Source organism: Nelusetta ayraudi, unplaced genomic scaffold (genome assembly GCF_046127955.1).
Source record: "Nelusetta ayraudi isolate G7.1 ecotype Tasmania unplaced genomic scaffold, CSIRO-AGI_Nayr_v1 ptg000070l, whole genome shotgun sequence".
Taxonomy (NCBI): domain Eukaryota; kingdom Metazoa; phylum Chordata; class Actinopteri; order Tetraodontiformes; family Monacanthidae; genus Nelusetta; species Nelusetta ayraudi.
This window is the reverse complement of record NW_027466120.1, coordinates 5,281,095-5,557,607: the sequence shown is the minus strand read 5'-3', so window position 1 is coordinate 5,557,607 and position 276,513 is coordinate 5,281,095. Positions and strand designations below refer to the sequence as shown.

Genomic DNA, 276,513 nt, shown 5'->3' with positions numbered 1-276,513 from the left:
TTGATGGTCTTTACCTGTATTTTTTTTTTTTTTTTTTTTACAGTGTTCTTTCAAAACAAACTTCTGGTGTTCTTATGAGAATTGCTTACGATGTGTACTGCACCACACACGTCTTAATAGCCCTAAACGTGACGCGTCATGTTCAATTATCGTGACAATCTGGTTGTGTTGCTACATACACACATTGGTTGCAGTGCGAGTATCTCCAAAATGGCGAGTTCCTGTTTTGATGACGCAACGTGAAAACACTTCATATATAATAGAGGAAAATAAAGTTTCAGCAAGCACGTGTTGCGTTACAACTTCAGACTGCCTTGGTGTTTGTGTGTGGTGTTGCGAGAGAGAGAGAGAGAGAGAGAGAGAGAGAGAGAGAGAGAGAGAGAGAGAGAGAGAGAGAGAGAGAGGGAGAAACGTATTAAAAAAAATAACAATAATGAAGATGAAGTGCACACTCTATTGAACTCACCAGAATGGAAGTGCAGGGAGCACACTCTGAAAGACGTCGGGATGCTGTTGAAGGAGATATCTTTTCGTCTTACAGCCGCTATCCAAGCGATCCGACGAGCCTTGGTGATCTCGGATATTTGGCTTCCGTGACTCTGCCGCCAGGCAGGAAAGCGGTGAAAAGTTAATCCATTGGCGACCTTTTCCCCTTTGCGATCATGTGTGGAGCTGTGGCACCCCAAAACACAGCAACGATTGACCATAGTTGCAAATTATCGATAACATGAAAGTATGAGCCGCAGCCAACGACTAAAAGGGGGCGGGTCCGAACAGCGGCGGAGCCGTCAACATGGTGGAAAGCCCCCATAATGCACTTGGTGTGGCGTCACGGCTCCAAGTAGCTTGGGAGCGACGTTTTTCTTGTATCTACATTTCTGTAAACTTTGCAAATGATAAATAAAGTTGATTTAAAAAAAAAAAAATACCGGACGTGTCTTTTCTTGTCTGCATTCCCTCATCTAAATTAACCAAAACTTCACCAAACTGTTTCCCCTTCCTGTGAAAGCAAGAAATTTAATTCTTACCTAATCTCGTTTTCTTCAAACTCTTGCTAACTAAACATCACAATAATAACAATAGAGATTTCAGAGTCTCGTAAAAAAAAAAAAGACACGACCGTCGTGTTTGACGTTGTCAAACGTTACAGTTACTCAAATCAAAGACTAGAGCACCACCTGCTGTTCGACCAGTGGAATGACTGAAAACAGACGCTTCACAAGTCCGGGTGGGGTCGCGAAATGCAGTCTTCTCCTCTTATCTCCTATTGGCCACTCGTTCAACCATGGACCGCATTCCTTGTCTATGATTGGCTCTTGGGCTCAACAGCTTTTTCGTGATTGGCTCTGAGACGCTACGCTGCCTATCGGCTGAGAAGTCGATGACTCCGTTGGTTCCTGACTCGGAGAGTAAAGAGATTGAAGGGGCCGGGCCCACACAGTGGAGAAATGGCGAGAATGGGCGAGGAGAACATATGTGGAGCGGAAATGCAGAGCCCAGAACCGCAGGGACCCGGTCGGGGTTCACTCAGATGGGGTCCACAGCACGCCGGTGCCAAGGAACTGGCCAGTTTATACTCACCAGGTGAGTCGATCTTCTTAGCGGCTCCGTCGCCCGGGCTCGTTCCCTCCGGTTCAAGTGACCATGAGTGGCGTGACATAACGTCAGGCTCGACATAGCACAGTTGCCAAGTGACTAAACTGTAAATAATCAGGAAAAACCCTACACATTTATCGAAGGAGACCCCCCCCCCCCTCACCCCTCACCCCCCATTTTATTCGAACAGCTATAAACGAATGACACGGACGAGGCAGCGACAGCCAGGCTCGTCAGTGACACTTTTGTTGTTGCACAATGGAATCATGTGAGAGTGTTTTTGACTCGCCGTGTACCCTCTGACGTTGCGAGCACCAGACACAGATTTTGAAGGATCCATTGCTCCCGCTTTTAAGCTCAAGTGCCTCGTTCGGCCACGAAGCTGTTGTGACCTTTCATGACCAGCGTTGCTGCTATAAGTCAGGCTCGCAGATTGGAGCTGCCTGGCAGAGTGAGCGGGGCATTAGCCCAAATGAATGTTCCAGATAGTTTACGGAGCCTGTGCCAGTTTCTCACACTACCGTGCGTGCGTTTTGAGCCTGAACGTACCAAAGACGAGTGTAAGACACTTGCTCCTCACACCAGCTCAACCTGACGGCTTGTGACAGTTTTTCTTGGTGCGACTCTTGCTGCCAGAGGGGGGTCTCTCTCTCTCTCTCTCTCTCTCTCTCTCTCTCTCTCTCTCTCTCTCTCCCTCTCTCTCTCTCACACATTGGTTGAGATTGTAGTCTTCTTTGCTTCATATTATGTGGACAGGTATTTCAGGCCCCGCTGCTTTACATTCATGTAACATGCAAAGTGCAGAGGACTGCCCTCCCAACTCCTATATCACAGTTGCAGGAATCTGGTTGGAGAATTGTGCTGACAAGTTCACTAACCTTAGGCCAATAGACATCATAGTTATAGATAATTGTATACCATGTGATGATGATGTGAGGGACATTGGAAGCACCCGTGCTGTACTGAATATCAAACCAAGGAACACATTCATGTGCTGCTTGTGGCTGTGCTAACGCAAGCTGTCTCTTTTAGGCAAAAGATGTCAAGAATGGATAAGTGTCGTCCTCTGCTTTTCTCTCATGGCCTTCAACTTCATTCACCTACTTGCCAATTTCCATTTGGGACATTTGTGGTACATCGTGCTGAGTATCTGTAAGTAGAACCTTAAAAAACTGGAAGAAAACCCTCCTCTGTCTTCTCCTCAACCTTTATACTTCTCAGTTGCAGGAATACTCACTGCAGACTTTGCGTCGGGACTTGTTCACTGGGGGGCTGACACGTGGGGTTCAGTCGATCTTCCTATTTTTGGAAAGGTACTGTTTGAGTGTAAACTCTTTCCATCTTCAGATTTGTAACTTTGTTGTTGTATTCCGAATAAAGTATTTCATGGTGTCTGGTGTGTCTTGCAGGCCTTTATACGACCATTTCGAGAGCACCACATCGACCCCACAGCCATCACCCGTCATGATTTTATTGAGACCAATGGTGACAACTGCATGCTGACCATAGTCCCGCTAGCAAACATGGCCTTCAACTTCCTCACACTCTCCCCTGGTGAGTTTTCCTTGTACAAACAGAGTCTTGACATTTTCTGCAACATAAAAACCTCATCTAAGTTGTGTACCTGTACTTCTGAGTATCTGTGAGGTCTCACCTCGTCTGCCTCTCTTTTTTCACAGCGGAGATTTACCATATCTACCCCTTGTACTGCTACTTGTTTGCACTGGCCATCTTTGTGACCCTCACCAACCAGATTCACAAATGGTCGCACACATACTTTGGCCTGCCTCGCTGGGTGGTGCTCCTACAGGACTGGCACATCATCCTTCCCCGCAAGCACCACCGCATCCACCACGTCTCCCCTCACGAGACTTACTTCTGCATCACTACAGGTAGTTTTATTGTTCCAATTAGAGAAAGTTTAGCCTGTATGCAAGATTCCAAAAGAGGCAAACAACTTAGCGCTGATGTTTGATTTTGTCCAGGTTGGCTTAACTACCCCTTGGAGAAGCTGGGTTTCTGGAGGAACCTGGAGGATCTTATCCAAGGTGTGACTGGGGAGAAACCCAGGGCAGACGACCTGAAGTGGGCTCACAAAGTCAAGTAAAGCCGCAGGCTAACTGCACCCTACCTCAGAAGACGCTGGTTCCGTCCAGCTCATCCCTTTTTTTTGCCTCACTTAAACTGTAATCCATTGGAAGAGAAATCTAACTATTTCAGAGGCCATAGCTTTAAGTCTTGCACATTTTGTCTGTTTGTCAAAAAGAGGGCTCTGCTGTCGGTATTTTTTCTTACTCATATATGAAACTCAACATTTCAGAATTACAATATATCCTTAACTCTTTGTAAGTCAGCTAATCGCTCACTCTTAACGCATGCAGACACACCTGCATTTTGGTTTAGAAGGTATGGTCAGACACAGATTTTACTGCCCCACATTCTGAAAAAGTTTCCATTTTGACCCAAAAATCAAACGGTTCCCCCCCAAAAAAGAATACTTGAAAGAGTGAATGCTTTTTTTCCCTGTTCATTTGAAGAGGCGATAAATTAGATCTTGTGTAGCGCTGCTTTTTGGCATCTCTTCCCAGATGTCTTGCTTGATGTGCTAGTAATTAAACAAAATTTAGGCTAAATGTTGGGCACATTACCAATGTTTATAGCTAAAGAACAAATTATTTGTTAACTGTTACATTTAATTGCTTTTTGCACATTTGATTTCAGCTACACAGTGTGAATGGGGAGGTTGTGACTAACCAATCAGATTTATTAAGCACGCCATTCCAAGTACCCTTCAACAAGTCAAGACACAGCCATATTTTCAAATTTAGTCTTGGATTTGTGACGACAATTTAGGAGTCAGAGCCAGCTGTGTACTTTCCAGCATGAGGAAAAAAATAATGGCTTATTGTCATTTAGACGTACCTTGTCACAATCAAAGATCCGGTAGTTGTTTTTTGTTTATTTGTTTTTTTTGTTGATGAATTTGTGTCTTGGATATTTACAAGAAAAATTTAGATAATGAGAACTTGCTTTGAAACTTTCAAGAGTGGATGGGGAACTTCACAATTGTCATGCTTTTTTTTCCTCTTTGCTGAGTCAGTCTGCCACTTCTTCATAATACTTGCAGATAATCACGTCTGTCTTCTGTGAACAGCACTTATCGTTTTTTACAATAAAGGTAAACAGGACGGTTGACAAAAAACAAAAAACAAACAGGCACATGCAGTTTTGTTCGAGCTGCCTTTCACGCTGAAGATGCAGTACTTGTGTCTTTCTCTCCTGTAGTTGTCGTTTCATGTGCAGCACGTCTTGTGTTGTTGCAATGGGAACTGTCTGTCTGGGATTCGTGTCTCAGCTAAACAAACACCCTCATAATGTGCCAACTGTGTGTGGAGCCGTCTTCACTCACTACACTTTAGCTCGTCGGCTTTTAGAACGTAACATTTTCCTGTCAGTCATGCAGTCATTGTGTGCCACCTTGACAAGCATGACAGAGTTGGTGATGTTGCAAGGGCTTGGGTGAAGGCTGACCAAGCAGGAATTCCTCCACTCCTTAAAATGAGATTATGTCGTAGGTTATTTGATCGAAGGTTTGTTTTTTGTATCGCTTTTGTCAGCCAGTTGTAAATGTGTTGTACAGCTAATAACTATGCAGTTTAATACAAGGCCCTTAACTATACGTCTTAACTCGTCTGATTAGGTTAAAATGCCTTTTTTTTTTTAAACAAAAGAAAAATAAATTGTTTACACCTATTTGATAAGATGGAAGAAACTGGAGGTCAAAATTTCAGCTACTTCATTAAACTGCATGACAAAATTATTTTTACTAATCAAGATGTCACTTACAAAGACGTAAGAATGCGTGCATGCATACAGCATGTCGGCTAGTGCAAGCAATATACCGGGTCACCAGCTTCCCCCCCGACTGTGTGCATAGACAGACATGGACTATAGAAGGGTTGTGCCTACTCCACAAGAAGTGAGGCGACCAAGGTCTGGAGTACCAAAATGTTTTCTTAATTCCGAGGAAACCTGACAAATATTTTCCAGTACGACTGTAAGGACTGGCTTTGTAATGCCTGAGTTAATGCGCTTCTGGTGGTTAATGGTAGTACAATTCAAGTGATAGAAATAGTATTTTTTAAACCAAAATTCTGTTAATAGATTTTCTCTTTTTGAATCCTTTATACTTGATCATATAAAACGATTCACCATAGGTCAGCATAAGAAGTACACTGCAGATTGCATAGTGCTTGCACAGTATTGTGGGAAACAGTTTTGTGTGCGCTAGCTCGTGTAATATACGCTGATTAAATGGATACAGTTAGTGGCACCATGTTAGAGTTAAAGGCCTTTGATAGAAGTTGTTCTCTTGTTCTCTTTGGCAAAAATATTGTTTGGATACTGGTTTGAAAGAGACCTTGTTTTGTTTGAGGATTTGGATGGACTGGGTGTTTTAATGCTTCTGTAAATTTGTTAAGATACAATAGTGATTGCACTCTTAAAGAAAGCTTATGTTTTTGTAATCCTGCATTTTGAACAATAGCAGAGACAGTCGGAAGTACTAAACGGGACATGCATAAAGTAAATGACTTGCCATTATTGCTATTTTTGGATGACATGGTGAAAGCCTGGCAATGGAAATGGACTTATTTGTAATTTGTACACTCCAGGTGAACTCAGCATTGTATAAGAAGTTCTCTAATTGAAGTTTAAGATTTTTTTCAATTAGATAACATAATAGCAGTTCTCTGGATTAGGCATTTCCATAACTATGTTGGCCAAAGACGCCAGATTGATACAATGCATTATAGTTTCTATTGTAGCCATATACTGTAAATCAATTAACCTGGCCTCTTGTTCTTGAGGTGGAACCGTGATAAACTGTATTTATTTTTTTCTGCTTTCAGACAATGAGCTACCATTTGATGACGTGTCGTAAACTTAATATTTTCCCTCTAGAAATAACATTTTGTAAAATGCAAACAACTCGTTGGTAAGTGGTGTGGCCAGTGGTCGTTGGTATATTGGACTTGCTACGTTAAAGTCACATTTGTATTCATCTTTAGACTTTTTATTGACTTGCCTTATTGATTTACTGTAAATCTTTCCAGCGATAAGGGGAAACATTGTATTTTCTGACTTTAAATTGCCCTTCAGTAGCCTCTCCTGAGGCTACGCCCATGTGGATGTTGTAGTAGGGTGTGTATGCCAATGGTGATGGGGTTCTAGATATCAGAATAATGCCTCGATGCCTTTTTGTTGTCTTCAAATTGGAAGACTAACAATGTATATATTAAAGTGTATTTATAAATTAACAAAATAAAAAGTTGATAATTACCATATCTGTTTTGTGTGATCAATGTCGCTATCTTTTTCCCACAGGCTTTTTAAACATTTTTTTTTTAAAGGAACAATCCTACATCGCTGTCCACGTATGAACAGACATCCATGCATTTTTATTTTTACTTTGAGTGGATTTAGGGCACAAAACTTCAGCGTCAGCCGTTGCCACCAACACCGAAAGTATCACCTACTTATACTGCATGTACTTGTGTGGTAAAACCTTTGTTGTTGCACTCAGTCATTATTCTAAAGTTAGCACAGACGGCTTGCCAGAGGATCAGAGAGGAGCTGAAAATATCGGTAGGCCTATTTTTAAACCTTATGCCTTCGGTCAAGCTTTTGTGTATAGCCTATAATTTCATGGTTATTGGTGTTCATTCGCAAGTTGACTAAAATATAAAAGTACTAGTCTTTACATATAACATATATATTAATACACGTACATACATACATCTAGGACACACATATTTATGTATGTGTATATATATTAATAGTTATTTTACACTTTGGTTTCTTACATAATTCCATGTGGGTTCATACGTAGTTATGATGCCTTCAGTGAGAAACAGCAATGTCAGTAGTCGTGAGAATGAAAGAAAATACATGACATTCATAGGGTGTGACTGGTAGTGTACACACAATTTACAGTAGTAGGTAAACATGGGGTTGAATTTGACTTTTTGAGAGGCACCATAAAAGTGACTCGTTAGTGTGTTGGCCTCGCGTCGTACTTCTCTTCCTGTATACCTGAGTCGGCGGTACCCGGCTGCTGGGATGATGTGCTGTCTGTCCGTCAGGCTTCATAAACACAATGCTGCCTGAAACCTGCCCGAAACGCAAACACGGACCTGCGCCTGTAACGCGCACGCACGCACAGTGAACCGGCGCAAATCTACGTGCGTGCGCGTGCCCGCTGAGCAGCGACAAGATGGCGGTCGCCGCCCCTTCAGGTAATTTATTGAAGAGAAATAACAATGGAAATGTGGCGTAAACTAACTGCCACCGTTTGATTTTCAAGTAGAACTGTTGTGCGACATAACAAGGGCCTCTTATGTTCTCATTCTAAGCGTGTGCGTAAAATTGGACTTGCATCAGAGCCGATGCTTTTTTTTTTTTTTTTTTTTTCTTTATTGCGAATGAATAGGAAACAATGCTTGTCACCCAACGGGGAAGCTAACGCAAGTAAAGTTAATGCTGGGTAACGGGGTGCACAGTGACTCGGTCCGGTAAATGATGTGATGGTGGAACAGGAACGTGAAACGTCTATTACATGTCCCCGGCAGCCGGGTAATATCTTAGTAGCGTTTAAATGAAAGCGACGAACCGTTAACCGAGTGTTTTGGCTTGTTTGCGACACTGGGCTGCTTTATGACATAAATAAAGTGACGCGTCACCAAGCTGATTTGCAGTAACTAATAACCAGGTGTTTATGCTCCACATTAAAGTCTCGTTCATGGTTTAGTAGAGTCTGTGAAAATAATGTACTGCGTAGAATTGTACTCCAACAGCACTGCCGCGATTATATATATGCCGTTATGAAGAGAGTGGATGTGCGGATGAATTGCCGCATCCAGCTGGAACAGTTAACAGTGCAGCAGCACCATAATGTCTGACTGCAGAGGCCAGACGACGAAGCGCTGTCGCAGCACGGCGTCCAAAGCGTGAATAAACATCATGTCGGAACACACAGATGGGTGGGTGTCCACCGGGTGTTCCTTCCTCAGAGCCGTGCCACCAGCTCGCAGTTGAACATGAAACAGCTCTTTCTCCGTCTCTCTGACTGTGAACTTGGGAGAGTAATTATTCTACATTGCTATGTTCTTTTCACAAACAGGTGTTAAGGTTCCACGTAATTTCCGGCTCCTGGAAGAGCTGGAGGAGGGCCAGAAAGGTGTCGGGGACGGAACAGTGAGCTGGGGTTTGGAGGACGATGAGGACATGACCCTGACTCGGTGGAGGGGGGTGATCCTGGGACCCCCAAGGGTGAGTGCGGCCTTTTTCCAATCATGATGTGACGTGGGTAAGACGTCAAAGAGAGAAAATAGAATATGACAGTGAAAGTCGGCAAGTATAATTTAGTTTAAACGCAACACTGACGGTACATCATGGGCTGTTCACTCACTTAAAATGACCTGTTTTCTGCCCACAGACAAGCTATGAGAACAGGATGTACAATCTAAAGGTTGAATGTGGACCAGAATACCCGGAGCTACCCCCATATGTTAGATTTGTGACAAAGATAAATCTGAATGGTGTGCACAACTCCAGCGGTGTGGTATGTAGCTTCTTTTCTTGGTATTATAACTTGTGCATGTCTCTGAATGGCTTGTGTTGTGGTTTTAATTTAAAGGTCAATACTCTTAACATTCAAGTGTCAATCACTTTTACAATTCATTGAGTTGAAACGAGGATAGTGGATATTGCCATTGCTGCTGGTGCTGGTCTGGCGAGGTATATTACATTTAGCCAGGTGAAGAAAGAGGAAATATGAAGAAACGTTCTGAAAATCATTCTAAAATGATTCCAATGATCTATGTACAAAATAAAACTAGTTTTGAAAATACATGTGGTGTGTTAAAACCTTTGAGCACTTGTTACTGGCAAGAAACTGCAACAAAAACAGCCAAAAGAACTTCTTTTAGGTTTTCAATCTTCAGCTGTACTACGCATGTTACTTTCAATGAAGAAGCTCAGAAATATAACAGGTTAAAATATGTATTTATTGATGATGTCAATCATTTCCACCCCTGTCTCTCCAGGTTGACATACATGCTATAACTGCACTCTCCAAGTGGCAAAACTCCTACAGCATCCAGATGGTGCTCCTGGAGCTGCGACGACTCATGACTTGCAAGGAGAACATGAAGCTTCCGCAGCCGCCTGAAGGCCAGATCTACACCAACTGAAAACTCCCCTCCACTCCTCTGCTTTTGTCACTTTACTCCTTTTCTGCACCATGAAACATTCCTTGGCTAACAATACACAACGAACACACATTTACACACACAGCAACTGACCAAGAAGAGACATGCAAAGGTACCTACACATTCAAAGTTTTAAGCAATCATGAATGTTTCTCCAGACACTGGCCCCTCCCCTTCCTATCATCTTGAGTTCTTTGTGGACTGGACATATTGAGGCACGTTATGTCCTCTGTTCATTCAAATACTGTACATGTTGCTAATTGTTTTTCTTTTATTATTTGTTTAATATTATGGATTGTACAATAACATAAATATTCGTTTTGAGTGTTCCTCTTTTTGCATTTCCTTTTTATGACACTTAACACAACATCTTAACAGCATAAGTGTTCATAACTGACTGAATGTGTGGCTGCTGGCAATTCCAACATGAGGTGTACATATGAATCCACATGCCTAAAGAGCTTCTACGTAAGAGTTACCAAAAGTAAACATTGTGCACTGTGTTTTGCCACTATATCTGATCTGAATGCATTGCATCACGTTCTGCAGGTCTGTTGTTGGTCTACAGAAGTCAAACCAGTTTGTCCATGCTATAATAATGTATGTAAGTGAAATCAGCTACCTCTTCTGGTCCTGTGTAATGTCAGGGGAGTATCTGACTTGTGAAACTGTTTGCTTCTTCATATGACAGTTCCACACCCCCCACAACCCTTTTTTAATTGTTGTAAATCACAATATGTTAGTGTTTATGTGTTGCAGGTCATTAAAATGTAGGTTCAGCAACTGTACAAAATTGTCTTGTTTGGAATTTATTTGCGCAATTTGTCTTTCCCAATGTCGCAAGGGACGCACAATAGAAGTTTAAAGCAGGCACTCAAGATTAAACATAACATTTACTTCTAAACGTGATATCTGAACAGTATGAGAACAGGCAACGTGAGCTCTACTCAATTTGATGTTGACCCTGAAAATTAACCTGTAGATCGAGATTTATCTAGTCAGTAAATCATATTCCTGAGGTTTTTTTTTTTTTTTAGTTATGCGCCATACCAAACTTGTAGGTCCTAGCATGACATAGCTTTCAAAAAGCTAGTGTAGAAGGCCGGCTCTAAACTATATTCAAACGAAGGCCAAAAAAAGTACATAAACTGAGCAGTATTATGTCATAGATATCATGCAACCTAAGAATTCTAATGCAGGGTTTCTGGCACTCCAGCTTTTCAGTTAGATCATTTTGTATAGCTGTGCAACTTTGATAGCAGCACATTAACACTTCTTATCAAGCAGTATCTCAATAAAAATGCTGGCAGCGTTGCATTGACGATTGGGACAAACATTTTAAATGAGTTTTTATCATAAACTGTGCTGAAGTTCACAGAAAAGAACAAGTACTTCAAGCACACTTGTGGTTGAAGTACTTGTTCTAGCACACTTCAAGAACATCGTAGAAGAACGACAAGGCTCCAGAGCCTCGAGCATGGCTAGAAACTAAAGGTTTATCTGAGTTTATCATCTTCCTCTCAAAGAGTGTGGAAACACCATAAGATGGTGAACAGTAGATGGTTCATGGTCTGTCTTTATGACATTTACGTCATAACTAGGGCAGCTTTATTGGGATATAGGAAAAAGAGTAACAGATGCGACTGTCAATGAGCAACCACGCAAGTTCTGCAATGATATTGCAAAGTGATTGTGAATATTAGCTCATGTACGCCCCCTCCCCCCCCCTCCCGCCTGAATACTAATTATAAAGCTTAATTTAATATAATATAATAAAAACAATTGGCAGGAGCCTCTTGGCTCTTTGTGACGTGACCGCCCTCTGTAATTTTCACCAACCACCAGCAGAGGGAGCAGCTATCCCCGCTTTACCCCAAGATACACATTAACAATTCCGGCTGAAACCTGAAGATAAGGGTGGGCGAAAAATGTCAAGCGCAGGCTGAACTCCATTATAATTGACCTGACATCTGAAGGCGGGTGCAGCCGAGATAGCTGAGTAGATACAGACACCGCCGTGTTATTCATAGTGGAGGCCGATCAGCAGCGACCGAGGTGGACTCTGACCTACCCAGCAGCCATGTGACTCCCATCAGCGCGACTATGCAACAATAATCAGAAGGCCTGTCACCAACCTCTGTATAAAATAAAATGACAGGGAGTTGCGATCAACGCCTGCAGGGATCGAGGAAACTCGTGAGTACATTTGCATGTGGGTAGTAAAAGGGGACAGCACGTTTGCAGCTATGCGTCTGAGAAACGCTACTTTTCTCTTCCTCTAAAGGCACGAGACTCTGACCACTCTTTCCTCTTTTGACTTAAAAATCAATTTTTTCCCCAAGTCGGGTTTAAAAAAAATAAAATAATATCAATCCGATTTTTGTGTGTGTGTGTGTACATTTATTAAATCAGACAGTCTCTGTTTGTTGATTAAAACCTGTGATTGTGCCAAAAGAAAGAACACATAGACTCTCATGGTTTGATCATTTCCTCCACATCATGCTAAAGGGATTTGAAAGCGGCATCTCAAGTTGAAGGCCGAGTAGCATTCTGCATTGTATGTGCTAAATGTTGTATTTATAGAGAAAATACTCGTCGCTGAGTTTTAATTTGCTTTCTGAGTTGTAAAAATTGGCTTTTACAAACTTTAGATTACATGAAAGGTTTATTACCTTGGCGTACTTTGTCTTTATCAGCACTGGATGTCGTTTAAAAAGAATCAGTTATTATCAGCCTTTGGACAGGATCAATAAGGTCAACGTCAATGATGCTGTAACAATTTTGTACATTTTACTTTTAAGACATGTACGTTTTTCTGAGTTTTATCAAATATTTTAAAAGATGATGCCTTTTATACGATCCAGCCACTCCTGCACCTCTCACAGTTATTTTTTTAAGTACTTCTTAACTTAAAAAAAAATCTCAATGCCCCCTGATGTGTTTTTTTTTTTTTTTCAAGATCTGAAAAAAAAGAGACGCTGAGCTTCTTCCTCATTAGAGCGATTCATCTGCAGCATGGCTTTGCTGCTGCACGTTCTGACCTGTGCCTTTGGCCTGGGTTCCTGGGTGGCGGTGAATGGTCTATGGGTGGAACTCCCGCTCATCGTCAACACCCTCCCCGAGGCCTGGACTCTCCCCTCCTACCTGACGGTCATCATCCAGATGGCCAACGTCGGCCCGCTGCTGGTCGCCATCGCCCACAAACTCTTGCCGGGGCGCCTGAAAGAGAGCGTCGTCAATTACATCATCCTCTGCATCGGGGTGGTCGCCTGTGTCCTGCTGGCCTTCTTCTGGGACAAGACCACCATAGTGGCCGGGGAGCTGCACAGCACCGCCTTCTTCATCATCACCTTCTTCCTGGCTTTGGTGGACTGTACCTCGTCCGTCACCTTCTTGCCTTTCATGATGCGCTTCCCTGCCAAATACGTGACCACGTACTACATCGGTGAAGGCCTGAGCGGATTCGTACCAGGTATCATCGGTCTGGCGCAGGGCGTGGGCATCTCCACATGCTTAAACTCCTCTGAGACTGTAGGGAACCAAACAGAGGGGTCGACGCTATACACCCAGTATCTCCCTCCCAACTTTTCCACGCAGGCCTTTTTCTTCTTCTTAGCGGCCATGATGTGTGTAAGCCTGGTGGCTTTTATTGCACTGAACAGACTTCCTCGGACATACTCGCTGTCGGCTGAAAACCTGGTGCCAAATGCCGCTGCATCGGTCATTTCCGGCCTGGACAACCCTGGGACGGACACTAAGGAGGATTCTGAGAAATGCAACACTGAGGTGGCAGCGGAAAGCAAGGGTTTCGTGGCTGGTCCTGAACACACAATGTACCAGCTGGCTTTCATCTACGTCATGGAGGTGTGGACTAATGCTGCAACCAACGGCCTGCTGTCCTCAGTGCAGACCTACTCATGCATGCCCTATGGAAATGTGGCCTATCACCTCTCCGCCACTCTGTCCCTGGTGGCCAACCCAGTGGCCTGCACCGTTGCAATGTTCTTCCAAAACAGGTAGATTTATCTTTCCATTTCATCGCATACGGCAGTGTTGCAGCCTCGCATAGTGAGCAAAACAAAGACATACTTTGTTTGGCTATAAAGGCAGAACGCTTCTTTCCCAAATTGATTGTTTTTTTTTGTCACTTGCACGAGTTTGGAAAAGGGTAAGAGTCAGCATGACTGTTTGGTGGTATCAGAAAGTATTACAGCAAACACCTCGCCGGGGTTGTTGCCACTGACCTTGAGATGTGTCAGAACCCTTTGTGACATCATGAACAGTTGGTTTCCAGACCGGTGTGTTTTTGCACACACTCTTACGAATAGAAAAAGTTGGACTTTTTTTTTTATTTGGAGAGAATTTTTTTTTTACAAGATGGAGACATATTACTGTTTGTACAGTACACATTATTAAAAAAAGGTGAAGTGGAAGGTGCAAATGATATGATATGACATAATTATGTGTTTTTATTATGATGAGGACATGTAATATAAATCTGATTATTTTTTGACACGTTACATAAACATAATGTGACATAAATACAAAGGCTTAAAATAGTCAACGTTCACTTTCTAGAATCAAAAATTGTTAATAATTAATGCTTATTTCAGTGTTGATCTTGGAAAACCAGTCACTGTTTTGTTCATTACCTTCTCATTTATTGTGCTGAAGTGTAGAAGTTTACTTGGAAAATTGACTGCAACACAAAAAGGAATTGTTTTTGCATACCGAAGAAATTACAAAATGTAACAAACTTACTTTCAGGTCACTGGTCTTTCTCGGGTTGCTGACGCTGGTGGGCTCAGGGCTTGGCAGCTACAACATGGCAATGGCAGCAATGAGTCCGTGTCCTCTGCTCCAGGGGTCTGTGGGAGGTGAAATTCTCATTGTAAGTGGAACACAATCATGCTGATAAAATATTAATATTAGATCTAACTGTTGCAGAATCTTAATTTATTGCTCTTCTTCCTCTGACCAGGTGCTCTCATGGCTCTTTTTCACTGGAACACTAACTTATGTGAAGGTGATGGTGGGTTTAATCCTGAGAGACCGGAGTCACAACGCCCTGGTCCTGTGTGGAGCTGCGGGACAGCTGGGCTCAATGATTGGATCACTCACCATGTTTCCGCTTGTCAATGTCTACGGACTGTTCAAGTCAGGAGACATATGCAACACTGTTTGTCCTCAGTGACAACTGAGGTCAGAGCTACTTTAGGGAGGCTAAAGTAAAATCAAAATGATTTATTCATTTATTCTTTTCTAATGTGAAGAAAATCAATGTTTTTCCATCAGAATGATTTTACTTGTTGTAGTCATTTTATAACTCAAAGCTTAAGACTAAAAATATTCGACCTAATAACCACAACAGGGAGCTCTCAGCTTGTACTTACTGTTTTTGTCGAGTGGAGCGCTGTAACCTGTAAACCTGTCAGATTGTTTTTAACCACTAGATGGCAGAAGCGTTCTACTTAATGCTCAAACTTCGGCACCGTAGTCTCTTTGTCCAAAACATATTGCTTTGCATAAAAAAATGAAAAATTAAAGAGTGAAATAGAAAAAAGTGTAAATCACTTTGATTTGATGTTTTATGCTCTTTAAAACTTGATACACGATGATGATAAAACTCATTCCAATTACGCGATAGTGTTCCATCTATTCATCATATGTTTTGAGATGTTACATTGCTAAATGTTTTCTATGTCACATTGTACATTGGACTAAAATAAAGGATCACAGTGTTTTTTTTTGTTCAAAATGCATATATATTTTTTTATCACTACCCAAGTAATAATTATTTCATCCTGCAGATGGTTTAATTTATGCTCAGTGGCTGTTATAAGCCTCTCAGATATAACTGCCTTTATGGCAGTAGTTAATGTTATTGTCCGTGCATGAAATTTATGATGGAGATTGCAGACTGAGCTCCTCGTGGAAACGATGATCACCAAAAAAAAGAGAGAATAGCCGAGATTAAAAAGCCAGGAGAAACCAGACAGGCTGATCTCTAATATGTCTGCTCCAAACCCCCCATCATCCCTAACAAATATGCTTCTGCACATCCTCACAGGAGGACAGAGGGATGCTGGTCATCCATGGGAACCGCAGAGTGCTTTCCCATCAGCAGCTGTTCCTCCTCTCTGCCCCCTTGCCCTTCAGAAGGAGAGCGAGAGGTTCCCTGCCCTGGAGGAGGTGTAGGAGGGGGAGGAGGAGGGCTCTAATTACTGATGCTCAGCGGGGGCCGATGGCTGTTGCTCCTGCCGCTGGCCACTTGGGAGCTTCCCTGACCCCGACACTAAGTAAAAACAAAAAGATAAGGAAAGGAAAATGGGGCCACAATTAGCCCTGTGTAGCCTCCAGGGCCCAGGAGCAGTGGAGGAGAAGCACAGATGGGACTTTCTCACTTGGATTTGTTGAATCTACATTTGCGTAAGCTCGTATGCGAAATCACTTGCAGTTGGTTGTTGATTCAGGATGGCTTTGAATGAGATCATAATCACCTCAAACAATTCTTCACCGTTGCTGCCATGGGGGGCGGCAAAGCAAAACAAACCAAAAAAAACTGCTCATGGTCAGGAACTGCGAGGCATCGCGTGAAGGTTGAGTATGAACGCCGCCCTGATGGGGTCTCAGCGTGACCCCGGGTGTTTAAAATAAACAGGATTTTTCTCTGAGCTTCATTAGCTGTCCTCCTTGATTGGGTCGGTCGGGGCTTTTGTTTGGAACATGAAAGAAAACTAAAAAAGAAATGTGTATCCTTTTTTTTTCTCTTTACCCTGGGAGTGTCAGATGGTCCCATCGCTCCTCCAGCTGGTCAGGAGGGGCTGCGGCCACCTGGATGTTGTGTCCCACTCCTGTGAGATCCTGCAGTCTCCTCTGCCATGCGAAAGACTTACTACGCCACAGAGAGGTCCATCTGCTCAGGACGACACCTCCCAGAGAGCTTTGCCCCCCCCCCCCTCCCTACAACCCCCTCACCCGCCCCATGCATACGCCCCCACCAGGCCACAACCACCCCCCGCACTCACCCCCTTTCCCCCCTCCTCCCTCTGCCTCTCCTCAAGAAGGACCACTGTGCCTCCCAGCTAAATGAGCAGCGTGTCACAAGGAAGCAGGATTTAGCCCCTTCCTTTAACTGGATGAGAGCACCAATTCCCGGCGCTGAATCCACAGATGCAATCACCGGCGTCTGATTAGTTTTTTTCTTCCCGGAGAAACAGGCGAACCGTTTTTTATTCTTTCTTATTCTACCTTCCAGTTCCCTGTTGATAGAAATGACGAGGCGTTTGCTCGCTCGAGGGGCGGGGGAGGTGTGTTGAAATGTGTTTGGGTGAACTCGGCAGAATTTTGGCAGCCGTGTTCAGGTGAACAGCTTGTGGGCAGAGCCGGCGCTGGTGCCTGCAGACAAATAAGAGACAGACAGACAGACAGACAGACAGACAGACAGCACACACTGCATCACTCCCTTCAATTTCCATGCGGCCGACACATAATGAACGCTGACCGTTTATTTGGAATTGGATGTGACAGGCCCGTGTCATTTCGTGGCGGTGTCACGGAGCAGACAGCGATGCACACACAGGCCCCGCTGCTCGTTTCCTATCAGCAGGTATTGATGTTGCTTTAATGAAGTGCCTGGCACTCCACCCTAGGAAGAGACAAGTCTGTCAGCATATGTAAATGCTTCCTGCCTGTCATTGTTGCAGCGGGTTCAGCATGGGTCAGCTTAGATTCCCCCTCTGGGAACCCTTTGTTCTGGAGCCCACTGGGCCACATGAGGGGACCAATTACAGAGACGCACAGCGGGACGGGGGTGCTAACTTGTTACCCCGCTGTAGTGGAGCTAATTATTACCTCCACTCTGCGAGCGACGGAGCCACAGCACCGCGGACGACAACAAAAGACTGTACGCATGTATTTTCTGTAAAAAAAAACAACAAAAATCAAAAATGAAATAAATCTTTACATTCCCACTATCTGATGAGACGTTTTCTGTTCCCCACAGAGGATTGGTTTGTAATAAAAAAAAAAAAAAGCGGTGTCGTCACAATTTGAGAAAAGGTCACTGCGAGTCATTCCAATCATAGATACCTACGGAAGAGCTAAATCTCAGCGGAGCTCCTTTGCATTGTTGATGCAGAAGGCAATTTGCGGGCTACAACACTGCCAGCTGCATAACCTTGATGTGATGTCAGGAAATGATTTATGAAAATGGATCTGTGCACCCCTTGTCCCGAGTGAGACCTGGCTGGACCCGCCGTGTTGACACAAAGCCCACGCGGCCGAGGGGGAAAAAAAAAAAAACATGCAGAAAAAAAAAAAGAAAAAAAGAAATATCATTCATAACATCTCAGCGCGCTTCCCTTCCCAGCATCCCGTGGAATACTGGCAGCTTGTTTTCATATCAAGGAGTGCAGGAAATTTGAACGGGTTTGTTTTTGTTTTTTTTCCCCACACACATAAATATGAAGATGACGCTCCAAAGTGGAGATGCAAGTCAGGTTTTGGATGAGAACAGTGAGCGGAACGCTGCAAATGTGTGAGCGCACCTGAGCGGCGGAAGCGCTGTGAGGTTTGTTGTGGGCTGAAGAATCGAAAGGATTTTCCCTTTTTTTTTTTTGTCGGACAAAATGCACCTTTTGATGCATATAGATCCCCTTCCCTTATTGCTATTAGCCCCCCCCCTTACATCCAGCCCATTCATCTCCTTCTCCCCACCCCCAGTGACCAGTCTCGCCCAGCTGCTAGGGGCTACCAGTCCCCCTTGTGTGTGTGTGTGTGTGTGTGTGGGGCCAGTCAAGTGGAAAATGGCTGCTACCGAGAGAGCCCAGTTTAGAGAGCCATCATCCTTTGAAGGGGCATGATGGCCTTTGACAGGCACAGTGTTAACACAGGGCCCACACCAACACGGCACTGCTATTATCGTGTTTACTAAAGCAAGAGGAGCAAAGAGGGGATCAAGGGGAGACCCTGTCGGTCTGTGTTTGAATCCAGGGGTGGCGGGTTGCTCATCTGAGCCGCAACACGGTGGCATTGTGGGGAAACATGACACGGGATCACTCTCAGCCAGGTGGAGATTGTGTTTGGACGTGTCAGCGCCGCTACCGGCGGGGAAAATGTCACCGTGGGCGCTTGCGGGTGCGCGGACGTGCGCGGACGTGCGCGTGCACGCGTTTTCGTACTGTTGGTCTGTCGTGGCCAACATTCGCCCGTTTTGCTGCAAATATCTCGAACATCTTTGGCCGAATCGCTCGCTTGCCATCCGTTTCTCGGGCGGCGCAGAGATGCTTCGACAGCCGTAACTCAAGTAAGAGTGAAATTGTTGTTGTGGAAATGCATTCAAATGTCTAATCAGCAGTGCCGGACTGGTGAGTTCTGTCGGACATGCAGTTCATGAGTGAAATTGCAATGTTTGAAAATAAGTCTGTTCCTTGAATCTTTGACTGTCTTGACTTAAATCCTTCAAAAGTCACTTCACACAGAACTCATGAATTCAATATGGCACCTGCTCATTTACACAATCAACAAAATACACATAAGTTCCCTTGCTTCCTCTCTCTAGCTCTTTCCAATGCGATAAAGCTTCTATTTTCTCTTCCTCTATTTCCTTTTTTTATGTGCACTGATGTGCAAAACCTGCATTTTTTTTGTAACCGCTAACGGCTCCTCTCTGTGTTTCGCTGTGCACATTGTGTACGGCGTTTTTCTTTTTAATGACACACTCACTTTGGATGGCTGTCTGCAGGACAAATCAAGAATAATATAAAATGATGCAGTGCTTTTGGTATTAATGTATTAAGTTGTGGGGGTGTAGGGGGGAAACGGCGTCCAACAACTCACCCGCTGGTGCAGTGCGCTCTAATTCACCTTTGACCAGCGTGTTGCAAGCCAATTTATGGATGCGGTTTGGAATCGGCGGCAGATAAAAGCTGACGCCCTTTCATCGGGGCTCTGTTGGGGCTGGCTGGGCTCCAGCAGCACGCCGACCGCTGATCTATGGCTGCGTGGCCCTCCTCGCAGCTCCGGCACATGTTGCTGGAGGACACACGTGGCTCTCCGGAAGAAAGAAGAAAGAAAAAAAGAGCAACAGTGATTTTAACCGCAACAAATGGTGGGGTTTTTCTTTTTTCTTTTTTTTTGCCTTTTTTGCCATTACCCAGATTTTCGGTGAAGGGATCATTACCTGCCACAGATGCCGCTGTTGTTTTTGTCCCCAGGGCACGTGCAGCCGGGCCCAAAGAGCAGGAGGCGCCTTTGTGGAAGACGCACACCTGATCTCCGCAATCAATTGGCAGCTCTGCCGCTCGCAGGAGACTCTCGGGCTCCGCCTCAAGGCCGTCCATCTGTTGCTGCGAGGACGAAGCGTGGCCGCCGGCCGCGGGGGTGAGCGCTGCGCTCCAGCACAGGTCGGAACCTATCTGGGTGGGGGGGTGCTCGAGCGTGTCGGGGAGTGGGAGGTCGCAGGAAATATGTGATTTGTGGCGTTACCGCAAACTGACACCCGCCCTCCCCACCCAAACCTCCCACTCCCCCCCACCCCCCTCCTCCCCCAGGTGCAGCGCTCTCCCATCTCTGCGAGCCAAGGAAGCGATGTCTGGAAGTGGAGAAAAGGTTACAAACAAAGTGCGCTGTGCAATTAGCGCCGACAGATGCAGCAAACTGAGCCTGGGGGGGCGAAACGTTGAGACCTATAGATTGGGATGAAACGTGCGCTACACGCTCCTTTATCGCCCGTAAAAAGCCGGATGTGCGGCGAGGTGAGGAGGACGGAGAGATACGGTGCAGTCTGCACGCGGTGCAGCCGCAACAACAGGTTTTTTATTTCCCGCTGACTTGGCTTTTCGCCGCCGTTAATTTTATCTTCTCCGAGGAGGAAGTGAGATGGAGACGGATAGTTGAACGGCCTTCAGCGTTAAACACTGTGCGAGCGGGAGAGCCGGGGATGTTTCAGCCCGAAAGCGTCTTATTTCAGAGAAATTCAATGAGGGGCTGCGTCGCGGGAGAGCAGCATCGATGTTCGTGGCAGAAATATCCTTGTCGACGGAACACTTTTTCTTTTTTTCTTTTTTTTTTTTTTATAGGAGGAGCAATGCGCCCAGTCTTGTTCACAGAGCGCCGTGCCTGTTCATCACTCAGCATGAAAGATGATCGTCACCAGAGGACGGGAAGGTGAAAAAGTGCTGCTAGCTTGTAATTTAAGGACATCTGCACCTGAGAGAACATTTACTCTGGTCCCATGTTGCTGAAATATATCTGTTTGCAGCAAGTGCAGCATTTTAGGGCCCTCAGCATGTGAAGAAAGGGATTGGTAAAGGAGTATTAGAAGGATTCTTCACGTTCCAAAATCGACCTTGAATACGCCGCAAACGCACATAGTTATGGTTTCTCTTGATAAGATGAAATTGAAATTTGAAATCAAACGCAGGACATCCTCACGAAAGTCTTGCTGACAATATTTTACGGATACTTGCTAAAAGTATGCAGCTACATCATTTTCCACATCGCCTTGCACTATGTTGGCAACCAGTGGCATGTCATATGACACGGCTATCCATAAACTGAACCATTAGGGGTAAAAAAAAAAAAAAAAGAGGCGCAGCGAGGATGCGCTGCTGTGGACGAATGGACTTGTGCACAGAATCGCTGGTGGAAAGATGTAATTTGTAGTTTTGCCACACTGACACCCCTGCGCACGGAGAGGTGGCCGTCTCTGGGGCCATGAAACCTGTGGTTACCAACAAAGGTGTGTAATTAGTACTTACAGATTTAGCGATAGAGAGCTGGGGGAGGAAACAGGCCTCAGACCCATAGCTTCAACGGACACAAACACGGTACTGTTTAAAGCAGCACTTTGCTGTATTTCTTGACATATGACTCTGTCAGACGTAGGGGGCTGCACGACAGCCAGTGTCTTTGCTGGCAATACGGGTGACGCCAGTGTTGAAATATGCAACAACTAACGTGTGTGTAAGGTAAATAATGAGTTATAGGCCCTGCAATCATGGTGGCTGTTATAACCGTTATACAGTATAAATAAGAGGGGGACCCAAAGTGATTTTCAGTCGTAGGTTGAACCCCTGACTGTGATGATCAGATGTTGAAACCTGTTGCTTGTAACACTACGAAGCAACAAGCAAATTAAGCTAATGGTTTCAGCTGATGAGCTGAGGGAGATGTCAAAATCAACATCATTTCACTTCAGCTTTTTTATTTTATTTTTTTTATTTTTTAATAACAATCAGGCTGCGCTCAAACTGAATTTATGAACACGTGTAATTTACTGTAATGATGGAGTAGAGGAGGGATTAAAAGAACAAAGACATTTTTTTTTGCCACTTTTCTCAAATGAAGACAACACCACCAACAGATATCGACTTGTTACTCATGGACGAATACAAATACATGACATACAATAGAAATCAACTGTTCTTAAGTTGGTTAGACTGTGTGTAGGATAAAAAAAAAACACACGTTTATATGAGATAATAATTATTAACAGAGTCAACAAGTGACGCCCTAATCCTCATTTACCGGCCCCTCTTTATTAGTTACGCCTGTAAACACAAATAGCTAATCAGCCAAACGCATGGCAGCAGCACTACGATCTCTAGGGTTTCCAGAGAAGAAAAGAGCAAATGTCCAGTGAGCAGCAGTTGTGTGGATGGAAATGCCTTGTTGATGTGAGAGGTCAGAGGAGAATGGGCAGACCGGTTCGAGATGATAGAAAGGCAACTGAAACTCAAATAACCGCTCGTTACAACGAAGGAGTGCAGAACGTCATCTCTGAGTGCACAACACAGTGAACCTTGAAGAATGTGGTCTTACAGGCTCACCAAAATTGGACAATAGAAGATTGGAAAAATGTTGCCTGGTCTGAGACTCGATTACAGCTGTGACTTTGGGATGGCAGGGTCAGAATTTGATGTAAACAACATGAAAGCATGGCTCCATTCTGCCTTGTATCAGTGGTTCAGGCCACATATTCTGATGCTTTTAAAACGTTTACTTTGAGTTAGAACTGTTACACTAAGTTTAAACACAGGATCCTCTAACACAAGAAAACTTTCCCTCAAAACAAGTGCACGGGCTGATTGTTGCAGTACGCACTGTCCATCTTCACATAGTTCCCCGAGTTTGATTTTTGATTCCACTGACGTGGTAAATATCGAACCTTTCTGATGGATGTGCTGTACGGAACTCAATTGTTCTGTTCTGGGCGCACCCCAACACCAAGGACAGAAGAAGCTGATAAATAATTTATCGATAAGGGAGCAGAAGCAGGAGTCCCACTGTTGCTTTGCTCCTCCACTACGTTATCTTCACCTCCTTTTTGTTTGCTGTTATAAAACATTGGATTTGCAGCCTTCGTGTATTGCATTGAGATCGTACTTTCATCATTAATTGCCGTCGAAGGTTCTTCTGCGGAACCCAGCTGGGATTCCGTGGCTGTAATGGTTCAGGTTACCGTCTCATACCGATTATTGATCTCACTAATTCCTGCCCCGTCGCTCCGTAAGCAGAAAGGCTGCGGATGAGAAACAGCATGTTACTATATTCATACCGGTGGCCTCCCTGCCCGTGTGCTCCCGCTTGACCATCATATGGTTTATTGTGGGGATTCGGAGCTGGCGAGAATGTCATATGCAAAGTTAACCTCTGCATGCCTCACTGGCTCGGTGCCACTTACCAAAGGACACGACACGGAGACACTCTCTCTGATGACGACAACTGGCAAAGTCCCCAACCTTTAAAACGGCTCGAGCCGCTGACTGGATGCGTCCAATGGTGTGAGTGCACTCAATAAATCTGCAAGGGTCTGATTCAGACTCCCACACATGGCTGCTCAGTGTCCTTGAGAGCGGCTAATACCGCATCAGCTCTGGAGACACAAGATCTGTCCACTCTGGCACAAGTCAATGAGCCACTCAGAGCCTTTTTAATTGTGTGGATGGAGGTCGCCGCCCGTTTTAACAAGAATATATTGAGCACAACACTCCGCAGATCATTTTCAAACCGATCCTCGGAGCTTGTCTCTTCATTGGACAGCTGAATGTGAGGACGGCCAACAATCCCATTGAGAAATTAGCAAGGTCCCCTGTGCGTTTTTCCCCTTTAATGAATAATTCAGCCGTCAGGGTGAAAGCAGGGCGAGGAGACCTTGTCGGTTGTCCCTGACTCAGCACTCTGTGGCATAAGAGTGACACTATAAACCTGACCAATGCATCTTGTTTCCTCCATAACAGGTAGCAGAGTGACAGCGTGTTTCCTGTGCCGGTGGCTTACACATGACTGTCGGAGCAGTCAGGAAATAGGAAAAAGGAAAAGGGAAGAGACGATATACATATACAAATCATATGCATAGATTCAGAGGATTACCGTGCATTACTAACATTCGAAAAAAAATGCCAATGGATTGCACAAACAATGTCTCTTGTGGGGCATTTTATTTAATAATAACAGGTGTGATCGCCAGGGACGATGTTGATAAAACTTTCACAATAATTTGTCTAAACGTTGGGCCAATTGAGGAAATTGATTGCCAATTTTTTGGCACTGGCTGCACCAAGTCCTCCATCTGAGGGAGAGGTAGTGGTGTGAAAGTACGAAGTGAAAAGGAGGCCGATTTGATGATGGATGATAACCCTGCACAGTAGAGGCGTCGCTCAGACTTCATGCCTATAATCTCACTCATCCATCTTGCCAAGCTCCAATAGAGAACGTATTTAAGCAGTCTTGAAATTTCATGGATTCTAAAAAACCAATCAGTGTCCTTTCAGTGGTGAGGAAACGCCAGAGCGATTGCTGAAAAACCACAGAAAAGACGAAGAAGAAGTCGTGGAAGCAAGAGAAAACCCAGCTAATGCTTTTGGCTAAAGCTTTGTTGAAAAAGGCAGCGGAAGATTTTGCAACCTGCTGACAGCTGTGTTGTACCAATGGTGAATCGCCTACTTAAATGTCATAGATAGGCGTCCAGTCAGTTTTACCTCATCTTATCAAAAGCTTTCCATGTACAAATTTTCTCTTTTTACCTGATGGATAGATGAGGTAAAAGGGTGCCAGGTCAGGAATAATTTGTACTAAATTCAGTTTGCATTTACATTTGCACAGAGCTCAAAACTATGGAAATACACTAATTAATAAACTAATATCACACACATTTGCTCAACATCAATTGATCCACATTTTGACTGTTGCCATGCTGTTGCCACCAGTCGAAAAGTAGACAAAAAAGCAGGACAATAGAAAATAGTAACAATTCAAAATCTAATCAGATTAGATGATACCTCACACACACACACACACACACACACACACACACACACACACACACACACACACACACACACACACACACACACACACACACACACACACACACACACACACACACACACACACACACTTAAAGCAAAATTGATGTTTTCTGAAGATGCTTGTGTGCCCATGCTCACCTATTTTTGGTTACATATTTACCATCAGACTCTTTAAAGCTGCAATTTTTTTTGGTCTTTGATTCTATTGGACACATGGAGCCCGTGGCTGTTTCCTGCATTCATAGCCAGTGGAGGAGGAATGGCATTTCAGCACATTTACAAAAGATGATTCCACATCCAGGGCACACAAGCCTCCTGGGCCCGGTGTGTTGGCCTCCTGTGGTACACTGAGCTCCGAACAGACATCTGTTTTGCCCCAGAAAAACCTTTGATCTCCGAGCAAAGACTCTGACTGTCAAATTAATGGAGAAAAGGGGGATAATTACACACTCATTCAACAAAACTGCGTGTGAATAGTGTAATTTCTTTCCTCTCGCACTTGATCAGGTAGGAGAGAGCGAGGCGAAGCGCGATTTACTCCCGAGCTTATCACTTTGGAGCGATGCATTTCAGGTTAGTAACAACTCAAACTGAGTGTCACAGTAAATATGATACTTGCTACGACCCACTGTGAGATCATTACGCCAGTGAATGCTCCTGCAGTGCAGAAACGTTGCTCACAGACAGCATGCAGCTCTGCGTGGAGCGTTTCATGAATGCTAAAACCGCAGCCAAAAAAAGTATCACAAGTGTTGTTTTTTTTATTATACATTAAATGCCACCATTGAGTTGTTGTTTATAAAATAACTTCTTGAAATAAATAAAAATTATATTTAAATGGGATAATTCAGTGCTTGAATTAGGAAAATTAGGAAACATTTTAAATAAGGACATTTCTGCAGTTACAATTGTGCATATTCTTGTTTTGATGACAGTTATGCTATGTTTTTCTGTAACATCAGTCGCCTTTAGGGAGGCTAGAGGACATTCATTGTGTTTGGAGAAAATAATGTGATCACAGCACAGGGGGGCTGAGAATTCTGTCAAATAGTCCCCTGTTTGCTCAATATTTTACAAATAAATTACTTTTTTTTTTTTTTTAGAGAGAGAGAGAGAGAGAGAGAGTGCTGGTTTCTGCCTACCTCAGCTATATTGAAACAATGGTCTAATGAACATTTCTGGCTCTGTACAGTGTGTGGATATGCAACCTGCTGCTTGCTGGCCACTCTTCAGTGCTCCCGTGGTCATGACAAGGGGAATAAATTGTTTTCCCATTTTAATTTTCAGATGTCCTTTGTGTGTGCATTAGTTTTTCTTAGTGTGAACTGTGAGGTTCAAAGTGAGCATCATAATGAGGACAAAGGGGATTGGAGCAACTTTGTGTGCACGTGGCGAACGCGGTCGTTGGTGTCAGACGGGCTGATGTGAGTATTTCACAAACTGCTGATCTACTGGGATTTTCACACTGGCACAACCTGAGGGGTTTTTAGAGAGGATGGTTGCAAAAAAAGAGAAAACATATAAAATCTGCTGAAAGTACACACAACACGTCCAACCACAAAGCAGTGTGCATGCACACACACACACACACACCACACTTCAGTGGCTACCCTGAACTAGCAAGGTGTACCTAATACAGTTTTAACTAAAAACTGTATTTTCTGTGAGCATATTAGATTTATAGTTATTTTTCACATATTGCGATAGCCTTGTAAATGAAACCGTATTGCATGAGGAAGCATCACTGTCACTCTACAATTGTTTCATTTTCCACCCGTCCAAACATCCAACCATCCATCCATCCATCCATCCATCCTGGATCTGGGCCGTTTCCCAGCCTGCAGTGAGAGGGAGGCGGGGCAAACACCTTCAACAACAACCCTCCCAAGAATAGCCAGGGCAAAAATATGCATTGGACAAAATATCCCTCAAATGTAACCAGGTGTAATAGTAGGCGAATATTTTCCAGAGTTTTTGACAACACTATTCATGTGCAACATGTTAGTGTGCAACACTGATTTATGTTTTTACTGAACAGGTTTAAAAATGCTACGATACAGTCACACAGCTCAACAGCTGACTAATCCCTGAACTGTGTTGCCAACCAGATCTCTGGCAGCAGTCCCACTCATTCTAGTTCATTTCTATATTTAGGAAGCTTTCTTACCTTCAATCTATTGTGTGCTGGATGGGTGTCATACGTGTTGTGGGCAGCGTAGCCGAGTAGAAAGACGATACTGACATCTTGCTCTGCCGGCAGCCTTGAACAATTAGATTTTAGCGTCGGTGCACTGTCGAAATCCAGTCATGTGCAGATGCACATGGACGCCTCGACGACTCTTTGATTCTGTGGCTTTTGATCGGTGACTTGACAGTCATCGAGAGAACATATTTTCATCACCAGAAACAGACGCATCTGCCAATCACGAGAGAAAAGCAGCCTAACCGTCGACGGTGGAGGAGTTGGAAGGATTAAATGACAACAGCTTTCTCACAGACACAGAGGAAAAAAAAGCCTTTTTTATTAAGAATTCAAACAGGTGTCATACTGGTTTCTGAGAGGCAAAACAAATGACAGGCTACTCAGCCGTAAATAGAACAGCAGACGATGGGAGATTGGCCATATGTCCACAGTGTGTGCGAGCGCCAGTTGCACTGGCTTGCTTTTGAGATTGGATTCTTCTGGGAACGTCCCATTAAAAGCTCCTCTGGGAAGGAGAGCGATTCGTCTGCAACACCCCTTCACTCAATTTTGGTCAGCTCAAATGCTGAAACAGTGCAACTCGCCTCCTCTGAGGTTTGGCTGTGGCTATTAAAATGACAATTTCTGCTTGTCATCTGTCACCATGCGGCAATTAGGCGGCAAACGGGCAAACAAAACGCCTCTGGAACGGGGAAATGTCTAACGCAGTGAAAACACAGACGCCGTTCATACGAAATGTGATTCCCAACGTGTGATTCCAGTTTGGAATGAATGTTTGTGTACCTCATTAGCCTCCCCCTTGTTCTTTTTACACTCACTACTAGACCGCATGGCCCCGAGACTCCTGTGTGCTTCTCTGTGTGTGTGTGTGTGTGTGTGTGTACGCGTGCGTGCACAGTGAGGAAAGGGCATTCTCTGAGGAGCACGCACCTCCATCTGGGCCAAAGTAATTGGTCTTCCTTTCATATTCAGCAGTGTATTAGCCTCTAGCTGTTCATACATCCACACGTGAACTAGTTACAGGCTGAACAATCAAAGGACGGCTTGGCTCGAGAGCCAGTTCATCACGAGGGGGTTACAGAGGTGACTGGAGAGAAAATCTAACCTGCTTTGATGGGATGCAGAAGAAGATGAATCAGTGTCTGATTGAATCTGTTTAGCTCTCCCCACAGGTCTGCAGTCTGTGAGATCTGAACGCTTATTTTCAAGTGACGGGGTGGGGGGTTGGGGTGGGGGAAGACGGAAGCCGCCCGATGAATCAGAAGTTTATCTCAGTAAATTTGACGGCGATGCCGCACATTGCCTTTATTTCACAACGTTTTGCAGTGCAAAATCGCTTTCATGTCAAATCAGGTAAGTGATTATGTAATAACCATGATAATAACATGTGCAGTGACATGTTTGCATGTAAACATTGCCAACACTGGCAGCCAAGGAGGCATGATCTTTCTTTTCTTTTCTTTTCTTTTTAAACTATTAGCACATCCCCAACCACTACCAGTGCAGTGGGACCCAGGTTCCCCCACCCGCTGCCTCAGAGGTGAGCTGCCACTGTTGTCAGCCGTGTGCGTAACAAAAAAAAAAAAAAACCCAAAAAGCCACCTGCAATTACCTGTATAAAAGGAAGGGAGCGCCCACCATCATCATCTGATCATTCCTCAACAAGATAAATACGGCGGTCGAGGCGTTTAGGAACAAATGCTCTCCTCTGGGCGGAGAAGGGGGGCCGTGGAGTGGCGTATTTATCATGGTTTGAAGTGGTGTCTGAGACTAACCAAAGTACTGATTATTCAGAGTGAAGAGGAGCTGCCAGGCCATTACCTCCCAGAAAATAACAATGTGAACACCCGCCTCCTTGGCCTCTCCCGATGTATTCTGTCAGAGCTTGTCAGCTGCAGCACCATTCATTCAATCTCAAACAGGCCGGCGTGCCCTCGGATTCATTCCGCCGGCCGCTGCCGCCGCCATCGCCATCGCCGCCGCCGCCCCCTCCCCCCCACTTCAACTTCGCCTTGCGTTACCTCCCCGTGTCGCGCAGGTTGCACCCCCCCCACCCCTCCGCGGATCTGCAAACCCCCTTCTTCTCCCCGCTCACTTCCTCCTGTTCTTGCGAGGAGGCTGCGGGGGCTGCTCCACCCCTCCACCCCTACTTGGTCTTGATGAGCCATTGTGAGATTCAAGCAGATGGATGGGGAACAAAGGGGTGAGAGGAGGGGGCCCCCGCTGCCTGTCCCCCCTTGTATCACTGCCAACCAGGCTGTGGGTAATCTTCTCAAGCTTTCACGGCAGAGCAATGAATAACCTCAGCCTCCTCTCTGAGACCCCCGTTCCGCCACAGTCACAGCCGCCGCCGCCGCCACCCCCACCACCACCCCTCCACACCCCGCTCCGTTCTTATCATACCCTCTGCAGACTCGCCAGGGCCGGCTGCTCCCCGGATAGCATCTCTCAAACCCTCGCTTTCTACTCACTGTCTCCGTCCTCCACACCCAATCTTTTTTTTTTTTTTGTTTCTAAGGGGGCGTGTTACAAGGCCCGGAGATTAATTGGGGCTGTGGCTGCGTGACATCTGGTCCCGGCTTCATGAAAGCCCGGGTGCTTGAGGTCCGCCGGGTTTATAATGAAGTGTATATAAGTTAATTTTCTCATCAACAGAGCGTTAATCAGAGCTTCTTCAATGGCCGTTTCAACGCTTATCCCCGGTTTAGTCCAGAGAGCAATGTGGCAATTTTTTTTTTTATTACCAGAGAACACGAATGCAACAAGACAATACAGGTTATTAATTAAAAAATATGTCTTTGATCACTTGTACTTTTTATTTTCAAATCTAAACCTAAATCTATTCTGAGTTTTACATGGGAGTCCGTTACATTTCTGGTTGCACTTAGAGTGCCAGAATACATCTCTGAGCTGCACTGTTGCACTGACACACACTCTAGCTTATTTAGTCTCCATCACACTAATACCGTCCTGCCTCTGAGACAAACTATTTAATCCTGATTGGAGAACATTTGGTGAAAAAGGGAGAGTGCTGTGCTCGCCTGGGCAACGATGCTACATGTTGTCTGTGTTGCAATAACAAAAAGAATACTAGGTAATTATGATAATATAAATAAATGAAAACACATTTGAACTTATCAATGCTATAAATAAATGAAGGAACTTAAAGATAATAGTTAGAATGTAATGGTTATTTAAATATTAATTTTGACATATCATATTGTGTTAACACATGTCTTAATATTGAAAGCTAAACCTCAAAGATAACTGGCTAAGTATTTAATTGGAAGAGAAGATGGAAGACAATCTCAACTTCAACTATCAATGCTGTTGAAAAAGATAACATTTTGGTAACACATAAAAAACTGAACAAAAACCTGACCTGCTCCCTTCACAAAAAACACAACCTGCCGGTTCTGCTTTAAAGAACAGCTCAAGCACTCCACAGCTTCCTTGCGTGGCCCTGTTAAAATATTGAGCATGTACTTAAGTGCTATTTGGCCAAGTGTCATTTAGGCTGAAGGACTCTCCATCCACAAAAGATGTCTTGAAGTGACTGGATCAGAGCTGCTGGGGAACCTCAGAGGAATACACAGGTGTTGAATTATTTACTCTCCATAAAATATTTATACTTTTGTCCCACAAACTACTAACTACAACTATGAGGTAGGGCTGCAGTTAGACTAAGAGGAGAGCAGGAGTCTTGTTGGTGAATCATGCTAACTTTACGTTAACTGTTTATTTTGAGGAGAAGAAGAAAAGAAATATGACATCAGGTACCAGGATTGAGGGCAGTAAATATTCATTTGCAAAAATCTTTAACAGCAAATCATTTGTGTCAGTTGGGTGAGGATTTACACCAAGTGTAACATACAGTACCGGTATTTTACAATTACCTTTCACACCAAAGGATTTAATTTGAACATGCACTTAATAAAACATTTTAGGTCAGTGTTTTGTTTTTGTTTTGCTTTTCGCTTGACACTTAATCAAGCAATGGAAGCAAAAGGATTTTGATGTTTTACGACAGTAAATGTTTGGTTTCAGAAAGATTCCATTCATAATTTACCCCAGCTACACACACACACACACACACACTACTTTTCCTGGAAACAAATGTTGCATAAGTTCTCCCTGCAGCTCTGCGTTCTGCTCAGTGAAACCAGTTAGCGACCCTCTGTGGGGCTAATTTTCAAACTGGTTAAATACCTAAAGACAGCAGTGATCTCAATAGACACACCAAACAACAGCTACACACACAGAGAAGACCAGGCCATTTGGCATGGTCTGTTCTTTTGGAATGGAACACATTTCCCAGTTAAATGAACAAATGCATAAATAGTTGGCACAGTGAGCAGTGAGGGATTGTTGGGTCTGGCGCCGCCTCCCGATGGCCAGCAGATTATCTTTAAAGTCGCTCTGTTTGGCGAAGAGATGATCAGCAGAAAGCAAATTGCCCAGGACCTCATCTGTAATCTCCCCATTTTGCTCCATATACTGTGATAACATTCTCTGATTAAATTATGGCCGTATTGACTTTTGAGAAGCGCTTGCCTATATCTACAAGATTAGCCTGTGATTAATGATGACACTTAATCCTTTGTTCAAACTGGACAGTTGAAAAATAATTTTTGCGGGGATACCAGACATTAATCTTCGCTCTTTCGTCAGACGCTGAAAAATAGCCTGTAGAGCTCTGGCCGCAGCGCACATGTTGTCCCCATGTCCTCTGTCCTTGTAAAGGTGCGACATGGCGCTGGTGTATCTTCCAGATAAAATTGTTTTTCTTGGGACATATTGTAAGTGTTATAAAGCCAAAGTGGACTCAGCGATAAGCTTTAAGTATCAGAGCTCCAGTGCAGTAAAACACGTCTTTTAATTAGGCTGGCTGTAAATGAAACAGTAAATGGATTGGACGCTCTGACTGCAGTTCTAGTGTGTGCAACATTTCTGAAATCATCCATCCATCCATCCATCCATCCATCCATCCATCCAACGCTTGGTTGCCTGGGGCTGAAGCCTTAAGGCCTCAGGAAGACATGACCAAAACACTCCAAATGTAGCCAGTCCATTATAAGTCTGACATACAGACAAACAACAACAACAACAACAACAACAGCAGCAGCACTTTCGCACTTTACCTGCAGGGAGTTTAGACTCCAATTAATCTCCAACTTACAGCTCTTTGGAAAGCAACTGAGAGCCCGAGAACCTTGAGGGAACCAACAGTGACACAAAAAACCCCACATGATAACATTGAGGACCTGTCCACAGACATTTCAGTAGTGAGGAGACAGTGCTAAAAATAATGTTTTTGGTTTAGTTTTTTTTTTTGTTTTTTTTAATAGTTGTGAATGTGAATTTATGGAAGGGCATTGCTGACACCCTTAGTAAAAAAAAATAACAAAAAAAAAAAAAACAGGGTTCAGTATGACGTTATAACGTGAAACTATCACATTTTTGCTTGATAATTTTCACGTTATAATGTGAAACTATCACGTAAAAATGCGAAACTATTAAGTTTTCTCATGATAATGTCACATTACAACGTCATACTGAGCCCTGTTTTTTCTAGTGTGGCAGCAATGCACTTCCGTTAGAACAGATCCCGGGGTAAGTGCTTTATTGTACTTGTACACAGATTATAGAGCTGGATTCAATTAGATTTCTAGAACCTCAAAAGTCCTTTGAATCGCTGCCCTATTGTGCGTTCCATTTTTTAATCAAATCGAGTTGATGCAAGCACATTTACATGAAAGTTATCACGAAATAGCATGATAGTTTCATGTTATCACGTGATACTGGGCCCTGTATTTTTTTTTCTAGGGTGGCAGCAATGAATTAAATACAAAATCCCATGTTTTAACTACAATTTGCTTCTCTTCCAAATTCCTGGTTTGCCACTAAAAGCTGCACTGACGTAAAGCCGCGTGCTATAAGCTGACACAACAGTCCATGCCATTGCGAACAAATCTGTTAAAAAAAATAATAAAAAATTCTTCACTTTTATAAAAGTGTCATGAAACAGTCTGAAACACAGGTCTTTCTGTTTGTCTGCCCCCCCCCCCCCCCCACCCCTCCTCCCCACATCCCCCCCAACAAATGTGCTATTTCGGGTTTCCGTCTGTATTAGCTGTCAGGGAAGCGTTGCATTCATGTGTCACATAAAGAGAGCTACCACCAGAGGTTTACGGACCGCCATGAAAGACGACGAAGAACACAGCAGCGTAGCCTTATTTAGCCAGAAAGGATTGCTGGGATATCAGACATCATCGCGTGACACTTTAGTCACAGACGGGGAGGCTGTTTATACATAATTCCTTTGTAGTTTCGGAGGGCTCATTCTGCAGTTGATCATATTCTCTTCTGTGGTGCTCAGTGGCTGACCTGTTGTGCAGAGATGCGCATATTTACTCTATTCATAGGCTCTGCACTGCGCACATGCTACAGGCACATATTCATTACTAAGTAGCCTGTGGCGACTGTCATGTGCAGACAATGGTGGAAGACAAAAAAAAAAGCGGCGTACCCACCGCTTCCACAGGGACGCTTCCACACTTGTAGTCACACGACGTAGCCAATGCGCCCCAAACAGCGCCTTTTTAATCATATTCACATAATCTTGTGCGAGTTGTACGCGGAATCGGAGATAAGCCTCCTTATGTTGCTCAGATATCACCGCAAATGAGCATGTCTGAGAAATGTAACACCTTGCACAGACTCTTGCATTTTAATTTCTATGGCATCTGTGACCAGTCCGTCATGTCTCTAACCCCCTCAGGGGACCCCCGGCCCTATCTGCTGCAGACCCCCAAAAACCCATGAGGATGGGAAGGGAGGGGTGCAAGGTGGTGCTGTAGGGGATGGGGGGAGGGACGGCGTGGTTGGGGCCGGGAGGGGGGCACGTTTGATTGATGATGGTGTGAATTAAACAGAAAGAGATTGAGAGAATCCTTTTATCAGGCCAGAAACACGAGTGGATTAAAATGTAGTTGTACAACCCCTCTGTATAATGCAGCAGCCTGGCCGCATATCACCAGGCGCCAGAAGCCAAGATGGGAGCTGCTTGTTATTATTGCCCCCTCCTCAGCACGCCATGTGAAACTTTGCTGGAGCAGGAAAGCGGAGCGCAAATGCATGACACAACTGAAAATAGACCTGGAAGAAATGGTGGATTGACAGAAATGCAAGCTTTTGGTTATTTTCACACTATAGATTTGCTGCATTACTGCCTTTCTATTTGCATTTCCATTTTCTTAATTCAAGTTCTTCCCTAAAAAAAAACCCTTTATTTAACGTTTAACAAAAAAATTAGTAACCACAGTAAATAATTAATCAAATAATGAATTATTGGTTATTATGTACACTTCCTTAACTTCAATAGGAAATACATAAACGTGAGAGGCAAGACCTTAACTTATTGACATCTTCCCCAGAAATCTTTTAAATTTGTTAACATTGAATACTTATTATTATTCTCCAGGCACTTATGGTACCTATAATACATGGTGACGTGTATTTTAAATTAGATGCATTATATACATACTTTACGCTTTTGTGAAAAAGCTCTGACCTGTGAGTAATGTTGTTTGCAACAGTATGATAGCGAAGAAGAAGAAGACGAAGAAGAAGAAGAAGATCCAACATAATAAGTGTACAGCATTGTGGTGGACTGGACTTCAGTAAACTAATAGAGGTTTATGTCTGATGCCATATAAAGCTTAAAATAGTAGTAACAATGAACATTGACTTGGGCTTGTTTTAGCTTTAAACTGCTACGTTATAAGCCTCTCAGCGCACTAGCCAGCGGGTGAAAGCTCTAGGTTGCCCTCAGCAACAGTGAGTCAACTCCACCATGACCACGTCTGAGCCTTTAATGGACATGCAGCATGGTTCAGTTGGTGCCGTGGCCTCAGCGGCCGACTCCACCGCGGCTCCGCTGATGTTTTGCGCCACTGCATAATTTATTGTGGGCCTCTTTGTGCACATCCTGTTCTTGCGGTGCAGGTGAGAGTTCAGCTGTTTGGTTTAACACATCACTGAGAAGGGCCTCAGACCTGGCTCAGCAGCAGAAGGCCACACATGTGACAAATGCAATTAGAGGGAAATATGCAATTACCGCAATCCCCACTCTCTCATGTGGCCAGACAAGGACAATTTGTCAATGAGGCCCCAGCGGTATCTCCTCAGCCCGGATAGGGACCTGCAGGTACCATTGTCCCTGCCTCCCACTGCAGAGCGGCTGGCCTGCGGTGTTGGATGTCCTGATGCCCCTGGGAGGCCTGGCAGAGGAAGATGTATGGCCAGAGTGAAGAAGCAGGGTTCAATAATCAAAAGCAAAGCCTTGTCTTTGACCGTTTGTGTTACATGCCCTCTATTGCTTCTGAAACACAGAGAGGCCATGTTCAACTGCTGCTGGCAGGAAATTGGGACACTGAGGAACGGAGGACGTGTACAAGAGCATTTCTTTTTCATTTTAGTGTCATTAAGAGGCAATTAAAGTACCAACAGGAAAAATATGATTTGAAGATTTAGGTAATTTCTTCAAATAAAGTCAACAAATGACTACAAATATATATATAAGAATTATGAATATTTTTATGTGTGAAGCTCTCTTTAAGCTTTTTAGCAGGCTTTACTCAGGATCTTGAAGAAAGATGGTTTGATGAACACATGTCGCACACAGATATTTAATCACTTTCGTTATTTGTTCACGGGATTTTATAGAATTTACGTTGGCGATTGACTGGCTAATCATCTCTGGGGGAGTTCTTGATTTAGCGCGATAGCTTGATTTATACTCTTGATTTATCACTATGCACATGATCATATAGTGTTTGTGAATGTTGCGCTCACACTTAGAGATGCTGCCAAGCTTTTTATGTGCCGCAGCATTTTAATATGTTGCCACAAATGGGCAAAGCTGGACATTAAATCTACAAGTTAAACGCTGGTATTTCTTTTATATTTAAATTTGATTTATTTATTTATTTTTCACCCTGATAGTTATTCAATACTGGGTGAATGCTGTTTTTTTTTTTTTCCTAACCCAGACACAAACACGTGTCTCTGCCAAAGTAACTGCTTTTACATATTACATAAAGAAAGTGTTTTTAATGCGGGTGCAACCTTCTTCAGTTATGGTCAATACTGGCCGATGCGTCCTACGCGACCTGCTACGAGCCTTTGTTCCCCCTCTGAATGGATATGATAGATAGAACTGGAGCAGTGGAAGCCAAGACCATGACCGTTTGAGCGCTGACCTGGTTTTCACTGTAGCCGTCGTAAAACACAGAGTCAGAGTCCTGGGGACATGCAATAACATCGGGCCCTGGGTGTAATTCACTATCTTAGCGTGGGGCAATTTTTACAAAAGCCATTACATTTGCCTCGTGATTTGCTGTCGCCCCGGCGAGGGATTCAGGTGACTGCGAACCCCTCCCCCGTTAATGGAGTTCCAGCGATAAGGACAGGTCTGTTTATTAGCTACGTGCGGTCAAGCGTGGCAGGAACAGCTGAGCGCGGGCAGGTGTCGGGGCCCCTGCGAGGGCTCGGGCACCGCTGGCAGGCCCCGGCGCTCATTTCACGCACGTTACCGTCACACTGGCTACGCCGAAAATAAAATGAGGTTGTTCATGCACAACAATATAAGTGCTGAGTGATGAGTTTTCCTCAGAGCCACACCGCAGCGCGCCCCTCCTGGCAATTTGTTTTGTTTGCAGAAATCAATGAGTCATTTGTAGATTTGTTAATAGAAGAGCCAGAGGAGGAGCTCTATGAATGAAACATCAGCGCACATTATTGGGAAGGCCGCCGCGTTTCAAAAAGTAGGCCCGGCGACAGGCAGGAGCGAACACCGACGACGCACAATGCACAAAGTGTGGTAAACGATGAGCCGATATTGTATGAGGACACACCCACACCCACACACGCACACAAACTCACATGCGGAAAAGAAAGGTTATCACTTCCGGCGTGCACGTTTGCAGACATTTACAGAGCCTTGAGGAGAAAATGAACTTCAAATTAAAATGTCCATTTGATGCATTATCCTAATCGGGACGGATGGGGAAAGAGAAGTCTACGGTGCGCTCATCCTTCAGCCTAAGGGGACAGACTTGAAGAGTTGTCATTACCAACTTAGCCCACCACGATGAGCCTGTTGGGAGGTGAATTCACGGAGATTGTCTGCTGTTTTGACAGGTGTCTTTGCGGGTTAATTTATCAGGCAATTACAGAATAAAATGGATTCAGTTTTTACAGGGGAACGTGATTGATGTCGCTACAGTACGATACTGCTTAATTGATTGGTCTGAGTATTGAAAAGAAGCTCAAAATCCCAAATTACAGGCCATATTAAAGAACACTACTAAGTATTAAAATGTTTAGTGCCTGGTGTGTCTCATTGTTGGATTTGCAATGTCCTAAGCTTTTCAACACAAGAATGTGATTCACCTTACTTTCAGGCTCAGGGCAAATCTTGTCATTATTACAAATCTAAAAATATTTTTTTTTGACATTTTGTGCCAAAAAAATAAATAAGATTGACTTATCAACAAGGAATTGTTTATTTTTTTCAATTGAAAAATTTAAATCCTCCCTGTTACTTAACATCTTTGCAGTGCAGCTATCGACGGGCCAGACAGCAGACGGACCGGCAGCCTTTATGCAGCCTATATAAAGTGTGACCCGGGAGCCAGGGCTTTCTGTAAGTGTGCCAACGTGGACGCGCTTCCAGCAATAGTCATGCTTCTGCCAGCTGCATCATCTGTGCTTGCACAAAAGCATGCCCTTTGAAAAGCGCTCAGCACACACAAAAAGCAGTGATGCGTGCAGCACACGCATCAGTGTGCAAAATTGCATGCTCACATTACTCTTTATTCAACTTTGGATGCCCAATAGAAATGATAAGGGATGCATTTTTCAACTGCTAGATTTTATTTGGTCTATTTGGAGAGGGATTCACCAATTTTGCGTTGAAAAAAAATGTTTTTTTATGTTTTTTTTATTTAGAGGTAAATCTTGCATGAATATTAATGAATAACACAAAAAAATACTGAGTCTGGTTTGAAAAGATTTGGGGTAAAATCTAAATAGACGTCGACAGGCTGAAGTGGAAGCAACAGAGCTCATCCGTCCTCTGGCAAAAGACTCACTGTGACTTATACCAAGTGCACACATCGCTGTAGAGACACTCAATTATGATTCAAATCTCCATAACGGGGCAAAAAAGCCATTTGCCATGTGACCATCTGCAGTGCATCTCCTCTGATTCTGCCTGAATGTAGTTAGCCCAGCCCGCTGCACACTGTGAGAGTGCAAAGACTGGAACGTGCGGATTTATTAGTGTCAGGCTCAGACTGTAATCACCACAGGATCAGCGCTGTGCTGATAGATTAATTTCATTTTCTGTGATTTTTCTTTTTCGTTCTTTTTTTTTTTCTGCCCTCCTGAAAATCTCCGGGTGCTCCGGAACAAAGACGTGCCCCGTGGCCGCCACTGTTTCACTTTTTTCTCTCCTGATTTAAAACATTGTGTGAAGGCAGCGAGCGGTGCCGCTTTAGTCCCGGCGCCGTAATTATCGCCTGCTTTTCCTCTCCCAGGGATGTTCATGGACAAGGGCCTCATAACAGGTGACAGAATGCCTGCCAGCCGCCCCTAGTTCCCCGCCCCCACCCCAGAATGGCGACTATTATAAACCAAAAACGTATGCTCTCAATATATATGCAAATGACGCCTGGTCCCAAGGTGAAGTTCGTGGAGCAGCGGCGGCGCTTGCCTCTGTTTTGCTCATTTGCAAAAATGTTGGGAGCAACAAAGACCACAGGAAATTGAAAAATTGTTACTAAGTATTAGAAAAAGCAATCATTTTCCCCAGGCAGCCTAATCCTGTGGAAATTGATCACACCTATCGCTCTGACATGCACTGGTAGTGAAACACACAAAGGAGGAGAACGCTTGTTTCCTGGTGGAAAATTTGTTTAGTTGCACATTTCTTTCTATGTCTCTCTCTCTCTTTTTTTAAATAAAATTACTGGTCCGTGTGCAGTCAGGAACTGTTCTCTTTGTTTGTCCCCTTGGCTGCAAACAGTGAGTCCTCAAAAATGAAATTAGTATCAGGTGTGTAATTGTTTCCCCCCCCCGACTTTGCCGCCACCGCCGCGGCACACAACAGTGAGTAATCTCTCTGCCGGGCTGCGTTATGCATGCAAATCTGTCCATTTGTTGTCTAATTTTAAACACACTGATAGCATCTCACTAATGCATTGGCTCTTCCTTTGCGTGGAAGTACAAATTGGAAACGACAGTCTATTACCCACTGCTCTGACCTTCATGATGGAACATAATGTGAAAGGACCTACGATGCCTTTTCGTTGGTCGGGGGAGGGGAGGGTGGGGTAGGTGCGGGATTCTTGCGGAGGACACATTGGTGATTAATTAACCCAATTAATTTGGACTAAGATTATCTGAACAATTATTTCTCGATAAATCAGAGCAAGGTGTGATGATGACTACTGCAGCCGAGGTTTAATTACTGCATTAGAAAATGAAAGCGCATTATTAGGAACACACACACAAGAATTGCCTTTGGCCGAGATGAAAGATAGAACTTTTTGAAGAAGAACGTGTCGTCAGTGGCCTTGTAGACCACTGAGGATGAGTTGCCTTGACACAGAAAAGTTAGTATCTTGACACGGGCCCAAACACAAGAATATATCAGCAGCCACATGAAGCGTCAGTGTTTAGTCGCCAGCCACATCAGGCAATCAATATCTGGGTTGGAGCCACTTGAAGCAAAATTCAATCATAGAGAAACGTCTAATCAGAAAAGTCATTAGCGTGTGTGTAGCATTACGAAAATCTGAACTGCTACATGTTGTCCTTTATGATTGAGAGGTCCCATATTATCACCATTATTATTATCATTATTTTTAATTCTAGACTCCAGTGGAGCAGTCCTCGTGAAGGGTTGGTATTAATGAACTTTTTAGAATGCACTGTCTGAAAAAAATCTTCTCTATCTTTGCAGGGTTTCGGGTGGAGACACATATTGCTAGAAAACATTGGCAAAATGAATGATGCATAATGACGGACCTATTTAAAAAAAAACAAAAAAGTAAAAAGTGTTTTTGTTTTTTTTTAGATTTGCATTCTTGGTTGTAAACAGCCAAACCGGCCAAGCTGAGAAACTATGACACTGAGAGACTCTTAGCACCAAAGTGGTTAACCAGCTGAAACTTTTTTTTTTTTTTTTTAAATGGCTGAAAATATTGACTAAAAGAAAAAAACACGTGCTGCTCCCAAAATACTAAACTAGCTAGAACGAGTGCTTGAAACAGTAACCTGCGTTTTTGTACTTGTTTCTGCTTGAGGACAAAAGAAATTATGTGAGCCTTGGAAGCTGACACATTTGTTCTCAGTGGCTGACACCAGAGCTCCTTGCTGAGCATGATAGAAAGTAGCTGGTAGAGAGATTTCATATGGTTTATTGCTCCCACTTTCGCCGGGGTTATTTATTGAACCACCATTATGGCCCCTGCTCTCCTCAGCCACCCAAAGCCTCGGTGCCCCTCGATATGATGGAGGAATTTATGCCACATGAACGGCATACTGAGCCTGAGTTTAAGTGTTATTAAGAAGCATCACTCATGCATAGGATACTATTTACAGTAATGCATTCACGAGGGCGGCTCCTTCCTACGACGCCTCTTGAAGAAAAAAAATGATGATAGATTGTGTGCGCGAGGCTGTGGTGTGAGGCTGCGAGTGCGAGCAGGATGGGGGGACGGAGAGGGACCGGGTTTCAAGTGTTCCACGGGCTAAATGAAGAACAAACATGCACCATGCAAGACAGAGATGGAGAAAAGATTATCATCTGGAGATGAAAGGCAGAGGGAGAGAGTGGAGCAGGGGAGGGGGATTCATTCACTGCCACACAGCTGTCTTATTTGCAAGGTGTTGAGAAACCATTTTTTTTTCTCCTCCAAGAGGATGAAAAGATTCTTCTGAAGCCAACAGGGTCTGCTATCATTTTTGGGCAGCTTGAGCGCTGGAGATGTTATTAGCATAAATTATCTCCCCCACCAAAGAGATAGGAACATGCTCGCTCCTTTCTGCTTTTCACACTTAATTGCCCTATTTACTGAACACTTGCCCATGGACAACAAATGCACACATGCTCCAAGACGCATACAGGACAACAGGCAGACACAAGCCAAATAGGGCATGAGTGATACACTGAACTATCTGCCAAACAGCATTAGACACTGTGCGGCTGCCGAGCCCGTTAAGGTCCATTCACATTTCATGTCAGCTGGAGGACCCAAATACAAATATTAAATATGGGTTTCATGACAATCATTATGGTCTTGTGTTGTGATTAAATACATAAATAAATACACACACACATACATATATATACACATATGTAAATATAGACATATACGTACATACATTATATACATATATGTGTGTGCGTGTGTGCGTGTGTGGGTATATATATATATATTGTATATATGTATATAACTGGCAACTTATCCAGGGTGTGCCCTGCCACCCTGCCTTTGCAGTAAGACAGTTGGGTTACACCCCAAAAGACCCCTACAACCCAGAGTGCAGGAGGAAGCAGGTATAGAAGATGGATGGGTGGATCGATGGATGGATGTATACATCTTAAAAGAGGTTCAAGAATGTTGGTGCCAAATGTAGGAGAAGCTAACAAAAAAAGGCAGCCACAGTAAACAATTGCAGAAAGTAGATACTTGTTGCATGAGGTGCATTTACATTCTGTTTTAAACTCAGTATTTACCTGCAGTCTGCCTAAAGAGCACAACAGTCTCCTGCAGTAGCTCTGCAAAAAAAAAAAGGAGCCTCATTGAAGTGACCCAGTAAGCAAGAGTGAGGTGAATTATAGATGGCTACGCTTAATGGACTCTTAGCTTCTCTTCACCTAGCCCAACAAGCTCAGAGTGACGTTATATAAGCAGTGCCAGGCATGAGGTGCTTAAGTTTCAGGTTTAATGCATCAGAGTCGGAACTCGCAGTGTGAGTAATTCTCCACCGCTGCCCTGCGCGAATTAGCCGGAAGTCGAGTGCTTAAACAGGCATCCCGTGCCCATAAGTAGAAATAATAAATGTTCCTAATAGTTAATAGCTGCGGCGTCTCTTGAGAAAGAGTGTAAAGGAACACATCATCAAGGCTGACTTCATTCGTTCTGCCTTCCAGGTCATCTCCATAACCCTGGAGGGCCATACAGGATGTTAATGAGGTTGATGGTATCACAGCCTCCATCCACCAGAGCCGGGCCCGCCCACTCCCCTCCCTCCCAGCACCACGCAGTAAAAACCCTTCCTCCAGCCCGAGGGGGTCTGTCACTATGGTAACGTCCTGAGGCAGTGACCACATGTTAGAGGGAGACTGGGGGCCATAAGTGGACCGGAGCTCAGGCATGGAGAGGAGGAGCAGGACCAGGAGGAGGAGGAGGAGGAGGAGGAGGAGGAGGAGGAGTTTACAATACAAGTTACCTAAATAAAGCTTTCAGTGACACTGTTTCCTTCTGTTTGCCTCCATTCTAACCCCGAGGCCAACTTTTGGCTGAGTCTCCTATTTCCAACAGGTAAATAACTGGATTTCTTTCGTATTCAAACTAAAACTGAACATAAAAGCGGGAAGCTTAAGCACAGAGGTTAACTTTGGAGGAAAACATGTTAGGCGCAGAGGTCAGGCGACGCGTTCACCAATATCAATTCCAGCAGCGGACAAATTAACATAAAATCATTAACCCAGTGTTCAACAGAATGATCCGGCCTCCACTATTACAACACATCTTAATGACTTTGGAAAACATAATGTGACCCTTCACATTAAAAGCTGAAATAATTAGTCAGTAACCATGTTGAGATATAAAATACTCTAGTCTCTATGAAAGGGTCAGTTAACCCCTCAATAGAGAGAAAATGGTTTCAATAACCACTACAGGGGTGTCATTTTCAATAAATCCCCCAATACTGTAGATATATTTCCCCAAAACTACAACTCATTTTTGTTGTTGCAATGAACACTCTGTGACCAACACCTAATGAAAAAAAAATACTTATTTAGCCTTCCTGCACATAAAAATAAAGACTATATTACTGAGATAAACAAACACTTGTACGGTGTAAGCACGCTGATTCTAATGCCATGGCGTTTATAAAAGAAAATGTTTTTTGAAATTTTGGAAAATATCTCACAGAAAAGTGCTGCAATTTGTAAATTCCTTAAATATAAAATTATATTATGATTATTGTGCTTAAGTTACGTGTGAGTGCTTATTATTGGTGTGACACTGGGCCAAACAGTCTATTCTGTGTGACGATGAAGGTTCCTCTGACCTTTCGTGTCCTTGCCTCTGCACTATAAGCTTGCCCTGGTGACAGTGGAGTGAACTTATGCTGTAATGTACAATCGCATGTGCGTGATAAATCCCACCCATGGTGATTTAACGCCGCCCCCTCTTGAATCTGCCCGTCCAAGCTGCAGGGTCACTCTTTTGGAAAGGGTGGGGGGATTTAAAGCCATCAGGTGGAGGGGGCACCTCCATCTGACTCTATAAATTTAAAGAAACATGGACCGCACAAATCCAGGAGAAACATATAAATTATAAATATATTTTAATGTACATATGTACATACATACTGTATATATCATATTGTTGTTTTTTTTAATAAAATAAATACGCTTTTTTTTTTTAGGCTGAATATGTGTGGAATTCTTCAAAAACAGGATTTATCATTTCAACATTTCAAATTATTTACTACAACAATTTGTTATATGATGATCCAACAGATTCCAGATTGTTAAAATTATTTGGCTTATTTTGGTAATAAAGCAATGAATTGAGAGAAAAAAAAAATCTATATACATTTTTGTTGGGCAAATTCTCAACAATTTATTTTGATGTCTGTAGTCTAGACTTTTAGGACATTTAAAACCAGTTGAATATGGAACACGGACAGCCTTGCTTGGCTTTGTCCTTAACTGGATGCCGTATTTTAAGAAGGCGGTGATGCATAAAATATAATAAGTGAAAAGTAATTAACCTTAATTAACCTTGCTGGACAAAAAGATCCTAATGACTTTTTGGGTCCATATTCAGTCTCCATTCCCTCCCAGACATTAGCCACAGTAACACTCAAACATCACCGTTTCAAACAAACATTTGCATTTCTTTCTAAATCGCAAACTACCTCCCCAGTCTTTCTGTGGGCTGTGACAGAGATGAAAAAAAAAACCCAGCACTTTAGCCTAATCAGCATTTCATTATTGATCCAATGACATAAGACAATACATAATCAAACAAGTGACGTGACACAAGTGTTTCCTGTTGACTGAATCTAACAGGTGCGGCATTTCATGCACAAAGTGCTCCGCTGTATTTTCCAAACAAACACCCACGTTCATTCATCCGGGCATTCAAAATGAGACACGTTTTAAGCAGTTATGAACAAAACTATTCATGATGTAGCGTGAAAAAAATGAATACATTTAAAGGGTGCAGCTACAAGCCGAGTCCACACGGAGCAGCGAGGGAGAAAAATCTGGCCAATTTCACCGAGCGACGGCTCTAATCCTAGATTTCACCCTAATAAAGAAAAAAAATGTAATTAATTAATCAGGTAATTCACTGCCATGCATGACAGGACGCACATCTGTGCAGCGGGGGCGGGGGAGGTGGAGCGGCGTGGTGAGCCGTGCAGCTCTGGCCTGATCTTCAGCAGCAGCAGCAGCACAGGAATCCAGCCAGTTAGATTTAGAAACAACAACAACAACAAACAAAAGCAAACAAAAAATGGAAAAAAACGAAAACAAAAAAACAGGCTGCCCAGCAAGTGGCTGAAGGTCTCAGAAAAGCTCTGCTGTCGCTGCACGTGTGCTTTGTAGACGCAGCAGCAGCAGCAGCAGCAGCAGCGTGGTGGACGATGGGATGTCTGAGGCTGTCTGAGGTGACGCGGCGGTGACACGGTGGGTGGTGGGGGGAGGGGGCGAGGGTGGGTGAAGCCCTCCTTTACGCGATGCAAACATAAACTGTGCCACTTCATCTGAAAACAATGTGTGTGTGTGTGTGTGTGTGTGTGTGTGGGGGGGGGGGCCGCACAGGACAGCAGCGAGTGAGTGTGCTCTCAGCCACGTCTCCATTGTCTGCCCGCCTCTTTCACTCCTCCTCCGAGCATGGAGCATAAGCGGGGTGAAAGAGGGAGGGGTGGGGTGGGGAGAGAGAGAGAGAGAAAGAGAGAGAGAGAGAGAGAGAGAGAGACTGGGGGGTTTGGAAAGAGGAGGGGGCAGTTGGGGGGTGGGGGGGGTTAGTGGGGGTCTGGCTGTGTTCTTTCTCCTCTGTCTGTGTGTGCGAATGCACAGACGGTTCAGTAGTAATTTGATGTGTGTCCCCGGGGACATTTGATGGATTAAAGCTAAGCAGCTCCATTTCGCAGCACCACCTGATCTTCCACTGCCTGTGCCCCATATAAAGGCTGGCGTGATTGCTGATCTCAGCTAGTCTGACAGTCTCTCTCTCCCTCTCTCTCTCGCACGCTCTCTCTCTCTCCCTCCTCTCTCTGTCTGTCTGTCTCCATCTCTTCTCTTCCTCACTGGTCTCCCCCCCCCAAGCCTGCTGCATCACAGGAGCTATCCAGTGCTGAACGGGAACACGCTTTCATTTTTTTTTTTTTTTTATTTTCCTGGGGAAAGCTGGGGGAGCCAGAGAGTCTCGCAGCACAGCGTCGCCGTCAGCCTCGTTCTCCGCCGGTTTCCATCTTCTTCCTCATCCTATGTTTTTTTTTTTTTGCCTTTTTCTTCTTTTTTTGGAGGGGGCCGCCAACGCTTCTTCTTCTTCTTCACGTCCGCCGCCAGTGGGGAAAAAAAGGGATTTACCGTCAAAGCCAGCTCCGCCGTCCGCGTGCTTCCTCAGAGGGGTCTCTCCTCTCATGTGTTTTTCTCGGCGCCGTGTTTTCACCCACTGAAACATGCCCCGCTCATTTCTCGTCAAGAAGATCAAGCTCGATGATTTCTCCTCATCCAACGTGGCCACATCCAATCACCATCACCACCTGGACGACTCCTTCACTTTTGCACGCTCCATCACAGACTCGGCGGTGACCAGCCTCGGCGTTCGTCTCAGCGAGAATGGTGAGTTGAAAACGTGCCTCCCGCTCTCAACCCCTCGCTACACTTTGGAAAGACGTGCTGCCGGTGCTCTGGAACGGCGGATGGCTCCGCTGGTTTCCAGCGGCAGCCTGGTGTTTGGCCGCTGACAAACATCCTCTTTTGTTTCCTGTCGGCGGGCATTATAGCCTCTGCCTCGGCCAATAATAAAACACCGGCGCTGGTGCGATGGATGATTAGCGAGAGATGTTAAGAAAAAAAAAAAAAAAAAACGCAGCCGGCTGATGTTTTGCATCAACATCCCAAATAATCCCCTCTGCAGTCACCCCACCCCTCAGTCGCCCTGACTTTTTCTGTTTTTTGACTCCGGTGAAGGGCAGACACAATTCAGGTCACAGCCGGGGATTAGCTTATGTAAATAGGGGGGTGGAGGTGGTGGGGGCGAAATATGTGTAGAACCAAAAAGCGGCTCCAGTTGCGTATTTTTGCGACTGTAGCAACTCCGTGTCGGCGTGCGGGGCTGCCTGCAGCCGCCGCGCGTCATCCGGGACTGAAAAATTCATGAATATGAAAGATGAGTATCGGATGATACATTTGTCCTTAGCTGTTATTGTCCTTGAGTTCCAATCACGGTCCGATCCTCCGTCGGCCCCCCCACCCCCACCTCCACCTCCCCCTCTCCCTCTCTCTCCCTTCCCATCCAAATGGAGCACGCACAGTCTCCCCACCCCCATCCATCCATCGCCGCTCCACTACATTTTTTTTCCCCCCTCCTTCCGGGCATTTGAAAACTAGCAGGGGTTAGAGTTTCAGCCGTTTGCAGGCCCCATCGTCGCCACAAGAGACGTCGACGCGCAGCACTGTACAGCCGGCGGGGAGGCGGGGAGCCGGGGCGCTGAAGGCGTAGCGAGGGAGAGGAGGAAAAAGGAGACAAAAAAAAAATGCCGGGGGTGGGGGGGGCGAGAGGGAGGGGGAGAGGGGGAGAGGGGTAGAGGGAAGGAGGGGGGGGGGGAGCAACGAGGCTCCATCACGTGACGCGAGGTTGTACAGTAAACACGAAAGAGAAGAAGAGGCTGCGCGGTGGTTAACGGCACGCTGAGCCGAGAGGCGACCTTCGCTCTCACCGTCCGCTTCAACGAGAGCGCCGCTTCCATTTTGTGGACGCGTTTGGGACAGCCGGGTGCATCTTTGTTGCCATTTCTGTGATTTTAGAGATGATCTTTTTTGGGAAAATATATTTTTTCTACAGTACAAACAGCCAAATAGTGTGTCGCCTCATGTTGTGAGCGTGCCCACCTGTTCTACAGTGAAAACCACAGCTCAGTAAATCAGGCTCAGGATGATTAAGGATGACAAATCACAGGGCTGTAAATTAATATTGTGGCTTCACTTACAGCAGCTGGTTGAGATGTATGTCAGGTCAGCGTGCTTGAATCAAATTGCACAGATTTCCTCCAGCAAGAAAGTCCTTTTGCATGATTTAATTGGTATTTAGCCAGTTCTTCAACAGCGACACTAAAATAGAGCAAATACAAAATAAAGGAGCTGACAGGTGTTGGGAAAAAAAGGGGGCTATTTAATGAAAATGCACGAGCTGCTGGTTGAAAAGAGAGGGGGAGCAAAGTGAAAGAAATCACAGCGTGGCTGAAAACACCTCTCATCAGCACTTTTTGCCGCACCAGCACATTTTCTCTTCCTCCCATTGTGGAGACATTTGACTTGAGTGTCTGTCGAACAACAAAGAGGGTGGCTGAGAGGGTCCATTAATTACATGCTTACTTTGCATTAGAGGAATGAGTCTATGGGCTGTAAAGGCTGAGACAGCACGAACCCTAAACGATGAGCTCTGTGTCTGACCTTGGGTAATTGAAACGTGGTAAACAGCTGCGGTTGCATTTGTGCCGTTTCTTTTTTCTGTTTTTTGTGTGTGTGTGTGTGTGTGTGTGTGTGTGTGTGTGTGTGTGTGTGTGTGTGGGGGGGGGGTGTTTGGTGAAAAATAAAAAAAACATATTTTCAAGGAAGGAAGTGATGAAGGCTGTTTGCTGGTGGCACAAGATGCTGTGACGTGCTGAGAGCTGTTTCGTCTCTTCCTAAACGTATTTAATCGTATTTCCTGCTTTTGTTATTATTATTACTTTTATTTTTCAAATAAACTTTTGTGGTCTCCTGCTGAAACGGTGCAGCGCAGCACAATAGCGTGTGTGCGCCGACCTGTTGTCTCCCTGTCGCTGCTGCGTTACGAAAAGGGGTGTGGGAACGGAGACCCTCCCAGCGAGGAGAGGCTGGAGTAGGAAGGAAGCACTTAAGCTGATTCCATAATGGTTTCTTGAAGGCACTTGAGCGCACTCGGCTGCCGCAGACAGGTGACCCCTCTTCACGTCCAAACATTATCCAGAGGACGGCGGCGCAACGTGCTCGATAAAGCGCGACTGTGTGTCACGGATACTTTATCTGCTCCTCGCAGCGTCCCCGCGTCTTCCCCGCTTTGCCCTCGCAGCTGCACTGTTTTACATACGACGGCCTATTGATCAATTCCAAACTTTGAATTCCATTATAAAGCAGTCAATAACTAATTTCCACCGCTTGCTGCACACAGTGTTCAGGAATGCCTCTCTCCCTGGCCTGACGTTACGCACTATTTGCCTCCGAAAGGAATATTTAAGGCCACGTTTTGTTGGTGCAGTCACACACTCCACCTGTGGAGGATCAACCGCCTGAGGTTAAACGCATTTAACATTTCTTTAACTCGCGAGATTCGGGGCAGAGGATAATACTTATTTCCGTTTGACTGAATTTAGCTGCAGCAAGCCTTTTAGCTCCTCTGGCACTGGCGTGCTTCAGAGGGAGAAGAAAAGACATGAATGATGCCAACAAAGATTTATCTCTCAAATCAGGCTGTGCGCAGTTGGAGATATTTAAATCACCCAGGGTGCTTTGTGTTTGCCTCACTTTTTTTTTTTTTTACCTGCTTCCAGACTAAAAAAGAAACAAGAACAAAAACAAAACAAAAAAAAAATCAAATCCATCAGGGTGTCAGGAGCCGTGCAACATTTATCAAATCCAAAACACAACAAAAAAAACCCACTTACAATAAAAGATTTACCAGAATAATTGATATGCATGCAACCTTGTGTTTTTTTCAACCTTTAAAGATAAACTAAAGAAAAACGGTGACTCTTTCCAAAAAAATAAAATAAAAAATAACCCACAGTTTCAGAAATGTACTAGTACATTTTTTAGATTTGTAAGCAGAAATGGGATGCCGCCCCCCATCCCCCACCCCGACCCCACTGGGGCACAGAGTGCTGACCTATCTTTAAGAAAAAGAGTTCTAATCAATACTTTATATAAGAGCGGCTTAATATGCATCCTCTCGCGCAGGAGACGTCTTTGATGAGACGTCGTCCGCTGCTGATCCTCGCAGCCAAATTGCATTCGGAGCACATCATGTTCCTCCGCATCACTGCACTACCCCAACCTGTGGGCTTGAGGAGAGGAGGGAGTGGGGGGGAGAAAAGCAATTAGGCCCATGCTGCCACTAACCCTCTCGCCGTTTTTTTTCCTTTTCTTTTTACAAACGGCAACCGTCCAACATGATAATCACGTAATCAGCAACATGTCACTGTGTCCTCCTCCTCCTCCGTCAACAACCCCTGGCCAACTGTGTCTGCGTGTGTGTCTCCTTCACCCAGGCTACATCCAGGATTACATCACGCCATCTGCATACCAAGAGGAGAAGAAGATGGAGCACAAGCTGGCGTCGCCGGTGTCGGATCCCCTCTACGCCCAGGTGAGCGGCGGCGAGGAGTACTGCGACCCCGACCTCAAGCACCCCGACAGCCCCCAGTCCGGCATGACCGCCAGCGGCTTTTACAGCGGTGAATCGGAGGCCCTGGCCGAGGGTTACACCATGGATGCCTTCTTCATCACCGACGGGCGCTCCAGGCGGAAGGGCGACGGCGGCGAGAGTCAGGGCGCGGCGTCCAGGAGCAGCAGCGCCAGCGGCCAGGAGAGGGCGGCGGCGGCCGGCGGCGGCGGCGGCCGGCACTCGTGCAACGAGTGCGGCAAGACGTACGCCACCTCGTCCAACCTCAGCAGACACAAGCAGACGCACCGCAGCTTGGACAGCAAGATGGCCCGCAAGTGTCCCACCTGCAACAAGGTGTACGTGTCCATGCCGGCGCTGGCCATGCACATCCTCACCCACGACCTCAAGCACAAGTGCGATGTGTGCAGCAAGGCCTTCAGCCGCCCGTGGCTCCTGCAGGGCCACATGCGCTCGCACACGGGCGAGAAGCCCTTTGCGTGCGCGCACTGTGGCAAAGCCTTCGCCGACCGCTCCAACCTCCGCGCCCACATGCAAACACACTCTGCCTTCAAGCACTACCGGTGCAAGCGTTGCAATAAGACCTTCGCCCTCAAGTCCTACCTGAACAAGCACTACGAGTCGGCTTGCTTCAAGGGCTCGGCGGACGAGGACGACTCCGGATCGGAAAAATAACGGCGAGGAGCGAGAGTTGGAAAAAAAACATTGTTTTTTTTTCCCCCTCAAGTCCCCCCAGCTGTCGGTTCACTACCAATAACCCTGTTCACTCGGCCCTCCATTGCCTTTTTTTTCTTCCCTTTTTTTAGAAAGCAATATTTTCACTGAGATTACGTGAAGAGACTCCAACGATCCATGGCAAAGACAATTTCAAAAAAAAACAAAAGATGCTGGATTATTTCCCTGCACAGTAGCCAATCGTCCACAGAAACATACAATCAAACAACCTTGCCACTCCCACCCCGACCTCCAACCCCCCCCCCCCGACCTCCACCCACCTACCCACCTGATAGAGACTGTAGATGATAGATGTACACAGTTAAGCAACACGTGCTCGCACGGATGCAGGAACATGTAAACACGCTCACTCAGACAAACACACAAACACACACACACACGCATACACATATGCACACAGACACACATTAATGTACGCACGTGTGTACACACACTTACACAAACAACTATATATGAGGCCTGGCATGTGAATTTTTATCAATGACTATAATGATATTGATATCAATAGTAATAATATTTAGATTCCTGATATTTTATAGCAAATAGTGATGAAAAAAATGCTAAAAAAAAAATCATAAAAAGGACTAACAGTGTTCTTTTGTTTTTTAGAGACAAAATGACCTCTTGTATTTTTATGCTGCTTTTTATTTGCTAAGAATTGAATTCTTTTGCAACTGCCAACATGAACTTTTTATGAAAATGTGAACTATGACAGTATTTGCAAAAAAAGGAGATCATTTTAAAAGGTTAAAAAAAAAAGAAGACAAAACCCCACTTTTTTCCGCACCAATGTTCCAATTCAACGGATGTTATTTTTCTATTTGATTTTTCTAAATTTATTTTTGTTGTGCTTATTATTATCTTTTGTCGACGAAAGCATCTTTGTAACTGTGGGTATTCAAAAAAAAAGAAAGAAAGAAATTACAGGCCATAGGTCTTTCACTTCTGCCAGAGCTGTAATTTTAAAAAGTTGAAATGGCCTGTTGAACAGGTTTTTACGCTCAGTCTGATCAAAAATATGGTCTCACACTGATTTACAGACTCGGACATAAAACACTGGGAGCCAGACCAAATGATCCATTGTAATAAGTGCCATGTGCAGGTGACTCGTCTATAGCAATGAAACTCTCACTGTTCTTCCTCTAACTTGGTGGCTTTATGGTGCATCGCCCCATTTTAAAGAGCAATCTCCATCCAGTATTTGAGGTGCTCCACCTCTACCAGTGTTACCTCAGATAGAAGGGATGGACTCATACACCCCCAGTTACAAAGTGACGGTCAAATTAATGTTTGTCTGTTTTATATGTCGCTCAAAGCTCTGCCCACATTTTTAGATGCATACCATCTATTTATCATGTAAATACTTTATTTATTTACCTATTTATCTATTTATTTATTTACCCTTATTTTCTGCGTATTTATTGACGACCTGATTATTTGTTAATGGTCATGTATTTATTTATTATTTAAAAAAATGAACATCCATTGACCTTGTAAGATGCTGCTGATCTTCAAAGAAAATGTTTATATGCATGAAAACTGTAGAGAGTCCGTGGGACTTAGTTTTTTTTATTTTTTTATTTTCTATTTATTTTTTAAAGAGGAACAATGTGCAGTGCTAGTGCTGGGACACTTCTAAATGAATGAACACTGAGTTACTTTGGTTTCCGTGGCAATAACTTCACACCGACACAGTAACTAACACGTGGAACAATCACAGTCGTCCTTTTTTCAGTCGATTGAGGGCAATAAAACAAACAAAAAATAGCAAATCCTGCTCCAACTCACTGTTACTCTCAAAAATTGTGGCTTCCAGTAGACGGGGAAATCTTTTGGCCCGTTGTCCTCTTTCAATCTCAGGCAATAAATAATTGTGGGGTGTGCACTCAATCGCCATCCGCGTGTGAAACTATCGGATTGTTCAAATTAGAGAGCCAAACAATGTTGGGTATCAGAGGTGCACAAGCAATAAAAAAAGAAAAGAAAAGAGTGGAGCAGTGACTATGAGCAACACGCAATCGTTACACAGCAAGAAAAACGATAATTTGACTGAAAAAGGCTGCTGGTCTTCAATTCACTTCTTGTTATTGTAAATTTCTCATTAGTTTTTAAAAGCAACCAGGTACAACAACTCTCTTCTGGCAGCTGTAGGAACGATTCACCTGAACTGCAGAGTTCACTGTTAGACAGCAGGATTACAATAATTCCCTTTTAGGTCACAGGCATTGCCGAGCGCTTCGCATCGCACGGCTAAATTAAAAAAAAAAAAAAAAAAAAAAAAAAATCACAGTTGCTTCCTACTAATTTCCGAGTCGATGAGAAGAGCACAGCAGAGGTCCCCCAGAGGAGCGAGAGGAAGGTTCCTTCCCCGTTACGACAGACAGAGCAGGGAGGGAGGTCACCGACACACCGCAGCCTTCACTTATAGAAAATGATATTGACACAGACAGTTTTCCGAGACGGGCCGCAATAAAAACGAGGCGCCGCAACGCATGTCAAACTTCGCCATCACTCGTTCCTCCACTACCCCCCCTCCACTCCCCCTCCCCCATCCGCCCCCCCACCGCAGCCGTCCCCATCTCGTCCAAACTGCCTCTAAACAGACGCGCGGCGGACGAGATGCGCTGAAGTGGGATTGGCGGAGGGTGGCGGACTGTGGGAGGATAACAGGTGTTTTCAGACAGACTGCAGATAGGGGAGCGTAATTGAGTCGGTGAGCGACCTCCAAGGGGAAGGTCAAGCACCAGCAGGCAAACGCACTGTCAGCTATTTGCATATTCCAAAATGGATGACACGCTCGCAGCCGTGCTGAGCTCGGCCCTTCCGGAAAATAAGGGGGCGGGGGACATACTGTGGCGATAAAAAGAAAGAAGAGGAGTCTCTGCTCCGTTTGAACATCCTCTTCTTCCTCCTTTTCTTTTTCTCTCGCTTGTTTTTTTTTTTTTTTAAACCATCATCTCGTCAATGGTCGTCAGTGTCAAGTGTCACAGCTGAATCCCTGCATGAGAGCATCCAAACCACCTGTCTCTTGATTAACTTGCTGAACACACAATTTGGCACACTGCTTGTTACCGAACAGACGCAGCAATCACAACTTCCGGGAGATTCTTCCTCTTTTTTAAAAAAATAAAAATAAAAATTATATATTTAGTCTGTTTTGTGTTACAGAAAATTTGTGTTTTTTTTTAAATGACACATAAAAGCAAAGAGAACTTTGAGAGCATATATCAGAAATGCACTTGAGACAGTTACGACGCTAAATTGTCCACAGAAATTGGGTCACAATTTGAGTCTTAACTTCTGAATTTAGATGTAGGGAAACATTGTTCCTCTTTGACGATTTTGTAAATATATTTGTAAATATATCACAGCAATAATATGACAATGCATGTAGACATTTAATTGCTCTTTTTTCTATTCATGCTGTCTTTTTATTAAAAAAAAAAAAAGACATATACAGGTACCAATTGCAGTCTGGGTGGCCACGTCAATCAGGGAGTGTCTTGACTAAAAAGCTATCTGTTGTAAGTTACAGACAAAAAATTCCAACTCTGTGTATTCTCTGAGGTTTGATCATATTTTGTATTATTTTCTCTCTTTTTTTTTCATGTTCTTTTATTTATGTGCCCGGCTTGGCTGCGCAATGAAGAAGTGCCAAAAAGTATGATTTCCATGACAAAAGCCTTCAACATATGGTTGGCTGCTTGAAACCTTCCATATGGTCCTCAAAGAAAAAAAAAGTGATTAAGATTTTCCATTTTCCTTGCAATCTCTCTCTCTTTCTCTCTCTCTCTCTCTCTCTCTCACTCTCTCGCTTTCTCTTTATCGCATTCTCTCTTTATCTCTCTGTTCCAGCTGAGTACGAAGAAACATAAGCCATGATTGCTGAGGGGTGTTTTTGATTTATCTTGTTCTGCTACAATTAATACTAATGACAACAATAGCAATGATAACGTTAATAAAAACAATAGCACAAGGAACCTACAAGTGTACTCATATTTCTTTTTGAAATTTTCATTTTTGTCTTTGATCACGTAAAAAAAATGTTTATTCTTTTTAAAATTGTTACAATGCACATGCACGAATACAAATGTTCCCATGGCGTAAATGCAATTGTCTGTGCACAAATTTGCACAGCTTTTCTCATAATTAGTTAAAATGAAACCTTCAGAAACCCTGACAGGAACTTGTTCAGGAGAGCCCTTTATCACCATTAACACAGCAAGTAATTAGAGTCGTGGCTGTAATGTGCCTTCAGCTGTAGACTCCCGTCAATGTTTGATCAACCTCACGAGCGTCACTGTCAATTTGCAAACTTTTAACTTCACTGCTACAAGGCAAACAGATGCCTACTGCCTTTGTTTTCCGACAGAGGCTGAAAAGCAGGAGTGGTCAGACGACGTGACAACACCAATAATGCTCTGAATGAGAGTTCCTGCCATTGCGCCGTTGCCAAACGCACAGGCATCTGTTCCACCACTATTAAGACCCTTCCTGGCCATTAAATTTTAATGGGACATTGATTTTATGCTGGAACTACTCTTTCAGACTGACTCAAAAAGCCAGTCAAAAATATGGCGCAAAATAAAAATGAATCACAGCAGACAGACAGAGATTATAATTCCGGGTCTTTTCTTGATTGGCTTCCAGGGAATATTCAACGCTTGAATTCAATCGCTTCTTGCCCTTCAACGTCCTCCAGCAGCACGGCGGCAGTATAATGAGACAGGAGGCAGTGCAGCGAGTCAAAATGATAAAGAATAAAAACAAGACACTTTGTTGCCATCTTGTCTTTCTTTGTGGGCAGAGCAGAGACAGATACATGCCGCGGTGCTGGATGTGCACTGTAAAGCCAAAGTGTCTAACAAGTCTGCAGCCAAGTGTTGATTCCCAGCAGCTCCCTGTGCTGCAAATCAACATTCATGAAAGTTTAACCGTGCAGATGTTGCTCCTTATCAGATTTTATGATGAAAGTAAATAACTGATTTCATTACGAGGCAATGGACTATAAAATGGGGGGGGGGGGGATGGGGCAGCGAGGTGGGGGAGGGGTGCATGCAATCCAATTACATCGCCTGTGCTTGTGCTGTGAGTGTAACAACGGCAGCAGTGAGTGATCAGCACCGAGGCAGGCATGGAGACCGTGACCCCCTCAATCGTATTCCCGCAAAGCTCCAAAGACAGCCAGCCGCTCGCACTCTGAGCGCGCCAGCTAAATTATTGAAAACAACTTGCAAAATTGAGCACACTACACCTACACTTCAAAGACTCTGACCTGAGAGTGGTATCATCTTCTGAACAGCTCCAGGAGAAAATATGGCTGCCTTCTGACGGTGCGCGGGGTGAACAGGTTACTGCATATATTTACCTAGAGACGAAATGGAATATACTACATTTCAAATAAAGTCAGGCTGTATTTATAAAAGCCCCAAAACCACAGATCATAATGAGCCTCGGTGGGGTGGCGAGTATAAAATCTGCACAGACCATTAGCTTAAATGGCTTCGCTGCCAAATTATCTCAAAACGTATAATTTGGTAAAGGATTTTGTTGGCAAATTCATAAGCAGTGACGTATTTTAGTGGCAACAGGTGCATTTGAGTTCTTGTAAAGTGAAAAGCAGCGTTCCGAAAATGATCTATAAATATAAAAGGGATAATTCCTGGTTGTATAAATGCACTCTTTTTGTACATATTACATCCTTTCAAATTCATATTTCAAGAAAATGATCCTTGTTCCATCTTCTAGGTTCCATCTTAGGACTGTTTTATATATTTGGACATTTTCATTGAAGCACTGAAACATCCTATGACATGAAACAATAATCATACTTTTGCTTAATGTGATTTAATGATTAATTGTGATTTAATGGTCCACTTAGAAGGAAAAACCCCTTCATACAATGAATAATCCTAGATATTACATATCAAATGGTATTTGGTGTAAAAAAAAAAAAAAAAAAATTATAAACTGGACTGATTGAAAGACAGCGTCATTTCACAAAGAAATGACAACGATGAAAACGTTACATTTGTCACAGTTGGGCTGAAAAAGATTTTTCAGCTCGAACTATCATTGAATGTTATAAAACAACAGCTCGAGTCTTTAATAATAAACGAGTTTTTAGATCCAGACACTAGATTCCACATTTTTGCAACCGGTGCTGGCCTTTGCTTTGACCCGTCGTGGGCATCTGGCGCCATCTGTTGGCTGATCCCCAAACGACGACCGATTGTAAAGGAAACAACTACGAACTGCTACTGATTTCGCCATCAGTTCAGTTCAAGTGGATTACCCACATAAAATGTATTTTACGGTTCAAATGACAACAAGGATCTAGTGTGTCTGAGACAGGAGGTCTCCTTTGCGCACTGACCAAAGTCACAACATGTTTACTGCAGCCGCTCGCACAATCAGGGCGTACCAACTGTTACTGCCTCTTTAAGAGCTAACAGTTTGTCTTTTCACATTCTTCATCACAGGAGAGATGCTCATTAAAAGCTCCTCCATTCCTCACTGTTTCATCAAGTGAGACTGCCAAGCTCTTTAACTCAGTGTTCTTGATGTTTGCGCTGTTTGTGTAAAACCCATCTGTTTCCTCGTCTCTCTGTTGGCAGAGGGTCCACCTCATCCGTATGCTTCCCTTTTTGAAGTCATGTCAAAATCACATTTTTATGCATCTAAGATATCCAACTTGTCATCAGCACTCAAGCAAAGGTGAACGAGGGCATTCTTTAAATAGATCCCCCTCCTCTCCCTCCAGTGCCTCACAATATACATGTAGAAACAAGGACTGAAAATGAGGAAGCAGATGTCGAGCTTTTCTTAATTCTGCTTTAGAAATAATTAAGATAATTTTTTAAAATTTAGCTTATTATGAGAATGTTTAGGTATACTAAATAGGAAAATTATTATCTTATTTTAGTGGGTGCTTCAGGAGTATTTGCAATTGAACTTGAACTTGTGCTGTAAATGGAAAGTGTACAACATTTAAATAATTTCCAAAGCCTTCGTTCACAGGGTGGATTCTAAAGAGCAAATTTGTTTCGAGGAAAAGAAAATAATTAAACAGAATTTGTATTCTGGGGAGCAGTAGTCAAAGGAGATAGTAGGGGGGGGGGGATCATTTTTATAGGTTGAAACAGTGACAGCCACCAGTGAATAATCAACATCACTGAACAAATCAGTCACACATTCAGTCACAATCGACGGCAACGCCCACTGTTGCTAAACCATGTCAGGATTTCAGACACATTCATCTATCACAAAGACGCAGTTTTGAAGAATGAAAATCACCATCAGAATAATTATCACTTTAAAAGCATGTCAATGTGTAAAAGAGAGGGGGGGAAGAGAAAGCTATAAATATAGCTCGCTTCTATGTTGAAAAGCTGGCAGGTAATTTTCTCCAGCTGCTCTAAGTGTGACAATCCCACTGGGAATGAAATCTAATATTAACAGCAAATCATTATGTGGGAACTGTTCTTCCGTGACCTGCTGTTGTACCTGTGTGACTAACTCAATCTAAGTAATTGAGATATGTAAGCGATGAGAACACAGTCCTGCTGTGACAGCAGAGGGTCGCGCAGAGTGTAGTGGGTCTCCAAACACACCCGGGCACCTGAGATAATTTACATGTCTATACGGTTTGATTGACAGGGTCCCATCTAATCATGAGAGGCCGCCTTCCAGCATGTTGATGAAGTCGTTCATGATTGACAACACAAAAAAGCAGTGTGTGTGAATCTGACATTGTATAAAGTGGCGACGGCACCAGGAAGAATGTGTCACTGTACACATTTACTAAGGCGTGTTTATTTATAGTGAAAGACTTAGTTATGCAGCCAGCTTCATGCTGCATGTCTGTATCTTTAGTTGGATTTATTCTGTTGCTGTCTTTTTGGTCTATAGCAGTGTCAACTCAGTTGAAATGTAAAGCAAATATGAAGTATGTCAAACCTGTTCTAGCTCATTTGTGTGAAAAGACACATGAAATGCAGCTGACTACAAATCTATTGACAGACGACGAGGAAATAAACTGTGCATTCAGTGCAGGTGCTAAATGACACGATTTACTCATTCAGTTTTAACATGCAAGGAGATATAATATCCAATAGGGCTGCTAATAATTACATTCTATACAATAGGCTATGTATAGACTTCTTCATGTTGCAAAAGATCCCACTGTGGGCAATTAATCAACATGAGAGGCGCTGCCATTGGAGTTCAAAGTATTTGTAATGATTCAGTATAATGGCCTGCCACTCCTGTCCAAGAAATCATTTTTAATTGTCTCATTAGAAGATGCTGTGGCTGTGCGGGTTGGAAAAAACAACAATTGTTCTGTTTTCCCGCGCCACTGCCATAGATCTTTGAAGCTCGCCGCTTACCTGTGCAAAGCTACAGGGCCCAGACGTCCTTTTGTAACCACAGCAACCTGGCTGGCTCCTTGAAATTCCTGCATAAATAGAAATATCACCAAGTAGCTCACTTTGAAGGAGGTAGCCTATATCACGCTACAGCCGACAATACAAAACACTGACCTCATTAAAAACTACTGTCACCAAAGGATTCTGGGCTTGTTGCAGCTCTTTTCAACTGCGCGACTAATTGCTGTGGTGAATATTAATGAGAAATGGTTTGGCCACAAAATGAATGATTTAGCTGACTAGAAAGGGAAAAGTTTGGATTTTGTCACTGGATACACAATCAAAAAAAACTAAAGAGCAATGATCTGCACAAGTCTGCATATATGAAGTCATGTAAAGCAGTTTTGTACACTTGGATACGTATTTGGCAATTTTAATAGCAATATAGGATAGGTTGATTTCTACTTTTTGTTCTAACACAGACCAAAAATATACACATTATGAGTGATCAGCTGTGAAAAACCTTTCCATTGAATTTATATGAGTGAAATTGTTCCCCCGCATCACATTTTAAGTGCCGTAAGAGGTACAACTCCACATTGCTTGGTTAATAGCAGTGCACCACATATTTACAGGACAATCCAACATTTTAGCTGCACGTATAGAGTAATAAATACTGGACTTACATTTGTGGGACAGTAATGGCAATGTTGTTGATATGTAAATTAGCAACCTTGTGCTACATCAGGATTACGTCGGATACTGTATTAATTATTTGCTTTCCCCGAGGACTCATTTTTTGAGTGCAAGAAAGTGAAAAAATAGCAAGTCGACAAAGAAAATCTCAGGGGCGTGAATTGACGGCGCGTACAGCCAATGAAAACCTTCTTATAAATGACGCACTGTGTAAACAGACCAAGCAACCCGGAAGTAAAGAGACGCTCTCGTCATCGCCGCTTCTTTCGGGTTATGTTTCGTTTGTTGAATTCAACTAAATGCCTGCAGAAGTCGCTCGTTGTATCCCACAGAAACAAGTGGAGAATGTCCACCGGGGCCAACAAGGACTTGAATAATAGTGAGAACAGGTCGATTCATTCGGACAATATCGAGGAGGTTCATAACGTCCCAATGGACGTCATCACCAGGCCCATCCCCTCTGTCCTGGATGAGCTGAAAGTTCAGAGCCTTATGAAAACAATTAAGGTAATATGTGTTTTATATATCCATGTGAGTTGAGAGACCAACAACCCTGCGTAATTTGGCTTTTTACTACTTTACTTAATTTCAATATCCCCCTGCAGTCCCTCCAGGTCTGCCTGAAGGAGAACCGCAGCACCGGCGTCTCCAACTATCGCACATTTGTTGCGTCTATTCTATCGATATCCAGTTAACGGTGCTTCGAAAAAGTGACTTTCTGTGTACCTTCAGGAGGCGGAATACCCCAGAGTCGTCCCTCCCATTGATGTGTTGTGGATCACAGGCAGAGAGGGCGGAAACTACTACTACTCCTTTGGTGGCTGCCACAGGTTTGCGGCCTATCAGAGACTGAACATGCCATCCATCCCGGCGAAGCTCATCAAGTCAGATGTGTCGCACCTGAGCACCTATCTGGGGGGATCGACGCCTGATCTGCGATGATTAAGGTGAAAGTTCCCGAGTGACTTTTGACTTCTGTGCCACAAGTGGTGGCTGCAGAGAGACTCTTTCACCAGTAGGGGGAAATCTGCCTCCTTGGTTTCGACTGAGAATTGTATGACTTTATTGTCAGCAATCCCTTTTGTTTTTTTTTTTCTTTTTTCTTTTTTGTAAAGTTACACATCATGGTAATTGACCTTCATTTTCCTGCTGCTATTTCGATGGATCTCACAAGCGCTATTTCGACAATTACTATGAACAGCAACAATATTTTACAACCTATTTTGCAACCACTTAGCATACAGTCAGCCTCGACTGGCTCGTTGCCGGCTTCCCAACTCACACCTTTTGCACTCACACCCCTTCCAACCTACAAAGTTCAGTAATGATTTCATTCAAATTTTATTAGCATATCCAACCAATCACTTGATACTGAGTAGTTCACATTGTGAGCAAAGTTTGTTGTTCTTTGCACATTATTCTGTCCTGCCAACTCTGCCCTAGAGTGCATCAGGGTCAGTGCTTGCGTGAACAAGAGGGTGACTTTAAATACAGGTTGTTAACCCTCCCAAATGCAACAGTTTCTGCCAAATCTAAACATTATTTATGAGTAATTAGACATTTTCTTTAATTAATACATTAGTTGCTTAGTTAGTTACATTAGTTAATGACACTGCCAATAATTATGAATTAATTTTATTAATTAATAGTTTTTTCTTTGGTGATGAAAAAAAAATATTTTAAAAGTGCATCACACGTTAGATCATACATTGATTGGACATAAGTGGCTCCAATCCCACCCACCCGCCCTCCCACCACAGTCTGTGAGTATGGAACTGTGGGCTTCTATGCACCTAATATAACAGCACAGAGACCAAGTCTTTCCGACGCAGGCATCTCCACAATACAGGTTCAGAGGTGCTTGATGGCATCCCTTTGCGACCGTGGAGGAAATGAAGGGAGACCCGGGGCAGCTTTGCACCGAGAAGCCCTAAAGGACTCTAAATTTCCCCCTGAATCGTCGCGTGTGAGAAGACTTCCTGTGGCTCGCTTACTGTCTGGGAGTAACCATATCCTCAAAGGCTTTTTGACACGCAACACCCATAAGAAAAAAAATATTGCACCTGTTCCTTTGGGGGTGGGGGGGGGTTTCAGGGGTGGTTCTGGAAGCTTTATGTTTGTGGATTAAAACAGGTCAAGAGAGTCAAGGGAACTTACAAAAGGATTTTTTTTGTTTGTTTTTTTGCAGTTTCAAGGGTAGTATTTTACTACAATAAGGTTTGCAAAACTAAAATGTTTAAAACCCTCCTACCCCCATTTGTCATTTCTTCTCTTTAACCCTCAACAATGAGATTGAAAATAAAGGAATAAAACTAAGCTGTCTGAATGTAAGGTATATGTTCTCATTTTTGTGAAAAAAAAAAAAACGTTGGCGGATTTGGGTCGTTCTCGCTACAAACAACTATGCAGATTGTTTCAGTAGTTACAAACAAAGGCTCATTGTTAATCTTTCATCGAGCACTGATTTACGAAGAAAGTTCTGTTGCTGTTTGTAGTCTAGCCATCATAGCAGTCATCATAGGTTACTGCAATTATTTGATTTTCCAAACTTGTTTTTCGCAGTCACGTCTGCCACCAAACATTGAAAAAAAATCTAAATGAAACAAATCATCAGTCATGTTATTTCAGGAAATCAAATGGAAAAAAAAAATCACAACTTTCTTTTGAAAATAAGGGAGACAGCAGCTCGAGTATACCGTGTATACCACCCTATTGTTTTTATAATTTGTGCCCTCAAAACAATGTGCACACAATAAAAAAATGGATATCAACCATAAAAGCAAGAACAGTGTCTACAGACATGAGCATAAAAAGAAGAACCCTGTTTGAGATAAGCTTTGACCTCCCCTTTCTTCTTCACAGTGATCCAGTGATCAGATATCTAACTTACAAGTGTTACCCGTACTCTCCTGTGAAGTCTGCCTACTTTTAAAATACAGCTCATCCATTTGTTCCACTTGGAGAGGCCCTACAACCTAATCCTCTTGAAAGAGTTAAGGTTGAGCCGCGTGAGTCGTTGATGGCTTCTCACAGCTTCCTATCCGGAATTCCCTCAGACTGCTGCTGGCTGCAGGCGTGTAATTTGTGCCAGATTTGCAAGGCTGTATCCACCCTCTGACCTCACCGCTGTGTTCTCTGTGACACACTGCGCAGGAGCCTTCCTTCCCTTCCATTTCAGCTCTGTAAAAGTGTACATCTTTATGGTGTGATTGCATCAGGTTGACAACACTTGTCATGACTCTTTCTGGTCACGTCAGTGAACTAGCTGGACACTCATTAACAATTCAAAATGAATTAAAAAAAGATTTTTTTTTTTTTTTTAAATTCTGTTTTATCTGACCCTGTGTAAGTCAAATGTATAACTAAGAGTAAAAAGAAGTAGACGTCTGCAAGTGAGTGTGGGATATATCGCACCATTCCGCTCCAAAAGTTAAACCACTGACAGATTGATTGAATGTCTTCTGGTTACAGCACAAACACCCAAACTTTATTTTTGATCAAGGAAGCTTAAACAGGGCTCAGCTCAGGCAGCTATTTCAGCTATTTCACGTCCTATCAGCAAAATTGGGGTGAGCAAGGATAAGAATTTGTCATCAACTTTACCTCGAAAGGCCCAGAGTTTTATCTGGACTATCCTCGTTTGTCAATTATACTCAAAGAAAACAAATATCTGGAATGTTGCCTGAATTTGAGGGATTGCAGAACTGATGTCTTAGTGTTTCCAGCTACCTTGCAAAGTCAGCGACATTGTAATAATAAAATGCAATCTTATTTTAGCAGGATGTTGCTCAAGTGATGTTGGCAGACACACCGCAAAGCTTCACTCTAAATTAATGTGAGCATTTCCTCGGGTATTATGACTCTTTCATCTTATCCAAAATAATGACAGGTGTTAAATTCTATTTTTGGATGTTCGACCTTATTCCTGTGCTGTGCAGAAGAAATACGGGATCATCCTGGTGGGTTTTAAGTATTTGCTCAGAATATCATGGCAATTCTTTTTGGGAAGTGATAGCACAGCATGGCAAAACATAGAGAAGTTTCCTTCCTGTCTAATTCAGACAGAGCTGCTGCTCTCACAGATTGTGAAAACACAACAAGAGTGGACTTGGTGGGCGGCAAACCTCACCCGCTGCCACTTCATCACAGGAGATAAATGGATCTACTTCTTCTGGGTGAGCAACAGAGAGCTTCGCGCTTCCGTGAAATTATTCAGAGAACACTGCACCATCTGTCTTTGGCCTAACTTGCAGGTTTGTTGATTTCGTAATGTGTTTACACTGCGTCTCCCGACATGCCTTTGATTATCGTTGGTCTTAGAATTTGTTAAGATTAGTTAAATACTGGTATAAAATGTTGTGTCTAGTTTGTGGCTTGCAATATTAACACTTTAACACTTTGCCGTTGCGACCCCTTTTTTTCTGCTTGGGTCCCCTGAGAGACCTCTGTGCTCCTCCAGCAGAAAGTTTCGGTGTCTGATGTCTGATGTCTGTTGCAGCTGAGGCACAATGAAGTGGATGACCATTCTGTTTGCGTCTGCTGATGTCTCCGAGGGTATCAATCAGCCGTTTGCCCCCATTGTAACTCCGGCACTCAGGAGAACAGAGGAATTCTTGCTGTGCCAGGATCCCTGCTTGGTGTTTATTTACTTACACCGAATCAACTTGATCTAAATGATTTTCTTCTTGAAAAAAAAAAAAAAATTCACTGGCTATTATGGCGCTGAAATTAAGGGGATTTAAGTGATTTAAATAAACAAACTGCAATTTTTTTTAAACACCAGCAATGTTGCTTTGCAGCACTATTGCTGAGGTCTTGGCCATATTGCTGTGATTAACCAGCCAAAAAAACAAACCTCAGTGGGTGGCTTTGCCATAAACGTGTCAGGCAAACGCAGTAAGCTGTAAAATAACCTAAAGCAAACTTCACTCTCAAAATATTGTTAAAGCCTCTGTGGCCTTCACCTTCAAACGTGACAAGTTAGCAAGCAGGATAATGGCCATGGAGGAAACGCTGACACACATACAGATATGTACGCAGAATGAAATCCCAGCATACTATTAATTGATAACGCCAACAAGTGTAACTTCCAGTGTGAAGTTGTAATGTAGGAAGTTGATTTTTACCAAATTCATTGTAATTTTTTTTTATAGTCCCGTTTTAGATTTTACTTCACTGCTTCAGTTAAATATTTAAACATAAACATCATATTCTGTTTAAGATTTACGGTTCAATAAAACTATGCCTGATGATGCCACACAGCAGTCACCTTTAATTGATACTTTAATTAAATATTACAGAATACTTTTAAAGCAAAAAAAGGATTGAGGTACTAGACGAAGTCTAAAATTCCCTCCTAATAGATTTTATTCTTAATCTCTGCTCTGCAGTGCTGTTAATGTTGAATGAAGTGTAAGATATTTTGGATGACTGAAGAAGTGTGTTCAAAACCTCTCTGTGTGTTCGCTGTCTGCTGCTGGCAGCTCCTCCCATTACTATAAGAGTGCAGATGACCAGGTAGTGTGGGTCCATCCCCTCAACTGAACGTGGCCTGCAAACCATCCTGAAGTCGGTCGCAGAAGTTCTTGACTTATTGAAATGTAGCGTCAGCTTTGACTTCTTCTCCTTTTTAAATGTGTCTGATCAGACGGATGTTTTGGAGCTGGGATTAGTCCTTTTTTTCTAATTGATTTGTTAAGATGACCTTCGCCATGCTCCGGCCTGTGGCGACTCACTTGATCTTTTCGGACGTAACCATCACTTCCGAGGACGATGAAAACCGCAGCGAGAGCGACGGCAGCTCGGAGCGAAGCTTCTGTGGCTCGGGCGAAAAGCGGAGGAGGACCCCGCACGAACTGGACGGAGACTCGGCGGTGGTCATGAAGCAGCGCTGCGCGGCCAACGCCAGGGAGCGCGGCAGGACGCAGAGCGTCAACACCGCCTTCACGGCTCTCCGGACTCTCATTCCCACCGAGCCCGTGGACAGGAAGCTCTCCAAAATCGAGACCCTTCGACTGGCGTCCAGCTACATCTCGCATCTGGCCAACGTGCTGCTGCTGGGGGACGGCGGCGGCGCGGACGAGCAGCCCTGCCTCGGCGCGCACCGTGCGTCAGGAGCGAGCGGGGCGCAGCAGCAGCAGCCGCGGACCATCTGCACCTTCTGCCTGAGCAGCCAGAGGAAAGGGGTGAGAGCTGTGCACCGTTCAGCTTCACAAAAAAAAAAAAACTATAACTAAAACTTAAAACGACGACGATGACAACAACAACAACAACAACAACACACACGTAGACAACACAGCAAACTTGCTCAGTGGACACGTGGAGCTGGTTTGGCAGCTCAGGGCCTGAGCACGTCTGTGTCTCGCGTTTACCCCAAAAAAAAAAAAAAAAAATCACTGAGCTGCATATTGTGGAAGTGAATTGCAAACATTACATATATATATATATACATACATACATACATACATACATACATACATACATACATACATACATGTGTGTATGTATACATATATATATATGTATATATATACATATATATGTATATACATACATACATACATACATACATATGTGTGTATATATATATGTATACACATAAATGTATATATATATATATATATATATATATATATATATATATATATATATATATATATATACACATATATATATATATATATATATATATATATATATATATATATATATATATATATATATACACATATATATATATATGTATACACATAAATATATATTTTAAAAAAGAATATTGAAATTAATTAAGAAATTAAATAGTATTATGATTAATTTAGCAGAGAAAATCTTGAAAGAACCCACTGATAAATGCGTTTTGTTGCAGTTGAACTTGTCCCATCTCTCCATAACCAGCACATTGTCCGCTTTATTTGCAGGTAAAGGATGGCAAAGACTGTTTAAAGATGCGTGGACTGCGAATGAGCCGCTGATAGAAGACCAGAGTATCAACCTGAAATTCCTCAAAGACTTTCTCAGGGAGTCAACGCTGGTGTCACACAGCACACACACGCACACACACACACGATCACATGCTGGATCAAATGATGGAACCAGAGAAGAGACTATTTATACTTGACGGAGAAATATAAGCATAAGCCTTTCAGGGATGCAGTGCATTTGCTTTGAAACTTATGGAGCCCCCCCGCCCCCCTCTTTATTTCTCAAAAAACATTTAAATAAAGTATATTTTATAAAATTGCTATATTTGAGATTTGTTCAAACGTAGTTGGCGCAATGAAAAAAAAATAATGTCTGTGACATAAAACGAAGCAGCGACTTGAAGGAGTGACACAGTCGTTTCCCAGCAACACAAGCAAGAGTTTGTTTGGTTCGGGGTTTCTGGTGTCAGTTAGCGGTGTTTTTTGAAGTCTGTTATCGATTAGTCACGGCAAATAGTAGTCCACACATTACCCAGAACCCCCGACACAGCTGTTGGTATGTCAGAGGGATAAATCACTGTTGCAGGCCCGATGGACAAGGAGAGATGGGGTGAAAGGTCAGAGGTGGCGCAGGAGCTCAGACGTAAAACCCTGCTGACATGTTGCGGCGGCAAAAAATGATGCACGCAGAATGCACGTGAGTTATGTCTTTTTTTTTACGTTAAAGAGGAACCGACTGATAGAAAAGATCACAGTCCCGCTGTGCCGTCATCCTCTTGAAATCTATGGGACAAATGTGCTCATTTCCTGTTTTCAAATTCCCTCCTTCTGCGGTCGGTGGGGCACAGGGGTGACTCTTAGGACTTCCACTTGGATCTGTTTAGCAACACAGAAGCAAGGCCAAGCAAAGCTCTGCTCTGGTTGCACACTGTCCAGGGTTAGGCTCGGCGCCGTCGTCCAAGTGGCAGATTGTGGCTCAGACAGAGGCGGGCGAGCCAAAACACTGTGTCTGGCATCGGCCCCCCCAGTCTGACTGTGAACTGAGTCCTCAACGTGACAGAGGGGAGGCTCCCCAGCGGCTCTGGAGGATGTATGGGAAGTAAATCGGAAGGCAGTTAAAGATGCTTGCTGGGGGTCTCAGCTTCATCCCCCACCTGCCCCGGTTTGGATGACTGGAAACTTCTGCGCCGCGTCCGGCGTGTGCTGGAACCCCGGTCCTGTCAAACGGCTCCCCGAGGTTCCCCATGGCAGGAAGATGTCACGGAGGCACAGGAAGGGAAAACAAGCTCTCTGAGGAACTCTCTGTGCGGCAGGCTTTGGGTCAGCGCCCGTCTTGACATCATCTGGCACTAGGAGCCAGATGTACAGCTCTCCTGTGGTGTTTTTTTTTTTTTTTTTCTAAAAGACGAGCAAACCAAGCAATGAGTTTGCAGCGAAGTAAAAGGAAGTTTTGGCCTCTTTTTTTCTCAACATGTCAGGGAACAAATAAATGGCAGCCGCGATCAGAGGAAGGGAGGAGTAGCGCAGTCTGGCTCCGTTTAACATGTCGGACAGGCAAAAATACACTCAGGGAACACTCTGAAGATTTAGTGCTACTTGACTGGGAGGCACTTTTTTTTTCATCTTCGTTTTCCTTGGAATCTGCATCTCTTATTTCCTGTACAGGTTTAGTGTGGAAAATAGTGTGGATGCTTTTCCGCTTCCAGGCAGTTTGGTGAGCTGAGAGGAGGAGTGACCGCTCACCTTTTTGTAAATTAACAATCAAACAAAGCTCAATCACTTCCCAGATACTTCTCCTTCAAGGTTTTTTAAAACCCCAGAACAAAAAGACAACAACAAAAAAAACTACACAGGGTTAATTTAGCTGTATCATTCAATCCAAATTACTTTGTATTAACTTTTACTAAATGTTACTATTTTTTGTTACTAAACTACACTGTATAATATATATATATATACACATATATACATAAATGTATATATACATCTATTCATAGATGTATATATATGTGAACACATATAAACAAGCGTCACAAAGATACGGAGCTCTCAAACCATGGAATTTACATTTGCGATAACTTGATGATTTCTGAAGCTTTTGTTTGGATCATTTCGGCACAAATCTGTCTCTTTGCATTTTGCTGCATTTGACGCCTGCAATAAATCAGTGCACCCTCGTTGCATGCCAGATGGCCGTGATGCAGCAATGACCTTCAGTTTGCTGCAAATCTAAAACAATACTCGGAGGTAAAACGTCTCCCTTTATGCTCCACGCTGAGAAGCTCTGTGTTTTGTTGCACATTACTGGTTGCAGTTTGTCGTTTCCTGCTCTCGGAATGACATGTACGTGCGCAAGACGCTGACATGATGCAACATGACGTCGATGGATTTGAACAGATGACAGAGGGAGAGCGTGACGGAAAGCTGCTCTTGAGTGAGGCCTGGCGGAAAACGTCGCAACAGAATCAACACAAATCACCGCTCTGACAGCTCAAACGTTCGTGCCGCACCAAAAGAAAAGCTAAAGTAGGTGATCCAGAAACAGGAAGGATGGAAGGCGTTTTTTTCCGGCTTCATCTGGGATCGCAGCCCTGATTCCCAAATGGGTGCTTATACCTGCAGTGTTCTGTTGGTTTGCCAGAGAGCTTGTGTTAGAAATAAAGACGCACATGGTAATGTTTTTTTTACGACTTTTGCTCTCTCAGTGTGTTTCACACACTCATTGGCTGGGGACACGGCCCCTCTTGCCCCACCTGTATGTCAAAAAGATATTAATGGATCTGAGTCACTTTGAGGCCTGGGACTCAGATGCCTCCTTCCGTTTTTTTAATGAACACGACCACTTCCTCCAAGACAAGGCGAAGGAGGCAGGGGAGGGGGAGGAGGAGGAAGTCTGTCTGCCTGACCGCTAACTGAGCTTCTGTCGGGAGGGGAAGAGAAAGCCTGTCTGAGGAGCAGGTTGTGTCTCCCCAAACGTAGAAGAACAATTGTTTTCATGTGCCAGAGAGTTTGGCAGCGCCTTCAGACAGAGGGAGGATTACGGAGGGCTGCACAGTAAAGAGGATGGGTGGGTGAGGGGAGCTGGCAAGAGGAAATCCCAGAGAAGAAATTAGGGAACAATACAAATCATCGTAACATAGCCCTGTTCCGCTGCTGCAGACTCGGACAATCAAGCAGCAACACTCAACAGCAGCACGCTGCCAAAGCCCAGAGGCAGAGGTGAGAATCCAGCAATACGAACAGAGAGCTTTTTCTTTTCCCCCCCTCTTCCCTCAAACAAACAATTGAACTGGCAGCAGGATTCGGCTCTGAAGCCTCAGTTCCCTCGGGAAGTCAAGAATAAATTTAGCCTGTTTGAATCATGTTGAATGCCGCAGAACAAAGCTGATGGTAAATAAAAATATCCCCCTTTTAAAGAAGAATAAGTTTCTACTTTTGGCTCAAGTGTAGATTGAAGTGTGCGTGTGTGTATTTTATTGGAAGGTTTGCACGCAAGATCTGAAAATTATAAGCGAAGAGAATCAATTTCCGGGGTGTTGTTAGGTTATGACAATTTTTCTATCAAAAAAAGGTGTGTGTGGGGGGGAGGGGGGTGGGGGAGGGTGGCCCTTATCATATTACTAAATTTCTTTTTCTTGTATTGACAAATACAGGTGTGTTTATTGTTTTATTGGTAATAGTACTAATATACTGAACATGCTATTTGTACCACTCGCTTAAGGGGAGTTCACCTAACGTTCCTTTTTTTTACATCCCCATTCTTCTCATGTGATTTGAGTTTGCTGGTTTTGTTTATTTTTTATTTAGTGGTGATGAATAGTGAAGTGTGAGAAATCTTCCGAGGGCACAAATGTTACTGATCCACTGTTGCTAATGCCAACGCCTTAGAATTTACTTAATCACATCCCTGCATTGTGCAGTGCATGGCAGGCCTTTTTGCACCGTTTGGCACTTAAAGCCGCTGAAAATAAGCATAACAGTTTTATAGGGGACAAGAGGGATGACATTTTTTTTTAGTTTTTTAGTTTTTTTACATAATCACCTATAAGGGCTGTAAAAGACTGTACTCTTATTATGCAAGTGCCTAACACTGTTCTCTGCATCTCCCACACTGCCTCAAAATTGTACAACTTACAACAAACTTTACATTTCTTTGGATTCTCTATGTTGACTCAATTCCCCTCTTCTCTTATGTGCACCACCAGTTTTTTTTAAAGTTTTTTTTGTCTGACCTACCTTGTTTTTGTGAGTATGGCTAACTTTATTTTTCTTCCTTAATGTTTTATCTGTACCGTCACATTGTAATAATTTAGTTTTTTTTTTTTTTTGGTTGCCTTTTTGGTGATAACGTTCAAAGTTCCTGCACAAGATCCGAAGCCGGCTCACATTAGTTGACTTAACGGTCCCTGACAGGGCTATATATCTGTCCAACTGCAGTAAACACGCACATGGGAAAGTCTCCCTGCACAGGGCCTGAGGGAGAGACGGCGGAACCATTGGGAAGTTTTAATTCCAGCGCGCGGAGCAAACAGTCAGAGGATTTCCTCAATCAGAGGCAAAAGAGTGTGCAGTGAACAACCTCGCTGACAGAAACATGGAGACCTCAAAAAGCAGCTGGCCGCACTAACAACCTCTGGGATTTACTGTGGTGTGCAACGCCCACTTACCCCAGTACATAAAGCCAAAATCAATCGTACACTTGCACACATCATGCATACACTCGTTTTTGTTTACGCACACACATATTAAACCTTTAGGGGATGACAATTTCAATGAATTTCATGTGCTTCTGCAGCGTTTTGCCCCTGAAGTTTATATCCGCTGATAACAAGTTTGTTGCTTGACTGTAACCCCCCCCCCTCCAAACTCATGCCTTCTCAAGAAAAGCATTCAAAACATCTGTGATGACGAAAATATGACAAATATTTTTAAAATGTAGAGCGTCACACTTCACTTTGCAACTCATGCAGAGATTACCCCTGTCACAAATCTCACACAGCCCACAGCTGCAGTTGCTGCCGTCCGATGGGAAGTAAGGAGAAGGAGAAAAAAAAACAAAAAAAACACAGATGATCTGTGGTAAAATCAGTACATTTCTACATCCCTGCACCCGCTCCGGTGCCAGCTGCCGCTGAATGAGGCATTGTTTAATGCAGATGGTGGAATCCAAAGACCTCACTCTTCCCTTTTCCATAAAGCCAGTCTGCTATTAATAACCATATATCGACCTCCTTTGTCAACAGGAGCAACACATACAAGTGATAAGCTTCAAGGGAGACAATGGGGAGTTCCCTGCCATGAAAACAACAGGATGAGCCAGCCATCATAAGTGTGTGTGTGTGTATGTGCGTGCATGAGTGCGTGCGTGCGTGTGTGCGTGTGTGTGTGTGTGTGTGTGTGTGTGTGTGTAAATTTTCAAATAATAAATCTAGATTAATGTCCTCATATTGAGTTTCAACCACAAATTCATGAAATGATATATAAAAGAAAGCTTAAATACAATTGATATCTGCATAACATTTCTTCCATTTACTTTTTTCTTTATTTTGGCCTACTGTGCATTTGAGCAGTGTGTGTCACAGTTGCACCTGTAAATACCCATTAGTGAGGTCGCACAGTGCTGTAATAGGTGTAATAACTATATACTACAACCTCTAAAGCAGCCATACTGCTGCCCTCCTGGTTCTTTTGCTGCTTTTAGTCAACTTCCATTTTGATGTTAATTGAATTGAGAAAATATATATGATAAAAAAATAATGATTAAAAAGAAAATCAAACGAGATGTTTTAGCAGACACGTCATCAGTGGCCAGAGGTGCGAGAGGATATTCCCATGCAATGACGTGGCTGATAAACAGGTGGCAGGAGAACAAAACAGAGTGAATGATATTGTTGCTGACTCTAGATGCCAGTGCACTGTTCATTTGTTGCATAGTGAAATTCCTGAATTTTCTATATAAGGTTACACCACCGGTTCATTTGTTGAGCTAAAGTGCTTTTGCTAAAGGCAGAGAGGGGTTTTAGGTGTTTACCGCATCCTGTTGCACCTTGCGTTGACCTGGAAAATGTAGCACAGCTGGTCCATGCTTCTCAGTTGCAGATGTATCATTTAATGTCACGGATGAAATCTGCATGTGCAAAAAACCAGAAGAGGGCAGCAAAGTCCAGGTTTTAAGAGAGTGTCAGCCAAGCATCAACTCAGGTTGAACAAGAATTCTTACACTTAACTGTAAATCATCTTCAATTAGTCCAAACTCATCCTGTATCCTACTTTCCTGGGTTTAAGAATGACTCTAGTTATCAATATATATACACACACACACATATATATATATATATATATATATATATATATATATATATATATATATATATATATATATATATATATATACATATATATATATATATATACATACATATATATATATATATATATATATATACATATATATATATATATATATATATAACAGCCAATATTCAATTGGTTTTTAATTTTTGTGGCAGTATTTTGTTTTTATCTTTTAATGTCACTTAGGGTGTTCTGACAAAGACACAATACTACTACTACTACTACTACTACTACTACCAATAATAATAATAATAATAATAATAATAATAATAATAATAATAATAACAATAATAATAATAATAATAATTATCATCATCATCATCATCATCAAAACCAACATGATCACAGTCACAGATTACAAAGCTGGTGTCTAATTGGAGCAGCTTCGCAGTGATGATGCACTTCCTCTTTACACCTCCAGCTTCAGACAGAACACCTTTTCAACTTTCATTTCAAATGAAATGAGTCGCCACAGTGGAAAAGATGTCTCAGAAGGAACTCTTTGTCACGGTGAGTCTGACCTTTCCCATTTTTAAAGCACATTTCTGTGTAGTGATCCCAAGTAAAAATAACAATAGAAAAAAAAAAGGCTTACGTATATTCTGTTGCGTTACCTCAGCTGCTGTTGTTGCATTACACCACAACAACAAGCGTTCAAGAAATTCACGCAAACTGCCCTGAACAAGCTGTCTTGGAGTGTGCGAGTGACGACCTGGACACATGGAGTTTTCTCTCCGTGTCATGGTATAAGGTCAGAGAACAGAAGAAAATACACAGACACGTAGGATGTGTTTTTGTGTCTAATACATGTGTTTTTGAACAGCTTCACAGTGGGACAAACCAGGGCATTGTAAGGAAAGGCAAGGGGGAGAGCGAGACGACGTTCCTCAGCCCTGATCATAAGGCCAGATTCGGAGAGAAATACAGTCTGTTGCTGCCCTCGGTGACACCCGATGACTCGGGCACCTATGAGTGCGCCATCAGTGCAAAACTAGGGGGCAGAAACCAGCATTTCAAAGTCAACTTGATTGTCAACGGTATGATTTTTTCCATTGCAAAACAACAAACTGATGTTATTTAACATATCAACAACATATTTTCAATGCTTTTGTCTGATGATAAATTTCCCATGTGTTGAAATGATATTTCACACATAGTTTAGCCGTATACATATTATTATGCACATTCGAGAGTATAATATGGGAGAGGAGGCGTGAAAAGTTAATCTAATCTGCAAAAACATGAAATGATTTTGGTTCATGAGATAGAGAACAAATGCAAAAATCTACACATTTTGTTTCCTGCTTCATTTGACTTCTTTGTCACCTCTGCTTCTACATTATATAACGGCCTCATTATCGTAACAATACGGTGAAAAAGAAGCATGACATCACTTATCCCTTACACTTGGTTGTTTCTTCATGAAGGTGCAATCCATTAAGACACCACAGGAAACACACCACCAACCTCAGCTGGTATTGTACGATGGAGTAATGACCAGAATTTGTTTCTAGATTTAGGAGCAACTGAGGCTGTTTTTGTCTTGCATGAAAAAAGGTGTTGCACTGAATATTCACCCTGAGCCACATAACAACATCCTGTGTGGGGCAACTCAATATAGCACACCTTTATATACTGTTTATTAGATAAAGACACCTGACAAGACCTGTTATAAATAGAGCAGATTACGATTTAATTGTTAATTTTAACTTTCAATTATTTTCATCTTACAAGCGCATCACTTGAACTACTTGAATCTACCTCCTCCTTTGTGTTTTTCTTTTCCCAAACCCAGCATGTGCAACACAGGCTGACCTGACAACACTGCTGACAACAGCAAACCTGACAAACACAACTAACTGGGATCAGCTCCACAACACGTCTGCCGAGGAACTGCCAGTCATGTGGACTGCTATTATTTACCTGGCAGTGGGCCTCACTAAAGTCATTTTATCTCTGATTGCGATCAGACTGCTGTGTACATGAGTTAAGCTTAAAAAGAAGAAGAAGAAGAATTAACAAAAAACAAAAGGTGGGTATCTGCACTTGGTTATATGGATCTGTAAATAGTAGTGCATCGTGGTCAACACAGGTTCTTCCAAAAAGTGCGGGTGTTGAGGGTAAAGGATTGAAGGCTGCAGTAACTTGTTGACCAGTATATTTCAGTTCACAATAACTCAGTCCAAGCAGAAGTAGGAGTTAAAATGTCGTAGTATATATATAGCACTACATATGGAGGATGAATGTGTGTGTGCATGGGTGAATGAGAGGCCATTGTAAAGCGCTTTGGGCTACCGTGAAGGTGCTGGAAAGGGCTATACAAGTGCAGTCCAATTACCATTTACTACATAAGAAGGCACAATTACAATTTTATTAAAGTACTTACTAATCTAAGCAACTGTATGCCACTGCATCCATGAACATAATGCTGTGTTTATCGTGTAAAGCAAAGTAATTGGCTCTACTGTAGATCCAGACGTAGTGCCGCAGCAGCATTTCAGTAGCATTTTTTTTGCTGGACTTTCACCGCACATCAACTGCCAAGTTGTTTGGTAAAATTCTGAAATCTCGCTGACACATTTCACTGAAACCACTGCAGAGAATGCTGTTCTGTTTTAGACGCCGGTCTGCAGCTACCTCCGCTTCCTTTCACAGAATGAGACCCCCCACACGGCGGGGGGGGGGGGGGGGGGGGGGGCGCTTCTAACAAAGAATGCTTCCTGTTAGCTTCTAAGATTCCCGTGAATTTATATATTTTTTTTTTATTCTATGTTTCAGATTATTCAAACTGTTCAGCAAAGGTCTCTGAGACAGCAACAGCAGCGCCGGTAAAGTTGTAAAAACTAAGAGACACACAAATTTTTATTCTAAAAAAATCTATTTTTGTATTTTTTATTTAATGTGTGTGTGTGTTGTTTCATTTTAAAAATGTGTAAAAACTATTCTAAATAAACATGCTTTATATTGTTGTGATTAAAGTAAGTGAAACCAGGAAAGGAACTGAAATAAGAAATGAAAGGATGTTTTTTTTTTTTTTTTTAGAAGAACCAAACCACAACACTGTGCGTTTTTGTAGAGCTGTTTTTTTTTTTTTTTTTGCTCTAAATTACATTTTGTTTTATTCAGCTTTTATTAACCCAAGTCTAGTATCATACACAAATACAATTTTAATACATTTAATGTTAATTCTAAACATATAAAACTTTGAAGAAAAAAGATTTAAAGTTGAATTTTGTGTGTTACGTGCACATACAGCATGTTATGTGTATTAGCATGTGGCATTAACTGCACAAACTGTGTGATATTGGTGCTTAAAGAAAAATGTCAGTCAATCAGGAAACACAGAGACCGCGGCAACAAAGGAAAACCATTACAAAGCCACATTCGATCATGCTTATCTGTTGTGAACATCACTGTAATATCTTGATTATTTGTTATCAGCTTTCGCCTTGGATTTATGAAACTCTCTTGAGGTTCCTGCTTCTGTGAGTGTTGTGAAAGTAGAAGTTGTACTTTAGTATTTGCTTTTTTTTTACTTTAGTATTGCATGAGGAGCAAATGTGACTGTCTGTGTTCCAACTTCTTTTGAAAAGCTATAATTCTACTAGAAGACGGCTATTTTATGAGACATCAAGCTGCAAATAGCCTCATGAGTGCAGCACATCAGGTGCAGCCAAGAGAAAAATGTGCACAGGTCTCCACCTGCAGGCATATGACGGTATCAGCATCGTGTGTGTGACTATTTTAATAGAAAATGTTTGACTCTTTTAATCACAGAAAATAGTGACAATATATTTGAAGTCTCTGTTGGAAATAATGAAAGACAGCTGTGCTGCCATGTAATAGCAGCAGAAGAGGGGGTGAAGTGAGTGAGTGTAACATGTAACTGCTATTGTGTTACCTTCAGCTTTGAGGCACGACTCCACAGCATGTGACACCCCCCCCCCCCCCCCCCTTCAACCGCCGACACTCCTGTGGGCTGGATTTTAACTGTCAATAACCGTCATTGTTTTTCTCTCAAAGACTCCCTCAACATGTTTTTCCATTTTTGTATTGAGTTGTTCGGCAACGTGGGTGAACTCCTGCACCTCCACCATCAGCTGCATCGATTCGTGTGGTGTGAGTGCATCTGCAAAGCCTGCAAAGTGACTGAACTCAGAAAGGAATAGATCACTTACCCTGATGCTGCTGATCAGCCCCCCCCAGAGAAAACAAGAAAGATTTTCACCTTGAGTTTACATTCTTCTTGTTGATAACATTATATAGAACTCTCCTTTTCCCTTTCGTATTGCAAGTTCGGTTGTTGGTACTGCCGGCTGCTGCTGCAGATTCAAATACCTGACTTTCATGACTCTGACTTCCTTAACCTTTATCACCTTTGGATTTGTAATTCTGCAAGAAAACAACAACATGAAAAACACAAAACATTCAGCAGAATACCGGCATTGTCAATGTTGTTTTAGTGTTTTTTGTTACATTTTAATAGTCCCACCTGCCCTTGTGTTTCCTGTTTCTGTTTTCCCGCCTTTTTTTTTTTTTGCCCCATGATTTCATCACCTGTGTCTTGTTGTCAGTCCTGCCCACAATTGTTTTCACCTGAGTTCCTCTGCCGTCTTGTATAAATAGTCCTTATCTCCTTTTGTCTGTGTTTAGTCATTGTTTCTTCTCTCTTGCCTTATCTTGTGTCATCTGTCTCTTGTCTGTATCGCCATCAAGTCCAGGTCTGTTTGGGTTCTGTTTCAATTATCTGTTAAAGTCTCCTATTTTAGATCTTGATGAGTCCTTTAGTTGAGTTTTATTTTCTAAATAAATAGATTTGTTTTCCACATCCAGAGAGTTATCTGCATTTGGGTCCTGACTGCCTATGCCTCAACGTGACATAATCCATTTCTGTGTATGTTTTGATGAAGCACTGTTGGCAATCTTGTATGAAACAGGTTTCTAAACTAATAACTGCTGCAGCTTCATATTAAGTATGAAGCTGAACTAGAGTCTTTCCAAACTTGTCTTAAAAGTTTCCCTTTAATACTCAAAAATCCGTAACCCCACTTGTAGAGTGACAACACTGAAGAAATGACCAGTAGTTAAAAAGAAGATGTAGTGATGGTGACATGAAGACCCATGAAAAGCGGAAGCATTCCATCACGGGCAGAGCTTCTTGAGACTTTATTTCAGCTCTACTAAGCCACCTAGTGGACAGAATCTATAGAAACGGTAAAAACATTCGGTTTAAATCATGTATTTTTATTTTAAGTGACCAAAACTAGATCAGTCTGTAAACACGTGATACGGTTGCACTGCACACTGTGCTGCGTGGTTCCAGTCAGTAACTCTGTACTTTTTGCCTTCTGCAGCACGTTGCTTGTGTCGACTGGATGACGCCACAGTTTTCAAACACCGGGCCGAAACAGAGGCTGCAAATGATTGTCGTAGTTAATATACATGCAACAAAACACATGTAGTAGGAGCAACTTCAAGCCCCAATACGTGCTTTACATAATTCTTCACAGATTAGTCGACTCATGCTTCAACGCCTTGACACATCGCCAGTGTTGAGGATGTGTATGATTCCATTTTTCTCAAACACAAAGCCTATATTTTTTTTATTTAGCTGCGTCAATACTTTGATTAGCTCAGTTATATCTGAAATAAACATGGGTGACATTACCCAAGATAGACTGTAGAAAGGGCATACCTGCCCTTTGCGGGATGATCCAAAAGATTTTTTTTTTGTATAAATACAATCACTCAAAAGTTTGGACACACCCTATGAATTTATCAAAACTACGTATGAACACACGGAATTATGCAGGAAACAGATGTGTAAAATAACCTAAACATGTTTTATATTTAAATTCTTCAAAATAGCCATCTTTCACATCTTTCAAAAGCATATTGAGTTATTTAACATGTTTTTCTTTGCAGCATAGTTGCATATATTTTTTTAATCAATTTTTTTTTTTTTTTTCATAAACCGCACCAATAGACCAGAAAATATGCTCAGTGTTTGGTGATTCCAACATGACATCACAACTGTGAGATCAGACATTTGAGCTATGGACTTCAGCGTTGCACAAAAAGAACTGGTTTTCATTTGTCTGTGATATATTTTCCTACCCCTTAATGCCACTATTTCTGGCACCCAGAGGTTTGCGCTGGGATTAAACTGTAAATGGAGGCTCAAAAGCCTTGAAAAGGGAAAACAGGAATATTACATTGGCAGAAGACAGAAATATGGAGTTTTGACACATTCATTTACTGACCGTACTGATGTTTAATTCAGTCAATGTGCTTACCTAGTGATACTTTGTCAGTTTTATCAGTCACATCAATTAGCGTACATAAACACTTTTATTTTTTTGCAATGACGCTTGCAAAGATTTGTGCTGAGCTCTGTGCTGAAAGGAGCACATATCTCTGTATTTATCACCACTTCTAATCTCTGCCAACGAATGTAAAAAGAAAAATGAAAAAAAAAATGCATGCTGCTGTGCCACAACACTGACAGTGACAGTCAGTTCAGTTTATTGGTAACATCTGAATCTGTGATGACAAGATTCAATAAATAAATAAATAAATAAAAAATCTTAAAATATTTCACTTTATCTATATAGTTGCCTCTGTGTATGTTGTGCCACGCTGCTTTGAACTGACACGTTGCATCTTATCCTTCATCACACGTCCTCGTGTCAGAGGTGTCCTGACGCAAATCCAGACAGACGGCTCCTCCAGCTATTGGTCACCGCCCAACAAAGAGTTAAACTTTACACAGGCATTTGGTTAATCTTCTCACCGCCAGTGGTTTAAAAGGAGGCTGATCTTGCTCCTGACAGTCAGCCTGGCCCTCATATTTTCCTCTTAAACAGAACACAAGTCCAGTTTGGAGATGACACTGTCAGCCGTGATCAAGAAGCTGTGGTGCGTTCGCAAACAGTTGATTCTCATCTTAACTCCGCTGGTGTTACTACCTTTACATTTCACTCTTCCAGAAAAGGTAAGTCGTAATTTATTGTTTGTTTTTAGCCATGCATCAACGAGTGCAGTATTTGTTTATTTCTCCATCACAAACCTTTTGCCCAAAGAAGTTGATTAATCTGCCTGAAGCAAAATATGCCTGTGTCGTCATGCCAAAACATATTTTCAAATATTTGTCATGAAATTAATTGTTTTCAGCTATTTACAAATGATGACATAAACAATAAAAAAAAATGTAATAAAATCTCTCAACTCCTGTTGAGTCACCAAAAGCAACATCTTAACCCAAAACATTGGAGATTTTTGAGGAATAGCACACTACCAGTTGAACAAGGTTAACTGAATAGATGACAGCCAATGTTTACTAACGCTTGAATTTTTTCACAGATAAAGTGTGTTTTAGCATTACCTTAAAATGCCTGTTGTGTAACTCCCTAGCAAACCAAAAATGATAGTTCCGATTAAAACTGATGAAGTTTCCCAAATAGAATTTGTCTTTTTTTTTCCTCCGTAGGAAGGAAAATGTCTTTATGTTGTGCTGCTGATGGCCACATTTTGGTGCACAGAGGCTCTACCGCTGGCGGTCACTGCGATGCTCCCGGTCTGCCTTTTTCCGACACTGGGAATTCTTTCGTCCAAGAAAGTGTGCCCTCAGTACTTTCTTGAAACCAATTTTCTCTTTCTTAGCGGCCTTATCATGGCCTCATCTATTGAGGAGTGGGGCCTCCATCGCAGGATAGCCCTGAAGGTCCTCAGCATCGTCGGGGTGAAGCCAATATGGTGAGAGATTTTCACTTCGCTATCCCAGTTTTTTGTTTTTTTTTAAGTATTATTATGCATTTCTACCAAAGTAGTACCAGTAATATCCCCTGAAAATGAACTGATTTTCCTTTCCCCAGGCTTATATTGGGAATGATGTTGACCTCGGCCTCTCTGTCCATGTGGCTGAGCAATACGGCCACAACAGCCATGATGCTTCCCATCGCTAACGCCATCCTGGAGAGTCTCTTTGGAGATCTAGCCAGCCTGAAGGAGAAGTGTAAACCCCCCAAAGACACTGATAACGACATCATGAACGGTAAGTTGCGTTTGACATGTTTGGCGTGTTGTGCACGTGGGACTCAACCCTCACGCTGCTCGCACACATTCTGTGTGTTGCAGCAACCCATGTGCCGGCGAGCCTGTAATATGTAATCCAAAATTTGAACTTTGTGACATGTTTCCAAAACATCGGCCCCACAGATTAGGGTATTCAATTTTTAACGATAAGTTAAGGCTTCAGAGAGATGGCAAAAGAACTCACGTTTTGAGTCACGTGTGTCCTGCTCAGACATTATCGCAAACAACTTCATGTTTGACTTTCTTTCAGGTCCATCCAGTGTGAAGCTGCATTCACTGCCATCAGTGCCCTCAGAAAAAGAGATCCTGCAAATGGATGGGTAAAACCAATCTTGAGATGATTTTATATTAGTCAGTAAACATTGATGCATCATTGACTTCAAATGCACTATATAATTACTTGTATCACTTTTAAAAACACCATTGACACTCTGGATAAAGGCTTTTATTTCTGCACATTACAGTAGAGTTGTTGAGGTTGTCCTCCTTTTTTTTGGAGTTGCCACAAGTGCAGCTTAGTTTACTCAAAAAATATTTTAGCGTATATATTTCCCATTTCATTTCAAAGTCAGCACCGACTGGTACATATTGATTATCCACTGTGCATTTAAGGCAAAATGTCTCTCCATACAGGATGGATGACATGGAGCAGCTGAAGGGGACAAATGAGATGCACCAGCATGAGGTGCAAACATCTGAGGAGATCCGAGCAGAGGCTCAGTATCACCTGAAAGTGTGGAAAGGATTCTTGATATGCATCCCCTATGCAGCCAGTATAGGAGGGACCGCCACACTCACGGGCACAGCGCCCAACCTCATCCTGATTGGTCAACTGAAAAGGTAACTTGCTGTTTTTCTGTATTTACACTATGATGACAACGTTGACCTTTTGGTGACCTTCTTGCTGTGTAGTTACTTTCCAGACTGTGACGTCATCAATTTTGGCTCCTGGTTTGCCTTTGCTTTCCCACTCATGGTTCTCTTCCTGTTGTTGGGGTGGATTTGGATCACTTTTCTCTATGGGGGACTCACAGCTCGGTAATGTGACTGATTGTTCTTTTCAGAAAGCATCACAAAGTATTTATTTATGTATTTATTTATTAAATTGTTTAATTGATGAATTCATTCATTCATTCATTTATTAATTTACCCATTTATCCACAGACTGTGCTCTAAGGAAAACGACCTGCGAGCCCAGTTTGAGGCCAGAGCACAGGCTTTAATTAGGGAGGATTACAGAAAACTCGGACCCATAAAGTAAGGATTAGTGAATGTCTATAAATCTAATGCAATACAGACTAATAGATTACCTGATGAGAACATTTCACTGATTTTGTTATTTCGCACTCTTACATTCTTTAGTTTTGCAGAAGGAGCCATCTCTTTCTTTTTCATTCTGTTTGCCGTCCTCCTTTTCACGAGAGATCCCAAGTTTGTCACTGGCTGGTCTGTTTTGTTCAAGAAAGGGTGAGTCACATATCTTAACACCCCTTCCCATTTATACTGCATACGGTGAGACCCGTGTCAATTATCCTCTTTTGTCAAGTATCCACCCATGCCGTTTTTTCTGCAGGTACGTGTCAGACGCAGTCACTGGCGTGGTCATTGTGTCTATATTGTTCTTCTTCCCCTCCCAAAAACCCTCCCTTAGCTGGTGGTTCGACCCTCAAGGTCAGTGAGCCTTTGTACTTCAAACCTATCATTATGACTATTTGTTGTTGATGTGTGCAACTCAATGGGTGTGATAAAGGAACTTTAGTTCATCCAGATTGAGGTTTGCTCCTTTTCATTATTGTAAAAATGAAAAAAACAAAAAACAAACAAGCTAATCACACCTTGCAGTTTGTGGAATTAAATGATGACAATGGACAAAAAGGTTCTCAGTCCTTAAAGGGGGCAGTGCATGACTTTCATCATTGTCAGATACATGGTGATAAAAATTGGCACATGTAGCCTCGTGGTGGTGCATATGATATTGAGACCTCTCTCTGCTGTTGTTTACTGGTCGCAAACGCCTCGCAGCGTCAGAAAGCATGTGCAAATAGCTTTCCAGTTGAATGCGATGGCTGAATCATTGCTTTTGGTGTACTTGGTGTGTTCAGCTGCACTCTCTGGGAAAAAAACACGTTTTGTACCAAATAATTTATCCAAAACATCTGATGATCTCCAGAAAATGCCATATTTGGCCTGCAGTTTGCTGCCTCCCACGAAATGCTCAGTTCCAGCTTCCTGCTAGACGTTTCTGGGCCTTCCACCTTTTTCAGGGGACAAAAGAAATAAGATAACGTCTGAGAGAACAGATTGAACACCTGAGAGGGGGCGTTGTCACTTGGCTGGGTATCAGCAACTTATCAGTTCCTCTTGTGACATCACAAAGGGTTCGTTTCTGATTTATTCTTGATTGACACAAATTATTGCAAGGAATGTGAATAAAGTGAACGTCACATAATACTGGACCTTAAAACTTGATAGGCTTATATTGTGCGCCTTCTAAAAGTTGCCAATAGCTCAAAATAAGCTGAGGAATGTTAATAATGCAGATTAGAGATTTTAAGTACATTTCCCGTCTGTGTGTGTGCACGTGTGTGATTAGAATAATCTCTGAAAACTATGCCGTCACATTTTGATGCGTGTGTGTTAGTGGGTTAAGATTTGTGCTCGTGTGCTTCCAAAAACTGCAAGCACATGTTTGGGGTGTGTTAGAGGCACGTGTCTGTGACTGTGTATGTTATGTTCAGCTGGTCAAACAAATCACTTGAAGGCAAGTGGAAAAAAATGGAAATCGTTGCAGGTGCTCACCTCTCCATCCGATTGGGGGTCAAAGGCTCAAAGGTTGTTTTTTTGTTTTTTTACGAAAAAAGCCATATCCTATACTATAATTAGAGAGTCTCTGGCTTGTGAGTGAGGTTGTACCTCAACATTTTCTTTTTGTATATATTCATATTGTCATTTCAGGCGTGTTTGACACAAACTGTGAAAGAGAAAAGTCCTAAATGGGAAAGCTGTAGAATGTCAGAGTACCCCTGTGTGGAACCTTCAGCTCTAAAAAGGGGTTTTGGTGAAAGAACTGGTCGATATATTAATATCAAGTACCAATCCATAAAAAATAATTCACAAGGATCATCGGCTTCAGGGTTATGTAAGGCAGACGACACTGTGCTTGACACTGAATTTCTCTCTCCATGTCTGTGGCAGGTTCAACCGCCCCTTACGTCCCCCTCCTGTCATGGAAGAAAGCCCAGGACTCTGTTCCCTGGAACATCATTTTGCTGCTTGGTGGTGGCTTTTCTATGGCCAAAGCTTGCGAGGTAACCTTATTAGCGTAACCTTTAAAAAAAGAAAAGAAATCACTGTGTTGCAGAAGCCCAATGAGAATGGAAACACCACAGTCACGTCTGTCTGTGAGCGGATCAATATCACTGAGTTTGTCCAAATGGTAACTTCCATCTTCCTCAAGTGAGATCTAGCTTTAGAATGAGTGAATCACAGTTTAATTTAAAGCATCAAAGCCTTCACCAAATTCCAAAGACTATGTTTTCTGAGGCTGACCTGGGTTTGGGATCATAGCTGATCATGTGATAGTCTGCTCCATTTGGCTCTTTTTTGTTTGATTATGTTGTAATGTGATCTTTGAACCTTTCCCTCGATCTTGTGGTGTTTGGCAGGAGTCTGGCCTCGCCGCCTGGATCGGGGGCCACCTGCAGCCTTTGGCCGAGCTCCCTCCTGCCGCAGCTGTGATGCTTATTACTGCATTTGTGGCCTGTTTCACTGAGTTCGCCAGCAACACTGCCACAACCATCATATTTTTACCCATTCTTGCAGAACTGGTAAGGCTGCTCTGCTGCTCAGATTATTATTTGATGTCACATGAAGTCAAGAAGCTTCCTCTATCAATTGTTGCATATATTTTATTTTTTGCCACAGGAGCACGAACATGTTTCCTTCAAAATAAAAAATCGGAACCTTGAAAAATCTTTCTCTTTCTCGACCTGTGACACAGGCATTAAATGTTATGTTATGAAAGCGGGTCATTGTGAGGTTGGAGATGGGGGTGATTCTTTGACACTCTCCATCAACTCCAACTTTTGTGTTGGTCCAAGGCTTGTTAAACTCTCAGATAGATATTGGTACGTTTGTAGCCTGTTGGACATTAACTGCTCTTGCCAGCAATCATTGTCTTAGGCTTTTGCACGTTGCTGCTTTGTGGCTCTTTTACAAAGTGTTTACTCTGAGAATCGTTTACAGGATGTTCAGTGTCTGTCTTCTCACTCAAACGGAATCATTACTGAGCAATGACCAGGCACTATTTTTGCTTAAAGCAACAGTTCTACCTCTTTACCATTCAAAATAAGAAATTAATTGGGTCTGTTTTTGGCTGTGTAGTATTGGAAAAAATACTGCACTACATTAGACTTTTTTTTTTAAGCAGAGATATACATACATTTCTTTTAATGACTGCAATCTTTTTTTTTTTACTCCAGGTTTTTCTAGTTTCACATATATGATGAAACATATGCCATTAAAACTAATAGTAAAAAAATTTGTGGAACCGCATATCTAGCCCCTGAATATACAATAATATATTTGGTTTTACTTTTGTGTAACGAAATATTACTGCCCTGTTTTAATTAGTTTGCCTGTTTTATCTGGACCAATACATGCTGATAACAAACACCATCATTTTGGCAATTGTGACAATTGGAATGCTGACCAAAGCTTTCCTGATCCTGCTCTCTGCAGGCTATGCGTATCGCAGTGAACCCTCTGTACTTCATGATACCTGCAACAGTTGGATGTTCATATGCCTTCATGCTCCCAGTGTCCACCCCTCCGAACTCCATTGCCTTTGCATCAGGACATCTACTGGTCAAGGACATGGTAGGATGCTCGCCTGTACTTTAAATGCACAATGAGACCCTTCCTAAGCTAATCTCGTATCTGTGCTCTTCGGTCATCAGGCAAGAACTGGCGTTGTGATGAACATCCTGGGCATTATGGCAGTTTCCCTCGCTTTGAACACGTGGGGTATCGCCATGTTTGACTTGGGCACCTATCCAGAATGGGCACATCCAGTCAATAAGTCGGCTCTTGCTACTGACGCACACCTGTCTGTCCTGTCACTCAATGCTACTCACTGATATCCTGCAAAAAAAAAAAAAAAATGGAAAGACAGACTCATCAGATCTTCTGTAGCTTTAATGATGTATTTACAGATGTCAAAATGCTTGTGTATCTTTGTTGGCTCTGAGGAGTCATATGTTGAATGTACACACTGCAAGTCATAAGCTGCTTTAGTGTTCTTTGCCCTTTTCTCTCTTTTTTTTTTTTAACTTAACATTATATAAAATTATTTAATGTCAATAATAGCTGTCAAGCTGTTATTTGCAGATGTTAAACTCCTGCAGTTTGCGTTGATGCTGCTAGATTACCCCTGCTGGAAAATTTACAGAGAAACCTGTTAATAATTTTTGAAATATGGTATATATTTTTTTTAATCAAATTTTCACTTTGCTCACGTGTGTACAGAGTGCTGTTTGCTTACCACAGCCACAGCACTTGTAAAAATATCTCCTCCTTTTGACATTTTTGACAGTGATTGTGTAATGAATTGTGTAAATATTGCTTTTAAATGTGATTATCCATGTAACTACAATGACAAATAAATAGTTTTAGATTGTACAATAATTATTTTCTTTTCTTAGTCACTGGGCTAGACTAGTTATAGCCCCCTCATGCTGTGGCTAGACCAGCCGTCATTTAAATTCACTTTTATTTTTCATTTTATTTGTAAATAATTTTTTATATCTGTGTTCACAAGTTGAATTGCAGTTCAGGACAAGCATGTTTTTCAAAGACGAAGACATTTGTTAATCCTCTAGCCCAATCTGTCTAATTTGTAAATGTACGCCAGCGTTCCACAACGCATAGCGTCATAGCTAGTTCGCAAGCCAGAAAATTTAGCTTGCATGCTAACAGCAGTACACACCTTTCCATGTGCCACCAGTTTGCTTTTGGTTGTGTGAAACATTTTTTCAGTCATTGTTTTTGTGCTATTAATGATATTGAAGTTGCTGTGGGAGGCTATTTTGTTTTTTCTGTTTTGTTTTTTGCATTTTTTTTTTCTCCTCAGAGTTTTGGGTTGAGCATAGATGGCCTCCTATTTTCAAAAGTACTTATTTTAGGCAAATTAAGTAGATGTAGGTGAAGCATTAAAATCACAAATATCCATTTAATCTAGTCAAAGCAGAAAGCTTCATGGCAGTTGAAAGATAAGAAACTCTAATCAGTGTTTTGCTGTGGCTGAACTGCTCTTGGTTTCACATATGTTCACCACATTCTGAACTCCACCTGCACACACAGACAGCAAGAGCCCCAAGTTGTAAATTCTTTACAATGTTTGTTTATTGTAGTGAACTGTCTGAAGTAACTTGGCGTGGCAACAATGGTTAACTTTGCCGGGGGTCACTGAGTGCGAGCAGGGTCACCACTGCAGGTCCTGTGGTGTTGAAATGTGAAACAATAAAATGCTCAGAATACCACAATCCACAGAATGTTACAGGAGGTCCCCAGCTGTCACACAACAGAACAGGAAGTATAAAATCAAACTCCAGCTAATTTATTTCTTATTTCTATTTATGTAGTTCACTTGAAAATGTTTTTATCTTGCTCATAATTTTAGGGTGACAAATGCTGCTCTGTAATGACTCTTTTTTTTTTTTTCATTTTTGTTCTCCCACGCCAATGGAGATGAATAGATGACTAAAAATGGGCATAAAGAATCATTCTGAAACATTATACGTCTATGCCTCTCCATATGTCAGCTATGGTGTGCGGTCTGACCATTTGTCTCGTGCCAAAAGTAGGCGAGTCACATTCTGACTGTCCAGTGAATTTCCTCTTTTGTCCCAATCTTAACACTTCCCCATCTGACCTCACTTGAAACACATCTTGAACAAAATGAAGAGCACAAGAGAAAATGTAATAGCAGTCTTCAGGTAAGACATGTTATTCATCATAAATGTCTTTTTTCTTAATGTTTTTTTTTTTTTTTTTTTGACTGTCTGGAATACAGCATCTGTTTTACATTTCTGTGTTTACATAGCAGATCATTGTAAAAATATGTTAAATTTGAATCTCACAAATTAAGTTCATTAAAGAACATTGAATTTAATATTTCAGCAAACTGATTTGAACTGATTATCATCTAAATGTTTAAATATTTTGTTGAATAAACAAATTGTACACTTGATGTGAAAATAACAAAAAAAAAACTGAAACTATGAACGACAAACATTTGTTTATTTTCTTTGTTTCGAGAAGCTTTTCGGGTGCGGTTGTGAAATGGAAAACTAAATCACAACAAACTTCACGCCTGGTCCTCTTTTATGAGAAGAAAACCCATAGCTGATTGATACAACAAGGAAAACTTAGTGGGAATATTGTATTTATACATTGTTGGTTTTTTTTGTAGTTGTAGTTGTTGTTTCTTATTAATTTATTTAATTTATTTAATTTATTATTATTTTTTTTTTTCAATCTATTTTATTTTATTTATTTTTTGGGGGGTGGGGGCGGTGCACTCGTGCAACAGCCCAGAAAAGAAAATGAAGAAGTTGAAGTTCAGAATTCGTTTCAAGAAGAAGAATCTAAGAGGAGCATCTTTATGACAGCTTTTATGCAAGGTTTAGACAGCTGAATGCCTGCAGGGACAAAAAGATACCCTGGAGTCTGTCCCCATGTGAGAGACTTGGAAATGTAAAGGTCAAAGACTGTTTTCACACACATGTCCGCCACAGGCCACAAATCTAGATGTGATTTGTGGCCGGCTGCTGAATTATCAGTGTTCAGAGCAGAGCTTGGTGTCCTATCAAAAGTTACTGAACGTACCACTGTCCCAATTTACATGGAAATATTCAGTTGTTGTTGTTCCTGCTGCCAAAACAAAGCTTCTTGTCAGCAAATGACGACTGGTCATGAGCCATGGACAAGTGCCATCAGACACTTGTCCATGGAACAAGCGGGAAACAATTTGGGAATGCACTAGTGTCAAACAAAGATGGCAGAACCCATTAGAATCAGAACTCTGGCTACTGAAGGTCCTCCAGGCTGCATTACAAACAGAGAGCACGTGACCAATCAGCTGATCAGTCACATGACACAGCCTTGGCTTGCCTGGCTGAACTAGCTCTGCAGGCTTTGCATCGTTTTGTCACTAAAGTCTTTACTGCTTGTGGTGGTTGTTACCTTGACCTTGACCCCCTGACAGGAATCGGTAGCACTCATCTAAGCACTCATCTAATCTTCAGTCTTCTTCCTACAGAACTGGAGCGTGCAAAGAGGCGGCTCGGTCCATCCTGGCCTACTCGTGGGACGTTTACTCCATGCCTGCACCTGCCGGCAAAGACGTCTTCGTTCTGATGTCTCTCTGCCTCACTTTTGTCGTCACCAGCGGCGGCCTGCTTTACCACTGGCTGGCAGACACCTTAAAGTATCACGCTGAGTCGTCCCTCGGGATCGCGTGTGTCTACGGCGCACTCATGTTCCTGGTGTCCTTCTTGTGTCACCCCCTGCGCTGTGTGCTCACCATGACGCTGCCCACCGTCTGCACCAAGCAGGGCCGTAAACTTCTCATTACAGCCGCTGTCATGATTCTGGTCCTGAACGTGGTTCCAAACATCACGGTGAACGTCGGGGCCGCAGCGCGCCTCCTGAAGTGCACGGCCGAGGGCTTTGCCAGAACTTTGCTGAACTCGACGGAGCCCCTGAACAGAGCAAAGAGGGACCTGGTCGGGGAATCCATCAAGATGGACCTGGGCATGGGCATAGTTCAAAACCTGAGAGAGTTCGATCAGTCCACCAATGTCAGCATGTCAGAAGTGAAAGACAGGCTAACGATGGTTGTGGGCTCGATTAAAGAGAGAGTCAAAGAGGCGAGGGACCTGTTCGAGTGGTGCAAACTGCTGTCCAACCGGATCTTTGCGGGCCTTTTCGTCGCTTTGTTGACATTGGAGTCGTCGCTGTACCTAAAGTCTTACCTGACGCTGCTTCATTTCGACAATGATTACATTTCAAAAGATTTGCAGAAAAGCGTGGCTGAAAAAAACAAAAGAAAAGGCAAAAACAGCCCCTTCTCTAACAGATGCAATGTCACAAGTCAAGAATGCACTTCCTCTTTTGTGACTCTGACTCTAGTCACGTTACATTTCATGGCCATAACTTTAATTGTGGTTTTGGACCATGTCGTGTTCCATGTGGTTCAGGCAATATTGCCATGGCTATTGGATTTCCCAGCGACATCTGCCACCTTAAGTGTCGATTACAAGGTAATCCAGCTAAAGAATATTGGACAGCTGCATCCTGTGACATCAGTAGACATGTTCTCCACCTTTCCTTTGTCTTTCTGCTCCCAGGTTCGTGGGTCAACTGCTGCTCTTTGCATCTTCCCGCAACTCTGTAGCCCGCGGGAGCTTGTGAGCTTCCACCACGACTACACCTGGACCTACAACCCTGAGCCGTTGCTCTGTGATGTGACGACCTCACCTCCGAGCCAAGGGATTAGGCTCCTGCTGGGATGTATCGGGCTGATGTGCTACGTTCTCGTCTTCCTCGAGGTTTACGCTCGACGGCTGCGCAGGAGAATTTGTGCGTCCTTCTTCAGAGAGCAGGAGAGGAGAAGGGTCGATTACCTGGTAAAAAACGCACAAGAGAAGTTAAATGGAGAAAAGCGAAATGAGGTTGTGTCTTTTGCCGTTGGCTGTGGATGAACTTGAATCTAACACACCAACTGCACAAAACTGAAATTACAATGTGTGTGTGTGTGTGTGTGTGTGTGTGTGTGTGTGTGTGTGTGTGTGTGTGTGTGTGTGTCGGGGGGATGTTTTTAGTTTTTTGCTGTTTTTCTGACAAGAAGGACAAGACAAGGAAGCTTTGTTGTGGCTGCACACTAGTGACAGGGCAAATGTTTCCTTTTATTCATTTATTTTATTTTATTAAATATATTCTGTGCAGTGTTTCTTTTGTTTAGGTCAGTTATATCAAGGTGTTATTTGTGGTCAGATACACTAGGTGCCACTGTAGAGCTGTAGACATGAACATAGACGTCTCACTCAAGCTCCTCATTAGCAACGAAAAGTAAAAACAACAACATTGATGATGGCAACGACAATGATAGCGACAATACAAATAATATTTTTAAGCGAATTTACCAAGTGAGCAACAGTGTGTTGTTTTACATCAAATACCAATAAAAGGCACGTTAAATCAAAGTCAAATACTCCAGCAAACAAATCAAGCAGATCATAATGCCTTAGAATTTGACAAATTATCAGCCCTCTTTGGCAAACAGTTTTATCATTTGAGATCATTTAGAATCAAATATAAACATGCATTACCCCCCTCCCCACACACACCGATTATATTGTGTTTGCCTTTAAATACTCATAGTCACTTTCATTCTTAAAAAAAAACAACATTTTCTTTGATTTCCCAAGAGACTTGGCTAGTTTATTTTGAGACATCCTTACGGAACAATAATAGAATATCTCCTGTGTGTTTATTTTTAATCCTAGCTTCTTGCCCACGTCATGACAGTGTGAATAAATACAGCTCCTGCAATATTGCCTTATGTACCTTTTTCATGTATTTCTGCGCCAATCTCACAGCTGAATGTTCACTGTTATCTTCCTTCTGTTTTGACATTTCTGTAAAGAATGAAAACCTTCCTCCAAACTCTCGGCCACAGATTTGTCGTTAACTGCTGGAAATTTGCACTGCGGTTAAAGGATGTAAAAGTTCAACGAAATATGAAAAATCAAGTTGGTTTATATTCAATAATGTTAAGTGTCATAATAAGAGATGTCTGTGTCCATGTGGGTCACTTTATGGAATAGATATGAAAATAGTGGAATGTCCTACTTTAATGCACAGAAAACCTTTTTAGCACACCTATCAAAATTATGACTTTCACAGAATAAATTAAAATGCTGTATATAATTTTCATATGTTCATTTAAGAGAGTGGGACTGAGGGAGAGTCATTCAGTGGCTCCTTTGCAGATACAAACACTGAAAGAGACTCGCCTGCAAGAAAGCCAAGGTGAAATTTCATTCTCGACGGCATGCCTTCGTAATTTCTGGCCCCCGCTAAGGCAGGGACCAGGTGTCGATTACTGTCTAGTGTCTTTTTCAATGAGGAATAGGCTGGGCTTGTGAACACGCAGCAGTTCAATCATTAATCACCTGGACAAAAAGTGCACCGCTGATGTCCTTCTCCCCTCTGTGAAACTGTTGTTGATTCACAAGTGAGAATAACCTGGTTGGGCTCCATGTCCTGTGACTAAACAAACTATTCTCCTGTTAAGTCATAAGCACCTGCCAGTCCCTCACGTTCCCGCTGGAAATCCTCTGCCTTTATAGGCATATAAAGAAGATGTAATGACAGAATGTAAGAATTTAATGACCTTGAGAGACATATTTGTTTGAGTGTTGCTGAAACGCAGGCACATATGTGTCAAGACGGTTCTGAGTCAGTGCAGGAATAATAAATCCTATTGAGATGTTTCATCCCATTCCACATTTGAAAGACTTGAAACAATAGGCTATTCTTGCAGTCATGAAATTCAAAAGACATCCAAAGCCGTTAATTTTCCCCTTTTGAAAGAGAAAAGGCGCAGAACTGTCTCTGAACCAAAAAAAGGGAAAATAAATGGGTCTTCTTTGTTATTAGTTCCATTTTATTTTAGTGACCAAGTGCTGCTGTGTAAATGTGTTCAATTGCAGGCTACCCCTTGTGCTCTTTTGAATAATAACAGGGTTTATGGTTACAGCCATGGCCACAGCACAGTTGACATGACAATTGAGTTTGGACAGGGAGGCGGAATTGATTTTTGGGTTGGGGCATAGCTCTACGAGGCAGTGCTTTGTGGAGTGGACATAATGATAGGAGATGTGAAAGCAAAGGAGGCTGCGCTGGGAAAAATATTGGATGGGGGGGCAAAGATAGATAGAGAGAGAGAGAGAGAGGGTGAGAAAGAGTGAGAGAGGAGAGAGAGAGAGAGGCAGAGATGTGAACAACTACAGTGGCTGTGGAGAAGCAGCGAGCAGTGTTGCACCTGAGCACTGCCATGATTCCTAAGTGAGCGCTGCCTTTCTATGGACGAGGGTAAGTGTCAGCTTTCTCTCTGTATCATATCATCTGCATATTTAATCATGCTCACAAATTGATTGTTGCTGCTACATTTTTTTGGCTAGATCAACGTAGCCAAGAAAATCTCACTAATAAAGTGAGCTAGTGTGATAGATGTACTTTTTTTGATCTGCTGTTTATGTTTATTCAAAATGAATTTGAATGTTTATTTTTAACAACATTGCTTTCCTTAAATGAAGTTGTGTGCCCTAATTGATTTGCCCATAAAGTAGTAATTATTTTGGCCACTAGAGTGCAGCAGTTTATTAAGTGGCTGTTCTGCCAAACAGCGTTGAGCTTTTACACTGAACTCGGACACTGGCTTATTTACTCAGCAGTTACAGAGTAACATTGTCATTGATATGGTGTGTTTTTTTCCATCTACCTCAACAGTTTTTCACTTTCCCTTCACTCCTGAACTCTGTGACAGCCCAAAAGCTGCTTGACACACAAACTAGCCATTCATGGATTTTTAAATGCTTTCGTGTTTTTATTTGAGAACAGCTGCTTCGTGGAGGGTCGAGGAAAGTGAGTTGCTTTGGGGAAAAGAAAAGGTTAAACTTGGAAGAAAAAAAATCATCAACACGTCCTACCCCTGTCACCTTGAAGGCATTCAGATATATTGTGTCTTTCTATGTTCCCCTTCTGTAGGACACAGCTTTTGTGCTCCTGGAGATTAAGATAATTGTGACCACAGGATTTGAGCAGCAATGGAAAACAACACAGTCTTTTGGGATGTTACTCAGGTTGGGAACTTGACAGAAATGCCTCTGAACCCACTCGAGGAGCAGGTCATCACAATATTTTTGACCTTGCTCATCTGTGCAGTCGGGATTGCTGGGAACGTCATGGTGGTCCTGGTTGTGCTGCGCACTAAGCACATGGTGACCCCGACAAACTGCTACCTTGTCAGCCTGGCTTCGGCGGACCTCATTGTGCTGCTGGCCGCGGGGCTGCCCAACATCTCCGACACTCTAGCTTTCTGGATATACGGATATACGGGATGCTTGTGCATAACTTATCTTCAGTATCTGGGCATCAACGTGTCCTCCTGCTCCATCATGGCCTTCACTGTAGAACGATACATTGCTATTTGTCACTCCATCAAGGCACAGCTCATATGCACCGTCTCCAGGGCCAAGAGGATCATAGCTGGGGTCTGGGTGTCTACCTCGCTCTACTGCATTATGTGGTTCTTCCTGGTCGACACTGAGGAAACCGTCTATACCAATGGGGTGGTGGTCACATGTGGGTATCGTGTCTCCAGGAGCCTGTACATGCCAATCTACTTCCTGGACTTCACTTTGTTCTACGTGATCCCGCTCACTGTGGCCACTGTGCTGTATGGCCTCATTGCGAGGATCCTGTTCATGAGCCCTCTGCCCTCGCATCTGAGTGACAGAGAGGGAGGAGGCTCAGTCCACCAGGGTCACTATGGCAGCACCAAAAAGGCCAACAGGGGAGCCGTTTCTGCAAGGAAACAGGTACCGGGGAATGCACACACAAATCTTGAACAATATGGTGGCCATGTGAATGTTTTTGATCAAAAAAATGAATGTCAATGTCATTTGTGTTTAATGTGGGCATTAGGCAAAATCACCCCCCCTCCCAAATTAACCCCCTTAGTTTGGTTACCACAAAAAAATGGAAATTAAAACTGAGGCCAAGTTGAAGAATTCTCGCAATCATTGTCATTTTAAGTAAATTTAATTCTTATAGGTGGAAACCAGACTTACACTTCACAGGCCGTCTGTTTTCTGCAATCAACAACATGTATCCGAATTGTAGTTTCAACACAAAATACTTGTTTGCTGGATAAAATAAAAGTATAAATGGTTGTTGTTGATGTTGTTGAGCACTAATTACTGTACATGTTTCGAAATGATTCAGTCCAAAATTTTCCTCACTGTTTATCTCTATCTGTTGTGCCAACAGATAACAAAGATGCTGGCTGTAGTGGTCATACTATTTGCACTACTATGGTTGCCCTACCGAACACTGGTGGTGGTAAACTCTTTCATTGACCCACCTTACCACAACTCCTGGTTCCTGCTCTTCTGCAGGATGTGCATCTACACCAACAGTGCCGTCAACCCCATCGTTTACAACCTCATGTCTCAAAAGTTTCGCATGGCCTTCAAAAACCTCTGCAGCTGCGGCATGCAACGCAAAGAGAAGGTGGCGGAATATAGTGCACCCGTGTATTACAGCGTGATGAAAGATTCGTCCCATGAAAGCAATGAGCCGGTTACGGAGCAGGAGGAAGTTAGTGGCCAAGCCGCTAAGAGGTTCATTAAGAGTGCCGATCAAGCATGCACTTTCAGTATTTCTTAAAACAGGGCTTTGAAGAGTTTGTCCGATGCATAATTATGACAGATGTGTATGTATGATGTATATGTGTGTGACCAATCATCAGTCAACATTTCTGATTTATGTGAGAGTATTTACCAAAAATGTTGAAATGTATCTTTGCTCATTGTGAACTGCATTGCGAACACTGCAGTGTTTGCAGTGGTGTACTTACATTTTTATGGTGTAAACATGTAGCGCCTGTGGTGAAGCTCTGTCTTCACTTCTTTGGCAAGATGTATTTTTCAGTAATATTCAGTTTCTGTGAGTTCGATGATGATTTTATGGTTAGTTTGGGAGTTTTTGTCAGATAATGGAATTCTCAAGCATCTTTTAAGTCATCAGAGTCCAAAACGGTGACATAAATAGTGGGTGTGTTTATGAAAAAATGTTTTGTGTTTAAAAAAAACAACAACATACAATTGTGCAGCATTAGGTTAAATCCACAATGAATTGGAACGTTCCATGGCATCCATTGCTAGTTTGCACGTTTAACTTTAAAGGGTCGTTAGCACAAAGACATTTTGCAGATTGACTTTCAAACTCCTGACAGTACAAGTGAACAAGTCCAACCACACACTGCAATTTCAGGATAAACCCTTAAGCAAAGGTCCTACATCACACAGTGAGACTGTTCATGAATAGCTTTCACAGTCCTGGATTGTTGTCATAGTCTTGCAGGTAGAATACTGAATTTGTGGGTTGCTGCTATGACTTGCTGCTGCTGTGTTGTGTTTTGTTTTGACTCTGGTAACTGTGGTTCACAAGTGATTTCACTTCAGATTCTTCAGTTGTTGTTTTTTCATTCCAATTTCAATCAATCTACCACAACAAACAGCAAGAACTCTTTTTAGATATCAGTCAGAGAAAGAGGGTAATGTTCCATTTGTAGTAAAAGACACGTCGTCACATCAAAGGCATTATGGGAAACGTTGTGCTGTTTGGCGCTTTATCTCACTACTACAGTTTATGCCGCAACACAGCGAATTTGTCAGCAATTTCTGCAATATCCAGTGTAACAGACTTCTGTCTACATCTGATTAATATCATAATGTGTTCTGTAAATAGCATATGTTGGTGTTATATGTTAGCATTGTGTTGATGAGGTATTTAAAAAATGTATTCTTGAAGTTTCTGTTGAAATAACAAAATGTTAGAATACATCTTTTTGTGGAAGCTCTTTCTGTCACATTAAAGTCAATCTTGCCAACTTAATATGTATTTTTGTAGAATATGAAAAAAAAAAAACTCATTACCTGCATGCAAAAAAGTGCTGAGAAAATCAAGTTGCATTAAAAAGCTTTTCAAAATAAAGATATGGAGTTTTTGTTTGGTTGATTATATCCCTGTTGTTACCTTATTTATCATTAGACACTAAGGATCGTGCATTTGTTGTGCAAACACCACCAACAACAACAACAACTGCAAAAATACAATTTGGGTGAGTTCAAAAAGCCTAATGTGCTGAATCTCCCTGCTTAACAAAGCTATTCTACTGTTAGTATTGAGTTCTAAGTTTCTGGAAGTGTCAAAAACTAAGAAGAGAGGAGACATGTTGGTTGTTTTATGTTTTATTTATTTATGGAAGAGCAAAACAGTCTCACCAGCCTGTTATCCCATTCCTCAGACAGGATTTATTGCAAAGTGGTTGTGTTGCTCACTTCAACACCAACACACACATCTGAGCTGAGCCCACAAGTGTGCAGTTAAGCTGACAGCCCACTTCATTCTGTCGACTCCCATATTCTGGAAGGTCTGCCGCTTCTTTCCTGGGTAGTTCACAGAAACTAAGGTGGTTCTGTTCTGTTTTCTGTCTTCTTTTTTTTTCTTCTTAAGGGGCTGATCAGAAATGCTTCTCCTCTGGAGGGACTGTGCTGTTGTGTTTGACGTGCAGTAAAAGGACAGAGGTGTTCTCTGACACTTGGATGAGGCCATGCTGCGTTAAGCAGTCCCTCTTAATGGACTTCTTAATGGAACTCTGGGCTCTTTAGTGTGATTTAGACCACCTGTGTGTTTGCTATGCCCGCAATTAAAATGTGCTCTGTGCAAACCTGCTGCACTTGGTTGATTCTCCCCACAGGATTCTGTTTTTGTCCCTTCTCCCTGCTGTCCCATTTTTCTTAATTTCCATTAAGTTCTTCTACCATTTTGCATTTTGCAGGCAGTGTATTCTACAACTCCTGAACCATTAAAAAAGGCCAAGGATCAAAACTGAATGCTGGTCCGTCAGGGTTTTTTTTATCTTTTACAATAGCGGTTGTTTACTTGCTCAGAGTCACTTCACTTTCTTTTTTTTTTCCCCTTTGGTGATTTTTTTTCTTCTTTTCTTTGCAGAGATATTGTTGTACTGCCACAGTGTTGTCACTCACAGCTGCCAGAGTCACTGAGTTACAAAAGAGTCTGGTAGAGAGCGGGTGGCCGAGGGACGATTTCTGCTGATTCCTTCTTTAGTCATTCTTACTGTAACACCTCCAAAGTCCTAAATATGGAGTTTTCATTCACAATCTCAAATGTCACAACAATGTGTACCATGGCTTAGCAAATGGCACAACATAAATATGTTGTCACCATATACACTGGTACACCTTGTCTTACCCGCCTTAAATCAACTTATATGCATCAGCTACAAGCTGAGCAATGTTGGTGAGCTTTAATGCACTCATTAAGACAAATATCAATCACTGAACCACTGAAAACCAACCATGCCTCACAGCAGGAGGTCCCGCCAGCACATCCACAGGGTGAACAGACTAAATAGAACTTAAGCTCTAACAGCTCGATGGGCTGTTATGTGGATGTGTTGATACTGCAGAGACAGATATTGTTTTCTGAGACTGAGTCGCAGCAGCTCAGCCAATGTTGCACATCCCTGTCATACAGCACCAATGCTTTTCCATACATCAAATGCTCTCCGAAATACACCATTCTGGGTTCTGCATTGAACCGTGGCTAGATACATATATGTAATTATGAAACAATACATTCATATACTGACAGCAATGTACAAATATACAAAAGAATCATGCCTAATCGCTTATACAAAACAAAGAACAATATCACAAAAATGTACAATAAGACAAAATTGACAAGATGAGAAATATAAAAATACTTCAACAATGCAAAAAACAGTTGATGAGGTGAAAACATTGAGCAGCAGTGGAAAATAGACAGATCCCATATAGAAAGCTCCCCAGTGTTTCAACGGATATCATGTGACACATATTTTACCGATCATTGCTACACTTTCTTTATAGGGAAAGCTTTCCATTTTTAATCTTTTTGTCAGTATGAATAAGTGGCATTCAACGTGTCAGGTTACCAACAAATAAAGGAACAACACAACGTCCATGTTTTACTGAGTGTATTGATCACTGCCCTCATAAAATCCACAACATGCCATAAAAATGTTTTATTAATACTTATCGAAGATGCCGCCTTGAATCCTGAGGGCACTTTCATCCCAATATTTGGCATTACACGATAAAAAATTATTTATTGGTATTTAATTACTTGAAATCTCATAGCCAGCACTCGCCCCCTTGACGTCATCAATAATAGGGCCTGATGCTGTGAATGTACCGCTTGTGTTGGAGAATAACATAATAACACAGCAATGTGGCCAGCTTACTACACTCTCAAAGTTATAGCTCATTACAAATGGAGAGAGAATCTGAAGGGCAGATGGACACAAGAAATTGTGCTTTGATTGTGGATTAAAACAAAGAGGACGGACCAACTGATCACACTGCCAAGCTTTCCTCTGTGTGTGATTGCGCATCGACTCTGAAACAGTTGACCCAGAGTCAACACAATCCTCAGCTCACATATTGACATTTTGTCACGTCACTTCCAGATGTAACATTAGACGTCATTCAAAGACGCACATGGGTCCAATTTTCCCGCAATAAAAAGCCAGCATTGTGATATGGAATGGCTGCAATTAAAAGTGGGAATATTTCCCTGTTACATTGAAGAGGGGGAGAAAGCTAAATAACTAACCACTGAAGACATTGTCACTACACTAGAAGGGGAAAAAAATAAGCTTTTGTTCTCACTGTTTCAAAACCTTGGTCGCTGCTAAACTTGGACATAATTGTACAATTTTATTCGCTTTTAGGGATGATTTGACTTTTTTTAAACCCAATTTTTCCTCTGAGCAGCTTTCACATTAGTGTTTAGAAAGATTAAAATTAAGCTTTGTTAATTTAAATCCCCCGTCTCTCCTGTCCTCATCTCTCTCACACAAACCTGTTGTGATGGCAACATAATGATATAATATCAATGTTAATATTTCAATTTAATAGATAAAATGCTTTGGGTTGTTCTTGTCTGTTTTTGTCTTTTTTCATTTTTCGTATATTTGATGCTATCAGAACTGCATAAAGAAATGGGTTGTGTGATGTTTTTACTCTTTCCTATGACGTGTTCAGTCAGACAACCAACCGACAATGTTATGAAATTGTTCACCTTAAATACAGGCGCTCTATGTAGCATTGCTTCCATAATAAATCCTCAGAGCCACAGAAAGCCTGCCGCTATTGATTATGGTTATCGGTGCTCTTTGGACTGTCCCGAAGCCTTGTTGAATGTGTGGGTTGTCTCTTATTGCTGTTGTGTGCCATGTGGATTGAAGCAGACCGGCTGCTTATATACATACAATTCAATTTTTCAGCAAACAAACGTGCATGAGTATTCTCATATGCTGCACCCTGCAAGATGAGAAGCAAGGGGACATAAGTGTGTGTGAATATTCCTTTCTTTCAGAGGTGGATAGTCTTGAAATGGAGTGATCACGCATACATCATATATGTTAAGGAGAGGAAGGAGTGACCTCCCATGTATCGAACTGATCTTGTCAAAATGAGTGACCGCCATTGTGGGGGGGGGGGGGGGGGGGGGGGGGGGGGAATCATGGTCGCAATATTCAAAATTAAGTTTCTAGATCCATTCTGTCCCTGCATTAAATCAAATAAACTGTAGCATCACAACACAAAGTTCAACACTCTCTTTCTCTCACTCTCTCTCTCTCTCACACACACATATACACACACACACACAGAACATACAAACTCAGCAAAGAAAGGTCCTGGGTTCCCAGAGTGGAACCCGTGATCTGCTTGCTGTGCGCCACTGTGTCGCCTTCATCTCATTCAGTTGAATCTGAGAGAAAAGGTATGTTGAGATGTTGAGACAACCTCACTTGGGGGGTATTCAGCTGAAAAACATGTTTCGTTTACAGAGCTGAAATGGTCAGCCGTGATCAATACTCCATGCCCTGCAAGCCCAAATGTCATAAAGAATTACGCACAGCCACCCCTCATGAATCGATTCATATGCTTGAGGATTTCAAGCTGCTGCAGCAGGGCTGCAGTGTCGTAAAGAAACACTTTATTTATCTCCAGAGAGAGGGATTGTTCTTACTTTTTTTTTTACTGCCTAAATGTGTGTGGTTGCATTGTCTTCTTTCTTTCTATGAGTAGAACACTTGGATTCAAGTGTCCTTTTATTTCCTCCTTTAATCCCCATCAAATCATGTTTATGTGACTGTTAAACATTAGAATTATACTTAATTATCAAATAAATTGTTGCTATTTTGTAGGAAATTTCTGAATTATCCAAAAAGCGTGCCAAGATGCCTGTTGTGGAACTAAAGGTAATTCTTACAGTTCATGTCAGTCTATTCCTGTTGTATTTAACTGCAGTTATATTGTGAACTTGAGTATATGTCATTTCAAAAGCTTGAATCATGCAGGAGCTGAGCCCTCAGCTGGCTCGGCCTTGAACTTGGCAGCAGATGGCCTCGCTCTCAGAGTCAGGCGTCAGCTGTTCACATGAGCGCAGGTCGGCTGCCGACGCTCATCCAAAGCTTGCAGAGGGAACAACACGCTGACTACTGACACTGCCCCGACAACTCAGTGCCTCAGCTCTTGGCAGAGGATATTTTTGTGCTCTCATTAAAGCCCACATATACCCAGAGGAGAGATGTATCCATCCAGGTAGGAAAAATACTTTTTTTTAAAAAATCTCATTTCATGGCTCAGTACACGATAGCCACACATTACTTGTGTGCTTTATGTGCAGTTCTTGAAACTTGAGTGCAGAAGTTTGTTTGAAAATGCCTAATTTTTCCAAAGCGTTTCAGAATTTACACTGCTTGGGTGGGAGTGTGTCTAAAAAGTGTAAGTGTTTTTATGGTCTCACCTTTACAAAAGGACATGAACAGACGAGGTGGATCGCTCTCATGCTAATTCCCTCCTAAGGCCATTTAGTGTTCATGGGATCTGCCTGAGCAGCTTGGAAAGTAGTACTCCGAGCCAACATAGGGAGGGATTGTAAACATGATTCATGTTTTTCACCTGTCCATGTGAGTCCACCCGGGTCAACAACAGCTCAGTTTAGCAAGTTTTTCTCTGTTCCAAATGTGGAAATTTACTATCACTTTAGTGCTTCTAACGTGTGCAGCTCACTTAACAGTGCATTTATTTTCTAAATTAACTGTTACTGCTTCAGCACAAGATACTTTCTTTGGTTACCATTCCCTGGGTGTTACAATACCACATAATATTTTGGACCCGCAGGTTTTCCTTAGATTGTTCCTTAACAGAGCGCCTAACCACATGCTCTAAACAATAAGTTCTCAGACGGACAAAGGCACTCAGCCACCAGGTCATTTCCCCCTCTGTATCCTGCCCTCAAACATAAAAACCAGGAAACACAGATGTTGAAGTCAGAGGGGATCCTCAGTTTCCTGAACAAGACTTTGCCCATGCGGAAAAAGTCATATCCTCTCAAAGGTTTCTCAAATGGAATAAAAGTAATATTCCGAAACATGAATTCAATGTGCTCAAAACACTACGCGATGTTATGACAGCGGTCAGCTTTGCTCTCTTTTTTTCCACCTTTTTGACCATGTGTTGCCTGGAAAGCTCACAGCACTCCTCTCTGTTGCAGGTGCACAACAGGAAACAGTTGGGTGCCTCGTTCGGGAGCCTCGTCCCTCCCTGAACGCCACATGCAGGACGTCGCAGTTTCCCCTTTTCATTGAACAAAGCTGATTCCCATCCAGCTCGACAACCGCACAACAATAGAAGCGCTCATCGTCCAATATGGCAGTCAGCTTCCTCCATGCCACTGAGGACCCTGACGCTGGCTCAGCTGAGCTGGACATCTGCACATTTGAGATTAATATCAAGCATGAAGTCATCCCTTCTATCGTCTCCTCGTTTTTCTTCTCCCTGGGCCTCATCTACTGCTTTTTTGGTATGTATCCCCATTGATTTTACCCTCAAAGCATGTAAAGATTTTTTTTTGTTGGTGTTGTTGTCACGCCGCTGGCCACCTTTGTGCTGGAGCTGCTGTGGCAGGTGCGTGGGAGCTGCCAGGGGTTTATCATGGATGAGCCCAAAGCTGTAGGGAGCAGATGGCTGGTACTGTGTCTGAAGTTGACACAGGCAGCATTAATGAAGAGCCACCTGTTGCGCTGTCTGGCATGCCGCTCATTTAAATCTGACAAAAGGTGCTTGTGTCTGTGCATAACTTCCCTCGTGCACATTAGGTAAATGGCTTTTGTGGTGCTGCAAGTTCAGTTGAGGAAAAACCTCCCAAAATGAAAATGAGGGATGTAAGGCTTTAACAAGGACTGCAGTTTTACAGCGAAGATATGCAGACGCAAACCAGTCCAACTCAGGTTGCGAATGTCCTGCTGCCTGGTGTGTCCTTTGGACTGAAAACATGCGGTATTATGTAAACTAGCACAGACTGCTGCTTCCCCACAGTCAGATTTAGAGTGAGGCTTCTATACATTTGCATTTGAAATAGACACTACATTGGGAAAACGGGACAAGAGCCAGTTAAAAAACAGTGCACCACGTGGACTGCTAAAAACAGCACAACTGAGTTTAAAAAAAACTATGATAGATTTCTTTTTGTGCTTCAGTTATGACATCATCAGAAAGACTTTTTTTTCTCTTCATTGTTTTTATTTCTCTTCAGGCAAAAACAACAACTGAGCATATTATATAATTATATTTTACTTCATTTTATACTAAAACTGTTTTATATTATATTAGTATAATGGTAATAAGATGCTACTTAGGTGCAGACCATAAATATTTACCTGTAGGTCTCTATTGATGCAAAAGTAATTTAAAGTAAAAGTAAAAGCAATTTTCTTGTTTGACATCTTCTTATTTCAACTTGGTTGTTAACAAAATGAATTGCAGTCAGAATATTTGGCTCCTGGATGGCATTTTAATGGCTGATGCTCTGGTGTGTTAGACTATGTAGGGGGGTGAGAAGAGACCATGTACAGTAAAAGTTCCACTCATGAATGTATTTAAGGATAACAGAGATGTGTTTTGCAAAGAACTGTAACAACGTGTCAGTGCTGTCTGTATATAATGCTGTAATCATTTGCTTTATAGATACTTATGCAGAATGATTGTCACATGGTAGTTGTCAAAGTTAAATACGCCACAGGAGCGCAGATGTTGTGCCGCTTTTTAATGGTGGTTACGGTTTGCGATATTTTGTTCTATTACAATTAAAGTTACAGTCAAACTTTACTTCACTATTTCAAAACGTCACCCATGATACAACAGGGCAGTTTGGAAACAATTCCTTGTCTCTGACCCCCTCAAGGTTACCGCTGCTTTAAGATGGTGATGTTCTTCTCCGGCTTCATGCTCGGCTCAGCTGCCACACTTCTTTTATACCACAAGGAGCCCATGCTGGACGCCCAGCTGGCCTTGGAGTCAAAGGCCGGGATCGGCCTGGCTGTGGGCGTGCTCACCGGACTGATGACGATGCTGGTGCCCACAATGGGACTCCTCTTCAGCGGCCTTCAGCTGGGAGGCCTGCTGGCCGTCGCCACCCTGGTGGTGGTCGGACAGTTCCACAGCCTATCGTCTCTGTGGGTGCCTCTGTGCGGCACGCTGGCCGCCAGCGTCGTCTCCGCCGTCGTCACACTGCTGTGGCAGAAACTCTTTGCCGTCATCTACACGTCGGCGTTGGGGGCCGGCGCCGTCACGCTGTGTGTGGACCACCTGATGGGGGCGTCAGCGCTGCCGGATCAAGTGTATGACATGCTTCACCAGGGGGCGCCGCGTCGACTCTGCTGGTTTAACTGGGCCATCGCCGGCATCTTCCCCGCTTTGAGCTTGATCGGTGCGCTGGTGCAGTGGAGTCTCACCGCCAGAGGGCTGTCACACAGAGCAGGTGAGCCGAGAGAGAGTCTGCACCAACTGACGCACTCACGCCCACCCACCCCACATCTCAAACCATCTTCTTTGTCTTTGTCCCCCGTCTCTGCCGCTGTGCAGCTGAACAACAGAAACACAAGAAGTGTGTCAAAAAGCAGAAATACAGAGAGTCGAGGAGGAGGGCTCACTCGCACCGACGACGCAGACCTCCACCACTAAGACGCTACAATGGGGATGTCCTGGCACCGGTCAGTACTTAAGTACTTATATTATCCATCTACAGAGTTTAACAGAAATCGTATAACTATCTGCTTGCACAAAAAAAAAAAAAAGCTTGTCTGCTATAATCTGATTTCAGAGGGAAGATGATAATCGTTTCTGTATCGTATCATGTTTCTATGTGTTAGGTGTATCTGATGCCTTTTTAGCCCTGTCTTTGGTAATTAGACTGCGGGATAAGTTTTTACCCTGCCACTCAGCCGGAAATCGGATTCTTGCAGACAGTCAAGACAGTTTGCAGACAGTTGGGGGGACAACAAGTCCTCCTCATAGGCCCAGCAAGCTAAATGAAAGTAAGAATAACAAGGCTGTGTCACGTTGCAGAGTTATCTCCAGAGACTTCAGGAGCACCAGATGGGAACAGGCTCCTCCACCAGCAGCGTCAGCACCATCACACACACACTAATTGACTTTGACTTCGAGACGGGCTCCATGGTGCCGCTAACATCGCCTGTCTTTGCGGTCTGAAGGAACTCACACAGCGAGGAACATCTGCTGCGCCGATAACGCAAGGCCACATCTGAGTTGTTCACCACCACGGGAAGAACTTGACCAGGTCGGCTGCTGATGCAAAGTGTTTGAATCCAGCCTGGTCAGATGGTCATTAGCGCAAACGCCGTGTGTTAGAGAAGGTGTGTGGAGATTGACCTCTGATCAGTCCTCTGGTGATGCTATCAGAGTGACAGTTCTGCAGACCTGGAGTATTTTCAGCATTTTTCAGTCTCAAATGAATATTACAGTGATTTCAGACCAACACATTACATTATGTTTAGTCTATTACAAATGTCATACATCGAATGCAGAAACCAATGAAAAACACTGATTTAACATGGAAATGACAGCTACGACGCTTCTTCATTATGCAGCAGTAACACATTACATTAGCCTTAGCACCAAATATCTGTGAACACATGTAGTGTTGGTAATTGTACTCATTTAGGAACCTGTATTAACAACAGTAATTAAAAAGGGGTCAAATGTAACTTTTTTTGACAGCTGCAATCAAGACAGCAGGACTGTCAAATCAAGTAAAATGCAGATCTAAAGGGTTTTGATATGTTGTGGAAGGTGTACAGTGTAAAATAATATACTGCCGTTGTGTCTGCATCTGACTTTACAATCGTTTACAAATTGTTACACTAACACACCTGCAGATCTGTTTAGAAAACGTCTTCAAATCCCTTGATGGATATGTTTACTGACAATACTGACATTGCATACTGTGAGACATCCATCTCTCAATGAAATCTCTTTTCCCAAACCACTTCGTTATTTTATCATATTTAAAAATAAAAATACGCATTATGGATGGTATGGTATTTCGCTGACTTCATTGAGGCAATAGTTTTCAATACAAGCACAAGATTGTTTCAATAAGCAGTTCTCCTTTGTTTATGCTGCATTCTGCAGCTTTGTGTCGAATCTCTGGTGACCTCTAGTGGTTCAGTTTTTGCAGTGCATCCAGCGTGCAGCCGTGCTCTTAGGATAAGACTTCTCCACTGCCTGCCGTTGCAGATTTACACGCCAGTACTCGCTACCTTTGAAGAAATACATGTAACCATTGGTCCATGTAAACGCAGCGTCGGTGTTGCTGGGTAAGCCACTGAAGAGTTGTTTAGCAGGTTTGGGGTATGCACTGAAGTCTGTCGGGCCAATTTCATCCCACTGCCAGTATCCAGAGCCCTGAAGCAACAGACAGACATAGAGAGTGGTAGAAAAAACACATGCCTCGACACGCATCCCTACAGATGTTACCTATTACACTCACTTTGAAGAAGAGCAACTTCTTGTTTTTATTGAAGTACAAGGCTGCATCTACGTCAGCAGGGATGTTGGCCAAGCGTTTCGGGAAGCTGCGGTCAAGCTTGAAGTTGGTGTATCTCCACACTTTGTCCCCTTCGATAAGCCATGCGGAATGAAAGACAAGAGGCTGTGTTCAAATCCTGCCACAGTGCCAACGACACTGTGAAACACTTCATCCACCTTTAAAAAAATAGGACTTTCCAGTCCGCTGGGAGTGCACAGCGGCGTTGAGACTCCCCGGCAGCTCCTTCCAGAGCGCAGAGATCAGGACCGGCGTGTTGTAGCCAAAATTAGACACGGTCCACACATGCTGACCACTGAAAACGTACGTCTTGCGCAAGGGGCCTGCAGTGACATGATGAAAGAGAACAGGGAACTATCTGCCTCGTTTTGTTTTCGTAAACCGAGCGTATCGTGTGATGATTTGTTACCCAGCATCACTGCGTCTGGGGTGGCTGTGCAAGGATCTGAAGCGGCTCCCACTGCCCCGTGAACAGTAGGATGTGGTTTTCTGGATGGTGGAGTCCTCTCAGGCTTCCCTGAAGTTGGACAGGAACGCTTTGAGCTTCCCGGGGCTCCACACAATCTGAAGGTGTCTTACTTTTCTGCATATTACCATATAGAGCCTGGATGCCTTGGACGTCGTCAGGGTGCAGCTTTAGGTTGCTGCGGTAACCACCGTACACAGGCCACATCAGTGCACCATGGTGCTGAGAGTGAGCCAGACCGAGAGCGTGGCCAATCTCATGGGCTGCGACAATCCTCAAGTTGGTGCCAGATCTGGTCCCCTCTGTCCAGACTTCGTCCTCATCAAAGTGCACAATGCCTGACTCTGGGGCGTCGGCATGGGCTAAAACACGACCTAAAGTTAAAGCAGAGGCTCTAATTAATTACTGTGAAGGCCACCAGAGTTTCCAGAGTCAACTGCTCCCACCTCGACCATCGAATGGCACCGGACACGTCTTGTCCTTCCTGTGAAATGAGATTTTGATATCTGCTCTTCCTTGCTGCACCTGACGGAAGTGTAAAGGTGACACATCACTCCAGTGCTTAAACGCATGGCCGATGGCCAGTCGGGTCTTGGCCAGTCCCAGGTCAGGAGTGTAGTTATAGAGGCGGTAGGTCAGCATCTTCTTGCGCCAGTAACCTGTCCAGGAAGGAGACTCATGAGCTGTTGCAGGTTCACCTTTCTTTCTATACTTGCATATTACGTCAAAACACAGCAGTGATCATGTCAGCATCTGGATATACTGAGTCACCTACCCAAGACTCGATATTTAAGAGATCTGTCATTGAAAGAGTCCTCTACCCCACACCGACGTCTGTCCATCATAGCCAGCGTGGCGGAGTCTAGTTTCCCCGAAACTGGCAGGTTGGTTGTTTTCTGAAAAATTCTGCCATACAAATGAAATCATTTTCCGAAACTGACTGAAATTAAAATGTCATGGAGGAAATAAAGACTAAATTGAGAAATGTTGAGAAATGCATGAAATGTGTTTACCTCAAGGCTTCTATTATATCCTCGGGAGGGTAGTTTTGGTCTTTGCTGTTTAATGGGATGTGCAGATAGCCATAATGCTTTAAATACGCCTAAACAGAGACAGTTTTTTTTTTTTTTAATGTCATTGACTAATAAAATTGTTCTGTACTGTATTGGTGTTGTTTACACCCGAAGCATGATATGGACCATTTTGGGACCATTTTGTCCCCAGACATGGACAAAACATTCCATATCTTAAACTCTTTTCAAAGATAACGAAAGAAGAAGAAGAAGAAGAAGAAGAAGAAGAAGAAGAAGAAGAAGAAGAAGAACTCTGTAACTGTAATTCTAGAAGAGGACAAAGACTTGTTTGTGCATTGAACGCAGCTGAGAATGTCTGCGGCTTCTTACCACTGCAAAATCTTCTCTGCTTTGAGCTATTGTCTTCAAAATGACGAACACCAGAAGCCATAGATTATATTCCATCTCCAGGTTGGGCTATTTCCATAAATAAATCAGAAATTCCAGGATTGATCCAGCCTTCCACTTAGTAAACATGCCTTCGGGTGTCTGCTGCTCTCACACCTTCATCCAGCCTCTGCACAGGCGTCCTTCAGCGTTCACTGATACTGATGTGGATGCTCAACTTTTATACCATCCATGTTCAGGATGTGGCTCACAAGCCACATAATAATCCTGTCGGAGGAATGTGATATGTGCGCGACAGGAAATAAAAACATGTTAGACAGCAGCACAACACCATCCAGAGGCAAATAACTTTGGACTTGTTTTGACTATTCAGAGAAAGCAAATAAATCAGTTACTGGGTTTGAAGAAAAGCCAGCTGTTGAAAAAGCTACGCAGCAGAAAATATTTTCTTGATGTCTAATTAAAGAGGCGGTGACTGAATTCCGGACGTTGTAAGGCGAGAAAATGCTGTTGTCCTTGGCGTCTGGATCAACACTCAATGTACATCACTTTTTTTCACTGGTGATTACAGGGCTGCGAGGAAAACAACTAACCATGCCTCCTATGAGACAACAGCTAATTATATTGTTCACAGTCAAGAAGCCTATTTAAAGGGTAGAAAAAAAATAAACAATGACACCCCCATATGTGACCGCTGCTTTATTTCATTTCCTGAACAGTGAACGCCTCCCTGCAACTGCAACACCATCTTAAGCTCGGGACAAAACTGAAGTCGCCCACCTGTTCAGTTCTATCACCTGAACACAGGACATTTTCATATTTTGGATTCTGAAAGTTTTGCCTCCAAAAAAAACCCTTTTGTGATCATTGACTTTCATCATTCACACGGCTCTACGGAAACACTCGGATTGATTATACCAGTTTAAACTGCTTTGCTACATTAACACCTGCTCATTTTGCAGACAAGGAGGCGATGTAGATATAGAGTTCAATTCTTAAATATAACGAATCCTAGCTTTGTTCTTTATTTTTCTCTTCAACTCTATTTGGAGCATTCACCTGCGCATGTTTTGTTTCGAGTCGTGTTTTAGCAGGTTCCTTATTGTGCCAAACAGATGTGAACTGCAGCTTAAACAACAGGCAAGAGCTGAGAATGAATAGGGACTATTTGCAGACATGGATGAAAACCTACTTTTGCATTTTCAGCAGTGTGAGAAAATGTGTGGGATAACACAAAGTAATTAGTGTCTGTTTTTAAGGTGACAAAAGAACATGTGACTGTCCACTTAATAATTAATTTTTTTACATAATATTTAGACAACGATGGAGCTTTGTCACCTGTCGGTTGCATTGTGTGGTTGGTATTAGTCTTTTAGTGAATGGAGGATTTAGCTATTTTAACCAAGACCAATGTCTACAGAACGCATCAAGATATTTGTATTTTATACACTGTGGTACAACTGAGGTGTTATGGGAAGCCCAGGCAGCTTTGACATCATTTCCTCTTGACAACGTGTCACAGATTTTCTTTGGAGACCATGCTTGGCCAGTTAGTTGGCCAGTCATACCATTGGTCAGCAGAACAGTCACGCAGTGGTTTGGCACTGTGAGCAGTACTGCTGAAAACCTTCTTCATAACGCATGTCATCAAACACATGAAGTGTTCCATAATATACTGATAAGTGACTCTGTTGACTCTACAAGGCATTTTTCTCCACACAACAACCACTCACTACATACTTCCTCTATTGGGACCATCCTCTGAAAACCACAGTCTAGAGTCACACCTTGTAAATCTTAACTACTTGAATAAGCTCTGCATTGGCACCTTTTCTCTCCCCAACAGCTCTCCATTCATGTTTCGATACAGCGGCATCGGCAGCACAAAAAAAAAAAAAAAAAAAAAATCAACACTTGAATGAAATATTATGTGTGTAAAGAAACTACAAAATATGAAAGTTTTATTTTTTTGAATAACACAAGAAAATTGACTTCTCAAAAATACTCAACTTTCTGAATGGACAGTCACAATGACAGAAATAAATGTTCAAGATAATCAAGGACTGTTTCGCCATGAATCAATGTCAGATGGTGGTTTACAAATACTATACAGTTTAAAATGTACATGCTGGTATAAACATTTTTGCGAACCATGTAGGGAGAAGCTACAGAATGTAAACGATGCATCACGGTTTGCGGAAAAGACTTAATTTCATTTTATTTCTCAGTTTTACCTAACACCACGAAAGGTACAAAATGGGAAGGATAGACACGCACAAGCGAATTCATGATTCCGTAAAAAGATTCGCATACATGAGTTGGCAGTCAGTAGTACAACACTGGAGATGAGGAAACAGGCTTTTCAGTCCTGGTTAGGTCAAGGTCCGGTCATTCAGTGTTGCCTTAAAGGTTGTTGAAGTGTCTGGAGTTCAAGATTTATTATCAAATAGGTAGACTGTGTTAAATGCAAGATGAGAAAGATGCTCATGTCCGTCCCCTGGCTCTGTTAATGTGCGTGTCTCTGACTCATCTTATTGCTTCAAGACTCACGCTCCAGCTCCTTCAGCTCGTCCCTTAGGGCCTGAGCCCGGACCAGCTTTTCCAATTGATCCTTTGTTGGATCTTTTATTTCCCCGGAGTCCACTTTCTGCTGCAACTCCTCCACCTGCCGCAGCTTCTTTTTCAGGTTTTTGATCTTCTTGGCCTTTTCTGCCACTTCGGCCACCAAGCCCTCATCCGGCGACGAGGCAGAAACAGCAGCCGCGGTCTTGCCGTTACCCTCTGAGATGGACACGTTCTCCACAGCGTTGCTCACCAAGTCCACGTCTGCGTCCGCATCCGCGTCCTGGCCCTGCTGCTGCTTTCGTTTCTCTTTACGTTTCATGTTGCGTTTGGCAGACTTTGACAGGCCGGCTCCCTCGCTCTCAGAGCAGCCTGGAATCTTCTGCTGTTGTTTTGGTGCAACTGTATCAGACGGGCTCATTCCAGGTGGGAGGTCAGGTTTGCTCTTAAAAAATTTCACATATTTGTTTTCATAGCTAAAGAGAGAGAGATCACAATCAGCCCCGGAAAAAAAAGACTCAACCCTCTGACATTGTCAAAGCAACTTAAACTTACACTGGTACTTCTTCCTGTGGGACGTAGCCGTCCTTCACCCGCCTTGGCTTCCTCCAGGTTCCATCAGGTCGCTGAGTGGCAGCAATGTATTTGCCTGAAATCAACACGTGTCAGGCAAATATTATTTTCAAAATGTGAGTTTCATGCGCCAGCGTTCCACATAACGTCTACGTAAAACAACACGTTAAAGTCTTATTGGACAAAGAGCTGTTGAAAGAGTCTTGTCCACATCTTGAGGCACTGCTATACGATTTTCAAGCCACCAGGTGTCAGTGTCGCACGACTGTGCAAAACAAAGCTAGGCTGAATAGAAACAAAGCCGCAGCCTCCATTAGTTCATAATAAGTTTTAGTTAATCATCAAAGGAGACTTTGGCTTGCCATTACAATGGGACCAACCTATACTACTTTACTCCCGAACGCATTTTATATGCATCTAGCAAAAAAAAAACAAAAAAAACAACCTGTACTGCTTTAGAAATAATAATAATAATAATAATTTCACAGATGTTTCGACTGCGATGTTTGCCATTTCGAGGCATCCTGCAAAATTTCAATCCTGAGGCCAAACCACATTTCACCCCATGGTCTGTCATCTCTCTGGTCATTCATACACAGCTGAAATCCTACATAACATCGGCTGGTCAATACAACAATGTTCTGCTCGTGAACTTGAGAGATCGTTCAGCCAAAGTATTGAAGGTGATAAGTCTACTATTTGCTTTTAACTAAATAAAGAGTTAATATCAAACACACAACTCACCTAAGTTTTATACATGGAAGGCGTAACTAGAGAGGCCCAGCGTACATGTTAGCCAATGTGGCTAAAACTAGCACTAGCGCGACAAAAACAAAAAAAAAACACTGCAAAAGTACTGCATGGAACGATTAAATAAACAAACAGCCCACGACAGTTAAGATAGATGTGGCGGGCTGTGTGACTGTGGTTTTTGAGCTGAGATCATTTGTCGTAGATAAACGTCAGGAACGTGCATTCCCCTTACCTGAATCATCTGTCACATAGGGGGTTGCCATTTTGGTGTAACGTGTTGCTGCGCTTCTCTCAGTTTTTAAGCAACAATGTCCAAAATTCCACTTCTCAATTCGAATCCGGACAATAGATGAATACGTTTTTGTCGACACGTCCTTCTTTCCACCTTGGGGATGTCATAGCAACAACCGTCGAGGGTTCATCTTGCTGCGCGTAACGGCCGGAATTGTTGAGCCAGGCCGCGGAGACGAGTTCAACCGGGCGACGCTGTCCAGCTAATCGCGCGAACCCTCTTCAACTCCGGAAATGACGACACGTCTCTGCGGGTTGCCAGTTTGGGATAATTAGTAAACGAGTTGGTTGACTCAACGTACTAAAAATGATATAATGAAATAGTGCATTGTAATTATAAATGCAACCTCAAATAAAAACAATTACATCGATAAATCAAGCATTTATTGGTCCAATATGTTCAACCCACACCCACGCTCATATTGACAATACATTAACCCGTGTATTTTTCAAAACACCATTTGCTCTTAAATTGCGGAAAATTTATATCAACACCACCTTTCCATATCTTTCCGATTTCACAATAAATTTGTTGTGTTATGTTGCGACACCTAAACGCTTTAAAAGGAGACGTGGGATATATGCAACCTGGCAACCACGAAGGAGTCGTTTCTAGGAAAATAGTGCCCACAGCAGACTACTTGGCATTAGAGACAACTGGCGGTAGGAGCTGCGGAGACTCGTTTCCAAAATCTACGCCTCGGAATCTTCTCATCATTAGGTATGTATCTAACATTTGCATCCCTCGCTCAGTTGCTTCACGGCCAGATGCCATGAATACATACTTTAACCATAGCTTATTGCTTGTGATTTTAGTTGGGGAGGGAGCCAGGGGATGGCTAGCCTTACAACACCATTGAATAATAGCCGAGCAGTTTGGTAGCTGTGGGGCTAGCTGAAACACATCCATCCACCCATCCATCCATCCATCCATCCATTAATGCAACCCCCACTGAGTAAGCTGCATTTTTGCTCTTTACAGGTACTGTTTCGAGAATTCAACGTTGCCGGTCAATGATTGCGCTCATCAAGCGCAGAGCCGTGCGAAGGCGGCGTTAGCGAGCTATGCGTTAACGCATCCACCAGACTCCAGCCCCCCCACCACCACCCCAAAAAAAAAAATTGAAGAAGAAAAAAATGTGAGGCGAGTTACCGTGAAATGAAAGTCAGAACGAGAGAGACCCCATTGTGCGCGTAGAAAATTAGCGTGGACGTGCTAGTCGTGTTTCAATTTGCAAAAGATATCACTGCAGTCTATTCCGATGTGTTTCATCAGAGAGGGCTTCGTTCGCTAAACACCAAGTTGTCCCTCTGATGGCGAGTGTCTTTCTGTGTGTTTAGTCGGCAAGGTCCTGTGCAATGAACGCTGTGATTAACACGTTTGCTGAATATGTCAAGTCCTCTCTCTTTTTTTATTTTTTTATTTTTTTTATTTTTTTTGTTGGCCCGATTGTGTTTTTACTTCACAGCTGTCCTGCTGTGAAATTGCGCACTCGTTTGGTTTGTGCGGCCATATGCAAATTCTAGTAGGCAAGCAAGCGCTTTGTACACGATTCCGCTCAATGAAACACGCAACTAAGACCTTCCTTGTCCCGAGCAAGAAGTTTTAATGAATGCCAACACTTGGGCTTAAGATGGTTTGTTGTGGGGAAATAAAAGAAAAGTATAGCCACTGCGACAGCACCGCTGACCTCTATATTGTTAAACACGGTATCTAATTAATTGGCTGAAGTTTCAGTGTTGGATTCATTTATTTATTCGGGACTGAGCTTCAGCGAAGGCCTGCTCTCATTTATTGTTATTTTTTTTTTAGGCTCAGTTCCTCACGCAGGTCCAGCAGCCGCCGACCCACTTGTTTCGAATCTGTCATTTCGTTCCATTTAAACATCTGAGTTTGCACTTCGACGTGCAACACTCAACACAAGTGCCCCTGGCTCTCTTGAGCGCTCGAGCACCATCCCTCTTGATAAACAAATTGCATCCTAGTGCGTGTTGCTGTGTCACCCTAATGCGGGACTGCTCTGGGTTTTGACGTCAGCAGAGGTGTGGTGCGTCGGCCCTGGACAGTGGCGTGCCAATGGCTCATCGGCAGGGTGTGGGTTTGTACGCTGTGAGTTTCCTTTTACTGGGAAAAAGAAACGTAGAGTAAAAAAGGAGAGGTCAACACTTTGGACGGTCTACTTTGTTGTGCATTCGGAAGGTCGGGCCGTTGGTGTCACCTCTGCGCGTAAATGCCCTTTTGATCTTATCATTTACTCATTTATTAATTTATTTATGTAGCTTGGACCTCAGCATAAAGGTCGTCAATCGGCAAACATAGACGTTCGGCGCCGGTGCAGTGCGTGCGAGCGTGAACGCCTGGAGACGCACCTGTTGTGAAACAGGCCGCCTGCCGTCCCGGTCCGTTTGGCCGAGTCATGAATTCTAAAGCCGCCTCGATGCGAGTCCAAAGGTGCACATCCTAAACCCCTTCTGTGCTGATGTCGTCAGCACAGAAGGGGCGCCATTCGCTGAGTCTGGTTGTGCGTGTGGAAAACATCTCTCCTCTCCTTTCATTTAGTCATTTCAAAAGGAGTCAAAGGCATGGCCAATGTTCACTCTGCGCCTCACAACACGATCACCCACTGCTCCTGCGCAAAACAATTCTAAAGGAATTTCTCAAAGATGTGTCTCTAGCTGTCGTGCTGACTTTTCTCAACCTTCAAACCAAACGCAACTTCTTCCTTCTTTATGCAATTGTAACTGCTGACTTGACCGACTGCTGTCTGCCACACCACCAACAACAACTATTTAAGAAGCTTTTTTTTCATGCTCGATTTTTGAATTGCAATTTTATTTCCTTGACAGATTTGGATCAACGTGGAGGAGAAGAGAAGGGGGGAATCTGCATCTTTGCCTCAATGGTGAAGATCTAACCCACCGTCATTCTTTCCCTGCAAGTTCTCGGGCCTCGTTGGCATCGTTTCCACTAAGTACAACTCAAAAGTAAAAGTGGCCACACCAGGAGCTCGTATTCGCACAACCTCTTGAACATTGTGGGTGTATTACTACGGCCTTGAAGGGAGTCTGTGACAAAATGGCCAAGAAGAACAGCCAAAAGGGTATGTAAAGGTTTGGTGTATTAAGTTGTGCGTGAACTGTATTGACTGCGTATGTTTGTAATTGTCATGAGGAATTTATGGATTTACCCTCCACTGCCAAGTAGAGTGTTTAGGCCTTGCCTGGCATACTGTTATGAAGAGAAAAGCCGCAGACCTTTACGGTGACATTAACCTACTTTCTTGGTAGTAGGAAAAACAAGTTTTGCAAGAGCTCCCTCTTTATGTCTGGACTGTAAACGGCCATAGATTAACTTTGGAGAACTTAACCCAGAATCGCCACTCTCAACTTCTGATTATCAGCTTTAAGAAAAAAAAAAAAGAGGCCTCCCTTCTGATGTTACTATTCTGTGTTTGCATTACCAGTGCAACAATCTGTTCTACTTTCCTCAAAGTTTGTATTGATTTAAATCAGATCCAGGTTCCTGTGACACAGAGCTGATCGGATTTCTTTCGTGTCAGTGTGTGTGTTTGATTTTTTTTTTTTTCTTGAAAGCAAATGGCTTCATCTACATAAATCTGGCCTTGTTGCGTGATTGGGATTTACAGTCGCAGACGAAAAGCCTGTCCAGGAAATCTCTGTGAAAATTGTCTGCTGCGCTGCTTTGTTTTGCAAATGATCCTCTGCAGCACTTTGCAAACAGCTTAGCAAAGTCTTGGCAAATAATGGAGTTTGGTGGTGTTTTCTTTCTTCTTTTTTTCCCAGACACATCTGGAGTTGTGTATGACACTCGCTCCAATATGGTCATGTCGCAGGGAGGAACCACAGAGAGGATGAAGGAGAAGGTAGGACACTGAGGTTGGTGCGCCTGACGGAAGCAAAGAGCCCCCAGGGATGTTAGTCACCGTCACACCTGAAACGTGGAACCACAGCACTGAGGATTCTGATCAGGCCCTGAAGTGAAACTTTTTCACTCTGTGTGAATGAGACCCTGCAAAGCCCCGACACCTGACTAAAGCCTCTATGGCAGCAGGGGTGTCGAACTCAAATACACAGCGTAAACAAAGTTTTCAAGATTTAACTTGAATATGGAACAAAGCAAAGCTTAATACTATAAAATAAATAACCTCATATTGCACACATGCAAAATCAAAGTGATCGGGGAAAAAAAATGAAATGTAAATAAAAATCGTATGACTCATTTTATATCATAATATTATCCTTCAATTAATGTCCTGTCCTCATGGACGCACCAGAATACCAGCAGAGAATTCTGGGATTTGTTGTATTAGTGATGTATAATAGTGGCAGGCCAGCTCTAGTAGGCCAAATACAATGACACTGCAGACCAAATTTGGCCCGCGTGCCAGAGTTTGACACTTATGCTCTATGGCAAATCATCTTACCTAGTTTTTCCGGGTTAAAAACTATTTTATTTCCAATCCTTTCTTTCCACCTTTTGTTTATCGACTACATTTGTTTTGGAATGCTGTGAATGTGAAGAAATGCACTCCATCTCCTGACATCACGTTATTTTCTTTCTTTCTTTTCTTTTCTTTTTCCTAACCAGATCAGTGCCGTCAGAGCCGTCGTCCCCAACAAGAGCAAAAATGAGATTGTGCTGGTGCTGCAGCATTTCGAGAATTCTGTCGACAAGGCGGTCCAAGCATTTTTGGAAGGTGTGACGACATCAGTGACTCGCGTTAGAGATTGGAAATGGGTGTTCAAAGCTTTTCTATTAATAACCACATACCATAAAACTGGAAATGTTGCATATTGTTTGAAACAAGAATAGCTCTGGGCCAACTGTGCTGTCATCAAGAGGATACCAAAACAACAATGGGTTTTAGTGATCATGTGCTACGTACTGTGATATATGTATTGAATTTGACCAACTTGGAAAATACACAAACTCTTTACACTTTTTTTTTTTTTTTTTTTCATGCCTGTAACACTTAACAGTCGCCGCTCTCGGCCGTCATTTGCATGCTTTGAGTTTCACAAGTTTAATTATGGAACGCGACGGTTGTCCCCGTATGGCACGCAGCTTTGTTTCTAAGTTTGGCGGCGTTGAAAGAACACCTCCGGGCATTTGTACACTGAAGGGTATGACAAGGCTGTGAACCGTACGTGCCTTGTTGTGCAACGTTGTGAGCGTTTATTTTGCACTTTTAGGGAGTGCGGTGGAGATCCTGAAGGAGTGGAACGTCACCGGCAAAAAGAAGGTGAGGGTGAGAAGGTTCTGCCAGAGTCGGTGTGGAGTTGGGTGATGTTTAAAGTGGGGACGCACCAATACCACTTTTTTTATTTTTTTTTTTATTTAATATTTTGAATTTTGAACAACGTTCCTCAGCATGTCTTTCTAGAACATGGACTGACTGTCTCAAGTTTAACTGCAGTGCAATCACAAATTAAACAAAATTGTCAGATGCATCGATGCACAGCCTCTAGAGTGACACGTCGAAAAACCACCTCATGACAGCGTCAAAGCCTTTTGAGAGGTTTGTCAAAGTTTAGGTGTTTCCTCCACCACTTTTTATTGCGTTATTTAGGTTTTGCGCAATTCTACAGGTCATGCAAACGTAACTGCTGATGTACTGATTCAGATAGTGATGTCTAACAAGGAAGTACGATATGTCCATGTCCAGCCCAAGAAGAAAAAGAAGCCCAAGCCCCAGCCGGAGGCCTCAGCAGAACCCGCCCCAGCCGAGGCCACGCCGCCTGAGGAGGTCAAGGATGAGATGAACGGCTTTCACGCCAACGGCTCGGTCATGGACGGGGAGTCGCTGGACTCGCTGAGTGAACAGTTGGACTCAGCCTCGCTGGATGCAGTCGAGCTGGACTCTGAACCTGCAACATCTGAGACAACCGGTAATCGCTGCTTCGGGGGGGAGAGGCGGGGGGCAACTTGAGCCTCTGTTGTTTGTCACTCGGTTGTCTCAATTAATAGCTCCTTTGTCACAGTGAGTTGTGACATATATTTCACAAATTGGCAGGACAGGTTTGTAGTTTTTTTTGAACAAGCTTCCTACAAGAGCACTGGGCAGACTCGAGTGCTTTTTTTTTTTTTTTACCAAAGCCAGTGACCTGCCCTATATTTCTGATCAGCTTTTTTTAAGCTAAAATTCTTACTCCTCATGACAAATTTAATATCTAGGCTGAAAGACATCTAGTTTGACAATTTAGTTATTTTCTTTACATTTGTGCCCTTAAATGGGAAACTGTGAGTTTGTCTGTCTAAAGCCGAGATGGCTTTTCACTTCATCCTCATCATCCACCACTGGCCTTTATTTGCAGATTCCATTGATTTAGAAAATAAGAAATCTTGTCATATTCAGGTATTTTATTTTATAGCCAAGCCCTTATGAACAAGTTAATTGCTGGTGAGTAAAAGAGGATAGGCCCAATGTTTCATTGGTATGCTGTGACTCATGCATGCAGGAACACTTGCAGCCTTGCAGCTCTGCTTTCTCCACGACACACTTTTCTCAATACTCGTCTTCTCACAGGTGCAGAAGCAGAAAGTGGCGGTAGCGCTCCGAGTCCGGTCTCGCAGCAGGCAGCGCGGCATCACCAGGCTCCCAGAGGCAACAAGACCCGGCACCGGCCCGGCACCAATTCACATCCACCTGCTTCCTCGTTAGCTCCTCCCACCGATGGCGGAACATCAGGAGGCAAAAAGATCGGTCAGTCCTCACTGGCTTTCACGCCATCAGTGCTGTATGTGGCCCGATGGTCTGTGTTCCTTTTTTTTTTTTTTCTTTCTTTTTTTAAGCCATATATGACGTCTCGCCCACAGCGCCCAACATTGACCGGTCCGTCAAGGACCTGCAGAGATGCACCGCCTCGCTGACTCGCTATAGGATGGTGGTGAAGGAGGAAATGGACTCTTCAATCAAGAGGATGAAGCAGACATTTGCGGAGTTGCAGAGCTGGTGCGTCAACATTCAGGATTAATCAGAATGAAATTCTTGGTTTGTGCTGCAATGGCCCAAGTTAGTTGGAGCCTCGTGGCCAAACGATAGGAGTCCCTGCACAGAGGTGCAATGTGTGGACTTCTGATTGGTTGAACTGAATCGTTTCACTTCTGTCCCTTTTTTTTTTTTTTTTAAATAAAGAAAGAGAGAAAAAAAATTGGGGGCATTTGCTCAGTTTTTGACGTAATGAATGCCTTCCAACTTTTTTTTTTGTGCACACCTGTTGCAGTAAACATTATCCATACATACTTTTTTCTGCTTTGTTCCAGCCTAATGGACAGGGAGGTGACTCTAATGGGAGAGATGGACAAAGTCAAAGCTGAGTCCAGTAAGTATTTCAAAGTTTTAACCGAACCGCAGCCATCTTTTCCTGACTTGTCTTCACATTGATAACTGACCTGAACCACTTTCACGGAGCCCAAAGAGCTAAAGAGGCTGGTTGTGGTCGGGAGGGAGTGGGGGAGGGGGGGGGGAACAAGTCACACTTTCTTCGCAAGTGCCCTGGGGGATTTTAATATACCTGGAGCATACAGCGGTGTGCATGTGCATGTAACATGACAGAGCAAGACTGCATATTTGTATAAGTAGGCCATTTTCTCCCTCTGTCCTCTCGGCGTGGAGCGGTGTGTATTCCAGGCCTGGAAATAGTGAATAGTGTCAGGTGTCAAGGGAGACTCAATGCTGCCTTTGTGAACGCTGTGTGGGGACGTGTTTGGGGGGGATGAACAAACTTTAGGATTTTCTCAACTTTATGGAGACCTTAAATGCACCTTTTGTCATGAGTTGCACTTGTGTCGACATTTCCCCCTGGCTAAGGATTTCCTGTGAAACATGCGTCTACTATCTATAATATATTTTAAAGAGGATATCAATCTGCAGGACACCATTAATACTGTGCGTTAAAATGACATTGGAACTGTTTTATGCCGTTCTATATGGAATTCACTGTGGGCCAAGGTGCTTTTTCTGTTTCAACGGGCATTTTGCAGCTCGTCATGAAAGACGGAGATCAGGAAATCGGGGTAGAAAAATGGATTGGAAAAGATATTTTGGATTGATCTGCTAATGGGTCTTGAGGTCTTTCTCCTCCTTCTGATTTTCTTTCAGAGGCAAAATTTCGCACCTGCGTGTCGTCTGTTTCGCATCAGCAGCTTCTGTGGCAGAGTCGTTTCGCCCTTTAGAGTTTCAGTCGCAGCTCACACGCCGAGCCTGATCAGACCTGTTACCAACATCCGTCCCGAGAGACCCGATCACATGGGGCCAGATCTAATTCCTGGCGCGGAGGTGTCGAGGGCTCATTTGAGACCTCAAGGCGTCGCTGAGGCACCGTGCGGGCGCCTCGTCTCGGCTGCGTGAACCTGTTGCATGTCCGCTGCCAGCCTGAATAACCGCCTACACAACACACGTATTGCAGATGTGTGACAAACAAGAACAACCACAAGGAAAATACACAGTCCTTAAATAGACAGTCCTTAACATTGTGTGCAAATTTAATTCTATAGTTTTTTTTTTTTATTTCATCATTGAATGAAATATCTAATGTTTATTCTGTAGGAAATAGTTTCAGAGGCCTTGTTGAACTGTTGATACTCAATTCATTTTTTTATTTTTATTTTTTTTTTAATGCATCATGCCAGATACCACAGAGACGCAAGTCTCTTTCTATGGTAGTTGTGAGTCTGTGAGTCATTGAGTTGTGTGTTTCGGTCATTCACGCAGGTCGCCTCCTTCACCGCTTCCTTTACTTTTCCGTAGAAGCATTCCGTCGGCCTCCGGTCCGCGCGTGTTTTGCGTGCAGAAAAGGGAAGTGAGAGCTGCTCGCGGGTCGTCGCAGAGGCATGTTGAGACACGGCTGCTTATATGCTGTATCTTCTGAAGCTTCATCTTTGACCTTTGCGTATCAGTCGGCGCTGAGTCAGCCTGCACTTTGCACTGGCAAATGAAAAGAGCGCAGCTGAGTTTTCGCATGAAAATGAAACTTGTCCAGACTCCAGGATGTAAGAATAGACAAATATTTGTTGAACACCTTGACCGGAATACAAATATAATTCAAACTCCATTTGCAGAGGCAGAGTTTTCATTGTGAAATTAAGGCTCCTGTGTTATGTGTCGCATCTGCGCAATGTTCTCTAAATATCTGCTGTGGTTATTGTGACCGGGACGTCAGAAAATGGGCATAAACATTATTTTCAATGTGTTTTCTTACCATCGAAATATAAACGCATTGCACCAAACTGACATACTGGGGCCTTTGATGGATTGTTGCTAGGTATTTATTTCAACCGCTGCCGTTACAGATTGAAAGGAGTTGATGATGCAGAGCAAATATTCCTGCAAAGACAAGAAGTGTAAAAACCACCAGAGCTATTTTGGTCGCAAGCCTGTTTCTGCATCCTTGCAGTCATTTTGAAATTGAAAAAAATTAAATTAAAATCTGTGCCGTTTGTCAAATGCCTTATAAAGTTGTCTTCCAGACATTGTGCATGAGGCTTCCACACACGACTTCAGAGTAAAGTTCCCTTGTGTGTGTGTGTGTATGTGTCTGTGTACGGACTCCGTTTTCATTTCCCTGTTTGTGTTTCAGTGTTGATTTTGGATTCCCGGCAGAAGAAAGCGGAGGAACTCAGACGTCTGACCGACAAGTCGGCCTCCATGTCTGAGGAGCAGCTGACGGAACTGCGTGCAGAAATTAAGGTACACCTGTGAAATCGTACTAAGCACGAAGGCTGCGCCCAAGTTTCAAGCAAAATTCCCAGTTTATTCCATTGAGTGCGCGGACTCGGCATCATGTGGGCCGGCGCCAGTGGCCGGGTGCAGCTGTTGTGAATGATCTCTCCCCCTTGCAGCACTTTGTGAGCGAGCGAAAATACGACGAGGACCTCGGGAAGGCCGTGCGATTCACCTTTGACCTTGAGCCGCTGAAGACGAGCATCTGTGGCTTTGGTTCAGGTACGCTTCCTACGACAGAAGCCGTAATCCTCGTAAAATCTTGTAAAATGACGTTTTCTTTTTTTTGGTTACGTTTGTTTGCTGTCAAGAATAGTTGATATATTTTTCTCTGATTAATTGTTTAAAAAAAAAAAAAAAATTCCATCTCCTCCTCCGTCCAAACATAATGCCCCATTTTCACTGTAAGTGAACTGGTCATGTGACCTCGTACGTCACGCCCCGAGACGTGTAAATGCAAAAAAAAAAAGTGTTTCCATGACACTTTTTTTGCGATGTACCTCTCTGTGGATACGTCTGGAAAACCACCTCATGAGAGCGTCCAAACCTTTTAGCCACATTTGACAGGTTTTTCGACGTTTAGGTGTTGCCATATTTAGTTTTTGCACAATTCTAGGGGTCATGGAAACGCAGCCAGTGACTCAAGAATTTCTTCTCATTTTTTCAGTCTACCATCCACGCACAGGCTACTCCAACCGGTCGCGCTGCAGCTCCACGTCGTCCTCGGTCACCAGCCCGGGCCAGCAGGAGACGGCCTCTCCTCCTCCACCCACTGCCCAGACCCAAAGCCCCCCGAGTGAAAACCGCCCACCCCCAAACAAGCAGGTGAGCCACGCCCCCGCGACGCGCTTGGCCATTTCTCCTGGCAGCTGCGGCGTTCGCTCTGACCCACCGGGGCTTCGGCCTGCGACTCGTGTGCTCAGATTTTCCAGGGCAACAGGCGCACCTTCCAGGGTCAGGGCTACCACTCGGGTGCCCAGCGGCACAACGGCAGCGCCTACCACGACCGGACCGGCGGGCGGGCCAACCACCGCCACCAGGGGGAGGGAGGCTCCTCTGCTCCCGCTGCGCAGCACTCCAGCAACGCCAGAGGGCCGTCGTCCCGCGCGTCCGCCGCGTCCGCCTCCTCCTCCCACCACCAGGAGAGGGCGTCTCACAACGGGCTGCCGCAGAGACAGCCGCGGACGCACTGCCCTTGATGTAGGAGGCCCTGCCCACAGCGCCAGCAAACACGTCTACTAACCCGTGCACCACCAACCCCCTCCCCTCCCCCCCACCATCCCATACTGCCCTCACTCCCGCCACTCCTCACTAGCTCCACTCAATGAAGAATAGCAGACCGGTTTACGTGTTTTCTGTCGGCGGGGCTGTAGCTCCGCCTCTCCACGGCGTTCGATGGTTCCACTTGAGAAAGCCTTCCTGCGGGTCTTTTGATAATCCGTGTCGCTTTAATTGCATCCTGGTTAGAGTGATTCCTTGAGTGAGTCCCACAGTTCTCTTTGCCTTGCTGCGGTCACTCTATCCCGGATGTAAGCGGTTGCTCGGCGCGCCAACACACAGGATCACCTGCAACACTTTTTCCGCCCATTGAAGTCAAAGCCTTGGCACCGCTTCTATTTTTGCCGCAGCTCTCCAATTTGTACCACCTGTCCCTGTTGTTGTTTTTCTTTTGGTGGGAGGGGGTTTGTTTTCTCTCCCCTGTTTCTGTTTGTCCTCCAGAACCATTTCAGATACTGCCTCCCTCATGGCACACATAGTCAAACTAGTCTTAAGTTAACAGGGACATGTTTATCATCAAGAACAAAAGATGTGCAATCAACACTACAGACTATCATCAATCATTGTAAAGTTAAAAAAAAAAAAAAAACACACATATCAAACTGTAATTCAGAGCTTTTGTCATGGCTGCTACAAACTGTATGAACATTGTTAATGCCAGGACTCTGACAAAGAGTAACGTGACGGAGGTTTCTGTTCTTTAATATTAGTTTGACATTGGAGAAATGTCTCATTCCCTTGATGCTCCGAGTTAGAAGACTCCTCTGAAAATAGGAAACCGCCATCAGCTTTGCACAAGAAAATCAAACAAAAGCTGCCCAAGTGCTCTGTAACGTTTTCCTGTTCATCCGCGGCAAAATGTAAGGTGGGCTTTAAAAACAAACACGGCACTTAATGTTCACATCAGAATTGCAAAGTTAGCCGTCTCCCACATGTTTGCAGCCTTTGTGCTAAGCTAAGCTAAGCTAACAGGTTGTTGGTTGTAGCTTCATGTCATGACAGATGGGAGATTTTTTTCTTTTCTTTTTACTAACTGCAATAAAGTGGACTTCGATCAGAAACTCAAGTTTTTCCTTCAAATGTTACTGAAGGCTTTACTGCGTCGCCCTCTACTGGTCATCAGGGTTATCACACGTGCTGTTCCTTATTTAATAATCAGAGAGGGCTCGTCACCCTTGCACAGGGCCGATGTTAAAAGGAGCGTCCGCATGCTGTTTTCCGACTTGTTGACATTCATTCCGTGGTACATTTCTTCCTTGAGCGTCGCTCGTACTTTTGCGTCTTGTCGTTTATATGCAGAGTGGCGTATCGACGACGTGCTTGCCTTTATTGTCGCGGTCGCGGACTTCACATTTGCCTTCCAACGAGACGTTGCGTCCGCATCGCGGTGGCTTTTTCAGTCTGACGGCACTTGCGGAACAGGCGCACGCGTGACTTCCGAATGCACATGCAAGAACAAGATGCGAGGCCTTGTTCTTCACCAATCCTTTTCTTTTTGAGATGCTCGTTAGTTGGATCAAAACCAGTGAATGCATGAGAGGGTTGTATTTCCAGTTTTGTTTTGTTTTGAATAGCTGCCAAGTAGATTCTTTGAGGTTGTCATAGGGTCACGTCTCTCTGCGTCCACAGTTTGTGAAGAAAAAGTCAGCGAACACCTCATTGCTGACCTCTTAGACTCTGGCGGTGGGCTCTTGTGAGGGGACGGGGACTCTTCCTCGTCTCATTTCCTCTTGTAGTTATGTACATACAGTTTATGGAGATCCGAGGCCGTAGTGTAAAACCGACGGGTTCATCGTTCATCTTCTTCATAAAGTGGTCTTCCCTTCAAGCTAACCTTTTCAAAAAGAAAAAGAAACGTAAACTATTATGTTGTCCCTACCGGTCTTTTGTTTTATTGTAGTTTTCTTCTTTCTTTCTTTTTTTTCAGATTTTTTTCTTTTTGTTTTTGTTTTTTTTCTTCAGATGAGTCGTAGTGACACGCAGAGCGTTCGTTCGCCTCTGGATTTAAGATTTAATTTGGAATTACGGGAAACGTACCTATTCCACCTCTTTCCAAGAGCACTTCAGAGCATGGGTCACCTTACCCGAGGCTTTTATTTCTAACTTTCCATTTACCTTCTTCTGTTGCATGTTGAGAAGAAAACGTACTCTCATGCTGAAAACAGTTCACGCCGGCGGAGGAAAAACTGTTTTCCGTCAGATTCCTGATGCCTCCTCGGACATCAGCTCAGATGAGCAGTAGTCAGTCGCCCACCCGTCACCCCCACAAAAAAGGCAGAAATTTGTCATATTTACACCGGGTGTATTAGTTGAATCGGGAAAGCTGTGTTTTATTCATTCAGCTGTGGAGGTGTCGTTTTTTTTCACTGGCATCACAAGTGTCTTATTTAATAGTGGTGTCATTTCTTTCTTTTTTTTCTCAAATTGTTCTTTAAGTGCTTCCAGGGGTTTTGACTGTCATGTCAAAGATCTTGGCATTGCTGACCTCGCTTGCTTGACAGTTGGCTGCAGTGTCAAATTAGGTAAGTGATCAAAGCTGCAGGGCAGTCGTTTTTTTTCTGTTTACTCAAGGCAACTCTTATAGTGATGGAAGGGTCAGAATTTCGAGTTAAAGCTCTCATCTTTAATCTTGCCACTGTTCACAAAAGCTGTTTCACCTTCAAAACTGTTGTTCTATTAGGTTTTTCGCCAAAGAAATCATTTTTGCCCTGCTTCAGGTTGTTGCCTTGCATTTCTTTCTTTTGTCTGTATTCAGTTCGAAAGGGGATGCATCCCGCAGTTCACCTCCTTGCTTTTCTTCCACCCCCAAACATTTTTCTCTTCATTTCTTTTCTGTACATACATACAGTACGTACTCGATAGGTAGCTATATATTTTTGTGCTCATATAGGGCATTTTGTATGTGATATTCATATTAGTCATTACGGAGGTTTGAAAACTAGTTCAGTCATTCTTACGGTAGACCCCCCTCCCCTCCCCCTTCTCAAGAAGACCCTTCTGAGACAACTGTAAACTCAAGTGCCTTTTTCTTGTCTCCGGCCGACTCATTGGCATCCCTCCACCAAAATATGGACCAAAGACATTGACCGTCCTCCCCTGAGCCCGTCACCCCACCCCCACTTCCAACCCCCACTCCCACATGTTCTCCCGCTCACTGAATTGCACACTTTTCATTTAGTGCGAATAAACTGTTTGCAATACTGACTGCGTACGTTTGGCTTTTGTTATGGCGACAAAGCGACTGACAATATTTCCCCTTTAGATCCACTTCGGAAATTGTGAGAAGTCAAGGCTGTGAATGTCTTTCAACTCCATATGCTGCAAGTTGGTGTTTGGAATGGTCCTGAATAAATGAAACCTTCAACTTTACAAAGCAGTGGTCCCGCGTCCTTTCCAAATGAATGGATGAACACAACTTCAAGCGTCGGTGGGTCTGCACAGACAGCAGAGGGCGCAGTTGCTCTGACCAAAAGATGGGAGTGCAGCTTTTAAACGTCCAGCGTGTGAACATTTGAAGGAAGTCCGCCTGACACCTTATAACTATAGTCATAAACTGATGGCGATAGTCGGTCTGACCGAGTTGCATTAAGATTTGGTAGACGATGTCAGCAAGTGGCAGACATCTAGTGGCCAGCTATTTGCAATACAGATTAATTGTCACACAAACATTCAGCGACCATGGTCTCAAACAATCAGGTCAACAACTTCCATCAGGAGCACAAACAGGAAGTAGCGATAAGGCGACCATAAAATTCAATTAGGCTCCGGAGCCAATACCCTAGCTTTCAATTTGTCCGTCAGTGAGCCGTTTGTTTGTTTTGTAACTTTCTTTGTCCTAAAATATTTTAAGTGTCACACCTGTTCGTGTAATAGCGGCTCTCCAGCCAGTAGGAGGCACTGTGAGGTCGTGGGTCCAAATTGGTCAACTCATAGCGACATGACCGAGCGGACTAACAGTCCAGGTTCTTCTGAGAATGGAAGAGTTCCTTTGAACTTGATCCAAAATGACTGTTGTCTCGCGCTCACCAAGAGTGCCGTCGCGCTCCTCGAGCAGGCTCCGGAAACACGCACCGCGGCGGTTCTCTGCCACCTGTAGCTCCTCGCTCCGCCTCTAATCCCGCAGTGTGCGAGATTATCCGGTAACTGTGGGTCTGCGAACAGCGTCAGATCATGTGCCTACAGAGCGGACCTTTCCCCGTGTAGTGCCGCGCGCGCTCCACAGCCAATCAGCGAATACCGTCCACAGGCCATGTATTTGATTTTATTCATTTGATTTTATTAAATTGCACGTACTTTAAAAATAAATAAATAAAATAAACACTTACAGTTTTGAGTCACACTGAGGTCCACTTGTCACATGATTTCTATTGAATTCAACGCTGACAACTGTTTCGTTATATATGTGGCGTGATTCTTTATTGAAAATCGTTATGTAAACGCTTACAGAAGTTACAAAAACGTTAGTTTGCTCTGCATGTGTCAAAGGTCTGCCATCTGGTGGCCATGAGCTGTGTTACAGAAACAAAAGGCGACAGGCAAATATTTTGAGAGGCACCGAAATACTCTTGAATATTTTGGGCCCCAAAACAGACACGTTTTACTGACTGAAACGAAGCCATAGGCAGATCTGAGTGCTGCTGTTAATGACAGTGCAAAAATCAGGTTGTATTTTCGATCAATTTTATTGCAAGAAATGAGAAATTAGAAAACATATCATAAAAGTGATTAGCGTGGTGTCAAGCTCATCCACAAAAGTGCACCCACAGAAAGACAGTGTTGTAGTGTGTTGGGCCTTGAATTTACAATATATGTATACTGCAGCAAAGTTAAATCTCTGATTCCTGTATACAGCCAGATCTATGCAGAGATGAAGTGTTGGGTGTCTGTGTTGAGGATTGCCCTCCTCTCCCTTTCAAGTGAACGGCAGAGTGATTATTAATGGCATTCAACAACATTATGGACTGCATCCTGTGGCAACTGTTTTCTGAAGATCTGTCCTGGATGTCCTTGTGTTCATCGGGGTGCCTTTCACCTTGACTTTGGAAGGTGTTCTGTGCTACTTTGAAACATCTTAAACGCCCTCTTTTCCAGTTCCAAATAACCACCCCAATCAGAGAGAAACATGTCAGTGACAGTAGAATCACAGACACTACCAAAATAGTCACTTTGAAACTTTGTTGCTTGGCCAAATGATTGTCAGCGATCAAGACTGATTCTTTTATGTTAATTTTGTGAGTAGTGGCAGCAGTTGTTGTATCCACTGGGGACAGCTGGAGTTGATAAGCTGCCACGGTCCTGTTGTGTATTCTGCCAGCAGTTTGCTCCACTGAGTCACAAATGTACAGGCCAGCATCCGATGTAGAGGCACCGACAATGAGGAGGCCCCAGTCGGAGTAGTAGTATTTGTCGTTAGGACGAAGGATTTGGCCAGAAAGCCTCCAATGCATCTGCGCCACATTGGAGTGGGCCTGGCACAGCAGCTGGATGTTATTCCCTGGAACTAGGACCAAGTTCACTGCCATCACCGGATCTGTAAAAACAACACAACAAAACAAGGTTTTCCAATATATGGATGACGGGCACTACTCTGGAAAGGCAGCCCATCAAAGGTCTTGTTGTTATTTACCTGGCTGCGGGCACTGAGTGCAGTCTCCCTCCTTCAGACTCTGCAGTGCAGTATTTGATACACCAGTGACTGAGGAGCACTGCTTGGTGGCCAAGTCCCAGGCACAGTAAGGATCCCTGGCCAAGACACAGTCCACACAGCTGGCATGGCGGCTGCAGTTACTGACCGGCATCTGGACAGCACCAAACTCTGAACCTGCATAGATTTGACCCTAAAGTGGGCGCATCAAAAAAAACATTACTACGCTTACCAGACTCCAGAGCTTGTAGATGGAAACAGTCAAGTTGTTATTAATACAAGGTCAAATCATGACAGCACTGACTGTTCTGTGTTACCTTGCTCTCAGAGAGGTGCAGGGTGCTGATTGGCACGGGCTCTTCATACAACTGAATCTCTTCAATGATGAACATCTCCCCACCGTAGTTCACAGCCTTGTTGACATAGCCGTTTTCTACAAGCAGATGACAAAATAGACAATTGTGAAAAATCCACACAAATTTACACAAAACTAAAATCTCAATCATAAAACTCATCTTTTAAGGGTTCCTCCATATTAAAAAAAAAAAAAAAGTCTAATCACACAGATCAGCAACTGAATAGGATAGTGCTGTCTTTCTTACCCGTGCCAACAAACATGACGCTATAATTCTGTCCATCAAGTGCCATAATGCAGTCCACTACAATCCTGGTCAGCAAGGGTCCCTTCACCACCAGCAGTGGCCCACCTGCCATTGGCTGAACAGTCTCGTCTATCAGTGGATGCGCCCTGATGAATTCCAGGGATTTTTCAGAAAGGTCTAGAGAGCTAGTTATTTCCATGTCCCGTTCCACATTATTGATGCACTGGAAAAAAAAAGAATATATATCACATCATGATTTTTTATCTTTATCTTGCAACCTGCCATAATCTCATGTATTCTCTCCTCTGCTGCTGTTGCTGACTCACTCACCGCTCCTGGCCGAGGAACTGGCACCTCTTTAGCAGGCACCACTGACTTGGCATCAAATGTTTTGAACTTGCCCTCATTGAAAATATCCCTAATGGCAGACACATTGTACGCGCACACGAAGGAGTGCTGGGACAAGCTCCTGTTACACATCAACCACAAACATTTTGTCAAGCAAACAACCTCCATCTCTTGGTCTAATCGTTTAGGCAATGATGATGATACAGAAAATTATGTGATTTTTTTTTCCCATGATGAATAAATAAGAATATAGACATCTTCTAAAACATTGACAGCACACTTGCGCTTTTTCCATACCTCCAATGCTACAAGATTTCACTGTGACTACTTACGACGGGGCAGTAAACACAGCGTAGAAGACGCTCTTCCTCCAGTCGTCATTCTTCAGCTGGAAGACGTCCTGGACAATTGGGGGCAGGCTGGCTTCACTCAGGGAACAATCCAGACTGGCTTTCAAGAATGAAGTCCACTGACGTAGTGTATTCCTACCACCCATATCGCCCTAAAACACAGACAGAGAACTTTATCATGTAAAAGTGCAGATATTCCCCTCCACTACAGCAAGCAGAGCAGCTGATAAAACATCACCTCTGTGAGCTTTGCTTTTCAAACACACCTTACACACACGGGCCACTCGTGACACAACAACTGTGCTGTCGTACTCCGCACCACTTTCACTGTAGAACAAGTAGATCTTGTCATCATCACCATCTTGGCTCTCAAAACTCTCACCCACAAACTCCATGTGAACAGGATCTGAAAAAACACAACAACGCGCACACACAAGTTATTCATTACTCATTCATACTCATTTAAACTTAACAATGCTCATTACATTGTTAATTCATCATGGAGGAAATCACCACTCAACCAAGTAGCAATATACAGGTCACTTCCTACGGGACAGGAATAATTTGGTAATTCCTCAAAATCAATTAATCATAACATGATCTAGAAACATTATTAAGACTTCTACATAAAAAAAAAATATGCAAGCCAGTTTGTGGCTCATCTCATCATTGTTAAATTGTGAGAGAAATTATTCTTTGGAGGAACTCACCACTGAACCTGTTGTAGAGGTGGAGATTATTCTTAGATTCAGAGCTGTGTAGAGGGACATTCACCTTATTGATGTATGCTGAAGAAGAAGAATACAGGTCTCTTCCTAATGGACAGCAAAAAGTAATAAGAGTTTATTCCTCAAGATCAATTAATCATAACAAGTTCTAAAAACATTATTAGTACTTCTACAGAACAAAATATGCAAGCTGATTTGTGTCTCATCTCATCATTGTCATGTTGTGAGACAAGATTCGTTTTCTTCTTCTTGTTGAGCTCTGAACACTTACCAACCATGAGGGAGGAGTACCTCTCAAAGGGGTCAAAGGGGCACTTATACCACCCATCCTCTTGCTCTCCCTTTAGCCGAAGCTGCCCATCAACGAAAGTCTGACAGGAAAAACAATTGCAAAGGAGTTATGGTGAATGTGGGCGTCGTAGCATGGTCTGCTCTGACACTGAACTTAACTCAGTCAGCCTTTCATACTTTGGCCTGCTGGAGACAGGCACAATAATGTCTGTCCTCAAATTAACCATTTGACATTATTTAGAACCATAGAAGAAGAGTCAATAAACAGAAATCTCAGAAAGGCTCAAGCAGAGATGTTGCTGCTTACAGAAATAGGTCTTGTGCAGATCCTAAAGTGCACTCACCATATAATCACAGGTGGGTCTCTTGGCATATGTCCCACACACATACATTGTAGTCTCATTCAACTTGTGCAGTGTTCGAATGTAGTTTCGACATTTCACCTGAAACCAGATCCAGCAGAGATACCATCAAGATTAAACCTTTGTTATTGACTGCACTGACTGCACTGCCTGCTGATGGTCCACAAGTCAAGGATGTGAACATGCATTTCCCTGCTCACACTAACTGGTCACACAGAATCCAAGAAAAATCTTGTCCAGCTTTCAATTGAAATGATTCACATGTGCAAAGACAGTGTCAGGAAGTAAAGTGCAGATGAACACCCCACTTTAAAAGCTGGATCCCACTTCCCCTGGACTGAAAGTTGGTGCTGGCTTCTATACAGACCTCAGTACGATCGTGTTCTGTCGCATTGCACATATGATTTATCGTCTCTTCTGTGACTCGCCAATATACCTGCAAGAACAGACAGTCTTGTCACAGCACACAAGGACAGCGTGGCACAACTCTGCAGCAAGGCAGTCAAGCTCAAGCATGTTTCCTCTCATGCATTCTTTTCTTTTTTACTTATTTGATTGCTCATCAACATAGAATGTCATAGATGTTCAAAGTCAAAGACAAAATAAGATGAAAATAAAACACTGCATCTTCATTTTTAAAAGTCAGAACCAGCACATCCTCACCAAAGTCTTTTTGACGCTGATGTCGTTCAGGTCCAGTGCAAAAATGGCCTCTCTGGCACCCAGCAGCAGCACGCCCAAGTCCTCTCTTATTAGCATAGTGGAGTAGTTGAAGATTCCATCTTCTCTGAACAATTTAAGCTCATCTTTACAGAAGAAATCCAGTGTTAAAAATACAGGCACACAGATTCCATCTTCTCTGAATGACTTCAGCTTATCTTTATTATAGAAGAAATCCAGTGTTAAACACACACACACACACACACAATTCTGTTTACACTGGAAAAGAATGCGGCCTAGAGTCGCCTCAGCGCGTGACTAGAACTTCATGTATTTATCACGTTCACTGGTTTGTCCCACCGGTCAATCTGACATAGCACAGCAGCATCAAATTCAAGTGTAAACAAGTGGCGGAGGAGAACTACGTGTGTGGGACTTACTGTGATTGGAGACAATCTGTTGTGGGGCGCTCAAGTGGGATGCACTCAAGAAACCACGAAGCATCAATCCGCATAGCAGACTCAGTGCTGAGAGAAGAGACATGGCTCCGAGTCCAGGTTCTTCTGAGAATGGAAGAGTTCCTTTGAACTTGATCTTTTACAGACAACAGTCAAATGTCTACGCTCCGTTGTGGATGGGGGAGATGTTGCTGTCTTCAACTTGAGCAACTTCTACAGTTTTCCCTCTTCTCTTTGAAAGGATCCTTAAAAAGGCTGTTTTGAATCTACTGTCCACTGCTTTAAATAGCTACTTGAAATGAAAGTCGCTTTTATGTCACGCTTTGAAGTCTTTAATGCTAAAAATCTTTATTGGCTATAACAGGACCTTGTCTCTGGTCCCTCATTTTTTACCGCCAGGACATGTAGTCTCTGCTCCTCATTGGTCATGCTTGAAGTACCTCCACAGGAAGCAGTGCACGAGGCATCCTAACCAGATACCTGAGCCACCCCAACTGGTTCCTTTCTTACTTTTCTCTGCATTTGGCACAATTGACATAAGAAAATCTGTAGTTTTCACAATTGCTGTGACAGCCTGCCATTTGAAATTTAAAATTTCATTGCTCTACTATGCACACTGACTCATCGCATGGGTAAGCACTTGTCACAAAGTTTTACAATTAGCAATCAAAGCTTTAGCATAAAAGCGCAATAGGTGAACTCTTCTGTTTTTGAGCAATGGATGCCAACATTGATGCTTTTGATGGCTGGATTCACCATGCTAGGTGATATTTCACATGGTGCTTTGCCAGGGAAAATATTGCGTGTCATGTTGACAAGGTGCTGCGGAAACAGGATGCAGTGTAGGTTTTTTTTTTTTTTTTAACTGTAACTGTATACAGTGAAATATTCTGTTGTTTTCTATGTGGACCAATGTATGTGCAACTGTGTGTTGGTTGGGATGCAAACTGTGCATTGTTTTATGATATATAAAATATTTTAGTTACAGTGCATTTGTGTGTGCTTTGTATAGAAACAAATATTCCAAAAAATGTTTCACATCACACTTATATATGTACTTTCTCTGTAGTAAGTGTAATACTGAACAAAAAATTATGATGAATAGAGATGTTTTTTATTCATCATAGTGTTTTACATTGAGCGCATCAGTTTTCAACTGGTTCATGTGAATATGGTTGGTTTGTGTCATTTGAAAGCAAAATACTATTTTGAGAAGAAATAACATTTGTTCGTTTTTTTTCATTTGTGTGTATAGTTCTTATAGATTATAGTTCTTACAGTATGAGGCTTGCTTTTAGAAAATCAACATGCATACAGAACTTGTAATCTGTAAAATGACGTAGGAAAATGGGAAGATACAGGGGTTGTGAAATGTCAGAGGTCAAGAGTGAGAAGTAAGTCATTTCCACAAAAATGTGGAAATGACATCCATCCTGTAGCACCACACATTTATATGCAAAGAAAACTTGAGTATGCAAATGAGTCAAAGAGGAAGTTTTTGCTCGAGGATTGCTGCAAACGTGCCAAGTCGGATAAAATTTTGCTGGAAATTTTAAGCATGATAGACAAAAGGCTACCATTACCATTACTTAAAAATAAAAAAAAATCCCGTTATGCAGGACATTTTCACTTTCATTTATACTCTTCTGGCCAAAAAAAAAATCTGGGATTTAAAAGATCTACTCTTTGTTCTCAACATTTTAATGATTGAATTTATGAACCTCTTCAGGAGACAAATGACACCGGAGTCAACAGGAACTGACATGTTGGTGAAACTTATTTTAACTTACAAATTTGAACAGACTCGATATGCAGTGTATCCTGTTTCCTGATCTCGATGTATCCTGGGTACTTAAAAACTTTATTTACAAAAATGGAAAAATGGTCTAGGAGAATAAACATTTTTTTTATTTTCACTTTTTTTTTTTTTTTTTTTTTAGAAAAAAAACAGGTACATATCTTAAAATACACAGAACTTTCCATGATCTAATAATCTTGACAATGATGACATACTGAAATGATGAACATAAAGAGCTGCTCAGGGCCATGGTGACCTTTCACAGTGTTGTCCACAATACAAAAGCTGATGCAAATTGGACAGTGATCGGTCAAAACCCTCCAGTGAGAAGTTTCCCAGAGCAGCTCACAGCCCCATCACAGAGGGAAACACTGCAGCACCTGCAGGGAAGACAGGATATTTTTACACTAGTCACACAACGACCTGTTTGACAAGAAGCCCCGAGGCTGGAGTTCAGGATCGCCTCATTAGCATTAGGCTTGCATCTAGTTGGGGCTACCTTGACCATCTGCTGTGTCAGATTCGGGGACTTTCCAATCCAGCTGCCGGCCTTTTTCGTAGAGTCCCTTCAAGACCTTCCTCACTTCATCTGTCCCGCCTCCACGGCTCAGCTCTAGGTACTTCCTGTACAGCTGCAGGGCAGTGCGGGCGTCCTCGATGCTGTCGTGGGTTTCCCCCTGAATGTTCAGGTCTGGGAGTAGCAAGAGGAAAAGGACAAAAGGGAAAAGTAGTCATTATTTCCATGGCAACATTGTCAGTATTTTGACACCATTGTGTGAACGTTAAAAATGGAAAAACACCTCCACTATTCCCGGAGGAGCCCATAATGGGAACATCTGACAAGATATTGCAACCATTACCTCAGTGGTGATTAAAAAAGGGACACTGTGTTGTATTGGCAAACTGACACTGATTTACAACAATACACTTGTATTCATGTTTTTTTCCTCACTCAGGCGGGTTTCAACGGCTTCCTACGCATTTAACTCCAGGACCTTTCAAGGGCCATAATGCAATATCTAAAGCAGACATTGGATAGACAGACAGACACTTCATGGATATCCAGGAGAAATTCACATCCAGGAGAAATTGTTCAAGTGAAGTAAAGTAAAAACTGTTTTTTTTACGCTCATAACGGTCTGGATCGCTATTACGGGGAGGAAACTTGATTCTATAGGACAGCAGCCACGTGGGGGTTCAGAAGACATTGTTACCAATATGCTACATACTGACTGTGTGGGGAGCCGCACCTCAGATCATGGCCAGCATAACTTACCAAGAAAGTACCAGGCAAGAAACCGGAGCGAAATCATCCTCTTGCGAGGTAAATGAAACAAGTAGACAGTGTCAACCACCTGGTCTTTCAGGACCTAAAAAAAAACAAAAGACACAAGTCAGTGATAATGCTGTTTCAGTGGGATTAACTGTCCACTAGCCTACACTGTAAAGTCAAGTTAAAAAAAGAGTAACTCACCAATAAATTTATAACTCGGAAGTCCTTCTGGAGTCCGTGGCCAACAAAGCGAACGCCTGTGTCGATAAGGAATCGCAACTTCAAATATGTGGACTTCAGAGTGGTCAGGTGCTTGGAGGATATCTTTGCATCCAGGTCTCCTGGCTTGATCCCGGAATATTGTGTCAGGTAGTCAACAACCTGGAGGAGGGGAGCGTTTGGAAGAGGTTTGGACTAGTTTCGTAAAGACCATCTCATGACAAGACACTTGACGATGCAGATTTAAATGCTGACCATGGTTCCTTTGACGACGAGAAAAAGTCTCGCATTGTGGCCTAAATGTGTGCGGGTCAAGCAAACATCTTGCCGTGGCCCTGCGCTACCGATGTGTAGCCTCTTTTCTGCAGCCCCTCTTACCTGCTCCTGTGTGGAGATGTAGTCATCGATGAAGGGAACACCCTCATTAGTCCCCTGGCCCCTCACGCAGGTGATCCTTGCCACAGACATCTGACTGGGCTTGATGGTCGACTTTGTGCCATCACTGCGAAGTTCTGCCTCCTCCTGCAAAAGCACACAGTTGATTAGAAGACTATAGTTTACAAGACAACTTTTCAGGTATTTCTATCATTATTATTAGTAGTAGTAATAATAATAATAATAATAATTATAGATTTTATTTGTAACGCACTATACATTTGTGGCACCTCCTGTATAAGCCAAACATGTACAAGCTGAACGGTTTAAACTAAGGGTTGTGGGGGCAACCCTTCCTGACTGACCTGGTTCAGCGTGACAAACTCGGCGTCCAGCCCCACCAGGTCTCCAGCCTGCGGCATTTCACTGACCATCAGGGGGATGAAGGTAGCGTGACTCTTCCTCTGCTTGCGGGCCAGCGAGGCCTCGGTCAGCAGCACGCTGGCATCTATGGGGTTTTTAACTGAGGCACAAAGGAGGAGGCATCAGCGGAGGCCACGATAACGAGTGGGAAAAGACACGAACTGTGCGAACGAGTGAGAACCTACTGCGGAGGTCGTATCTGGTGTGGTAGTTTCTCTTGGCGTAATAGAGGATGGCCGGCACCTTCCAGCTCACGTCGAACTGGGCGGCTTCAGTCTGCGAGAAGAACAGAAGCAGCGTGAACGCGTTGATACGACAGCGACCGCGGCACCTCGCCACGCCACTTGTGTTGTAATGGTTACCTTGTCTATGGGCTCTATGAGGAAGTCGTTGAAGAGGTACCACTGCTGGTGCGTGACCCCCTGAAGAAGGAAGTGGAATAAAGCGTCAAACAAACTCTGACCGCTAGACTGCAGCCTGCCGCGCTCCCACCGCGCTCCGTCTCACCTCTTTTCTCTGGTGGTACGTCTCCCCCACTTTGATGTGTGCGACCAGGTTCCCCCCAGCACGTGCATCCAACACGTGGGGCACCGTGACCACCAGGTCGTAGAGAGAAGCCCCATCTGCCTCCTCGGCTGCACTCAACTGATCGCAGGAGAGTTACATGATTACGCGGATTTCCCTGATTAAAAGCACCTTGGAACTAAAAATGTGCCGTTTCTCTCTCTGCACTGAGTCGATCTTCTCACCTCCTCTCCTTCGGGCCAGCTGCTGATCTCCAATCCCTGACTCTTACTGATGGACATCTTGAGAGTGAGGGGGATCCAGACGTGTCGCAGATCCTCGACCCGCGTGTCGACGGTGAAGCCCTCCATGCTGCAGATGTCCTCCCCGCTGCAGAGTCGCACAATGCCAACAGGAAAGGTGTGAGAAAAAAGTATTTACAAAGCTTAAAACTGTACGTCCAATTTTTGAGCTCAAGGGAAAAAAAGTGTCTCCATCAGTTGGTCACAAAAAGGACGTCTTCACGCAGGAAACAATATTGTCTGTTTTTGCCTCAAAGGTTCTGTGATTATTCTGAATTCCAGGACCATTTGCGAACAATGATGTGCCGCTTGTCTGTGTCAAAAAAGAGAAAGTGTACCCGCTTCTCCTTTAGCTTGATCCAATTTTTTGGATGTGCAAAAATCTTTGAAAATCAGCTCACAACAGGACACCGCATTAATTCCTTCTCCCGGTCAGCGGCAACACTGCCAGCCAGGTGTTTGTTAATTTGTTTGTCATGTTGTCACCTTGTTTTTGTCTCCTAAATGTGGAAGACCAACAAAGCAACCATGTGAAGCTGAGAACGAGTGTTTCTGCAGAAGGCTGTGAACAGCAGGGTAAACACATTCTCGGAGTATGAACAGGATGGACTTAGACTGTCTCGGAAATCTTAGATTTTTTTTTTTTTTCTATTAAGGTACAAAAATGATATGACGATATGTTTTATTGGCCTTCCTAATCCTCACCAGCTTCTTCTTTTGCTTTTTTTCCCTTCCTCTTTCCTTTCTTCGTTTGCTTTCTCTTCTACTGCTATTTCCCATTACACTTCTGCTTCTTGTTCTTCATCTGCTTTTGCCTCATTTAGTTCCCCATCTGTTTGTTCTAATTCTTCTGGATCCCATTCTGCTCACCCTCCGCTCTTCTGCTTCTTTAATGTGTCTTGTTTCTTTGGCCTACCAGTAGAGCTTTTTTCATCATTTTGACTCAAGATAGTCAGCTGACACAAAGTTTTAAAAGGTTCTTATCAATATTGCTGCTGTGAAAAAGTCAAAAGGTTTATTAATGTTGATAAACGTATCTTACTCCAAACACCACTCGGTGGGCATGGGTGGCGGCTCTTTTGCTTTTGGAGGTTCCATCGCCTCCTTCTGCTTGGCCTTGTTGAAAGCATACTGCGAAAGAAGAAAACACCGCTCAGCTTTTTGTACTCTGGTCTTGGCAGACAGGATAAAAAGTCATCATAATGTTGTATTACCTCTGCCTGGACCTTCCAGAATTCTGCCTCTTTTGCGCTGTTCACTTCACAGTTGATAACCAGAACATCAGGCAGACATCGAATGTTTCTCGTCTGCACCTGAAGGGGCATGGAGGGGGAAAAAAGAACAGGCTTGGTAACATTCACACAGTAAACATGCCGTGAGTTATTTTTATCGAGCTGAACTTGAACTCACTGTGGGTTGATACTTCTCACAGTTTTCGCACCACGCCTGGGTGCTCTGCTCTAGACAGATGCTCTTCTTCAAGATGTCAGCAAAGTTGTATTCCTGTATCACTTTGTCTGGAGGAGGAACAGCAATATATTGTGCATTATTGCAGCTGAAGCTTTTTCCGTGCAGTGTTCTGTGGCTTGAGACCTTCCATTGGCTCACCTTGAGAGCTCTCCTCAGGGTAGTGCATGGTGAAGAGTAGTGTGAGCGAGGAGCGCACCGTCTCCTTGCCACAGCGACACAGGCTGCTGTTCTCCACTTCACATCCAAATAGTTTACCAATGGCTGACTCACCAGTGGAGCCCAAAGAACTGATCGGTGCAAGACAGACACATTTTTGATGAAATCATCTTAATGTGATTAGACGCACAATTGCTGTAACCGGCTGACCTGCTGCTTGCTCCTCTGTAGGCCTGTGGACCCTCCTGCTCCTGCGTCTCCTGGTGTAGCTGCGTGAGGATGAAGCGGTTCCAGCTTTGGATTAAGCGTCCCAATCTGGCTTTGCCAGTCTGCTCGTCAGAATCTGCCAGGATCAGACCCAGCGCCGAGGCCTCAGGGATGGTTCGAAACGCTCGGAGGAAGTTGCTGGCCTTGACAGGGGCAAGAAAGGATTTCGATTTGGACGCACAAGTGGTAGCAATCACAAGCTTATTGCAATATGTTTGTGGGGGGGGCATTACCTGACAGGGATCTCCACGAGACAAATCCAACATGTGGAAGAGGAAGCCGAGCTCACAGGCCAAGCAGAACTCCTTCTGGCACAGATGATTCTGGACGAGACAGCGGATTGGCTCCAGGAAATATAGAACCTACACAACAAGCAAGCACAAAGGAAAAGGGAGCAACTGTACTGTGATGTTGTGAATTAAAAACAAGTCAATCCACTTCATCAACTTTTATTTGTGCAGCAAACCAAAGGCGCCCAAAGGCGTCTCAAAGTGCTTTGTACAATCAGAGGAAAAAACCAAATGGGCAAACAGAGCAAGCAAGGTGCAACAGTAGCCAGGAAAAACCCCTAGTGGGAAGAAACCTAGAGCAGATCCAGACTCCAGAGGGCCGTCATCTGCTTTGACCAGTTGGGGAGAAACGGAAATACAAAAAATGCAGAAAGAAACAGAGAGAAACAGAGAGAAACAGAAGTAGCCATGGCTAAATAATACATTTGTATTCTCCATCATACCTGGATCATGCAGTTACAGTAGGCATTGGGGATGTGAGGCTCCAGACCCGCAAACAGGGTTCGGTTGTAATGTTTGAAGTCAAAGTCCTCCAGTCCGAGTTTTGAGTATTTTATTGTGACCTGATTGAAGATTTTCATCACATATTTCACACATCATTATTCATACAAAGCAACAAGAGTAGTACCATAGAGATGATAATGAACATTTCCTTATGAACATACCTTTCTGTATTTTTTCGGCACCATATAGAGGTGTGGCTCTTCATCACGACCAATTGGTGACTCGGGGACCTGGTTGTAATTGTCATAATCTTGCTCAACATCTTTAAGCTTGTAAGGAACCTGAAAAGAGAAAAAGAGATTCTGGAATATTCAATCTATGCTTGATCATCATATGAAAGACAGATTAAGTAAGATTGAAAAAAAAAAAAAAAGAGTTTTGGCCATGTTTTTAAAACATAAATGATCTAACATACCAAGTTTCTCGGGCGGGTACGAGGATTTGCTGCATAACCAATGAATCCAACAGTTTTCATTGATCGCAAGATTTCTGGCTCAACGGGAGGAGCTCGTCTGTTGGAAAAGACAGATGGAAGATTCATTAAATGGACGCAGTTTGGTTTTAAAATCAGAAAGCCAACATGTATGTTATAGCTCAAAAGGCTCTGAGGAGTCACTTTTTTTTAACGAGTGAAGCAAAAGTAAAGCAAACCACAGACATTCATTCAGGAGATTTTACTGACTAATACAATAGAAAAGAGAAATTGAACATCTCCATTTGTGACCAGAATGAGGTCAGATGTTTACTTCATGCATGTCAGTGCTCACTTCATAAAAAACACACGGCTGGTGTCACCCCACACGTGTCATTGTCCTCAAATTCCTTTGTTGACAATAGTAGACATTTGTTGGTAAGACTCAAAATTATTTCCAGCTTCCCTATTTTGAGAGTGGCTCTCTAGTTCCAAGTAAAGATGAAATTCCAACCATGTAAGGATATTGTGCCATGAAATAAAAGGAGGATATAGTAATTCTCTGTCAGCACAAAAGCTTGGAGTCCACAGGCCTATGTAGCAGCATTGTTATACTCTTATACTTATTTATTCATGGCAAGTCTTTCAGCATATTTCTTTTGGAACAACTCAATTACTCGTATTAATTAAACCATCTTTACGGTTTAACCCCTCGGAACTTGATTCATTAATTTCACTGGCGATAAAACAACTTTGATTTAAATTCACGTGCAGTAAAATTGATAATGTCACCAAGCGCTTCCTCTTTTATTGGAATTGGACATGGACTACACTCAGGGTGTGTTACCTGGGGCTGGGTGTGGCCAGTGCGGTAGACCAGTCAGACAGCAGCAGCTCGCTGCTGGTCAGCGGCATGGGGATAAGCGAGAGGGGCAGCAGGTCGTGGTTCCAGTCCAGCTGAGGAAGAGAGTCCACGAGGCACGGCAGAGCGAACTCAGTCTCCCGCGAGTAGTCGTTGAAAGAAACCTCCGGAGCATCGGACCAAAGGTGCACACATCCCCCTGAGTCGCCGAAGGCCAGGGCTTGTTTGCTGGACGACACGTCGAAGCTCATGAGCAGCTGGCCCACCGTGTTGACGTGGAAAACATCGGCCAAATTAGCAAGACCAGTGGGTTCACAGAACTGGCACTGACCTGGAGAGAGAAGAAGGACTTCTTAAATCATACAACTACAAGGTGGTGTCTGAAGACTGGACAAAGAACTAATTCATTACCAAGTTGACGTCCAGAGATAAAGAATGAACATCTTCCGACCTCTTTGTTTTACCAATTAAACTAATATCAAAGCCAGAGAAGCCCCACAAGATGGCAGGTTGGTTCATGCTATAAATGTTAATGCTGTGGTAAAAGACATTTTAGTCTTTAACCAGATTACCTGAGTCAATCTGTTCCAAACCACAAAAAATACAACCTCTGTTAGAACATATCTGATATCAGAGTCAATGTAATTACGTACTGGGGTAGTTCATGAGTTTGTCACCTGGCAAGGATTCACTTATGCAGCACTTCCAAAACTAAGAACAAGATTAAAGATTTTACTGAATGTACCACAATTCGCAAGTCTACAAATATACCCACTCGAGCAATTAAAAATGTTGTGAACTACAAATACAGTTTTAGAGTGAAAACAGATCTTTTGTAAGAACTAAACCAACCCTGCCCTACTCAGCCCTACATATGACACAGTGAAAAAATAAATCATACTATTTAATTACAATTCCAAGAAATAAATCTGAAAGGCAAATCAGTAGAGAAGTTGCACAAAAGTAAAACCATTCTTCCCTGGCTGGTACCTGTCTGTGAGATGATTGCCAGACGCGATGTGTAGGTAGGTATGAAGCGCAAGAAGAGTGGGTCCACGTGCACCTGCAGCGGCGTTACAGCTCGCATCATGCGGAGGTCGTACACCATGAGGAATCGGTCACACGCCAGCCCGTTTAGACCCCGGCTGGAGAACCCACATGCGGCCAGGAGATTTCCATGAACATCAAAGTCTGAGAGGCTCCCAGAGAATGCGTCAAACTCGTGCTCCATCTTGAAGGTGCGCAAGTCTCGAAGAGTGATCTGTTTCCGAAAGGCGGCAAATGCCTGTGTTAGCTGCAAACACATTTTACGTTTACCTACTCGTGATCAAGTCCGTCTTACCTTGCCAGAAGTGTGTCCACAGAAGAAGAATCGACTGGTTTGACGCATTATGGCCACCCCAGGTGTCTCAACATTGAACTGTTTCAGAAACACAAGACAAGTTAACTCTCGTCATTTGAACTTGGGTTATTTCATGCCACATTGGCCAGCACTGCATGTAGACAGCTATGGTTGCTGAGCGTGTCACCTTTTGAGTTTCCTGAACAGTATTCAAGTCAAGCTCGACCGCATAGTTTTGCAATCCACCCATCAGCAAGGTGTTGTTATCAGTCATGAGAAGACTATGCATGTCTGCTCCTTCCTCCATCCTGGGAATGCACATTTCAACATTTAACTTTGACTGAGTCAAAAAGAAATTGGATCTTTTAAATGGGGGTGTGTGGGGCTATGTCAATCAATATTGTGTGCTACTTACGGGTAATCAAACATAACAAGCCCCCCGCGGGTGTTGCATTTGAGGTTAGACTTTGAGAGAAACAGGACGCCTGTCTCCAAACTCTGAATATGTCTGATGTCATCTGTAGCATGCACTTGAAAGGAGGAGTAACGACCCATGGTAGTCCCAAAAAATGAGGTTACATGACCCTTAAAGAGAACAGTAAAGGAAAAAAAGAAGAAGAAAAAACAGAGGGGGAAGGGTGAACAAATTGTGATAATAAGCCTATTTAATTAATTTTAATTACTTTTTAGCATTATTATCAAGGCTCTTACTCTGTGGTTTCCCATCCATACAATTTCCTCCTGCAGGTCAAAGTGGGTAGCCGTTACTGGGATGCCAACTTCAGAAACCACACTGTGTAGCTCGGAGAACATTCCCTCCATCAGGTGCACCGATTCGGGGACAGTCACAGCCAGCCCCTCCGGGTCAAGGTCCACACCTGGCAGCATGTGGGGGTCCATGGAGGGCTCCATGCCCGTGTCGATGGTCCCGTGAAGGCTGGCTGGGTACTCACCCATCCCAGCATCGAGACCGTCAAAGTTCATCATTGGCGTAGTTACATCAGCCTAGCAAGGGAAGTTGGCAGTCAGTATCTCAGGGCTCAGCATTATCTTGATTGAACTAACTGCAGCTTAGCTTGCAGTTTAGCTTGCAGCTAGCAGACGCCCGAACGCGCAAGCAACTAAAACGCAGACACTAAAAGTTTAGTTGCTAATTTATGCTGGTGTCGCTGTCTTTACATTATTAGTCTCAGATTGTGCACTTTAACGTTAGCAACAATAGCTAGTTTTAGCAGCAACCAGACATATGGGCAACACTTCCAATTTCAGCCACCAAATTCTCCCAATTACTTCATGTACGCCTTACCTGTTTTACAAATAAACGTGTAAAACACAAGTGATAAATTCAAACGGACTTTTTCGTAATTTAAGATTTATCTCACCAGCCCATGCTAACTTCATTCACAACAATAACAGACGTCAAAACTTGCACTTCCGGTGCACGCAGGGTGCGTTCAAGAGCAACACTGGGACTTGAGAGTTGACGGTGGTGTTAAAGATTTACACCCATACATGGCTGATCTCGTAAAATATACCTCATCATGAGGTATATTTATATCATTATAAAGATATAATGATATGACACTCATATCATTACATCTTTCTACATTATATCTAAACAGTAAGTGTGATGCCATACTTTGTATTGTGTCTGAAAGGTTTCTGATTATTTACGATATGATTTTTTTGTTTGTCTGTTTGTTTTTTAGTTTATGACTCCACTAATAAAATCTATAGATTCCCTCTGTAGTGTCTGAAACATCTTGTGACAAACAAAGGAAACAGAAAAAGCATGTCAGAAAGCAGTGAGGTCAATCTGAAAAAAGGGTTTGTATGCAGCTCCATACAACACATGATATATTCCTTGTGATCATACCCATACAAAATTCCCCATGGGACCAGCTGTGTACGTTCTCTCAAAACAATGACCATCTATTCATTAGATCTGTAAATGGGAGGTCTGTGGCTACGAGACCTCCCTTCGGCAAGTCTGGGTGCCTGAGAGGGACGACGATATCCCTGTATAAAGGCTGTTCCCAAGAAATTACTGTCCAATAAATGGATAACATGTTTAGAGTTCAAACGTGTAAGGAAAACATCTCAAACCCCACTGCATTTAAGTCTTTCAGAAATGTATAAGCTGATTTTCTAGTTTTTGATTTTGGAGGTTTTTGAGCGGAACATTTTCACATTTAGATTCTATATGACATGTGATTGCCAAATTAAATAAATAAATAAATAAATGTATTACAATTCTCTATTGTTTTCTCTACAATTATCAATTGTTTTGAAAGCTAATAATGTTCCAATAATTAAATAAGAGCTATTGATACATTAAATTAAAAATTATTGCACCATAAACGTGAAAGCATTTGGATGTCCCTTCAATGATTTAACATTTCACCCGTCATTTGTTTTGTTTGCTTGTTTGTTTTGTTTGAGTCAGTCAAGAAAAAAATAAAGGCAATTGTTGTTGCCCACGTTTCCAACAACAACTTTTCTGTTTGGGTCAGTTAAATTTAAAAATAGTACTGAACATAAATACCAATGTTGAAGGAATGAGCAAATATTGCTTGTTACATGTTTTCCGTTCATTCTTCTTGTCTAAATTTCAACTTCACACCTTTTTATCTTTTAGCTGTGTGGGGGGTGGCCGAAGATGGAAATGTTGTCAAATCGCCGATTCACGAACAAAACGTCTATCGTTCACTTGATTTTATTTTGCAATTAAACAGTTGTTTATCGGGACACAATAAGGGCAAAAACCACCATGCGTGCTGTCTTATAAATACCACGATTAGATCAAAAGAACACATTCAAAAAAAAAAGTAATATCATCAGTAACATCAACAGCAGTCAACACCGACCTTTAAAATTGTCATTTCTGCTGTTGTGATTAATACAGATGAGGCTTTTCCCACTATACTTTTCTGTATAACTTTGACGCGATCGCCAATGCTGCTCAGTCATGAACTTTAGGGTCATCGTGCCTGTTGGACGTGATTAGGACATGACCTAATCTCACCTGAGGGATGCCCGCGCAGGTCTGGGAAAACCCTGAGCTGACTCAATGCTTCTGCGTGGTTTTAAAAGCAGCGTGCTTCAGACAGACAGGCAAACACTCAAAAGGAGCGAGTGGAGTTCAGTCCGGACGCCAATAACTCACCAAGACCTCCAGCATGGATTTCTTCTTCTCCACTTTTTCTGCCGTTTTCTTGCTCTTTGCGTCCACCTCCTGCGCGCCCACCGCGCCACCTCTGCACAACCCATGTGCGCTTGTGCGCGGCAGCTCTCTGGCTCTCAATCGCGTCGCAGGGAAGGTGTCAGTGACGGTAAGATTTCATTTGGAATTGTTATTATGTGTTTCAGAAATTTATAGCAATGTAATTCATTTTTTTTAATTAATTTTAGACATTATACATTCAAAACTCTTAAACATGCTCAGGAAAAATCTCAGCAGAAGATCAATATTTTTCTTGTTCAGTCAAAGCTTCAATAGGAGGTGGTTGATATATAGAATTGAGTAAAAAAAAAAAAAAAAAAAATGTCTGTAGGCACGAAACGGATCCAACGTCGTGGCAGATATGTCCACATCACTTCATTGGATGGATTCGAAAGACACCTGCAGCCCTGAGACCCTAAAACAAAATTCTGAGGTAACCAGCAATAAAAATAAAATAAAATAAAATAAAATAAATATACATTTAGTGCAGCATATGAACGTGCTGCCCATGTTAGACCACTATTTGTAGGTATTAAATGTGTTTGTCACTGCTCTCTCCTCTTCCAGCCATGTATTGAAAAGATGCTTGATGTCCTCTCGACCTACATCTTTGAAATAAAGAGGGTTTCCACCATCCAGAAGTGCAGTGCCTTTGCCAGAAGAGCACAGTCAGCCTTGAACAAACTGTACACAGACATGAGTACATGTGCAAAATCCAAGACAGGCAAGACTCACCACAAGGTAAGGTCTCAGCTTGAAAGCATGTTTTTAGTTGAACTTAAAGAGGTGATTTCTTATCATCTTTTTCAACATATAGCATATAGCTCATGATAGCTCAGGAGGTAGAGCAGGTTGTCCAATGATCAAAAGGTTGGTGGCTCAAATCCCACTCCATCCCAACCTTTCGTTGTGTCCTTGTGCAAGATACTTAACCCCCATTGCCACATTGTGAGTCGATGTTGGTGGTCGGAGGGGCCGTTTGGTGCAGTGTGGCTTTCATGCTTCCGTCAGTCTGCCCCAGGGCATGTAGCGTACTACCAATGGTGTGAATAAATAATGGGTTCAATTTGAAGTGCTTTGGGTACCTTGAGAAGCGCTGTATAAATTAATAATATAATTAATAAATATTCTTTTTCCCTCTCATTCTACAGGATCTAAGTGATGACATGGGTACGCCTGTTCCTCGCTGGGAGGAGAAACTGCTCTGTCATTACGTACTGGACCGACTGTTCTCCTTCTCCATCCTCACTGCTCGCGTCTTTGCTGTCGGTGATCCGGCTGGTCACTCAGTCACCATGGATCAGAGATGCATGTAGGACTGCAATGTGCCAATGTTGACCTGTGACTTTATCAAGATCATGATACGTTTGATCACATTGATCAAAGTCTAGTACAGCTTTGAGTGGCTGATATATATTGGTAAAAGTATTTTACGCTTTTGCTCTTCCCATATTGTATTTCCAAAAGGAATTTATGAGTAACATATTTATTCAAACATATTTATCATTTCCTATTTATTTTTTATTTATCTTTGCCTAAAAATATATAAACAAATGAATAAAGTCCTCATGAAAAAATAAACCTGTTGTGGTTTGTGTGGTTAGCTTGCTTACCTGTAAGATGCGTCAGGAAGTTACCTTCCAACAGAGAACTGTTGCTTCGTTGTTTGTTCACCCTTCAACTGAATTTCCAAATCAAATTAAGTGCTTTGAGATGAAAAGGAAGCTGTGCTTTCCTGAAAGATTCCTGCAGTAGGCTGTGATGTACAACTTCCTGTCTGCTTCCTGCCCATCTGTTTATGAAGTCACACGAGTTTTGTTTTTTTAAACACTGCTCGTAGTTTCATGATGCAACGCCAGTCCAGTTGTAATTCGTAAAGGAAGGTGTCATACTTACAAGGAAGTGCTGCTCTGAGATCCCTGGGGTCTTCAACAAGGGCATTTGCTCAATTGAGGACAAAATATGCCTTTTTTTCAGCATAAGCTTCTTCAGCACAAGCTTGTTTTGGTCAATAATAGTAAAGAGTCCTATCGCAGTGAAAAAAAAACTTAAAAAATTAAATTAAAAAATTTCTCATTGTTAAGCAGCTATTATGACTTTGTTTTTAAGATGTAAGGCTTTTGTTAAGATTAACACAAGGCTTATTTGATGGCACAGTGACATCTGCCAATTAGTTTAAGTTTAATATTGAATATGAGTCACATTAAACACCCATGATCAAGTTACATTTAATTTGAAGGAAAATACATGAAAGCATTCCCAAGAAATTGGGTTAACCTTTACAGGCTCAGAATAAAGAAAGGTATTATTATAACTTCTTATGTATGTAATAGCACATAAAGTAATGCTCATGGCATTTATGCACACCAAAGCACAAAGGAGTTTCTGATTTGTGTTTTTTTTTTTTTTGCAAATAATTTGATCCGCATGATACAAACAGTGACTTAGTGTCTTTGACACCACTTCCTTGTTAAATTTCTCTTCAAAGCTCTCCAAAGCGTATACCCACAGGGAACATTGTGGTCAGCCTGCCAATAATAACATGATACATGATTTTGTTTTTCCTTCCAGTGCAAACGTCATCCCTTCTCAGTTCTTCTTGTTGTCGTTTTTGTTTGTTTTTTGGAACATATCTTTATCATACATACATACATACATACATAAATACATACATACATACATACATACATACATACATACATACATACATACATTTGTGATACATCATCACAAATGTTTTGGAGTCCCCCACCCAACCAATTCAAGAAAGAAAAAGAAAAAAACACAGCACAGCACAGGCTGTCCCAGGAGTGTAGTAACATTCAGAAATGTAGATAGTCATAGTAAATTTCAGGATAGCTGGTTTAATTTGGTGAACATTTTCATGTGGTGGTTGATTTATGTACACACACACACACACACACACACACACACACACACACACACACACACACACACACACACACACACACACACTTTGCTGCAGCATTGCGGCGGCACAAGCAGCAACAGCCAGCAGCAGCAACTTTGGAAATAGGCCAGCCCTTCTTCTTCTCGGACCAAACATGGGCGTGGCTAAAGAGAAAACGAGGGATTTCCTGGTGAGCTACGACAACACAGGAAGGTAAAAATTTGCTCCCTTCAAATGTGAAATGTATTCAACGAAACACTGCCACGAGTGTTCAAAGTGTCTTGCGGCTTTTGGTGTAATGTCTCACGTTACCATGAGGAGTGCGGTCACTTTTAATCAGTTATCAGCGCGCTAACCTGTTAGAATACAGCAAAAATGTTAGCTAGGGCCGATGCGGTGTTAGCAGGAGTGTTATCTGACGTGAATATTAGGGCTCATGTTGATGATAAAAGCGGACACTGTGTGAACGTTTTGGTTACTGATATGGTCGTTAAAAACGCATCGGCGTTTGACATTACCGTACATTAATTTTAGTCGAAAGACATTCTTAAACGGTCGCCATTTAAAGTACGGGAAGCGCGTGTTGACTGACTCGAGACAGCTCAGGCGGGCGGAGCCTTCCGCCACAGAGCCGTGTAAGTTCACAGGCATCCGGGTCATTGGAGTCTGTCAGAGACTGTACAGGTACTAAACGGTGTACGGTTGCCAGCCCTTCCTTCAAGACTTCCACAACAGTTTTGATGAGATTCTAATAACACTAAATATTTCCCAGAATGCAGAGTGATCACGCAATGGGATGTTATTATTATTTTTTTGCTCCAATGTCTGTGAAATATTATGTTTCATGTTTTACAAGTTAAATTATTTTCATGTTGTTGTTACTAACCGAAGTTAACAAAATTAAACAACACATGATGAGACAAGGTTTATTTGTTTATTTTTTTATTCTTAGAAGTCTAAACTGTTCATTCTCTCCCCGACTCCCCCCCCCCCTCCACCTGTGTGTGTGTGTGTGTGTGTGTGTGTGTGTGTGTGTGTGTGTGTGTGTGTGTGTGTGTGTGTGTGTGTGTGTGTGTGTGTGTGTGTTGAAGATGAATGTGGGCGTAGCTCACAGCGAGGTGAACCCTAACACCCGGGTGATGAACAGCAGAGGAATATGGCTCACTTACCTTCTGCTGACTGTTGTGTTACACATTATCCTGCTCAGCATTCCGTTCTTCACAGTGCCACTTGTCTGGACCCTTACCAATGTCATCCACAACATGGTCAGTTATTATGGTCACTTAGCGACACATTTCAGTAAGACATCCTGGTGATGATTTGATTTGAACTGTGCACTTCTGTTTTGCAGGTGATGTACCTGTTTCTACACACAGTGAAGGGAACTCCTTTTGAGACACCAGACCAAGGCAAAGCTCGTCTACTCACACACTGGGAACAGATAGACTACGGCGTGCAGTTCACATCTTCTCGGAAATTCCTCACAATCTCCCCGATTGTTTTGTAAGTGTGTTTTTTCTTTTAGTAGATAGCAAGATTTGAGCTGCTACATTGGGCTACTTAAAGTTTTACAAATTCTTAGATGAATAATTGGTCCGTTTAATGCAAAATGTCACCCACTGTATCAATAAAGTGCCAATCTTTTAAACTCCTAACCAGTGAAATGTTTTAGTGTGTGTTTGGAAGTTAGGGTTAGGGTAGATTTTTTACTGGATTAAGAGACTGGTTAAGTTTACTTAATGTTAATGGTCACATTTCTGTTGTCCCCGCAGGTATATTCTCGCCAGTTTCTACACAAAATATGATCCAGTACATTTCTTTATCAACACAAGCTCCCTCCTCAGCGTGCTTCTCCCGAAGTTGCCTCAGTTTCATGGAGTACGGATATTTGGGATCAACAAATACTGACATATCTAACTAAAAAATAGATTTTCAGCCAACACTGGACTTGCACCTTTCTGTTTCTAGTGACCATACCACGTTTTGTGGTTGAGGAAAACCAACCCTCATTTATTTGCCTTAACTGTGCAGGCCAGGTGGGCAGTGTATGAAATGAGCAATTTGCTCAGCCCCTCACCCCCACCGCAGAGCCTGTGTAGAATGTAATTGTATTGTTGTTACTTTTTCACGAAAGTAGGTTTTTCTTTTTTTCCCAATTTTTTTTAACCCTTCAGTTTCTGTTTTTTCTTGAGTGATAAGCAACTTTGACCCACGCTGCCCTTGAGACTTTCCTGTTAAATCAGCCACAGGTTCTCCACATGCACCACTCCTCTCCCTCCATTGTACTGTGAAGGAAACATATGCGCTTGTTATAAACACTGCAGTCTTTGTTTTCTGATTGTATATTTTTATTTTGGATGAAATAAAACAAAAAAAACCCTGCTTATTAAATTTAAGTGACAGCTGCATTAATGGATTCAAGTCTGGGCTCCAGCTAGGCCATTCAAGGACGTTGACAGAGTTGTCCTTATGGCACTTTTTGATATCTTGGCTATGTGCTTAGGGTTGATGTCCTGCTGAAAGATGAACCGTCACCCCAGTTGGAGGTCAAGGTCACGTTGGAGCAGGTTTTCATCTGGGTTGTCACTGTACATTCCCACATTCATTTTTCCCTCTATCCTCACTGGTTTCCTAGTTCCTGGTGTTGACACCAAAGAGTTCAATCTTTGTCTCATCAGACCATGGTCTGTCATGGTCTGAGTGTCCTTCGGGTGGGCCTTCTGACCTCTAGGCGGCCTGCCACCCACCTTTTACCAAGAAGAGGCTTCTGTCTGGCCATCTGATTGGTGGCTTGCTTCAGAGTTGGTTGTCCTTCTGGAAGGTTCCCCACTCTCCACAGAGGAACTCTGGAGCTCTGACAGTGTGACCATGGGGTTATTGGTGACCTCCCTGACTAGGCCCTTCTCACGTGATCACTGTTTAGAAAGCTGCCAGAGTTGTGGTGGTTCTGAACTTCTTTCACTTACGGTTGATGGTGGCCACTGTGCTCATTGGGACCTTCATAGCAGCAGAAATGTTCTGTACCCTTCTTTCGATTTGTGCCTCACAACAATCCCCCTAGCTTCATGCTTGGTTTGTGCTCTGATATGCACCATCAACTGTAGGACCTTATTAGACAGGTGTGGGTGCCTTTCATGGCAAAGGCTGTGAATGTGTATGTACATGTGATTTATTTATTTGAAAAAAAAACGTTTTTGGGGGAGAATCTTTTTTTTTTGGAACAAGGCAGTAACAAGCTGTGTAAAGAGTAATGAACTGGGAATACTTTCCTAATGAACTGTATCAAATGATTCCCCTTTCTTCTGCATTGGTATCCAGCGGGTTTGCATCAATTCATGAGAGACATAACCGGGGAGGTACTCTACGGGAAATGCAGTAGTGTGTGAATTCTTTCGAATGCTGTTGTTTACATGTGCAATCTTTTATAACAGTTAATCTCCCTTCCTTCCAAACGCTGTCAGGACAGTCATGTGTAAAGAAGCTGTGTTTGAGATGCTCAGTGTAGCGGTATTTCATATCATTTGTATTCAGAAGAAACTGAGAATCAGTAAACGGGCCTGGTCAAAGACGTGTTTATGGACAGTTTATAACATGCAAGTCAGTTTGTGCAGCATTTTTGTTACAATTTATGCATCGCATCCATGGTCCCACATCTACATTGCCTTAGTGATATGCAGGCCCAAATGAAAGTGTATAGAAATAATTGTAAAAAATGAAACAGCTCAGTGTTTTACACAAATGTGTCATCAAAGTGGGAAAAGCCTTATAAAGACCATAAATGGGAATCTTGTAGTTACAATTTATACTTTCAGTTTGTATTTAGTGACTTTTCAGTTGTATATTTTTTTTTATTGAGATTCAGAACAAATAGATAAACATAGCATTTAAATGTACTGTATGGATGATACTAGTTCTAATAAAAAAATAGTTCAAATATTTTTCATTAGAACTAGGATGATACAGTAGATGCAAACAAATGTCCACACACCCCCCCACCCCCCCTTCCCAAATACAAAGCAAGAAAAGGAACCAGCTTCGGACAATAGTTAAAAAAAATACAGATCTAATTTCAGTGCATACATTTAGAACCTAAAGGATGTAACCACAACATGCTTTAAAACATAAAACAATTCTGTTTTTGACGTAGATGCATACAATACTCAATCAACTGATAATGTTGACCATCTCTCTGAGGTTTCAACGTACATTTCAACAAAAGCCTTTTGTTCCGTAATGTATGGCTATTGTTCGTAATATCTGACATGAAACTATGCAACAACTGAAAACAATTCTTGACTTGACTGTTGTGCCCTTATGATTGTGATGTTTCAATGAAAGCTAGATCACAAGGTTGATCTGACCCCAGCCTCCACTGTAGCTGTGGGCCTGCAGAGCTTTTTTCATAGTTACCTCTCTTGAAAAGTCTTTGCAAATCTCACCGACACTGCACAGACTCACTCTGGTTTAATCGTTGTCATCATCTTCATTTTCTATCCACTCCTCATTATTATCACCATCATCATCATCATCAGTGTCAAACAACAATGCTCCCAAGCCATACTCCTGTGCGTGGACAGATACTTCATTTGGCATCAAGTGGAAGGATCCCTCAACAAAATCAGCAAACCTGAATAAAACAGGAATAATGTCAGCAGCTGTGATATACAGTACAAATGAAAAAAGATTTAAGAAAATTGATGCATGAGAAATTCAGAAAAAGATCACAACTCCCAGTTCAACCAGTGTTTGGCAGAGTCAAATATTTACCGTGCAAGTACAAAAAACAAACATGTTTTCTCCCCAAAAGGCTAAAGCTAATTAGAAAGGTAACATCATTTGTGTGTCAGTGCAATCACTGCAACCACCTTTGTGGAGACTGAAGCCTGGACACCATCTTCCATGAGCTGAATTCTGGACTGTTGCATTGTCTCCTCAGTTCCTCCAGTGCACGCCGCGTTTCCTCTTCTCCTTGCTCCCGATACTCCTCCTCAGTCAACAGGTGGCGTGGCTCTGGCTTCCAGTAGAAAAGACGTCTAATTTTCCTAGAAACACCGCAGGAAAACAACATGAAACCGAAGGAGAAGCATTCAATTTTTATGGGCTTTGTTTTCAAGAATTCATGCATCATCTGTATTTAAACTTCGTTTCAAATGAGGGGGGGGTTACTTCCTTAATTACTTGAATAGACCAATTGAATACCTGAGACGTGCCGTTTACCAAGGGAATGCAGACTAATCAACCAAATTTGATACGTTACTCTTGCACCATCTTCTGTCCACACTTACCTCCATGTAAGTATCACTGCTGAGACGGGGTACTCCAAGTTTTTAGTAAACACTACTGCCACGATGATGGCGAAAGCAACTTGCTTTATTTGAATCCCTGAATAGACCAGGAGTATGCCAGCCAGCTGGAGGAGCCATGACAGGATGTTGATGTTCTTCTCATTTGTAAGAGGACCATAACGGTAGCACAAAGCAAAACTGACAAATCCCACCAGTCCCACATAAACTGGAAACACACACAAACAGATTGATTAACAGACAGGAAAGTTTGTTAGTTACATTTCATGTGTAAACAATTTCAAAACTATTGCTCGAATTTCTGCTCGAATTTCTTCACTTTATGCACTAAAAATGCAAAAAAAATTATATTTTTCATCACTTTGAGATTACGAAGGCAACTTTACCAAGTGCTGCATGCCAATACTCCTGCAAAATTAATCGGAGGTTTCTATAAGCCAGTTGAATGGCATATGCAGCAAAGGACAACCCTCCAAAAAGTAACACATAAAACGGGCTTTTCTGTAGAAAAATACACACAAACATGAACTTATGAGACATGAAGGCAGTGATCCGACATAAAACTCAGATATTTATAAAACAAAATAATGTTACACACCCTTGGAAAAAGGCGAGCCAAAACAAGGACAAGAAATACAAGAGAGGCAAATACGCCGATGCTCACACCAGCAGAGTAGAAGAAGGTTTGACTCCTGTTAAAAGGACAAATACAAAAACAATGAAATTGGAGGGCAGCTCCCCAAGTTGCCATAGACAGTATAAGAACAAGAATTTCTATTTAATGAATTACTGTGATGAATTTCCAAAGTAATGCTGAACTTACCTGCTGAGTGAGTTTGCAAAGCCAAACAATAACATGCCACAGAGGAAAACCAAAAACAGATAAACGTTATACCCTGCAAGGACAGACAAAAACACAGGTTGGTTTTGAACCATCTATTCAGCATTCAATTTAAAAAGTAAGAGTTTGACAACTTACTGCGAGTGGGTTTTACTGTGTATTGAGTTCTGTCAGCAGGATCAATCTTAAAACATGTCTTTGTGCTGTACAAATCAATATGAATAGTTGTTTCATTATGCTGCTCACGAATGAAACCATGCATCCAACCAACAACGCTGAAGTGCTCCAGCTCCTGCAGCTGCTCCTCGCCATCCACAATTTCCACCTTGAATACTTTTGAGCTCCATACTTTGACCTGTAAAAAAATAAAAAAATAAAAAAAAGATTGTGAGCGACATTATTCATTTATAACAAATCAATGTCATCAGTGCAGATACTGCAGGCTTGATTTGATAGGTTTAAATTCGGCCAGGAGAGACTAAACAGAGGTGCAAAATGAATATGAGCTACCTGAATTGTAGTCCATGTGTGTCTCCAGCTTGGCACAATGGAATTTTCATAACAGAAACTGTTAGGCCCCGTCATGACATAAGTCTCTCCATTATGGAGATCAGTCACTGAAAGTTTGCTGCCTAGATACAAAACAAGAAGATGGTGATTAAAAAAAAAAAAAAGTCAAAAAAAATAATGAACTTGTAGTGCATTAGGTTAATAGTGTCACAGGTTTTAATGGTTGTGTCTCTCTCGTGGTCCAGCGATGAAGTAGCGACCAGGGTGAAACCCCGGATTCGCTGCAGACAGTTCTAGTAGGTTCCTCCATACCTAAGTCCTTTGTAGTTTTGCAGTGAAAATTGACTGGTTTAAAAGATGTGAAGGAGGTATGGAATAGAGGTGTAGCTAAGCCTAAAATGTGTGTTGTTTTTTTTTTTTTTTAAAAAATCTTAAAAGGCTCAGCATGTGCAAATAGCTACTGTTATTCGACCGAGAAGCTAGCTTTGCATTGGAGTGGATAAAGAAAATGTAACTGCATTTTGTAAGTGTAATCAAGTGAGGAATAACTTGTGAACGACGTTATAAGTGAGTGACAGTTTTGAGATAAAAGCAAACATTCTAACAACGGAATTAACTATCGCTGTTAATTCGAGTATATCAAGCGGCAACCTTAATCTGCATTTGATACACCCGGTTACTCGCATACTCGTGAAAAAGAAACACAGCAGTGGCACAAAACTTTCGCAGCGCAACATGTTCAACAGCCATACGACAGCTAAAAGGAGTTAGCCGGGGGAGTGACATTCGATTAAAATAATCACAAAGTTGGTTACAGTTTTGTGTTGGTGCGTCAGGGCACCGTTACTTACCTCTCGTTTGATGTGATATCCGGGGTAAAATAACAAACAGGAGCATGATAAACATTAATCCTGCGAAAGCGGAACAGTTTCCCATTTTCATGCAGCCCGCCATGATGATTCATTTTCTTTGCCTTTAGCTTAAAGGCACCGCGGCCCCTTCAGAACAATAACGCGACAGAGAAACGTAAGGAGCCTGCGTTCTCTAAGCCAATCGGGGCTGCGTGTATAATTGCTTTCAGCCAATCAGGGCGAGCATATAAAAATATCGGTGTACAACCAATCAGGGTGAACATGTCAAATATCGTCTCTTCTCACGAGGTTTTTGTCTCTTGCTGTCGCGGTGAAATTGTTTGGTGATTTTCAAGTAAGATCTCGCGAGTCATGAGGAGTTGGGATGTTTTTTATTCACTTTTTTTTTTTAATTAATAAATACAGAATGGACACACACACACATATATAAATACAAACACCCCCCCCCCGAAAAAAATAAAATAAAAATAAAAATAAAAATAAAAATAAAAATAAAAATAAAAATAAAAATGGGACGATTGCTTGCCGACGATATTTTAAATGCCCGCTCTGATTGGTTCTCCCCCACTATTTTACACGCTCGCCCTTATTGGTTCCACCAGGAGATCTACTGCAGGTTGGACAACTCGCTGTTGGAAGAAAACATTTCAACCGACGTTCATACCGCCACCTAAAGGCCTGGAAAGAAAGAAGACATCTGTCGGACATCGACGTCATCATGAATGCTCGACGATCGCGCAAAAATTCTCTAATTTTAAAATTAAAGTCGGAATTATTGGAACAATTGCAGTGTAGTTGATTTTTTTTAGTGAAAATGTCAGACTATTGAAATTATCCGGAATTAAATCGTGAGAAGTAGATGAGCTGTGATCATTTTTATGGCATTACGACTTCCAAAGTGATGCGGTCATTATAGTCATTGCATGGAATGATGGTGGTTTGCACCAAGGCTGTTTTTTTTTGTTTTTTTGTTTTTTGCATTGTTTCTGCATGGTCTCTGAAATAGTTCTCCCCCATACTTCAGCTTCCTCCGATAGCCCACACATATGCTGGCTGGGTCAACTTGGCACCCTTAGCGTAGGACAGATGGAGGAACTCTGTTATGAACTGGCAACGTGTTGAGCAACCCATGTTTCACAACACACACTCTCTCTCTCTCTATTTTTTTTTTTTTTTTTTTTAATAAATGGGTTTGTAACCCATGTGATTTGTGGCATTTGATTTACAAAGCCTGAACATTCCTACCTCCAATTGCAGGGAGATGTTGATCCTGCAATGGCCGCAGGCTGATTACCATGCTCATCAACCTCCACCTGCCTGACTTCTTCCGGTGCGCCTTCCAGTTTGCCTGCCACAATGCCTGCATTTGGTTTAGTTTAGTTTTTTTGAGAAAAAGAACACATACAAGCTACTTTAGGCAGATAACTTGCAGCTACAGTTATGCACTTGAAATGTGTATAAGTGATATCATCACAGCCACATTTTCTATATGAATAATTTTCAAGCATACATACAGTATGTAAGCAATCATGAGTTCTAAATTTGTTTTACATGGTGATGGGAGGAGAGAAGATGTCGGGGTAAATAAGTTTACACTTGTTCCTCCTTTTTTAACCTTTCACCTTTTGACCTGCCTGTTTTAATTTACGTCTTTTTGTTGTCTCTCAGGTCAAGGCAGGACACAACCCCGGATAAGTCAAATGCCTTGAATTAAATGAAAATAAGAATTGAGTTCTGCATGAGTCAGACTCCGGGGCAATCCGAAGATTGCAGCCACTTTACAATTTTTCAAAATACAACCTGAGGAAGGCTGTCTAATAGTGCCCCCTAGAGATATTTGCATGGAATTGTTAAACAGAATGGATGACTGAAGCAAGTTAAATGATCACATAATAAAGATAGCTTTTAGGATCTAAAATAATGAGATAATGACAGAGGCACTAGTGGGAAATTACGTGATATCACTATGATTTGTACCTGGATTGGTGTTTATTTATATTTATGCAAACATGTATGTCTGTATATGTATGTAGCCAATACAGTATAGCCAAGAGACCAATTACTCAGTTCGGTATTTTTTGGACATCTGACTTGAGCATTTTGACATGAAAGGAAAAGTGATGCTGGGTTCATAACAGCCACACTAAACACAACGCTTGCATGCTTGTGTTGCCAAAGAAGTAGAGCGAGAGGTCAAGTAGTATTGGTGCTAATGACTGACATTGCTTTAAATATGTTTCAAATGGCGAAATCGATTGAGAGTAGGGTTTGATTTGGTAGAGCAGGCGATTTGATGTTTAGATGTTTGATTTATAAGTTTAAACTGTTAATTTGTTTATACTCTACTTGTTCTATTAGTAAAGACAGATTTACCATCCTTTGAAACATGTAACTGCAATCTGCGTTGTAAAATCAAAAACACTGGTCACATACACCATTAGTTGTAAAAACATGACAGTTCAAACGGACATTGCAGTGTAGAAAGAAATTTTATTCTACAAATGAACATGTGCATTGGAAAATTGGTTGTTCAATATTCCTCTCCCTCATCATCATCATCCTCTCCCAGACTATCTGCTCCCACCTCCTCGTAATCCTTCTCTAGAGCTGCCATGTCCTCTCTGGCCTCGCTGAACTCCCCCTCCTCCATACCCTCACCCACATACCAGTGAACAAAGGCACGCTTAGCGTACATCAGATCAAACTTGTGGTCAAGGCGAGCCCAGGCCTCTGCGATAGCAGTGGTGTTGCTCAGCATGCACACAGCCCTCTGGACCTTGGCCAGGTCGCCACCAGGGACCACAGTGGGGGGCTGGTAGTTGATGCCAACCTTGAAACCAGTGGGGCACCAGTCCACAAACTGGATGGAGCGTTTGGTTTTGATGGTGGCGATGGCAGCGTTCACATCTTTGGGCACCACGTCACCGCGGTACAGCAGGCAGCAAGCCATGTACTTGCCGTGGCGAGGGTCACACTTGACCATCTGATTGGCTGGCTCAAAGCAAGAGTTGGTGATCTCAGAAACTGTTAACTGCTCGTGGTAGGCCTTCTCAGCTGAGATGACAGGGGCGTATGTGGCCAGAGGGAAGTGGATACGGGGATATGGCACCAAGTTGGTCTGAAACTCTGTCAGATCAACATTCAGGGCACCATCGAAACGGAGGGAGGCAGTGATGGAGGAAACAATCTGACCGATCAACCTGTTGAGGTTGGTGTAACTGGGACGCTCGATATCGAGGTTCCTGCGGCAGATGTCGTAGATGGCCTCGTTATCCACCATGAAGGCACAGTCAGAGTGCTCCAGGGTGGTGTGAGTGGTCAGGATGGAGTTGTAGGGCTCCACAACAGCTGTGGACACCTGGGGAGCTGGGTAGACGGAGAACTCCAGCTTGGACTTCTTGCCGTAGTCCACAGACAGACGCTCCATCAGCAGGGAGGTGAAACCAGAGCCGGTGCCGCCACCAAAGCTGTGGAACACCAGGAAACCCTGGAGGCCTGTGCACTGGTCAGCCTGTGGGAAAGGGAAAAGCAGTTTATTTTGCAATACAATTCTTTCCAAACCCTGAATGCAAATTTGGAGATCTCCATCACCAGTTTGCGGATCCTGTCCAGAACCAAGTCAATGAGCTCTTTCCCCACAGTGTAGTGCCCACGGGCGTAGTTGTTGGCTGCATCCTCCTTGCCAGTGATCAGCTGCTCAGGGTGGAACAGCTGGCGGTAGGTCCCAGTGCGCACCTCATCTTTAAAAAAAAAAATAAGAAAAATTATAATGAAGTATAAATGAAGTTTTGTCTCATTAACAAAAATCCAAGATTAATTAATGAATTATCAATTCAGCCATCATTAATATGTTGCTTTACCAATTACAGTGGGCTCCAGGTCCACAAAGACAGCCCTGGGGACGTGCTTTCCAGCTCCAGTCTCACTAAAGAACGTGTTGAAGGAATCATCTCCTCTTCCTCCAACGGTCTTGTCACTGGGCATCTTTCCGTCCGGCTGGATCCCATGTTCCAGGCAGTAAAGCTCCCAGCAGGCATTGCCCATCTGGACACCTGCCTGACCCACGTGGATGGAGATGCACTCACGCTATAGGAGAACAAAGAAATCTTGTCACCTCGTTAAGCTTGTAAACCTTTTCAGTTATTTTTCATCAAACTCTGCAGAGACAATGTTAAAAAATAAAATGAATCTATGTATACTTGAACATCAGGCTACACCATAAATACAAATCAAAATATTTACACATGACAAGACAGTAGTAATCTCAAAATCCTAATTTAATCCAATGGTTACAAAGTAGACCATCAGATAGAACGACAATTTTGCACGGATTAGAGTCTCTACCACCAGATCAGCAGCGTTGAGTGTTTTTTGTTTGCCTGGAAGATTTAAAAGGAAACAGAAGGCCCCTTTGTTGAGATTATGATACTAGTCATGAGTCACCTGATGACCAACTCTGAAGTCATTCACAAACTAAACGAATCAATTTGACCCAAGTTCATCACGAGAGAGACGTGGGGTGAGTCAGAGAACAAACTTAAAGACGTAAGGATTTTGTCAAAGCCGTTGGTTAAACTGAAATTTGCAGTCTGGTAAGGAAACAAGCACAACAAAATCAGCAAAAAACGGGAACGTGGCAGACACTGAAAGCACGTTACCCTTTGTGAAGCCAGTCACGGTCAGAAAAACCGTAGACAGGCGGCACCGAGCGGATTTGAGTTCGGACGGTGGCCATGTTTACTGATGGCTTTGTCCGTGCGGTGTCATAACTTGAACACGTTCGGCCTACGTATATTGCAAATTCACAGAAAAAGCTGCATTTAGAACGTGCTCGGATGCAATTAAGGCAGTTGATGGATCCACATTTTCAGCTGAAACGCTTCAACTGGACTGACCCATTTAGACTCTTCATAAGGTAAAAAATAAAATAAAAATAAAATTAAAAATAAAATTAAAAATGCGTCAAAAAAAGAAGAGAAAAACAGAAAACAACTACTCACCATTTTGTGAAGATGTCAAGTCAAACAAACGTTTAGACTACAAGGAAAAGAGGCAAACTTCAACTCTCGTTCTTACAAACAGACCTTAAGGAAGTCTATGCAAGAAATGAACGGCACGCGTCACAGGGCGTAGTGTTTTATACATAGACTATACACTGTTGCCTAAGCGGATTGGTTCTCGGGACACAATTGCGAGACTCCTATTGGTTAAAATGTAACTTCCGCATTACTTTTTTTTTTCCCCCCTCTAAAAAAGCTTTATTGAATTTAAACAGGTGCATTCAGAAGTCAGGTTCATCCATCCCTCCCTTGTGTTTTTAAATGTCCAATTTCCGAACTCCCCCTTTGTCATTGCATGCACTCTAAGGTTGTGATGCCACTACTGTATACCATTTTTCAAATATTAGGATCGGTGTCACTGAGAAAGTTTCTGAATCTTTGAAAATTAGGGAAGTAAAGTCTATGACATGTGATTTAGTTATTATTCAGCGAAACATTTTCAGAGAGAACTTCAAAATCCTATCTGCCTGCCCAATTTCACCACTTCAGTGTTAATTCTGCCTGTCTAAGATAGAATACAGTATATTGAAACAATATAAAAACAAGGTGTTTTTGCCAGCTTCTTAGTACATTTTTCGGACCTTGTGTTTCAATCGCAACCCCCCCCAGAAAAAAAAAAAAAAAAAAAAAAAAGAGATGATGGAGTTCCTAACCTATAACCCAACAGTGGTCATTAAATAAGCATGTTTTGCTAATTCAACAGGCTTAACATGAAAAAAGACCAAAGTTGAAATACTAAACAGCTTCGTGTGCTTACAACCCAGTCTGAATTCTGTGGCTTTAATTAAAAAATATATCACTTATAAATCTTATTGTTTTACTATCAAGTTTACTAATATCAAGATTACAAACATTTAAAAAAAATTCAGAAACCTTCTCAGTGACACCGGCCCTATTATTTGAATAATGGTATATTGCCGTCAGAACCTTAGAGTGCATGCAATGACAAAGGTGAGTTCGGACATTTAAAAACACAATGGAGGGATGGATGGACTTGACTTTTGAATGCACCTGTTTATATTCAATAAAGCTTTTTAAGAGGGAAAAAAAAGTAATACAGAAGTCAAAATTTAACCAATAGGAGCCTCACATTGTGTCCCGAGAACCAATCGGCTTTGGCAACAGTGTATATAAAACATTCCGCCCTGCGACGCGTGCCGTTCACTTCTTGCATAGACCTCCTTATGGTCTGTTTGTAAGGATAAGAGTAGAAGTTTGCCTCTTTTCCTTGCAGTCTAAACGTTTATTTGACTTGAGATCTTCACAAAATGGTGAGTAGTAGCTGTTTTCTGTTTTTCCCTTTAAAAAAAAAACAAAAAACTTTTTGAGACTCAAAATTTCACCTTCTGAAGAGTCTAAATAGGTCAGCCCAGCTGAAGTGTTTCAGCTGGAAATGTGGATCCATCATCTGCCTTAATTCCATCCAAGCACGTTCTAAATTTAGCTTCTTCTGTGAACTTGTGATAAACGTAGCTCAAACGTGTTCAAGTTATGACACCGCACAGACAAAAGCCGTCAGTAAATGTGGCCACCGTCCGAACTCAAGCCTTCTCCAGTTTTTCTGACCGTGACTGGCTTCACACGTTCCTGTTGTTGCTGACACTTTGTTGGGGGTCGTTCCCTTACCAGACTGCAAACTTCAGTTTAACCAAAGCCTTTGACAAAATCCTTACGTCTTGAGCGTTTTTTTTTTTTTTTTTTTAAATGTCTTAATTTTAGCAGCATTACAAAATGTCATTTTGGAATCAACAGGCATTCATCTTGATTTTTATTCATGCATTCATTCATGAATGTATCTATCTTTTACCCCCTCCCCTCAGGCTAAGTTTGTTCCCTTACTTACCCCATGTCTTCCTCGTGATGAACTTGGGTCAAATTGATTCGTTTAGTATGTGAATGACTTAAGAGTTGGTCATCAGGTGACTCATGACTAGTGTCATAGTCCCAACAAAGAGGCCTCCTGTTTCTTTTTAAATCTTCCAACCAAACAAAAAACACTCAACACTGCTGATCTAGTAGTAGAGACTCTAATCAGTGCAAAATTATTGTTCTAGCTGATGGTCTGCTTTGCAGCTTTGTAACCACTGGATTAAATTAGGATTTTGAGATCACTGCTGTGTTATAAATATTTTACTTTGTTTGACGGTGGAGCTTAATGTCTAGGCATACATATATTCATTTTATTTTCACGATTGTCTCTGCAAAGTGTGATTTATAATAGAGATATGGGCCTTTTATCCTGAAACTCCTGAAAAAGAACTGAATAGATTTACAAGCTTAACCATTTGACGAAATTTCTTTGTTCTCCTATAGCGTGAGTGCATCTCCATCCACGTGGGTCAGGCAGGTGTCCAGATGGGCAATGCCTGCTGGGAGCTTTACTGCCTGGAACATGGGATCCAGCCGGACGGACAGATGCCCGGTGACAAGACCATTGGAGGAGGAGATGATTCCTTCAACACGTTCTTCAGTGAGACTGGAGCTGGAAAGCACGTCCCCAGGGCCGTCTTTGTGGACCTGGAGCCCTCTGTAATAGGTAAAACAAAAGATTAATGGTGGCTGAATTTGATTTAATTAAGCCTACATTTTTTTTTAATGAGACAAACCTTCATTCATTTATACTTTATTTCATTGTAATTTTTTTTCTTTTTTTTTCTTTTTTTTTTAAAGATGAGGTGCGCACTGGGACCTACCGCCAGCTGTTCCACCCTGAGCAGCTGATCACTGGCAAGGAGGATGCAGCCAACAACTACGCCCGTGGGCACTACACTGTGGGGAAAGAGCTCATTGACTTGGTTGTCGACAGGATCCGCAAACTGGTGATGGAGATCTCCAAATTTACCTTGACAATTTGGAAAGAATTGTATTGCAAAATAAACTGTTTTTCCATTTCCCACAGGCTGACCAGTGCACAGGCCTCCAGGGTTTCCTGGTGTTCCACAGCTTTGGTGGCGGCACCGGCTCTGGTTTCACCTCCCTGCTGATGGAGCGTCTGTCTGTGGACTACGGCAAGAAGTCCAAGCTGGAGTTCTCCGTCTACCCAGCTCCCCAGGTGTCCACAGCTGTTGTGGAGCCCTACAACTCCATCCTGACCACTCATACCACCCTGGAGCACTCTGACTGTGCCTTCATGGTGGATAACGAGGCCATCTACGACATCTGCCGCAGGAACCTCGATATCGAGCGTCCCAGTTACACCAACCTCAACAGGTTGATCGGTCAGATTGTTTCCTCCATCACTGCCTCCCTCCGTTTCGATGGTGCCCTGAATGTTGATCTGACAGAGTTTCAGACCAACTTGGTGCCATATCCCCGTATCCACTTCCCTCTGGCCACATACGCCCCTGTCATCTCAGCTGAGAAGGCCTACCACGAGCAGTTAACAGTTTCTGAGATCACCAATGCTTGCTTTGAGCCAGCCAATCAGATGGTCAAGTGTGACCCTCGCCACGGCAAGTACATGGCTTGCTGCCTGCTGTACCGTGGTGACGTGGTGCCCAAAGATGTGAACGCTGCCATCGCCACCATCAAAACCAAACGTACCATCCAGTTTGTGGACTGGTGCCCCACTGGTTTCAAGGTTGGCATCAACTACCAGCCCCCCACTGTGGTCCCTGGTGGCGACCTGGCCAAGGTCCAGAGGGCTGTGTGCATGCTGAGCAACACCACTGCTATCGCAGAGGCCTGGGCTCGCCTTGACCACAAGTTTGATCTGATGTACGCTAAGCGTGCCTTTGTTCACTGGTATGTGGGTGAGGGTATGGAGGAGGGAGAGTTCAGTGAGGCCAGAGAGGACATGGCAGCTCTAGAGAAGGATTATGAGGAGGTTGGAACTGATAGCACGGGAGAGGATGATGATGAAGATGATGGAGATGAGTTTTAAATGACTTATGAGTTTGTTGGAAATTTCTGAGCAAATTGGGCAATGTCATGTTCATGGTGTTATGCAAACCTTTGTCTGCTTTTCAAAAATGGCTCACCTGTTCTGACTTGAAATTAATCTTTTGAACTCATTCATTCTTTTTCCATACCTGCTTCTTCCTGAGCTAAGGGTCACGGGGGTCTGTTGGAGCCTATCCCAGCTGTCATAGGGTGAAGGCAGGGTACACCCTGGACAAGTCGCCAGTTCATCGCAGGGCCACATAGAGACAAACAACCATTCACACTCACATGCACACCTACAGACAAATTAAAATGTTTATTTGACCTCACATGCATGTTTTTAGACTGTGGGAGAAAGCCGGAGAACCTGGAGAGAACCCAGGCAGACACATGGAGAACATACAAACTCCACACAGAAAGGTCCCTGGCCCGGAATCGAAACCACGGCCTTCTTGCTGTGAGGCAGCAGCGCTAACCACTGCGCCTCCGTGTCGCCCATTTTTTGAACTTTCATTCCTTTTTCTGTGCTTTTATTGTGCAAGTCATGTGCATAAAATAAAGTCTACCATCTGCACTGTTTCATGTTCATTCCATTCTGTCCTACATTCATAGTTACATTGGGTTCGAAAAGTATTCAGACCCCCTTAAAATTTTCACTCTTTAGCATAATGCAGCCATTTGCTAAAATCAATTAATTTCATTTTTCCACATTCATGCACACAGTACCCAATATTGTCAGAAAAACAGACATGTAGAAACTTTTGCAGAATTATTCCAGAATAAACACAGATATCACATGGCCATAAGTACTCAGACCCTTTGCTGTGACACTTGTATATTTAACTCAGGTGCTGTCCAATTCTTCTGATCACCCCTGAAATGGGCCTACACCTTTGTTGGAGTCCAGATGACCTTATTTGTATTGATTGGACTTGATTGGGAAAAGCACACACCTTTCAATATATGACCTTACAGCTCACAGTGTAAAGTCAGAGAAAATGAGAATCATGAGGTTGAAGGAACTGACTGAAGAGCTGAGAGACAGAATTGTGGCAAGGAACAGATCTGGTAATGGCTACCAAAAAAAATAAATAAAAAAAATCTGTTGCTCTTAATGTTCCTAAGAGCACCGTGGCCTCAATCATCCTTCAATGGAAGAAGTTTGGGACGACCAGGACTCTTCCTCGAACAAACTGAGCTTCCGGGGGAGAAGAGCCTCGGTGAGGTAAAGAAGAACCCAAAGATCACTCTGGCTGAGCTCCAGAGATTCAGCAGGGAGATGGGACAAAGTTCTTGAAAGACAACCTTCACTGCAACCCTCTACCAGTCTGGGCTTTATGGCAGAGTGGCTCGCCTGAGGTCTCTCCTCAGAGCAAAACACATGAAAGCCTGCATCAAGTTTGCCAAAAAACAAAACAAAGAACAAACACCTGAAACCTCTCAATTCTAAGCGGTAAGTGTGGAGAACACCTGGCACTGCTCATCACCTGCCGAATACCATCCCTACAGCAACGCATGGTGGTGGCAGCATCAAGCTGTGGGGGTGCTTTTCAGCTGCAGGGACAGGGCGACTGGTTCCAATTGAAGGAAAGATGAATGCAGCCACGTACTTTGATATCCTGGACAAAAACCTTTTCTAGAGTGTTCACAACCTCAGAATGGGCCAGTGGTTCACCTTCCCACAAGACAATGATCCCAAGGACACAGCTAAAATAAAGGAGTGGTTTCAGAACAACTCTGAATGTTCTTGAATGGCTGAGCCAGAGTCTGCGTTTTTCTAACAATACTGGGTGCTGTGTGCTTGAACAAAGAAAAAAATATGACAATTGATTTTAGCAAATGGCTGCAATATGACAAAGAGTGAAAAGTTTGAGGTATGAATACTTTCCAAACAAACTAAATATATTTCAAATGGCGAAATAAGTTGAGGGCAGGAGATTTTGGATTTTTTTGGTGCATTTGTCATTTTGTGTACGTACTCCATTTGTTCTATTAGTCAGTTAAAGAAATGTAAACAATTTACTCTAGTCACATAGTAGTTGTAAAAACATGACAGTTCAAACAGACATTGCAGTGTGGAAAGACAATTTATTCTACAAATGAACATGTACATTGGAAAATTGGTTGTTCAATATTCCTCTCCCTCATCATCATCATCCTCTCCCAGACTATCTGCTCCCACCTCCTCATAATCCTTCTCCAGAGCTGCCATGTCCTCTCTGGCCTCGCTGAACTCCCCCTCCTCCATACCCTCACCCACATACCAGTGAACAAAGGCACGCTTAGCGTACATCAGATCAAACTTGTGGTCAAGGCGAGCCCAGGCCTCTGCGATAGCAGTGGTGTTGCTCAGCATGCACACAGCCCTCTGGACCTTGGCCAGGTCGCCACCAGGGACCACAGTGGGGGGCTGGTAGTTGATGCCAACCTTGAAACCAGTGGGACACCAGTCCACAAACTGGATGGTGCGCTTGGTTTTGATGGTGGCGATGGCAGCGTTCACATCTTTGGGCACCACGTCACCACGGTACAGCAGGCAGCAAGCCATGTACTTGCCGTGGCGAGGGTCACACTTGACCATCTGATTGGCTGGCTCAAAGCAAGCGTTGGTGATCTCAGAAACTGTTAACTGCTCGTGGTAGGCCTTCTCAGCTGAGATGACAGGGGCGTATGTGGTCAGAGGGAAGTGGATACGGGGATATGGCACCAAGTTGGTCTGGAACTCTGTCAGATCAACATTCAGCGCACCATCAAAACGGAGGGAGGCAGTGATGGAGGAAACAATCTGACCGATCAACCTGTTGAGGTTGGTGTAACTGGGACGCTCGATATCGAGGTTCCTGCGGCAGATGTCGTAGATGGCCTCGTTATCCACCATGAAGGCACAGTCAGAGTGCTCCAGGGTGGTGTGAGTGGTCAGGATGGAGTTGTAGGGCTCCACAACAGCTGTGGACACCTGGGGAGCTGGGTAGACGGAGAACTCCAGCTTGGACTTCTTGCCGTAGTCCACAGACAGACGCTCCATCAGCAGGGAGGTGAAACCAGAGCCGGTGCCGCCACCAAAGCTGTGGAACACCAGGAAACCCTGGAGGCCTGTGCACTGGTCAGCCTGTGGGAAAGGGAAAAGCAGTTTATTTTGCAATACAATTCTTTCCAAACCCTGAATGCAAATTTGGAGATCTCCATCACCAATTTGCGGATCCTGTCCAGAACCAAGTCAATGAGCTCTTTCCCCACAGTGTAGTGCCCACGGGCGTAGTTGTTGGCTGCATCCTCCTTGCCAGTGATCAGCTGCTCAGGGTGGAACAGCTGGCGGTAGGTCCCAGTGCGCACCTCATCTTTAGAAAAAAAAAAAGAAAAGAGAGAAGAAGAATTCTAATGAAATAAAGCATAAATGCAGGTTTGTTTCCTTAACATAAGATGTAAGCTTAATTAATAAAAAAAAATTAAATCATTAATATGTTGCTTTACCAATTACAGAGGGCTCCAGGTCGACAAAAACAGCCCTGGGGACGTGCTTTCCAGCTCCAGTCTCACTGAAGAAGGTGTTGAAGGAATCATCTCCTCGTCCAATGGTCTTGTCACTGGGCATCTGTCCGTCCGGCTGGATCCCATGTTCCAGGCAGTAAAGCTCCCAGCAGGCATTGCCCATCTGGACACCTGCCTGACCCACGTGGATGGAGATGCACTCACGCTATAGGAGAACAAAGAAATATAAAGTCAACTCTCGTCTCAGGATAAAAGGCCCATATAACAAATATTATAAATCACACTCTGCAGAGACAATCATGAAAACAAAATGAATCTATGTATGCCTAAACATTAGGCTCCACCATTAAACAAAGTAAAATATTTTTAACACACAGTGATCTCAAAATCCTAATTTAATCCAGTGGTTGCAAAGCAGACCAGCTAGGGCAATAATTTTGCACTGATTAGAGTCTCTACAATCAGATTAGCAGTGTTGAGTGTTTTGTTTGTCTGGAAGATTTAAAAGCAAATAGGAGGCCTCTTTGTTGAGATCATGACATCAGTCATCAGTCAACTGATGACCAACTCTTAAGTCATTCACATACTGAGCGAGGGAACAAACTTAAAGACGTGTTTAATTTAGGATTTTGTCAAACGCTTAGCTTAAACTGAAGTTTGCAGTCTGGTAAGAGAACGACCCCAGCAAAGAGTCAGCAACAACAGGGACGTGGCAGACTTTGAGAAGCCAGTCACGGTCAGAAAAACCGTAGACAGGCGGCACCGAGCGGACTTGAGTACGGACGGTGGCCACGTTTACCGACGGCTTTTGTCTGTGCGGTGTCATAACTTGAACACGTTTGTGCTACGTTTATTACGAGTTCGCAGAAAAAGCTGCATTTAGAACGTGCTTGGATGGAATTACGGCAGATGATGGATCCACATTTCCAGCTGAAACGCTTCAACTGGGCTGACCCATTTAGTCTCTTCAGAAGGTGAAATTTTGAGTTTTTTTTTTTTTTTTTTTTTTTTTAAAGGGAAAAACCGAAGACAGCTACAACTCACCATTTTGTGACGATCTCAAGTCAAACAAACGTTTAGACTGCAAGGAAAAGAGGCAGACTTCTACTCTTACCCTTACAAACAGACCATAAGGAGGTCTATGCAAGAAGTGAACGGCACGCATCGCAGGGCGGTGTCTTTTATATACACTGTTGTCAAAGCCGATTGGTTCTCGGGACACAACGTGAGGCTCCTATTGGTAAAAATGTGACTTCCGCATTACCCCCCCTCCTCCCCCCGCTTAAAAAGCTTTATTGAATTTGCCAAGAGACGAAAACGCAAGTTAAATTAATCGATGCGTTACGACAACAGGTGCATTCAGAAGCGCCGTGACTTCATTTGGTCTCTCAAGATTTCATTTTTGAGTGTCGTATTTGGCTTAATAATTCTGTCGCAGCGGCATTTATGTATCACAAATACTGTAAACCTTCTCACGTTCACCACCAAATGCCTTCAGTGAAACTCCAGATAATCTTCTGTGCCTGTTTAAATTACTCAAACTTGATAAGAACAAGGAGGTTATTTGTGCTAAAGCAGGAATTAAAATGTATTGTATAATATAAGATATTTAAAATAATGGTCCGCCAAATGTCTGTTTCTTCATGTAAGTAAGTACTGTTAATGTGCAGAATTTATTTGTACCAATGTTGTGGTCACTGCATGTATTTAGCGTAAATTAAAAAACTAACCTCACATATATCATGAGAGGTTATGTCAGAAGACTTGAGCTGAGAGGTGGTTTAAATCATACACAGAACAAGACTAAGTATGCTTTAGAGATAACATCATCAACTAACAGTAGAGTTCCCCAGAAGTGTACGTGACTAAAACTGACAACCTGTTCGGCTGACATTGAGATAAGTTAATTCTTAGCTCATCTTGTTGCACAGTGTGTTATTGATAATGTCTCCTGGCTCATTTTATTTTATTTCATAGTTTTCTAAAGGTTTATTATAATCACGACAACATCATTTCATGTTCACATTAAATCAAATTTTATTTGTAAAGTCACTATCAAGTACAACTCAGTATCTTCAGTGACATTTGAATGACCTTGTGGAAGTCAGTAGGTGGAAGGTTTGAGCCGTTTCCATAAGAAGTAGGTGAGGATGCTTATGGATAATGCCAATAAAGTCCAGCAGCACAGTATCTTTACCTGGGCCTCCAAACCCTGCTTCTTTCCAAAACGAGACACAAAACCACTCTGTTAGAAACAAATAAGACAACAGTTTAGATATCACAAAACACAATATAAATAAGACATATCAATTAAAATTCTTTATCAGGAGTCACACAATTATCATTGCCTCCATATGAAGCACTTACTGCTTTTATTCTTTTGTTGTCATACACCTAGATCTGTCTGGAGATATATGATTCGATTTACGGTATAATCTGTCTTCTAGTTATTTTAACCCATCAAAAATCCTTCCAGTTTATCCCGGACATTTATCATTCAGGTCAACACAATGCCAACAGTAATTATAGCAAGTTTGCAGTGGTTTCGGTCAAGTCCAACTTTTGGACAAGTTGCCAGTTCATCAAGGGACCAAACACATAGAGACAAACAACCTCCACTCAGACATGTAGATATTTTCGAGTGCCCAATCTGCCTAATGTGCATGACCTGTTTTTGGACTGTGGGAGGAAGCAAAGGTACCAAGAGACAGCCAATGGAAATACGATGATTCAATGCAAACAACTAGACCATCGTACCATCTTCTGCTGATCTACTTAAAAATATTTTACACTGCATACATTTATGACAATGCATTTACAGCTTTAACTTAGATGAATACATAAAAAACACAGCATAAAAATATATTTGTCCATTGTGTAGAAGTAAATCACACTTACCCATCCTCCCTTGTCTTGTATTTCAGGACAGATGACCCTCTCTACATAAGCCCCCACACATTCCTTCAGCTGTGGCAAAACATCCATCATGCCCCTCTTTTGGCAATGCAGTGCCATTTGGCCAGCGAGCACATACACTGACAGCACTGCACTCCAGGCCAGGTCCCTGCGTTGCCCTTGTGAGACGGGGGGAAAGAAATGCTCATCCAAAATGCTCACCAGGGTGGGGCAGGCTGTGTTCTCTGTCACATCCTTAAAGACCCGAGGCCAGCGGCGGAAGAAGATGGGAAAGCGAGTGAGGAGTTCTTCTCCTGCATGGCGCAGGGCTTCTGTGCAGGCTGTAGGAGCAGGGCCCATACTACCATCTGCCCCTCCTGATGTTACATAGTTTATATAATCATGAGCCATCAGAAAAGACTCTCTTACCAATGGATTGGGACTGTTCAGGCCTAGTCTGGCTTCTTGCACCACAGATTGGCACATGTTTGCTTCCGTTGGTTCCTTCACTAGTTTGTCAGTAGTCCAGAAAATAAAGGCTTCATTGACACGCATCATAGCGATCTCAATACTTTCTCATGGCAGGGTGGGGACGTTGTTAATCTGCAATTGTAAATGATCACAGTGATAAGGAAAGATAAAAAGTCATGCATGGTACAATGAATGAACTACTTATCACTCACCTCCTCTTCAATAAAAAAAACGGGAAAACACATTGTAAATCTATTAACTAGCAATTTGTCAATGGGTAGAAGAGAGCAACAATCCAGCGTTGTGTATCCAATCTGTGTAGCTGTTGAACTGGTCACTGAGTCCCCTTAACAGCTAAATATAGAATTCTGAGTGGAAACTGATCCTCAGCTGCACATGCAAAAAAAAAAAAAGAGTGCCTTGACATGCGCCTCCAGTCTTAAATGGCATGCAAATGCATTTGATGTTGCTGATGTCCCACAACTGAGTTGACTGTAACATGTAACATTTTTTTTGGTTTTTTAACTCATTGTGTTTATGAATGTCCAATTTCCCAAATCACCTTTGTCATTGCATGCACTCCAAAGTTCTGATGCCAGTATACCATTCTCCAAATAACAGGGCCTTTGTCACTGAGAAGGTTTCTGAATCTATGAAACCTGGAGAAGTAAAATCAATGACATGCGATTTGGTCATTAGTCAGGGGAACATTTCCCAGAGAGCATTTCAAAATCCTATCTGCCAGGCTTAATATGACAACTTAGTGTGCTCACAACCCAGTCTGAATTCCGTGGCTTTAATTAAAAAGACATTGCGCATAAATCTTATTGTTTTACTATCAAACTTCCCCTTTCCTAACGTCCAGCTGCCCCAAACACCAAAATAATAAATAGGTAGTAAAACACATATCTTTATTTTCATTTCAAACACAATCACTTCAGAGAAATGTGTACTCCAGAGCAGATTAGGTGACCATACTCTCACTGAAAGAAAAACCTTTGGTTTATCACATTGCACTACTGCAATGTTGTGGTAACATGATATCCTATGTTAGCAGGGCGAACATATGCACTTCCTCTACATGGAGCACAATGTAATAGGCCATTGTGGTTGTAGACACCCTGTGAGGGACAGCCAGACAGCACAGTTAGACAATCATCGGGTTCAGACAAACTTTACATTAAAATCATAATTTAAAAATCAGGTTTAATATTTATTGACACAATGTACCTGGTATGCCTTGTGTAGGGCTGTAAAAGTACAGGTGAATTCCCGGCTTAGGATAGAGCATGATCAAAGAGCCTTGCGATATTGGAGCAGGCATAAAACAGGCGTGTTGTCATGAGGGGATACTGTGCGGGCAACCTAAGTTCAGTTTCCTGGCAGTGTTGCCATCCCCCATGTAACCAGTCATGGAATTGTGGTTTTGGAAATATTCTGAAGGTACTGCATAACATCTCTTAATTAAACACAAAATATCCTAAGTTGGGCACCTACCATACATTTAATTAGACAGTCCATGTAACAGTTTAAGCACTTCTGAAGTTCCTTCTTTTGCACTTAATGCTGTTACAAAAGAGAACTAATATTTTTTGTGGTAAAGTCAAATAAGTTCCCAACTGTGCCTCTCACATAAGTGTCTGTCAATAACATCCAGTGTTTTGATGTGAATGGCAGATGATTTCATTTGTTGTATTAAAAATTAACTATGACTGTAGTACAGAATGGAATGAACAGGAAACAACAGTGCAGATGGCTGACTTTATTTTATGCACATGACATGCACATTAAAAGCACAGAAAAAGGAACAAGAGTTCTAACCTTTGATAGAAAAAAAAGATTAATTTCAAGTCAGAACAGGTGAGCCACTTTTGAAAGGAAGACAGAAAGTTTTGCTTTGCACAGTGAACACATGATGTTGTCCATAGCACAGAATGTTGCTCAGACATTTCAATTAAGCTCATAAGATGTGAAGTGAATGTACAGTCATTTAAAACTCCTCTCCATCATCATCATCATCCTCTCCCGTGCTATCGGTTCCCACCTCCTCATAATCCTTCTCCAGAGCTGCCATGTCCTCTCTGGCCTCGCTGAACTCTCCCTCCTCCATACCCTCACCCACATACCAGTGAACAAAGGCACGCTTTGCGTACATCAGATCAAACTTGTGGTCAAGGCGAGCCCAGGCCTCTGCGATAGCAGTGGTGTTGCTCAGCATGCACACAGCCCTCTGGACCTTGGCCAGGTCACCACCAGGGACCACAGTGGGGGGCTGGTAGTTGATGCCAACCTTGAAACCAGTGGGACACCAGTCCACAAACTGGATGGTGCGCTTGGTTTTGATGGTGGCGATGGCAGCGTTCACATCTTTGGGCACCACGTCACCACGGTACAGCAGGCAGCAAGCCATGTACTTGCCGTGGCGAGGGTCACACTTCACCAATTGATTGGCTGGCTCAAAGCAAGCGTTGGTGATCTCAGAAACTGTTAACTGCTCGTGGTAGGCCTTCTCAGCTGAGATGACAGGGGCGTATGTGGCCAGAGGGAAGTGGATACGGGGATATGGCACCAAGTTGGTCTGGAACTCTGTCAGATCAACATTCAGGGCACCATCAAAACGGAGGGAGGCAGTGATGGAGGAAACAATCTGACTGATCAACCTGTTGAGGTTGGTGTAAGTGGGACGCTCGATATCGAGGTTCCTGCGGCAGATGTCGTAGATGGCCTCGTTATCCACCATGAAGGCACAGTCAGAGTGCTCCAGGGTGGTGTGAGTGGTCAGGATGGAGTTGTAGGGCTCCACAACAGCTGTGGACACCTGGGGAGCTGGGTAGATGGAGAACTCCAGCTTGGACTTCTTGCCGTAGTCCACAGACAGACGCTCCATCAGCAGGGAGGTGAAACCAGAGCCGGTGCCGCCACCAAAGCTGTGGAACACCAGGAAACCCTGGAGGCCTGTGCACTGGTCAGCCTGTGGGAAAGGGAAAAGCAGTTTATTTTGCAATACAAGTCTTTCCAAACCCTGAATGCAAATTTGGAGATCTCCCTCACCAGTTTGCGGATCCTGTCCAGAACCAAGTCAATGAGCTCTTTCCCCACAGTGTAGTGCCCACGGGCGTAGTTGTTGGCTGCATCCTCCTTGCCAGTGATCAGCTGCTCAGGGTGGAAAAGCTGGCGGTAGGTCCCAGTGCGCACCTCATCTTGAAGAACAAAAAAATATATATATAGAAATTAATGAATGTTTCAAAAGTTAATGTTTAACAAAAGTGTAAACTTGGAATCAATACAAAATTCAACCATCATTAATCTTTTGCTTTACCAATCACAGAGGGCTCCAGGTCCACAAAAACAGCCCTGGGGACGTGCTTTCCAGCTCCAGTCTCACTGAAGAAGGTGTTGAAGGAATCATCTCCTCCTCCAATGGTCTTGTCACCGGGCATCTGTCCGTCCGGCTGGATCCCATGTTCCAGGCAGTAAAGCTCCCAGCAGGCATTGCCCATCTGGACACCAGCCTGACCCACGTGGATGGAGATGCACTCACGCTATAGAAGAAAATAAAGACAATTGTAACCTATTTTTGCAAGCCCCTCAAGTGTAATTCCGATGGCTTTTCCCCACCAGAAGCGGTCAGCATAGATATGACTAACACATTGTGTTAGGGTACAGTCAGCAGGCACAAGATGCTCATCACATGGTATTTTTTCCCCTAATGTTTGAAACAAAGGCTCCTTTTCAGTGATCGTCATGCAAGATCATCATGATTAAATTTGCACACTTATTTTTGAAGTACCTGAACAAAAAGCCTCGTCTCAGTAGAAACGAAACAAGTAAAGGTTTTAGGAAATTACGTTTCAGACATACTTATTGATAATCAGTCCGAATGTTTCAATGAAAAAGAAAAAAAAAAGGTTATTTTCCTGATAAGGCAAAAGTGAGCTTACAGGTTTAATTAGATGAACGCTGGCAATTTACACCGACAAATATTCTGAGCTATGTGACACATATTCCACGACGTTTTGTAGCTACGGCGTTGGACATCTTTCGTCTACTCGAAACTACCTAAACGCTAACTAGAGCGGACATAAGTTAGACAAGAAAACCGGAAACAGCCGGCAGCACTGACGTCCTTGACATTGGGAGGTGTCCTCGCAAGATAAACTTAATGCGCAAAAGTTACATTAGAACTATTGTTTATAACGGTTTATTGAAAACACGGAAGTGCGGACTATTTCACGAACTTACCATTTTGAAAGATAAAGCTGAGCTGAACTAAATGTGAACAGCAGGGTAGAAAAGCGCCCACTCTTCCTGTTCGGACGTTATGAGTCGAATGCAAGAAGTAACTGATGCGGCAGATTGGCTGGATGATGTTTTTATACTCTTGGCTCAAGGCGGGAAAACGTTGAATCTGATTGGTCACCACTGCCATTTTAGGGAATCCCTATTGGTTTAAATCACATATGTCAAACGCTTTAGCTGAACGTATGAATGTATGGGCGGAACTTTTTTTTTTTTTTTTTTTTTTATAAATTAAACTTTATTCACAACTTCACTTAAAACCCCCAACTGCATCCTCAATTTCCAACGCTGTGGCCAAGACAGTTTCGTAAATATAAATAGGAGTAATAACGTTAATGAAAACTGAAATCTTAACTCATTCAAAGGTACAATCACACACCTGTAATCTGCAGACTGCAGTGTTTTATTCAATGGCCCTTGATTGTGACTTTGAAAACAAAACATTTGGAGACCACTCATTGGCTAGATCCAGGTTGCAGCATAAAACTGGGGCTTATATTCTGCAGCACAAGGGTTTTTATATCTCCAAAGCAAGCTGCCTTGCATAATGTATAATACAACTGTACGTAGGACGAGTTCAGCATAACACATTCCATATACTGACAGATGTCTTTTTTTGTTTTGATAACTAATTAGACTAGCGTGACTGATTAAACTCAGGTAGCAATTTCCGCCACAGTAAAGCAAGGGGGTTTCATAAAGTGCAAACAACTGACTTTCTTTCCACTTCCAATTTCAACCACTAGATGTCATTATTTGATTAAAAAATACGTCGCTTCAAAGTTTGACTCTTTCCTTTGTGCAAAGGGACAGAAATGATGGTCGCACGCTACCGATCGTCTTTTTCCACACGTAGCTTTCAGATATAACGCCAAAGAAGTCCCTTTAGAAGACCTCTGTAATTTTACATAAAAGACAAAGGGGCGCTAAAAAAAAAAAAAAAAAAAAAAAAAGACCTACTGCTCAACATAGAAAAAAAAAGTTTTAAATTTGGCTATTACCCCAAGTCACTTCATTGTGTCTCTAACCAGCACAGCTGTAAAATTCTGATAATCAGCTGCGGGGACCGCAGAGTGGTCTCTGCCGAGCAGGGGGCGTGGTTTCACCCCAGATTCATCATTTCATACGCCACGCTGCAACGTCAGCCAGCAGTTGTGTGCAAAGTTTCGTGAGCGTGGCCATGTCTCTCAACTCGGTCGGGGCTACAATCTCTCGCTCCCTGCGGGCAACTGCCGCCAGGACGCCTCCTTTTGCGCGGTCGCCCGAAGTCGGCAGACTTTCCGCCTCACGCTGGGCATCGACCGACAGGAGTGAGGGTCGCGCCGCGAAAGAAGGACGCCAAAGTCAGGGCGAGTCGGGCACCCCGGACGGGCCCGGTAGGGACGTGCCAGCATCCAGCGAGCCACAGAGCCGATGCCCGCCTGGGGAGAAGAGGAAGAGCAAAGAGCACACGGGTGCCCGTGGTGTCGGCGGCGGCAGGAGTCGCTCCTTCACCTCCAGGGCGCTGCCCGCAGACCACAAGTCCTACCTGTGGGCTCGGTACAATGAAATGAAACGCCTGGTTCACGGTAAGCGGACCTCCTGCTCCCCACCTCGCCCCCCTGCTACCCCTGCTCGGCACTTTGGATGAATGTCACCGCCGCGACTTTTGGCATTGGGTTCTTGTTGATTATGCCCCGTAACACGCAATTTATCGTTGATTTCATCTCTTCGTGAGGCTGCCATGAACAGATGTCCCGTTTATGCAATTGGATTACCCGCCCACCCCTTAAAAACAGATTAATTTGAACAGTTTCCACTCTGCAGCCAGGGCTACGCACGTTGCAAGCATCAAAAACAACTTCGGCTAAATGATGATACCAATGCTGTGTGTGTATATATATATATATATATATATATATATATATATATATATATATATATATATATATATAAAACCCCAGTTGATGCGCATTTGCAAATGGAGGAGCTTCTAAAAAGGTATCCAGTCAAACTGCACTAAAAATGGACCACATACGAAGTGCGGGGGAGTGTAGCAAAGTACAGTGAGCTTTGCTTACCGAAAAAAACTGCTGCGAGAGCGCGTTTGAGCTGCACTATCCAGCGTGGTTGATTGATTGCCGAGACAGGTCGAAGGCACGCCTGGGTCACCACACGTGTAGGCAATCAGGTGAAGTTCACGACACCCCAGATCCATCAACAGCGATGCAAACACTGAGATGTACTTCGCACCATGAGCCTCCTTTCACAGCGCTTATTGGAAATGTATTTGAAGATCTGCTGTCTAATAAATAGGGAATCTGACTAAAGTACTGACCCGACTTCCAATGTAACAGGTCAAGCGTTCACGTGGCATTTCAAAGAATGAGCACCTGTGGACTTTTGTTTCAGGTTGATGGACCAGTACAAGTGCATACAACATATTGCAATCACTTTATCACAGTTCAGTTTGTCCATTATCCAGTATATCTGTGCAATACCAAATTACTATACTTATTTTTTTTTTTAGTTTGGGGGAATTCTGCAAGAATCCTCAGACATAAAGAAGCTCCTGCTACTTGTAAACAATGTTTTCTACCCAAAGAGTTTTGCTTAAATCTTTTTAAGTGGAATTAAAACTTTAAGAAAGATATTAAAACATTTTTAAAGCATTCATATTAATAGTAACTGAACAAAAGCCCAGCTGGAAATTATATTTAAGTGATTTTCGCGTTTTATCGTGGCGTGAAAGTAAATGTCGTCTGACGAAAGCCTATTTCTGAAAAGGCAGCCTACTTTGGAATGTTTTGATGTACAAACAGTGAAGCCATGTCAGTTAAATTTAATAGAATATGCGACCAACTTTAATTCAAAACCAGTATTATCCATGATTTTTTTTAGCAGATGTTCCAAGTACCCATTTGTTTAAAAATTCCCAAATTATTATTCTAAGAAATGTCCCAAAGTCATATCGTGATTGGAGGTAAGCCAGGCTCATGTTTGGTATACAGCACCTGAATGTCAAACACGCCAGGCAGCAACGCTTGATAAACAATCCCAGAAACAGACGCCATGACCCACTTTCTCCTGTAGTTGTGTTGCACCCTGAATCCCAAGTTCATGTTTTGACAGGGAATTAGGAGTTCATGGATTTCAAACTGTTTGTTTAATCTATGACTACGTGCTGAAAGACTCTCTACTCTAGAAACACAGCATTGAGAAATCTCAAGAAAGCAATACCATGTATTTACTAAAAGCTGATTTTTATATCAAATAAGAAGTGTGTGTGTGTGTGTGTGTGTGTGTGTGTGTGTGTGTGTGTGTGTGTGTGTGTGTGTGTGTGTGTGTGTGTGTGTGTGTGTGTGTGTGTGTGTGTGTCTCTATATATATATATATATATATATATATATTTTTTTTTTTGTTGTTGTTTCTTCCCATGTCTCCTTGATTCATTTGAATGAATCCTCACCTTGCACCTCTTTTCCCTCAGACCTGATTCCTCCAGGTGCATGCAACCTTCTCAACTCCTCCACCATCTACGCCAACAATGAGGTGCACCTGGCTGAAGTGGACATCTACGGTTTTGACTATGACTATACGTTGGCTCTGTACTCGAATGCCCTCAACACAATGATCTACAACAAAGCAAGAACTTTCCTAATTGAGAACTTCAAGGTGTGTTGCATTAGTTGTATTGAGATTTGTTTTTGTTATGGTGCTGTTTAAGGCCAACTTGATTATGTTTTTTCTTTTTTCCATCTTCTCAGTATCCTCAGGGGATCAGCAATTTTGATTATCTTCCCAATTTTGTTGCACGAGGTCTTCATTATGACATCCAAAAGGTACATTTCTGAATTTCCGGTAGCTTAAAAAGAAACATCTCCCAACACACCAGCACATGCAACTAAAAATGAATGTCTTACATCTTTCTTTGTAGGGTCTTCTGATGAAGATAGATGCCTTTCACTACATTCAGCCAGGAACAGTTTATCGGTATTGCACCGCTGATGTTCTGTTCATTTCTTAACACTTTTAACTTGACCATTATATAGAAGTTGAAATTCATCTCTTGACAGTGGTCTGTGTTTGATGCTTTGGTAATGATTTGTATTTATTCTTTCTCAGAGGACTGAGTCCAGTGCCAGATGAAGAGGTGTGTGAGCTCTATGGGGGGACTTACCATGTCCCCCTGCAACAGTACAGCGGATTCTACGGCAAGGTAAGAAGGCTTTTCGTCATGCTGTGTCATGTTTGCTGTGGCACAGATGGGATGGGTTGTGTCCAGTCATTCATAATCTCCTCTGCACAAACGGATAAAGTTTGGGATTAATTCTGGAAATGTCCTCGGCTCAGATGTTTCAAGTGTCTGGCGGTGTATATCCCTCTTGTTACATAAATCCTGATCTCGTTATTGTCTTTGTTCCACTGAATCGGCAGCAGGGCAATGTTCCAGCCCCTAAAAAGTTGATCAGGAGAAATTTGTGTCCAGCAGTGTAATCTGTCTCTGGTGTAGCCCTCCAGAAGCTGCTTCCAACTAGTTACATAAAAGTAAAAAAATTCCTCTTGAACCCAAGAGCCTGGCCTTATTAGCAGCCGTTCAGAGTGCTCCAACAGCTTTCAGTCAACAAGTTCTGAAGTGCATTCCAACTGCAGTTGTTACTGGTTTTAACAAAGTTGATTATTTCATTAAAATGTCCTGCACAAACAGGAGTGCATAATTTAATTGAACAAGTTGAAGTGTCCACAAATCTCCTCAAAGAGCATGAACATTTGTTTGCATCACAGGGACCAAAAGTGAAGCAGTTTATGGACATCTTCTCCATCCCAGAGATGACTCTTCTGGCCGTAGCAAATCACTTTTTCATCACTAACAACATTGAATACGATCCAGTTCATCTGTTTAAGGACGTCTCGGTAAGGGTACCGACTCTCATGGTGTTAGACTTTACTCTTTTACATTTAAGTGGGCTCCGTACTTGGTTTTTCCCATGCTGAGAGGCACACTGGTCGATTGTATTGGGTTGTTTTCTTATACTGCGAGTCCTAAGCTTGGATGCTCTTGGATCTTTTCTTTAGCATTTACAAGATTCAATGACCATGCCACTGCATCAACCACTGCTCCTTTGATTCCTACCTATAATTCTATATTTTAGCGCTCATGCATTAAAATACACCATGGGGTCTACCAGAATGATGATACTCTTGTCACAAATTACAACTCCTTCAATTTCCTCTTTAGTTTTGATCCAATGTAGACTGTATCAGAGACAAAATGCCATTAAATGTATGTATATGCAGCTCTATAACTAGTACATGTATGTAATCCTCAGGAAGCAATTGGCATGGTCCATCTTAAAGGATACATGTATAAATGGATCATGGAAGATCTTGGTAAGACATAGCTCACCTCTCTGTATCCCGTCAACACACTGCTGCACAGTAAATATTTTGTCCTCTTCTTGTGTACAGACGAGTTCATTCTGAGCGGCAAAGACACTGAGGCTGTTTTGAATCGCCTGGTTAGTCATGGCAAAAAACTTTTTCTCATCACCAACAGCCCCTTTGGCTTTGTGTAAGTGTTGGTTATCTGTGGCCCAAATTTTCCTGTCAGCTCTGACTCATGAGATGGAAACTGCTGTGTTGCAATGTTTTTTTTGTTTTTTTTAATCTTCCCCCTGTGTAGTAACAAAGGAATGACGCACATGGTGGGAAAAGACTGGAGAGACTTTTTCGATGTGGTCATTGTACAGGCGGACAAGCCTCATTTCTTCACAGACTGTGTCAAGTGAGTAAAAGATGCTGTTCTAGCAGAACAAAATTTGGAAAAGTAATTTTTAGTTGACACCTTTTAAATATTTTTTTCTTTTTCTTCTGTAGACCTTTCAGACAGCTGGATTATAATGGAGACCTTCGGTGGGAAAAGATAAACAGTTTGGAAAAAGGACAGATCTACAAACAGGTTTGTCACTAGCGCTATTGTACAGCCTCTCTGAAAGCTAAAACCCGTTCAAGTCATTGGGATCAGTTCGACTACATGTTGCATGCTGCTCCTGTTGAGGAGACTGAAACATGGCACTTTTTTTTTCTGTTACCCTTGACTGGTTTGGGAGTTGAAGTGTGTCAGTTCGTCTGGGTTGCACACTTTTGCAAGTTGGAGCAGTCATGTGCTGTCAACGTGGATTCTCACACCAGTAGGAAGCCTCATGGTGGAGGCCCCATCTAGCAGCGACAAATCTGACTGTTCCGTGCCTTCCTGTGATGGCCCGTTTCTGGTTTCTGTCCATGTTTTAGGGAAACTTGTTTGACTTTCTCAGACTGACGAGCTGGAGAGGATCCAAGGTCCTTTACTTCGGAGACCACCTTTATAGTGATTTAGCAGTAAGTGTCAATTTTATTTGTTTTTATTTATTTATTTTTTTTTACATTTAAAGAAACTTGACTTTAAAGAGTTCCTGTCAGTGTAGCGTACATTGTGTCAAAACATGCTACACTGACAATTTCGCAACACCAGGTGGCAGCACTATTTTGATAATCTGAACGCAGCAGTTGCTGATGTGGGTCATAAGTACTTACAAAATACTAAACTCTGCAGTTTCATTTAAGGGGAAGAATGGATTGTCTCAATATAATGCATTTGTAATAATGTGTGTTAAGTTGAGTGCAAAGTCTTTTAGAATGACGCTGTGAAGATGCTTTAAAAGTTGAGCCACAACACCCGTTTGTCACTTTATGGCAGGATCTGACACTGCGACATGGCTGGCGTACAGCAGCCATAGTACCTGAGCTGGAGCAGGAAACCAAAGTGGTGAGCACAAGCCAGTATGCTGTAAACCTCACTTGGCTACAGGCTTTGACTGGCCTCATTGAACGTCTACAGGTGAGTTTAATACAGTATTGGGCATAGCTCGTACTTGTCATTTATGCTAATGCTAATTCATAAGTTGACAGGAGGCCTGTATCATTATTACAGGATGCATGTTTTTAAACTTCTTTTTTATTCCCTTCTTCATCCAAGACACATCAAGACCCAGAGTCTAAAAATGTCTTGCTTGAGTGGCAAGTTGAAAGAGAGGAACTTCGGTAGGTGCATTTGTGTTCTTTCCATCTAATGCGATAATCAATTATGCAATTGACCTCTGCTAATAGACCTTCTAACTCTCTTGGTTTTAAGATGGTATAGTTTTGTTTGTTTATTTTTTTACAAATTTGTCTCGCACGTTTTGCATTTTCATTATTTTGTAAAAGTCTTGCTTTTGAATATCTGCAAATGAAAACCTAAAATTTTTCCCAGTCATTAAATTGCTACATGTTTTCATGTATCACTAAACATAAAATATGATCATATTCATGGTATTTCAGTTACATTTTACTGATGGAATTTTGAATTCAGTTGTATATAGTTTGTTTGTTTCAAATCATTTTTCCAAGTATGAAAAGATCAAACTGACCAGGCTGATGTGTTGCAGGGTGATGATGAAGAACTTCTTCAACCCTCAGTTTGGCAGCATCTTCCGAACATGTCACAACCCAACGTATTTCTCCAGACGACTGTGTTGTTTCTCTGATATCTACATGGCTTCCCTCAGCTGTCTCTTGAATTACGACGCCGCCTTCACATTCTACCCGCGCCGCACTCCTCTGCAACATGAGGCGCCTCTGTGGATGGATCAGCTTTGCACAGGCTGCATGAAGACCCCTCATTTGGATGAGATGGCACGGATACGATGAGGTCCTAACTTATTGCTGGGACTTAAAAAATGTAATGGTACAGACACGGGGAACAGTGGTCTCTCTCTCTCTCTCATGAAGGAGAATTCCTTTTTATAATTATAAGTGACGAAAACCTCCTAATACAGAGTAAAGCAGCCCCCCGCCAGTCCCTCCTTCGCTTTCACCCACTGACGGACTTCAGTAAAGGATGCTGTAGAATTATGAGACACTGCGATTGTATGGTAGAAGACAAGCACTTGCAGCTAATTACTTTTACGCCAGCTGACAGGTCTCTATTGCTTAGTTCGGTGAAGACTCCCAATAGTTTTTCTACTTGTATATGAATCCTTACCATTGTCACGCACAAAATGCTTTTAAGAAAATGTTTTTGAGATATTTAATAAATTTGCTTGACATGGCTTGAATGAAAATGACTAATAAAATAATAGCTGATATGAATTCTAAACATCGCCTGAACTCACTTTTGTGTGCACTATAATGTGAGTGCTAACAATATTTTGCCGAAGATCATAAGTGTGTATACGCTATGTAGTGAAATGGTTGCCAGTAAGCTTTATATGACATGTTAAGGCTCTGCTTACCGTTTCCTCGGGCCTAGAACATGAATTCTATTCCACTTAAAGACATGAGATCAAGCAGAGCTTAACAAAGAATTGACCTTCCAGTTGGAATTTGTTTCGAGAGTTAAGTGTTGATGCTACTGAGTCTCCCATCTTCTGCAGGAAAAGTCATTCAGCCTATGAACCTGGTGTGTTTGTTTTATAACCGAAGAGACAAAGCCATGGGCAATATGTGGTGGATGATAAACATTTTTGTTTTGATTGGCAATACGCCTTCTTACCGCTAGGTGCTGCTAATTCACACAGCCTTTTAAAAGTAGAGCAAACGGACTTCGCGCAAACACGGGCCGAGACCATTGGTTAATTAAACATCCGTTTTCGGAGCATCCTTTTTTAGAGCCCCTTCGATTTATTTGATTGGTTGTTCGGTTGCCGGGCAGCGCATCATCCATTCATCAGCGGCGAACTCGGCGCCACAACCTCAATCAGCTCCAGCTGCACGCCTGAGGACAGAGGTACTGTACGCCCTTACGCACTCACAACACAATTATCAAAAAAATAGGACTACTCTTCTGAAGTGTTTGTTGTAACGTGTTTGGAGAGCACGCACTCCACTTCCTTGCAGAAATGTGCGGCTGACGTCGTCTCGCGAGCGCTTGCGTTGATTAAACCGCGCGTTTTCCGCCTGATTTCCAGGTTAAAAAAAGAAAAAGTGAATGCTTTGTCGCAGCAAATAATTGCTAATTGCAGATGGGACTCTGTTGTTGCAGCTCTCGTTCTGCCCTCTTTATATGACTGTGGGGGCCCAAAAGTTTGTTTTGAAGACGCCATTGAAAAAAAAATGATATACATTTATAATTTGTCATAAGCGTTTACCTTTAATAACCTCGAAGGTTCTCAATGTTTGTTATTGCTATACATTTTAAAATGGAACTTGAATAATAAAATATTTGCCGTACGTGTTAATTATAAGTGTTTTGCGAGTTGACTGCCAAAGTTAAACCGAGTATTAATTAACAGAGTAGTAATCAACCAAATAACATCTGACAATAAACAACTGAGCAAGAAAAATGTAAAGAATACATTTCAATATACATTACATTACATCCTTTTTCTCTTCATTAAATTGGAAAGATTTGTATTTTAGTGGTATTTAAATGATAACAGCTGCTGACAAACTGCAATCAGATGCCAAGCAGTCGAGTTCAAGGTGACAGAGGGTTGGGGTCTGTAAGTACATTACTTGGATATAGGATATAAAATCCAATCCCTGTCATTTTTTAATTTGATTGTGAACCAGAAAGCAAATGAGACAGTTTATTCACAGATGCCTTAATGCAGAGTAAGAGTTAGATCAAGCATGCGTTTTCCTGGTGTTGTTTTTGCGTGGTGCAGTGCTGACTAACGTGTGACTGTGCCTGCCCACCTTCAGTGAATAAGTGTGTGCTTGACCGGTAGGAGCTGCCAGTGCTAACTTTCCCTTGACCGGTTTAAATGTGTTCATTTAAATTGAAAAATATTAATTTACTGCATGTTTGAGCAGATTAAACAAAATGTAAAATTAATAAACGTCACAACTGAGACTTGATTGAAGTTGAAACATAATAAAGTGTGATTGATGATCGCAAAGATTTGAGTTCTCCCTCAGACAGCCCCACTGGTTGAGGGAGAACTCAGTCCCTCCTCCTCGTATGAGCTTTACCCAGTCTGACTCGGCTTCCTTTCATCCTTCAGTGCCTCTGTCCCAATTTCCCTCACTCCACTCTCAGTTCACTCTCTTCATCTTTTTCCTTTAATCTTTCCATCCCACCATCTCCCCCCTCTACACCCCTACTCCTTCATTTTGATAATTTTTTTTTTTAACAGTTTCCAGAAACGACTTTGCCTTTCCTCATATCTGTCTGTTTCCAGTCGAGTGCTACCATGTGTGTGTCCTCCTGCCTGCTGTGGAAGGCTGTGCACTCAGCGGCTTGTGTGCTCTGCTAGTCCCTCCGCACAGCAGCCTCCTCTATTATTTAATGTTACGGGACCTTTACTTTTGCCACTGAGCACAGTTGGGGGCTTCTCCTCAGTGTGGAGATTTCCTTCTTGCAGGAGATGTCTTCTTTGAAAAAAAAACAATAGAAAGCCTGAAGAGACAACAGGGCATTACATTTTAACAGTGTTGCCATTCTCCCCCCTTTTCAAATTCAATTTAAAAAAGAGTCATTCGTGGCGTCTTCATTTCTTTTGTATGGCCAGCAGAGTCGGGGCCAAGTCCGCTGGCTTGCAAGGAATTAAATTTTTAGTTTCAGCGTTGAGTCAGGGAGCACGAATTGTGGCGAGGCCTGAAGACTAATTGGCTCCTGCTTGTCCAGCAGTTAGAATTCACCCATACATTGTCATTAGCCAGGTTTCTATTGCAATTGGTTAGCAGTGATTAGTGTTAAGTTCTCTGCTCAGCTTTAGACAGCAATAGATTCCCGATTTATTTAACTTCCACTGATAAGAGAGTCGCTGTCTATGTAAAGCATTGAGATTGATTAACAGACTTGTCTATATCTACTGCAACTAAAATAACCGACCCCCCTCCTCCCAGTTTACCTACATGATCCCTTACAACATCCATCATCCATCCATCCATCCATCCATCATCCATCCATCCATCCATCATCCATCCATCCATCCATCCATCCATTAATCCATCCATCCATTAATGCATCCATCCAACCAACCATTCATCGATCTGTACAAACCTTCATTTCTTTCCCCAAATGCTATGTATTTCTTCTATGTAACGTCAGCAAAGGAAGCCAAAGGAAGCAGCAGAACTTCCACCTGCCAGTTTCCACGCAAGCCCTGCCAGCTTCAACGTGGATTATTTATATGCTGGTTTACTCGAGGCCATCGGGCTCTCCTGAGACTCTCTGCCCTTTCATCGTCATACACGTAAGATGCCACTTTGGCATCTGTGTCAAACAAGCGCACGCCTGTGAAAACGCACTGTTTACTGCTGCTGTTTTATATGTGCTGCACTGTGGCCCTCTGATCAGGCTGTAGCTCGATGCTGTCAGTCTTGTCTGAAATATGTGGCACTGCTGTAATTAATTTAACCAGTGGGTCGGTTATAAAACAGCTACATTACATGAAGGTGTAGTGTGTCGCTGTTAAGTGAGGGTGTAGTTCCACACCAACAGACGTGTGAAGAAGTTCCCCACCGTGTTTTAACCCTCCTAAATACACACCTGTCATTGTCCGTATGAAAATCACTGCCATGTGTTCCCCTATGTGATGTTTTTAGTTGTCGTCGTTTCAGTACTTCTACAGGCACAACAAAACAAACAGCGGTGGGAGTATCTTGTTGATACTTAAAGATCTTTTTTTAGAAATCGGATGCATCATTTTCCTTCCTGTTGAATTATTCATCTGCAGGCTGCATTTGTGTGCATTCTCTGCTCAGAGGAGGATGTCAGCTGGGCTGCTGCAAACTGCTTATTAGAGCGAAAGTGTATCCCATCTCTTTGATGGGCTTTGAATGAGTCACTCTCTCTGCCTCTGTCTCTGCAAATCCTCTGTTTATTCTTAATATTTATCTCAAGTCGCTTTGTACAGTTGGCCATTGAGGGCTTTCAATACCTACCACAGGCTTCAGGCATATTCTTATTATTTACACCCAAGTCAACCTGAGAAACAATAAGAAGAAACTTTGGTTTTGAGCCTAGATGAGACATCTGTCCTCATGCTCTTCCCCAGTTTTTGTCCATTAATCTTTTTTTTTTTTAATCCTTATTTTCATTTTGTGGAGCTCCTCTATAGTATTGCAGTAATTAGGTTTTAATTGGATGCAGTATAATATGATTGGGACTCTTTTTGTAATGGTTGAAAGGTACTCCTGAGGGAAGCATTTAGGTAAAAGTAATTATCACAGCATTTTGTTAATGAAATGCAGGAGGTGTGTGCACTGAAGTGGCTGCATATATCTTGCTAATGGTTTGTCCTCCTTTGTTTCCTTCCTGATTCAAAACTAACATGCAAATCACTGATTTATAAGCAGATTTTTGATTTTCTGCAGTTTTCCTTTGTCTAAAACATAGCACAACCGATTTTAGAAATCCCCCTGTATCCATATGTTTCCAAGTTATATAAAGTGTTAGGTAAGGGAATGCAAAACTTAAAAAAGTATTAAGACAAATGTTCTGTCTATTACATTGAAACAGACAAGTCAGCTCTCTTATTGCTATTATTATATGATCAAGTCCAGTGTGGCCACATTAACCTGCTGCTTGGTTAGTAACAAAGGGCTACATTGTTTATTGAAATAATTATAACAATTTTGCCTTTCTTTGTTGTTTTTTTTAAAATGTAAAACAACATATTCTAAGTAAAAAAAAATGTGCTATTGTAGCATCCAGCTTTTTTTTAAACACATTGGCAGCTTGCAGGAGTTGTTTTGTAGTTTTGTTACAACTGAAATGAAGCTGACTGGTTAAGGAATGCAGTCTACGCATGAGACCAAGTGGTAAACAACAGTTGGCACTGTTTGGTCCTCTCTCCGGTCATTCCATACATTCGCTTTTCTGCACCATTGGATGTACAACAGGCGGCGCTGCCAAACTGGTTTAGAAATTGTCGACAATGCACAATCCGTGGTTCAGCTCTCCTGCCCTCTGCCACCACAATTTACTGGGTTCTCGGTGACTTGCACAAACCTCCATATCTCCGGGAAAGGTTATGAGATGTAAAGAACAGAGGAATGTCGAGAGCAATTACTCTTAAAGTCAGATCTCCAGCAGTCATCTGTGGTTTCACATAAACTGTTGACCTGAATGTGGTCCTGCACTGGAAGGATGTCATTATACAAAAAGTAATACAAGGGAGCATATTTCAAGACACCAACTGCACTCTGTATAAATGTAATGGCTATTTTATGAAATTGATTTGACCACCATTGTTTAAGACAAGTAATTGGCTGCTGAAAATATTTTTGGCAAACCTCAGCCCTGATATTCCATTTTAAACATTGGATTTCTGTTTAAGAAAATGGAGACACTAGAAAAAAATCATTAGGTTGTTAAAATTATATTACTATCATCATGAAGTATAAAGCACATTATTTGTTGTTTTGATCAAACGTTTTTTTTTGTTGCAGCTTTTCTTTGATTAAGGTTTATCTACTAAGAGAGTGATAGTATCTGTCCAATAGAGGGCAGTATTACTCTGTATTCTCGCGACCGTTGCTTATTCATCAAACGCTCATCTGTAGTCTTTGGCACACCGTGCATAATCTCTCAAGATCAAAAAAATAAAAAAATAAAAAATCGACACAATAAAATCCAACATCCTCATCAACCTTTTGATTGGTGGCACCAGCTGTAAAATACTTTCATTTATGTCTTTGGCGAAGGTTTAATTTTTACAGCAGAAGAATGAAAACTGCTCGATATTTTCGAGTTAAGTGTGGCTCTCGTGCGATGAGTCATCTATTGATTACTTGGCAATAAAACAGAGTTGCTCTCAGTCACAGAGGAGCCATCCATCACAGACCTGCTTGGGACACTGCAGAGATAGTGCGGCGCTAACATCCATTATAAGCTACATATCTTCCTCTGCAACAGAGGTCCGTCAGCAACATGCCAGTTTGGCTGTCGCCGAAATCCGCCATCAGATCATGATTGTCAAAACAGAATGGATTGCAATGATTTATCTACTTTGCAGCTGGTGGTCTCACCAAGAATTACGCTAATCATCCTTATCGTGCACATCATCCTTATGTGCTTCATTCAGTTTTTGTTTCAAATTAAACAACAACAACAACAACAACATAGAATAGATTATGAATCACTCAGTGCGTTTAGCTGTTTGTTGAGTAGAGAGGGAGCATTATCCCAAACAGCTTCTTGCTTTTATAGCTTATCATGCAGTGGAACATTAAGTGAGATGGGGCCCATTCAAAAATCAAGCAAGTAGGAACGACACAACTTTTCTCCTGCTCTGTCCCCCATAATATGCTGGCCTGGCCCCCCTGATTGGACTCTATGAAAGGCCACACTGTGTGTGAGGCTGTTTGTAGCAGCTCCCTGGAGCCTCATGGGCTCGTGACCTCACTGGGAAGAGGACGCTTCAGTGGTCACGATCCATTTCTGCCTGTCAGACAGTCAACAACTTGCGCCGAAGCAGTGTTTTTTTTGTTTTTTTCTTGCTGGAGGACTTTGAAAATACAGGGGAGGCGGATCTTGTGTCAGTCAATGGACAAGGTGAAGGACTGAGATGAATATAATATAAGATAATGTGAATGTAATTTTAAAATGAGAGGGAGATTTGGTCAAAACAATATCTGCTGCCAAATCATTTCATGATCTAACATCCAGTCAGGGAAGAAACCATCTCCCATCCTCTGAAAGGCAGATCATATTCCAAATTAATATTGATCACCATGTCAAATCCCCAAGTTGCTCAATCTATTCATCTGGAGTGATAATAATTTAATTTTTTTTTAGATTTAGATTTTATTATTAACAAACTCAACACAACTTATGTCACAGTTAATGGACTAATAGTCCTGCTTCTGTTCAGTGTGACCCCACAGTCAATTTGAAGCCACAGCTTTATATAATTACAGTACATCTGTGGCTTCAGTCATGAACTCAGACACTCAATAAGCTCCTGCTCCCGCCCCCCCCCCCTTTATTTTATGAAGCCTTCATTGAGATAAGACCCAGGTTATTTCCCGCCCTGCTTCAAAGTACAATTGCCCTTTGAATATTCCCTGCCTTCAAATATTTGTAGTGCTCCACTTCCTCCACATGCTCAGCCTCTTCAAACACCAGTGTGTGAGTGCAGTCCTTGTGCAGTCAAGTATCTGGAAAATATTTTGAATATACACACTTTACCTAAGGAAGTGCATTCATGACGATACAGTATAAATATTGTGGAATGATTAACCCAGTTCTTCAAGGGGTTATTCACCTCTCAGCACACCTTTTCAGAGTAAAGGTCCTTTTTAAATAGACTCAAACATTGGTGACTGGACCTTGTTGCAGCCAATGTTTGGATGATCAGTCTATTACTACTATGTTAAAGAAGTATTATTGTCTGTTATTATGATGATTCATGTTGGCTCAGAAGAATCATTAAGACTAAATCCTCATTTATAATGGTTCTAAGGTATGTAACAACCTGCTCTTTCAACAGCATGTGCAATGTTTGTGTGGGTTCATTTTTGGTTAACCATAACCCTAGTCTAGTCCCGATTTGCAGATTTATACACGCAAAATATTCCTGGTGTGGCAAATTGTCCATGAGTTTAAATAGAATTTTGACAATAAGAATTTCAATATATCGGGAAATTGAAATAATACTTTTTTTTTTTAATAATACATCATCAGACATGATAAGTAGTGTTTTTTCTTACTTATACTTTACAGAACCTTACCAAATGCCGTGGTTTATTTTGCAGTTGTTGCTCTGTCAGTGGTTTCTTGGTCTGATAACGTTTCAGGCTGAAAGCTCAATTTCTTTCGTCTTGCGTCGAGTCTTCCTGCTTGTCTCCTTCGTTTAAGACAAAAGAGGAGCCCAGGGACCAGGCTCTGTTCCTGAGGTGATATGATTAAAGGCCTCTGTCTGGGCTGAAAGTCATTTGGATGCCTCACACTTGCCACGGCTGCTTTAGTTAATTGAATTGTCAGGAGATTAGACAGGACTGAAGGTGTAACACTGAGGCTGACATGGTGAATCAATAGAGTGGCACTTAAATAAAGTTGGGCTGTGGCTGCCCTTAAGATGAAAGATTGTCTCTGTGTTGAAGTTGAGTTGTTTTTGTTGTGTCAAGCTGAGAAGAAGCCCAACAGAGCCGATGGTCTGACTGGTGTCTGTTTGGACCAGATATATAACAGTTAAACAGACTTATGTTTAATTGAATGTAAATTTTGTAATGTTTTTTTGAGCATCAGGTAATAATAATCATAATCAAAGCCAGCATATGAATGTGATACCTGTGAAACAAACAAAGTTACCATTGGTGACAAAGAAACAGATTCAAATGAAAACCTACAAAAAGTGAATGAACTGACTTAAAATGCTGCCGATGTGGGTGTATTTAACGTTTAATTGCACCAGGGGCACATGTGGACGTCCTTTCAAAGTCAACTCTTTAATCTGGAACATTCAGGTGATATTTGACAATCGGAGTAGTGCCTCTGTGCCGAACTTGAAGAACCCTTCAATTTGTTTGCCTCTTTGACGGTGAGCAACACCCATAGCAAACCTTCCGGGATTTCTCATTGGCTAAACTTGGCATCGTAGGGATGTAATATCAGTAAAACGGAATGACATAACGGCACACTGAAGCCAACGATCTGACCGTTGGGATGAATTACAACAGGACGAAGGCACAAAGTCGAGTCTGCTACTAAAAATGCCAGCGAGTTAAGTGACACAGCAGCAAAATGTTTTTTGTTTAGTTTTTTTTTTTTTTTTTTAATGATGCTATGAGAGAGGAGATAAGATGAGGTTACCTTCTATCAGCATAATTATTATTTTCCTTTCAGCCAAATTAATTAATCAAGTGCTGGCCTGCTCAGTTTGAGTTTATACCTAATGCGACGAAGACCTCATAGCCCCAGTGGAGGTCGAGACCCGGGACTTTTTTTTTTTTTTTTTTTTTTTTTTTTTTTTTTTTTTTTTTTTTTTTCCCTTGTCCGGTCCGGCCATAATGACAAGCAGAAGTGTCTCTGAATGTCTATGATGGCTGACAGATTTTATTCTCAGAGGTAGATCTTGAGAGTGTGAGCCACGTGGGTGGTTTCAGGAGCTACCTCTTTAGTGGTTTTATTATAATGTTCTTGGTGACATTCTGGCCATGACCGGACTGAGGGGGATAGGGAGGTGAGTAGAGGGGAAATGAGTGTGTGGGGGGGGAGGGGGAGGGGGGATGATGAGATGATGAGGGGATAGAGAGAGAGGAGTAGAGGAGGCAACTGGCAACAATATACAATTGTGTTAAGAGAGAACAAAACAGATCGTAAATATGCATAGCTAATTGTCAGATAGTACATATATACCCATACAAACATACATGCGAGTTCATTCAGTGATGTTAATAATAATAGCGATGATAATAATAGCAACGTTAATAGTAATAATAATAATAATAATAGTAATAATAATAATAATAATAATAATGTTGATAGTAATAATAACGATGATAATAATCTACTCATGGATCAATAAGACAATAAGCTATGCAATAGTGTACAACAGTGTACCCGCGCTTGTGAATATTTGTGTGTGTGTGCGTGTGTGCGGGTGTATGTGTATATTTGCATGTGTGTATACTTGTGTGTATGTGCATGTTTGCATCTGTGTATACGTGTGTGTGTGTGTGTGTGTGTGTGTGTGTGTGTGTGTATGGATGTGGTGGTGTGTGTATGGATGTGGTGGTGTGTGTACCTGAATGTAGGGGTGGGTGTGTTTAAGTACGTCACTGGAAGTAGGCTGCCAATTAGTGCGGTCTCCGAGGCCGCAACCGCCCCACGCCAGCGACGAGCCGGGGGGGGGGGCCCCGGACACGACATACCCACCGCAAAGCCGGCCAGGAAGAGGCCCGGAGCAGCAGGCCCCCCGGCCGGAGGGCACCCGCCCCACGAGGAGCCAGGGCAGGATGACAGGGAGGCAGATACCCCAAGGAGAAGGGACACCACCCAGGGCGGACAGGCAGCAGAGCCCGGCCCCCGGACGGGGGCCCCCCAGGGCAAGCGAGACCAGACCCATCCCCATGACAGGACCCAGCCCCTTCACCCACCGGGAGGATCGGTACCCAGGGCGGGCCCGGGCACCCAGAGGCCCCCCCCCTACGGACCCAGTATGGCACATCAACCGGCCCCCTCCACCCCCCACACCCCCCAGCCACCCCCACCGCCCCGGGACCCCCCGGCACCAGGGGACAGCCCCCCCCCGGCCCCCGGGGCCACAGCCGTACCCCCGCCCCCAACGCCGGCAAAGCGGGCCCCCGAGCGAGAGTCCCCCCTGGTTCCCCCTGTGTCCTGTAAAAGAAGAAGATAAATAATTAAAAAAAAAAAAGATAAAATTAAATATTCAATCCGTGGGCCCCCGCCCACCATTGTCAGACCCCCGTGTCTCAGGTCGTCGCCGCCCACCCGCCCCCGAGCGGCGCAAGGGGACCACCCGGGCAGCGGCCCAGTCCCGGGATTGGGGGAAGGGGGACCCCGCCACAAGTGGCAAGGTCCCCATAAGCCCAGCCGGTCTCGCACCTCGGGGGCACCGGACTGCACAGGGCCCATCCAGGGTGGGAAAGATGTCGGGTCCGGCCCCCACTAGCAGGCCGACCCCACTGTGTGTAGGAGTGTCAGTGTGTGTATATGTGCACTTGCTGGTGTGTTGGACTATAGTGCGTTTAAAATGGAGGGGTGGTAAGGCCCTGGGGCAACCACACTGCTGCTGAGCAGGGCGGCGGCCGCAGTGCACGAACCCCCCCCCCAGGCCCTAAGTGTCTATAATGTTATTAAAATTGGAGAGGGTCTCGGATGGAGCGGTGGCCGACCCTCATCCAAAGCCCTAGTGATAATGTCAGTGGGTCGTTGGCTGCGTGGGAGCCAGGTCCTTGCCAACGAGGGTGCAGTCGGTGCCCCATGCAAGGGCGAGGAGACCGCACCGGGGGGAGGCCCACCAGGGACCCGGTCGCTGCCCATATCGAGTCCCCCGCGGTGCCCGGCCAGAAGGCCGGGCAGCGACCACCCAAGACACAAATCCCCAAAACAGAAGGAAAAATAAATATATAAATAAATAAATAAATAAATAAAAATAAAAATAAAAATAAAAATAAAATAAAATAAAATAAAATAAAATAAAATAAAAAAATAAATACACCCATTATGTGACCAGGGGGGACTCCCGGTTAGGACGCCCCCTCAGCGACATCGGGGCCGGGGACACCACAGGGATCCAGGAGCCAAAGGGGGGCCACCCCCCACCGCCCGAGGGCCCCGGGGCAGCGGCAGCGACCAGGGAGACGGAGGGCGAAGGTGGGGCAGAAGGCGCCACCCGGGCACACAGGAGCGGTAGCCGCCGGCCGCGCAGCCCCACCCCAGGCATGTGACCCCACCGTGTACGATCCAGCGCCAGTTCCCAGACACAGGGACGGATCAGTCCCCCCACCAACAGGAGGGCCCCCGGCCCAGAGCCAGGGACCGCCGCCCACCCACCCCAGCCGCCGCCCCCCACCCCGTGGCACCCCCCCCCAACCACCAGGCCCAGCCCCCCGCGTGGAAGACATCCCCCGCCGGGGCGCCCAACCCCCGACCCCCCACCAACCCGCAAGGCAGCCGAGCACCCCACGCCCAGCACCCCCCCCCCAGACCGCACCCAGCCCGCGGCAGCACGACCACGGCCGCCCACATCAACCAGCAGCCTCAGCTATTGATTGTTTATTGCTTAGTTATAGGATGAAGCAGACATTCCTACCAAGGAGGTGTGGTCTAACAGTAAGTTCCTATATTGTGCAATGTGCAGGTGTTGCTTTGTTTTCCAGTTTATGAGGATTGTTTTCTTAGCGATAGATAAGGAGGTGATCAGCATGCGAGATTCTGCCTTATCTGAGGTGATATCACTAAGGTCTCCTAAGAGACAAAAAGAAGGAGTGGCTGTGATGGTGTAACCGACCTGTGCTGATAGATCATTGCATACTATGTGCCAGAATTTATTTACTGGTGGGCAATGCCATACAGCGTGTAAGTAATTATCTGGAACATTAACTGTGCAGTGTGAGCAGGTTTGAGTGGTGGTCATGCCCATCTGAAACATCCGCTGTCCAGTGTAGTGGATCCTGTGGAGTATTTTAAAATGTATTAATTGTAGATTAGGTTGTTTTATCAGTGAAAAGGTGTTCAGGCAGATTGTTCTCCAGAAATTAGAGTGGGGCTGGAGAGACAGGTCTCTTTCCCACTTAGCAATGGGGATAGAAATAGTGCGATCTGTGTTTGTGTCTGTGACCCGGGACTGAATATGCTTCATTTATTGACAATGCAAGATGACGGCAGCTGTCGTCACCTGCCAGAAATGTCTTTTCTAATCTCGCTTGCTGGCGGTGCTCCGCCTCAAGCTGCGTTGAAAACACAGGTTTTGAAGACAAACTGGTGCAAATACTTTGGCCAAAGTCAGCCGGCTATGCGTCAAGACACTCACTCAGTGAGTGTCTTGACGCATAGCCGGCTGACGCCGCCGCCTGCAATCCGTCTTTATTCAATAATCCGCGGCAGCGTGAGTGCATTGTTTGCCACTACTGCCTGTTTGGGGAACTCAGCACACTCTCATCGGACATTAAAAAAACAAACAGAAAAACCCTTTAAATTGCAACGGAGGGTGAATTTGTGCTCCCTCAACCGTCGCTTTTGCTCGCATACCAGAGATGACAAGCTCACAAAGGGAAGGAGCTCCGATAGATGAGATGATCGAGCAGATAGGTGACGCGCTCGGAAGGTCGCGGCCCGCCGTGTGCAGGGCCAGGAAGAGCTGGCAGAGCGGGCCACAGCCCTGCGATGAGGACACTTGCGAGGAATGATGTTTGTCTGATGCCTGCAGCTTGTTTGACCAGCTGTCTTGTGCCGAGAGAGAAAGTGGAAGAAAGTGTTGCAAGACTCGTTCCGAGCAAACTGTCAGTGTTTCCGCTGCAGGCGTTTTTTTTTTTTCTTTTCCCCTTTTTTTCTCAGATTACTCGAGCCACCAAAGACTGGCTTTTGGGACTTTGTGTCATGGCTTTACGGAGCCTTAAAAGCACTTTAAGCCTTTAGTTTAGTTTAGTGTTTTTGTTCCATTTTTCCTGCCACGGCTCCTACGTGAGAAGGCTGCTCGCTGCTACCCTCCTGGTTCCCAGGGAGACTGCCATGGTCAGCAGCCCTCACGTCAGCCCCTCCCCCTTCCCGCCCCATCCTCTCGGAGTTTCTCTCCCGCTCGCGAAGGAGGCGTGTGAGCAGAGGCAGGAGACAGTTCACGTGTGGCCGAGGCTCACACGGCAGGCGAGGCGTACAAACGCACACACACGCGTTCGCTCTCCCTCTCACACGCGCAGAACGCGCGCGCACACACACCCGTGCGTGCACTCAGCGTAAGCGAAACAAGTGTGCCGGCCCCATTCAGCAGCAGTGCGAGTTGCCTGACTCACTGCTGTCCATTAGTCGGCATGCCGCAGAGAAAGAGGAGTTTCACTTTTGGAGCCTACGGAGGGTAAGAATATACATCTGTCATGATTTCCAGAGCAGCCTCACAGCCTCTCACGGTGCGCTGCTGCCTGTGAGAGTGTGTGTCTCATAGCCGTCTCCCTGTTTGATGACTGTGCAGATTCTCTGTCTGTGTTTTTTTCCGCCTGCATGTTTGACTAATTGTTGTGGGAATGTCGTCACACGAAGAGCTTTTGTCTTCCAACTCCGGCTTTCTCTCATTTGTCCGTCATGGATAGCCAGTCAAATCTAAAGCAGGCTGAATTACCTTCTGCTAAGGTCATGTCACGCATGTAGACACAAAAACAGGACGAGGAGACAGAACAGTGCCAGTTGCAGGAGCACACGTTCACTAGTGAAAACATAGGTACCGGGGCAGGTCAGCAGCTAACATGTCGTTTGTCGTCTGTCAGCACTCGTGTGTTTTTGTGGCCCACTTCAGGTCTCACGGCGTACTGATCAGTAGACGCATTGTCAGCAAAGAGCTTTGTAATGGTCAGTAGGTGAACAGGTGCCTCGGCGTAACAGCATGCCTGACTTTATTTATAGGGCCGCGTGTGTGTCTGTGCGTGTTTGTGTGTGTGTGTGCGCGCGCGTGCATGTTTGAACACACGTGTGAGCTGGTTACACACAAGACAGTGTGTAATGAAACCAAATAGCAGTCACAGCGGTCATAGCTGCCTGTAACTGCTGGCAGTGTGTGTGCGGGCTGTTGGCCAGGTGGGGCCGTGGAGCCACCGACAACACACACACACACACACACACACACACACACACACACACACACACACACACACACACACACACACACACGTTGCAGTAATGGTGGGAGGTTAGGGTAGAAATTGGAGGGCTTCCATTTAGAGTCACCTGTTTTCCCAAAAATGATCCAAAAGATGAAAAAAGGAGGGCTGTGATTCACTCGATAATCAGCTGCCAGCAGCGTATCCGCCCAAAATGTACAAATTCCTTCCTCACATTGTGGTGAGCGATAACGTTCGGCTGTCACGGGCTGGTTGTGAGGATTGTCACAACCTTATCCTTCACTCCTGTCTGCTTCACCGGCCCGAAGACGCAGTAATAAGCAGTGATGTGCGAGTCCTGACTATTTCGTCAGAAACTCTAAAGAGTCACTTAGCTGACCCGTGATTCCTTGTATCTATTGAACAGCTCACCGACTCCTCTCAGCTATTGCTACCTGGACAACTGCAAGGAAGACATGTCACCAGCTGCGTTTCCATTACTCCTAGAATTGCGCAAAATCAAAATATTGCAATAAAAAACAGGTAATAGAAAGAGCTCTCATGGTTTATGCACCATTCAAAGGAAACACCTGCAAATCGCGATTGAACTTTGTTGAAATTTTAGAAATATGGCTTTTATCTTGCGAAAATCTGTAATGGAGACACAGCGACTATTGGGCGACTGCTATGCTAACTTCATTTTTTTTGAATATATCAAGTCAATGGCTGTATGAGCCCTGTGGGAAAAGCAACTGCTCTGGTTTCATGTTTCATCTCAGCCTTACCTTCTCCCTCCCTCGCTACGAGGCTGAGCCAAATTGACCACCAATTTGCTGACGGTCATGCCGGCCTCACTCACGAGATGAGCAAATCACTCAGCCCGACCTGTTGGGCGAATGTCTCATACGAACTCGAGTCCGTAAAAAGAAGTTCCCAATCCCATTACTAGTAATGATTTGCTTTGGTTTTGACAAAAGCAGGAATCGACTCCTGCCAAGTGCACTCCCACATCCGCTCTCCCCACCCCCCAAACAAACAAAAAATTTACAAAAGATAATTAAGAGCAAAAGCACATGACAGGGATCCTAACTGCTCTGAATGAAGCTTGTGTGGATAATGCAGTACATTTTTTTTTTTTTTTAATTTAGAACTGGACAGTTGCTTTCACAATAATAAAATAACAAAATAATAATTGCTTGGAGATCAAAATGTTTTCACTTCACTTGCAGACAGCTATGACAAGAGTTATGTAAGACACAGCAGTGTATTGCGGTTCATCATGGGTCAATGACATGTGTCACCTCTGAAACCATTGGCCAACTCAAATAGAGGTAAAAAAAAAATCTGATCCGGTCTATTTGGAATATGATAGGCAAAAAATTTGCCCAATCACACCACGTGAATGTCCATTTTAGTGTTTGCTGAATCCATATTTCAGATCAGGTGATCTGTTCAGGAACCATGGGAAAGCAGATCCTGCTTCTCTATGAAATCTAAAACTTCCCGCTTTCAGTTTAGTGGCTTCCCCTCAAATGCCATTGCACTTGGCATTTGGATAGGTCAGTCTGATTGATCTCATCAGCAGGTGAGCTGTAACAAACCCCCCCACCCCCCACCCCCACACACACCTCCCTTCCACCCAACGCCTCATAAGAATTCACAGACAGGAGTCGAACCCCTTTTTTTCTCTGCTCAGCATGCTCTGGAATTTTAGGATAATAATATACAGTAAATGGGCCACTTAATGCGAGTTCACATGTGCTTCTTTGTTTCACTTCAGCAAGGAGGTTGTTATTTCTTGTAATTCTGAACAATTAGTTACTCTCATTTGACATCAGAGTGGCACCTTAACCACAGCTTTATATCCTCTTACTGAGTTCCTCGTCTATTCCTTATAAGGTAAAGCTTTTCCACATGTAGGTATATCAACTTCTCTGTGCTCTTTAGCCAGTGGCACACCTAAAAGTCTATTTATTCATTCACACAGCATTGAACTGTTTGCTTAGCTGAAAATAAAAAGTAATCCTCACTGATGAGAACTAGTCTATCATAACGTGCAGTCAGAAGAATGGATGAAAATTCAATTTAAAACCAAGTAGCATTGTTTTGTTGCAGATGAGCAGAGCTGTGCTGTAGTTGCTACAATCTGTCTGGCTGCTCAAAAATGTTATCTGTTCAAGTTAGCACGGCTACTCGCTCCCAGGGTTGCACAGATTCAGGGTTAAACCGTTGATTTGTAAATGTGATGAATTAACGCAAGCTCACATTTCTCCATTCATTTTTCATTCCGTGTTCTCCTCGGCTTGATGTATTGAAAGAATTAAAAAAAAAAACACAACGGGAGGGACAATTCAGAGGGGATCTTTTTGTTGGGCAAATGCAAATGTTTGCATGAGTTAAAACAAAAGAAAACAAAATCCACTAGACTGCAAGCCAGGGCTACTTGAGCATAGGAGGCCATTCAAGTGCCGCTCCAAGGGCAGAGGCAAAACAAACAGGAGATGCAGGGCAAGCTGGGAGCCCTTGAGTGGCTCTCCTGTCAGAGTGTGTGCATATTTTACTTAAACATTCACGGTTATATTCAGTCTGGAGAAGACTGGAGTTAATTATGTAATGCTTTGCTTACTAGAACTCAGTATTGTTTTGTTTTTGTTTTTTTTGTTTTTTTTAAACACAGCCATGTGTATTCCAATCCTCTATGTTGATCAATACAGATATGAAAATGCAATAAAATAGCGCGGCGGTTTGCAAATTAAATAAAAGAGGTCACATTTTATCAGCCACTTGACCCTGGGGAAGGGTTTGTGCCAGACAAAGGTAGTGATTCTTACTTCATGTGTTGATGTGATCATGTGTCAAAAATGCTTTTTCCAGTTCAGCCTCTGACGCACATCAGGAAGAGGAGACACAGCCATGTACTCTACTTTTGCATGACCCGGAAAATATTTCATTCATGAAGACAGAGCTTCTGCGTTTTGCATGCAGTGCAGAAATGTTGCGACATTCTCTCTTTATGATACCCTGCGTCTGGCAATACTGTGACAGTAATGGACAAAAGTGCCAACAGACATCAACAAACTCAATTGCCTAGAACATAAGTGACTGCAGCATTCTGCTGAGAATGATAATGGTTACATCTTGACCCCCTACATTTAATGAGTCAAGTGGAATTTTTCCTGATTTATTCTGTTTTGTGTAAAAAAAAAAAAAAAAGAAAGAAAGAAATGTTACCAATTCCTCAAGCTGCAAAAAAATGCAAATTAAAATTAGACAAATCATTTTCTTGTTGACTACAGAAAATACTGGCTGTCATCTGTTTTTCCATCGGGTTGATGTTACAGATAAAGATGATCAGAGTCTGCACTGTGTTGGGGGTGTGTTTGTGCGCGTTCATGCTTTTATTTACACTGTATATTTGTGTACTGTAGCTAAATGAGGACACTGAACTACTTTACGCTTATTTCCCAGTCAGTAGGCTCATTCAGTCCACACTGGGTCAAACGACGTCACAAAGTCTAGAAATGGCTGCCGTCAGTATTGTATTATGCCCGTGAGCCTATGTTTTCTATTACAGCCATATATAGAGAGACATTGTTCACCATTGCTCAGGGGCTTTTTGTGTTGTTTTTCTATAGATGTGTCTGCCAAGTGTTCAGTTTCTGTCTCAGATTCTAGACCATGTGTTGTACGAATGCGGTTGCCTGAGAAAGATCCAATTTGGAATGAGTTGAATAGGGTTGTGTGATTTTTTTTTTCTTATTGAATATGAGGTGAGGAGGCGGTAGACGTATTTCCTTGTCTTGTCCTAAACACATAGTGGATGAAGGTAGTGTTCTAGCCAAGACTGCACCACCAACCGAGACCAAGACATTATCAAGAGTAGAGAGTATCTAGATCGAGACCAGACCAAGACTTTATATATGAACGAAAAATAACAAAAAAACTGAAAAAAATGACCAGTATCTTTTTTAAATTCAAGTTTGCTTCTAAATGGAACAGTAACATCTCTTTTCAGCAAGGTATCTTTTGATAATTTTCTTCAACATATTGCTGCTTTGCCAAGTATTTTGAACCATTAAAAAAAAAAAAAACAGACTTTGCTTCATAAAATAAAAAAATATATATGAACTAGGAATAAGGGGGGGGGGGGGGGGGGGGGGTCACTCAGGGTGTCACAAACAGACCGTAACCAAGTACACACAAGTACACAGTACATGTCACTGCAAATGATCTAGGATTCTTCCACTGAAGTGGTCTTCGTGGTGTCCTATAGCATATTATGCAACCACATAACGGGGTCAGTTCACGAGGCAGCATGCAATCGTTGAAATAAGGGCACAGACGTGCTCAACCGGGATGGTTAACCTGGCAACGTACCGTGCATAGACAAAACATGTTGGCATTGTTTTTGCTGGAATGCTAACCTTAGCATTTAGCTCCGTGCACCCGGGAGGCTGTACTGGGGCCTCACAGGTGCCATCCCCATTGACCTTTAGCGCAGCTGGGATTCAGGTCAGAAGTCTTTGCCCCTGTCGGGTGAACTGGTTGTCAAAGTTAGTCATGACTTTACCAAGTTAATGTGTAATTGGGCGGAAGGGGAATTACGTCTGCGTTAAGATGGTCTGATCAATATCTCAGCGTCCGACTCACACAAACCTTTCCTGATGTTTGGATCTACAGCTAAAGGGCCTCATATTTCTGCGTCATATGTTTTTTTTTTCTACATGAGGCTGAATAATAATGTTTAAGTGCTTTTTCTCTCCACGGGAAGTATAAATCGTGGATTGACTCAGTGTTTCTGCGGATAGTAAATTATTTAGGATCAAAGCAAACAAGACCAGATAACTTGTTTCTAGAGCTTTAAAGATTTTACAGCCGTCTGTCCATCCGAGTAATCCCAAACTCAGAGTACTTTTGGTGTTTGGGAGTTTTGGCATATAGATTTAGTACTGGAAGAGCATGTTGCTGCAGCAGATTGTTGGACTCGCAACAAACTTGTTTGCTTTAAGCTGGATTTCCTTCAGGCTGACTCCACAGCCCTGCGCGGTGACCTACTTGGAGCCAACTGTGTTGCTGACTTGATAAAAGTAAATGTTTTTTTTTTTTACTTAAAAAGTGAGCAAAGAAGAAATGAGGAAATTACAAGCTGCGCTCAAAGTCAGATTAGACTGCATGAATTAATTGTCACAGCCGCTGACTCTGTAAATTTTCCTGTGAGCTGCCTTTAGCCCTCTCATCATTGCTTCCATGGCAGATAGCTTGCTGAGAGTGCAGAATTACCATGAACAATAATTTGCTTACATTTGATTACAAGCGCCACATTATTTAAGGTGAATTATTTTTTCCCTCGTTGTTGCTAAAGACAAAGTTCTACAGACTTTTTCAGTGAAATAATGCTTGTCGTTGAAGGAGCAGAGGAATAATAACTTGCTGCAGAGTTGTTGTTGTTTTTCAATTATGCTGTTTGTCTGTTTTAGGGACAGAAAATTATGTGCCAAGCTGATAGTGCTTGTGTTTGTTACATCTGTCTGTTTTACAGCTCAGCTGCTGCCCTTGTATCTGTGCTCTGACCTGCTTGGTCCAGCTGTGCTGCGCTTGCATTAGTCATAGTCACTGCATTGCTCAGGAACAATTTTCAAATTATTTTGATGGGAAGATTTGTTTGCTTGGCAAGTGTTTTGACGAATTTCCATCTGCACACATACTTTTCAGGTATTTACAATAACTTTCTTCTGATGTCAGGATGTGAACTCACTCTCGCTTCTCTGCTGTTTTTTCATGGTTTGTTTTTCTGTTAACTGCATTTTAGATGTCATCAGCTATTTCTGAATACTGCCCTTTGTGGTAGTGAAAAAAACACTTTTTTGTGTAAAAGGACATGGCGTTCAGCTTTCAGAATATTGTTCTTTATTGCACATTGTCCATATTTGGCAGAGTGTTTTTGTTTTGGAGTCCTTATCCAATATTCTGGTCACACCCTGCCTGATTTCATGTGACGGGAATTCCATGCAGCATGAGAATGAGACGGCAGCACAGGGTCAGGTTTGAGGAATGTTCGGCTCGGCCCGATGAAGAACACATGATAACATCATCAACCTCTTCGCACCCAGAGTGCTGTCGGCAGCGGCCCTAAGTCTGTCTCTCCCTGCCAAGGTACCAGCATGCTTTTCACTCAAGGTGGAGGTGCGATGTATGTGTCGGCACGTCGCCAGTCGGTCTCGGGGAAATCAATTCTGTTGGCGAATCGGACAGAGTAGAGCGCCGCAAGATCCATCTCGGCGGCGCTGCGCGTCATGTGAAGGATGGAAAACGATGAGCGATTGTCTGCCGCTGGGAGGGAGCAGGGATATGAGGGAGGGGAAACCTACTGTAACGACACAATTCACTTGATTCGTACCTCCACAGTACAGTGAACAAACGACCCCTCAGGGGTTCGTTCACAGTCGTCAACACAGTTTTCTGAGAAAGAGGAAGTCTGAGCTTACATTGTGACTTTGAGAAAGGCTCACACCAAAAGAAGAACTACGTTCTCTATTTTTTCCATTTAGTCCCAAGAGGGACTTACATGTGGTTTTAACAAAAGTGATACAACAAGAAGAACAAGCTGTTTTGTTGGGCTGCCTGAATGTTTATGATAAGATTATGTGGTTGACAGATGACACACTTGCACGAATGACTTTGATTGACCCTCCCATTAAGTAATCTTCATGGAAATGTCCATTTTTAAGAGTGTTTTAAAAAAAAAAAAAATCAAACTCATAACATTATAGAAGAACATTCAATAGAACATTCACGGATACAGTTTTCCAGTAGCAAGTAGTAACACTCAACCATGAGGGCACCTTCATGCACAGATGCAGCTTTCTCACCACTACGAAAAAAATGTCACAGGACAAAGGGGAAGCGCGCTAGTTGACAGAAAGTGAAAATCAAATGATGCCTTGATGCCTGAGAGGTGGTGCCCACCTTAGAGTAAATGTGGAGTAAATTGCAGTAGTTTTTTGTTCATTGATATTTTGCTACCCTGTCATGACCCAGAGTGTCACCCTGCCTTCGAGCTATGTCAGCTGGGAGAGGCTCCGGCAGACACCCGCAACCCTGAGTGCAGGAGAAAGCGGGTATTGAAAATGGAAGGATGGATGGAAACGTTGGTATTTTAGACTTTAGATAGCCACTACGTATCTGGTGTTATTGTCAGTCAACCAGTGTCCAAATGGCTGTTTGCCACCTGGCTCCCAATGAGTGCGACTGACTTTTGATTGGTTTGCGATCTGTTGGTGTTCACCTATACTTTTGACTTTTTAAATAGTTCATCAGTGGTTTGGTGCATATCAAGGTTGTCAAGCTGACACACTCAACGAAAATGAAAAATCCTTATGTGAGTATTATGCTTTTGTGAGAATTATCCTCCATTGAGCTGCAGGTTTGTGTAATGCTGTGTCTTACAAACTCATTGTGTCCTTCATGTGATGAGGTGTGAGGGTAGTCTACGATGATCAAGAGTTTAACTCGAGGACTGAAGACGTAAAGTTGCAGAGTTGTTTGGGACAGAGGGAACAATAAGACGAAGGAAATTGGCAACTTTGTGTTATAATTAGTATTTTTTATAGTGTTCTACTTGTTAAGAAATTTGATCAGGACATTGTTCAGTTCTGTCACATGCAGAATCCCTTTGAGACACACCTGCTCCAGGTTCTCCTGCCATCACCAAGAACGGATCTGTTCAGACCGGCGTACTGTGATGTCATTAGTCAGCGTCACACATTTTTAGTCCCCAGACCTGTATATTCTCGACTGGGCAGAGTCGAGGATTTTTATATTTCACTGTGTCACTGTCAGGGAGTAATCAAGTTTCACTGTTCACTCCACAACACTTACAGTGCCATCTACTGGTGGAGATGGAACCTTGCAGATGCTCCTCTTGTAGGCCTTTCCATCATCTGGTTTTTGTTTCCCGTGCTTGCCTCACAGACGTGTTTATCCAGAGTGACCTAAGGACAGATGATAGCTTGTTCCTAACCGACCCCAAGTTCTGGGCCCCACTGTGCACGTCCAACAAGAACAAGATTCATTTTCTGTCCGAAAACACACGACTGGTAATCGTCTTTTGTACTTGGAAATGTACTTCAACAGATGGCAGGAGTTATTTCAGGGCAGCGCAGCTCACTGCATAACCAGTCTTCTTCAGTTCAGTGGACTCTGTGTATGTGGGAGGCACGGTCCCTCTCCTTTTACGCTTAACATTTAGGAAGAACTTTGAAGTGGTGACACACTGAGCTGCACCTGGTGCTGATTTCTTCCACTTATTTCCATTTTTGTTGTGAAAAAGCACACATGCAGTAACGCTGCTAATTTTCTTCTCATTTTTATGAGGCGGGCTTCGAAACAGAGCGTTGCAAAATTATTCTTTTTGTAGTTTGCCTTGAAATGGTTTTAACTTCATTCCTAATAGCTGTCCATTTCTTTTTTTTTCAGGGTGGACAAGACATTTTCCAAGGCCAGGAGCAGATGGTAAGTTTAGCAGTGGATGTTTTTGTTGTTTTTTTGTTAAATATTATATTTTTCTATCGTTAGCTGCCTGGTTCATTATCTGTCATTGTTGTGTTCTTTGAGATTCTGCTTGCAAGTCACTTTGGCGGGTTACAGCTTCTGTCACTCTCAAGGACGGCATTAAATTTCGCCTGTCCAAACTGTTCTTGTAAGTTCCAGTGTGAGAGCGGAGTCCCGCGGGGAAGAGTGTGAGGATGATAAACGAGCCGGGCGGAAGGAGAGGCAGATGGGCGGCAGTAGGGGGAACCGAGTCACCTCGGCGTCGGCTGCCATCTCCGCAGTGCTGGCACGTTGGGGAGTGTCGCTTGCGGGCGGCACGTGGAGGCTGGCAGGGGGGCTGAGTGTGCACACCTCTTGCCACTGCAGATAGACCACTCGATCCCTGCTGTCTAGCCCTTCGTCAGCCCGCCGCAGCTCTAACAGCACCTGGCTGCAGAGTCATCACGCCTCCCCGCAGGAAAGTGGATTCAGGAGGATCGCTCTCGCGACTAACTAGGCCTACTTAGCGGAGCACCGACTGCAGTCTGCCCTTTGCAATAGCACTGCACCAGGCTCCAACAGCACAACTGCAGCTGACAGCGAAGAAGAGCAGGGAGGAGGAGGAGGAGAGGGCGGAGGAGGAGGACCTCTGGTGCAGGATAAAGGTGAAGAGGAGATTTTAAAAAGGGATCCGAAACATCACAGAGTGGATCGAAGGAGGAGGTAAAAAGTGAGAGATTGTCGTGTCATACCTGAAGGAGCAAGGAGAGACGGGACGGAGTTTTGTCAGCAAAGCAAAATACGTCAAGAGGTTGGCAGGCTTGCCGTCCGCACTCTCAGCCTCGAGGTCACGCTCGTCTTCAGGGCACGCAGGAATCTGGAGGAAAGTCAAAACTGAATAGTTAATATTGTCAGTGTTCACTCCCCAAATCTCTGGCTTGAAGATAAATCCTCCAGAGTGAGTCTGACTGGAAATTAGACCTTTCAGATACTGAATTATTTCAATTGTATCGGCACAGCCCTGCAAAATGCCGTGCTCACCGTTCCGCATTGGAAGGTCAAGAAAGTTCTGGTGAGTTCTGTTTGATCTTGCCAAGTGTACAGCCTTGCATGCATGGTACATGCATTTCTTAGCACAAATGAAACTAAGCTTTTTATTTCTTCACGATCAAATGTTGCATCTCTCTCACTTTGTTTAGTGCATCCAAAGACAAATGGCACCAGTGACCGACCTCAGCCACTGGTACTACACTGGTGGCTAATGTCCCAGTACAATACTGATTTGCCCATGTCTTAGAAAGCATAAACCTATGGTAGAATGGTGTATGGTTCAAGTGGTTGTCTGAGATATTTACAGTGCATTTAAAAATGTTCACGCTGCAGTTTTGATATATATTTTTGTTATATTAGTGCAGCGCTAACAACATGAGACGTTGGAGCCTAATCCCCAGACATAATCCTTCCACTCTTCCTCAAGACTAAATGGCTGAAGGACCATTTCCCTGGTGGGGTCAGTGTGCGTCATATGCGAAGCTTGTAGGGTCTTGAAGCTGCACTGCGCTCTCCGGGGGAAGCTTTTAATTGATTTCAATCCTGTCTTGTTGAGCTCTCCTGATGAGAGGAAATGGAGGAGAATCATTTTGGTTAATGGCTATAGGAGGGTTTCTCCTACACACATTGTTAAATGCACTCGCATACCATGTGTTGTATTTGACCCTTTTTTCTATTCTGAACACCCAGTAAACCCTGGAATATATGGGCTGTTCTCTTCACTGAGTTTGGTGCCTTCAAGTTTGGAAGAAGTGTGGGAGATTCCGCTGATTGTGTCAACTTGACATGGCTTGGATGGGAGTTCAAGGTTGGGAACAGCTTGGTACAGCTGTTTCATTCTTTGTGGTGGATTTTGCTGCCCTAGAAATCAGAAACTGGGAAAATGAAAGGTGCATCTGCCGTGACGTAGACGCGCGTACTAAGCGCTGTTTGGGAAATGCAGTTATGCTAAATGCTCTATGCTAAATATTAGATAGCTGTTGTTTCACTCAATGAATTGAGGCAATCCAAATGAAGTAGTTATTTCAAAAGCCACTGCGGACGGAATGACCCAGCTATTTATACTGAGGCGCCGTCTATTTTTATGATGCTCTCTGAATTCTGGGCTCATTTCATCTGTCGAGCTCATGAAAAAATGAAGAGGTGTCGTGGAAAACACTCCCCCTCTTTATGTTTTGCTGATTTCCCCTGAGGGGTGTCGCTTCGCATCGTCTTCCGTGCAGTGAACGGCCGCAGACGCGGCCGGTGTCAGCTCGCCTGTGCACGCTCGTCTGCGTACGCCAGGCCGAGTTGTCTGGATGAACGGACGGCGCAGGGAGGAGAAGACTGTCAGAGCCGATCAGACTGCTCTGTCTCTCTCTCTCAGTCTCCTGCTGTCTGACCAAATACAGCCCCCCAATGACAAGCTGCTCCGGGCCCTACCAGTCCTAATAATTCAGCTCCTAAAGTGTCGTCCACCCCAAAAAAAATAAAATAAAATTAAGCTGAACGGACAGCAAGCAGTTGAGGGTTGAGATGAATGCGAGATGGCATTGAATGGGGATTCCTTTTTTATTTATTTATTTGATTACTAACCATTTTCCAACTGAGACCTGAGGCACCTCTGGGGGTCAGCAGCATGTGGTGGGCAGTTGTCTTGTGGATGGTTAGAAGGTGTGTTCATCCTTCTACAGAGACTGTTTACCGACACCTGTCATCCTCAGAGTTTTGAAAGGCCAGCCGCAGGGAGAGAACTTAGCATCGCTGCATTTCGCAGCAACCTGTGGTGAGTCCCACATAGTCTCTCAGATGGATGCATTTTCACGGGCCGGACTGTGTGAAGTTAAATGTCACTGGATTCTCCTCCGATATTTTTAAAGGACAGGATGATCTTCTGCTGTTGAACAGGCAGACCTGTATGGATTTTTTTTTTTTTTACTCCTCCAGGGGGCGTTTTTCCAAATGAGTGTGTTCAGCGGCATGGTATGATGTAAGCCAGCTCTAAATTGGGACCTGTTGTTGGTGTGATCATGCTTTATTCAACAACAGCTGCTGTACCTGGCCTTTCAATGCATACTGAATATGGCCAGCTGTCAGGCAGTGAGGGCTTAAAGGATCCCATCACAGAGTCTCTTCACGCATCACATCCTGCTCATGTTTTTTTTTTCTTTTTTATGAATTCCTAGCGTGAAGCATTTAAAATGTAAAGCCATTTTGTGATTTTCCGTTCTTGCCTTCAGCACTGTCGAGAAGCAGAAAATATATTTACGCTTTGGAGTCAGAATCAAAGCTAATGAGAAGGATTTGCATGTGTTGGCAATATAAAAGCACTTTTAGAGCTCCCCCGACAGCAGTTCCTCAAAGTTACCTGCGTTTTGGAACCCGTCCAGTATTTGCTGAGGTGTGATTGTGGCAGGCGGGCACAACTTTTATACCTGTAGGACACTGGCGGAGGGGAGCGTTGACATTTTCTAAAATAGATCAGAGAAGGTCATGGAATAGATTTTCATCATTTCATCATCTCTTTTTTTAATTGGAAAGCCAGTTCAGATGTACATTGTGGTCAAGTAGCAACATTTTAAAGATATTGTTATTAATGATTGAAATATAACCTGATATAAATGTAGTCATTTGGTTAGCATACTATAAAAAGACTGTTAGTCATTATTTTCAGTGTGTTTTTGTTGTGGAACCTATAATAAGTTGCTACCAGTTTTACTTGTTTTGGAAAGATTTAGTCGTTTAAAAATCATACTTTTTTTGACAATCAATCAATCAATCGCACATCTTTCTTTTGTCATCCTCGTCAGATTCACTGTCTGGGGATACTGTAGATTTGTATGTCAGTATAATTTTTTATTAAAAGCAAATGCCGTTTCATAAAACAAAAAAAAAAACAATAAAGAGAGTATAAAAAAATGAAAACACAGCAATTACTTATTTAATGTCTAAATCTAACTGAAAATGGATGGATTTTCTGCTTAATTTAATGCCACTAGATCCTTTTAAATGTCGCACATTGGGTCCTTCACGTGTAGACACGCTCGCATACTACATGCAGGACCGAAGTAACCAATCTGAGCCCAAAGCTGAAAGAAATGATTCCACCCCAGGGTCAATCGTTCCTCAATTTGTACAAGAGCAGGTCAGTCTGAGGGGGTTGGGACGAAATGGCCTTGAAACATGACAATTCCTGGATCTGTTTGTGTGGTAATACATCACACATGTGCTCTTAACTGCTCCGGCACTTGGGAGGTATAATGACAAATAAGGGGGCAGGTGTTGCTCCAACAGGATAGATTAAACTTGAGATCGCAGAGGTCACCGTCTAATATATAATGGCTCTATTGCCGAGGCAGTGGTGCATGATGGAACGGACTGAAACAGGTTTTCGAGTGGAGTGACTCATCGGAGAGTACAAAAGGGTCACCTCTAAATGAAATGGGCGCGCATGTTACAAACAGCCTCTGTGGGATAATTGTGTTTGCATAACAACTATGGTTAAACCATTAGAAGGTGATTGCTTACAATGGGTAGAGGAAGGGGGGTAAATCATACCACTAAATTATACGAGTATTTTTTATCCACATATCGTTTATTGATTAATTGTTTTGCAGATGTCTTCTTTTTAAAGGCCCACACATGCCAACCAACTTAGTTCAGACAACTTTTAGCCAAAAGGAGGAATGAAAGGAAAATAATATTTATGATTAGAAATCAGCTACTTGAGAAGTGCTTTGGTCAGTATACTTGCAATTATAGTCTTGTTAAATGGCAAGCAAACACCCTGAGTATTGCTGCTTTTTCATCTGTTTAGTTGAAACTGACGAGAGCAATGCACTGCTGCTGCTCTGCTGGCAGAGGAGAGGAGTCCTTCAACAACTTAGCTTCAGCTACTGTGTGTTGAAGAGCTTGAAATATTGCGTCTCAACTCGCTTGTCCAGCATATGAGAAAATTAAACAATGACAAGCTTTTAACATTATTCTCGGCTTCCCCTTTGTTCACTATCATATAAATTGACTTTGTTAATGTAGACAGATTACTCAGTACGGAACAGCAAGGAAAAGAAAAGTTAGCTGATTACAAGTCCGGTCAATCACAGCAGGGTCCAGGTGCACTGCCGAGACGTCATGGCGCTGATAAGTCCCCACAGTAGTTGCAAAGCAGTCGGCGCTCCCGCTTTGCCTTGCAAACAAACCGGGGTTGCTTGATTAAACACAACCCATTTGTTTAACAGTGACTGAAGTCGCGTTCCAAGAACCTTCCAGGCCTCGTCACTGAATCCTATTCATTTCAAATATATTCAGTATAGAACGTAATAAGTCAGTAAGCAATGTCACCAATTATCTTTTTCTTTTATTATACGCTTTAAGTGACAATGGCCATTCAGAACAATGATGCAGCCATGATACAGTGTGTTTTTCAGCCGACACCTGAGGCTCAGTACCATTTTCAGTTCCCTGGTGCTCAGACATCCCCGGCCCCCTCCAGGGTCAGCTGAGACTAATTAAATCTCAGCCTGTGGGAGACACTCAGCGGTTATGCATAAATAACCATTCATTCATATTTCAGGAGGGAAGCCATCTTCTGTGCTGGAGACCTTTGCCACGTGATTGGTCTATAATCTGTCTGGCCCCCGAACCTCAGGGGTGACTGTCTGGTTAGCATGCAAGTCCTCGGTTTACACATGACGCGTTCTCCCACTGTGATTTCCACACTTTATTTTGCCCAGAAGATGTAACTGCTACAATATTTGTTTCAATGCTTTCATTATATTTAAAACAAACAGTGGCTCTTCTGTCACAGCTTGGATGATCCTCTTTGCATCAGGCGCCCTATCACTGCTGTTTCAGCTCGCGCCCTGCACCGCTGTCTTGCTTGCGGCCCCTTTGAAAAATAAATAAGAGGCTGGAAGTGACAGATGCACTGAGAGAGATTGAAGATGGGGAATATTTAGGAGAGAGGGGATGAAGTGGGGTGAAAAATGGTGGGGGTGGTTATCCAGGCTGGTGGGATTTAAAGGCACTGATCTTAAGGGAGATACAGGACTACACCGTGCACCAGTGTACATGTCTCTGGATTTCTCTCTGGTTTTATTTTACTGTTCAGTATGTCAGTGCGTGGAGTGTTCTTTTCAGTCCTGAACTGTCGCTCGAAAAGCATGTTGTTGATCCAAAAAGATCTGATGTCTCTCATCCGAAAATGTATTTTTATGCATAAGTACCATTGAAGAAAAAGCCTGACTGAGGCTTCTTTGCCCTCACACGAGCCCCTCTTTTAAAAAAATAAAAAAATAAAAAAATAAAAAAAAACCAAAACAAATCTCCCATGTGTAACATCTGTTCTGAAATTATTGCTGGATTATAGTGGGACACCTAGTGAAGTAAGTGATTGCTAATCTGGTCAATGTTAAAATTTTGTCCAAAGATATAAAGCACTTTTTTTTATTATTATTATTAATAATAATAATAATAATAATAATAATAATAATAATAATAATAATAAATTCATCTGCCTCTGAGAGGATTATTCATTTCTGTTTATCCCAAAACAGCTCTTAGTGGTTCACAGTATGATGGGTGTGCTGTAATCCCCTGTTATCTCTCCCTATATGACACATCACACGCACACAGGCACTTGCACGCGCACACACACACACACACCTTTTCAATGTTCTAATTTAGTAAAAAAAAAAAAAAAAAAAAAAAAAAAGCACTATTAGTGTCGTTACTCCAGTGCTGTTGGGAACGGTGCTCGGTGCATTAAGTGCACACGATCGCTGGGGACTGAGACGAGGCTCTGTGCAGTAATCAAAACCTCCTCATGCACAGCGGAGCCCTCGGAAGCTGCGCGCAGGATGTTCTCACCTCCTTCAAGTCGTGTCTTACTGAACGCGAACGTGCATGTAGGTGTTTTTTCTTTTTTTGATCACAAGAGGCTGATGTTGTTGCCACAGCAACCGCCCTGAGCGGCTTTAGCGAAGAAGTGTGAGGATAGAAGGAAAACCCCTCTTTTACCCCGAGTTGGTCCTCCCTCCCTCCATCCCTCCCCCTCCCTCCCTGTCGCTTGTCAATGCGGCCGTCGCTATTGATGTTTGGGGAGGAGGGGAGCGGGGGTGTAGAGGGGGAGGGCTTTAGGCTTTGAGGGAGGATGAGAGAGCTGTGGGGGAGGTGGGTCGCTGCGCACAGTTAGAGTTATAGAGTTGGGGATTTTAGTGCCACATCGTATATGTGTCGCGCATGTGTGTGTATGTGTGTGTAAGGGCGAGAGAGAGAGAGAGAGAGAGAGAGAGAGAGAGAGAGAGAGAGCTTTGGAGCCAGCACGGTGGGAGGAGAGAGAGGAAGCGAGCACATATGTGTGTGTGAGAGACTGAGTGGGAGGGGAGAGATTGAGCGAGGGAGAGAGAGAGGGAGGGGAGGAGAATCTGAGGCGGAGATGATGCTCAGCCAGGGTATGTGTGTTTGTGTGAGTGAGTGTGCGTGTGCAGTCCGGAGATCGCACAGAGAGGGAAAGCGAGAGAGAGACAGAGTGCAGCCAGCAGCAGCAGCAGCAGCAGGTGCACGGCTAATGGAGAGCTGCAAGTGAGGCTGGACGGGGGAGGGTAGGGTGGTGGAAAGAAGAAGAAGAGGAGAAAACACTCTGACAAACAGAGGAGAGAGAGAGAGAGAGAGAGAGAGAGAGAGAGAGAGAGAGAGAGAGGGGATCAGCGGAGGAGACGCAGCAGAGTGAGAGCCGTCTTGTCCGGCCGCCGTGAGAGTAAGTCGTGCCGCTCCTCTCCACTCCAGGTCGGGCCGGGATGGCCCGCCGTGCCACTGATGATCCCACCCACCCCCTTCTTCCCCCACCCCCACCCCCACCCCGCCGTGCATCTCAAAAAACAGGCTCTCGTGTTATGTAATTTGTTTTGGTGTTGGGATTGAAGCTCGAGAGCCACAAACTGATCCGCAGGCAGGTGTGGATCCAAGTGTGACTTTGACTTTTGACGTTTGACTTGTGTCACTTTTCTGTCCTGCCAGTCTTTTGCTCTTATTATTATTACGTGTTTTTTGTTGCTGCATGCGCTTGTCTTTAGAGATCAGGTAAAAAAAAAAAAAAAAAAAAAAGTGTTCCTCTTTCTGAAATAGAATATAAATGAGGCTGTTGAAATTGAATTTTAAGTGTATGTGTTTGTCAGTGTGTGCTCGCACGCTTCCCATCTTCTTCTTAATCTTGTGTGATTTGGAGTTCAGCACAGCTGAGTCCCACTTGTATCCCGCTGCCCCCTGGGACGCCCGCTGCCTGGGCTCCTCTCCCCTCCTCCTGTTTTTTATTGAGCCTGGAGAGACAAAAACTCCATTCACAGCAGCTCGCCCTCCCTTTTTTTGTTAGGAGGAGGCAGGGACCACTTTGATTGAAGATTTGCCGGGTTGTGTAATCACAGGCAGCGCTGTATGTTAATGATTTATGATTTTGCTCTTTTCCCCGTGCATCGTGATTGCCAGGGTGCTCTGGGACCACACTTTCACTCCTGAGATTCCTCTTTATCCGTAAAATCAGCACTCGAAATCACAATCCCGACTTGGCAGTCACCGTCCGATAGAACTTTTTTACATTATTCACACAGACAGCTAAGCTGAATTATTTATTTTAAAACTGTGGTTAAAGCACGAAGTGATTGCATGTCATTCGTAGCTTGGTAGCTACTACGCATTGAACCTGACCTTGTGCATGGATGAATATCCTGTATTTCCCCGTTGATGCTCTAGTTACTCACCAAGAGCGGCGTTCATTTTTCACTCGTCACTTTGCTACTTTGCTCAGTTATGGATATTTCTGTGGCTGCCATAGATTGAAACAATCAAACAAATTGAAAGCCTGCCGTGCAAACTGCCCACTGTCAATAGGGCTCTATATCCAGCGGGGCTATTGATCAGTGATCCTGTGGCGATAAAGCCGTGTCTGGCAGAGATATTGACTTTAACGCAAAGAGTGCGAGGCAGAGGGTTTGCTCACATTTGCATTTGGTGCGTGTTGCTCTCCAGTCTTTGAGAAAAAGGTGAGCAGTTTTTGAGTTGGCGTGAAAATGTGGATACGGCGTCCCCCGATCCCCGAGGTATTTTTGAATAACCAGCCAAGAGGAAAATGATGTGAGATCTTTTGGGAATGACGCCTACAATGATGGAATTATGGAAGTGCCAGACATAAAGTGTGTGGACGTGAACGGTGAACACTTTTGATACATTTTAGGGTGAAAATGAATCATCCAAACCAGACTTGCATTTCCAGACTATGGCAGATGGCTGTTAAACTTTCATACGGCAATAAAGAATCGCTTCAGTTTATGAATGATTCAAAGAGATTTCAATCTAAAGCACATCATAAATTAGAGCTATTAGACCGTCGTGTTGTGTTACACATCTTCATGCGCTTCTCTACTCATGAATAAAATGAAACGGAGCACTAAAAGACAGACGATATGGACCTGCATCATTTCCTGCGGCGTTTGCCTTTTGTGTCCTCTTGCCCGACCTCAAACTGAGCGACCTTTTGTGACTGAACGTTCCTCTGCGTCCCTCTCATCCTAGGAAACAGGATGGGAGTGACTCCAGGATCTCTGCCACACTAGAGCCCCAGCTGTTCCAGTCTACGCTCCCGTGCAGCACAGCGCCATTCCACAAGGTATGCTGGGGAACTGGGAGGGTAGCGTGCACTTTGACCCCTGACCTTATCCCATGGACCTCTGTGTGACCTTTCTTTCTGGGACGGTTGTTTGATGTCAATGCCCATCTCGTCTCTACACCTGCTTCTCTGCGGATGCGCTCCCTCTGTGTCCTGTGCCGTCATTTGCTGCTCGCTCCCCGCAATTCATTCTTTATTGTGTTCTGCTTTCTTTTCTTTTCATTTTTTTTTGGTTTGTTCAACTCGAGCACGCAAAGCCCTATATCGGTGATCAAATTGTTCCCCTGATTCAATTAATACAAATCTATATTTAGCAGGAAATTGTTGGCTCACTGCCAACAGTCTCTCAATCCATGCCCAGTGATTCAAATTCTATAAAAGCAGATAAAAATGCAGCCTGTCTCAGCAAATGGCACGTTTGAATTGAAAGGGAAAGCTAATCATCTGTCATCATGTTAAAAAAAAAAGAAACAGCCACGTATAATTACCCTATTTGTGGTCTTCAGTCTGTATCCAGTTTTGCTTTTATGATGAATGAAAACATTTCTGCAGGCTTTTGTAATAATGAGCTGAATATTGCTCAAATTTGAACAAATTTAACCTGTTATTTTCTGTCATTCATTTTGTGCCTACAGTTATTTTTGAAGAGAGAATGAATGGATCTGTTGATGAATGAAAAAAGATCTGCTGGGGTTATTGATGCAGGATACGAAGAAGGGAAAGCAGAAATAATTTGTCTGAAATAATTTCTGTCACAGTACATGAAAGTCATCTTTAACTCTGCCCAAACTCTCATACCTCCTATTGTGCATGTGTTATCAGTATAAATGACTTAATACTGAGTATTTTTTAAGGCCTCTGGGAACCTAAGAAGCGGAGGTTGCTGATGATTAAATCCCCTTTTTGTTGGAGAAGGTATAAGGTCTCTCACTTTTTGGAAAGGGCTTATGTTTCTTGCAAGCTGACTTGCTCTGACGGGAGCAGACTGAGTGGGAACAGAGAGGGATTAAAGAAGAATTTGGAGATGGGGCTGTTTCGAGCGTCACTTTTGATCCCTGCAGCGCACGCCATCTGTAGGTGCCTCAGACTTGCAAGTTACAGTGAGTGACAAGTCAGTCAGGAATCAGTTGAACATGCGCAGATGATTTATATAATGTACAATAACAGACTAGAAGCACTTTTAGCATCTGCCCTGTTTTTCAGATAGGGAGAAAATTGCAAAGAAATTGGGCAACATTTGGTTTTGGATTAGAGAACAGAAAAGAAACGTATTTGCCTTGCATAAATACTTGCAAAGCAACTGTGAAATGCAATTTTTTTTTTGTATTTGACTTCTGTAACCCCAATCTTTATCCACCCGCGCTGAATTGGAATCCATGAAAAGAACATATCTGATGAGGATATTAAGGAACAGCATGATGATGTGATGTACTGCAGTGTGATGGGGCTTAGCAGGGTAAGACCCAGGGGAGCGTATCACTTTAATCGGAGCTGTACAAAAACCAGGTCAATCTGCAATTAACCCTCGCCAAGGCTTATACAGACTGCCTAATTCAGACCACACTGTACGCTGCTGTTTCAAACATAAAGCAAGTGACATTTCGACTTCAAAATGCCAGAAATAATTAGAGTCACTCTGTAACCTTCGTTCCGCGAGTAGAGATAGATTTTCGCACTCGGCCACTTTAGACAGACCACCTGTGGGCGTCCAACACAGTGCCGCTCGGTGGGCCCTTGTAGCATCTGCCCTGCAGTCAGAGGCCACTGAGTTCTAAAAGTCTTTAAGCCGACCAAAGTACTTGTGAGGACGACGTATGTTCCCGTTTATTGTCCACTTATGTCCTGGCCAATGAATTCAATGCTTTCCCGTCTGTGTCACTGGCAACCCCGCGCACTCCAGTGGACACCTGATGCTGCTGTGAACATTTTAAACACGTGAAGGAAGAGGAGGGAACTGTTCCCTCTACTAGGCAAGACCCACTTTGAAGCCCCACAGCATTCAGCTCTTTATTGAAACGACTCTGCTGGATGAAATACAGCTATTTTATTATTGCTTACTTACTATTAGTAAGTATTACTTGACTTTATCAAGTTCGGGGGGCCGGATTAAAAAGCTTAACGGGCTGCATATGGTCCCCGGGCCGTAGTTTGCCCATGCCTAGTTTAAAGTGTGTGTGTGTCTGTGTGTGTGGGTTTGTTTTTTTATTCAATTGCCTTTGTAATCCTTTGCTGCTGCCGTTAGTTAGTTCTTCCACCCACCATTTCTAAAAAAGCAGCAGAGGGCCGCATTCCACTGCAGCCCACTGCTGCCTTCAGACCTGGTCAAAGTTACAATGAGGTGGCTGTTTCCCCTCAGGTAGAGCTGACTTCTTCTCACCCGTTAAATTTGCCTCTTGTCTTGTGAACTGTCATGTTTTTACTTCTAAAATTCTGCCTGTCCACTTTGTGTGTTCACCGTTTTTGGCTTTGTCCTTTTTACTCTACCTGGCTGTTTTAGTCACACCGCTTTAATGAGTTAACAACATAATTCTCATCTCACATGTGATTGACTGCTTATGTCAGGTGCCTGTGAACTGGGAGTGTTGTAGGGCTTGGCGGTCAGGGCAGAAATGGAACGTCACCTTCATATTAGCACGAGTCAATAAATGGCGATGTAGACTTGCCCAGTGTTTTTAATTAGCGTGGGGTGCACGCTTCTCATTAGCTCCTGACTGAAGCCTGAAGACTGGGACTGGGACGCCTCCACCTGCACTAAGAGGGGCTATCTGAAGGACCTGGCTGTATTTGACTGTAACCTGACACTCGCGGACAGCGCTGTGTGTGTGTTCAGAGCGCATGCTGCCAGAGGATTTTGTCAGTCATGGTTGCACTCAGCAGGGAAACAGCGTTGCTTCAGGCGTCACAGTGGGACACTGTCAACTATCTGCCATTTTCAAAAAGCCGTACAGGTGTAATCCTGATTTGGTGAAGTCGGCCGAGCTGAAGCGTCTTTCCAACCTCTTGGACCTTCTTTTCTTTTTCTTTTTTTCCTTTCTTTTTTTTTTTCAACCATGTTGAAAATGGCTAAAAGTTTTGACAGCCACCTGAGTCCTCCTCCGGTGGTGACAAAGGCACACTGGAGGAAACCCAGCCATGTAAGTAGCTTTTCGACAGAAGTGAAACATGCAAACCTCTTCATTGCTGCTTGCTTAAACAGCTGCCTGTAAACTTAACTCACTTGAGTCGCAAATGAAAAAAAACAAACAAAAAAACTTGGCAATCGTGCAAGCTGTGAGTTGGGAATAACAAACAATGTCGTACATGGGATTTTCAGTGCCGTTTTGTGGATATTGTAGTTGCTGTTTAAAAACACTGATAGTGTACGGGGTGAACACGGCAGTTCCTTTTGTTCTAATCTTTGCTTAATGCTGTTGATGCCCGGCTTGTTTACTTTCAGGGTTTGCGACGGACTGTTGTTTGCTCATGGTGGAGGACTTTACTCACACTCACTCTAAAAAGCCAAGACATGATCGCTGTGCACACTAAGTCTTTTTTGACACTTTGCTGGCTCAACCTTCCAGCTGTCACCTCGTTACTTAGGACTGTTTTTAAATCTGCATGTCCTTCAGGAGCGACAGTCGTTGCGCTTAACTGATGCACGTGGGTTTGTGGAATATTTTAGGGACAGCGAAACCCTCAGCTGTGGTCGGAATCTGAAGAATCTGACAGGTGTTTAAAGGGACATGAAAGTGGGAAAGCCGGTCAGTCGCAGGTGACTGTTTTATCAGTAGAAGAATGTGCGTCAGCGGCAGCCGATCACATACTGTTGTACAAGTCTTCCTTTAAAGCAGTTAGTTAATACATTTGAACTCTGGAGCTGCTAAGCACAGTTATCCACTGTGTAACACTGACTAACGGCTGATTGGTGTTTCTTTTTTTTATTTTAATTGCTGTTTAAGCGATGCTTTGGTTCCAAGAGACTCTTTGACAGCTCAGTTTACACATGTGGAATTGTTGCAATTGATGCAAATAATGAGTTAATAAATTGTTGAAACTCTTTTAGGGTCTATTTCACTGATTTTCTTTTCTCTAAACTGAACTGCCCAGAAACTCTATTGCTTGCTTGTATTTTTATGTATTCAGAAGTCAAATAGACAAGAACTCAAACTTGGCTGATGGGATTGTGTAGAATAACAATCCGTGTTGTGTGCAAAAGCTTTCTGCATAATGGGAGAGTGTAAAACCTAATGCATGTTTAAATATTTACATATGTTGTTAATTATTTATTTCATTCATTATGAAGGGAAGTCTTCTATTATTTTTTTAACATCCTAGCGTAAACGAAAGAAAGTAAGAGCCGTCACAACATGCAGAGTCGAGTGCAATGTATTTTTTCCCCATCAGGACGAGGCTCTTTATACTAAAAGGCAAACTGGGTGAAGCTGTCACCATCAGACTCAACACCCACCCCTTCCCCCCATCAGCTCACAAACCAACTCAAAACATCTCATCTCACTCCTCTCTCCCCAGAACACAGATTTGTTTGCAATGATTGAGAGGATGCAGGTAAGACGACTGAGTGGATTTCCCTTTAGTTCTGCGTGTTTGTCTCGCCTTCCGATGCTGCACTTTGCCAAACAACTAACCACTTAACCAGTCGGTCCGTCTCCTGCCGATTGGAGCGCTCGCTCCTCAGCTCCGGGAGCTCACTTTTTCACCAACTGGGTCCTGCTGGTGACTGAGGACCGTTTAAAGTGCATTATACGCGTGCCCTAGACGCCTGTTTTAACCTTCCAACTTCAGCACTGGCTGGACAGCTGAAAACTCACACACTCACCTTAAAATGCCGCCACCCGGTTTCACAGACTTTGAAAGGATGTTCACTCTGATTACAACTGGCTGAAAGTTAGATGGATTTAGCGATGAGTACTGGACTACATGTTGTGTTAACACAGCAATTGCTGTCATATCTGTCAGTGTTGCAGGCATTAATGACATAAAAAAAAAATATATTCCTTGTTTAGGTAGGTCATGATAAAAAAAAAAAAATCCTCCCATCATTATGATTTATCACCTGTCTTCCCTCGAGCTCTTATCATCTATCTCTGATTTAGTATCCCTGTACACACACACACACACACACACACACACACACACACACACACACACACACACACACACATTTTCAGCCCTCAGGTCCAGTTAGCTGAGTATTTTTTTATTCCCCTGTGTGCTATTACTATGCTATATGCTATATACTATATATATGTATATATGTAGACACACACACACACACACACACACACACACACACACACACACACACACACACACACACACACACATATATTTCATCTTATTCAGTCCCTTTCAAATGTTTGAAATGTTCCTCTGCGTCCACAGCAGGGATAGTTCGTGTGAGATTGAAATTCCACCCGTTTTTCAGAGTCTCTGGTGACATTTTCAAATGCACGCTTGGGAAAGGCCTCCACCCGAGCTAATGCAGCAGAGACACACGCTGCTGGCCTGCACTGAAATAATAAACACATCTCAATCCTGATCAATTTGTATCATCCAATTGTCCTGAAGTGTCCTCAGCCAATAATCAGCAATGTTGTCTCCAATCATCGGTACCGGCACCACGTTTTTAAAGTGGCTGCCACTCTTGAAAGATCCCACCTGACTGAGGCCGCTGGATGTGAGTCTCCAGCGGATAACGTCGCTGGCCTGAGTTGAAAACGGATAAAACCTCAGTTTAGGACGAACTATCCCTTTAAGTTCTCTTCTCAGCTGCATCCATCCTCCGGCTGCATCTCCCTTGAGAAAAGGCTGCTGTTACGCAAGAAGGTTGACATAGTTCACCCCCCCCCAACCTCCCTACCCCCCACGCTTTGATTTCTAACGTTTGTGCACTTGCACAACATGATTATGACGCTGCCTTCTGTCATTTTGTGTGTGTGTCTAATCAACGCTTGCAAGCTCGTTGGTGTGTATGGTTTTTTTTTTTTTTTTGGAATCCGAGCGCTGACGCTAATGCAGATGAACATCATGGCCCTCCTCTCTCTGCTTTCCTTCTCTCTCGCCCTCTCCTTCAGGGGAACAGGATGGATGAGCAGAGGTGCAGCTTTCCTCCCCCTCTCAAGGTACCAGACGTTTAAACCGTGCGGCCATTGTCTCCAAAGGGCCCCCTGCCATATCTTGCCCTGCCAGACAGACTGATTGCCTTTGCAGTGCTTTTCAAAGTGCAGTACGGCGCTCTAAACTCCTGCCATTACTTTTGCTCCCGTGAGATTCGGGGGTTAGGATTTAAAATCAACTGCCCTCGACCGCTCTGCCGCCCTGCGCAGAAACGGTGACGTCCCGGCAGAAAAGTCCTTAACAGGATGGGAGTCTTTTGGGATGAGAGGATTAAAAAGGGCCAGTGTGCTAAACAATGGCAGTACCTTTTGTTAATCAATGGTTTGATTGCACTGCAGTTGCCGCGCTGATTTTCATTGCATAACAGTTATGCAATTACTCTGTCTGTGGGGATTATGCACTCGTTCTATGTGCTTATTTTTACTCTTTGATGAAGAAACCAAGCTTTTTTTTCCTTCCTATTTATTGTTTCTGCAGACCGAGGAAGACTACATTCCGTACCCTAGCGTCCATGAGGTATGATAATAATATGCAGCTATAGCAGCCCTCCTCCTCATGTTTGTGAAATGAGTTCGGCTGCATCCTTGTCCTGAAATTACCCTCACGTTTACGTCGCCCTGTTTTCCCGACTCTTGCGCTGCTGTGTCTTGTGGCAGGTGTTGGGCAGGAAAAGCCCCTTTCCTCTAATCCTCCTGCCACAGTTTGGTGGTTACTGGATTGAAGGGACCAACCACGAGCTGAGCGACACAGTGGACGGTGGACAGCAGGAGCCTTTGTCACCAAACACCCGCACCAAGCTGGAATGTAGCACGACTGCTAACCTCTACAGGAAACACTTTCTAGGCAAGGTTAGCCGCTATTTACACAATTCATGTAATTTGTGCCTCTTTCTAGTATCTACATGCAGTACAAAAAAATAAAAAATAAAGTTTGAAAATGTTCAAAGTTTGGCTAGATATAAGTTGTGTCGTAGTCAAGACCGCACCATTAAAATACTGATAGGAACATTGCGTTGATTTATCAGTTCGATACACCAGGTGCGTTCTGCTTTGCGTCAGTGAAGTACTTCTCATTAAGATGGTCCCATTGCTCCTTGGATGAGCCTCATTAAATAAAATGAAATATTCACTTCTTGCTCATTATAGTAATGAAACGGGAAAGCAGTGAGCGTATCCCAGTCGAATAAACCACTTAGAGCCAACCAGCCTCACAGTTTGGCACCTTGCATGCGGCAGCTAATGAAGATGTATCCGACCCGGCCACCTGTTCTGACGCACACACTAATGTGAACAAATCTCATCTGCTTGTAGTAGACGAGAAACTATGGAATTAAAGGAAAGAAACGGCGAATGACCAGAAACATGCAAGCACATGTCTTCAGCGCTGTATCTATTGGCAGATACTAATGGCTGTGTATGTGTCCTCAGGAACACTTTAATTACTATTCAGTGGACAGTGCCCTCGGACATCTGGTGTTCTCTCTAAAGTACGATGTGATTGGCGAGCAGGAACACCTCCGTCTCATGCTCAGGTAATATTCATCATGCCACGCACGGTGTTCTGGGATTCAGAGAGAGTATTTCATCCTTAAATCTGCAGTATTCACTCCAGAAGCTTAAATTGTGTGAGATGAACGACAATACATAAACAAGGTTACGCTGTTTTGACAAGGACTGAAATTAAAGCCGAATAATCCCCTTATTTCTTTTCCATTTGTGTTCCTAAAAAGTTCAAACATTAACCGGCTCAGCACACTGCCACAGTGCTGGTGTTATCACAAGAGTCATAAAGCTGGGGAGAGTGTCAACACTAGTGCTTGTCATTCCCACAGCAGGGTAACAGATGGACTATTTAGGCCAGTGAGTGGGCGGGGATGAAGGCAGGCAGGCAGGGGTGGGGAGGTGTGCTGATGGCCAATACCGGATCATCTCTTTCCCATCACATAGCTTCTGAGAAATGTTGCATCCCATGATGTGGCTTTGAGTGTTTTATGACTTCACCAGGAACAAGCTGAAAACCTATCATGATGTGATCCCCATCTCCTGTCTGACAGAGTTTCCCAACGTCGTCCAAATGGCCAAGGTAGGAGGAGCCGCTCTCGCTGCGGCAGGGGCTGATCAGCTTTGGCCATGTGACCACTTTCTGATTCGGATCTCTCTCGTTCTCTCCTTGCTTATATTCCAGCTCGTCTGTGAGGAGGTCAACGTGGATCGCTTTTTCCCCGTCCTCTATCCCAAAGTAAGCCCATCGTGTAGCTTGTGTCATTCAGCTTTGCCCGGTCAGTGAACTCCCCAAAAATAAACATTCAAGTCCCTTCATAACTGATTTTGCCTGCAGTAGGCTCGGGTAACTGTGTGCTAAAACACAGAGATTTGGAACCCCCTTTTGTGATGTCACAAAGGGCAGCACTTTTCCACCAATACCTCTCCCCAAGGTTTCTCATAAAGTTTAGCAAGGGGCTTTACTGATGGTTTGGCACTATTTTTAATGTTGTAGTGCAGGTCACATTGACAATAAAGTCTATCTATCTATCTATCTATCTATCTATCTATCTATCTATCGATCGATCGATCGATCGGTCTGTCTGTCTGTCTGTCTGTCTGTCCGTCCATTTTATATATATATATATATCTAAACAGAATAGACAACATTGTATTTTCTGGCAATCTATTGTGTAGTTTGATATTTTTCGTATTTATTATTGACATTATTTAAGATAAGTCATCAGACAGCAAACACTTCAGATACTATATATTTGTATGTCTAGTACAAATCATCCCTACAGTACATTATTGAGCATCATGAACTCATCTTTGACTTTTTATTCATTATCATTGATTTATTCCCTGTTTTTCTTTTTTCCCCAACAGGCTTCAAGACTGATCGTTACTTTTGACGAGCACGTAATCAGAAACACTTCCAAGTTCGGGGTGATCTGTCAGAAATTCGGTCAGGTATGGGACTAATGGTCACGTTACGTACTTGCACACATCCTTCCCATCGTTGTGATGGGTGGCCAAGCGGCGAGAGCATACAATGCATTGTAATTTCTCCTTTCCTCAAGGGAGCCAATTATGCTTGGTTGCCCTGCGTGTTAATTGTGGCTTTCAGTCCAGCTCCGTCTCGCTGTGGCTGTCCTCGGCACTCACTCGAGTTTTCAGAGCAATCACAACCCTCTTGTTTACTCTGCCAGGGAGGGAAGAAGAGCTTTTGAATTCTTTGCTGAGGGCACTTGTACCTTCCGACAGTGACCTCTGAGACCCCGATCCCTCGCAGTGGTAGTTTAAATACATTATTGAGCAGACTGTAAATGAGGTAATGTTGATCTCAAGAAGACCCCCAGCGGAGGCCTATGCCCTTCGCCTCATGATCTATATATTTTTTTTTTTATTGAAGTGAAATGTTTCAGGACATTTCGATCTATTTCTACAGGCATATGTCTCAATAGCCGACGTCCTCGCAGGCTTTGTTTCCGCGCCCTGAGCCTTTCTGTGTTTGCAGTACCTTTCTGCATGCTGACAATGGATGATCGAATGTCAACCGCACAGTCAATATGAAAACAAGTTTTCCTAAAGCCAATCAAACCCCTTTCAGCTGTTGATGCCAAACAAAAGTGCCAAACAATCACCCAACACTCATCATTATTTCCCACTTACAAAGGTGGAAAGTGATGGTCAAAAAAATCTCTGATTTTGCTCTATTGTAGAAGTATCCCCAATCTATCCTATTTTATCCTAATTATAAACATTTTTAAGATATATCTACTCTCACAAATACATAAACATCAATTTTATTTTCTGCTGCTCACATTTTCAAAATGACCGATTCCTACATTTGCAAGCAAAGATTTGTATTTCTAATTGACAGAATCAAACAAGGCCAGATAAAATAATAAGTTCTGACTATCCTATGCATTGTTGGCAATGTTGCCTCACAGTAAGAAGGTTGCAGGTTTGGTTCCCGGGCCCTTTCTATGTGGAATTTGCATGCTGTTTGTGTGTGTGCACAGGTTCTTTCTGGGCACTCTGGCCGCCTCCCACTGTCCATAGACATAAATTGTCTGAAGTGTCAGTGCAAATGGTTGTTTTTCTCTTTGTGGCCCTGCAATACATGATTGACTTGTCCAGGGTGTCACCCTGCCTTCCGAAGCCCAAGACAGCTGGGATAGGCTCCAGCAACCTCTGCAACCCTGAGTGCAGGATAATTGGTGACAGAAATTGAAAAGATAATATCGCTCTTTTGGGGGAAGCACTGGTGTTTGTTGAAAATGTAGAGACTTGCCACATTGGTTTATTTATAATTCAAGGTCATTATACTGGACGCAACATAAAACGATACCCAAATTATATGTAGTGGTTTTTTCAAGTGCTGTAAGAATCATTTTCATCCAACATGAGATCTGTTTTTTTTTTTTTTTTTCCTGGCTGCAGACTTTAGAGGAAGAGCTGTTTGGAAACAATGAGGAGAGTCCTGCCTTTGTAGAATTCCTGGAGTTCCTGGGAGAGAAAATCGAGCTGCACAACTTTAAAGGGTGAGCATCTGAGTGTGGTTTGAAGGCAGTAAATACCCCCACTCCATGCCTCACACTGACTCCATGCCAGCTGCAATCTGTATCAGCGATGACGGCCGTGCTTCTGCCGTGTTGGAGAATATCCTGTCAGACACGCTTTTGGTTGTGCCTGCAGTTTCCGCGGAGGGCTGGACGTGACTCGCGGGCAGACCGGCACCGAATCCGTCTACTGCAACTACCGCAACAAGGAGGTCATGTTCCATGTGTCCACAAAGCTGCCTTACACAGAGGGGGACACCCAGCAGGTACTGTAATAGGACCAGAGGCGAGCACACCTTCCATGATTGAGTACAAGCCCTCAGACAAGTTTCCCTATGGGTGTCCTGGTGCCGCTTTTTTGCATGTAGCTCACCGCACCCAAACAAACTGCATTTGCATGAAAAAGTCACGAGTATGAATCACTCTGAATCCAATTCTTTACTGCCTGCATTTCCAAGCAGCGTTCCTCCTTGCCAGTGATTTAGAGCTGCATACTGACTTTATTGCTCCATATTTTGCTCCCACATGCACCATATTGCTCACTCCTGTTTTTTTCTCACATGCACGCAATAAAAGTGGCTGACAAGAGCTCACACGCCATTTCTTGGCTTGGTACAGACGAGCACAGACGAGGTGATGCTTTCTGTTGGGCTTTCCAGCATAAGTGGGTGTACAAATGCTGGCTGAGCCCTGGTGTGAAACAGCACATCCTAGTGGCGGTTCTTAAACACAAGTTAAAGAACCACCAGGAAGTAACAGTAGACGGCGCTTCACTGTTAAAACAGTGACTCCGTGAGTTTTAAAGATAGCTAATGATGACCAAATGACTATGTTTAACGATAAATGTCATTTTAATTAGCTGTGCTCCCTTTCTCCTAATATGTGCTCACTTTTTCTGTTATCCATTCCCCCCTGTTTCTACTCAGTAGTATTTTAAAGTGCACTGACATGAGTTGCTTCACCAATCCCCTTGTCTGATCCTGTGTTGCAGTTGGAGAGAAAGAGACACATAGGGAACGACATAGTGGCCATTGTGTTCCAAGAAGAAAACACTCCCTTCGTACCAGATATGATCGCCTCTAACTTTCTCCATGCCTACGTGGTGGTCCAAGTGGTCAACCCTTGCTCGGACAATGTTCTCTACAAGGTACTGAGCTTCACTCACTGTACGACGACTTTGCTTCCTCCGACACGAGCTCCTTTGAAAATCACTCTCTTTCTTTTTTTTTTTAGGTGTCAGTGACAGCACGTGATGATGTCCCTTTCTTTGGCCCCGCCCTCCCAAACCCTGCCGTCTTTAAAAAAGTATGCGAAAAAAAAATACAAAGACTTTATGTCCCTCATTCATTTCTTCTCTAACATGATGATTTTTCTCTACTGCTTTCCTTTCAGGGCCCTGAATTCCATGAATTCCTTTTTACAAAGCTCATTAATGCAGAGTATGCGTGCTGCAAAGCTGAAAAGTTCGCCAAATTGGAAGTGAGACTTTTATAACTCCTCAGCTTTTCTCTTTGCACATGGAGAAGCCTAAATGTTATTTAAAAACACACACAAACACGTCACAGCCTTCTCTCTCTTTTTTTCTCCCTTCTGCGTGTGTTTGCAAGGAACGCACATGGTCGGCCTTGTTAGAGAACCTTTATGAGGAGCTCCATGTGAACAGCCAGGCCATGATGGGTGTTGGAGGAGAGGAAGACAAACTTGAAAACGGAAGTGGAAGTGGAGGGGGCTTCTTTGAGTCATTTAAGGTAACCGGGGCGGAGCACAGGTTTTCAACAGTGCCCGTCAAATTCATGTGACTAATAAAATTGAAACATATTACAAATACACAAATGTTTAAATACTGGTCAGACTTTTTTGTTACGTTTGACACTTTGGGAAATTCATAATATTTTATAGAAGTTATATATACTATATATATATATATATATATACATATATATGTATGTATATATATATATATATATATATATATATATATATATATATATATATATATATATATATATATATATATATATATATATATATATATATATATATGTATATATATATATATATATATATATATATATACATATATATATATATATATATATACATACATTAAAATTGAGAATAATCAGAATCTCTTGCAACCTTGGTTTTAAACTAAAGAAATTGTATCTTGTTTATTGGTTAAATTTGACCTGGTTAGTTGTATTAGTTGTATTTTGTTGAATTTTATTATAAATTCAGTCACTCACAATAGATTAAACACAAACACACACTAAATGTAATAAAGATTGGTTTATATCAGGATGTGAATTTAGTTTAGTAGTCATTTAGAGAAAACAGTGCTGTGTGCTGCAGTTTCTTGTGACAGCCACAATCTCTTCATGCAGTCAGAAGATTGTGAATGAGCCCGTTTCCCAAAGAGTCAAACTAAACAGTTCGGTGTTATCATGAAGGCTGTGTGTACCGAGCCACATCCGGCACTAGTTGACGTAGTTGTGCGTGATCCCTGTGAAACTGTGCTGCCGTGAGGAAGCTCTGCTGGCCTCGTCCCGCTGGAGCCAGTGCTCGTGGCCTTCCCCCTTCTCCTCCTCTGGCTCTCTTCTCTGCTGCTGCGCTCTCTGCATCGCTGTGGTGTTCCGTCACTGGACTCTTGTCGATTTGGTTCCCCCTGTTCTTTGTACGCCGTGGAGTCACTGGCAGTGGGTAGATTTCTTTCTCACTTGATGCCTTCGCCTCTTCACTCTGCTCCCTGCCTGCAAATGAGGTGCACTCGAGCTTTTAACTTCTCCTGGCTGTGTTTAAACTCGGTGCGGCTTTAACAGCTGTGAGCCTCTTTGCAGTCTTGCTCCGCTCTTCTCTCTTACCAGCTATCGGCAAATAGTGACTCATCTGAACTCCCCCCATCCTCTCTTCTTCGGGGCGCTAAAGCTTATAGCTGTGTTCTTTGACGCTTCTTTGTCTGTCAGGATTAGACTCAGGCCAGAGCTCTCTGCCTGTAGTGGTCAGTGTTGAGCCCCGAGGCTCCTGTTGGCCCTGTGCCGTCACGGTCACGGGTCGGAGCCATCTGAATATTTCTCCTCCTCCTCCTCCTCGTCTCTCTCTGTAGCGAGTGATCCGCAGCAGGAGCCACTCCATGGATGCCATGGGTCTTGCGCTCAAGAAGCCGCACTCAGTCTCCACTAGCGGCAGCTTTAACCACGATCCGACAGAGAGTTCCAAATTCCCAGGGATAGTAAGTACTGTCGTTGCGCCTCCTGGTGTGGAGAGAGGAGAGTCGAACCTTCCTTGACTCTCTCAGGGACTCGCCCAGAGTCTCCCTCCCGCCCTCACTTGCCTGCTGCACTTCCTCACAGGGAGGCGCTGTCGCTCCGAGCGTCCCTAAACTTGACACCCACACTGCAACGGTTGCATATTGTCTGCCACTAATGGATAAAATGTCTGGTCACTCACACAGGTGTTTGTTTCAAGCGCACAAGGTGAACCGTTGCCCTCGGCTGAAGAATTGTCTAATCGTTCCTGTTTTAAAGTAATTAATACAGTCGTACGTTTCACCAGTTCACCCCTCGTGCACCCAGAATGAAGTTAAAGCAATGCTTCCGGACCTGGATATATGCATGTGTGTGCACATGTGTGAGGCATGAGGGCTTCACTCCTTTTAGTTTCAGATGAAGTTTGGTTCAGTGTCGCGAGGGGATAAAATCTTGTCTGGAAACATGGATCCAGTTTTCTCACAGGGTGCAGAGAAGCTGCTCAGTACTTACTGTGGTGGCTCTGGACATTGTCATTGGTAGCTGGCTCTGCTCTCTAATGTAAGCATGAGTAAAAAGGTGAAGGATGGCTGGGACCTGAGTCGGACCAACGAAAGCCTTAAGGAGGCTTGTAACCAACACTTCCTCAAGACACGTATCTTCTGTTTTATGCAATTTTTTTTGATTTTTTTTAAAGAGAACAATTAACCACCTGTTCAAATACTGTGAATATGGCTAAGTAATCGCCAAACCAACAAAGAGAAGCGATTTCTGCCTCATGTGGCCATTTGAGGCTACAGCTACATCTTTTTAAGCTTCAGTAATTTTACAATCTGCTGCACAATGTTCACTTTACAATGAAGCGATTTCAGATTAGAGGCAGTGCTGTCAAACTAAACTACATGGTTGTAATAATGGCAAGTGTATTCTTTTGGCACTGATGTTACAAGATATATATTTATATTCTGGTGTGGCAATACTTGGGCATATTTTCATATCGAAGTTGTTCTCATTTAGTTGAATTAACCTTTTAAAATAATCTGCCCCTTTTCACCAAAGTCTTATGTTGATAAGTAGCATTAAGCTTTTTTGCCAATATGTATGTGCGTGTGTGTGTGTGTATCACATCTATCTCCCATTCAGCTGCCTGTGTTGCACCCATGGAGCCAAGATGTCCCCCATTGTTCTCTCCAATTAACATGTGCTTTGTATTGTAATGCTTGATCAACTTGTTATTGCATGAAATCACATTTATATTTGTCTGTATTTACCATGTTTTCTCTCCCCACCCTTTTATCCTCCAATTTTTCTTCCTTTTGTCCTCTGTCCTCATGATCTCTCTCTCGCTCTCCCTGTCTCTCTGTCTCTCCTCTTCTCGTGTGGCTCAGTCATTGCTCGTTCCAGGCAAAAGTCCCAGTAAATATGGACGTCGAGGCAGTGCCATAGGGATAGGAACAGTAGAAGAGGTTCATGTCCAATTCTCACTACTCTCTTACTGCTCTCATGGCCTGTTTGACACTTCTTTCTGTCTGCATGGCTCCCCTGCATTGCGTCAGCTCACCTTTACTCTGTAGGCGGAGGCACTGTGCATCCAACACAGTGCCTCCAATGTAGGTCAGAGAATTTAATAAAGACATCTACTTACGTTGATGATGATCAACAGAAGAACTTTAATTCTAAAAAAACAAACAGGTTGATGTATTTTGAGACATATTGCAGCTGTCTGATATTTATTTCGCACAGAAACCTTTAATAGTTCAATGTGAGTTACTGACTTGACTTAAATTTAGTTGCTTTTTCTGTCTCTCTACTTATCTGCACGGTTTCTTTCTGCTCCTACCAGAAATTTTATTTTTTTATTACAAGTCTTGAGCCTCCATGCATTGTATGTATTCCATACTGATGATATAGCAATATTCTTAGAAAGAAATACTGATATTCTGCTTCAAAGCCAGCGTTGTTAACTTTTTTCCAACCACATCTTAAAACTTGAAAGCAGCATTGTCTGTTCACTAGTGAAGCCTTATGTGAAGGATGAGTTTGGCAATATTCATAGTTTTAGTTGAGGTTAATATTTGAGTTGTGAAATGTATTTGTTTGCGACGCTAACTTTTCTTTCTGTCCCCATGGCAGTCTTTGATAATCCCAGGGAAGAGCCCAACTAGGAAAAAGTCTGGGCCTTTCAGCTCGAGGAGAAGTAGCGCCATTGGTATCGAAAACATTCAAGAAGTCCAGGAGAAGAAGTGAGAAAACTTTTGTGAACTGCACATACTGCTTGGCCACTTCAGCCGTGTCTGCATGTGTCAAGCTTTGTACTGTACTTGCAATCTGTTGCAGCAGTCGCGAGAACTCCCCAAACACCCAGAAGACCCCTGACAGTGGACATGTGTCTCAAGACCCCAAATCTGACAACTCATCCAACCAGAGTTCTCCTGAGGTCCTCATAACCACCAAGAACAGGTGTGCATGTAACACAGACGGAACCACTGTTGCACGTTAGATAGATTTATCTTATGTTATAGCAGACCAACCTTCAGCTCTGGTAGCATGGTATTAAGTTTAAACAAAACAAACACATTTTTTTTTCTGCGCTTGAGGGTGGTTAAACCAGAATTCAATTCTTCTCTTGATGGCAGAGCCCCATCCATTCCTGAGAAACAGGACCTGTCCCGCTCCTCCTCCAATGAGAGCAGCCTAGCCAGTGTTGTGGAGGAGAATGACACAGAGGCCACCGAAGACTACGACACTGGCATGGTGAGCGCTGTCGTCACAAACAAGAACGTGAGACGAGCTGTTTTGAATTGGCCATGTCTGATATGCATGCACACGTTTTCCTTCAGGAGAGTTTGTCCTCTGCTGGGACGCCACACAAGCGTGACTCCTTCCCCTACAGCACCTGGCTGGAGGACAGTGTGAGCAGCACCAGTAACACCAGTCGCGGTAACTCTCCAGGTGAAACAGAGCTTTTGATATATATATATACATATACATATATAAAATAGAAAAAAAATATAAATATATTTTGTACCTCCGACGAATGTGAAAAATGAGTCCGTACCTCAAGGGCATCTGCTGAAGAACAGATAGTCGCTTAATGATTTACTGGTGCATTACTAATGCATGTAATGACTCATGATGATTAATGCATGAATTAATGCAGGCATTTTCCATTAGTTGCTTGTGGTCCCCATTAAAAATAATTAAGTCACTGTCAGTTTGTGTGGTTAATTGAAACATAATTAATTGTCAATAAATAAATAAATGCTACAACACATGTCAACAGTGCTCCTTGAGGGCTCGCTACACAGATCTCACCGTTGTCTCTTCTAAGTAACTCATTGAAAACACTTTATGGCTATAGTATACATTAAAGAGGAATTAAATACTGTACTGCCGCCATCCTGTCTTCTTTGAGAATGCCCATGCAGCATGATCACCGTCTTTAGCCAAATGGACAGAGTACAATAATGCCATCTTTTATAGAGTACCCGGCTAAAACATTTTTGTATTGCTCTCGTGTTGCCAAATAATGTTTTCCAAATTGCAGCACTCTTGTAAATCTTCTGTCTTTATAAAGTGAATTAATGTTGTACTCTAATGGCTGGTTTCAAACACTGACTCTTTAGGTCCTGGTAAACCAGAACGAGGGAAGGGGACAGATATTCGAATCAAACTGGAAAGGCCACACGACCATGAGTCCTCTTCAGTAAGTCCAACCCATTCTTGCTACTAAACTACGTCTAATTCAGCTACATTCAACAGTTTTCATTTCTTTTGCACTGACGCTGGTTGTTAGTGCTCTGCGTTGAGCCGTTGTTCATCTCTCTGCTCTCTGTTCTGTGCAGAACTGTTAGCTCCACCCACCTGGTTGCATCCCGGATATTCATCTTCAGGTTAGATTTATTCTGTAATTTCCTTTGGTCTTTTAAAGAAGAGAAGAAGATATTTTTTGTTCTGTCTTGATTATCAAGACCTAAGTATGTTATGCTATGTACTGTATGTTACGTTCAGATAAGAGTATGCTCCTCTGACTGTACATCTGCTGCACTCTTAAAACCTTCCCATCAGTCACAACCCTTCTGGGAGATGGGAGAAGTGCTGGCGCTCGCCGTAGGCGGAAGAGAGGGAGGAAAGGAGGACGGTGAGAAAGAGAAGCATTGTCAAGTGAGGACAGCGTGTTGCCTCGGGAGTGCAGCGTATCCAGAAACCTGGAGGACACTGGAGAAAATGAGGCACAAGGAGACGCCAGATTTGCACAGCGTTCTTTGACTCCACTTTCTTCTTTGCCTGTTCACACATACGTTGCCTAGTTGCATATTTGTGTCTTTTTGTGTCTGTTTCTTATTTGTTCCTGTTTGTTACCACACCTGTTGCTCTGGAAGTGCATGTTTTTCAAACGTGTTCTATGTACACGATTTAAATGTGTTTATTTCAGGTGTATGTGTTAGTTTGAGTTTGACACGTTGAAGCCAAAATCTGCTGGGTATTCAGGGTAAAGATAGTATAACTGAGTGACTGAGATTGTGGCAAGGACTTTTTGTAACAAAAATAAATATATCAAAAAACTGCCTCGATGGTTGCCAAATCACATGCATTGGCTCAAACATATCTCTACTGTATTGACAATACCAAATAATAAGAATCAACAATTAGTGTTTTCTAACGACACATCTCATGATATGTACACGTATTAGTATTCTGTTGAATGTCTCTCAATGGTATTGTTTGATTTGTTCAAATCCAAATAGAATCTCCACTGTTTTTTTTTTTCTTCCTAAAACAGGTCACTTTAAAGAGAAACTTGGCAAAAAACAACAAAAAACAACAAAAACAAAATGGCCTTAAAACTTTAACTATTATTTGAACTTAAATGTCACTCACATTTATTTGACCAAACTTCAAATGCTCTGGAGTTAGTTAGTACCATGGTGGTTCCATGGCCACTCCAGAACGGGCACTCCTTGAGTTTGCAGTACAGTGTCAATTAAAGATATAATAATATTCAGAATCATGAATAGCGCTTACAACACATTTGTCGTCTAATATTATTAATAAAATGTAATTTATTTGTTATATCTGTCATAATTGCCATTGTCCCTCCACTTTGTTCTAATTTGCTTTATTCTCTTCAGTACATGTTTTTATTTATTAAAACATTTTTGAACGTCATGTTGAAGTAGCGTTTATGGTGTACATTTGATATATTGTACCTTTATGGTGACTACATTAAACACTCTTTTGTATAATTAAACTGTATATGTTGCTTTGGAGTTCAGATCTAATGTCACCTATAAAGCTCTATTTCAAAGGTCAGAGTTTTTTTTTTTTTTTTTTTTTTGCTCAGTGCATTAAATTTAAAATCAGAAAATGAAACAGTGAATATTTATTTGCTTTTATAGCTCCAGATGTGTAATGTAACTACTGATTTTGTATATAAATACTTTGATTTAAACATCATTGAACTGCCAATTTATTGTTTTGTTTCTTGTATACTTTCTTGAAATTATTTTTTCGAGAATGTCATGAAGCTATTCAAACTGTACTGTTAAGATAACTCTTACAGTGCATCCTACTGATTGTTTCAGTTGCCTTATCATCTAGAAACTACAGTGTATATATGAATAGAGGAGGAAGTAGTTCATAGTAAGCAAGATTTACAATAAATGAATGTTTTGTTGTTGCCATTATTTCTATTGTAAATAAATTCCCTGAGAACTCTGAAGTATTGTTGCTGTACACACGTCTCACTTTAGATTACGTTCTTCACTGAGAGGACACTGTTTGATTGTGGCTTGTGTTTGTCTGGCTTTTACAAATCCAATTCATATCCCTAACTGAATAAAAATAAATTCTAGGCCTTTAAATGATTGCAGACTGTATGTCAATGTTTTACTTCTCAGTGACTTAGAGAGAATACAACATGAATTAATTATTTGATGTGGCTGGTCACAACTAGAGCATTCCAAAGCAGGCTGGTCATAAAATTGTGTTACATGAAGAAAAGAAAAAATATTTAGGCTTACCATGTCCAAGGTAAATTATTTTGAAGTGAACTATTTTCCGGGGACACAAAATTACTGTAATAAATGTACCCCTTAATAAATACTCTCACAAAGAAACAAAATAAATATTATAGAGTAAGTAAAGATTTTCATTTTTGACTTCCTTTTGTTCCTGCTGTTTTTACACCCCTGAGGTCATGTTATGTTTTAAAAAGACTTAATGGCAGATGTGAAATTTAATATGATGCAATTTTAAGGGTTGATTCTGAAAAATATGATTGTATAAAGCATTTGATATGTTTTTTTGCATTAAATATGGCCGTTTGAATTATTACTAAAGACGGTTTGCCTACTCATCTCGTTTTATTCAAATTATTATCTCTATAATATAGGAGTGACAATTTTGTGTCTTGTCATTTTTTTTTTTAAACTTCAAGGCTTCACTTTGTATCGTTGAGAGTTTGTGGTATGCTATATTAGCCATTGGTTGCATGCTATAATCAGTGTTTACAAATCTACAAAAAACAAAAAAAAAAACAAAAAAAAAACCGCAGTAGTTAAAGGCTACAAAATGATGTTTTGTATGGTTGCCACAATGTGAGCAAAAAGATGGACAAACAAACGACGGTAATAAGTACAGTAGTTTGAAGTTAAACAGTCAGGAAAATAAATAAGTTATATCCAGATATTTTAGTGTTACGGGTTTCATGTTTTTGTACGGAACTTCAGGACGAAGCAATAGTCGCAACTAAAGCGGAACCATGTATCCCCGGAAGTGTGTGAGAGGAACTATTTGCTTGTAGTACGTGCCGGAAGTCGCATCCAGAGTCACATTGAAGACCAAAGTCCCAGGTCACTTTCCAATTAGGTAATATTTAAATGTGATGAAATATGTATGCTAACTTTCGCCATTTTGTCGGATAGTCTATTCCGGAGACTCGGTTAATATGACTCGAGTGTTGACGTCCTAACGTCAAAGAACGAGCTACATTGCTTGCTAGCATTAGCATCTTGGATTATTAATGTAGTGTGCGATCATCACTAGGGTGTGAACGATACACTTTGATATTTTTAACGAATGGCTTGAAGTTGAGTAAATTCTGTCTGTCGACATTTGAGTCGCAGTAACGGTGCAGCAGCCCTGTACATTGTCTTTGCAGTGACCAGTCAACTCATTCCTGATGACTGCTTTTGGATGAGCGTCAGTCATGTTTGCTTCTCAAGTTCTTCCTCGTTTCAGCCTGTTACGGAGAGCATTCTGTAAGTACGAACAGGTGTGTCTTGTTCAGCATAATCCATCCATTCATCCTTAATATTTCTGATACTTTTCTGTGAATGACCAGGTGCACTTCAAGCCCATGGGGACATTTTGAATGGAGGTGTGCAACCTCTTGCCCCCGCTTTCTGCACTTCGCTAAAGCAGAAACTTAGAAACTATTCAACATCAGCGGACAACAGACCTACTCCACGATGGGTCCAACTTGAGCCAGAACTTGATGAGGCTCTTGTACCACGTAAGCTTTCAGTAAGTCCTTTGGAGAGCTGGCTCTCTCTTCGCTATTACCTTCCTCCCGCACTGGAGTCTGTTCCACCACAGGAGGATGGAAGGTTGCTGGAAGAGAAGGTGCTGCCACCCATCTCCACCCTGGTCATTGAAGATGAGGTGGGTTCTACTACAACCATCAAATGCAAGAATGTTTTGGAGATAAGACGGCGCAAGATGAATCGGCACAAATACAAGAAGCTGCTCAAACGGACAAAGTTTTTGAAGAGGAGAGTGATGGAGGGCCGGGGGAGAAAAAAGCAGGTGAGGTTTTTTTTTTTTTTAAGTGTAATTTTCTTAAAGGCTGTTGAGGTTTTCACTTATTTTAAGTGTTTTCTTTAGTAACTAATGGACTGCACGAACTAATCTAACGCTGGCTGTTGTGTTGGTTGTGAGTTAATTAACAAGAGTAATATAACATGCAATAGATTTGTAAGGTCTTCAACATTTCCTTAACATTTTGTGGTTACCTTGTCAAAAAAAATGCAATGATTGTGTTGCAGTCATTTATTGCTTTCAATAAGAAGCTGCTCCAACATAATTGTCCTGACGTTCTGACTTGCTTGCACGGTGTAGAAACGATTTGAAGAGGATCTGAAGAGAATCTGGATGCGAGCCGGACTGAAGAAAGCTCCCGAGGGCTGGAACACACCTAAGATTTTCATTAATCAGCACGGAAACAAGAGGAACTGAAAACACACAGTGGACATCCTTCACACTGGGCAAATCAGCACACTGTAACTACACACAGTAGTAGGAACTACTTACATTTTCTGAGTTTTGAGACTTCACTGATGTATATGCAGTTATCAACACATTTCCCCATCATGTCCAAGTATTTTGAACAATAATGTACCCACTCCAATAAAGATGTGTTTGTCAGGACAAAGGCATTGTGTACTGTTACTTTCCATTATTGCTTGATGGCAGATGGGAAATAGTGATTTACATTCACATCCTCTTAAACAGTTTATGACATTGTGCAACATAAGGAAAATACTACCTGTTTGCTAATTTGTACAAGGTTTTATATGGAACATTTTCTTTGAGTTTCACCACAAAAAAAAGTGTAGCTCAATGTTTGACTTTTCCAGCCTAGCCTGAATTGTGATTTGCTTTTCCACTGACTGTTCCAATGTTTAAAAGTCATTAAACTAATTTAATTCACCATAGAACTACATAAAAGTTAGCATGGCAACCTCGCGAGCCTATGTTAGATTTAAATATTTTTGCTTTAAATACCTTTAGTACAAAGGCAAACACAGAGCTGTTATTTCCAAGCTAGTACAGAAAACATGTAAGGATTCCAGCTAAAAGTAACCGAATATATCTTACTATACAAGAGTAGGAGAGGAGTCAAAACGATTTCCTGTTTGTTTGAAGTAAGGGTTGTTTTTTTTTTTTGTAATACATTCCGACTTTTCAACGTGTGTTCGCGGAGACAGCGGCAGTGTAGGATTTCACAGGCCAGGCAGACGGAGGGAGGCGGAGCGTCTGGAGGCTCCAGCCCGCAGGAGCACAACAAAATCCAGCTGCTCGCCGCTCGACGCGACAAGCTCCTTTGTTTTCTCTGCTGATGCGCCCCTCCACCTCTGTCAGGCTCTGACCTCGACTGCCAGCGACCGCGATGAAGATGCTTCTCGACGTGAAGCTCTGCCAGAGTAAGTTCTTCACTTTTTTTTTTCTTTTTTGCTCAGGAAGGAGACAACGACCGTCTTGGCGTCAGGTTTGGACCGTGGCAACAATTAACTCGCCAGGAACAAAAAAAAAAATCTGATGTTTTGCGGTCTGTTCAGAACTTTAGGAATACGCAAAGTAAGGCGATTTATATGCAACATCAATATGTCAAGCTGTCGTACATCTAAAAAAGCATCTTATGGGCAGCGTAAGTGTAAAGACTTACCGTGAGGAAGTGAGTGTTTCGTTTTTAATTTTATCCCCATTGACGACAGTTCATCCCAAAAGTTTTTTTTTTCAACTGAAACTACAACTGAACCCCCCCCCCCCCCCCCACACACACACACACACACTCACAGTTTATGCACATTAATTTCATCAGTGACCGTCGTTCAGTGTTCTCACTGTTTGTGTGATTGTTTGTGTAATTTTTCCAAAGTTTATCGTTCACAGTCTATCTGATCCTCACATCCTCACTGCGCGTGAACGCTGTGTAGAAATGCGACACACGTTTCATAGTGCGAAGTGCGCAATGTGTGTCAGACAAATGCATCGTGGCTCCATACCCTGTTGGTGTTGTGTGCATGTGGGGATTTTTTTTTTATGGCCTGGGCCCAATGTGTTTCTGTTTAACTGCGGTCAGAGTCGACGAGTCAGCACAATTCAAGCAGCCGCTCATTATACATGTGTCAGTAATGGGTGGGCTCCCCGGAGACAGGGAGAGGGGGGGGGCCTGCAGTCCATGTTTATGATCCCTGTTTATCTTAATGAACGGGGCCGCCTGTTGCACGGATTATAAAACTGCTTTCCTACAAATTGCCGCATAAACAAGTATTCACTGATTTAAGGCGGAAAATAAGATGACGACAAGAAAGAGACATGATTTCATGCAACTGCAATGAACAGATAAACTTCTTTAAGGAAAAATATAAATCCATGTATAGAACATACATAACAGAAGAACTAGAACAAGTTTATTAATCAAAGAAAGGCCCTGTATTTGTTTCATTAGTGTAAATAATCAGCATGTGATGAACATTTTTTGTTTTAATCAAAACCGTCTTAGGTGCCAACCATGAACATTCAAAACTCTTTTTTTCTTTCCTCAGCTCTTTTTTTGTTTTGTTTTGCTGAGTCTGCAGTTGGACCCATTTGTTCTAGTTCTACTCATTCTGTGACAGGGCTGTGAGTAAACTTCACATACCCCTAACACACATGAATCACGCACGGTACGCTGAGCAAATGCATTCTTTATATTTGAGTCAAACGTATAATGTCTACTTGTTTCACCCCAAGGACGACAATTTGTAAAGCGAATCGGAACGTGAACCCCCGGGGTTAAAAGCAGTGATTTTCATGTCACTTGGTAATTGTCTGTTATTCAAGCCTTTCGTTTAACGGCACATTGTTAAGGCTTTACTGTTTAGTTGGCCTCCTGAGTCATCGCCTTGTGTGTGTCTGGAGGAGGAGATGAGAGAAAATTATAGAGGCTGGGGCACTTTGTTTTACCTTCTGCAGGAAAGTTTTTACCCTCCAATACAAAAGCCACCAAATTTTTCCAGCATGAGGTCTTCTCTCTGATGCCAGTGTGTGTGTGTGTGTGTGTGTGTGTGTGTGTGTGTGTGTGTGTGTGAGAGAGAGAGAGAGAGAGAGAGGGAGAAAGAAAGACGGAGTGAGAGAAAGTTTAATATTTATGCTCAGCTTGACATCCTATACTAGAACATTTTTAGAATATTCATGCAAAAAAACACATGCACTTACACACGCATTGCAATGATGAATTGCGGTCAAATGAACACACACTTCACGTGACTGGCACTGCATTATGTAGTATCAAATGAGAGTTAACCAAGATGACAAAAACATCTGGACGGATGTGGCAGTTTTTCAAACCAATATCGTGCTGCTCGACTCGGGTTTTTATGATTTAGGAGCTATTAAGGGATGAAGTTACATTCAACTCCTTAAAACGCTATTAAGCCCATCATGCAAATTTTGTTCCTGCAGCTACTCATTAGTAGAATTAGCAGAAATTCATTATATACGACAAGTTAGGCAAGGTTGTTTTCTCCCCTGCATCATTTGTGAATCCATACAATTGTCTTGTCCTTGTTGTCTTGTTAAAGTACTTGGCTTCACGTCTTGCCATATTTTGAGTTTGTCAGCACATTGCTGCAGTTTAAGAACCCTCTGCTAAAACTCTTTGAACTGTTTCTGCTGCCTGCCAAAAGCCAGAGACAACTGAGGGTTAACACTGAGGGCCTTAACACTCCCAAGACATCCTGTTGCAACACCTACTAAATCTTAAAACTTACATTTTCACACTAGAGTTCTCATTTATTAACCAGAAGCACTATGTAAAGTTCTTTGTTACTTTCATTATTATTTAGAAATCCTTTTTTTTTTTTTCTCGGAATCTATCCAGTAAAAAACCCAAAATGTATTCATGCACGTCAGAATGCACAGAATGTACCTGCACGGGGCGTTATGCTGGGGCTTCATACTTTATTACTTCATTCCCAGCCATTAGCAGTGCAGAGAAGATACACAGGTGTTTGGCTTTGGCACCAGGCAGCACAGATGAAGTAAGTTGCTTCTTCATCCCCTCAGAATCGGGGCTTCTGCAGCATGCCAGCGGCAGGAGCCAGAGTGAATAAAGGCTCTGTATGCTTTGGCTGCATGCGTCTCCGCTAGCCCTTTAGTAAACACACGACAAAATAGCACTGTGGGAAGAACGGGTAAGAAATGGCAAATGTGTCGTAGGAAATTTTCCCCCACTTCAAGCGAGAAAACAGCTAAATATGCCAGAGGATTTGGTTGACGTGGTGTATTTATATCGTTATAAACACTAATGGTTCAATCCTCATTTATCTTAACCTTGACGGCATGTCAACACTGTGCTTAGTCTAAATATTTATCCAGGTTTAATTAAGCCAGTGGATGACAGGAAGTGCTTCATCACATGACTAACTTCTGGTATTTTTGTCTGTTCTAGTTTTTGCCGTGCTTCTCCTGCCAGTCGGTGAGACTTTTACTTATTTGTTTTATGAATTTTTTTTGATGAAGTTCCTCTTGCGCTTGATTACGTGAGCTCATTCTTTTCGTTTTTTTTTTTTTGCGTCAGCATGGGGTCAGAGCAGTGGCAGCAGGCTTGGTGTGGTAGTGGAGGCCAAGAACTTCACCCTCCCTGCGGGGAGTACGGCCGTATTGCCCTGTCACAGCCCTCGCATGGTGTGGACCCGCGACAGGCTGAAGGACCGTCAGAGGGTGGTGCACTGGGACCTGGTCCGCAGCAGCCCAGATTATTCCGCCGAACGGGTCTTGGACATGTCTCCAGGAGCCCGCCAGAGGGTCTACAACAGCTTCAACAAGGGACGAATTTCTGTCCCAGACTCTGCCTTTAATGATGGCAACTTCTCTCTGATCATTAACAGTAAGATATTTTTATTTTATTTTATTATAGTGTCTAAAAGCATTTCGCCAAGAAGGATTTTGTCTAAAAACCCTGATTTTTGTTCCAGATGTTGTTTCATCTGATAAGGGAATTTATTCCTGTAATCTACATCATCACTACTGTCAGATTCACCAGTCCATTCAAATCCAGCTCAATGTCACAAAGTCAGGTGAGGCAGTTCATTCCCGTAGTGTGTATGAAACAGAAAAAAATTGTTTCTTGAACCTATTCTTCTAACTAATGAATTTTTTTTTCAGCCCGGAAAGAGAAGCGTTACTGGGACGGAGACAAGACTGTGTTTGTGGTTTTGCTGGGCAGCTCTGTGGCTCTGCCGTGCGTCAACCGCCGCTCCCTGTGGAGGGAGGGGCTACAAGAGGACCAGCAGCAGGTGGCCCACTGGGACTTCCAGGGCCCTGGCATCCGTCCCGACATGGCTGACCGCCTGGTGGACCTCTACGCCTCTGGAGAGCGGCGGGACTACGGCCCACTCTTTGCGCACAGGATGAGCGTGACCGAAGACGCCTTCACTTTAGGGGACTTCTCGCTCACCATATCCGACCTGAAGCCGACCGACAAAGGCCTGTACTCCTGCAACCTGCACCACCACTACTGCGGCCTGCAGGAGAGACGCATCTTCCGGCTCACCGTCGGCCCCCGGCTCCCAGCTGCCTCCACCGCGCCACCCAAAATTATACAGAATGACGTCCCAGAACCCAGTGAGTCTCAGATTTTAAAACTCCAGGAGAAAACCTCTCGAACTTTCCACTGGCCAGTGACGGCTAATGTTTTCCCCACATGCCCCACATGTGTTGTCGCATCAAGCGACAACACAGCCCTGGGCTGGGTTTTTTTGTGTTACATTTATAGGCATAGTTGGTCACTTGAATCAGTCGTCTTTGCAGCCAAGTCTCTCCTCTGACCTCTCTGTTTTTGTGTTTGAGCCGAAAAAGGGAGGGGTGAGGTAGAAGGAATGTAGAATCTACGGAGAGAGAGAGAGAGAGAGAGAAAGAGAAAGAAAGAAAGAACCGTGAAAGAAAACCGTGTCGCCAAAAAGAAAATGAAAAAACCTTTTGCAATTCGTGCGAACCAAGCCGTCGCCAGTAAACATCTTTAAATTGTCTGGAACGGAAATGCTGTCGTGTTCCCCCACAGAATCTTTTCATCATTTACAGCTGGAGACAGTTAAACAGCGCAGAGCAGCGGCGCTGGCTCCAAAAAGCACTCTTTTGGGAGTGGACGGTCATATCTTGTGTTCTTTCCTCCCTTTTGACCTCATTTTCCAAAAGCCCCAGCCAGGAGTCTAGACCCAACGGCCTTGTATCTACACTTTTGTTTATTCTTCTTTTTCTCCAATTCCTTCCCCCCTCTCTGATGGCTATCAGTCTCTGGCGGAGACACGTTTAGCAAGCAGGCACACATAATTCTGAATCATCTGTTCAACATCTGGGCCAGCTGTGACTTGAAAGAGCAAAGTGAGAGTGGGAGCCGAAAGTACGTGCTAGATATAGATCCTCCTTCCCTTTAAAGTAATGACAACTCATGTGTTAGTTCCATAAGTAGATTGTAAAGAAATTCACATGAAAAGCTGGCACCCTGCCATGTTGTTCTTTGTGAACCACTGCTAAGGTGTTTGTGGTCGCACTCGTGCCAGAAATTGCCCATGATTACGTGTAATGGCAGCCGTTTCAGCCCAGCGCCGTTGCTTGTAACCTCAAAAACACACACAAAAAAACCTGACCGTCATGATTCCAGCTATTGAACTGGAAACTCAGCTAATGAAGACGCTTCCACTCGGTCCATTAACGTGCAAGCGATGCACATCCCTCGATCGCAGAGACACAGTTCGACCTCTGTGCAGTATACGTGAAATTAACAGAAGCATACTTGTCAGGTCTGTCAAGAATTAATGGTGATGGGCTGCAGCTTGGACGCGGCTGCCGCTCTCGCAGCTGTGGTGATGATGACCTTGGACTTGATTTTGACAGCCGTCAGCCAGACGTCCACATCCAAGATGAAAGCAAATCTTAAATTGTGCTTCACACATTTTCATCATGGCTTCTTCAGTGATGCCCAGTTTAATTGGTCTCTTCTCTCTCTTCTTTAAAGCTCCGTCAGCCTTAACACTTGCATTTGATGCTTCTCATGATGCATTTCTGTCTTTGTTACTTTTGAAATTAGGTTGTCTTTGAAATAAAAATAGTTCTTATGAAGACACTGAAAAAAACCCTCCTTTGCAGTTTTTTTGCAGTAAACGCAGAATGACTCCCCAGTCATACAGCATGCTGCACTGTACCTTGTGTTTATTGTGGACACAGGGCAGCTTGTGGTTGCGTCGCTGTTGAATCACCAGGCGCTGTTGGCTGTTGTTTGTTTATAATAATTTGTCAACTCCCTGCGTCTGACTGTTGCTGTCTGCAGTCTATTTAGTGTGTAGCGATGATAAACCCTGACATCTGTGTTTCTGAATTGCAAAAAATAGGGCCCAGTGGAAAAGCCATGCAGACAGGCCACATAACAGAATTTCCTCACACTTCTCTTCATGGTCTGCCTGTGTTTTTCTGAGGAGAGGGAAAAAAATAACAGCTGCATGACATCAGGTCTGGAACTCATTATACAGCGAGAGAGCGTTTTGACTGTTTTAACCCCTTCTCTGCCTCTGTTGTATTTACACATTCAAATTAAAAGAAAATCTGATGGTTTATTATTATTATTATTATCATCATCATCATCATCATCATCATCATCATCATTATTATTATTATTATTATTATTATTATTATTATTATTATTATTATTATTATTATTATTATTTATTTATTTATTTATTTTATTTTTTTAAAGGACAATTCTCTCATTATCTTAAACACTCACATGTTTATTATCCACCTATTTCTATCACTATATTGTCTGTGTTTTTTCCCATAGGGACTGAAGACGTGGAGAGCCCACGTGTGGTGACCGTCATGCTGCCTGAGCATAGAGGATACTTTGTGCAGCATTTAGGCTACTTCCTGGCAACCTTCCTGCTGATGGCGTTCATCGTTTTAGCTGTTGTTGTGCTGACTAGACGACGTAAAAAGAGAGGTATTGTGCCTTTAACCCTCACCTGTGTGTTCAGAGTTTGAAAGACACTTTTATTATGAGGGGGGAACACAGTGGAGCACAGTCTGATGTTCTTTTTGTTTTCCAGAAATGGAGTATGAGCTGCGTACATATGAGCGGTAAGAAACAGCTGTGACATTTCACTATTTATTTCACATGTCTCATTTTATTTAAAAAACACATTTTTCTATTTAGAGGGAATGCTGCCAGTGCCAGTGAAATAACGGTAGACTGCACAGAGCTGAGGTGTTGTAACCAGGAACCTCCAAATTCAGGTACAGCTAATGAGCAATGCTTGATGTGGCAGGAAAAAAAAAAGATTTCCACTTGCTTATGACCCACACTCTTAAATAAATTGCAGACTTCAAAAACAACCTACTGAAGGAGAAAGGCATGGCCAAAGACTGCAATATGGGTGAGTGGCGTAATACACCTCCTCTCCGGCAGAGAACCTTGACATTTGTCTCGATATCTCTTATATTATTGATATCTCCTCTATTCAGAATTGGATGGGAAGCTGTGGAAGTGAAAGTGGAACTTTTGAGATGCTGCTGGCAGGTCCAGGGCAGATACTGGAGGAGTCACAGGAGGATGAAGAGAGAGAGGGAATAGAAAGTAGGAAAGCCCTGAGAGGACAGGAGGAATGATCCCTCTGCTGTAACTTTAATCACTAAACCTTTTCATCAAAAGCCTCCGTAATATTTCTTTTTTTTTTTTTAATTAGTAAAATGCACATTTTCACCAACTGTTATGACTATATCATTACATTTGTACCCTTATCCTCTCAAGTTGTTTGATGGCTAATGTTGAATGTCAGGCTTTTATAGAAACATGCAATTTTCTTTTCTCTTCATTTCTGAGGTATGTTTCATGTTTGTTTCGACTTTGGCAGACTGTTCAAGACACTGTTTCAAAATTACTATCACGCGTTTTCCTCCAAAAATAGTAAGACATCAATAACATTGTGGTTTAAAAAATCCAAAAGTCCAGAACTTGACATTTGTCACTTCAGAGATAATGGAATTCTTGTTACATAGACGTAAGGCCCAGTCTACCAAAACTCAGGAAGAAAACAACCCCAAAACATTCATTTGTTTTTAATGGGCTGTGCAGTACTGCTGTGCATTGCGAGTAAACAATGTTCCCTGCTTTATAAAACACTGAATTTTATTTTCTGACTCTGCTGGTCAATAATATGTTTATATACATAACTGTGTAGCTGTTGTTCTGTAAGGTTAACTGGAAGAAGGAAGAAGAGAGTAGCTACTGTCTTAATAACGCTAGATAATAAAATGTAACCTTTTTGTCTCATCCTCCTTTGTAAATATTCCAAAATTGGTCTTTTCTACAATAAAACTGCCTCTATTTTTTTTTTTTTTGTTAGCAAAAGTAGCCACAGCCTCATTGTTTGCTCTCTGTAAGTCAAGTAAAGCAACTCTATGTAGTTTTTCTACCATAGAATTTCAGTTCTGGACTAGCTCGGTACACCCTCAGCAACAGTGGTGCCATTCATGCCATTTCAAGATAGAAAAACCCTGTAGTGTTGCTTTAAATAACATACATGGTGTTGAAACACCATCTATCAGTAGCCTATTATAATCTTGCAGAAGTGTGAAAGAAGAAGGAACATTCAAATAGGTTAAAAAAAAAAAAAAAAAAAAAAGTATTGTGTGCAAATCTACTAAAGTTGTGGTTCAAGTGTAACCTGCTGTGCAGAACAAGAAGTTTGCCTCTTATTATTCTGGATTAATGAGTCATATGTGGAGGTAAGTCTCAAAACACTAACTTGATCAGTTGTGAGACACAATAATGTATTATGATGAACTCATTGTGTCATGACTTTCATCTTTCAATCTGTATATTTTCAAACTTTTCAATATTAAGTTATACAACATATTTGACTACACACACACACACACACACACACACACACACACACACACACACACACACAAACAATTCTGGTTTAGAACTAATTTATAACTGTATGCCCTCCTCCACCTTCTTCTTCTTCTTCTTCTTCTTCTTCTTCTTCTTCTTCTTATAATCATAATCAATAATTTTTCATAATCAGGAGTATTAGTAGTAGTATTAGCCTGCTCTTATGCTCGCAGTGCAATACATGCACTATGTAAGTGCGCCGTTTTGTACATGAACAATGAGTGTTGTGCCCTTGACATTACACATGGACCCACATAAGAAAACGCAGCCAGTCTCCATTAAGCGGCCACTTCCTCTTTGTTCCCCGTGCAGCGAGTGTGACGGACGCCGCGCGGTGAATGGCGGGTAGAAAAGCCACGCGTGCACAGCCCCGATACGTCGCTAGGTGGCAGCACCGCCTCGCCAATTAGCGTGTGAAAAAAAAAATAGCAATATTCCCAACATATCGTAAGGATGTGGACTGTCCCTTCCTGTTTCAGTGCCGACACAGCCGCCGTACAGACGCGCACTAGTGGAGCACGAACACGGCCACCGCTAGCCGCCGCGATTATGTCCGAATCGTCGCCTTGTTTGCCCGACACACGGCGCCGCGCTCTCCGCCCGGGCTCCCGCAGCTTCCTGTACTAGGGAATGCCGTCGCGTCGCCTCGTTCCACGGGTAGCTGGTAAGAGAGCAGGCCTGTTTATCGCGCTGCCAGCCGTCGCTCCTTCTTTCCTGTGTCAATGATTGTCCTCCCCGCACGCTCATGGCGGAGACCAAAATCATATATCACATAGACGAGGAGGAGACTCCGTATCTGGTCAAGCTGTCCGTTCCCCCGGAGAAAGTCACCTTAGCGGATTTTAAAAATGTCCTCAACAATCGGCCGGTCAACAGCTACAAATTCTTCTTCAAATCCATGGACCAGGATTTCGGGTAAGTGGCCCCACTCTGTTATTCTTATTCTTATTCTTATTCGTATTTATTATTATTATTATTATTATTATTATTATTATTATTATTATTGTTATTATTATTATTATTACCCTGCCTTTATGGTCGACGTGTAACACATGAAATGTGAAAAGAAGCTCAACCGAGGCCACGGTCGGCCGAGGCTGGCTGCAAACATTGTTCCATGTGTGTTGCAAAAACTACAGTGGCGTGTCTGTTCCCATGCTCCTGGCACCTGCTCGTGATTCCGGCCTGTCCTGTGCGCAGTGCAGGAGACACACTGAGTGTTTGAAGTGGTAGCGGATCCGTCCGGAAGGTCTAATGACGCAGGCAGCCCTCCGCACGGCCAGAGCCCTGCTCCCCTCATTAGTGTCAGTGCATTAACCCACATTAACGTCCACTTATTAGGCTGAAATATGTCAGACATCCCTCCAACACACCTCCCCAGACGGCGCTCTACCTTGTTATGTTGAGGTTGGGCTGACTTGATAAAAGATCGCCCCCTTTTTTGAGTCTGGTGGTGGTGGTGGTGGTGGTGGTGGTGGTGGGGGAAAGAAAGAAGAAAAGAAAAAGAAGTCATTCTATTTGTGTGCAGGAAGTTGCCTCTGTTTCCAGACACATGCAAGCACACAATGGACCGCAGGTGAATCCTGAGGGAGTGTGGAAACCACAAACCAGGACCAGATCTGTCGCTAGTTTAAATAGTAAATGATAAATACTGCATTGTGTCACCGCATATGCTTGTTTCCCCAGCAGCATATGCATTGAAAGTGATGGGGCAACTCTTTGGTGTCCCATTTATTTATTTATTTGCATTAAATAAATGGGAAACTATTTTTTAATTTATTTAAAATAAAAATACCTCATTATATAGCATAGCCAGTCATTGCAACACAGACTGAACTCATTGAATTGTGCCCTAAAAAAAAAAAGAAAAGGCTAATTTAACCTTGGAGGACCCGAGAGAAAATGAATTCTTTCCACATTCTCTGCATCTTCCTGTTTGATTTCTCACTCTCACTCCTCATCCGCTCCTCGGCTGGAGGCTTACAATGGGTCTTCATAGCTCCTCTGCGCTCTCAATCCTGCAGATCCACTCCTATCGGGCCTGTGCTGCTCATGACATATTTGTGTCAGTGGCTTTTCCTCATTCCAGCCTTACACGGGCGCACACACGCCGTTCATTTCCCTCCCTCGCGCGAGTGCAGGAAACGACAGGCGGTGTCTGAGGAGCCGAGCGCCACGGATTCCTGCTGCAGCCCCGACCTTGTGAGGAGAACTACTGTCTTTTCCTGATCTGCCGACTCGGTGCGGCTCGGCTCGGCGTGCTGCTTTGTCCTCGGGCTCTGCTTCCTGCCTCTGTTGCGCTGCAGGCCAGGCGGCTCGCAGGCCCGGGCCTCAGGTGATCGACAAGCAGATTATGGAAACAAACAAAGCATGTTTGCTTTCTCTCCGAACGCTGGTTTTCCACGTTGCAGAATCCACGGCTGGAGTTGGCCAACCTCCTCCCCCCAAACCGCACGTGCATCAACAAGCAAGTGAAATTATGCTGGGGAAGTGCACATTGGTTAATGAGAATTTCCCTTATAGCTGCCGATAAGCGGATAATAAAGGCGTTTCCAACACATCAGCAATCGCTTTTGAGTTTTTTTTCAGATCGAAATCCTCGGGGCCTGTGCGAGCGCCGTATGGTATTGGCACACTATGGAAGCGAAGGCGCAGTCAAAGGCAACAGAGGACGGCGGCGCTTTGTGGCAGCCATGCTGGCCGCCCTGCACACACGCAGACAGTATGGCTGCGGGAGAATTAGCCAGGGAAGGAGTAAGACTGCCGAGCGGCGGGGGAAAACATCAAATCCCTCGCAGTTATAGACGGCCGTTTGAAATGTAAATGAGCAGTCGGTTTGCGGGGTCCTCTGTTGTAGACCCCCTGCTACGCCGGCAGAACCGGCCATTTTCTTAAGGGGACTGCAGCCCGGCGCTGGTGCGGATCAGCTCAAATGGGCTCCTTCTGCGAGATGGCCACTCTAATTTGATCAACGTTTAGCCACCAAAAGCGCCCCGGCTTTTGCACAGGGAACTATCGTTTCTTCTGCTCACCCCCCCGCCCCCTCTGTGGAACCGTGTGGAATCCCTGTAGCCTTGGGCTGCGGTATTTTCACTCACACAACAAAAGCATGGCCGAGCAAACGAACCAAACACGTCTTTGTGCGCATTCCCCCCCCCCCACTTATACGAGTTTATTTTCCATCCGTAATATTCATTCATTCATTCACACATGATTATTCATAAGACGGGGGAACTAACAGCCAACGCCGGGGTTTGTTGCGTCTTTTTCGGGAGACTTCAAGGTGATATTTGTCGCTGCCACTGGTGGCGAGTTCGCTTGAGACCTCGCTGTCATGCAAGTCACAGAGGCGCTGTGGAGCTGAGGAGGTGGCCAAGCTGAGGCTTCTGAAAGGAACAGTCTTGTTTGTGCCTCAGAAAACTGGAGTTTGGGGGTGGTGGTGGTGGGGTCTCTCTCCACTGTTGAGGAAATGATGCTGGGCCCCGAGCAGGATAAAAAAAATAAATCTGCAGGTTCCGGGCACAAATGGACCCCTGGTTCACCTTCTTGCTGTGGCGGTTGCAGAGTGAATGCTTTTACGCTGAGATAACATTATTTAAAGTTGCCCTATTGTCTGAACTTGCATCTGGAGCCCAGAGGACACAAACCATTTTGAGCTACTTCATGGGTTCCGAGTCATATAAGGTTTTTGGATAATTAGTCAAGCCAGGCTGCTGAAAAGGAAAAGAAATGATCTAAAAATGGCCCCCAAAATGATTATAAATAAACTCGTCGCTCATCAGATGAGTGACTGAATGTGACATCAAGAGATCGAATGCTATTATAAGCAGCTCGGGGGTTGCGCTTCAAGTTTTATTTAGCCGTTGACCAAGTTTGCTCAATGCTATCAAACATATTTTGACTTCAAACATTCTGTTTTCCTGCTTGTAGTGTCCTTACAGAAGCAGCTCACCAAAGTCCTTGGACCGCTCGCTGTTGGCTCGCTTCTTCCTGCCCTGCTCTGGTTTTTTGGGCTTTTTTTTTCCTTGGTGGAGGCAGCAAACCAGCCGGCCCTCCTCTGCCTCTCAAAGCCGAAACAAACATGTTTAATCTTCACCAGCTACACAAACACCCCCCCCCCTCAACCAGGGAATATTCGCCGATCGCAGGGGCAAATCTTGTGTCATTATCCTGGAGAGAAATCTCTTAAGACGTCTTAAAGCTGTCTGCCCAAGAAGTCAGATCAGTGACAGCAGCAGCAGCAGCAGACGCACACATGCTTCTCCGGGGCCGGACGCGTCATTTCAGGTCCGCCTACGTCAAGGCTGTATGTTTTCCTTTAGAAATCCCGTTAAACTAGTGTTGTAGTACTGGAGATTGGTCTTGGTCTCCAGACCACTTTTTAAGGGTCTCAGTCTTGAACTCGGAGGCATTTTTCCTCGGACTGGGAGGACTCAGGATTTTTGATCAAGACTGGTCGAGACTCAGCCAACACTGTAATGACACGATAATAACGGAAAAGAATCCAGCTGCTGCTGGTTTACGCTTTGTTTGTGACACCCAGTGAAAGAAAATCATTAGATACCTTGCTGAAAAGAAATGTTGTTGTTCGATTTAGAAGCAAACTTGAATTTAAAAAAGATCCTAGTCATTTATTTCTGTTTTGTTGTTATTTTTCTTTGATATATTAAGTCTTAGTCTTGTCTTGGTCTCGAACCCCAAATGTTTTGGTCTTGTCTTGATCTCGATACTCTCTAGTCATGATAATGCCTTGGTCTCGATTGGTGCAGTCTTGATGACAACGCTACGTTAAACACGAGCTTGTGGCCCTGGTGGTGGTGGTGGTGGTGAGGAGGGGTACAATTGCACAAGAGGAACAGGCAGCCCCCCTCGATTCCTGTTTGTCTCTGCAAAAAGGAGAAGCGCTGCCGATATTCTGCTGGCCCGGCCCCTCCCACATCCTGACAAGTCACCTTCCAGCTGGTCCCATGGCTCCGCAGGGAGGATGCAACCACTTCCTACCTAACCAGCAGCCCCCGCCTTCCGCCTTTTCCTCCCTCTTCCCCCAAAGTGGATGCCGGGCCTCAGTCCTCGTGGCTGATTGAATCTCCGCACACGCGCAAAAAATACCACGACCGGGCTAACAGTTGCAGTGGCCAGGAAGTTCTGGTGAGGGGGAGAGAGAGGTGGAAAAATCAAAAGTCACTGTCAGTGAGGTTGGATATGACGAAGTACAAATACTTTATTACTTTATTACTGTCCTTAAGTAGATTCTTCTTTTGTTCATAAGTGTTACTGATTACTATAATTTTCTTGTGCTGCAATTGAAAAAAATATATATATTATTGTTTCATTAATGGCAAAAAAACAACATTTTTGCTTAACTTTCTTGCCTTTACTTGAGAAAAGGAGTTGAATAAGTACTTTTACTTATGCCAGAGTATTTTTTTTTTACACAAGTGTCCGTACTTCTACTTAAGTCCAGAATGTGAATACTGTTGCCATCTCTGACTGTCAGCGACACACGAGCCACAGTGTTTAAAAAAAAAAGAAAAAGAAATTGTCTTCGTCTTTCCCGCTGCTGTGAAGTTGTGTTTTCTCTCGTTGGAAGCCAAGAAGCCACCACGAGATCTTTGCTAAAGTCTGAGAAATGTGCGGCTGCACCCTTCCTGAGAAAAAGTTGGCAAAGGAACGGAAGACAAACAGACAAAATGTGCTCGAAGAAACCTGGCACGATAAATCGGGGTGTTTTTCACCCGCTGTGCTCTCTCTGTACGCGTGTCAGGTTGTTTTTTTTTTTTTTTTTTTTTTTCCGATTGGCTCGTGTGTGACACCCCTCGCTACCTCTGGTCCCGAGCTATGTGACACGAGGCCAGCAGGTGTGATCGCTGCTGAACTGTGTCCCAGCAGGTCAGAGGGTAACTGGGTGGTATTTCTGCAGGGAATTTACAGCCAAAGACGAAAGTACAGCGAGACTCACGCACCAGACGGCTCTATTAATACGCGCCACCGCGAGAATTTCTCTCCTCACACGGCCGTTGAGCATTGAGGAAGACACAGCAGTCTTCTCTTTTCATCTTTTCCTCCATTCATCTGTCCACGTGGTAACGATCCCCTCGGACCTCGCCGTGTGCTCACCAGGTTAAAAACACCTGCGGGGATACGGCTACATAAAGAGAGCCGGAACTGGGAACTGAACGCTTGGTTGTGTTTTTGTGACTTATTTAGTTTTTGATGGAAGTATCCCTTGGTTGTTTTGGATCAATATATATTTTGACAAGTGAGAGAAATGTGTTGGTTTTCCTTTTAATTGATGATTGTTAAGTTTTATACTTATCATCCTTTGTGGGGTTTGAATTATATATTAAGGTTTTTTTTTTATTTTATTTGAGCGCCAACAAAAAAAAACTTGGCAACAGCACAAATAGAGAAGAAATATTTGTCAGGTACAGCCTGACTGGCACCCCAGGTTAAAATAATAATGAATAAATCAAATCAAATCTCTCAAACTTCATATCACTATTATAAACTACTACAATGTGTCCATGTGTGTTTAGCCCCTTGCTTGATTTGCCTCATTGCCCCGTCGCGCTTGCTGCTCGAGGCGGAGACGCAGGCCGAGGGGTTTCGTCGCCAATCGCGCGCCCGACCGCAGACCGTGTCAAAACTAGGAATTAGCAACGTGTGAACTTTCCCACCCGCTGCTCAGCCTGACCGCCTCTGTCTGCCTCTCCCCAGGGTCGTCAAAGAAGAGATTTCCGACGACAACGCCAAGCTGCCCTGCTTCAACGGGAGAGTAGTGTCCTGGGTAAGTGTGACGGATGACTCACCCGCGGGTCCCACGTTCCAGCTCCGACACCAGGACGAGCGCCCATGCAGATCATGTAAATGTGGACGCGTGACGCCTCCGCAAGGCCTCTTCAAACGCTCTCCACCTTGACCCTCATTGCAGAAAAGGTGTAGGTTGATCCAACTCGTATGTAAAGCATATGGTAATAGGCTGGGCTTTTCTCACAGCGCAGGGACTCTGTTGGCTTCCACTGTCTGCAGTAGCTTTACAGTGAATTGTAATTATGAGGACAAAGAGTGCGGTCAGTGTCCCCTTGGGAGCAGTAGGTTAAGGCAAATCAAATCAAGTCGTCATGTCAGGAGAGGATTTACGTCCTGCCATAACAACCCCGACTGTCAGTATTGAAAGGCCGCCCATTAAATCTGCTTGATGCTTTTATTTATCACCTTTTACAAGTACACAAATACACTGTACTGAGCTGTGGGTAAATTTTGCTTTCTTGTCCCACGGGGAGGTGAAAGGTCACCGTCAGTGCACAGAGCTGTTGCTCAATAACACTTAAGCCCTGTCGATGCCAATAAAGTCGGCTCTATAATTTACGAGAGGCCGCGGTGCGTCGCTCCTCTGCTAAGGAAGTGAGCATCTCTGTCAGTTAGCCCGCAGCCCGGCCAATTATCTTAATTGCTCTCTTTTGCACGCGAGTGCCAGGATTTTTTATTTTTTTTTTGCTTTGTTGCAAATGACATTCAGCCCGCACATGTAAAGATCAAAGAGGTGAACTCCGAGTAAAAATGACGTGATCTCAGAGTTCAAATTAAAAGACACAGATGCAAAACATCAACAAGAGCAATACATTTTTAAGGAAGTGCCATTCAGCTGCTGTATTGTGTTATTGAGAACAGGAATGCAGTATAGTTATGTTAAAATCAATCATCGGTGCTTATTTGAAACTTGTGACGCACTGACATGTCAGCTGATATCTCCACTGGCATCCACTGGTAGCATGAGCCAGTTTCCAGTAGCAGCTTAGCTGCGTCCACAGCAGAGAGGGCTTTCAAAGCTTTTCTTTTCCAGAAGTCTTCTTCATCTGAGTGTATTTCAGGTTACTTCACAAATAGTATAAATTTAACCCAAGCCCAACCCAATTGCTTCTATTCTGGATTAAATTTAAAACCGTCGCGGGGAAAAAATTAAGTTTAAAAGAATCAGTTCCAGCTTTCAGCCAAAGCTCTACTTTCAAAATGAATTTTTGACCATAAATGTTTTTGGTGACTTAAAAACATTTGATGTAAGACCTACAGTTTTTTTTTGCCTCATTTCCTTTTGTTAGATTTTTTTCAAACATGAGAAAGCACGTTATTCATATCAGTGATTTCCGTCATGTGTGTGGCTAAACATTAATTGCTGCAAAAACATTGAGTTGATCGAACGGGGCAGACAGGTGTCAGTGGTCTCACACAGTGGACAGAGGTGTCGTGACCTTTGTGACAACACAACAAGGTGATTTTCAGAGCTGTGCGATTAACATGGACCTTTTAAGGCCTTGTGTTCTTAAGTAACTCGAAGCAGAAGTTCAACTCTGTTGTTTCTCCACACCTTCTTTTCACCAGCGACCTTTCTTTCTGTTCTCAGTGGTGCTCATGATTTTAGCGAGCTTCTGCTTCTTCAAACATGGTGTGCTTCAGGTCTTCTTCTTCTTCTTCTTCTTCTTCTTCTTCCACAGTCAAGGAGTAAACTTGCGGTGCCACACCAGGCCTGGCATAAGTACTACATCGTTTTCAGTCGTTTCCCAGCGTATACGTGTTTTTGAATACAGCTTCATGTGAACGTGTTTTTCAAGAACGCTGTTCGAAAATGTGCGGTTTCAAAAATATCTGTCTTTGTGTAAGGTTTATGCGTAGTATAGAACCTTACAATAATGTCAAAAATCAATACGATGCGAGTGTAGTCCTTCTGCACTTGCTATTACATATATCCAGCCTAATCAGAAATTGGCCTATCTAATGAAACTTCTCACCTTATGTGAGCCAACATCAAATCATGCCAGTGCCATCGAAACATTGTCGGAACTTCAGAACCACGTGAAGGAAGATTTCAGCAAATTTTGCTTTTATTCGCCAGATTTCTTTTCTGAGCAGGCCGGGCTTTATAAAATATAAACATCCTCAGATCAAGGTGAATCCTACATCTTCCATCCGAAAGCGAGTCAGTCCACAGCAGTCACACACAGAAGGTAATGGAACACGTGGAGATGCTCCCAGTCTTTGAACTAAGGAAAGAAACAGCGGCCAACGGGGATCATTTAGAAATGGTGATGGACTGCGGTGACACCGGGCGAATCCCTCCACCGGTGTTACGACAATCACAGTCACATAGAGTTGTGAGTCTCCCCGCTGCCGCCTGCCTCAACTTTCATTATTCCGACCCAGATGAAAGGAGCTGAGTCGTGTCTCCGGGTCGCCGCGTTTCATCCGACGTAGTGACACTCGAGCTGCGTGCTCCCTCTGCACCCTGCGTCTCGCTCGCCGTGCTCCTCCTCCAGTTGTTAGCGCCGCTGCACCCAACAGTCTTTGCTGCACCTCATTTTCCCACTGTGTCGTCTCCTCATCCCCCTTCATCTCTCGCACATCACCCGGTGGTGTGTGACAGGGTCACAGACTCTCCCGAGCTTCTTTCTGATCTTCCCTTCACCAGTAGTGTTAGTGCAGGGAATACACAGGCTATACCCACCGTCTGATGTGCATCATTCAGTTGTGTCTGCATGCCAACTGGTCCAACTTTCTTTCATAGGATTGTGAGGGCGTGACCCACCCTACGCTGAATCTAACTAGCTTGTACTCTTTGCCTTTATTGGTTAGGTTGGGGTTAGATTGGTTAAATTTAGGTATGAAGAAGACTGATTGGCCAATCAGGGGCAGAGTAGGGAACAAATCTTGGCCAAACGACATTAACATTAAATAGATGAGATGAAGTAAACTCTTCAAATCATTTGCAGATGTCTTTGTCTAACTCCTGCTCAAGTCATTATAATAGTGGCAAACTCTAGCCTACACTGTCTTGTTGCAAATCAGATGTTCCAAGAGACAGTTTACAGAAGAAACTACTGGCCTAGGTGGAATACGGGCAAGGTGAGAAAGCAGTTGTCCAATTTTCAGATGTGGATAGATTGAGAAATAAGGAATAGTTCACTCAAAATACATTATTATGTAATTTTCTTTTACTGGGGCAGTTTTGGGCCAGTAATTACATTATTTTACAAATCCTGATTCCCTGAGGTCAAGCAGCAGAAAACTATGACACAATGTGCAAATACTACAGGCCCATTGTTTGGGTCAACCGAGTTGTAGAGTAGTCTTTTATGTACCAGGGTGTTTATCCTTTGCTGAATGGGCTGCTTAAAAAAAGAGGGGCCATGAATTATCCAGGGACCACCATCACAACCATCACAACATTTGTCTTGTCTCTGACCGTGCGTGCTCTTCCATCAAGTCACCTGTCTGCCTCCCTCCTTCCTCAGCTGGTCCTGGCAGAGAGCGGCCACTCTGATGGAGGCTCCCAGTGCACGGAGAGCCACCCGGAGCTGCCCCCTCCGCTGGAGAGGACAGGGGGCATCGGGGACTCACGCCCACCTTCCTTCCAGTAAGTAGGCTGATCACCGCCTGTCACACATGCACCATTACACAAACAAGCACGCACGCACGCACGCACACGACGGCCATGTGAGCAAATGTGGTGATTTTTTCCCCCCGCCATATGTGCTGATCAGAATGCGGCGAGATATGGGGACGGAGGTGGGGGAGGTGAAGTCAGTCGTGTAGTCTACGTGATACGCAGGTATAAGAAAATGTTCAGAATTAACATGAAATTAAATTAAATTAAATGTCAATTTATTATTATTTTTATATAAGTGTGTTAATCATTTTGTCAGTAAATTAAAGTCCAGCTGTAAATGGCTGTTATATATGTTATGTTGCTTACAATACATTCACATTTAGACAGTACATAATCAGTGATGACGGTGGTTCTTGTTGTGATGAAGTAGCTGCTGCTGGACAGATGTGTACGAGGAGAAAAAAGAAATCAGAGTTTACTACCCACTAGAATAAATAGGAACTACGCCACTGGGTGGAGTGGTGTGTGATTCTCCCACGAGTGTGCAATAACCCCCCCGCCCCCCACCAACACCACCCCACCGCCTGCGCCGCGCCCCCAACTCAGCTTTGGTGGAGCAGCGAGGGCGTCGGTCCGCTCATCTATGTAAACACAATGCACGAGCGCCGGCTGATTCTCGAAATAGCCTTGACAAGCACACACACACACACACACACATACACAAACACACACACACACACACACACACACACACACACGCGCGCGCGCGTCTTCAGGCGAACGCTGCGCTGCTCGGCTCCATTGTGTTCAGTCACAAGGAGCATTCAACCATACTGGGTTAATAACACGTTAATAACATGTGGGGCCAAAAGCTCGGAGAGAGAGAGAGAGAGAGAGAGAGAGAGAGAGAGAGAGAGAGAGAGGAATCTCTCCGCTGCTGTATGAGTCGTACCTGAGCACCCCCCCACGCCCTCTTCACCATCCTCCCCACCACTATAATTTCAAACCTGCGGCGTGGCGAGAAGACACACTCACTGAGAGGAGGTCCGGCGCTAAATATAGCTGGAAAGGCCGAGGGGTGGGGTCGGGGTGGGGGTGGGGTGTCAGAGGGCCGGATGGCTGTGCTGCTGCCATTACTGCGTGAGAGCAACGTGGCCGCAGCTCTAAATTGAGAATGCGCAATCCGTCATGTCTCCGTGTACGTCTTCATCCCGGGGTTCTGACGTCTCGGCTCTCGCCTGCCCTCTACAGGCCGCTCTCTTCCCCTGCCCTCCCCCCTCTGCTCTGCTGCTGTCAGCTGCCCTGATGGTTTTATTGTTCCTGGCCCAGCCGTTAACCAGGAACACTGCCACCTTGTGGAGCAAAAATGGCATCAGTATCTCCCCCCCCCCCACTCACATGTAAATCCCTGCCCCCTCCCTCGCTCTGTCTCCCCCCTGGCGGACTCGCAGACACAGTTGAATTCCCCACAGCAGCAGCAGCAGCAGCAGCCGCTTCTCCTCCCACAATGAGTCTCGCCTTCCACCCTTTTCCTGCGTCTGTAAATAGCTGGAATATTATTACCACTTCATTTCTCTTTGTGCCTTATTCATGCATTTCACGTGTTTGCCGCTGCTGAATGGCCCTATTTGATGAGCGCGTAGAATAGGTGGTGGTTTTTTTGGGGCGGGGGGACTGAGAATGGACACAGCCGACGTGTCTGCGCCTGGTAATCCGGATTAGCAGACATTAAAGGCGCCCATCTCCATTTCCCAAGGGGGAGGGAGGTGGGGGGGGGGGGGGGGGGGGTGGCGATTGGCAGCGAAAGGTGGGGGTGGCTTTAAAGGAGAGTGGTGGGGGTTAGGGTGGAGGGATGGAGGGAGGTGGCATTTGTTCACAGCTGCAGCCCAGCGCCTTCGATAATCTCCCCGCGGATCAGCAGACGTTGCCTGCCTGCTCGTCAGCAGCCACCGCTGCCTCCCGCCGCCACCTCGGTCACTGCGTACACACACACACACACACACACACACGCACTCACACAGACATACGTGGACCTGACTCGCCTTTGGGGGCCGATTGATCCACAACGCAAGCGGCATCAGCCGATGCTTTTGCACCCGTAGATTGGTGAATGAGTCGTGTTTGCAGATTTTGTAAGAGTGTTTCATTTGTTTATTTGGCACAGTTTAAATTTGAAGTGGTTGTTTTCTAATCAGAATAATAAGCAGGATGGCATTTACACTACCAGTCAAAAGTTTGGACACTCCTTCTCATGCAATTTTTTGTGTTTATCTTTACAACTTTCTACACTGCAGATAGATACTGAAGACATCAAATGTATAGAAGCAAGATATATGTAATTAAGCCGCAAAGAAAAACATTGAATAACCCTGAATATGCTTTTTATGAAAGGTGGCTATTTTGAAGAATTTAAATATAAAACATGTTTGAGTTATTTGACCCTTTTATTGTTTCCTACATAATTCCATGTGTGTTCATGCTTAGTTTTGATGCCTTCAGTGAGAAACTGCAATGTCAATAGTCATCAGAATGAAAGAAAAGACATTAAATTCACAGGGTGAGTCCAAACTTTCGACTGCCAGTGCACTTCTGAAAACAGAAAACAAGCTGTTTTTGAATTTTCCTTTTTACGTCCCAGACGGACGTGGAAGCGCAGCAGCGTTGGTTCTTCTTTGCTTTCCGTTCCTCGCCTGCAACTACTCCATGTTGACGCTCTTTATCTCAGCCATCTGCCGAGAGCATCAGCAGTGCAAAAAAACACATAAAACCCAACAACAGCAACATATCGGCGGAGCGCTGATCCAAACTAGGCGTCTTTGGTGATATTTGCACACACACACTGACCCGCACCTGGTGCATCCACCGGGACAGTGATGCAGAAAGGCGTTTGCACGCCTCGTTGAACCCGCGGTCCCGCCGGGTGAACATGGCAGAACGCATCGCACCGCCTGTTTTTCATTTGCATCGATTGTCGGTGCGGCACTCGGCGTGTGAGAGCGCGAGCGTTTCCCCCTCCTTTTTTCTCTTTTTCTTTTGTAGAAAAATTCTGCCAACGGGAGGCGTTCTGTGCCCACACGCACGTCACTTGTGCAGGTGCGAGGAGCGCGTTGCACTCGCGGCAAAGCGCGTGTGACAAGCTGACAGGGTCGAGCAGCTTCTCACCAGCTTCAGGTTTCCCAGGTGCCCCGTGGCTGCGTGAGCCCCTCAACACCCCGCTTGCCTGAGGCCACAGCGTCTCCGGCCCCTCTGACAGAATAACAATCTACCCCCGCCCCCCCGCCCCCCATCTACCCTCCAGCCCACCTCCACCTCCACCTCCACACTCCTCCAAGACCCCGAGTGCACACGCCTGATTTAGCACTTCTCCATTTTTATTTATTTTTTGGCAATCTGTCACTCTCCGCCGTCCGTCCGTCCGTCTGTCGTAACTCTCCCAAATCACGCCGCAGGCACCATCTGGGCTTTCAATAGGCCTCATTAATGCCGGGACTGTGCAGAACGGCGTCCTCTTCAGTGCGTCTGGTCATTAACGACACTTAAGCGAGGGACGCGTCACCGTGCTGCCGAACAATGAAGCCGCGATTTTGACCTGGAGGGGCTGAATTTGAAGCGGAGTCGCAGTGCGTGCTGCGTTACTCCCTGGAGGCGGGACGGCTGGCGAGCAGGTAATCTGACAGAGCAGCGCAGTGCAGCTTCGGGGGGGGATTACGTGCAGGAGCGTCACTCTCAGGCGGACTGGAGAGTGTGTTTTTGGAAGTCTCTCCTGTGAGAGACGAAGGAGTGGTGTTGTAGTCAAGACCGCACCAACCAACACCAAGACACAGTCAAGACTAGAGAGTATCGACAAGACAAGACCAAGACTTTATATATCAAAGAAAAATAACAATAAAACAGAAAAAATTGACCAGTATCTTTTTTAAATTCAAGTTTGCTTCTAAATCAAAATCAAAATCGAACTAATTTTCTTTAACATTTAGCTGCTTTGTCAGCTATTTTGAACCATTTTGAAAAAAGACAACTTTGCTTCATAAAATTAAAGAATAAACTATCTAGCAATATGGGGCAGTGTCACTCTGGGTCATTTTAGTGTTGGCAGAGTATCGACGTTCGTCTTGATCAAAAATCCCCAGTCCGTCCAGTCCGAGACCGACGCAAGGCCGAGGGAAAATGCCTCCGAGTCCGAGACGAGGGCCTTAAAAAGTGGTCTGGAGACCAAGAGCAATCTCCAGTACTGCAAGATTGCGTGCGTCACCAGGTGTTCTCCCACTGTGTGTGTCTGCAGCGCCAACGCGGTGAGCAGCCGAGATGGGCTGGACACGGAAACGGGGACCGAGTCCCTCCTGAGCCACCGCAGGGAGCGCGAGAGGGAGCGCGCACGGAGGAGAGCGCGAGAAACAGAGCGTGAGTATCATCGGCCGGTCACACACACACACACGCCACGCAGCCTTGACAAGTGCAATTAACCCGTCCGTTTTTTCCCTCCTCCTTCTCTGACAAATTCTTACGTTTCACTTCCTCTCACGCAACTCTCTCTCTCTCACACACACACATACACACACACACACACACACACGCGTGCGCGCGCGCGCACACAAATGTGGACTAAAACTGCAGACGCGGCGAAAGGCCCTGAGGTTTGCGCTGAAAGTGATGTGAGACCCGGGGAAGGTACAGATATGTCAGGCCTCAGAGCTGTGAATCCATCAGCGGAGATGTGAAGAGGTTGACTGTGTGTCAAGCTTCCTGGAATTTCCTGCGCTGCTCAATAACTCCTCTCCTCTCCTCCTCCTCTGTTTCCTGTCTGCGGCTCAGGTTTATGGTCAGAGGGTGTTTTCGCTCTCCAGGGCCGTGACTGCACCCGTTCAGGCGGCGTCAGGGGAAACATCAGAAGACAGCGTTATGAAGCTGGCTTTTTTTTTTTTTTTTTAAGACCAGAGGTGGCAAAAGTATCACCATACTGTATTTCACTGAAAGTATGGATACTTGGTACTGGTTCAACTCCTTTACTCCAGTAGAAGTAAGAGATGTACTGAAGTAAAAAGTGGAAATTATTCTTTTTTTACAATTATTGCAACAAAACATTTGTTGATACATCATTCAAATAGCTCCACTTCAAGTGACAACTACTAATAATTTTGAAGTGTTTTGAGCAGTGATTAGAATGACGGCAGGTCAGTGCAGTCATGGATGTAGGTTGGGAGTGAGTTCCAGAGGGTGGGGGCAGCAACAGAGAAGACAAGCCCCCCCCTCCCAGGGTTTGTGCTTGGCCTTGGGAACGGTGAGAAAATTGTTGTTCTTGCTTTCCACATTTGGCTGTCGCGCAGATCTCTGTTGAAATCACTTTCACTCACAGTCATACCAGGGTGAAAAATAATAATAATAATTATAAGGGCAGACAATTCTTACGACTCCAGCGCTTCTCTCTCCGTTTCCTCCCGCGGCCTCTAATAGGGCGAAACCGACAAAGGAAGCGGGCGCGCCGCTCTTGGTTTACCAGCAGTTTCAGGGCTCATAAATCTTGCGAGCAACACTTGGCTACGGTGTCATTTAATGTGGCCCCGCCGTCTGCTGCCAGAGTCACATGACCGGTTGCCTCCTCTGTTAACCGCACCGCCTGCAGCGCCGTCAGCAGCCGCAGCAGGAATTCCCCTCTTGTCATCTTATACGGACACTCGGAGTGACTCTGGGCTTTTTGTGTGAATGCTTGGCGATCGGTCAGAGTGCAAAACTTATCTCCGTCTTATATGGCTTTGCCGCATTTGAAGACTACACAAGGGGGGCCAGGTTCATCCGAGAGTTTATGGGATGTTGATATCTGTTGGAAGATGAGACTTTTTTTTTCAGTTGTTACACCTAATATCTCATGGAAAAAAAAAATATCAAAGATTTATGTAGAGATCATCCCCTACCACCCACCCCCCCAAAACACTGTGATTTAAGGATTTAAGCCTGCCAGCATATGAGTTTGACACGGCTCAGCCAAAGCACTTATGCAGGCATTAAAGCATAAACGGAAAGCTCACAAGCAGCCAAGTAAATCTAAAAAGTGTTTCATTTATCTTCTTTTTCTTTTTTATTTTCTTTGGTGGACCAACAGGCGTTTAAAGCTTTCAACACTGCGATGCTGTGTTGTACCTGAGGTGGACGCGGCACAGAAAGCACATCGACGTAAATCCCGTGCTGTAAGTGCTGCTGCGGACGGTGCCGTTTGATTGGTCCGAGGCAGATTAGTAGTTATTCTATAGCTGCGTGCGGCAGAAAGGAGGGAGGGGAGGGGAGGGAAGGGAAGGGAGGGAGGGGCAGGGATGAAGCGAGGGGGCCACACTTTGTCCCGACTCTCAGTTTCATCTGCGGCTCGGATGGAGGCGCGCCGTCGGGATTTGCTGGTTGCGTCCGTCGACACTTGGCGCTGGAATATCTTCGACATTTATGTCACTTTGTGGCCTTATCGCGCCATTTGTTGTCTGTCTTTTTTGCACTAACAATAATACAGGGAGTCAGACACGGTACGAGAAGTTGTGTTTTGCAGCGAGGTGAGAGATGATTCTCTTTCTTTTATCAGGACGATGTGATGTGACTGCATCACTGCCAGTCTCAGTTTACTAGAACAACTTTTGAATTGGATTGAGTCATTTCAAGTGGGCCTTGTCTTTTCTCTTCGCTCTTCCCAGTATGATTTGATCTTCGTTGTCTGTGCTCTGTGGCAGCGTCCAGGCAGCAGCGACGACCGTCGGCGGCCTTAAATCAGTTTGGTTGAAACGACAAAACTCCTTCTTGTGTCCTGCGGTGGCACCACAGCCCTCCGGGGTCGTGAGGGGAATAACGCGTCGGAGCGAATCCCCCTCAGTGGAGGCCCCCCCGCCGCTGCTTCGCTGCTTATGTGCTTTGGCTCAGCTTTCATGAGAGCACCTTGTGGGCGGAGCCAGCGATGGGAACAGCCTCACTGCTGGAATGTTTTGCTCGCTCTCGGCGAGCACGCTGGCTGCCACGCCCTCTCCTCTCTACCAGGCCTTTCCAGCCAGTTCGCTGTCACCCAGAAACAGCGCCACCTCGCTGGCAATGTACGTATGGACACAGGGATTTACGCCGTCATTTCCCTGCCCCCCTTTTGTGTAATTTTGCACAGCAAGGTCTCACTTTTGCACATTTTAAAATGCTGTTTTTTTTACTCTCTACTTCCTGTGAAGTGTGAACTGTCAACATGTTTGTGCTCATTTGTAACTTGAGTTGTTGGAGTTGAAAGCGCCAATGGCCGACCGCTCGATAACGATCTTCCTCTGAAGATGCCACAAACACTGAGGCCTCCTTCCCCTGGATGTAATGTGACCTCGCAGAGAGCAGCGCGACCTCCCGACTGACTCGCTGCTGCTGCGCCTCCTCTCTCTGTCCGCAGTCCCTCGCATCAACGGTCACTCCAAATCAGAGCGCACGGCCAGGGACTCGGCCATGGGTTACGACAGCACCTCGGTAATGAGCAGCGAGCTGGAGTCCAGCTCCTTCGTCGACAGCGAGGAAGACGAGGACGCCAGCAGGTAACGCGCAAGCTCACGATAGAATCCTGGTCCTTTAGGTGCTCAGCTGTAGTTCCCGTCTGAACGCGTACTTCCTTCTTCTTCTTGATAAATTACAGGTTTAAAAATACACGTTAGAATAAGGTCTTTGGCCGTTGTGAGATCTCTTGCAAAATGATCTGTTTATTAATAAATCATAAAAATAACTTCTCTTTTCAGTGGCCAATTACTGCTCTTAGAATTTTTGCAAATCCCAAAATGTGGTTTGTGAAAAAAAGGTTTTCTCTTTGCAAATCTAAAACAGCTTACAAAGAATAAAACTGAGAAAGGAATAAGAAAGCAATCCAAAACATTATAGTCACATTAGAGGTCTGAATTATTTTCTTTCTGATTCACTGGCGATTAATGAGGAATATCTCATTGTGCATGAAATGAGACATTGTGCAAAAATAATATATATTTTCTAGATCTCCTGTCTGCACTGTAAATGTTTTGCAAAATCTGCAAAGTTAAGAAAATCATGAAATCAAAAACAACATTGAACTTCCCCCTGTTGTGGGATTTTGGATTAAACTAATTGGATATAAACCCAAGTTAAAAAAAAAATGTATCGAAGGGCTTTTAAAGTGGAATTTAAAGCTAAAAGTCATTAAACCTCTGCAAGCGGAACAAAACTTGTGCTCTGTCTACTTTTCTCACCAGCTTTGTGGTTTAGAATACAGCTTCTGAAATTAAATAAGAAAGGAATGAAACAGTTTCCTCTTGTGTTTCTGGCGCCCCCTGTCTGTTCATGTGACCGCTGTCGCCCTCTGTCGCAGACTCAGCAGCTCCACTGAACAGAGCTCCTCTTCGCAACTGATGCGCAGACACAAGCGCCGCCGACGGAGACACAAAGTGTCCAAAATAGACCGGGTGAGCGCGCTCGGAGAGCCTCAAGCCGCCCAACACGCAGGACAGACACATTGAGTTCATGCTTTTAATACGCGTCTCTTCTCCCCCAACCAGTCTTCCTCCTTCAGCAGCATCACGGACTCTACGATGAGCCTTAACATCATCACCGTCACACTCAACATGGGTAAAGCTGAGAAACATCACTTCTTTTTTTGCGCGAGGTTTGATTCGCTGCCGTCGCCATGCTGACGTTCTGTGTGCTTTCTCTCACTCGTCCTCTTTCTTTCCCCCCGTCGACAGAAAAGTACAACTTTCTCGGCATCAGCATTGTCGGTCAGAGTAACGACCGCGGAGACGGTGGCATCTACATCGGCTCCATCATGAAAGGAGGAGCGGTGGCCGCTGACGGGAGGATAGAACCAGGAGACATGCTCCTGCAGGTATACAAGCTGCCTTTTCTGCTGCTGCTGCTGCTGCTGCTGCTGCTGCTGCTGTCGCCAAAGCCAAGCGGCCGGATTTCCATCCGTGGGTTTTGTGGCCTATTGAAAATCTTGGGTTTTTTTTTTTTGCAATTACGTCTGTTCGTGGGCTCTCATGTGCCTCTCCTTTTCCTTCCTGTTAGCGCTCTTTCATGTGTGCGCTGTTGCGGCTACGCCCACTATTAAACGCGCGGCGGCTGAATGAGTTTGTTGCCTAAAACAATGCAGCACCTACACATTTTGTATTGTTTCGAGTTTGCAGATCCAAGTGTAAAGTTTTCGAGGAAGATTTACACTTTTGAATGTGGTCCTGCAATAAAAAAATATGGTATATATCTGTCTGATATGATAATATATATTTCTTTTCTTTTGTCTGCTCACCAGGTAAATGATGTGAACTTTGAGAACATGAGCAATGACGACGCTGTGAGGATCCTCAGAGAGATTGTTTCCAAAACTGGGTAATGCCTGAAAACTGCCCTGAAAATTGTTTTTATGCAAGTGTTCTGCATTTATGGGTTCAAAGTTATATTTATTGCATCCATGATGTATATCTTGGATTTCTGAATGCACGAGGCTTCCTATTTTGAAATTCACAATACGAGACTTTTTCAAAATTGTCGCTCAATTTCACTTCAAAGAAAACTTTGTGAGCGGGTTGCAGCTTGCTCTCCTAGAGTTTGGAGTTCATTTTTACCTGTCAGACAGTGATGTACTTCACGCTGCAACAAGAAAGCACATGTTATGCTGTCTGTCAGTGTTTACTGACAGGGAGAACCACTGGTTTGAGGTTGAAGGCCAGCGGTGTGTGGTCGTCAGTGTAATTTATACTTCCTTTCCCCTCCCGGATGTGTATTTAAAATTGATTTTCCATTTGCTTCCTCTCTAGTCCCATTAGTCTTACTGTTGCCAAATGCTGGGACCCGTCTCCACGGAGCTACTTCACCATACCTCGTGGTGAGTCAATTACCACTATTGCTCTGGACACCTGGCTGGCCTCAGCCACGCAGCTTTCTGTCGGCCCTGGTGTGCAATAGATAATAAAATGTCCATAAAACCACATTACCATGATCATGATGATGGCCCATAGTTTATTAACTGCAAATTAAACCCACTTACTGGAACATTTATCGCAAAACTGACTGAACTGCTTGACATTTTTACGTATGGGTTGGTGTTTTATGTGATGGCTTAGTTCTAAGTAGTTGCTGTAGGCCATATCCTTTTTTTATATTTTCAACACTGGGCGGTATGGTAGCACTAAAAGCATCTGCTTTTCAGTTTGTATGTAGCCACGACAGCAATGCGAATACTGGCTTGAGAACAATAGGAAGAGTAAGTTATAGTAAAAATCATTTTAAAGATGTTCTTCAAATGATCAAAGCCATATGGATCTAAGAAGTTTGAGTAGCTATACTCCAGTTGTACTGACGCAATGTAACTCTCAGGCAGCTACAGGAGAAGTCGATTGCCATTTAAATGCCAGAGTGACAACAGTGACCATGAAAAAACATCAAGTCATTTATCAGCGCTGCCTGTGTGACTGATTTTGACCACAGCAAGACACTGTGCATATTGCACTGCTTGTGCATGTAGTTGATCTAAAATAAAAACAAAAAAGGATTTGGAATTTAAAAAAATACCAAAAGTGTTGAGCACACACATTTGGGAAATGTGTGGAGTCACATCCAGCATGTATCCTGCGCACATGATTTTGTTTTATATATAGATTCAGAGCAGAGGTCAGCCATTCCGTCAACTCGGAACATAAAATGCTAGCTTTGGTGCCCCCTAGTGGTTACAGTGCCCTACTTTGCCAGATTATGCTGTCAAATTTGCAATACTTAAAAACAAAAAAACAGAAAAACCCTTAAACTGTACTTTTGACCTGGTGACTATCATTGTCATGAAATTCAGTTGTTGATGGTGCTTGATGCTTTTCATTTCTCTGCCTCTACTCAGCTGAACCGGTCAGACCCATCGACCCTGCTGCTTGGATTTCTCACACCACCGCCTTGACGGGACCCTACCCACACTATGGTATAGATAAGAAACGTCCACCGTTGCCACATAGCTATGAACCACCCACCAACGCGGTGGCTGCTCTGTGGCATTTAGACACTTCTTTTGTGTGTGTGTGTGTGTGTGTGTGTGTGTGTGTGTGTGTGTGTGTGTGTGTGTGTTTTCTCACACAATCTCTTTTTTTCTCCGACCAGAATTTGATGACCTCCCTCTGTCTGCGAGTAAAACTGACATGGCAACCATCGTCAAGGTGATGCAGCTGCCTGACTCGGGCCTGGAGATCAGGGACAGGATGTGGTTAAAGATCACGATTGCCAACGCCGTGATAGGTGAGAAACGCTGAGCTGTTAAATGGTGTTTCAGATAGGTCAGGACTGGGAGTTTTTCCACGTAATTTAGAGCAGCTACGGTTGTAAAAGCACACCTCTGTGTTTGTCAGCGACAGCTTTTGCCTGGTTTTGTATCGCAGATGAGCAACACTGTGTTTGTGCAGTGCACACCTAAAATGCTAACGTGGCATTTAGAACAACTGACACAACCGGTAACAGGTTTTTTTTTTTTTTCAACCTGTTACCACGTACTGGTAATTTTATGATTTGACATCCATCAAATCTTAATCATGCAAGGATGAAATACAGAAATATAGATTTTAACTAAGGTTTGTATACCTGTGGACATAACAACATACAAACAATAGGAAAACTACATGCGTGCGCTTCTTACCCTTTAGACTGCATCAGTACTAGTAATATATTTCTGACCTAGCGCAATATTTTTCTGACCTATAAATGTTTTATTCTATCTATTGATTTTTATTCTACCTCCAGATGTTTTATATTTTTATTTTTTTATTTTTTATTTATACAGCATAGCAAAGATTGCTGCCTGTATGACAATAAAGAAAGTCTAAGTCTAAGTACTGGTTTGCAGTACAGTTGGTGTCATCTGCACTGTAAAATGCTATAAAATCAAACCCTGCATCATCAAACCCATAAAATCAAAACCTTTTTTATTATATTTTTTTTGCCCTGCAGTATTTTGCCGCTGGCCCGCGTTGTCACCAGTCAGTGTGGCTGCCGACGACAGAGTTGTCGACACATTAGAGCAGGTGCTGACACGTTCGTTTGTTTTGCGTACCAGGTGCTGACGTGGTGGACTGGCTCTACTCCAGGGTGGAGGGCTTCAAGGATCGCAGGGACGCCAGGAAGTACGCCAGCAGTCTGCTGAAACACGGCTACCTGAGACACACCGTCAACAAGATCACCTTCTCGGAGCAGTGCTACTACACCTTCGGAGACCTCTGCCAAAGTACAGCCGCCCGCGTCACCTCTCCTGTCTTCCCCGGTGCTGCCGAATGCAGCCGTTGTGCTAAATCTCTCTGCTTCTCTGTTTTATTTTTGTTTTGTTTTTTCCTCTCCTCCCAAAAGACATGGCCTCGCTCAATTTGAACGAGGGCTCCAGCGGTGGGGGCTCCGAGCAGGACACTCTGGCACCGCTCCCCCCGACCAGCAACCCTTGGCCCATGGGCGGGCAGCCTTTCCCCTACCCTCCCTTCCCCTCCGCGCCCCCCAGCTTCCCACCGGGCTACTCGGACCCGTGCCACAGTTTCCACAGCGGGAGCGCCGGCAGCCAGCACAGCGAGGGTGAGTGACGAGGAGGAAGGCGGAGGTCTTGACTCGGGAGTTCCCATCTTGCTTCTCGCTATTGAACGTGATGATTTCACTCCATGTGCAACGTGACAAGTTGCCCTGAGTCAAAGCGTTCTGAGGATAACGAGGATAACGTCAGCCCCTGCTGGCCACCCGGGTTCAGCATGCTGGCAGTGGCATCGCAAAATTGGCGCAACTGTAGCTCAGGAGGTAGAGCGGGTTGTCCAGCCATCCGAAAGGTTGGCGGTTCAAATCCTGCTCCATCCCTGTCTGCTGTTGTGTCCTTGGGCAAGACGCTTAACCCACATTGCCGCGTACGAATGTGAGTGGATGTTGGGTGGTTGGTGGTCGAAGGGGAGTGAGTGGTCAGTCTGCCCCAGGGCATCTGTGGCTATCCAATCCATTATTATGATTCATATTATAATTATTATTATTATTAATAAAATGAATGGGGTGTGTGTGTAATCTAAAACAAGTCCTGTGTCGTCAAGGTCAATCATGAGCCTCTCGAGCCATGCGGCGGAACAGCTCTGCAGTACTGGGTGTGTACACAAACCTGGAAAATATGAGCGAATCAGATCAGCCGCGTGTCCGTCACAAACCACCAGCTTTTAATGATCACCATCGACGTCGTCATCACCCCTCCTCATTAGCTGCCCGGTGGTCTTGTTTATTTGTTTTGATGTGCAATCAGTGGCTGCTCGTGCTTTGCGTCGCTGCCGCATGTTTATGGATATGTATATTATTGTACCTGCAAGTGAGAGACGACAGTCAGGTAGATTGGCACAATGGCTCCTGGGTGAGGGGCTGTCATGGAACGCTCACTTTAGAACAGACGGTCTGGACCAGATCAGCCACTATACTGAATCATCAGGCAGATGACGTGTATGAAATTGATGCCCATACAGTTCAACCACGCTGTCCCTCGTCCTATAAAACCTTTGGCAAGCATTGATTTATACTACGTGAACACCAACTTGCTAACAGGATGATTTTAACACTCACCTCACATTCAGCTCATTCATTGTGGCTCCAAGGCACATTGGACACGTCGAGCTCCTGGTGACAAGACGCAGTTTTTACAAAGTGGCAACTTTTAGAATCCCAGGATTTTCTAGCTGATAGGCTCAAGTTTGCGTAAGATTGAGACCAGGTAGGTGCTTTAAATGTTGTGGCCGATCTGAGCATCTCATCATGTCATAAATTTGATTTTCTTCCCGCCGCCCCCATTTTTGGCACTTGTGAACAGGTTTTACTGGCTGTTTGATTGCATGCATCTTCATTTTTATGATTATTTTTTCACTTCCTCCTCTCTGCCTTTTCGAGGAGCAGCTTTTACACACACACACACACACACACACACACAGTTTGAGCATTTGTCTGTGGTAGGGTGAGCAGATTGCACAGTCCAAGGCCACATGAGCTATAGCTGTTCGAAGGGGGCGTGGCTGTGCTGGGTGGTGTGTGTAATTCTGTTGTTCCCTCTGTTTCTGCTGGGCAACGGTAGACTGAAGGAGGAGGTAGTCCCAGGACTTTGGGGGAACCGGTAAGCCTGCTAACACCCCCTCGCCCCCACCCACCCACCCCCCACTCTCCTCCTCTGCTGCTCACTTTAATTCTCTTCCTCTGCATTCGCCCCTCTGTCTGTATCTGCCCTTGCTTTCTACCTCTGCTGCTCTCAGGTCTCCATCCTTTTGCTGTCCCATGCGTCTTGCTCTCTTCCATGTGTATCCTCTTGTGTGTGTGCTTCTGTCTGTGTGTGTGTGTGTGTGTGTGCGCGCGCGCAACTTTCCCAGTGGCCCATTCCCCTTCTCTGCACCTCTGAGCATGCTGCTGTCCTGTGCTGGGAGGTGCATGATGCAGGATGACCACTCTGAGGCTTTTTGCTGTCATTCTCGCTGATCAATCATGCACCACTTAACCCAGTACTGCTGGGCTCATTGAGGGTGGGGTGTTGACGTGGAATGATGTCGCAGCAGTGTGGTTGGCCTGTACCAGTCGGTGCGTTTACATGACACTCGAGAAAACCGAATGATTGCCCTCGTCCGATTACGATCGGACAACTGAATTGCATGTGAACGCATTAGTCCGACTAAGATCAGAGTTTGAGAAGTCCGATTTAGACACCCAGATAATACAAATAGAACTCAGATTTCTCCGTCATGTATACGCCTTGGTCAGAGTTTAACTGGACAATGTGCGTCTGCCTCCGGAAGAAAAACAAGTCATGACACGAGCTCCTTCAACGCGTGGCGCTACTACCAGTTTGTGTCCAACTGGGGACACAGCCGAGAACCTTCTTAGTTAATTTGTGTTCTCCAAAAAAAGTCTGCAACGACAGGGTGCTCTGTACAACTCGCCAGAATACATTCATAGTGTGTGTGCACGACAAGCGTCGGGACGTGACACTACCACGCAACTCGAACGAGAAGAGAGGATGTGATTATGACGAGAGTCAAACAAGTCTCTCCTTTCCTTCTGCGTTGTCCTCGTGTGACTCCAATACAGGCGTATGGTGTTGACGTTTATGTTACATGAGTGTTTAATTGTGAAAGTGTCTGTGTAAACCTTGGAGAGGGAGGGGGCCTTCTGAAGTAGTTTACGTCCTTAACTGTTGGTTCTCTGTTGTTTGATTATGGAAAACTTCAGTCACACCTTAAACAAACTGGAAAAGGTGTAGTTCAAGGTCCCATAACATAAACACTTAAAAAAAAGAAGTTAATCTCAGACTAAATTAGAGCAGCATGGACTACAGCCAGCCCCTCATATTAAAAATGTAACGGTAATAAATCTTTAGATCTCCAGGAAATAACACATTTAGCTCTCTGTTTAAAACATACTGTCCTGCAAAAGTCCTCAGTTCAGGTTGCTGTCAAAAGTGATGCTGTGTTGTACCTCCCCCTTATTTGGAAGAAGGTTCAAACAAGGGGCTGGAAGGTGGTCTTGAAAGGAGCTCCACTTATTTGTGTGACATCACAAGGGGGTTGTGTGGGTTCTCCAGTACTGTGTGCTTGAAGCATTAAAAAACCCCTCTGAAAACTGAAGCCAGACAGCTGAGTGAAGGATGGACTCTTCTTTCTGGGGAGTCAGGCTAGAAACTCAGATTGTAGTTAGAAAACACTGGCAGAAACTTGTGAATTATGTATTTTGTTGGACCCTTACATTTAATACATTCATCAGACAGAACAAGCTATTTAAGTAATTAAGTAATTATAAGTAAAGTCCTTCATGATGAATGTTGAGTTCTGCTGTTTCATGGCTCCCCCGCACCCCCACTTTTTTACAATATATTTTGTTTAACGTGTGACCTCTATATAAATAGACAGCCGCAAAATCAAGTTCAGCTGATGGAGGTTGACCTATGATCTAAAAACCTAAAAAAGCTAAAAAAAAAAAAAAAATCCTTTGTCCTTGATCAACAGGGAGCCGGAGCAGTGGATCCAACCCCAGCGCGGAAAAAGGTCGACGCTCCTCCCCGCAGGAGAAGTGTCAGAGGTCAGCGTGCAGCGAATCCGAGCAGCGGGCCCGCGGGGGGAGGCGCAGCGACCGCTCGGCCAGCCAGATGAGCCACCACAGCCACGCCCGCTCCACCCTCAGCCACCACAGCCAGTCGCACCGGAGCCACTCGCTCTCCCACCACAGCCAGCCGTCCTTCACCTACAGCCACGCCCCCTT

At 43.4% G+C, this 276,513-nt stretch overlaps 30 protein-coding genes and 1 long non-coding RNA gene across 56 annotated transcripts in view; 19 read left to right on the top strand and 12 right to left on the bottom strand.

The window, feature by feature from the left end:
• LOC142898882 (uncharacterized) overlaps positions 1 to 1,280 on the bottom strand; it is a 3,021-nt gene extending 1,741 nt beyond the window's left edge. For 2 of the 3 annotated variants that reach the window (XM_076042153.1, XM_076042154.1), the window contains exon 1: positions 467 to 1,280. In XM_076042153.1, coding sequence (XP_075898268.1) covers positions 467 to 707 — 241 coding nt within the window. In that variant the 5' untranslated portion in view covers positions 708 to 1,280. The remainder of the gene's footprint in view (positions 1 to 466) is intronic. The other variant, XM_076042155.1, reaches the window with a different exon arrangement.
• Positions 1,281 to 1,381: 101 nt separating this feature from the next.
• Positions 1,382 to 3,940, top strand: peds1b (plasmanylethanolamine desaturase 1b). The gene is made up of 6 exons (XM_076042158.1): positions 1,382 to 1,584; positions 2,629 to 2,748; positions 2,818 to 2,909; positions 3,006 to 3,150; positions 3,276 to 3,488; positions 3,582 to 3,940. Exons 1-6 carry the CDS (start codon positions 1,449 to 1,451, stop codon positions 3,701 to 3,703), a joined length of 828 nt encoding a protein of 275 aa, XP_075898273.1. The 5' UTR covers positions 1,382 to 1,448; the 3' UTR covers positions 3,704 to 3,940.
• A 3,793-nt stretch (positions 3,941 to 7,733) lies between these two features.
• LOC142898885 (ubiquitin-conjugating enzyme E2 variant 1-like) lies at positions 7,734 to 10,659 on the top strand. 2 transcript variants are annotated; one of them, XM_076042159.1, is made up of 4 exons: positions 7,734 to 7,892; positions 8,777 to 8,925; positions 9,092 to 9,217; positions 9,702 to 10,659. In XM_076042159.1, the coding sequence occupies exons 1-4, from the start codon at positions 7,871 to 7,873 to the stop codon at positions 9,846 to 9,848; spliced, it is 444 nt and encodes a 147-aa protein (XP_075898274.1). In that variant the 5' UTR covers positions 7,734 to 7,870; the 3' UTR covers positions 9,849 to 10,659. The 2 variants fall into 2 exon arrangements, with proteins under 2 accessions (XP_075898274.1, XP_075898275.1); XM_076042160.1 differs by lacking the exon at positions 7,734 to 7,892 and adding an exon at positions 8,465 to 8,636.
• Positions 10,660 to 12,831: 2,172 nt separating this feature from the next.
• Positions 12,832 to 16,540, top strand: slc52a3-1 (solute carrier family 52 member 3-1). Of its 2 annotated transcripts, XM_076042108.1 has the most exons (4): positions 12,832 to 13,882; positions 14,634 to 14,757; positions 14,848 to 15,094; positions 15,937 to 16,540. In XM_076042108.1, exons 1-3 carry the CDS (start codon positions 12,882 to 12,884, stop codon positions 15,058 to 15,060), a joined length of 1,338 nt encoding a protein of 445 aa, XP_075898223.1. In that variant the 5' UTR covers positions 12,832 to 12,881; the 3' UTR covers positions 15,061 to 15,094; positions 15,937 to 16,540. The 2 variants fall into 2 exon arrangements, with proteins under 2 accessions (XP_075898223.1, XP_075898222.1); XM_076042107.1 differs by lacking the exon at positions 15,937 to 16,540 and having other exon boundaries at positions 14,848 to 15,607.
• Positions 16,541 to 45,693: 29,153 nt separating this feature from the next.
• Positions 45,694 to 54,025, top strand: scrt2 (scratch family zinc finger 2). The gene is made up of 2 exons (XM_076042415.1): positions 45,694 to 46,548; positions 50,217 to 54,025. Exons 1-2 carry the CDS (start codon positions 46,386 to 46,388, stop codon positions 51,023 to 51,025), a joined length of 972 nt encoding a protein of 323 aa, XP_075898530.1. The 5' UTR covers positions 45,694 to 46,385; the 3' UTR covers positions 51,026 to 54,025.
• spats2 (spermatogenesis associated serine rich 2) lies at positions 53,063 to 127,642 on the top strand. 2 transcript variants are annotated; one of them, XM_076042413.1, is made up of 13 exons: positions 53,063 to 53,074; positions 116,294 to 116,521; positions 117,225 to 117,304; positions 118,030 to 118,138; positions 118,635 to 118,684; positions 119,108 to 119,330; positions 119,969 to 120,145; positions 120,259 to 120,394; positions 120,706 to 120,764; positions 123,021 to 123,130; positions 123,283 to 123,385; positions 123,849 to 123,988; positions 124,087 to 127,642. In XM_076042413.1, exons 2-13 carry the CDS (start codon positions 116,497 to 116,499, stop codon positions 124,360 to 124,362), a joined length of 1,488 nt encoding a protein of 495 aa, XP_075898528.1. In that variant the 5' UTR covers positions 53,063 to 53,074; positions 116,294 to 116,496; the 3' UTR covers positions 124,363 to 127,642. The 2 variants fall into 2 exon arrangements, with proteins under 2 accessions (XP_075898528.1, XP_075898527.1); XM_076042412.1 differs by having other exon boundaries at positions 123,831 to 123,988.
• srxn1 (sulfiredoxin 1 homolog (S. cerevisiae)) lies at positions 60,496 to 61,092 on the top strand. The gene is made up of 3 exons (XM_076042268.1): positions 60,496 to 60,657; positions 60,756 to 60,815; positions 60,883 to 61,092. The coding sequence occupies exons 1-3, from the start codon at positions 60,496 to 60,498 to the stop codon at positions 61,090 to 61,092; spliced, it is 432 nt and encodes a 143-aa protein (XP_075898383.1).
• Positions 64,893 to 67,662, top strand: tcf15 (transcription factor 15). The gene is made up of 2 exons (XM_076041909.1): positions 64,893 to 66,335; positions 67,068 to 67,662. The coding sequence occupies exons 1-2, from the start codon at positions 65,850 to 65,852 to the stop codon at positions 67,119 to 67,121; spliced, it is 540 nt and encodes a 179-aa protein (XP_075898024.1). The 5' UTR covers positions 64,893 to 65,849; the 3' UTR covers positions 67,122 to 67,662.
• Positions 73,804 to 76,393, top strand: LOC142898931 (uncharacterized). 2 transcript variants are annotated; one of them, XR_012928665.1, is made up of 5 exons: positions 73,804 to 73,934; positions 74,044 to 74,175; positions 74,248 to 74,461; positions 75,220 to 75,544; positions 75,820 to 76,393. XR_012928665.1 is itself a non-coding variant. In XM_076042233.1 (5 exons), the coding sequence occupies exons 1-4, from the start codon at positions 73,908 to 73,910 to the stop codon at positions 75,408 to 75,410; spliced, it is 564 nt and encodes a 187-aa protein (XP_075898348.1). In that variant the 5' UTR covers positions 73,804 to 73,907; the 3' UTR covers positions 75,411 to 75,456; positions 76,203 to 76,393. The 2 variants fall into 2 exon arrangements, 1 of the variants encoding a protein (XP_075898348.1); XM_076042233.1 differs by having other exon boundaries at positions 75,220 to 75,456; positions 76,203 to 76,393.
• Positions 80,243 to 87,203, top strand: slc13a3 (solute carrier family 13 member 3). Its single transcript, XM_076042095.1, has 13 exons — positions 80,243 to 80,418; positions 80,914 to 81,179; positions 81,299 to 81,477; positions 81,769 to 81,838; positions 82,152 to 82,358; positions 82,431 to 82,556; positions 82,683 to 82,775; positions 82,881 to 82,985; positions 83,092 to 83,189; positions 84,714 to 84,826; positions 85,184 to 85,345; positions 86,259 to 86,396; positions 86,477 to 87,203. Exons 1-13 carry the CDS (start codon positions 80,311 to 80,313, stop codon positions 86,654 to 86,656), a joined length of 1,845 nt encoding a protein of 614 aa, XP_075898210.1. The 5' UTR covers positions 80,243 to 80,310; the 3' UTR covers positions 86,657 to 87,203.
• Positions 88,235 to 92,375, top strand: ocstamp (osteoclast stimulatory transmembrane protein). The gene is made up of 3 exons (XM_076042213.1): positions 88,235 to 88,513; positions 89,839 to 90,841; positions 90,929 to 92,375. The coding sequence occupies exons 1-3, from the start codon at positions 88,476 to 88,478 to the stop codon at positions 91,280 to 91,282; spliced, it is 1,395 nt and encodes a 464-aa protein (XP_075898328.1). The 5' UTR covers positions 88,235 to 88,475; the 3' UTR covers positions 91,283 to 92,375.
• LOC142898918 (thyrotropin-releasing hormone receptor-like) lies at positions 94,105 to 97,354 on the top strand. Its single transcript, XM_076042214.1, has 2 exons — positions 94,105 to 95,185; positions 95,637 to 97,354. The coding sequence occupies exons 1-2, from the start codon at positions 94,412 to 94,414 to the stop codon at positions 96,033 to 96,035; spliced, it is 1,173 nt and encodes a 390-aa protein (XP_075898329.1). The 5' UTR covers positions 94,105 to 94,411; the 3' UTR covers positions 96,036 to 97,354.
• On the top strand, positions 101,819 to 106,365 carry LOC142898892 (transmembrane protein 198-like). 3 transcript variants are annotated; one of them, XM_076042165.1, is made up of 5 exons: positions 101,819 to 102,046; positions 103,002 to 103,310; positions 104,691 to 105,266; positions 105,371 to 105,498; positions 105,854 to 106,365. In XM_076042165.1, the coding sequence occupies exons 2-5, from the start codon at positions 103,157 to 103,159 to the stop codon at positions 105,995 to 105,997; spliced, it is 1,002 nt and encodes a 333-aa protein (XP_075898280.1). In that variant the 5' UTR covers positions 101,819 to 102,046; positions 103,002 to 103,156; the 3' UTR covers positions 105,998 to 106,365. The 3 variants fall into 3 exon arrangements, with proteins under 3 accessions (XP_075898280.1, XP_075898282.1, XP_075898281.1); XM_076042167.1 differs by lacking the exon at positions 101,819 to 102,046 and adding an exon at positions 102,127 to 102,229; XM_076042166.1 differs by lacking the exon at positions 101,819 to 102,046 and adding an exon at positions 102,284 to 102,414.
• Positions 106,932 to 109,471, bottom strand: LOC142898891 (matrix metalloproteinase-19-like). The gene is made up of 9 exons (XM_076042164.1): positions 109,224 to 109,471; positions 108,834 to 108,922; positions 108,596 to 108,726; positions 108,267 to 108,479; positions 107,949 to 108,194; positions 107,764 to 107,871; positions 107,513 to 107,677; positions 107,298 to 107,425; positions 106,932 to 107,212 (listed from the first exon to the last, which is right to left on the bottom strand). The coding sequence occupies exons 1-9, from the start codon at positions 109,296 to 109,298 to the stop codon at positions 106,973 to 106,975; spliced, it is 1,395 nt and encodes a 464-aa protein (XP_075898279.1). The 5' UTR covers positions 109,299 to 109,471; the 3' UTR covers positions 106,932 to 106,972.
• On the bottom strand, positions 111,161 to 113,641 carry pym1 (PYM homolog 1, exon junction complex associated factor). The gene is made up of 3 exons (XM_076042416.1): positions 113,362 to 113,641; positions 112,359 to 112,452; positions 111,161 to 112,279 (listed from the first exon to the last, which is right to left on the bottom strand). The coding sequence occupies exons 1-3, from the start codon at positions 113,390 to 113,392 to the stop codon at positions 111,781 to 111,783; spliced, it is 624 nt and encodes a 207-aa protein (XP_075898531.1). The 5' UTR covers positions 113,393 to 113,641; the 3' UTR covers positions 111,161 to 111,780.
• Positions 127,643 to 129,104: 1,462 nt separating the features above from the next.
• On the bottom strand, positions 129,105 to 129,990 carry LOC142898961 (semaphorin-4E-like). Its single transcript, XM_076042274.1, has one exon. It carries the CDS (start codon positions 129,961 to 129,963, stop codon positions 129,268 to 129,270), a length of 696 nt encoding a protein of 231 aa, XP_075898389.1. The 5' UTR covers positions 129,964 to 129,990; the 3' UTR covers positions 129,105 to 129,267.
• A 54-nt stretch (positions 129,991 to 130,044) lies between these two features.
• LOC142898960 (semaphorin-4E-like) lies at positions 130,045 to 131,781 on the bottom strand. Its single transcript, XM_076042273.1, has 6 exons — positions 131,652 to 131,781; positions 131,368 to 131,537; positions 131,018 to 131,156; positions 130,688 to 130,910; positions 130,403 to 130,518; positions 130,045 to 130,278 (listed from the first exon to the last, which is right to left on the bottom strand). Exons 1-6 carry the CDS (start codon positions 131,778 to 131,780, stop codon positions 130,060 to 130,062), a joined length of 996 nt encoding a protein of 331 aa, XP_075898388.1. The 5' UTR covers position 131,781; the 3' UTR covers positions 130,045 to 130,059.
• A 265-nt stretch (positions 131,782 to 132,046) lies between these two features.
• On the bottom strand, positions 132,047 to 133,229 carry LOC142898962 (uncharacterized). The gene is made up of 4 exons (XR_012928668.1): positions 133,134 to 133,229; positions 132,749 to 132,847; positions 132,385 to 132,484; positions 132,047 to 132,200 (listed from the first exon to the last, which is right to left on the bottom strand). It is a non-coding gene; the product is annotated as an uncharacterized LOC142898962 (long non-coding RNA).
• Positions 133,230 to 135,663: 2,434 nt separating this feature from the next.
• On the bottom strand, positions 135,664 to 145,606 carry pan2 (poly(A) specific ribonuclease subunit PAN2). 2 transcript variants are annotated; one of them, XM_076041927.1, is made up of 26 exons: positions 145,388 to 145,500; positions 144,793 to 145,086; positions 144,497 to 144,666; positions 144,269 to 144,389; positions 144,082 to 144,159; positions 143,730 to 144,000; positions 142,725 to 143,070; positions 141,881 to 141,977; positions 141,627 to 141,746; positions 141,405 to 141,524; positions 140,905 to 141,033; positions 140,615 to 140,814; positions 140,387 to 140,535; positions 140,189 to 140,295; positions 139,993 to 140,091; positions 139,821 to 139,909; positions 138,722 to 138,866; positions 138,480 to 138,617; positions 138,335 to 138,394; positions 138,158 to 138,248; positions 137,915 to 138,072; positions 137,553 to 137,696; positions 137,157 to 137,336; positions 136,959 to 137,052; positions 136,182 to 136,373; positions 135,664 to 136,062 (listed from the first exon to the last, which is right to left on the bottom strand). In XM_076041927.1, the coding sequence occupies exons 2-26, from the start codon at positions 145,066 to 145,068 to the stop codon at positions 136,028 to 136,030; spliced, it is 3,609 nt and encodes a 1,202-aa protein (XP_075898042.1). In that variant the 5' UTR covers positions 145,069 to 145,086; positions 145,388 to 145,500; the 3' UTR covers positions 135,664 to 136,027. The 2 variants fall into 2 exon arrangements, with proteins under 2 accessions (XP_075898042.1, XP_075898041.1); XM_076041926.1 differs by having other exon boundaries at positions 135,665 to 136,062; positions 145,464 to 145,606.
• A 4,665-nt stretch (positions 145,607 to 150,271) lies between these two features.
• On the top strand, positions 150,272 to 153,392 carry ormdl2 (ORMDL sphingolipid biosynthesis regulator 2). Its single transcript, XM_076041882.1, has 4 exons — positions 150,272 to 150,428; positions 151,307 to 151,480; positions 151,567 to 151,718; positions 151,988 to 153,392. Exons 2-4 carry the CDS (start codon positions 151,307 to 151,309, stop codon positions 152,121 to 152,123), a joined length of 462 nt encoding a protein of 153 aa, XP_075897997.1. The 5' UTR covers positions 150,272 to 150,428; the 3' UTR covers positions 152,124 to 153,392.
• Positions 153,393 to 154,664: 1,272 nt separating this feature from the next.
• nemp1 (nuclear envelope integral membrane protein 1) lies at positions 154,665 to 157,951 on the bottom strand. The gene is made up of 9 exons (XM_076041879.1): positions 157,721 to 157,951; positions 156,870 to 156,991; positions 156,498 to 156,714; positions 156,342 to 156,414; positions 156,117 to 156,210; positions 155,905 to 156,019; positions 155,501 to 155,726; positions 155,081 to 155,257; positions 154,665 to 154,842 (listed from the first exon to the last, which is right to left on the bottom strand). Exons 1-9 carry the CDS (start codon positions 157,821 to 157,823, stop codon positions 154,680 to 154,682), a joined length of 1,290 nt encoding a protein of 429 aa, XP_075897994.1. The 5' UTR covers positions 157,824 to 157,951; the 3' UTR covers positions 154,665 to 154,679.
• A 2,260-nt stretch (positions 157,952 to 160,211) lies between these two features.
• On the bottom strand, positions 160,212 to 162,900 carry LOC142898817 (tubulin alpha-1C chain-like). The gene is made up of 4 exons (XM_076042046.1): positions 162,742 to 162,900; positions 161,602 to 161,827; positions 161,333 to 161,481; positions 160,212 to 161,252 (listed from the first exon to the last, which is right to left on the bottom strand). The coding sequence occupies exons 1-4, from the start codon at positions 162,742 to 162,744 to the stop codon at positions 160,272 to 160,274; spliced, it is 1,359 nt and encodes a 452-aa protein (XP_075898161.1). The 5' UTR covers positions 162,745 to 162,900; the 3' UTR covers positions 160,212 to 160,271.
• A 1,028-nt stretch (positions 162,901 to 163,928) lies between these two features.
• Positions 163,929 to 167,262, top strand: LOC142898614 (tubulin alpha-1C chain-like). The gene is made up of 4 exons (XM_076041636.1): positions 163,929 to 164,072; positions 165,115 to 165,337; positions 165,472 to 165,620; positions 165,701 to 167,262. Exons 1-4 carry the CDS (start codon positions 164,070 to 164,072, stop codon positions 166,682 to 166,684), a joined length of 1,359 nt encoding a protein of 452 aa, XP_075897751.1. The 5' UTR covers positions 163,929 to 164,069; the 3' UTR covers positions 166,685 to 167,262.
• A 1,489-nt stretch (positions 167,263 to 168,751) lies between these two features.
• On the bottom strand, positions 168,752 to 177,893 carry LOC142898616 (tubulin alpha-1C chain-like). The gene is made up of 4 exons (XM_076041638.1): positions 177,781 to 177,893; positions 170,155 to 170,377; positions 169,873 to 170,021; positions 168,752 to 169,792 (listed from the first exon to the last, which is right to left on the bottom strand). The coding sequence occupies exons 1-4, from the start codon at positions 177,781 to 177,783 to the stop codon at positions 168,812 to 168,814; spliced, it is 1,356 nt and encodes a 451-aa protein (XP_075897753.1). The 5' UTR covers positions 177,784 to 177,893; the 3' UTR covers positions 168,752 to 168,811.
• On the bottom strand, positions 172,167 to 173,863 carry bcl2l16 (BCL2 like 16). Its single transcript, XM_076041639.1, has 3 exons — positions 173,751 to 173,863; positions 173,071 to 173,670; positions 172,167 to 172,417 (listed from the first exon to the last, which is right to left on the bottom strand). Exons 2-3 carry the CDS (start codon positions 173,623 to 173,625, stop codon positions 172,277 to 172,279), a joined length of 696 nt encoding a protein of 231 aa, XP_075897754.1. The 5' UTR covers positions 173,626 to 173,670; positions 173,751 to 173,863; the 3' UTR covers positions 172,167 to 172,276.
• Positions 175,286 to 177,914, bottom strand: LOC142898615 (tubulin alpha-1C chain-like). The gene is made up of 4 exons (XM_076041637.1): positions 177,781 to 177,914; positions 176,858 to 177,080; positions 176,590 to 176,738; positions 175,286 to 176,509 (listed from the first exon to the last, which is right to left on the bottom strand). Exons 1-4 carry the CDS (start codon positions 177,781 to 177,783, stop codon positions 175,529 to 175,531), a joined length of 1,356 nt encoding a protein of 451 aa, XP_075897752.1. The 5' UTR covers positions 177,784 to 177,914; the 3' UTR covers positions 175,286 to 175,528.
• Positions 177,915 to 178,972: 1,058 nt separating this feature from the next.
• On the top strand, positions 178,973 to 185,992 carry nt5dc2 (5'-nucleotidase domain containing 2). Its single transcript, XM_076042089.1, has 14 exons — positions 178,973 to 179,405; positions 181,307 to 181,491; positions 181,584 to 181,658; positions 181,754 to 181,809; positions 181,942 to 182,035; positions 182,602 to 182,730; positions 183,147 to 183,207; positions 183,286 to 183,388; positions 183,500 to 183,601; positions 183,694 to 183,775; positions 184,108 to 184,194; positions 184,553 to 184,693; positions 184,832 to 184,896; positions 185,283 to 185,992. Exons 1-14 carry the CDS (start codon positions 179,018 to 179,020, stop codon positions 185,542 to 185,544), a joined length of 1,830 nt encoding a protein of 609 aa, XP_075898204.1. The 5' UTR covers positions 178,973 to 179,017; the 3' UTR covers positions 185,545 to 185,992.
• Positions 185,993 to 199,085: 13,093 nt separating this feature from the next.
• On the top strand, positions 199,086 to 237,906 carry rap1gapa (RAP1 GTPase activating protein a). Of its 13 annotated transcripts, none has more exons than XM_076041866.1 (26): positions 199,087 to 199,322; positions 208,534 to 208,569; positions 218,182 to 218,275; positions 222,785 to 222,820; positions 224,350 to 224,397; positions 224,870 to 224,908; positions 225,049 to 225,240; positions 225,820 to 225,923; positions 226,396 to 226,474; positions 226,577 to 226,630; positions 227,263 to 227,346; positions 228,823 to 228,923; positions 229,078 to 229,207; positions 229,933 to 230,088; positions 230,175 to 230,246; positions 230,334 to 230,420; positions 230,549 to 230,689; positions 232,045 to 232,170; positions 233,575 to 233,652; positions 234,320 to 234,429; positions 234,527 to 234,646; positions 234,823 to 234,940; positions 235,027 to 235,138; positions 235,813 to 235,892; positions 236,032 to 236,079; positions 236,255 to 237,906. In XM_076041866.1, exons 1-25 carry the CDS (start codon positions 199,279 to 199,281, stop codon positions 236,038 to 236,040), a joined length of 2,250 nt encoding a protein of 749 aa, XP_075897981.1. In that variant the 5' UTR covers positions 199,087 to 199,278; the 3' UTR covers positions 236,041 to 236,079; positions 236,255 to 237,906. The 13 variants fall into 13 exon arrangements, with proteins under 13 accessions (XP_075897984.1, XP_075897992.1, XP_075897981.1 ...); XM_076041865.1 differs by having other exon boundaries at positions 199,088 to 199,322; positions 234,524 to 234,646; XM_076041871.1 differs by lacking the exon at positions 199,087 to 199,322 and adding an exon at positions 220,980 to 221,409 and having other exon boundaries at positions 208,539 to 208,569; positions 234,524 to 234,646.
• Positions 237,907 to 238,967: 1,061 nt separating this feature from the next.
• On the top strand, positions 238,968 to 240,620 carry aurkaip1 (aurora kinase A interacting protein 1). Of its 2 annotated transcripts, none has more exons than XM_076042137.1 (4): positions 238,968 to 239,056; positions 239,349 to 239,448; positions 239,532 to 239,995; positions 240,308 to 240,620. In XM_076042137.1, the coding sequence occupies exons 2-4, from the start codon at positions 239,397 to 239,399 to the stop codon at positions 240,422 to 240,424; spliced, it is 633 nt and encodes a 210-aa protein (XP_075898252.1). In that variant the 5' UTR covers positions 238,968 to 239,056; positions 239,349 to 239,396; the 3' UTR covers positions 240,425 to 240,620. The 2 variants fall into 2 exon arrangements, with proteins under 2 accessions (XP_075898252.1, XP_075898253.1); XM_076042138.1 differs by having other exon boundaries at positions 239,030 to 239,056; positions 239,328 to 239,448.
• Positions 240,621 to 241,212: 592 nt separating this feature from the next.
• On the top strand, positions 241,213 to 249,356 carry LOC142898723 (matrix remodeling-associated protein 8-like). Its single transcript, XM_076041880.1, has 10 exons — positions 241,213 to 241,392; positions 244,404 to 244,430; positions 244,533 to 244,841; positions 244,930 to 245,031; positions 245,120 to 245,578; positions 247,788 to 247,946; positions 248,053 to 248,083; positions 248,160 to 248,239; positions 248,326 to 248,379; positions 248,468 to 249,356. The coding sequence occupies exons 1-10, from the start codon at positions 241,359 to 241,361 to the stop codon at positions 248,491 to 248,493; spliced, it is 1,281 nt and encodes a 426-aa protein (XP_075897995.1). The 5' UTR covers positions 241,213 to 241,358; the 3' UTR covers positions 248,494 to 249,356.
• A 914-nt stretch (positions 249,357 to 250,270) lies between these two features.
• The window catches only part of LOC142898692 (segment polarity protein dishevelled homolog DVL-1-like), a 28,038-nt gene continuing 1,795 nt past the window's right edge, over positions 250,271 to 276,513 (top strand). The window contains exons 1-17 of one of the 4 annotated variants that reach the window (XR_012928628.1): positions 250,271 to 250,820; positions 256,623 to 256,692; positions 260,192 to 260,313; positions 264,569 to 264,687; positions 267,680 to 267,818; positions 268,616 to 268,709; positions 268,803 to 268,872; positions 268,989 to 269,128; positions 269,552 to 269,628; positions 270,057 to 270,124; positions 271,130 to 271,207; positions 271,384 to 271,518; positions 272,330 to 272,497; positions 272,617 to 272,832; positions 273,330 to 273,380; positions 274,346 to 274,384; positions 276,261 to 276,396. Coding sequence is in view for 3 of the 4 variants with exons in the window: in XM_076041781.1 (XP_075897896.1) it covers positions 250,651 to 250,820; positions 256,623 to 256,692; positions 260,192 to 260,313; positions 264,569 to 264,687; positions 267,680 to 267,818; positions 268,616 to 268,709; positions 268,803 to 268,872; positions 268,989 to 269,128; positions 269,552 to 269,628; positions 270,057 to 270,124; positions 271,130 to 271,207; positions 271,384 to 271,518; positions 272,330 to 272,497; positions 272,617 to 272,832; positions 276,261 to 276,513 (1,919 nt within the window). In the remaining variant the exon portion in view is untranslated. The other 3 variants (XM_076041785.1, XM_076041784.1, XM_076041781.1) reach the window with 3 other exon arrangements.

Bases quoted from the DNA above. Each gene is read 5' to 3' on its own strand.
- LOC142898891 (XM_076042164.1), bottom strand. From the start codon at position 109,298: ATGGAATATAATCTATGGCTTCTGGTGTTCGTCATTTTGAAGACAATA. The intron at 108,727-108,833 runs GTAAACACATTT...TTTGTATGGCAG, and splicing joins GATATAATAGAAGCCTTGAG to AATTTTTCAGAAAACAACCA. The intron at 107,678-107,763 runs GTAACAAATCAT...ATGTCACTGCAG, and splicing joins CCCAGACGCAGTGATGCTGG to GCCCCTTGCGCAAGACGTAC.
- slc13a3 (XM_076042095.1), top strand. From the start codon at position 80,311: ATGACACTGTCAGCCGTGATCAAGAAGCTGTGGTGCGTTCGCAAACAG. The intron at 81,478-81,768 runs GTAAGTTGCGTT...ACTTTCTTTCAG, and splicing joins TGATAACGACATCATGAACG to GTCCATCCAGTGTGAAGCTG. The intron at 85,346-86,258 runs GTAAGGCTGCTC...TGCTCTCTGCAG, and splicing joins TACCCATTCTTGCAGAACTG to GCTATGCGTATCGCAGTGAA.
- bcl2l16 (XM_076041639.1), bottom strand. From the start codon at position 173,625: ATGATGCGTGTCAATGAAGCCTTTATTTTCTGGACTACTGACAAACTA. The intron at 172,418-173,070 runs GTAAGTGTGATT...TGTTTCTAACAG, and splicing joins TACAAGACAAGGGAGGATGG to AGTGGTTTTGTGTCTCGTTT.
- LOC142898961 (XM_076042274.1), bottom strand. From the start codon at position 129,963: ATGGCAGTGAACTTGGTCCTAGTTCCAGGGAATAACATCCAGCTGCTG.
- LOC142898918 (XM_076042214.1), top strand. From the start codon at position 94,412: ATGGAAAACAACACAGTCTTTTGGGATGTTACTCAGGTTGGGAACTTG. The intron at 95,186-95,636 runs GTACCGGGGAAT...TTGTGCCAACAG, and splicing joins CCGTTTCTGCAAGGAAACAG to ATAACAAAGATGCTGGCTGT.
- LOC142898723 (XM_076041880.1), top strand. From the start codon at position 241,359: ATGAAGATGCTTCTCGACGTGAAGCTCTGCCAGA. The intron at 244,842-244,929 runs GTAAGATATTTT...TTTTTGTTCCAG, and splicing joins CTTCTCTCTGATCATTAACA to ATGTTGTTTCATCTGATAAG. The intron at 245,579-247,787 runs GTGAGTCTCAGA...TTTTTCCCATAG, and splicing joins GAATGACGTCCCAGAACCCA to GGACTGAAGACGTGGAGAGC.
- peds1b (XM_076042158.1), top strand. From the start codon at position 1,449: ATGGCGAGAATGGGCGAGGAGAACATATGTGGAGCGGAAATGCAGAGC. The intron at 1,585-2,628 runs GTGAGTCGATCT...TGTCTCTTTTAG, and splicing joins GGCCAGTTTATACTCACCAG to GCAAAAGATGTCAAGAATGG. The intron at 3,151-3,275 runs GTGAGTTTTCCT...CTTTTTTCACAG, and splicing joins CTTCCTCACACTCTCCCCTG to CGGAGATTTACCATATCTAC.
- ormdl2 (XM_076041882.1), top strand. From the start codon at position 151,307: ATGAATGTGGGCGTAGCTCACAGCGAGGTGAACCCTAACACCCGGGTG. The intron at 151,481-151,566 runs GTCAGTTATTAT...TCTGTTTTGCAG, and splicing joins CCAATGTCATCCACAACATG to GTGATGTACCTGTTTCTACA. The intron at 151,719-151,987 runs GTAAGTGTGTTT...TTGTCCCCGCAG, and splicing joins ACAATCTCCCCGATTGTTTT to GTATATTCTCGCCAGTTTCT.
- slc52a3-1 (XM_076042108.1), top strand. From the start codon at position 12,882: ATGGCTTTGCTGCTGCACGTTCTGACCTGTGCCTTTGGCCTGGGTTCC. The intron at 13,883-14,633 runs GTAGATTTATCT...ACTTACTTTCAG, and splicing joins GCAATGTTCTTCCAAAACAG to GTCACTGGTCTTTCTCGGGT. The intron at 14,758-14,847 runs GTAAGTGGAACA...TCCTCTGACCAG, and splicing joins TGGGAGGTGAAATTCTCATT to GTGCTCTCATGGCTCTTTTT.
- LOC142898892 (XM_076042165.1), top strand. From the start codon at position 103,157: ATGGCAGTCAGCTTCCTCCATGCCACTGAGGACCCTGACGCTGGCTCA. The intron at 105,267-105,370 runs GTGAGCCGAGAG...GCCGCTGTGCAG, and splicing joins AGGGCTGTCACACAGAGCAG to CTGAACAACAGAAACACAAG. The intron at 105,499-105,853 runs GTCAGTACTTAA...GTCACGTTGCAG, and splicing joins ATGGGGATGTCCTGGCACCG to AGTTATCTCCAGAGACTTCA.
- LOC142898817 (XM_076042046.1), bottom strand. The intron at 161,482-161,601 runs GTAAAGCAACAT...TTTTTTTTAAAG, and splicing joins CCTGGAGCCCACTGTAATTG to ATGAGGTGCGCACTGGGACC. The intron at 161,253-161,332 runs GTGATGGAGATC...CCTTTCCCACAG, and splicing joins TGGACAGGATCCGCAAACTG to GCTGACCAGTGCACAGGCCT.
- LOC142898616 (XM_076041638.1), bottom strand. The intron at 170,022-170,154 runs GTAAAGCAACAT...TTTTTTCTAAAG, and splicing joins CCTGGAGCCCTCTGTAATTG to ATGAGGTGCGCACTGGGACC. The intron at 169,793-169,872 runs GTGATGGAGATC...CCTTTCCCACAG, and splicing joins TGGACAGGATCCGCAAATTG to GCTGACCAGTGCACAGGCCT.
- nemp1 (XM_076041879.1), bottom strand. From the start codon at position 157,823: ATGGCGGGCTGCATGAAAATGGGAAACTGTTCCGCTTTCGCAGGATTA. The intron at 156,211-156,341 runs GTAAGTTCAGCA...TCCTTTTAACAG, and splicing joins TTTGCAAACTCACTCAGCAG to GAGTCAAACCTTCTTCTACT. The intron at 155,727-155,904 runs GTAAAGTTGCCT...GTGTGTTTCCAG, and splicing joins GTATTGGCATGCAGCACTTG to TTTATGTGGGACTGGTGGGA.
- nt5dc2 (XM_076042089.1), top strand. From the start codon at position 179,018: ATGTCTCTCAACTCGGTCGGGGCTACAATCTCTCGCTCCCTGCGGGCA. The intron at 181,659-181,753 runs GTACATTTCTGA...CTTTCTTTGTAG, and splicing joins TTCATTATGACATCCAAAAG to GGTCTTCTGATGAAGATAGA. The intron at 184,897-185,282 runs GTAGGTGCATTT...GATGTGTTGCAG, and splicing joins GTTGAAAGAGAGGAACTTCG to GGTGATGATGAAGAACTTCT.
- spats2 (XM_076042412.1), top strand. From the start codon at position 116,497: ATGGCCAAGAAGAACAGCCAAAAGG. The intron at 123,131-123,282 runs GTACACCTGTGA...TCCCCCTTGCAG, and splicing joins AACTGCGTGCAGAAATTAAG to CACTTTGTGAGCGAGCGAAA. The intron at 123,386-123,830 runs GTACGCTTCCTA...TCATTTTTTCAG, and splicing joins CATCTGTGGCTTTGGTTCAG to TCTACCATCCACGCACAGGC.
- LOC142898614 (XM_076041636.1), top strand. The intron at 165,338-165,471 runs GTAAAACAAAAG...TTTTTTTTAAAG, and splicing joins CCTGGAGCCCTCTGTAATAG to ATGAGGTGCGCACTGGGACC. The intron at 165,621-165,700 runs GTGATGGAGATC...CATTTCCCACAG, and splicing joins TCGACAGGATCCGCAAACTG to GCTGACCAGTGCACAGGCCT.
- LOC142898931 (XM_076042233.1), top strand. From the start codon at position 73,908: ATGTCTCAGAAGGAACTCTTTGTCACG. The intron at 74,176-74,247 runs GTCAGAGAACAG...GTTTTTGAACAG, and splicing joins TCTCCGTGTCATGGTATAAG to CTTCACAGTGGGACAAACCA. The intron at 74,462-75,219 runs GTATGATTTTTT...TCCCAAACCCAG, and splicing joins AGTCAACTTGATTGTCAACG to CATGTGCAACACAGGCTGAC.
- srxn1 (XM_076042268.1), top strand. From the start codon at position 60,496: ATGTCCACCGGGGCCAACAAGGACTTGAATAATAGTGAGAACAGGTCG. The intron at 60,658-60,755 runs GTAATATGTGTT...ATCCCCCTGCAG, and splicing joins GCCTTATGAAAACAATTAAG to TCCCTCCAGGTCTGCCTGAA. The intron at 60,816-60,882 runs GTTGCGTCTATT...GTGTACCTTCAG, and splicing joins TCTCCAACTATCGCACATTT to GAGGCGGAATACCCCAGAGT.
- pym1 (XM_076042416.1), bottom strand. From the start codon at position 113,392: ATGGCAACCCCCTATGTGACAGATGATTCAG. The intron at 112,453-113,361 runs GTAAGGGGAATG...TGTTGATTTCAG, and splicing joins CTATGTGACAGATGATTCAG to GCAAATACATTGCTGCCACT. The intron at 112,280-112,358 runs GTAAGTTTAAGT...CTCTCTCTTTAG, and splicing joins CCACAGGAAGAAGTACCAGT to CTATGAAAACAAATATGTGA.
- rap1gapa (XM_076041865.1), top strand. From the start codon at position 199,279: ATGCCGCAGAGAAAGAGGAGTTTCACTTTTGGAGCCTACGGAGG. The intron at 226,631-227,262 runs GTAAGCCCATCG...TTTCCCCAACAG, and splicing joins TCCCCGTCCTCTATCCCAAA to GCTTCAAGACTGATCGTTAC. The intron at 235,139-235,812 runs GTGAAACAGAGC...CTGACTCTTTAG, and splicing joins CAGTCGCGGTAACTCTCCAG to GTCCTGGTAAACCAGAACGA.
- LOC142898885 (XM_076042159.1), top strand. From the start codon at position 7,871: ATGGCGGTCGCCGCCCCTTCAG. The intron at 7,893-8,776 runs GTAATTTATTGA...TTTCACAAACAG, and splicing joins GGCGGTCGCCGCCCCTTCAG to GTGTTAAGGTTCCACGTAAT. The intron at 9,218-9,701 runs GTATGTAGCTTC...CTGTCTCTCCAG, and splicing joins TGCACAACTCCAGCGGTGTG to GTTGACATACATGCTATAAC.
- LOC142898615 (XM_076041637.1), bottom strand. The intron at 176,739-176,857 runs GTAAAGCAAAAG...TTGTTCTTCAAG, and splicing joins CCTGGAGCCCTCTGTGATTG to ATGAGGTGCGCACTGGGACC. The intron at 176,510-176,589 runs GTGAGGGAGATC...CCTTTCCCACAG, and splicing joins TGGACAGGATCCGCAAACTG to GCTGACCAGTGCACAGGCCT.
- LOC142898960 (XM_076042273.1), bottom strand. From the start codon at position 131,780: ATGGAGTTTGTGGGTGAGAGTTTTGAGAGCCAAGATGGTGATGATGAC. The intron at 131,538-131,651 runs GTGTGTTTGAAA...TCTGTGTTTTAG, and splicing joins GAGTGGCCCGTGTGTGTAAG to GGCGATATGGGTGGTAGGAA. The intron at 131,157-131,367 runs GTAAGTAGTCAC...GATGTGTAACAG, and splicing joins GCTGTGTTTACTGCCCCGTC to GAGCTTGTCCCAGCACTCCT.
- scrt2 (XM_076042415.1), top strand. From the start codon at position 46,386: ATGCCCCGCTCATTTCTCGTCAAGAAGATCAAGCTCGATGATTTCTCC. The intron at 46,549-50,216 runs GTGAGTTGAAAA...TCCTTCACCCAG, and splicing joins CGTTCGTCTCAGCGAGAATG to GCTACATCCAGGATTACATC.
- ocstamp (XM_076042213.1), top strand. From the start codon at position 88,476: ATGAAGAGCACAAGAGAAAATGTAATAGCAGTCTTCAG. The intron at 88,514-89,838 runs GTAAGACATGTT...TTCTTCCTACAG, and splicing joins AATGTAATAGCAGTCTTCAG to AACTGGAGCGTGCAAAGAGG. The intron at 90,842-90,928 runs GTAATCCAGCTA...TTCTGCTCCCAG, and splicing joins CCTTAAGTGTCGATTACAAG to GTTCGTGGGTCAACTGCTGC.
- pan2 (XM_076041926.1), bottom strand. From the start codon at position 145,068: ATGATGAACTTTGACGGTCTCGATGCTGGGATGGGTGAGTACCCAGCC. The intron at 140,536-140,614 runs GTCAGCCGGTTA...TGCACCGATCAG, and splicing joins TACAGAGGAGCAAGCAGCAG to TTCTTTGGGCTCCACTGGTG. The intron at 138,618-138,721 runs GTGAGAAGATCG...TCCTGCGATCAG, and splicing joins GCTGGCCCGAAGGAGAGGAG to TTGAGTGCAGCCGAGGAGGC.
- tcf15 (XM_076041909.1), top strand. From the start codon at position 65,850: ATGACCTTCGCCATGCTCCGGCCTGTGGCGACTCACTTGATCTTTTCG. The intron at 66,336-67,067 runs GTGAGAGCTGTG...CTTTATTTGCAG, and splicing joins TGAGCAGCCAGAGGAAAGGG to GTAAAGGATGGCAAAGACTG.
- aurkaip1 (XM_076042137.1), top strand. From the start codon at position 239,397: ATGTTTGCTTCTCAAGTTCTTCCTCGTTTCAGCCTGTTACGGAGAGCA. The intron at 239,449-239,531 runs GTAAGTACGAAC...GTGAATGACCAG, and splicing joins CCTGTTACGGAGAGCATTCT to GTGCACTTCAAGCCCATGGG. The intron at 239,996-240,307 runs GTGAGGTTTTTT...TGCACGGTGTAG, and splicing joins GCCGGGGGAGAAAAAAGCAG to AAACGATTTGAAGAGGATCT.